This window comes from Vanessa cardui, chromosome 10, assembly GCF_905220365.1.
Source record: "Vanessa cardui chromosome 10, ilVanCard2.1, whole genome shotgun sequence".
Taxonomy (NCBI): Eukaryota; Metazoa; Arthropoda; class Insecta; order Lepidoptera; family Nymphalidae; genus Vanessa; species Vanessa cardui.
In genome coordinates, this window is record NC_061132.1 from 10296980 (window position 1) to 10540772 (window position 243793).

A 243793-nucleotide genomic window follows, 5' to 3' on the forward strand; every position below is an offset into this window, starting at 1 on the left:
TACTACAAACTTTTATAATTAAACTTGGAACAGTGCGCATTCGTGAGAGAATAGAATTATATATAATATTTAGTTATAACGTTATACACAGGAGCGACCGAGAGAGGGAGAGAGATAGAGATAAACTCTCTTCTGATGTATGATAACATTGTTGTTAAAATATATATGTATATACGCATCACATGTTACAATATACGCAATTTAAGTTTTTCAGTCAATAGTTAGGCTTTTTGGGACACGTGCGTGAACGTCACGGAAAGCCCGCGTGTCAGCGTTCCATTTGACGTAACAATCAGTAGGAAATAAGATAGAAATAACGAAATCTTACTGCGTTAACGTAATTGTATCGGTGATATTCCAGTTGGATCATGATCTAGAGACCTAGATCTCTTAGGCCATTGTCATTCCTGCCACTGCAAAGTAACTCTTAAAGGGCCTGAGATTGGTTATTTTTAATATTATTTTGATAACAAGTAAAATTATAGCACTTCGTAATAAACGTTGTTAAACGGATGTTTAGTTAAACAATGAAATATCTCTTTCTAACATCACTGATTGGACATTCGAAAGAATAAGACAAAACATTGTTTAACTAGCCATCTCAGTCCCCAAACATTCATTGGAAAAGGCGTATATATGTGTAGTTATTATTGACCAGAAAACTTAGATCGCGTGTATTGCACATAATTGCGAATAAAATTGAGGTACCTCCTCTATTTCCACTGGTTATAATTCTTTTTTCGAATATTTATAATTAACGAACTTTTCGTGAAGATATACGTCACAGAAATGGCTTCGCATTTATTTCTTCGTTTAATTTTAAGCTATTTTTAATCTTCCAAAAGATCATCTCATTTTATCGAATCTTGCTTTAAAGTAAATATCTCTTTTGTCAAAAATATGTATTCTTTAAAAGAATTAATATTTTGTTTGTATTATTTATGATATGTTATGTATATAAATTATTTTCCTTTAGTAATGGTGGATTGGTGTAGAAAGATAGGGGGTTAGGGAGCACTGGTATAGTTGGTATCGACACTATAGTTGATGTTAGTATAGTTAATGAATGTTTTGAATGGTGCTTACACATTGACACTTATAAAGGTAGTCGTCTAGTTATTAGAATATAACGTTGCGATATTCGACCTTACGTGGTCCGCGTAAGGTCGATATCAATTGGGTGTTAACTCATTGTTGATGATGAGAATTAAAGTTATGATTTAATATTAAAGAACTATTACAATCCGACACTGTATGTAATAACGTTGTCACACAGACAGAAAACTAATTAATGATATATAATTACGAATTCGTGTGTTTGAATTAAACAAAAAAGTTGATGTAGCCCAAATTACCCCTTATATAGCTATCTAGAAGTGAAAGCCCCGTCAAAATCGATCCAGACGTTTAAGAGATTAGCCGGAATAAACAAACGGAAAAAGTTTTAAAATATGTTATTTCGGTATATGTACGGTCTATTATATGCATACATACATTTGCATATAGTAAAAAGCGATTAGTTTAAAAATAACAAACAGACACTCCAATTTTATTGTATGTATAGATAGATCATCGTATATTTACAATCAATATGTTTTTGTGGATTTAATTACTTACATTAATTACATAAGTAAATAATAGTATTGAGTCTCTTTCACTGACTCGAACAGGGCTCTTTAGCTGACTGATGACCGTTTAGTCTTAATTTTTGACATAACAGTACGCCATGTTTTTTTTTAAAAGACGTTCGTATTATGAACTTGACATTTGTGACCTTAAATATTTCCGGTGTTATTAAACGCGATCTATATCTCGGGATTACAATCGATGTATTATCTGTACTCGCCAATCTCGATTTAATCTAAAAACTTTTATGTACATGTATTTTAATCAATAATGTATATCAATTCACTCATAAAGGCTTACAGCTTAGTTTAGGGAGTGATCAGTTAAATAATGCTTTGTCTGCTTCTTTCGAAGGTCAAATTAATAATGAAAGAGCGAGATAAAAGTATTTTCAACGTAACTCCTATCTACACTTTAACTTCTAGAGTATCCATCACTATCGGTCCTTTTTATTATCTCTGAGGAAGTTTCGATATCAAGTCCCGTAGCTACAACTTAACACAAAGTTACAAATAACTTTTAATATTAATGTTTTATTCTCCCCCTTTTCCTCATTTTAAGGTTTTGAAACCTGAAAAAACCTACGTGAAATAAATTAGTTCATTAATAAATTAATTAGCAAATCAACAATATAATCAACCAATATTTTTTACGTGAAGTATTTAATATGAGTAATATAGATTGTGCGTATTTTACATAAAGATAATAACGCTAAAGATAAAGTTTTACTGAATAATGACTAAATTAAATTATAATGATTACTTGTGTATTAATAATTAATAAGTGTGGACGAAATTCACCAACATTTTATTCGACTTACGTACCGATCATGTCTAAATTCATTGTATCCAACTATACGTTATTTTAATATAAGAATGGCTCCAACTTAAATGGAATCACAATGCTTTAGATCAGATCTATAAAAATAGTTTTAGGTATATGGCTTTGCAAACCAGTCAACGATATTTATTTCGGTATTATAAGTGTCGGATTGTAATAGTAATATTCATTTTTGTGATATAAAAACATTTAAAATGTAAAAAAAAATATAAATGTTGTAATAACTAATAATCTGAAATGGCTTTCGAAATAAAATTATATGCTTTGAAATGTGCTACTAATCGTGATTCTAGCGATAAATATACAAAAATAAATTCTTGTTATAAATAAATTCCATTTGCATTTATTGCATTTTATATTTTAATCTTTTTATTAAACAGTATCGTTAGTTATTTATCTGTGTTCTTCCAAACCATATAATACAATAAAGGCCATAAATATGAAACAATATGTACAAATTTTTGTATAGGAATAAATTTGTGATTAACTTCAGGTTTTTATTGAATTGAGACTTTTTAATTTCATTTATAACATTTACGTAACCGATACAACGTTATTTCAACAGAATATTGTCAATTTTTTCGTTCTAAACTTTAGTGGTGTAAATATAGTCTCATTCACTCGAGCCCTTCATATTTCTTAATATGCATGTCGTAGCATAATCGAACAAATCTTATCATATCTATCATCCAAGGACAATTTCAAACGGTCGGATACTCGGGACCTCCAGAATATATTCCCAATCGTCTGCTATTTATTTGTCATTGCAAAAATACATCTCCATAAGATTTTATTTTCCCGCAATGGTTTGATTTGTCCGAATATCCACGACATACATATTGTATCCGATATTTCATTGGTATTCATCCAATAATCTTCAATAATATGTCTATTTAAAATGCTGTAAATAATAAAAGTATCCAACAATACACTAATAATATACCAAACCATTATTTGACTGTCAATGCTTTTTTAATTCCTAAATTAGGTGATATTACAATGCAATTCTATTTGAATTTATAATTAAATATCGAGTTAAGATTAAATTTTGATAGTAAGTCATTTCCTCTTGACAGAATCTTCCAATTTCCTGTTTGTGTGAAAGTAAAATGTTACCAGTGAATGTATTTCAATTTATCTGATTTATTGTTGCAAGCACGAAAAACTTTTTATTTTATGTATCAAATAAGCTTGTGAAAAAAACACGCTGAATTCGCCAATGAAAAAAAAAATTGAAAATTGCTTACAAAACGATATTTAGGTTATAATAATAAAAACGAGCTTATATTATACACCAGTTAAAACGATTTAATTTAAAATAATTATTATAATAAATATAATTAATAATGCATGGTTAGTTACTATACACATAGAAGTAACTGTTAAGAATAAGCTATCAACAATTTGTTATTCTTCAATAGCAATAAAAAAAAATTGAATCGAAATATAATCAGGGCTATATTTTATGTAAAAACATACATTTCGTGTTAAATAGATGATATTTATTAATTATTTCTTAAATTTATCATTGATACCGTATTTTATGTACTATGATTGGGATATTTGATGTTATAACATGTTTATTGAAATATGCCTGAGGTATACGATATCAATGTTTACATATTTGCTTTGTAACTTAATGCGTTACTGTTAGCGAATAGACAGCGTATATCCTGTTGAATCGCGAATATCTCTGTGTGTTGTTTTTAGCTGGTGTTGAATATATGATAGCTTGTCGGCTATGCATTTCGAATTTATATTCAAATTTTCTGTTATTTATAAAGTACGCCTTAATTGTTTTCTAATGCATCTGTGTCAATAGTAAACAACGCTTTTGTCTTATAGGTTTGATTTCCTGATAAAATATTTTCAGTTAATTACGAAAATCGTTATTACAACAAATATATATGTTTTTAGTAATTATCTGAAATTCGTGTAAGAATATTTGGTTGTTACCAGTTTAATTTCTTATTAGGTAGATATTTATAATAAAATTGATGTCATCGTAATTATAACTGCAACTAAATATGTAGCAAAAGAAAAGTTTATAATAATAAAGAAAATTAAACGAATATCTGTTTTATTATTATTACTATATATATCCTATTCATAATTACCAATATTCAATTTACTGCTTTAAGTCGAAAACTGAAACTTCACAGTAATAGACTTATCATAATCAAAATTTACTACGATTTTTACCATAAGTCCACAATGTATACCACGCGTATCTTCATTCATTCGTTGAGCCTGCACACGTATACCAAACAAAATGTTGTTTGGTATACGTGTGCAGGCTCAACCAAATACATATTATGAATATGCCAATGGAAGTGGGAAAAAAGATAAACAAACCTTAATTTACGTATTTCATGCCATTTACTAATAACTCGGCTATATTGTGCACTATTAAGAGTTAAGAGTATGAGATTAATAAGTATATCTTTATTTTTTATACATTACAGTTAATTACTTATTTCCACGTTAGTTTTACTTACTTTCTTTTTAGGCATCCAAATCGTGTCATATTATAGACTAATCAAGCAATGATATCTCGTTAATTTACTGTCAACTGTTGTTTATTTGTCTTTTTTCCTGTTATGGTTGGAGTAAAAGTATGTTCTTGCAGAGTGGTTCATCGTTTTCATAAGTAGTTTTAAATTAAAAACTAGTTACCCCACTGAAGCGCGTAAGAAGAAAAATATTGATGTAGGGAGACACTGAATTCATTAAAAGTTCTAATTTTGAAATGAGTTTGGAAACAATATTGTACTCGTATATTAATTACCATTGCGTTAGAAATTGGAATATGACCCAAATGGGGTTCTGGGGGCACGGCACTGCCCCAGCCAAGTCTAACGGCCAAGTCAGCCAAGCAAAACGGGCACGGTCGTACCATCTATTCTCGAAGCGATTCGCGGCTGTTTCGCCCACCCTATATCTTCGACATGGACAAAGCTAGGAGTTTCGGTGTTCGGTGAATAATAGTAGGCATTAGAACAAGCTTAAGTTTGAAAATACATGCCAATTGAATTAATAATTTACGGTCGATTAAAGTTACACCATTTTGTCACTCACAGACTCACTGACCGATCATCAAAAATCTAAGGTACTTCTAAAAGAATTAGAAACTTAAAATTTTGCACAAAGATAGGTCATTAGCCACATTTAAAGGATAGAAAACCATAGAAAACAATTTTATATTTGCGGTTTGGCAAGAACACTGTGTATGGATTTTGACTGCATTGTTAACTTTGTTCGTTGTTTAAGTATTCAATTGGATGAATAAATACATAGAATAGAAAAGAATAATATAAATGTAATACATAGACTATAATTAATACAAATTAATACATAAAGTTCATAATTCTTTAAATTAATAAATTTAAAACTCCATTGTATAGCGATAAAAATTGCATGCGCGCGCTCGGGCTCAGGAGACAGCAATGGCTGAATATAATCGACTCCGAAGTAGATATCGCCCAGACTTGTCTACCTTAGAAGTAACGAAGCCTCAGAGAAGAAACAAAAGAGAGAGAGTTAGAGAATGGGGTGGCAAATGCATATCAAAGCAGTAGCAGAAGTCCAAGAAATTATGAGGAAAAAAAAGAAAGAAATACACTTACAAAAAATAAATGAGATCCCACCAAAAACATTAAATGTAAAAAAATGCCAAGTCTCTCGATGCAGTTTTTCCATCGTAAAAAGTTTTGAGATTTCATAGAAACCAAGTCCTATTCAAATTATTTTGTAGAGGCCATATAAAGAAATGTGGTCAGGAGGCCGTAGACATTTACATTGTACATAAGTAGTATTAAAACCACTTCTTAAAACATCAATACATCGCCAACTACTAATGTTATATGCCTTATGCTGTAGTTATAATAAGCTAAAAGCTGTTAGTGCACTCAGAGTTCAGTAGTCTCTTTGTCTTGTATAGTAGAGCAGGGTTTATGCCGGGAAATTCCGTAGTAGGTAAAAATTAGTAAATAATATAAAAAACTAAATAACACCAGTAGGTACCTCTAAAGGCAATTATGCTTAGTTTCAGTAGATGCTATTAACACAACTTTTACTCGTCTGTACAGTGTATTTTGACTATGTTCTATGTAATATAATATATAATAATACTCATTTCATAATGTAAATAGACACTAAAGAAGACTAAGAACTCAATAGTGATAATCATATAGTTTTAAACTATGACTATGCTGGATTAATTTGTTGATCATCATCTAATCTGATAATTTCCGCGTCTTTTCGATGTAGATATTAGGTACTTGTACATAAAAAGCATTTTACTATATACATATGTATTACATTAACTTTTATGATAACCTTATCAAATTCCGTAGTGTTTTCGACAAAACTATTAGGATTAGAGGAGAAGGAAATTACAGTACAATCATCAACAATAAATTAAATAAAAAAAATAAAAAACAGACAATATTTAATAATATAAATTCTCAATAACGGCTATTGGCTAAAAATGATAAACGTATTTAATTTAGTAGTATATCGGAAAAAATCAAAATTTACAAACACACCTTTGATTCATGTTTCCAAATCAACTTCTAGTTTCTTTTTTTAGGGATGAACTAGCCGACACTTAATAACAACGAAAACCTGAGCTATTTGCAACTTTATATAAAGCATACTCTGCACACATTGGAGTGTGTCAAAGTTATAAACCTATATCCAGGCCCGCCGCTAGCTGTTTTGTCACCCGCGTGCAATACCTATTATGCCGCCCTTTTTTTCGCTGCAAAAACGCATACCACTATTCCTCCACATGAGGTGGGGGGCGGGGTGTATACCTGCTAACAAACCAACGTTAGCGACCCACTCTGTCTTTTTGGAGGATGTTACGAAATCTTTTGTGCATACTACCGTGACGTCCTAACGGTAGGCTCACCTCTGCGGAGTTCCACTTCCTAGGGAGTTCTCAGGGTACAGAAACCCTTAACCCCGGGACACTTATGGCGGGAGGAGAAGACATCCAGCGAAGACCTCTTCTACTGGTCTTCTTCGGCGAAGCGGGTCAGCAGCACTGTTCCCACGGTCCCGTAAGATAAGACGACCTTGTTACGAGCATTAAGGGAGTCCAACCAAATAAGTGTATTTTCCGTCCAAGTACAGAATCAGCAAACAAATCCCATACCATTGCATCAAGGTGTGAGACGAGGGGAAGTTATTTCCCCCAAATTGTTTACTAATTCAATGAAGGATATGTTCAAGACGCTGAACTGGAAAGGACATGGCATTAACATCAATGGCGAATTCATCTCTCACTTACTTAGATTCTTCTATGCGTACCGGCCTTCGGATGAACTTGGATAAAACCAAGGTCATGTTCAATGAACATGTTCTACCGGAACCGATTGCGATACACGGTACCGTCCTCGAAGTTGTTCAAAAATATATCTACCATGGGCAGACTTTGCGATTAGGTAGAAACAACCTTGAGGACGAGGTGAATAGAAGAATTTAGCTGGGTTGGGCAGCGTTTGGAAAATTACGTCGAATCTTTACATCGTCGATCCCACAGTGCCTTAAGACGAAAGTCTTCAACCAGTGCGTCCTACCCGTCATGACATACGGAGCCGAAACGTGGAAACTCACGGCAAGGCCGGTCCACCAGTTTAAAGTCGCTCAGCGTGCTATGACAAGGGCTATGCTCGGCGTTTCTCTGCGGGATCGCATCAGAAGAAATGAGGCGACCCGCCAGAGAACCAAAGTCATCGACATAGCCCACCGGATTAATAAGCTGAAGTGGCAGTGGGCTGGCCATATCTGCCGCAGAACCGATAACCGTTGGGGAAAACGTGTTCTAGAGTGGAGACCGCGTCTCGGCAAACGTAGTGTAGTACGTCCTCGGGCACGGTGGAGTGACGACTTACGCAAGACGGCTGGTAGGAGCTGGATGCGAGGAGCCCAAGAACGATCTCAGTGGCGTGCAACTGGAGAGGTCTGGACATATCCAGCAGTGACCGGAAATGGGCTGGATTGGATTAGATTTATTTATTTACAATGAATAAAAAATACAATGCCATAGAGCGCACGCAGGCAAGGTGTTTGGTTTAGGAGGTCCTCCTACGTTGGCATTGATGAGCTTTAAGCTGAGTTGGACAAAATGTTGCACGAAGCTCCATCCAGGATGAGGCCCTGATCCTTCATATGTGTCTGCGCCTTAATTGCCGTCTCTTGGAGGGCGGTAGACTCTCCTCGAGGAGACCTCAGCAAGGACCGTGGATTAGGAGGCCCTCCGTTTTAGTTAGAGAAACCATCAAGACCAGCATCTCGATTCGATCCACCGTGAGCGACACTCCGACTTTAGGGCCGTCATCTGAAAGGTTCGCCCCGTCACCGTGACACAACACTCCCATCCTGGGCGAGGTCGGTGCCCGCAGGAGCCAGTCAAACCAACTTCAAACGACGGACAAGTCGTCCATCGCCCCCTCCCAAAGGATCACCTGATCCTGGAGGTATGCCCCAACGGCCTTCTGAGATAGGAAGGCAACTCGTGATATCGAAATGGTCCTATGGTCTCGAAAGGAAGACGGCGAGCTTGAAGTCTAGCGAATGTCTGCTGATGTTAAGTAAAAATATAAAGTTATAAAGTATAAAACGTCAAAGTGTATAAATGTAAAATATAAAAAAGGCATGGGCCTGTGATCCCGTGGAAGCCGTAAATTAAATTAAGAAAAAAAGAAGAAGGAAGACTATTGAAGTCGTTCGCCACGTCCGGTGATACCGTTAGGACTACGTTCCCTTGGACAACCGCCTCCATTGTCCGGGTCTTCAGGGTATTTTAGGGCATCGATGGTTGAATGACCCGCCCTTTTTCCCCGAAATAGCTCCCCGATCAGTCGCAGGAGATCTGGCGGTAGTTATTCCGTAACAGGAGCGCCGTATGTTCGGAGCTTCCCTCGCAAACCACGAGAGGGGCGCCCCTTTGCTCTCTGTTTACTTAACGCCTTTTCTAACTCTTTTTTCAACTGACGATGTGCAGCCCACAGGTTTCCTCTAAGTTTTACCTCTAAGTTTGCGTTGAGCACGTTGCGCCTGCGACAGCGAACGTATGCCCTCCGCGCCCAGTTTAACGGTGCCCGTAGCTCTGCTATTTCGAGCGACCACCAATATAACTTACGGCGTGATACCCTTCAAGCCGCCCTACGACAACGCCCTACTACAAGTAACGGATACCTAATCTACCAATTGATAAGGAAGCTAAAGGGGATTCTCCTAACTTCGACAGTATTGTTTTTCATAGGATAACAGACGACGGACTTTTAACTGAGTGCGATATTTTTCGATGCTTTGAATAATTTATTTTACTTAAGGATTTGTGAGAATTATAATAATGACTTGCTCAATTGCTCAATTTGCCGCCCCCTGGACGTGCCGCCCTCGTGCGGTGCATGCGTCGCACCCCCGCTTACGGCGGCCCTGCCTATATCCTTTTAATAAGATCTTTTTCTACGCTCCGTCTCATGTCTGCATAAGGCTGGAACTCTAGATTTAATGATTTCCTTTTTCTTTTAAGGAACAAACGACTGATGTATGTTTTTGGAACAAACACAAACTTGTTACTTCTATTACTCAACTGCATAAAGTCAGTAACTCCTTTGAGGGGTAACGAATGACAATATATGATATCCAATGTATACGGTTATACAACATTTTTCCATAAAGCGTCCAAAATGTCTCTGTTGCCAAATAAAAAAAAATGCTAAGGAAAGCTTGTGTGCAAACATTATTATACAATTAATGAGTTTATGATCTCGGCAATGAAACGATCGTCTCCTGGCTATTTCTTTCCAAATTCAAATGTGTGTGTAATAAAATAGACTAAAGAAGATAACGTTGTCTTAAATTTTCGCGATTATTACACATTTAAATAAAACTAATTATAACGGATGAATCGCGTATATTAATTATTTTTAAACATCCCGACGTTTCGAGCACTTTGCAGTGTTCGTGGTCACGGGTAGACTCAGACCCGCTGAGTTTCTTTCGCCGGTTTTTCTTAGGTCAGGGTGTTTTCTTTTCCGAAATATAAGTAAGTGTAGTGTTTCTATATTGAATAAAGGATTTTGAGTTGAGATTGAGTTTAAGTTTCTTTGGTTTTGAACATTATATTTGCTAATATTATTGCGTATTAATTAACATTGTAATAATCTTTATATACAAATATATATTTCTTTAATTCTATGTCAATGAACTCCTCATAAGCGGTCGGACAGATTATGATAACTTTTTAAGCATTCGAGTTGCCTGGATGGTTTGGATTGGCCCCGTTGTGATGGCACTGCGATTTTGCTCTAGGGCGATATTTTTTACCATAAAAAATAAGTATTTTACTTCATCTCAACGAAGTCCGGGCGTGCCGCTAGTGTAATAATATATTGTTAAAATTGTGTGTTAGAATGGTCCCTCATGATCGGAACACAATCAACTGTCGATTATCGAAATGTTGTAGGTAAATACACGCGGCTAAGATAAAGGATAATTTCGATGAAATTCGTGCAATAGAGGATAATTTAGCTACTATTAATTGAGATTTTAATCGTTGTTAGATTTCGAGATAACATTGTAATTAATAAGATTTATTTTTCGAACGGTGTCTTTCATCTTATCTTTAGGTATTTTTATTAAAACAAAAGGGTTTTCACTGTTAGTAAGTGTAAGGATGTGGCTAGCGACGTTCTTTCTACTTGCTTTTGCGGCCCAACGGGTAAGATAAAATAATTACTATTTAAAACTCATTTTATTAACTTTTGTATTTTATCCAAAATAACCTTAGAAAATTTAGACTGAGACTAAAACATTCATAACGAAGCCCTTTTGCTGATTTCTCTATTTATAATATTTCTTAAAATATTTTCAATGACGCCTCATTTTGTAATTAATAAATTCATCTTACTTATCGATACACTTTTTTATTATTTTTTGAAAAAACAAAAATTAATAAAAAGGACACTAAAAAGCGTCATTATATTTACAAATAGGATCTATTTTATCAGGATAATTTAATTTGTTAATTCTTTTATCAGGATAACTTTATAATTAATTTATTAAGATGTTTACAATCAAAATGCTTTAAATGGTGTGCTAATGAAACTTCATTTTGATGATGAAATTCACACTTTTTTGTAATGCAATTTACCCAAAGAAGAAATTAACATATATTTTATTTAATAACACACTTCATGGACAGTTTTTTTCCATAAACTTTTTGAAACCTTAATATATGTATGTACTTATGACCTAATGAATATTTATCTATTTGGTCTTTTAGTGTTTGACGTAACTAGAGTAAATATTAACTAGTAACTAGTTTAAAATTTTCTATAAGTAGCTGAGTTTTACAGCCGTAATCATTTGATAGTTTACTTAACTATTGTGTAATTTATAGGCATACACGGCACAGTTCATCCCAGTGGACTATGTAGAGAACATAGACGACAAAGGTGATGTATTGTACCAATGTTTATATATGTTATTTATATGTGTTATATATTGATTACCTCATAAAATAGTGTAAAGCGTAGAATGAATTAGAAAAGTAATAGTGACAATAGATTCTGTTGTAAATCTGCGTGTAATTAGTCTTTAGCGTCTTTGTCTTGTTTTATTATTTATACTTAGCTTTTTGGCATTAAGCTGCATGTCGCTGTGATTCAGATTTTACTACTTTATACTTACTTGATACCCTTTGACTTTGGCAGAATAAGTAATAAATAAATAATAATAATTTAGAAATAAAATAAAGTAAATGATCAATCTTCTCATTATAAATATTACTTGTAGGTACCTACTTCAAAATATATTTGAAATGAATATGCTGTTTGTTAACTTTTGCAACAACATTTGCATGAAGATTTTACCTACTAGATAAAATGGCACTGAGCGGTACCAGAATCCCTATTCAATAAAAAATACGCGATTATTTCTAATCAAAAGTTCAAATGAAATAGACAATAAATATTAAATTCAAAATTGCAATGTTTGCTTAAATAAAACTCCCGAAAGAATTAAAAACAACAAACAATCTAAAAGCTTACAGTTAAAAAAATCATATCACTCACGTCATTGATTCTATCTAGCAATTTTTTTTATCTGATTTTCATATCGTTTTATCAGATCTGGTTAATTTCCCTAAAACTTTTCGTTTTACAATTCACAATAATATTGTCTAAATTTGATAAACATAATTATATTTAAATTTACATAATAATATTGTATTGTATTTAAAAAGTTGTATAATTAAAATAATGGAGTATTTTTATTAATATAAAATAAAATAATATTTGGAATAAATATTGAATTGTGATATTATAGATAAATTGTAATAAAATTAACTTTCTCAAACAGAGGCATGGCAGGCTCGTATTGTTTCCGGTTGGGAGGCGAAACCGGGCCAGCACCCTCACCAAGTATCTCTACGAATGGTTAACATTGTGGGACAGGTGGCAGGCTGCGGTGGAAGTGTCGTCCATAAACAATGGTTGATTACATCTGCTCATTGCACTGCGAGGTGAGTATTCAATTAACTTTAAATGGAGACTAACTACAAGCTTATTCCAAAAATTTTAGCCATCAAAATATATTAGTAACTGGTACAATATATCGAATGATTTCAACAGTCGATTACAAAACATTAATTTAGGACCTTCATTTAGTACTGGACTATCTGGTTTTAATTAAAATCATTTCAATTAAATATATATAGAATTGTAAACAATAAACTAGTTTTTGATGGGAGTAAGGAAACTAATATCATCTTCTTCAATTCTTTCTTGAAATGATAGGAATTCTATAAGTGTAGTAGGCTGTAAAGTAGCTTTCAATAAAATATGAAATCCATAGGCACAACGTGCCTCCTGTAATAAATGTTATTATTTATTATATTGTTTATACCTGATAGTGATACATTGTTTATTATAATTTTAATTAAAAAGAAATACTTTTAAAACAATTCGACAGAAAATTGTAATCGATCGTTACTATTTTTAGCCAAATTACAATTTTGGTGCGGGCTGGCTTGTACCACATGACTCGGCCCGAAATGATATTGGAGACCACGGAATACTACAACTATCCTTCGTTTGATTCGTTGAGGCCAACCGAGGTACAGCCGAATGACATCGCACTGGTCAAGCTTCAGCGACCGTTGCAATATAGCAGTATGTATTCATTAATTTCATGTTTCTAGAAATACCACCTTCTCATGACGTTTTTGCTCTCAAACAACAATACTTAATGGCTCACCCTGCCTGCAAAAAGAAATTTTAAAGGAAGAGCAAGTTAGTGTTAATAAAAAGGCCCTTGTAAAGGTTTCCAAAGGTTTATATTAGGGTATTGTGTACGTAAGGGATTGTTTATATTTCTTACTAAAATATGATACAGGCGGGTTTTGTTATGATGTTTTCTTAGTCTCTGAGCACGAATTACAATTAGGATTACCCTACCATGAATTTACTCTTTGTATAAATATACTTACTAACAATTTTATTATTTTGTAGCAAACTTGCGTTCAATACGCATACAACCGCAATCAGACGCTCACAGGAACTATGACGAGGAGATCGTTGTCGCGAGTGGATTTGGTCGAACTTGGACAAACGGTTAGTACAAGTTGTGTTGAATCTGTGGTCTCATCGGATGTTGAGAGTGAGCGAAGAGAGGTGCATCTGCGTTTGTGCAAATACTTTTGGACTGCAATATACCAGATAGAGTATTTAATAAGTAGAGCCAATGTAAGTGGAGATTTAGATTATCCACCGTGACCAAAATCAGTCAGGGCATCACCATTGTTCTCGCCATAAAACAGCACCTGTGCTGCAATCAATGGCGTAGCTAGGTGAGGAAGGGCCCCGGTGCATAAAAAAGAATCGGGCCCTCGCCCCTCATTAACTAATAATTACCCTTTAAAATTATAGATACCAAATAAGAATTCTTGTGAGCAGGGTCGTGTTTTTCTAGCTACAGAAGCTTAAGGTTTAGTTTAGAGGCCCCCTGAACTCCGGGGCCCTGGTGCATTGCACCTCCTGGCCCAACGATAGCTACGCCACTGGCTGCAATATCGCTAAGATAAAATTATGTATCATGAAGATTCTTGAAACATCAATTATTAAACTTTTATTATAGTAATCATTTGTATTACAAAACATTCATGGTTCTTATACAATTTTACTACTTAAACATTGTGTAAACCATTATTTATTTCGTACCGTTCACCAAAATACTTTTGTACATTGGATTAATCTTTTTTTAAATACCACCCAGGCGCCCAATCTCAAGAGCTCCGTTGGGTGTATCTTCGCGCTATCAGTAACCCGGCTTGCACATCTATCTTTGGTACCAGGGTTGTGACAGAAAACACCATTTGTGCGAGTTTCTTCAACGTAACTTCGCAGTCTATTTGCCAGGTAATGTTATATTGTTGGATAAATTATCATTAATAAGAAAAGCCCATGACATTAATGTTCTTCATATATTCTGGTGTTATTTTTAAATCTAAACATTATGTATTACTATTTAGGGTGACAGCGGCGGTCCACTAGTGCACGTGTCCCCTGAGGGTGTACCTTTCCTTGTCGGCGTGAGTTCATTCGTGGCTGGTGGCGCTTACGGATGTCACTCCGGTTTGCCTGGTGGTAAGTAAAACAATACAAACCTCATTACTATGAACAGTTAATAATATAATTATATAATTTAATATCATTTAAAATAATCTTATTAAATTCACCTTAATTTATCCTCTTTCAGCTTTTATACGCCCCGGACCTTTCCACTCATGGTTTACACAGATTACTGGTATAGATTTCAATAACCTCGATGAGGAGGAGGAAGACGTTACTACTGTAGCTCCTAGCACCTATCCTGACACCACATCTACCACAACTACCGCAATACCTACAGATACCCCAACGACTGAAGCTCCTCCACAAACTTCAACGTCTCCTCCAACTCAAACTACTACCATAGAAAGTCCAACTACAACAGAAATGCTAACTACTACAGAAGAACCAACTACTACTGAAGAACCTGAATCTGACGAAGATGATTCGGAAGAAATCGATGATCCAGAACTTGAGGACCTGCTCAAGAGATTGGAAGTTAAAGTTAAAGTAAAGGTCAAGTTGAGCAAATACTTAAAAAAGAAGCAACAACAAAAGATTGAATAAATAAAGATACATATTTTGATTATTTATTTCAAGGATTACATTTTTTATTTACCTTACCTATACAATCTCATGGATTACAACTTTTGTTTTTGATTCGCGACCTTTTGAGCATACATTATTTAAAAAAAGCTAAATTTTATAATAATATATAAATTAAATTATTTTAGATCTTTTTTTAATTAACTATAAATTAAACTTGTTTTATTATATTTACTTCTCACAACTTTAAATAGGTGAATTAACAAACAAACATTTGGTTAGATTTCATTATTTATACAATAATGTAATTGTTTTCGCCTTGATTTTAATATTTTACTTCTAAAATATTTGTGGAATACTGCAAAAAGTGACATTAGTTGAGCAATAGCAATATTATGAAACGTCAAATTATGTTTTTGCTTTTCCGTCTGTGTACAGTTTTGAGTTTATTAGTCATTCATGTCAAAGGGATTATGTCTATCGAATACTACATTCCAATAATTTTTATTATATTTTGATAGAAAAAAGGCATTTTTGCAATGAAATGGAGGGACCGAATACAAGGGGTAAGTAATATTTAAAAATATAAAAAGTTACTTATGGGAATAATTGTGTGTAACATTTATTATTGTGTTCTTGTCATTGAATATTGTGAGTGGGCGAAACAAGATTTACCAAGTGTAAATTATCTTTTGTTTGCGACAAATATCGTTCACTAGGACCATTTTATTAAAATACATGAATTACGTTTCTTGATACAGCTTATTTAATTTTATACTTGGGAGAAATAAATAAAAATGTACAGCCACTTCACATTTTAAACGACGAAGAAAAACAGCAATAACTTCCGCATTATTTGAATAGCAAAAAATTCCAATTAGATTATTCTACATGATATAAAGTTAATACGCAAACATTAAAATAGACTTTTATTTTTTTTAAACTTGATAGTATTATTTGTTTTTAAAAGTAACTTCTTGTTATTGAAGAATGATATCATATTATGCATTAACTTCAGTAAAATTATAATATGACCTTAACTGTCTTAAAAAAAAAAACATTCGAACTTAAAAAAAATTAAGAAATAAATCATTTATGATATTTCATATGGAAATCATCAATAAAATTAATAATGAAATTCTTTGCTCAATCTCTTATTATAACCATAGTGAATGAAATATATAGTTAACAAAATAGTTTTTTAACAAAATTATAATTATTTTATTATTTAACAAAATTATATTATTTTATGGTGTTACTTATAAACATTTTTCAGTAGGTAGATATACAAATTTTCACATTTTTGTAATTTGAAAGAAGAATCTAAATTTAAAGAAACTATCACTTAACTAATCTTTCGATAAATAAAGATTTAAAGTAAAACAGTAAAAGTTTAAGAGCTAAGAATTATTCAAAATTATTGACAAGATAATTTGTTAGCTTATATGCTAATTATGTAACTTTGTTGTAAATTGTGATTGTTTAATAATCTGAATCAATATTAAATTATTTTACCCCCGATATGTGATCACATTTGAAACAATTCTCATTTTTCTTTCAAGTGGACTTTCAAATCTCCATGTACAAGCTTCTTCCTTAATTGCTATATTATCAATGCTGTTATTTTAAAACACTTTATAACATAAATCAAAATAAAAACTAAAAACTAAATTGTGTTGTTACCATAATCATAGATAGTATCTTGATTCGAAGCTTTCTTCTGGAAAAGTAGATGACTCGTGAGCGAATGGTACTTTATTAATTACACTTCATATAGAACTAAACTTATAAAACCTTATCTTTATAGGGAAATGGACTGTTATTCCTTAGGTAGTTTATCTATTTCTTAGAGCTTGTCTAATATTAGTTTGATCCATATCATGTTATGTTTGGCTGTTCTTTTAATTGATAGCTTAATCATCCGTTTTAACGGAATTTTCAAATATCTCAGATTCAATTAGTCTAGATTAAAACGATTTAGGAAGTATATATAAAAGTCAGGTTTTTTTTTGATAATTTAGTATGATTGATGATGATTCGATGGGATAGTTATTTGGGGTGAGATTTACAATCTGGAGGAAGTTTTCATGTTTTCAGATAAAATCTATAACTCATAGGGAGAAACAAATATTTTACATTATTATTACGAAATTTTATTACTTCTGCTTTTACTTATGAATCCTGCTAAAATGTATTTGAGCTGAAATCTATGTATATAAATGCGAAATACCATTCACTGATTAATAACGAATTCTCAGAAACTATAACACCTACAAACTTGAAATTTGGCAGGTAGATTCCTTATAAGGTGTACTACACCTCATCTGATAAGAATGGGTTTTACGAAATCTCACCCTAAAGAGTTATAATATATATATTTCAATACTAGGGTTGAAAGCTTGTGTTTTATAAATTTCGCGTGGGTAAAGCCGCAGTTTCAACTAGTATATGTATATCGTAGGCCACTTCGTAGTTACGTCACCAGAAAATAATATGACGCTGCGTCTCGCATTAACAGACTTATTATTTCGTAATCGAAAATAATTTTCATAAGAATAATTTTATTGAGGTCTTAAAACTTATACTAGATAAAATAAATAGATGTAATAGTAAGAATGCTGCTAGCATTTCCTTGTGGAATCGCCATGTTATATTATTCGACAAAATTAAGTAATCTTAAAGAAGTTTGAGTGCTACGTGCTACGTTGCACACAATATTACTCAACAATATCAACGTAATATTCTAAACCCATGTGACTCACGTCGCATATTTTCCCCACGAATCAGATAAGCGATATATACATTTTTCCTCTTACTGCAAAAATATTCATACAAATTAATTTAATTATAATAATTTCAAAACTTAGTAAATAATATAAGACACTATAAAGCTACGTGTTATATAACTTATATATAGCTTAACCTGTTTTTCCGCGATGCGTTATATTTTCTGCTCCGATTGAATGCACTAGTATGTTATAATACCCCTTAAGGTGCTAATCATTACGCACTATAAACTAGAGCGGGTTGGAAACTACATATTATAATATAGTAATTATTAGAAAAAAATATCAAAGTATAATCTTGTGTATAATGTTCAAATATAGTGTATGTACCTTAATATAACACTCCATACTTGGTGATGAAACCCAAAACTCCTTGAAGACTTATTTGCAGAAACAAGGCATTTTGAAGAAAGTACATTAGTCTCATCTAAAAAAAAATTGTTTCCCTAAAAGGGGTATAAATAAAGATATCTTAGAGAATACATTTCCATATCCCATGCAATTTGCTAATAGCTCTGCTATATTATGCAGTACAAACAATTCATTGTTATTTTGAATACATCGCATACCACGTAACTACTTATATCCACTTTAATTTTACTTCCAAAGTTCCAATAAAAGCTTCGTCGACAGACAAAACACAATTTGCAACGAATATAATATTATAAGAACCATAGATTTTATTTAAGAATATGACTATGTTCATATATCTCGTTCTGCCAACGAAATGCATTATAATTATTTAATTCACATAGAGTATAACACAGCATTACAATATATGTATCAGTTATAAAAACGGTCAGTTCAAAAACTTTATAGCCTAGACCATCTCTACATTGTATAAATCAAAGTTGCTTTCCGACGTCTGTGCACTTAGATCTTTTAAACTTGGCAACGAACTTTAATGCGGTTTTTATCAATAAACAGAGTAATTCAAAAAGTTTTATAAGTATAATATAGTAGAGAGTTAAGAACTTTTTTAGTAAAAAAAAAACAAGGATGTAAGAAAGATTATTTTATTTGTAATATAGTATGGGGATATGCTATATATAATCTATTATATATCAGTTACCTATCACAGTTAAAAAAAACCTCGTAAGACAGTTATGTAAATCTAAATAGACAGATTATCTGAATATTAGTCATTCAGCAAATATTGAAAAGTTATTTGGTCATTACAATTGAATTTACAAACATTATTACCTTATATATTTCTTTATACAATTTGTTAAACAATTCTGTGCCTTTTAAACGTAGATGTAGATATATATATGTATGTATATATATTATCAAAAACAATCGATGTTTAACTTTAACTATTTCTACTTTATATTTAACGAAAGTTTAAAATCCTCATTTTTGTTAAAAATATACGTTATGTTTTATTTCAGAAATCATTAGTTGTGCATGTTGTTTGAACGATATCGGAGATGAAGACTACGTATCGGCACTCGGCCAGGAGTGGCACAGAGACTGTTTTCGGTAAGAATACGCCAGCTTAATGTGCCCCATATATCGTGTCTCGGCCGAAGTGGGCTGTCTGTTGTATATAAAAGATGAAATGAGGCCGCTAGACACTACGGATTTTTCATCCTTATTTCAACAATAGGGCGTTCTGTAATAAATAAGTATAGATAAAAATATTGAAATGAGATAGTCCAGTATTTGGGACACTTTAAATAGATTGCGGGTTCGAATACCAGGAAGCACTAATGAATTTTATTAATTTATGTTTATGTTTATAAGAAAAGATAGGAAGCCTATACATGTCAAATAATACTACGTGCGCAATGTGTATCAAACCTCAATTCCAGTGGTACTAGAGGGGTTTGAACCCCGCAATCATCTATTGAAATAATATTCTAACCCTTGAGTTACTCGACATATATAATTCTTAATATTGAGTTCTAAGTATAGCTCATATACGATTTACACTATACACTGATTATTAATAATGATTCTTCCGACATAGAGCGTTCTCTACCTTATTCTAACATAGCCCACTGGCGCAATATGAGATTAGGACAAACAAAATTACTAGTTGTTACTAGCATTATATATTCCTATTAATTTATTAAATATTATACATTAATAAATTACATATAATAAAAAACTAAATACGCGCTTGTTGGCGCTACAAGCAATACTTAGAGGGGATTGAGGAGAGCGGGGGTGGTATGACGTATACTATGTTCATTACACGTCGGTCCCACCATTCTGCTTAAACGCGCCAAACTAAGCGCCTCCTCCAATGATCTCGCGTTTGGCCTTTATAGTTATTTTTTATAAATAGGTACATTAATTTTGTATGATACTATATTTTGTATACGCTCTCGTGACGTATAATAGCATGGTACCGTCCGCTTAATAATAATATTACTAAAGTCGTAGTTGTAGATTTCAACACGTAATATGTGTATTTGTGTATAAAATAAAATCACTCATTGCTCTTTTAGATGCTCAGAATGTGACGCCCAGTTGACGACATGGTATTTCGAGAAAAGCGGTATGCTGTTCTGTCAGGCGGACTATTGGTCGAGATATGGTGACAATTGTCAACAATGCAGCCAGGTAAATAATTAACAGTCATATACAAAAAGGTTCTTATTTATTTATTTAATTGCATAATAAAACACATTTAGATAAACTTAAGCACAGATTTTGAGTTTATAAATTTCTGAAAGTAATCAGATACCTGATAACGGAAGCTCTTTATTTGAAGGTGATAACCGGACCGGTGATGGCGGCGGGCGAGCACCGATTCCACCCTGAGTGTTTCGCATGTGCTTCCTGCGGGGCTCATCTCGAGGACACCGAGCCCTACGCGCTACTCGACCGCTCCGAACTCTACTGGTGAGTGTCCAAGCGCAGCTTTATAAAAAATTGAAACCAACTGATTCAAATGCATTTTTAAACATTTGATGCATCAGACCCCGGTTACCGATAATAGTAAAGAGATTAAACATGATATCAGGTTTGACCAAGAATTTCTGCGCTAAAATCATTCAACGACGTGTAAAGTTTTAAGTACCTTGCAAGCTGTAATATTATGATTAAATTGTGTGATTAAAAAAAATACCCATATATTATATTAATACATTACCCATGGGCAAGCGAACGCCTTGAGACGTTGTATTCATAGCACTGTAACCCCTACCCGCCCCCAGCGGTGCGTGCTACGCGGAGTGGCTGCGGCGCGGGCGGCACGACGCGCACACCATCCGCGTGCTGCGCGCGCCCGCGCACGCGCTGCGCCTCGCGCCCGATGCCTGCGGGGCCTTCCTCGTCGCGCAGTGAGTGGCCCCCGACCCCACCTCGACGCATCCATGTCGTTACTAAACATAATAATACGATATGTTAACAAAATCGTCGGTGAATCGTACGCGACTAACATTATTTCATTCATTCCTTAAATCACTAAACCTCATGTGACTCGTATTCTAATTTATTATTTCCGCTAGACTACGATGATTCCGAAGAGCCGAGCAGATAGTAGGTAGTTCCGTAGTAGCGCGTTAGAAGTGGTGGAGTTGTGACGTGTTGTGTGTGTGGGCAGTTCGCGGTGCGCGGACAAGGTGCGCGGCGCGGCGCGTGCGCTGCTGCGGGCGGCGCTGCGCGCGTGCCTGCACCTCGCCTGTCGTAGGTGCGCCCGCTACCCCCCCCCCCACCACTGCACGGGCTCCACTCCCTTAAATTAACTGTCGATACACACTTGATAAACTTTTCCTCTGAGTATGTCGCTGTTACCTACCCTTCCTATTTATATGGGACAAATCATTCCCAAACCTGAAATTGTAATGACTTATCCCACGCTCCCGACCTCTCAAGATTTGATTGATTGTTGCACAGTACTTGCAGTTTTATTTTTTAATGACACTCTAAAGTGTTCCCAACAAAATAACTCCTCAATTCCAAACAATTAGTGTTGGTTTACAGCAGTAGTACTTTTTTCATAGATTAGCATGGATCTCTCCTGTCGTAGGATGAAGCACGTTTCTAGCAGTTTTATTTTACTTAGTAACCTCAATAATAACAAATCACATCATCAGTAATATAACAAGCGGTTGCATTTTCATTTCAGTTTGGTATTTTTTGCTACGCCTAATAAATGTTTTATTATTGCGTTCGTATATTTATCAAAGTTGTTTTATATTCGGTACATATTTCGTATTAACTGGGTTGTTTATTTAGCTTTTGTGTAAGCTTAAAATATATGTTTAACAGCTTAACATTATATGTGATATTTGTAAAGGCGTTTTTTTTCTTTATTATTTTAAAAAACTTGTGATTTTTTATTCGTGTTATGTATCATTGATATAATGTAAGTTTTTTTATTGATGAAGGATCGATTCAAGCTGCAACATGTTGACGCTACACATTGGGGACAAAGTTTTGGAGGTGAACGGAACGCCGGTCCGGAACAGACCTTTATCTGAAATTGAAAGGGTTCTAGCCAGGCCTGAAATTATACAGGTCAGTTGTAGTTGACTGTGACTGCATGTAATAATAACATTTAATTCAATACCTCTTTGTATCTAGAATATTGATCATGATGATGATGCCAGTACTGTAGCTTTCAATTGTTTTCTAAAATTACAATGACCTTACGTACGAGGCTTAGGCGTTCTTTTTTAAATAAAGAGCGTCTTTGCCTATCCTATAAAATTTTTTATCGAAATTATTATAAAAAAAAAATTAAATAGAACCAAATGACAGTTTTCTACTTTTTGTATTCAAATATTTTTAGCTGACGGTCGAGCACAATCCAGACACAATAAATGTCAAACGCGGCTCCATAGACGTCAAAAAACAAACAGAACTTAAGTTAACGCAAGAAAAAAAATCGCCGGTCGAAAAAAATATATTTAAAGAAGACTTAAAGAAAAACATTCCCAATAAACATTCCAATGACGAAAAGAGTAAAGAAGAGATTAGAGTGCGGAGGGAGAGATTATTTAAAAGAAAGGGGGAGGATGGGGGTAAAGTGAGAGTGATAAAAAAGAGACAGGTCCCATCTTCTCCTCTACTAGGAGATAAGGAGAGAAGCAGTAGTATGTCGAAATTGTTGGATGTGTAAGTAATATTTTGTTCGTAAAAAGGGGTATATGTCATACAAACCTTTAAAATACATACAAAACAAGTTATAAAATGGAAATATAAGAGATTTAGTAAATTATTAAATCCCACTAACTAAATATAAAAAAGTAGTATTTAAATTAGATGCCCAGTCATTACTTTATGGAATCTAGTTCTTTTACTTTGTGGTAGGGCTTTGTGCAAGCCCGTCTGGGTACCACCCACTCATCAGTTATTCTACCGCCAAAAAACAGTACTCAGTATTGTTGTGTTCGGTTTGAAGGGTGAGTGAGCCAGTGTAACTACAGGCACAAGGGACGTAACATCTGAGTTCCCAAGTTTGGTGGCACATCGACGATGTAAGGATAGTTAATATTTCTCACAGCGTCATTGTCTATGGGTGATGGTGACCACTTACCATCAGGTGGCCTATATGCTCGTCTGCCAAGCTATACCATAAAAAAAAAAACAATTTTGTTATACGAAGATATTATAAATTTGTATTCAAATTAAGACTAAAAAATTTGTATTTAAATTGTGATATTATTAGTTGATCGCTATTTAACAATATGATCTGTATCGTCACAGCAACGTGGAGGGCGACGAGGTGGACGGCGTGTTGGGCGACCTGAGCCGCGCGCGCTCGTTCCGCACGCAGGCCGCGCCCGGACAGGTGTTCCGCGCCTCCGACCTGCTGCAGGCGAGTGCTCACTGCCACTGTCTAGTCTACCATTGCACTTTGTTATTATGGCATTTATTAGTAGTATTATAGTATTTAGTATTATTATAGATGTGTGTATATTGTAAAACCTTATTATTGCCTTTTTTGGTTGGTGCCAAAGAGAAACAACTAAGCTTCGTGGCGGTTCTTTTCGGTGGAAACACATTCCGAACGATACTACGCGTTTTACATTTAATTTAACAAATTCTTATGGGCGATTCAAAAGCGGTTACAAGAGTCCACCTTTGAATCGTCTCGAACAACTCGACAGGGCGAACTCCTCGGCATGGGGTTCTTCGGGCAGGTGTACAAGGTGACGCACCGCGCCACCGGCGAGGTGATGGTGCTGAAGCAGCTGTACCGGGTGGACGAGGAGGCGCAGCGGAACTTCCTGAAGGAGGTGGCCGTGCTGCGCTCGCTGCGGCACCGCAACGTGCTGCGCTTCGTGGGCGTGCTGTACCGCGACCGGCGCCTGCACCTCGTCACGGAGTACGTGGCGGGCGGCACGCTGCACGCGCTGCTGCAGGACGCCGCGCGCGCGCTCGGCTGGGCGGCTCGCGGCCGACTGGCGCGCGACGTGGCCGCCGGCGTGGGCTACCTGCACCGCCGCAACGTCATCCACCGCGACCTCAACTCGCACAACTGCCTCGTGCGCCCGGGACAGGTGCGTGCCAACTGGCCCCCCCCGCCCCCCGCGCCGCCCCGCCCCGCCCCCCGCGCCCGCCGCCTAACGCGACTCTTTGCCCAAGGAGCTGACGGTGGTGGTGGCGGACTTCGGGCTGGCGCGCATCGTGCAGCGCACCGCCAGCAGCGCGCTGCCGAACGCTTCCCTGCGCCGCAAGCGCTACACGGTGAGTTGGCGAGTGCGTCCGCACACGCATCCACTCGACGTGTAAACCTTGTTACATTAATGTTCATTGCAATGTGCATTGTCGGCAGGTGGTCGGCAACCCGTACTGGATGGCTCCGGAGATGATGAACGGTAAAGTTTACGATGAGAAAGTCGATGTATTCTCCTTCGGCATCATACTCTGTGAGGTAATTATAAATCATGTATGTTACGCATAGATTTGACTTCACAAACGAAACATTATTAAAAAAGATTTTTCACCTTAAAACTACCGATGGGCTTTGTATGCTCAACCATTAGGCACCAAAAAGCAATGCTTTGCAGTTCGGTAGGTGAGGAAACCAGAACACAGGGAACATAAGATCCCGTTTTTTGAATTTGTGAAAAGTGCTTAATATTTGTAAGAAATATAAGAATTGATTTGACTATATTATAACTTTTTTCTTTTTTTTTAGATTTATCTTAAATAAAGTCTAAATCAACACTGATGTGGTTCTCGCAGATCATAGGTCGTGTGTCGGCGGATCCGGATTTCCTGCCGCGACGCAGCGACTTTGGCTTAAACGAGCGCGCCTTCCAAGAGGCCTTTTGTGCCGCTTGTCCCGAGCCCTTCTACCGCCTCGCCTTCCTCGCCTGCCATCTCGACCCTGACGCCAGGTACGGCCAACAACGATTCGTGTTTCATCAATCAAACATTAATCAGATTGCAAGTTTATTAATTATTATTGCTACAAAATAGTCTGTGAATCAAAATTATCATCATTCTATCATCTAAGTTAGGCACAACATGATATACACTGTTACAGCCAATGATGTTCTAGTAAACAGGTATGTCATTAAGGCGCAAAAAGTGAAGACTAGAAAACGTCCTAATTGGGACGTTTGCCTTTAGTCGTTTTCAATTATGTAGTAATACGTTTCGCATAATTAAAACATCTAGTTATCCCTTTTACTTATCCCTTCCCTATAACATATCTGTTTATTAGAATTTTGGTTACAGCTCTAACAGCGGTTCGATCTCGTTTAATTTCAGGCCACCGTTTGAAGTGATCGAGATCTGGCTGGAGTCCCTAGTGATGCACCTGCAGCGGCCGGGCCCGCTGCCGCCCACCCTGCTGGCCGACATCCTGCAGTACGCGCACGGCGCCACCGAGCACGGCCGCGCCACGCCGGAGTGCTGCCAGCAAGAGGACAACGGCATCTTCTACGTCAGCGACGAGCAGTGTGGCCGCTGCGGCGGGCTGCGGCGCAACACGAGCAAGGCCAGCGGCGACTGGTCGCAGGGCGTCGTCAAGGTCAGAACGACATTACGTGTGAAACTGTTTCATGGATGGAGTCTATACTCGGTCGAGGAGGAATAGTATTTGCGGCGAACTTTTTTGTTTAAGTATTAACAAAAAATTAGGTGTCCGTAAGGGTATTGATAAAAAGATTTGCTATGACGTATGTATGCAAGCCTATTGATATTTTTGACAAATATCTTTGTCCCTTCTTGTATTCGTTTACGGTATAAAAAAAATCAGTTTTTTATCTATGGCATCTATTTATGAGCACTGTTGACGAACTAGTAGTTCCAAATATGGAAATGTTCACATTGCATCATTAATAGTGACCTGTGTATACGACACAACTAAATGTATGTAACGATGGTCCCCGTTGAGTTTTGCCCTCGAGGGTTCGATCCCCGACAAAGCAACGGGAGTGTCTCACTGTGGCGCTTGCAGTCGTCGTCGCACGCGGCTCTGGCGCGCGCGGGCGGGCAGGCGCTGGGCAAGTGCGTGTCGGCGAGCCACCTGCCGCCCGCGCGCGCGCCCGCCCCGCGCCTGTCGCGCAGCGCGCACGCGCTGGCGCCCGGCTACATCCTGCGCGCGCACGGGACCTCCATCAACATCACCAAGGTAGCCCCGCTGCTTATTTTTCAACACTTTATGGACAAAATGATGCACATGTGATTGAAATCTTATAAATAAAAAGAAATTAAATATAATCGTTGCTCGATTTTTTATTTTTTTTATATTTCTATCTACATATAATCCTCATCGAATGATTTCAGGTGGACGACATCTCAGAATGGCTGGAGCCGCCACCGCCGTTGAAGCGCAGCAGTCCCGACGGGCACCTCAACGACCTGCTCGGCGACAACAAGACGAGAAAGTTGCACGAGGACGGTCACCTGCCGTGCTTCCTCCGTAACCAATCCGTCGAGGGTCTCGAGACAAAGTCCAAGCACGAGGTCGACTCGTCTTTTCCGTTCTGTAGGCATCAGAGCATACCAGGTCACTGTGAGGATGGAGATGATTCCGATTCATCTGAAGACGATTTCTTCGTCGACTCGACGGAATCCAAGATAAACTTCGCTGACATCGTCAAAAAAGGAGGAAACTTTCTGTCGAAAAAGGCCAGCTACGACGTTACAGATGTCACGCTGAGACACGAAGGAGAGAGGAACGTCGACCGAGACGATTGCCGGCGGTTCAACATAGACTACTTGACGAACTCGCCGCTCATGATGAAAGCCGTCGAAAATATTTCAAAAACTTCAGATGTCCCCAAACCCGTCGAAAAGACGACATTCTTTGGAAAGAAAATATTATCTCCCAAACTAAGCAGGTTGTTCAAACCTAACACAGCCGAAGTGGTCAGGAAGCAGGAGTGCGATGAATCCAAAGACGAGAGGTCTAGGAGTAAATTTTTCATTCAGCGACCGATTTCTCCTAGTATAGGGAGGACGAACCACAGGGTCCGACCAGCAGAGGAGGAGAAGAATCCAAATCTGAACCAAGAAGTCTTAAAGAGTGATCTGAAGTTGGCCAGTTTGGGCAAACCCATGACGCCAATATTTAGACGACATATGCAATCTGATAGGCAAGACTTTACCGGTAGGTTCAGCTATCGGGACCGCAGATACGAACCGAAGACTCAGGACAAATATAATGAAACCGGTCGGAGTAGGCTCAAAGCCAATCCGGTTGAAAAAAAATTGACTCAATTAAATCGTAACTCGCAAAACAACGTGCCGCTATTGGCGCCCGTGATTGAAAAAGATAAGTTAAGTATTGAAAAAGATAAAGATAAGATCGTCCCGAAACGCCGAGAGATCGGGATATCTCGTAGTAACTACGTTAAGTTAGCTAATTTAAGGATTAGCAAGGAATTGGGGCAGGTGGTTAAAGAGTAGTCTAAGAATACAGGCGATATATCGTCTCTCGAAAGAATTATTTAGTAAATAGTTTTATTTGGAACGAAACGTATTGCAATGTTGCAGGAATCGAATGCGTGAAATGCAAGAGCTTAATAAGATATAAATGTACAGAAAAATTTGATATTGATGTTGAATAAAGGAAAGCAATAATTACTTTTATGTAATTTCGTTCGAAAACCGTCTCTTGCGCGAACGAGGCTCTATTGCAATGTGTATCGTTTTCGGTGCTATTCCGGTGGCTAACTTGATGTTATAATAATATATTCTTTATCGATAATCCCAGTTTTATATATTAATTGATAATATCATAACAATGTCCATCTTGCCTCTGAACTTAACATATTGTACGACCTTAAGTTGATCACCGGTAATCGTAGCATTCAAATTAACGATGGAGCGCTATACATGCATTTTAAATTTCGAAAAACTATTTCATTTATATAAAAACTTTTTTTAAAGTTACAAGAGAGCGCTAGAATATAATATTCGAAATATTCATGTATAGACTCGATCGTTACGTAAAATCTTGCCAAGTTGTATAAACACTAGATATACAAACGTTGAATTGTTGTACTTATACAATTGCTTCGGTTCGCTCGTTAACCAAAAACAAGCCGAGCCACTTTGTTGAAAATTTAGTGAAATTAGCGCTTCAGTCCCGTATAACCGGCTTTAGAATAATCTAGATGATAATCATCTCGAATCCGCCATCTTTCATTTCATATTTTCAAATCTCGTATTTAATAGTATCTTCAAATTTATATAAAATTTTTATGTCGTGCTTAATATTTTATATTATTTATACAACAATACCGATGCCAAAATAGATTAACTCATTGAATCGAATAAGAAATATTTTCTCGCATTTCGTAGTACTTATAGATTTAGAGAAGTATCGTAGTTATGTATTCGGATATTATTTACCATTGTTTTCATAAAGTTTCAAATTATTTTACCATTTTCATATACGATTTTTATAGTCAAAAATATAGTGTAATATACTAAAGTGAATTTAAGTACTCAGCGTGAAAATTATAAACAAAAGGTTGTAAGTCACAATAAAAACAGTGGTATGTTCGTATTTTTTGTGAGATATGATAAAAATATTTTCATACTCAGCTAATTCAGTCCAGTCGATCGCTAGAAGTTTGCACTCTAATTAATCAATAATATATTCGATTAACTATAATTTGGAATTAATAAAAAGCCACAGGGGTTAAATGTAGATAGTCGTTTTCGTCTGGTAAATATATTCAAAGTGTCCATTACGTCATAGCGCTGAAAATAGTCCAGTTGTAATGACGATGATAGTTGCGTACCCACGTGTAGGCGTCGCCTTTTCACGAGACTGCGTAGTAGTCTGCTTATGTCAGCAATTTAATCGAAAATTTTTAATGAGTGTTTTTTTTTATAAAATCAAAGTACTAGGACCTCGTTAATAGAACCCATGTTACTGTTTCCAAAATCTGACCTTGACCAAACGCTTAGTGACGTATCTCTTTTTCATATAATTTTTATGTTTCTACAAAGAACAGAAATTGTTTCATTTTATTGAAATGTTACTAGCAAATAAAAATGTATTAGGTAATATTTTGTATCGATGAAGTTTCCAAGTAAGTTATATGATTTTACACACGTACCAAGTGTACTTAAAATAATAAATAGCTTTTTATAGCTGAATTTTTCACGCCAACTCAAATGTTTTAACGTTGATTTTGATACAGACTTAGGGTAAATTTTTATACCTATATACAAATGTTATATTATGATCCAAGTAGCATATGGTTTTTGTATAAATAACAATCATTTAAAAAGTTTAATAGTAAGTATAGATTTTATACTACTAGACTACTTTCTATAAACAGAAGTTTGATAAAAAATATCCTAAAAAATGCATTTAATTATAATCGTGAAATTCCGAACCAGATTTGTTTGCTTATTTGAGTGAGTTTATGATATTGCGGTGTTTTCGTAAGTGGAATATTAATATATTTAAATCTAATTATCATTTAAACTTTTTATAAAAATACATTACGTGCAGTTTAAGTTGACTGGGACCGAGGATGTTTGGTATATGTAGCCTGTTCCAATGCAAGAAAGGAAAAAGATAAACAACCTTAGTTTTATTGTGCATTACGTACACTTGATTAATATACCTTTATTTATAATACATCACTATTAGACTTAACTATTTATTTCTACGTTTACTTCAAAATTCTGATAGCAATTTCGTCGACGTTCAAACCGCCATTTTTTCGCCGATCCATAGTGAATATCATAGATTAATCAGGCTCTCGACCAATGGTATTGTGTCAATTTGCTGTCAAAAGTTGTTTATTTGTCTTTTCTTCTCTTATGGTCGAAATACTGAGTAGCGTCTATTAAGATGTGAACTAGTTAGTTTAAAATACATCACAAATGCCCCGGAGAATCATATCCTAATACCAGTCAAGTTAGAATGCCCGTATTGTATAATTCTAAAATTGGTAGAGGACTACAGATTTCTGTAATACTATGTCATTAGAGATTGCATAGGTAGCTACCATTAGGTTGCTAGTTTTCTTTTCTAAATACTATTGAAATATATATGTATACATATTTGTTATTCTAAAGACGCGGTACGTCGAATGATATGCATAATTAAGAATTTTTTAATATATCTACTATTTGAATTTAATTATTGCAATTCAAATGTTACTTTTAAATTAACAAAATTAATTTATTAACATACAGAATATTCGTTTTAAGTTTTTTATACGTATTTTTAAGGCTGATATTATTCTGTGACACAGGGTGCCATTTTTATTTTATAATTTGCGTAAGTTCTCAATCGAAATAAACATTAAATGTTCTTTAGGTGCACTAATGTTATGTAATAACTATTTGATTTATATGTTGATATTATTGCTTATTATGATTAGGTGACTCTTTTTGCATTGTATTCGATGATTTGAGAGTTTTGTAACAAAGTAATTACGTCATAAAATGTTTTGTTTTTAAGAAATGTTTACAAATCTCTATCGTTTAGTAATATGGATCTGACTTGATCTACAATAAGAATAAAAAAAGAACACAGCCTTTCAAGCTTTATGTAATGTTTAGCGTGTATTCGATTTTTAAATTAACAAGAATCTCTGATGAAACCGAAGAAGGCGCTGAACGCATATTAATTATCTTGACAAAAGCTCGTGCTCACGTTTACTTTATCTGTGATACATTTTGTTTGTAAAACGTCGCAATAACAAGTATTATAGGTGTCTCATAGTTTATAAAGGGATTAATTAAATTTAATTGGGATAACATTAACACATTAACCGCAGTAACATCGACATCTCCGTCTCCCTGCATTCCAGACGCCTTTAGTTGTTTGTAAGTACAAAGAATAAAGGAATATATTCAATACTTGGTTTATTTCTTTTTTTTCCTACGGTCCGATGTTAATTCTAGATATTGGACTTTTTAATCATGATGTTACATTATATATTTAGCATACAGAAGTGAATTAGAATAAAGAAAAAGACGAGAATGTACATTACTTAAAACCAAAAAACAATATACTCACAAACAAAAATGGTTTCCTTCGAATTTATCTCAATATAAATAAAGCATTAATTCATACATATTTATTAATTTACTTACACAGTTGAGCTTACAGTCCAAAAATATTCACAAATACTAACACTTAACAAATTACAAGTCCCGCCAATATTGACCTTGCTATTCGCGCCCAAAAAGAAAATAATGACGGCTTGATACGGTTTCGCGCGCTTTAATTTTTTTTTATTTTATTTGTTCCAGCCAGTTGTATTGATGTATGTTAAAGGAATCTCCTAAATATATAGTATTCAATGTAGAGCTAACAAAGTTAGTTACATCGCTGTATGCGCTGAAGAATTAATGAACACAAAATCTATGTATATCCTTAGAAAAGAAAATTTGGATTACATCTTTATACACGTGAATTCATAATGTAATACTGATAACATATACAAGCTTGATCGACTAAAGTAAAACAAATACCTGGCCTTCCTCATTTTGTTGCGATGATAGTTAAGTTATAGAATAAAACCCATTTAACCGTAAAATATCATTTATTCGAAAAAAATAAAAGGTTTAAACAATATTTTAACGCGCGTATTTCGCGCGGGATTACAACAGGTATACAATATACATAATAAACACAAATACAAAATATCTGATATCCCCACAACAGTAGAAAGTGACTACTTATAAATAGGAATAGTGCATATTGTCAAATTTGGACATTCAGTGTAGGGTCGAAGTGATCGAATTCAAAACAGATGAAAATTGACCATCTACCAAAGAATATTGCAAAGGAATATATATTGTAACAAAAAATATATTATTAATGAGGTCAGAGTTCAATATGTTCGTGCTATTATTAAAAATACAAAATAGCATATGAGTGAATAGATACAGTGGATCTAGTTGAATAATTCACTGCACTTATTACTGGATATTTAATCGCAAATATTATATAAGACAAATATGTGTAGGTACGTCCATTATTCGCGAACGGACACGTTCAAACATTAAAGATACTTTTTATATATTTTTATAACATAGTATAGTTATTGCGAATCCGTTTTTCATCTTTGTAGTGTCCGTACCTTTCATGGTTGATTATTACCGATCTGTCTGTGTGTAATTTAATCGAAGTACCATAAAAAGATTTTGTTAATTTCTTTTTTTAATAAGTGCAGCGATTTTTTTTTTAAATATAAATGTAAATATTAGTTATCTGTGCTATAGAATTGGACGTGCTGTATTTCAAATATGCATCAATAATAATTATTCAAATACTACGGACATTAACGGACCGGATATTCTTTAGCAAATTAAGTTACTTTAATTAAATTTACTTGCAAGCAATATGAATAGGTTAATAAATTATCACCGACAAAGTTTAGTTAGGTACCTAGGTACTAATTTAATACGGTAATTATTTTAAGAGAAAATGTTCTATTTTTGCGACAACCTTTAAGTAAATGCCAAGTGGTAGATTATAATTTTACGCGATATTTACACAAAGGTACCAACAATTATTATCATGTTTAAATATCTGCAACATTTTTGCATTTCATTTTTATAGCCTCTGAAAAGCCTAAAAGTAACATACATAGTAACCATTATATGTAATATAATGAGAGCAAAAGTAAATAAACTGTAAATTTGATGATACTTTGAAGATATTTTACTGAAATAACTTATCGTAGCATGCCCGTAAAGGTATGGATCACACTTCGTTTACATTTGTAAACTTTCATTATTTGTTTTCTACAAATAAATAATAGAAATATAATTTATTACAAAATGGGTCTGCTGACCGTACTCGTGGTCACGTGTGTCCGATCCTATAAACTGATTTACGAGTACTTTTAAAGACACATTCATACCAGCTCGTTTGATTCTTACTAAATATAAAATGTATAAGAATCAAACGAAGCAAATTGTAAAATCACATCAAAAATCATAGAATGTATTCTAATATAATAAGTAAAATAGTTATAAGTGTTACCTAGTGTAGTAAATCAGGTATACGTGGTAATTTAGATATACGACTTAGACATAGTTCAGACATGTATTTTTCTTAAAACTACAATGAATTAAGATGTGAAGTGAGCCGCATATGACATTCGAATTATTAAAAAAGTATTTTCATTATTATAATTTATCGATTAATTCTCTTTTATTTATTCTACAAAAGAGAATTAATCTATAAATATAGTTGTTCCTTTTTTGTTAACAAAATAAACAAAAAAGAAAATATTTATGGTCTATTTATATCTAATCTTTATTAAGTACTAAATATAAATTTATAAAAAAAGATTCCACGCTAAGGCCTTTTTGCGGTTGGTTATAGGTTGTTTTGTTTTCCTCGGCGACTCACTTCAATAAACTACTATAAATGAGATAATACGCATGCAAATTACGATATGTGCGAATAGTGAATTATACATTCCTAAAAACTGTGTACCATACAAACAATAATAAATGCGATGAATTAATATAGAATATATAAATACTCTACAAAAATTTGACTAATTTGTTATTATCATTTAACTACATATTTTGAGAAATTTTCTAAAAAGCTTCATACGAATAAATTTATTTATTCTTCGTCACGCGCTGTCTTACCGTCGCGTCGTGATAAAGAGATTAAGGTAGCTACGTACCTTTTTGTTTTAAATTCTAATAAGTCAATCCAAAATCGAACTCAAAAGTATCTACTATTCCATTTACTCGTTTCATTTAGCACATATATAAATTCGTTCAGATTTTGCTAACAAAAACAAAAGTTTCATTCATAACGATTTTTTAAATATCGTTTATTTATTTTTTAATTATCTATATAATCAAAATTATTGATTCAGAGTTTAGAGGATTTGCCTCTGTAACAATATAATTTAAAAAAATCTAAATTATTTTTATTAAATTCTCTTTTTTTTTCTATTAAATTTTATAAAAAAAATATATTGCTTTAGAACTTCTAACGAAACACGTAATTTAAATTTTATTAATTTCCCATTCCAATATCAAAAATGTAGTAAGTAACAAATAACAATAATATTACTCACATTTTATGTATCCATGCATTCTCGACATGCGTAGCACCAACTTACAATACTATATTCGAAAATCACTAGAAACTACGAAAAACTAAACAAATAAGTCACATTAAACGCAGACTAGTCGAGGCTACTTATTAAGCTGTTACACACGACCGATTTTTCAAAAGGGTCAGTCGCATGTAATACTTAAAAAAAGTAGAGACTGAAAATTTTCACAACTAACTACGAGATCATGTTTACCTTAACTCGAGGGATATTTGATAACGGTGCTATAATAACTATTATAACTATTTATTGGCACGTGTTCGATTATTCGTATATTAAGAGATAATAGTATTGACATGAGGATTGTGAATAATTACTGTATTACATAAATTCGCATTTACAAAAGTAAACTAACAAGCCTTTAAAACAACATTAAGTATATCATGAGAAATTACAAAAAAAATACCATTGAAAATATTTATAACAACGTCAGACTAACAGAGAAAGACTTTGCAACGCAGGCATTACACACAACCGATAAATAACATATATTTTTTTTCATAAATAGTATGAAATTGTTGAGCTTTTGGTTTCCGAGCTATTATATTAACGCGGAGGGGAGGCAGCGGCGATGCGCTGTCGCAGACGTGCGAACTTCCCGTGCACGAGTCGCAGCTGCGTGCGGAGCCGCGTCGATAGTTCCCTTTGCAGCGCCTGCACTTCGACCAGCTCGCGCCGTAGCTGCTGGTAATCGGAGCGCACCTGTGTGTACGCGACTCTATATTTACGCTCGATACTAAAATTTTTCATCCAAAAGCCGATATTAACCATTTCAAATTTGGATGTAAAATATAACACAATTAATTATTAAGTTTTATTTTAAGAAATATATGTGATTAATACTTGTAAGTGATATATCGGCTTCAGGATCAAGAGGTAAAAAATAATAATATTTGAAGCGACATTTCTTGCACTCTATTTCGCACACAAGCGGATATAGAGAAAGAGGCGTAGAAATATAATTTTTGTTTCATATCGAACATAATAATTATATTCTTCAGGAAAGAAAGAGAAACATTTAAAATGAAATGAACGTGATCGTTCATTTGAAGTAACGTGTGAGTGAAGTTGCGAAAAATGTTATGATAGGGTACAACCTAAGATGTAAAGCTAAAAAGTTTGATAAACCATGCCAGCTGAAATATGACACGTTAATTTTTCCAGATTCAGATATAATGAACACAGACGCACTCGCAAACTGCATGTAAACTCAGGATTACTTTCGAATTTATATTTCGGATAATTAAATTAAGAAAAAAAATGAACTGCAGCAAAATATTAGCTGGGAAAATAAAATTTATAGATAGTCTAAAATTCCTGTGTTATTTGAGTAAAGTTTGAAACTATTTCTAAAACTGGTATTAAGTATAAATTTGTATAAAAAGCTTGAATACTTGGTTTAAATATTTATTTCATAGGCGTCTTGAACAATGATGCAGTTTATGAGTTTGTCCTTGTATAGATTAGAGTCTGATCAAAATTGCGCAAGTACAATTACTAGACCGATGAGTCAGAATGTCAACAAACATGAGTCATATTCTTTAATATTTTGGTAAACAAAAGCATATAATAAGTAATAAACTAAATAATTGATTATTATTAACTCAGCTAGCATAGTTTATTTACATCCACACATTGTAACAACAAAGTACATACAATAAACATATCCATAAGTATAATCAACAATTTCTCAAGTAGGCAATTCTGGCAACAAATCATTAAAGCCCTAGTTGATGAAGCTGGCCCAGTTCAGAAGGCTTTGTTGGCTTAAATTTGTACCACATTTAAGCCTGTCTTAACTAAATCAACAAGCATGATGGCTGCAGCCTGCACTTTCTTAATTTTATAATAAAGATACCAAATCAGTCTTTAATTTACTGTAAAATTGAATCTGATTAAAAATATTTAGTAGATGTTAATAATTTAGTCTTTATTTATAATAAAGAAACGACAAGCTGCTAGCAACATGACAACTTAGGTACACTAAATAATCTCTGACCTTTTTCAACACTAATATGCAAGGGGCTGAAAAATAAACATTGCATTCCTTTTATATTCTTAGTTACAGTGTAGTAATTTTATTGCATTAGTAATATAGGGTTGCTATTGTTTGATAAATTAGTAAACATGACTGTTATCAATTTATGTGAACTATGACAACGCATTGTATCAATATTAGTCACTAATTGGGTTTGAGTGGCGAAGTAGGAATTTAGTATTTTTAAACATTACAAAACATATTTAGGTGACACATATATTTTATATTACATATGGGAAGGAAATATTTATACTAATTATATTATTTTAAGTAGCTGTTACTCATAAACATCCTAATACGAGAACAAAATAACATAAATGGGTATATTTACATTAACTTATTTTTTAAACAAAGATTTTTTGTTTAGACTGGAGTCAACAATAGAAATCTTGAGCATGTTATTTTTATTACAAAAATACAAAAGAGTTTTGAGTCAGATTTTTGTATGTATAGTGTATATTATTGCTGTTACACATTCACTGTGTATACACTTTTGTTCAATACTGCTTTTACAAGAAGCAGAAGTGTTACAATTGGGAGCCATGTTCATGGCTTATATACAAATATAATTAATACAGAATTTAAACGGTCAAATAAATTGTCATAAAAAGGGGCGTACCTCTGAGACTGATTTGAGCAAATTTACAATGCAGACATCTTGGTCGATTGGCTCTGCCATCTGTTTTTCCACATTGTCCATTTTCCACTCCATAATATCTAACTGTTCGTCCGTGCGTTGTACCTGCATAACAAACATGAACTAACGACTTCGGCGTAACGTTTCTGCTACGAAATGTATAATATATTTGGTCAGTAATATTTTATATTCAATTTACGTATTGTGTGGTATAAGAAAATATACATTCTGTATATAACTCGCAGGAAAACAGGCCCACCCATTAAGTAAACAAAATACTATAATATATATACATATATTATTTATCCATGCTGTTTGCCGTTTTAGTACAGAACAGAACAATTGTAGCAGTAATTAATTACAGGTCGGAGCTCCGTAATAATGTAATAATCAAATATAAAAAAAGCGGCCGCTTGACCTAAATACAATCCCGTTAAAATTTGATTACAAGGAATATAAAATATAGGCTCGCCACTTACTGTTTCCTCAAGTTGCTCCATCGTAATTTGTTTTTCAGTCATGTCTGTAGTACACTAAAAATTTTTTCAGTTACAATTAATAAGAAATAAAATATAAAACGAACGCTTATCAGCGACCATTTTTCAAGTCGAAAAATGTCAGATGTCAACTAACGTTTGACATTACTGATTGATTTGAAGTTTTGACAGTTCAGTACATTGAAAATTGATACCTATATATGTAGTTTTTACAATTCTTAAAGCTCTGTAATGTACTGAAAAGTCAACTACAGTTTAATTTGGTACTTGGTAGGTTTGAAAAAAAAATCCGAATGAAATCCACAATTGCATAGCCATTTCAATAAATGATTGGCAATTTATTCGTGTGGCTATAGATTGACATGAATGATCGTTTTTTATATATTCGCGTCTATTTGCGTTGCATTTGCAAAATAAATATTGCAAATTGCAATTATTCAGAAATACTACAGTTAAAAACTTTACCTCAGGTCATTTTTAACCGACTCTAAAAAAGGAGGTACTCCATTCAACTGTAATTTTTTTAGTTCAATTATATACTAATAACTTTTGATATTAACTAATACAAATTCAAGTTTTGGATTGTAAAATTATTCGATGCTGACTTTGGTAAAACTCCAAAAACATAATTTTCGAATTATCCAGTCAATTTTTTACGTTCTTCGTTTTCGAGCGTTTGCCACAAAATAAACGAAACAAAATAATGTGTAACACTAGTTCCTTTTGCCACTCTATTCCCTGTTTCGTGCACTTAAACTGCTCCTGATCATGAGTCAGGTAAGTAATCATTTATTTTAACAGTTATAGCGTAAATTGTAATTATGGTAATAAAAACCCAACTAAAATGGGATATTTTGTATGACTAAGAAATCAGAGAAACCAATGTTCGCGCCAAAAATAATCCCAAGTCTCTGCGACAGGCGATCGTTCCTTTTAGGCAGTAAGAATATATTAACCTTTTATATTGCAATTACAGGATCGTATACAATATTAAGGAAGGAGTACGCTCTTTTCTTGAAGGTTCCCAAGTAGTATCTATTCGGAAAAACCAGTGGTAGCTGTTTCCACAAAGTGGTATTGCGAGGTAGAAGTTCTCTTAAAAATCGCGCTGTTGTGGATTTTTTCAGACATCAAGTTACAAAATTTTTTTTAAAATATTCAATAAAATAACCATGTTCTTGTTTGAGAGTTTTTTGTAAATATGTTACAAAAAGGATATTTTTAATAATTAAAAAGAAAACATTATAATTATATACATATATTTGTCTTTTTACACAAACAAGTAAGATGGGTTCAACACGGGTGTACAATCTTTGACATGTTGTTACATCCTGCACTAAAATAATGTGTATCATTATTACATGAAACAATCTAAATTTGCGAGAAATTAGCTTAGTAATACGTTAAAACTATAATTTGTCTTCAGTTCTATTCTATAAAGACTGCTCACACTGACACTTATATAACGACTGAATTTTTTTTTTTACAGTAAGTTTAAATCAGGATTTCACAAATGTCTAATGAAGTCAAATAAAAAAATATGAGTGGCTATATTTTTTATGATAAAAATCCAGTCAAAATAATCGCAATGTAATACATTTATGAAGGCCTGTTTTAAAATTAAAATAAAATGTATATAAATCAATCATATAATTTTCGAGTAAATAGACTAGGTCCGAATAATTCGTAAATAGTTTTTAGTGAATAAACATCACATCTAACTCATAAATTGCACGATTATAATTATATCGACGAAAATACGTGTAGGTGTATTATTATTCTATTTCTTATCGAAAACGTTTCTTAATTTAATGCAAGTAGTAATACTATTATTGAATAAAACGTAAATCTTTGAAGTTATTTTAATCTTTACTTTTATCGTTAGCATAAATCGTTATAAAGAGCGATTACTCTCAGCCGTCGCGCCCTTTACTTCAATACCAAAAGACAATGCAGAGTCAGACAAAACAGTAAGTCAATAATATTGTAATAATATGATTTGTTTCACAATTATTTGAGAATTATTGTAACTTTTAAGGTTAAAATAATTTTGAAGATATCGATATACTCACATCGAGTTCAATAACTAACTGATAGATAAATAATTATTCGAATAAAACCTAATACATTACGACATTGATATAAATTATAACACTACATTTGTACAAAACAATATTTTATTCTTCGTATACAACAACCCTACTAATAAATAATATTAGGCGAAGTTGAAATCGAAAATCTTGGAGCCATTGGTACCATGTCATAAATAAAATATATACTAAAATCGTTGTACGCACGTATGCATACGTTTCGCATTACTAAGGAACCATTATTCATTCCATTACTCACTCCCAACTATCACAATCTCACAGAAGACCTGCAATCTAGATACATCTAAAATCTTAGAACATAAATTGAAATTGATTTACTCGAGCAAATTAAGAAAGCACGTTTCAAATAAAATTTAATTATACAGGCAAAAACAAAGAGAACAGTCTTATACCCTGTAGAGAATCTAAAGCCGGTACATTAGAAGCATAACTTTCTTAATATGCACATCTAACTATTACGTATAATTATTGGATAAAATAAAGCAATCAGAAAAGAGAAACTATGAGAAAAATCAGTCGTACCACGTCGTATCGCTCGTAATTGACTACATTCGAGGCCCTATATTAATCGTCTAAGACGTTTGAGGCCTCTCCACACCGAATATTAAAATCCATTCACATTTTTGGCAAGGTTTAATGCAATAGCCTACCACGCACCGTCTGTACCCCTGACGACACATCACCCTCTAAAGAAGTCACACACTGTCAGGTATTTTTCAATACTTGCAAAGGCTCCCATATACTTCTTCTGCTTTTGTTGCCAGTCCAGACCAAATGTGTATTTAAACGAATGTTTGATCTGTGTGGCGCCGGCATAAAATAAAAAGATAGAGGAACTGTAGGGGTCGCGTCACGCTTTCTTAGTTTAGACTTGGAGTCGAGCGCTGTCGGGTTCACTTCAGCGCGTCGGGTTGCTCGAAAGTCTGCTCGGTGACAGAAACTGCATCCGATGAGAGCGTTTCTTTTAACGTCTCTACGCAATTCTTTGGAATAAGCGTACCTGTAAATATAAAATATTCGTTTAATTATATTACCTATTATATAAATATAATATAGAAACTAAACAATGACTTGTAATAGAAAATAAATAATAGAAGTACTTGTTACTTTACCTTTTATTAAGAGATGGCCCAGTGGTTAGAACGCGTGCATCTTAACCGATGATCGCGGGTTCAAACCCAGGCAAGCACCGCTGATTCATGTGCTTAATTTGTCTTTATAATTCATCTCGTGCTCAGCGGTGAAGGAAAACATCTTGAGGAAACCTGCATGTGACAAATTTCATAGAAATTCTGCCACATGTGTATTCCACCAACCCGCATTGGAACAGCGTGGTGGAATACGTTCCAAACCTTCCCCTTAAAAAGGGAGAGGAGGCCTTTAGCCCAGCAGTGGGAATTTACAGGCTGTTACTTTAAGCTGTTTAATATTTAACTTCATAATAACAACCAGGCCTCGTATGAGTGTTTGGTACTTACCAACGATCTTCAGTCCATCGTCAGTCTTAATGCGCACGACCTGCATCTTGGCGGCCGAGCGCGCCGCCAGCGCCGCCTCCACGCGCGCCCACACCGCCAGCACCGAGCCCGCCAGCACGTGGTACGTGCGCACACGCAGGCCCACCTACGGCAACAGTTAGTATTCAATACGAGACACTAAATCTTACTTGGTATTCTTTGTGTAATTATGAGCATAAGGGACTCTAATGTTACAGCTACGATAATTGTAAACCTATTAGAGGTATATGGAATGATTAATAATATTTACTTTTCCGTCACTAATTAATCAGGCTTTGCATCTATCTTTCTACATTTTGATTATAGTATTTTTAAATACATTTAATAAACTATAAGAAAAAATGATTGGTATTAAATAAGTGTTGGCTAAGGAGCAGCTAATGTTTTATTACTAAATGGTTTATAATATGCTTATTACTTATAATATACGTAACATTGCAAAGTGCATAAGCATATAACACAATAGAAATTTAAGGGAATATTTCTTCTGTGACGACTTATTTTTCAAGTTTACCTCGCAGTGGTCTGCGTTCCTGCACGCGTTGCGCCAGTACGCATGCGCACACACACGCAGCGAGGCAGAGTGCTGCGCACGCCACGCCGTCTCCGCCTCTGTCAAGTTCGCACGACGATATTTCTTCTCGATCTCGGCCAGCGATTCGAGCTTCAGCTGCAGTCCCGTGTTCGGCCTACAACGGAAGTCAAAACTCTTTATTTCACTTGAGGCAAGGAAATATGAACACGACAAAAATACGAGGTTCTGTGAATCAAAATCAAAAATCAAAATCAAAATAAACTTTATTCAAGTAGGCTTTTATAAGCACTTTTGAATCGTCATTTTACAATTAAGTGAAGCTACCACCGGTTCGGAAAGTAGATTCTACCGAGAAGAACCGGCAAGAAACTCAGTAGTTACTCTTTTTTAACATTTAAAAAATACAACGTCATGTTAATTAAATACAATTATTTCAATTAATGTATCCTGCTTGGAAGTCAACAGGTATTAACTCCACGCTTTTTTATCATCTACAAAATCTTGTATCGAATAGTATGCTTTTTCTACCAATGTATTTTTAACAAACGATTTGAATTTACTAAACGGCAAAGTTAAAAATAAAGGAACACATATCCCCATCTACTCGATTACATTCGAGAGTGTGCCCTCGGCTATATCGTTAGTCACTTCAAAGCAAGCTCTGAAGAAAGAACGTGGCTTCCACACCTGTAGACCTGGAACATGCGCTCCTTGGCGCGCTCCCGCTCGCGCTCGCGGCGCGCGCGCTGCGCCAGGCACAGCACGGCCGACAGCTTGCCGCCGCGCGCCGCCGCCGACACGTAGAAGCCGTCGCCCTCCGTCGCCTCGCCCAGCGCTTCCGTCTGCGACCACTTGTCCAGCGCCTCCGACCACTCCATGCCCCGCTGCGCGATTAAACAAACGGATGTTAACTCATGTAACCAACCGCTCAATCGATCACAGGAATAATGTCCTTTGAATTTAACGATCATTATCCTCTGGGAGCCTGATATTGGGACCGGCTCGTTTAATGTACTAGAGGAAGATCACTTATGAGAAAGGTTACATGGGTTCACTTATTAAAACCATTGAAATAAAACTAGTTTTAACGGATCACGTGGTCACAGGTAGACTACGGGTAGTACCACGAACGCTGTAAAGTGCTCGAAACGACGGGATGATAAAAATAATTAATATACGCGATTTAAATCCGTTAAAACTAGTTTTATTTCAATGTGTAATAATAGCGAATAATCAAAACCAACGATTGATAAGGAGCGGGTGGTACCAATGGAGGCGGGCTTGCCCAAAGCCGTACCATGGGTGACTAGTATCTCTTGTAACATGTTACCTCGGAGTGCACGGTGTGCAGCTCGACGGGCGCCTGCCCCGTGGCGTGGCGGCGCAGGAAGCGCACGCAGCGCACGCGCCGCACGCTGTCGCCGGCGCCGCCCAGGTCGAGGATGCCGAGGTCGAAGCGTCCGCTGCGCTTTGCTAATAACATGCAGAGGATGTTTATATGTTTTTTTGTTTATCAATTTAATAATAAGCTTAGAATAATATAAAACAATATACGCAAGCTGACATTCAGTACGACGTATTCAAATAGTCGATATTCGAAAACACTTGAGCAAGCACGAGCGTTAATGATCGATAACCGCATGATATAACTAAGAGAACTCACCTTGCTCCATGACAGCGGTGAGTGTGTCCGTAAAGTATTTGAAAAGTCTATTTTGAAGGTCTACAGGCATGCCGAGTATTCTGTTTAGGAACTTGGACATATTGTTGTAATCCTGAAATCATAAAAAAATATGTGATCAGAAATTTAATTATGGAATATTTATTGTCAGATGTCTGTTGAAAACTGGGATCTATTCCTAAGAGATGTTTTTAGAGCTGTTTGCTGCGCTCACCTTATCCAAGGAGAGCACTCCGGGCGCGTTCTCCGTGTTAACGATGAGTCCGACGCCGACGAGCGCGGACGCCACGTCTTGGAAGAAGTCCCCGGAGTAGTCGCGGGGCGGCGGTACCAGCGGCGTCTCGTACTTCATTATTGCTTTCATCACCGCCTCCAGCGCCGTACGACCTGCGAGAAAGTACACGACTGATTAGTATGTCATAATCATAGAGTCCTTCCAAAGAGTATATTAATGGTATATTCTAAAGAGTAAATTAATTAAAACTTGTGTCTCTTATGTGTGTATCTGTAAACACAGTCAAATCAAATCCAATCAAATCAAAATAAACTTTATTCAAGTAGGCTTTTACAAGCACATTTGAATCGTCATTTTACAACCAAGTGAAGCTACCACCGGTTCGGAAAGTAGATTATACCGAGAAGAACCGGCAAGGAACTCAGTAGTTACTCTTTTTTAACATTAAAAAATACAAAGTCATGTTAGTTAAATACAATTATAATTATATCCTGCGTGGAAGTCAACGGATGTTAGCTCCACGCTTTTTTATCATCTATAAAATCTTGTATTGAATAATATGCTTTTTCTACCAATGTATTTTTTACAAACGATTTGAATTTACTAAACGGCAAAGTTAAAAAACCGGGTACCGTATTTGTTGTCGATGTTGAACTGGCTGAGATCTCGCATTTCAGTGGCGCGACGGTCTCCGTGTGTCAAGGCTCCCAGCGACTCGAGGCGCTTCGCCACCGTTGATGCGAACCGCCTTTCTCCCGCCAGGTCCGAGATCAAGAATATGTACTCGGGAGCATTCACCTGGTTAGACCGGTGCGTACGACCTGCAATAGATTATTAACATTACAAACCATAAAACAAGCAAACGTAAGAAAACTGTATTTGTTCTTCATGTAGTAGTGAATTTATTTCTGTACTTACCAAACTGTTGTATGGCTCTGTCTGCGGACCAAGGTAGCTCCAAAGTTATGTGAACTCTCCGCCTTTGATTTCTCGCTCTTCGAAAATGACATAATAGTTTTAATAAAATTCCTACATTACTATGTTTCAAGAACAGAAAAAAGCACTTTTAAAGAGAAAAAATAATGGGGACATACCTTCGATCACTCTGCAACGAGATACCACTGGACGCCGCTTCGGATATGATCGCCACATCTTTCTCACCATCCATAAACCTTTGCTTCTCCGTGAGGTTCAGGGTTTCAAGAGGGACATCTGCCTCTGACCGACTCTCGTATAAGATTTGACCATCTTCCGTTTGAACCACGCGACCTTTGCGACCTGTCATCTAAAATAGATGCAGCATATTTGAGTTTTTATTTAACAAGATATCAATCCTGATTTTGTACCGGCTATTTAAAGGCTACTGTAATCAAATATGAATCCGTTCGAATACATTCAAGCAAGGAACGACACATTTGGCAAGCATAACACCTTATTTAGGTCCCTTTTTATCTTTTATTTGGTAGGGTGGTTTAACAGTCATATATAAAGAAAATCACCACGCTGTAAATACATGAAATAAATGTATGGATTAGTGTCCCCGCATACCTCAGCGACGTTGTCGGTGCCGCCGAGCTCGTCGACGAGCTGGTCGAGCGTGTTGGGCGGCAGGCGGCGGCCGAGGCGCTCGATGGCCAGCAGCAGCTGCTCCTTCATGCTGCACGCGCGCTCGATGGCGGAGCGCGCCGGCGCCTGCGTGCGCGTCGGCCCTGAACACCGACAGATTATTACGAATAAGAATATACTTCATTACTTTTAATTTATTTTTTTTTTTTTTTGGGAAACAAACAATTATAATTACACTTAATAGTAAAAAAACAAATATAAGAAAAACATAAATCAATCAAGTTTCCACTTAAAATTAATACAAATAAATGACATATTATATTAAAAATAAAAACAAAAACAGAAAGCACAGAATGCAAGTGAAACAGCTATAATTTAACTATATTTAACTATATTATCTAAGTAAGCTTTATAAATATATAATTCAGAGTCGCTTCGGTCACTTGGTTGCCTGCGTGCGCGTCGGCCCTGACCACCGACAGATTATTACGATTAAGAATATACTTCATTACTTTTAATTATCTAAGTAAGCTTTATAAATATATAATTCAGAGTCGCTTCGGTCACTTGGTTGTCAAGTGTAGTGTCTCACCCAGATAGAGTCCGTTGGTGCCGACGGGCGTTCCGGCGGGCGTGGCGGGCGGCGCTCCGGGCGCGGCGCGCGGCGCGGCGGGCTGACACTTGCGCTCGAACATGGTCTCGATCTTGTCCTGCGTGCTCGCTGCCTTCTTCTTTACTCGTGATTTTTTCTTTTTCGCGGCTTTCTTCTTGCGACCCAACCACGGTTCTGTGATTTAAATATGTAGCAACTTATATAAATATACGATTTGAAAGACATATATAAATTCTAATTAGTCCCTAGCTCACATTATGCATAATTTTAAACTTGTTTCTATAATTAACGAGAAATCGGGCCACCCACCGTCATCACTGTCGCTACCGGCGCGGAAGGGGTTGAAGTCACTGAGGTCCGAGTCCGAGGCCCGCCGCTCCTCGTCGGAGTCGGGCTCGGCCTCCGCCTCGGCCTCTACCTCGTCGTCCGAGCGCATAAACTCGTCGTCGGACGAGCCGGCGCGCGGGCGCTTCGCCGCGTTGGCCTGCTGTCGCGCCGTCACTGACACACAATTATTGCTTATACACACGTGAACAAAAGTGTATCAAAAACCAAGACGAAATAGATTTCCGCAACATTTTCTAAATGTACACAACAACAACAACAACAGCCTGTAAATTCCCACTGCTGGGCTAAAGGCCTCCCTTTGAGGAGAAGGTTTGGAACATATTCCACCACGCTGTTCCAATGCGGGTTGGTGGAATACACATGTGGCAGAATTTCTATGAAATTTGTCACATGCAGGTTTCCTCACGATGTTTTCCTTTACCGTTGTGCACGAGATGAATTATAAAGACAAATTAAGCACATGAATCAGCGGTGCTTGCCTGGGTTTGAACCCGCAATCATCGGTTAAGATGCACGCGTTCTAACCACTGGGCCATCTCGACTTATAAATGTACACAAATTATCAAAATTGATGAATGACTTACATTTTCTCTTGGACGAATTGGCATCGTCGATGCCGTTCTTTCCGTTGAACGTGGGCACGGGCGCCGCTGGTTTTCCCTTGGCCTCCAGTCCCAAGAGACGGTTGATCCTCTCCCTGTCCGGGGCCGGAAAATGCTTTTCTACTAGCGTTTGAAACACACCCCTGGAATTTAAAAGAGGATGCTGTCATGTATCATAGTATCGACTACCCGCAGGCATTAAGCTCGGCTCAAAGAGCTGGTAAAATCTTTGATATCATTAGTCGATTAGCTTCACACGGAAGGCGACTCACTTGGCGGTGGAGACAAAGTCGCTGAGCTCGCCGTCGTCGCGCTCGAGCTGGTCGAGCGTGCGCGCCTCGCCCGTGCTCTGCAGGCCGATGACGACGCACTTGCCGCACTTCACCGCCTCGCGCGCCGTCACCACCGCTTGGTTCACCTGCGACGTATTGTTTGTATTAGATCTGATATAAACGATGTCATAAAAAAAAAAAAAAAGTAACAGCCTGTAAATTCCCCCTGCTGGGCTAAAGGCCTCCTCTCCCTTTAAGGAGAAGGTTTGGAACATATTCCACCACGCTGTTCCAATGCGGTTTGGTGGAATACACATGTGGCAGAATTTGTATGAAATTTGTCACATGCAGGTTACCTCACGATGTTTTCCTTCACCGCTGAGCACGAGATGAATTATAAAGACAAATTAAGCACATGAATCAGCGGTGCTTGCCTGGGTTTGAACCCGCGATCATCGGTTAAGATGCACGCGTTCTAACCACTGGGCCATCTCTGCTCAACAGTGGTAGAATGCTCGCCTGCCACGATGTCATAAGGTCTTACAAAATGACTTATGAATAAATAGGTCTTTAATAATGTTTTACTGGCTATATAGATTTTTGTTCCTTTTTCGTTTGTGTGTCAAACTAGTTTACTTGTAAACTATACTCCAGCCAAATTCGATGTGGAATGTTTAATAACAAAACGTTGCTTAGCAACCAACGTCAGGCAGATGCTTAAAACATTTTTAGAAATATGTACAACAATTATTTTTGATGTTAATAAAAATTAAATTTGATGATTAATAATAAAATATTTAAGACAAAGGACTAAGCGCATTCTTGGTTATAATTATAATACTTATGATTATCTGGAATAATGTAGATCTCAAAAATAATACCTCCAATTTTAAAATGGTATCAGAAATTACCTAGTAGTTATAAAATTCGCTTTATTAACTTTATCTATCGCCTCCCAAACGACAGGACTCATTAAGATTAATTTGAAACAGTGATTTTAGTGCTATATTTATGCTAGCCAAAACAAGATGTCTTTTTTTTAATCTATGTGTAATGAAACGTTGTGTGTAATGTAACATTCTTAACCTGTTGTGGTTATACTACCATTATAATACGACTAAAAATATACACCACCAATTACGAAGAGCCTGTATCGCTATTATATACCTTCCTAAATCTGCCAATTGCTTAAAAAACACTCCAAATGTTACAAACCTGCGATTTCTTTACGTCAGTATTAAAATAAAGGGTTGTTAGTTTTGTAGTAATATCATAGTGGTAATTAAAAATTTTTAAAATTTTATTTTTAGCTAATTTTCATATAAATTATGTATGACCGGCTAAATAAAATTTTTGGATTCTGTATTAAATTAAATTTTTTGTGTTTAAACAGGAAATTGTGTTATAATGAATATAGTTGTAATTATAATAATAATTATTTTTTATTAAGAGTGTATCAACCCTAATTACGATGACACATGGTTTGTTTACTAAAATTCCAGATCGAATGTGGCTGGAGTATAGAATGGTCTAGAATAAGTCAGTACGATAATAAAATCCTTTGACATCGTTACATTTTGTTTGCTTTTTTCTACATAAATCTATCAGTTTGTTTAATCCAGTTCCGCGAGTACTGCTCTCTGAACGAACGGCTTCTGTGCGTACCTTCGCAGCGATGCAGAGGTACTTGAAAAACCTCTGGTGCGCGGACCAGAACTGGCCCCACATAGTCTTCTTCATGCGGGGCTCAGCGTCGATCAGTTCGGCAGCCTCCGTAAACCGCTGCATCGCCTCGACCCACTGTCAAACGATTAAACCCAATGTTATTAAATAAATAAATAAATATGAGACAACATCACATACATTACTCTGATCCCAATGTAAGTAGCTGAAGCACTTGTGTTATGGAAATCAGAAGAAACGACGGTACCACAAACACCCAGACCCAAGACAACATAGAAAACTAATGGTAATCTACATCGACTCGGCCGGGAATCGAACCCGGGACCTCAGACTGGCGTACCCATGAAAACCGGTGTACACACCACTCGACCATGGAGGTCGTCAATTCAACTTCTCCATCCTAGTACTCATATTTTATATAATATCTTGACTTTTCTTCCTTGAACTTACCAACGCCACGGCTTTGTCGTAAACTTCTCTGAACGAGTCGGACAGCGGTACTTCCTCTATCTTGAATGTCACTCCGTGGAAGGAAAGCTGCCTCGCGATGTACATGCCTCGCAGCTTCATGTCCATGGCGACTATCTCCATCGCACCTACACCCCTGTACAACAAATTTTTGCAACTCAGTAATCATTTTTATTTCTTTCAATACATACGACGTAATATCTGAAATTACAACTTTGAATCAGTCAATAAGACCTAATTGATCAAATCTCAAAGAACCTTTAAAAACCAAAGTAAAAAGAAACCATAAAAACAGACTGTTTCGATCGTATTCCAATCGATCGAAAACCGATAATTTATATATGTGACGGCACATGGTGCGCCATCTTGTTTTTCGTACTGGCTGGAAAAGAGTGTCAATGGAAGTCGAACGGCGCTCTAGTGAAGCGTCGCGGCGCTGGTAGCAAGGCAGCCATCTTGAATGCAGTTACATTTAAGATTTCCCGCGCACCACGTATGCGACGAATTGCTAATTTTCCAATAGTTTCTGTATTATTTTGTAATAAACTCAGTGTTCTAAGTGTGTTTGTGTATGTGATATTTTAACGTAACGATATTTATAACTACTGTGAAATTATATGTGTAATTGATTTGCTTAATTTAAACTTTGTTGAATTTGTGAACAATACTTTGAATATACGCCCACTTATAATTAATTATTCTGATATTGGCAGTAAAATGTCTATATATGAATATGATAAATGTTTTCATTATCAAATGAAAACATAAATAAAATATAACATAAATATAATAACATAAAATCTCACCGCTTCTCAACGGCGTTGATGAAATCCATGAAAGTCGGGAACGGGGTCCCCTCCCCCCATATCCCGAGACGCACCATGTAGGCCATGTTGCGGGGTTCGGAGGCGCCCGTGGCCGACGCGTACACCACGCGGGCCTTCGGTAACTTGTTCTGGAGCTCCAAGGCCGTGAGACCGGTCTTCGTGGCTTTGCCGGAACCGACGGGACAAAGGTTCTTCGCTTTGTGACATTCATCAAAAACGATCTGGCACGAGTCAAGGACAACGAAACGATATTATGCTGAGAACGATTTTCTCGAAAAAGTGAACAGCATATTCATTCGAAATGTCAACATTGATCTACATAGTTATGAAGTATTTGCTAAAAAATGACATAAGACTAGTTGGGATATAATGAAATTTATGCCTGAAGATAAGGTCGATAAATAATAATATTTATAGCTTTACTACTTATTAAACGTAATCTCATTTTATAACTAATAAGTTGAAGCAAAATACTTAATATAAGTTTGTTTCAATTAACTTATAAAAAAAATTCATATTTGTAAAAAAGAACATCTGTAAATGAGACGATGTGATTCCGGTCGAGGATTGGTTCCTACGACTCACAAATTGTCTTCAACGCCTAAACATTTACACAGTTACGAGACAATAGTTAACGCATCGTTAATGATTATGCTAAAAGGATACGACTCCGTCAAAGTCCTCCCCGCACCACTGCAGCAGCTGCTTGAGCCGCGTGCGGTACTTGGTGTTGGCCTGCGTCTCCCCGATGAGCGCGGAGTACGTACTGAACACCACACCCTTCTTCACGTTTCCGTTTATCGCCGACGATATCTTGGCGTACTTGAACTGGAAACAAGTCGGCGAGTCAGATGCGAGCGATGACGCGCGTGCGTGTGCGTGTGTGCGTGTGGGGGGGGGCGTGGTTACCGAGTCAGAGAGCAGTGACGCGCGTGTGTGTGCGTGTGCGTGTGTGTGTGTGTGGGGGGGGGCGTGGTTACCGAGTCAGAGAGCAGTGACGCGCGTGCGTGTGTGTGTGCGCGTGTGTGTGTGGGGGGGGGCGTGGTGACCGAGTCAGAGAGCAGTGACGCGCGTGTGTGTGCGTGTGTGTGTGTGGGGGGGGGGGCGTGGTTACCGAGTCAGAGAGCAGTGACGCGCGTGCGTGTGTGTGTGCGTGTGTGTGTGGGGGGGGCGTGGTTACCGAGTCAGAGAGCAGTGACGCGCGTGCGTGTGCGTGTGCGTGTGTGTGTGTGGGGGGGGGGGGTGGTGTGGTCACCTTGTTGAGCGAGTGCACGTCGATCTTGGCGGCGCCGACGTCGCGCAGGTCGCGCTCGGCGTCGTACTTGAGGTCGTTGGAGACGGACACCCAGACGGCGCGCTTGCGGCCCCTGAGGTAGTTCTCGAAGATGATGCCGGCGATGGTGCGGCCCTTGCCCACGCCGGCGCCGTCGCCCACGAGGAAGCCGGCGCGCGTGCCGTCGGGCAGCAGGTGCTCGTGCGCCTGCGACGCGTACACCACGGCCTCGAGCTGCAGCGCCGACAGCAGCCCGTTGCGCACCGTGTCGTCGGGCAGGCTCACGCTGTACGTCACGTCCACCGGCTCCACGGACGACAGCGACGCCGTCTCCACCACCGGGTCGGGGTGCTTCCGGCCCAGCTTCACTGTCAGCCCAATATCGTTCGTCATCGTTTTATCTCGTTTAAATAAAACTAGTTATTACGGATTTTAATCGCACTTTACAGCGTTCGTGTTTACGGGTCTAACCGTGACCACGAACGCTGTAAAGTGCTCGAAACGTCGGGATGTCCAAAATAATTAATATACGCGATTAAAATCCGTGATAACTAGTTTTATTAAAATGTGTAATAATCGCGAAAATTTAAGACAACGTTTTATCTCGATTGAAAAGATCAAATTAACCAAAATTGTATATATTTTTTAATTTAGTTAATTTATCAATTTATATTAATTTTTTTAAAGTACGAAATTAAAACACAAATTATAATATTTCGTGCCAATGCCTGACAATGTCGGGGAAATTACATCACAGGTGGAATCTAGAAGTGATGACATTAATTACTAAGCTATATGTTATACAATGAGGGATCAACGAACGTTTTGTGGGCATGTAGTCCGCGTACGTCTCGGCGACGCCCATTTCTTCGTCGTCCACTTCCTCCTCTTCTCCCGGCATCTGTGTCTTATAATTGTTTTTATTTAATATACAATAAATATTTACTTTTAACCCATACAAATTTTGTATATGTTTTGGAAAAAAAGACTAAATTAAAATTGACAGATTGAATAAAATACAATCGTGTTTATTCGAGTATTGCTTCTGGTGCGTTTGATTGAAATTCGGCCACGATTACCGATCACAAAGAATTCCCAATAACACAAGTTTGTTTTATTTCAAATCAGAACGCGAATATAATCTTAAGTCTATTGCTTGGTGGTAGAGCTTTGTGCAAGCCCGCCTTGGTAGGTACCACCCACTCATCGGATATAAGCAACAGTACGCAGTATTGTTGTGTTTCGGTTTGAAGGGTGAGTGAGCCAGTGTAACTACAGGCACAAGGGACATAGCATCTTAGTTCCCAAGGTTGGTGGCGCCTTGACGATGTAAGGAATAGTCAATATTTCTTTCAGCGTCATTGTCTATGGGTGATGGTGACAACTTACCATCAGGTGGCCCATAAGCTCGTCCGCCATCCTATTCCATAAAAAAAAATATTCAATTAAAAGACAGCAATCTAACACGACCCAAAGAGATCAGGTACGGAACCAATAAACACCACCACTACACTCCCAGCACAAAATTCGTTCTTTTTATTTCAGAACTCTGACACATTTAAGTAATATAAGCTCGCCTACTAGACCAACAAGGTTGTTGTGACATTCTGTGTTTCTAAACTGACTACCTAATCACTGCTGCATTAATTAAAAATAAAATTAAACAAGCTAGCAGCTGTTGTGGAATAGCAACATACCTTATCAGTTGGCCACATTCCTTTCATCTGTCCCCAGTTTGGCAGCTGGGCAAACTGGCCGAGCATTCCAGCGAGTGGCCCTCCCATCCCTGACGCCAGGATCTGATTCAGGTTCTGCAGTAGATATGAGTTCATTCCTTGCACGCCGACCATCTCCACTATGGAAAAATAAAATCTAATAAAACTCACTTGTATCTTAACAATTTGGTAAAAGATTTAAGGTGGAAAAAATTACAACAAAAATATTTTTAATACAATTCTATTTTAGCACTTGTAAAAAATATGTAAACATACTAAGTTTTTAACTACTTACAAGACTAAATTACAAAATAGTATAATAAAAAATCCAATTTCTTAAATAACTTAACTAAAAATATTAATAAGATTATAAATTGTTAACAAAGTGCAATAAAAAATCCTTAATGCAAAAACGGTGCAAGCGAGACTAAAGATACATGATAGAAATAACTAAAACAACATGCTAGTCGAGGTATTAAAAAAAATAAAGACAAAACTCTATAAAGGTAAGGTAAGGTATCAGTATAAAAATGTGTCACTACTAATTATAAGATTCTTCTCAATTTGCAATTTAAGGAGAAGGCTGATTCCTAGATACACATGCGGCAGAAAAATAAGGCGTGGGTGTCTTTACGACGTTTTATTTTATCACAAAAAACATAAAAAAGTCAGAGGTGATAAACAGGATTATAATCCACGACAAGTTTATCTAAATCCTCGTATAAATTATAGTCCACATTTTGGGACATCTCGATATCAAGGTAAGGTCATTGAAGTGTGATCTCTTACTGGGACCTTTCACCTGTACTTTAATACTTCAGATTTGAAGGAGCATAACATACGAAATGTTTAATGATACAGTTTGTATCACTACATATCAAACATAAGCTTCATAGCAAAAAAAATAAATTATACCAAAATTTCTTTAATTATCAAAGATTTTTGGTACAATATTTTTAAAGTTTAACCAAACCTCGTCCAACTGTATAAGAAACAAACTCGACTGCAGAATAGTCAAAATTGAATCATAGATTACAGGCGAGAGCTGATGGTAAGGGGCTTAATATGAATACGTATGAATGTCTTATTATAAGAAAAGTGCTAAGTAGTAACGTAGATGACGCCAAGGCAAGAGTTACGAGTTAAGGAGAAATACACACAAAACCGAAATTGAATTAATGGGTAGAGATAAAAATAAAGTGAGGCACACGTCAGTTGATACAAAATTTATTTTAGTATTAGATACACAATCATCGTATCGCTACCTAAATATCGACAGCACATGCACGCCTATAAAATTATTAAATAATTATATATACAACTTCACATTCATATACAGATACAATTTACTAAACAAGCCTAACTACGACAGATCGAATTAAAATATATAGTTCTATATATACGTCATTCTAATTAAAGCAGAGGAGAAAAGATAACGGAACATTTAATGTATTGCTACGAATTAAAATGGTGATTTTATGTAACATTATAATAGAATTTCAAGGATGCCATTCAATACTTTAACTTAGTATCATCTAGTTATTCTACATTATTAAGTTGGTTGTTTCAGAAGTAAATGAAACAAGTAAAGGGTATCCAAGTGAATTTTAGTCATAATGATTACGGTTATCATTTATAAGTTCACCGGTAAATTACGAAGGAGTTGCCAAAATAAGACAAATAGTGGTACAGTCATAACTGAATGAAAAATAAAACCGTTAAAAAGTTATAGCACGAAACAATATCTAATAGATTAAAAAATTTTTAAAAAAGGTGGAGTAAATCCCATGATATATAGTCTATAAAAAAAATTTAACGATACCTTTTCTCCTCCTGCGACCGCTAATGCTATGCTTCTATCTAATTATCTATCTTTCTATTAAGCTGGCATATAATTCTTACCATAGTGAATACTAAATACACTTTTAGAATAGTGAGTGCCAATACTATGTACATTATACACAATTATATTTATAAGGGTGTAAATAAGACTTTCCGATATAGCAGCTTAATATATCTAATTTCACGCTTATATTAAATAATGAAAATGCACTCGACTAGTGAACTAAACAAAAGAGCTTCAATGACGATGGCGTCACAAATATTTTTTTACACGATATATGTTCATAAGACTAATCAACTATTTTATATAATATTTATTTAATCTGTACTTCGATTTTTGGTTTGTTTGAGTAAGGTAACAAAAAACCTCTGTATATGTATAATGTAATATAATTAAACAAAAGCTATGGTATTTCATAGTCTCTCCTAAGTGCATTTTAGTTCGCGACGCCACCGCCAGGAGGCAGCTACGAGTTAGTACACAGTTACTCACTCTGAGCGAGTAGCGAGGCGGCGTTGTAGGCGGAGGTGCCCGCCGCGAACGACGCCACCGGCGCCGCCACTACCGACAAGCCACCATTAAGTATCCCTATTATATGTATCGCTACCAATAGCGCTGATAAGTTCCTAAGTAACATGCTTAGGCGTTCACTCGGTAACTCGTATATACACCATCGAAGATTTGTAAATTCAACAAATCTGTTTTTTTGCTCTAACATTAGAGATCATATTATCACTAACCCTTATCAAAATATTTCCTATAAATAAGTTGTTTTCTTTTTGTATTTGAAGCTGGGCAAGTCATGGGCCCGCTTGCTTTCTCCTCCCTATCTAAGATTACCTTATATTTTTTGCGGCAAAATAATTGTCGATATATAATATATGCTTTAAATTTTATAATGTGAGAAATTTATTACACCTGGATTTATTCACTTTACTCATTTGAGAACTGCCCATTGAGCTTCTAAGATTTATGTCATAGGGTAAAAAAATGTCAACATCAACAAACAAAACATAATTTCATTTGCGGAGATGTTCATAATTAACCAGTTGGATGTCGTTGATCCGTTCAAATGGAAAGAAACAAAAAACAGCTGAATCTGCAATGATTCACGTAGCCCGTGTTGGGAAAGAGATATCTTTTTTCTACAAATAAAAAAAAAAAAGGTTTTTCATAAGCCGAGTAAAATGAGACAAGTTAAAAGAGTTTATATATTTAAAGCAATTTTATAAGCTCTTATTGTAACGGGTAAGCTTAAAAAAAACACATTTCGAGTCACCTTTACCACAAATAAGCTAGTCTGCTTTTTATATCTGGGTTAAACACCCGAATGTAAACAATGTTCTGGTGATCTCCCAACAAAAAATAGTTTCAAGACTTTCTGGGGCGCCTCATGGCCCAAATTTAACTATCATCAGTCGCACTCTGACTTAAGAGAGGTCTACCTGCATATATAGTAAATAAAAAAAAAATAACTGTCGCGTTTCCCACTATGGTGGTCCGCGATAATTCCCCCGTAACAGTATTCGTAGTTAACTATATATATGTACGAGTGATGATAAGATATATAGCTATTAAGTAGGAATCCAGACCACACGTACAGAAGACTTATATAAATATAAAGATGTATATTTAGAGCAAATTAGATATAAAGTCCTTTAAGTCTTGTTCAGAGAGAAATGTAAAGTCATGGTTGACTGCTGGGTCAAGTACGTGTTGTTTTTTTTAAAGACAATTTTGAAGCACTGGCTGGAATCACGTTTAGTCTAAATGAAATTGAAATAAATGTAATAAAGCTATAACGTTTGATAAATAAAGTAAATTGATCAAAATGTATATTATTAGTATCCTTGTTTTAAAACAATGTTTTATTAATTTACAGGATATTAATACGACCTCTGTAGACATAACTGTTTACAACAATCTATATTAATATTGAAATGTGGAAAAACTTTGTTGTTACTATGTCTGATTGAGCTGACACTGATGAAATCTGACATTCAGGTACAGTATGACACAAATTAGATGTAGCATCGGAAAATGCAATGAAATAAATATGAAACCGATTACTGTCGATTTACACGACCAATAGAAATAGCTCCTTATCGCGCCATTCGACGCTATTCATCGCTATAGATTCTCGCGTCAGTTCAACCCGAGGAAACAACTGCATATAAATCGATGTGCCAAATTGACGAATATATTAGGTCATATGATATTACAAGTTCTTGCGTTTGTGTAAAGATCATATTCACATGAGAAATAAATGTTGATAATTTAGGCTAGCGTACTTAATTCGGTGTGATGTGATCGGTTTTACGAATTTTGCCAATGCTACATCTAAGTTGTGTCGTACTATACCGGTATCTTGAATAAAAATATAGGCCAAAAATAGACATATGGTGTAGCCGACATCAGTATATTATTCTCCACCAGTATTTATTTTTTGGAATTACGTCATTTCTAAGAAGTCTTCATATTTTATTGTTTTTATTTAGAAATTACAAAGCAATATGTCGCTATAAAACGCTTAATTTAAATGACATTGCCTGACGCAGTTTGAGATTCGCTTTATTTCAATGATTTGTCGAATCTGATCAGCTAAAAGTATATTCAACTAATATTATAAATGATGAATTTTGTTTGTTTTGATCTCAGTTACTTAATCAAGCAAAGACGGTTCGACGGATTTGAATTACCCTGAATTAACAAACAGGCTGCTTTGGCATGACTGCTTCACACTCTGATGATATCCGAACACCCCTACCCTCCCCCCCTGCCCCCTCCTTATACGGAGGGGAAGCTATGTATATAAAAACCGAAAAATCATTATTAAAGTACATGTAACATCATTAAACATTACATCCACAAAGCTTTTTTATAGCAATTAGTACAAATATTCTTACCTCCTCTGCCTAAGCCCAAATTGATGGGCTTCGTGAGTGAACTGGCGGATATTTTGATCGGCTTTACATTTGACATCTGGCCGAATGCTAAGCCAGAAGGAGCTGAAATAAAAATTAAAAAAATTAACACTTGGTTTCACTTGATAATAATGATGATACAAAGGTACCCAGAATTCGCCATGGATTGATGCTCAACGGTTTAGCAACAATTCATGGCGAATCCTGCTCACATAACACATTGTTCTTGCCTATATTAATATCTATACTTATATAATTTTGATGTTCAAACGTATGAGTAAACGAGGTGTCAAAAAAGCTTAAATAATTACTTCAAAATATACGCAAGTCGAATACTTCGAGAGCATTTTTCCATAGTCATTTAAGATTCGTTTAAACATATAGTAACTATCAATTTGGTGATCAAAATGTAGATTTTATCGTTAGAACCCATATAATTGATTTCTTTATCCAATTTGAAGTATAATATTGACGGCACTAGAAACATTAACCATTCATTATATCGCCAACGCAACACCAGCCTTGGGAATTAATAAGTGCGCCGGTAATTACACTGGCTCACTCACCGTTCAAGCCGGAACACAAGACATAGTTCTGTTTAGAAAGAGTAATCAGACCACCTGGCACAAAATCCTACCATCAAAAAGCAGAATGAAACCGCAAGAACAAGTATACCAGACTACATCGTAATACAGATATGAATTTAACTATCTTGGAACAGACTAAGTCCCTGAGCTGTTACCATAGGCATGCTGAGAACTAAATAGTATGGTTTCAACGTTGTAATATTGGACCTAATTTGTCACGAGTAAAGAGAACGCAGAGGTTAGATTGATAAGTACATCTGCCATTAGAATGGCGGGAACTTTTATCCTTAACACGAAAGAGCAACACGATACATTAATCTGTACGAGAGGTTATACCAGTAGCTAAATGAAAACCAATCTTTTATATATTTAAATACGTGGGTGTCAGTCTGCTTCACTACAAATATCCCATAGGATACAGTTTCTACCATGTTTTAGTAGAATTTATCCGTGCTAATTGTTTTTAATCATCTGATATACTGATTACTGATTTAAAGTCCCGGTCACTACATTCATATACGATTCGTTTTGCCTACGGATAGTATTGTCTAATTAACGTTTACATTTTTACCACGAGAATAAAACCTTTTTTGGCAGAAACAGGCGTTTTATTAAGCTGTTATTGATTAAAAGAAATTAAAAAAAAAAGAAGCCAACAAAATCATTCTTGATATTATAGTAGTTTTCATTCGGCATTCGATTTTCAACTTACGGCTTACTAAAAATCACGAACGAACCAATCGACCTATTTATCAGAATCTTACAAAACCATCTCAGTGAGATCTCTACATATATACATAGGTTATTGATCAGCAAATAATATATTCCAATTCCCGATTCGAGCCGCATCGTGTATCTGTATAACACAAATTAGTACTGCAGTGCAAAGTTAAGGTAAGGTAAGTGGGACGAGGGGGTGGTTCCTCCCTTCGTCTACAAATACTTCGGTCCGACTTTACGTTTTATAGGTTTCAATCTGGTTTTCTTATTTATTAAGACTTCCTTTTGTTCGTGTACACTTATATTTTGTGTTTTTCCTTTCCATACTTAATAAAAATTCACAATAAAAAAAAAAAACATTTTGTCACACTGTCGAAATCTCGTTAATTCTTTCAATAATTAGCCGTTTCCATTATACTCAATGAATTTCAGTGTTGTTTAAAGCAGAGAGTTACGCTCAAAAAGCTAATATAAAGACAAACATTCAATAAAATATTTTACTCATCAATTACTTTTTACATTTAATGTATAATATTGATATTTTATTCTATATATCCGTATATTATATGAATACTTATGATTTTAATGTATATTAAATATTTCAGCTTTCAAATAAACATGGATTAAGTAAATTTAATTAAGGAAAATTATTGTGTATACAATAAACACAGTTTTCTCGATCGTGTATGTTTACCTACCGGAAATATTCTTTACTATAATTAAAGTCATTAATTTCGGGATATTTGCGATGCTTTTTTTTTTTATTCGATAGACTGACTCACTGAGTCTCGTTTGAACAAGACATTCGTATATGTCGAAATATCGAGCTACACCGTGAATATCCCGAAATTAATAACTTTAATAATAAAAATAACCATGTTAATTTAAAATATTCTTTACTATAATCAATAATTACAACGAAAACATTGAGAACAACATCGATGTAAAATTGTTAACATCGCGTTGTAAAGCAATATTTTTCAGTAGATTACAATTTATCGATAGACATTTAACATATAAATTAAAATAACTTACCCGCCAACGGGTTGGTGGTGGCTTTAACCGTGACCGGCGCTGAGGTCTGGGGGATCTTAGTTTTGTCGCCAAATCGTGCCGCCGCAGCCAACGTCTTCCCCCCGCCTAAATTAAAACACGTCCGATAATATTATGCTCTTAAAAATAATGACTTAATATAGATTATTAGATTGTTAGTAAATAGTTTTAAACATTTTCTTACATTACATGAACATATTAATATCAAGACCACTACTCTGATTAAAAAAACGATTATGCATTGCCTGAGATTGGTAAATAATTATAAGTGGTAAGTAAATAATGTTAAGTGGTTAAGTCACATGGAATGTATATTATTTTCTTATAACTATATTCCACTAATTCTGCCCTCCTGTTTACCTTTATATATGAGGGCTTTATAAGTAATTGTCAAATAATCCATTTTATAGTATAATAAATATTGCAGCTTAGAGGTACAATATAATGATGGTGCCGCCTCACCAAATAAATACAATTAAAACCTCATTTAACAATTGGTAATAAGGAAACAGATAAATAATTATTCAAAAATATATTACCTGGCACTTCCAAGTTATCTGGATCTTCATCGTCATCAAAATCTGAATCATCATCTGATGCAGCGGGTGAGTTATCACCAAATGCTTTACGTTTTGACTGAAAATAAAAACGAAATAATTATAATTCGAATGGGAACAAAGAACATAGGCAAATGCTTTAACACTGTCGAATTTCAGGCTTATTCGGTATGTGAAATTACACTTTCAGGCTTACAAATCTTCTTATCTCATAAACAAAATTTCAGAATATACTATTTGGAACTTAACAAAGATTATCACACTGACGGCTAAAATGTTAACGAAACCAATCACAATAAAATACCCTAATCCTAATCTTTCCACTTTTAAGCAAATTTGAGATAGGAGAAATTTTCTTTCTATTCTAAAATTATACTTTTATCAAATAAGATTGTATTCATGATAAGAAAAATGTATGCTACTCCAACTATTATTTTCATATTGAAAATAGACTAATATGTAAGTAATGCTTTAGCTGCTGACATAAAAAATTGATAAGCAAAAAACTTATAACTAACATTTCAGTTTAGCCTTCAATACCATAACTAAAAAACACATGAGAAGAGATATATGTTATATGAAAAAAATAAATGGTATTTATATTATATTCAAATGTTTAATATAATACAGCATATATGGGCATGAATGACCACATGTCATATGCTCTGTATACCTCTATGAATTCCCATTTATTATTAAAAAATAAGATTCCTTTTTTTTTAATTTTTTAGTCATATTTTGTAATGGATATTTGCTTGTTGGAAATGCAATCATTGTTTCAAAAAAAATTGAAAGTTTAAATTCTATATAAAGATGTAATACAATAAAAATAAATAGAATAGCTTTTAAAACCTATATGTAATAGTGTTTGATCATATAAATCAAAATACAAATTTCTATATAAATAGATATTTAATTAAAATCAATTTTGATCACAATATAATAATTCAAAGAATAATAATATTTTGCAAATGGTACAGTTGATGTTATATCTCATTAATTTATTTTTGTTTTTCAATAACAAACAGTTGTGTTTATAATGATGGTGACTAATTATTGTTTCCTTACTGGAAAACCCAAAAACAAGAATCCAAACAAAAACATTATTAACTTAAATTTCAGAAATATGAAAAATTACAATAATTATTATAATATATCATCAAATATTTAATAAACATTATGTTAAATACCTAACAATTTTCTAATGTTATAGAAAAAATACTTTAACTAACCATATTATTGTAATGTTCCAACAATCTAACAAGCCATAAAACACAATTTCACTGTTAAATAAACACTTACAACATACACTAAGATTGCACTACTAAAAATCAATGTTTTGGCACATAAGGGTTTTCAATTTCAATGTTTCTTCACCTGGCAAGCATACAAGTTTACATTCAACTTATATAACTGATAACACAGTTTTATAATGCTTTTTTATTGCTGATTTAATGATTTAAAAAACACAATATTCAACTAAACACTGTTTTCGTTCATGTTTCCAAGTACTTGGTTTCTCAGTACTGGTCTATGTCATTTTATTTTTACCGTCTATCGTAAATTTTACAGTTGATATCCTAAATAGTAAGAAACATTGACAGTAAGAGCCAAAATAAAAAAGAAAACAATGTAAAAATACGTTCGTAATGCTTAAGACAAATGTGGTGTGCATAGATAAAGTGCAGTTATTAGGACGTATTCTAGTACTAGACCTAGAACCTTCCAAGAAAATCAATACAGCCACACCCAACTTGCATAATTAAATGCTTAGACGCCCATAGTCTTACCGACATTTGAATAAAATCAAAAAAGTATTTTCCCATGTGAGCCTGCCATCACCTCATGACACTTTTTTTGGTTAGAAAAGTTAAAAACAAAGAAAAAAATCCCTAAAAAGGCGTTTTTTTTTAGTTTAACTGATTACTGTTCTTATAAGGTATTAATTTCACAGCTTATGTCTTATTAAAAGACTACAAAATAAACGAAAAATAAAAATTTGAACATTGTTAAGTTCGTAAAAAGTATCAAAACAAAAAACTATCATTACCATTTTTGTTTGAATTACTTTTTTCTTTGTAAGTATTAGCTATTAAGTAATAGGTAGGTAAAAACTTTTAATAATCTTCACATTAACATCACGCACAGAATGAAAAATGCAAAAACTACTTATTTTGCACTTGATAAAAACCAGACGACCTGACGGCGGTCAATGCTTCCGCCATATTAAAAAATATATATGTTCAAAAGAGAAAGAAAAATATACTGCTCTACAATCGGATACTATAACTCGTAGGACTATATTTTGTTTAAACAAATAAATTGAAAATGTTAAAATTGACTCAGATAAAAGTTAATAACTTATTATAACCAATTAGATCATCAATTTAATTAAGAAATTGATGTTTAAATTTTGAAAATTACTTTATTTAAAATCTGACGGTTTCTAGATTTATTATAAAAAATATATGCATTTACGAGAATCCGATTTTCAGCAGTAGTCTTGCTTTCTGCGCATGCCCAAGCATCGATTGACGACTCATGGTTTTAAAAATAAAAAGTTTTTTTTTTATAAATTTTGATGAATGAAGAATAAATAAAGAAAAAATTAAATCATTTGAGAGTTGACTCTAAAGAAACTATATGCTTATTTTTCATTTAAGATTCATATAATGCTTTAAATTCGTATGAAAATACGTTTCTCTCGATCATTCTCTGTTTAGGAAAATAAAGCTTAAGAAAGAGTAAGTAAAGCGTCATTGTTATTAATAAATATATGTTTATTAATTATAATATTAACTTGTGTTAATTTTATATTATTTTTTTATAAAACAAATTTTAATTTCTATTTACATATTAGAATTATTTATATTATGGTCTGAACTATATAACAATAGAAATTTAAATTAAAAATAGCTGCTATACAGATTATGATCGTATGGAATGGGGCAAAAAATGCAGCAGTAGTCACGTTATATCACAATTTCGATCCTCTGGTGTAAAAATTAACCAAAAGTCGGTCAATGGAGGAAAAAAAACTGGGTTATACTATAAATAATAGTTCATGTGCTTTGACTTCCAGGTCCAAGTATTTCGACTGCAATTAGTACAAAAACAATTCATAGATACAAAGACGAATATTTTCATCACTTTTCAGCTTCAGCTCCTCAACGGCTCCCTCCCATAATACTGCTATGAATCGGCGCACACTAGGACCCAGCCTCGTTTCTAGGGCTCTCATAAGATCCCTCTTCACTTACATCGTCAATGTGCCATCAACCTTGGGAACTAAGTTGTTACGTCCCTTGTGCCTGCAGTTACACCGGCTCACTTAAGATCTATTGGTACGCGAAAATAATGCAGAGATCTCCCAAGATTATATATATATTATTATTGGTTAAATCCTAAAACATGGAGGCAGGCATGGGTTTTTGCACTTCATCAATTTTGTAAAAAGTAGTGTAACGTAAGCCTAAGACGAATAAGAAAGTAATTAATTTTATTTGTTAGGAATAGGATAGAGCGATTTAAAATGAAATTAAAATTAAAGGCATAAAGTGCTCTACACAGAAGACAGAAATCGCCGCATGTCAACGCTTAAAACTGTTCTTAGTGTAGGTTGGGTCTAGAAATGGTCATCAAAATAAATTTCATTTTTTTTTAATAAATAAACATCGACTCTTTTATTAGATTGGACTCGCGCGCAGGGTGCACATACAAAAAGTATTTTTATGAAGAATTTAGTGGTAGTATTATCAGCGGCGGCCTTACCCATTGCGAGGCTCAGGGCGATAGGTCTTTGCGAGGCCCTTTGGCCTACGAAAAAGTACCCACCTATGTGATGCGAAAGTTGGTCTGGTTGTTTGATAGGTAATCGTTTTGTTTGGTAAGAAATGCTAAAGTTGTAATAATAAATAAATGTTGAGTTTTAAAATATTTTACTTACATCGAGAGATTTACAAAATTAACAAATACAAAGATGTTAGCCACTGATAAATATTAAAATGAATGTTTGCGGCTTTCACTAAGACTAAAATCTTTAATTAGAGCACAATAATCTAACGAATGAGCTACGTCATTTTCGATTGACAGGAAGAGATATAGCAAGAGATGGAAGTCGATCTTGTGTCATTGAATTTCTTAAATATGTATTAAAAATTTTGAGCCTCGAAAAACTCCTTTCAGGAGACGCAACCGTAACAGGTGTTGGGGCAATGATCTTTTTTTTTACATATTTATATGGAATAGGCGTATGTCTTCCATCTCACCTGATGGAAAGTGTAGATGAAGACGAAGGTGGTACACGCTCATCCAAAAAAACCTGTTCACTCTACTCTTAAAGGCTCCGGAGTTCAATTTATCAGGAAAAAATAGACGCAGGCAGGTCGTTCCAAATCTTAGCGACTCTTACCAAAAACGAGCTGACAAATCGTTTAGTTCGACTTTTGGGTATGTCAACAATTAATGGATGAAACTTTTGTCTGCGCCTAGTTGTCCGATAAAGGAATGGAGATGGTTCTATCAGTTCAAAAAGAGCCATCGAGCACTCTCCAAAGTGCATCCTATAAAAAACGGATGCTCAAGGGTGTGCAGTCTGCTATTTGAGAGCTTTTCGTCGTTAATTAACCTACGGGCTCTTCGGTCAACTGAGTCCAATGCTTCCAGATGGTATTTGGCTGCACCGTCTAAGAGATGACTTCAGTAGTCCATGCATGATCGAACTTGTGCAGTGTAAAGATTAAGCAGCTGTTCAGAGCTGAAGTACCGCCGAACTTTTGAAAGGATTGAAATTTTCTTGGATGCCGCTTGTGCCATAGACTCGATTTGTTGGCCAAAGTTGAGGTTAGAGGTGATGGTAATACCTGAAAGCCCTAGATGGTGTAATGTAATGATGGTGTAATGTACCTGTGATCGGTAAGGATACACCTTCGAAGGTGGGTGCTAAATCGAAGTTACTCTTTTTTGCGGAGAAAAGACACGCTTGTGTTTTGGAAGGGTTGAAATGGACAAGATTGGCTTCACCCACTGCAAAGTCATGTTTACCCGTTCAATCATGGACTCTCTCAAGGACCGTATTTCATCTGGACTGGCTCGCGGGTTTTCAACTACATTGCTGTCATCGGCGTAGCTAATAATACCGGGTGTTAGAAGATCGTTTATGTGCAGCAGAAATAAGGTAGCAGAGAGAACAGATCCCTGAAGTACCCCAGCACTGATTGCCATTAGATCGGAAGAAGAGCCATCCAAGACAACTCATATCGATCGTTCCCTCAGGAAATCACATATCTAGTCACAGAGCTCAGAAGGTATGCCGTATGCTGGAAGCTTACAAAGTAGAGCCTCGTGCCAGACCAGGTCAAAGGTCTTTGAGATGTCTAATGAGACGGCTATTGCGTCACCACGACCCTCCAAGGCCTCGTTCCAAAGGTGGGTGGCATAAATTAGCATATCTCCGGACGAGCGTTCTTTGTGAATACCATATTGGTTATCACTAAAGAGCTCGTTTTCTTCAAGATATGACAGAAGACGATTATTTAAAATAAGCTCCATAATCTTACAGATTATAGAGGTGATTGCGACGGGACGGTAATTGGCTGGGTCAGCACGGCTTCCTTTTTTGGGAATGGGCTGAACATTAGCAAGCTTCCAGGACCTCGGAACCTTGCCAGTTTCCAGAGAAAGTTGGTGTAGACGAGTCAAAACAGGAGAACAACACTTCAGTACCACTTGTGGAATGCCATGAGGACCACTGACCTTATTAACGTCCAAGTTTCGCAAACATTTGAGTACCTCTTTTTGGTGTATTTTAACGGCGTTCATTGTAGGACCAAACGGAGGTAACTGAGGTGGACGCTTGCCATTCCTGTCCAGACGAGAATACTCCGCGAAGAGATTGGCAAATAAATTTGCTTTCTCCTTAGCGGTGTGGGCCAGGGATCCGTCAGGTTTGCGGAGAGGAGGCAGCGAAGAGCGACAGAAGTTTTTCTCAAACGCTGAGGGAAAAGAAGCTAACTTTTTCCCCTATACGGCTAATGTGGTCAAAATGAGCTTTTCTTATCGCTTTTTTACAATATTTAGCGTTGTATGTTTTCTTCTTAGACTGAAGGTCCAATGCTTTGCTTTTACGAGCATCAACCCAAGACAAATAGGCTTCATGCTTACGCTTTTCAGCTGAGATACATTTAGCATTATACCAAGGGCGAGCTTTAGTCTCAAGGGATACTTCAGCAAAAAGAATAAAATACTCCATAGCTTAATAAATCACACTGGAGACAGCATCTGCGCAGCACGATGGATCTTTAGAAGAAAAACAGACCTGTTTCCAAGGATAAGTAACAAAAAAGTGACGCATCTCGTCCCAATCCGCCAACTTGTATCTCCACACTCGCCTAGTGCCTTTGGAGCTAGTGTCAAGAGGCGAGTACACACACACACATTGTGTGACACAGATTTTACCACACAATGATCCGATGTCCCGAGTGGTGGTGAAACGGAAACCGAATATCTGTCGGGATCGGTTGTCAGCAGAAGGTCTAGGCAAAACTCAGTGTGGCCCACGATACCTGGTACGATACGAGTGGGTTCGTGGACGAGCTGGGAGAGGCCATAAGATATTGCAAATTTATAGACCTATCTTCCAGCGTGGTTAGTATCTCTATACGGGTACAGCCACTGAGAAACAGAACTATTTCGCAGAACTATTTCGATAGTGGGGTAAACTTCAGTTTACATTATTATATGTTTTCTATTATGTATTTCAGCACCGAGATAATGTCATCGTTTCCTTCATACACAAAATCAGGAACAAAATCAAAAGTCTTAAATAAATAAAAATATAGTAAGAATTTTTTTTTTTGGCTGGACGCGAGGCGAGGCCCCTTCAAGCGCGAGGCCCCGGGCGATTGCCCTGTTCGCCACCCCCTAAGGCCGCCACTGAGTATTATTATATATCCTATACAACTCCGTGGCCGTAATAATACCTTTATGTAATTAAAGTGACTGCGAATAAAATAAAGTTTGTGGCAAGCTTTACTCCCTATCCTTATTCTAGTTCCAATATCGTAGAATATATTTTAACTAAGTAATAGTAATTTTTAAACTAATTATGTGCAGTTATAATGTTTTGCAAAACAAAAGAGCATATGATTCTGTAATTATTTAATAAACAGAGGTGACTGTTATAAATGATCTGATCATTAAAAAGTAAGAAAATTATACTTTTGCTGTCTCCTCCGTAGGAAGACAGCATGAAAGAGTCTATGCCTAAATTAATTGCTTCCCACGCCTTCTCTCGCGTTTTAGAGTTCGGTTATCAAGTGTTAGTTATGAATTTACAGTATCGGTACAATTAGTTAAAAAAGAAGTAGACTTAATATTTTATAAAAAAAGTGTTGTTTCAAAGTTTCTTCTAACTTCAAACTTTAAATGTATTTTATTAACAAAATGTTAAGTTTTTAGTCTTCAACGTTATGAAACTTTATCATTTAAACATAATAATGAGTTAAATGGAGTTAAAAAAAAAAACAAATATACTTGTTTTAAGTTGGTATGAGAAGATCAAACTACTCTCTCCTCGCCGCCTTAAGACATGCTAATAATTTTATATTTCATTAAAAGGTAACATTGACAAATAGGTGCTTTTTAATGGAATTGTCAATAACTATATTTTTCAAACTATATTTATCAAATAATAAAAAAATAAATAATTTGTACTATCCAGATCCATCCCTCGCAGATTTATACAACTATAAAATTGATATAAAAACTTTTACGCAGCTGGAACCTTATATTTTTAGGAAAAGCAGTGTACTTAATTTCCTTTCCAAAAAATGTAATTGTTGTTCAATTTATTTAAAGAAATAATTTACTTTTATTTTATTTTTAATTTTATTACATTTTCAAAATTTATTTTTAGTTTATACATAAATTGGAGTACTGGCAACACAGGTCCAAAAAATCATACAGATTACAAATTGTACAGTACAAGTACATGATGTAAAATATAAATATATACCTACATAGTAACATACGCATGGCAGCCATATTGTCGTTTTAATGGTATTAAGTTGTAATAGAAAAGATTCGTGCATTTTATTTGACAAAAATATTAGTGATCAATCACCTAATCCAATAAATATATACATAATGGACTCCTTGGTTGGTTACGGAAGCGACGATGAGGTTGAGTCTGATCGCTACAATCATCAACCATCGGTAAGTTTTACAAAATGTCTTGATATTTTTAAAATATATTTTGTATTAATACAACTAAATCAAAAGAGCTATATTACCGTGCTTTATGTTTGCGCTGCTATACTAATTCTACACAAACTGTTAAAATCATTGTCACTATATCCAAACAATATGGTGGGGAAAAGAGTTTATTATGATAAATTTGTGACGTAATTGTAATTAAATTTGGTGTAATTAATAAGCAAATGATAGCCATGATTAACTTTAGTACACGACGAAAACAAAATATAAAATCAATAAAGTGAAGTTTTTTGTTTTAGAATAATACTTTGTTAAGAATATTATTAGTAAAATTATATTAACCTCTTTCTCTGCTTGACAATAGACTCATATTTTAGGTGAGCAACAGCGGACGTCGGAAGGAAGATGATGTGAACTATGACAATGTCAACATGGACTTAAGCGAGGTGGGTGTACATACTATTCTATTGATAATAATTACACATAGTCTGGGTTCAAAATATGCACAGAGTTGGGTATACCTTTAGCGATCTTCATATAGTAATTCGGTTGTTAGATTATTCTTTAGAAATGTATTGTATTTTATAGTTTATTATTCATGATACAAATTTGAAGATAAATAATCTACCTGATTTGTGAATGCCACTTTTAATTTTTGGCAATAATAGATTGCTACCATGCACCTTTGTATTCCATGTATAAAATTGTTCAGTAAATATAACCTGATATCTTGTATCAGGCTTTGTCTCATTAGATGACTATGTCTCATTTAAATTGTTGATATATTTACTATAAGAAATGCTATGGCAATAATAAATTATAACATACGTTTATTTTTAACAGATTATTGCCTTTCAATTTGTATCATGTTTATGATTCTCACCCCGGACCTTTGAAGTTTCGCTATAATCATGTTTTAGTACCATAAATAGTATTATGAAAATTAGTAACTGTGTTTACAATGGGATGTATTTTAAACATAATATATTATAAATTCAATAATAATAATAAAACGCGTTAAATAGTAAATTAACTTCAAATTTTAATGTTCTTAAAATATTTTTGAACATCTAAAGAAAAATAGATAAATTAACAAAGAAAAACCTTTTTTCGACGATGATATTAACACTTTTATTATTTTATATGTTACCCATTTGTAAATTGACACAAAACCAAAGTCAAATACCACCTCCGCTGCGGTGTCAAGATGAGCGACTGATGTGGCCCTTCTCTTACAACTAGCATGTGAGTACATAGCTTTAAGACAGATAAACAATGTATTGGACGATAAAAAGAGTCTAATTTATTATCTGTATTTTACATATTAAAGTGGTGTAGAAGGTAAAACAAAACTGTTTTTATTATTAAAAAAAAATATATTCAAATTTTGTGTATTAATAAGTTTTCATTAATTTATTCAAGATTTACAGTTTCAAAGGACAAGAAATTGAAGCAAACATGTACAGTAGATTTTAATAGCACAAAGAAAGTGTTACACCTATCTGATGTCATTAATTATTTCTTAATTGAATTCATAAAAAAGGTTTCTTTTTAATAGAATTCTGTTTTATGATTTAATCAGGTTGAATGTTGCATTGGAAATCAATATCACATTAATTATATTTTTTTTATTTAAAAAAAAAATAAACTTTAGGCACTGTACTTCATTATTCAATTTTTTTTAGGTTTTAATGTGCAAAATTGCTAGCAGTTTTTATGTAATGTTTTTTCACATATCAATAGACAAGACGTATCATACTCATCAGTCATATTAATAAATTAACAAAAAGTAAACAGGCAATCGCTTTAAAATTGGGCTTAATGTACTATCACCATATAACTGTGATGTCATCTTGTCGCAGGAGTCCCAAGGCGGAGAGTCGGAGCCCGAGCTGCCGCAAGCTGAACCTCAGGCATCAGCAAAATCTTCACGAGAAGATAGGCGAGGTTCCAGTAAGTTGAAACATTTTCTTGTTAGAAATGCCTCGATAGCATTACTGTTAAGTGCAAACCTATTTACTTGCAAAAAAACTCGCACACTTTCCAAGAAAAATTTGTAATATAGCTGTTAAAAAATAGTAATACGGGTATTCGGTGTACGAAAAAAAAGTTATTACCCATTAAGTTAAATAAAAAAGTATTACGAACATTATTAACTATTAAAAAAAATATTAATTTCACTATTAAGAACAAATGTTTATTATTCTTGACTAAATAATGTATATCAATGTTTTTAAAATTAGAACATAATTGGTGGAACAATCAACTGTTCAGAAGGTGACATTATCAAAACATGATTGAAGTAGACACGCAAGATTAACAAAATCGGTTATAATTTAGCCATTTTTTCAACTAGATGACAGTCGTGAGCGCGAACGTGACCGCGAGCGTTCCCCGGAGCGACGCGAGCGCCGCCGCGAGCGCGAGCGGCACGAGCGCGAACGACGCTCCCCGCGCAGGGACGACCGCTACTATAAGGACAGGTAAGCTTGCACTTATCCTCATACTGTATTTTTTAGATGAGATTGAGATCATAAGGAGTTATCCTCATGATCGGAACAAATTTAATTAAATTTGACATAGAAAAAACCTGGTCAGATACCAGATAGAGATAAAGACACTCATGTCAATATACAAGTGAAACATGATTTAAATGTCTTATCAATATTACTTCAATAGCAATATCTAATATCTACTTACTATTAATCAGGTCAATTTTATGCAACCTGGATCCAGGACCTATTCTAGTACAAAAAATAACTTATCAAAATCGATTCAGGCGTTTTGGAAGAGATCAGTGAAACACACACAGAACAAAAACATGCTTATAATATTATTCATAAACTTGTAATCAGTGCGATTAATTATATTTTCCATCAAGATTAATCAACGTTTATGTCTTCGACTAGTTCCGAAGGTTTCGCTTATAAACCTTATCACATGTTACGGTTTTATTACTGCTGGGCACATTTATGATTGAATTTAATTTCATTGTGTAACACGATGTAAAAGATTGATTTGTTTACAGAGCGGAGCGATGTCGCGGTCCGGAGGGCTCGCGGCGCGGCACTGAGCGGCTGGAACCCAAGGTGAGCGTGCACAGTGTGCAGGACATAAAAGGGTTTGAAATAAAACAAGCTATAACGGATTTGAATCGCGTATATTAATTATTTTTAACACGTCTACCCGTGACCATGAACGCTGTAAAGTGCTCGAAACGTCGGGATGTAAAAAATAATTAATATACGCGATACGCTAGTTTTATTTCAATGTGTAATCGCGAAAATTTAAGACAACATTATAAAAGGGTTTACTTGGAGTCAGTGGCGTAGCTGTCGTCGGGTCAGGAGGTGCAGTGCACCAGGGCCCCGGATTTCAGGGGGGCCTCTAAACTAAACCTTAAGCTTCTGTAGCTAGAAAATCACGACCCTGTGCACAATATTTCTTATTTAGTATCTATAATTTTAAAGGGTAATTATTAGTTAAAAAGAAATGGGAAAGAAGGGGTGAGGGCCCGATCCTTTTTCTATGCACCGGGACCCCTCAATTAGCTATGTTACTGGTTGGAGTCAAATAATTTCCCCTAAATATATATGTTTAACATGAGGTATAGCCTCATGTTAAACATATATAAATGGGATAAGAGACAGTGAATTGTAATCATGAACGTAATCGTCGTTCGCCGTCGTAATCTCTGCATAGTGCTATTAAATGTTTTTTATTCTGAACAATTATTCCTTTTAAATAAAAAATCATAAAGCTTCCATTGTGTAAATACACGAGTTCCTAAATATTCAATAGGTATTTGATGTTATTTCATCACAATTTGACCCAAAATACTTTTATACGATAAAGAATTCGCCACAGCTTATGAACAGCGATAATAATTGAATTTACGACAGTTGTACTGTTGTTTTATGCTTCGACGACCGCTTGTTTGATTTTGTACGTTGTTATAATTTTATTAACGACCGATTCAACTGACCTAGCACCTGGTAACGTATATTATCAGCGTTGACTCCCTATATATGTATATATAGTAATGAAATAATATGTATTTCTATCAGATGCCAGCACTTATGGACCTGAAGCCCTACAACGGAGATATTCCATACGACGCGCGGGACGCAGCCTCACCCAGGTTCTTACTTTATTTATATTATTTCGTAACATAGGGGATGTTAGTTTAGCGTCAAAAGAGGATCAGTCCAATAGTGAGATTTATGTAATTGATATTCTTCAGACCGATTCTGGATCAATACCTTTACAGTCGCAGTGGAATAGAACGGCAATCTTAGAACATTGTGAGATCAAGCATAGAACCACTGGTTTAGGTATAGTACGACACAACTCAGATGTAGCATCGGCAAAATTCGTAAAACCGATCACATCCGAATTGAGCATCCCAAGCTATCCCAAATTATCAATATTTATTTCTCATACGAATATGATCTTTGCACAAACGTAATAACTTGTAATATCACATGACCTTAATATATTCATTAATTTGACACGTCGATTTACATGCACTTGCTTTCTCTGACACGATAATCTATAGCGACGAATAGCGTCGAATGGCGCGATAGGGAGCTATTTCCATTGGTTGTGTAAATCGGCAGTAATCGGTTTTATTTTCATTCCATTGCATTTCCCGATGCTACATCTAATGTGTGTCGTACTATACTCTCCTTTGCTCATAATATTAACCCTGTCCACTACCTACAGCTATGATTTGAATTAGCACACTGAATAAAATAAGACTATAAATTATATAAAAAGTTAAATATCTTACAGATTTGTGGATCGTGATCGTCGCGACAGAGACAGAGAACGCGATCGCGACCGCGACAGTAGACACAGCAGGCGGTCGGAGGAGAGGAGGTTTGTGTTTAAATATTAATGATTAAATCATTTTTGAAAGTTCCACTTAACGTCTCAAATTAAACTAATAGATGTAAAAATTTGAATGATCATATTTGTTACTTAAATCTTTAGAAATCAATAAGGCCATTTTTGTGATGGATTTATTTTATATAAAAATCTTGTCTGTTACTGAAAATATCACGTAATATTCCCTTTAATTTGAATAGTAATCTGAATACACTTCATGTATATATCTTATTTCCAAGTGAACGGCTACCGTTATAGCAAAATATAGGATACTATATTTACGTTGTGTCCTCAGGGGTGGCCGGGATCGCCTCTCGGAACGCTCCAGATCCCGTGGAGCCGCTTTCCCGCCTCCAAGTTCTATGTGAGTATGATTGTTATACAATTAATATCTTATCTTAATGTTAAATGCATAAATGATCTCTTAGATATTAATAGGCAGTATGTATAAGATGTATAACTCTTAACTACCTATTGAAAAATAATTGTATTGACATTTTTAAGTTTCTATAAAGTAATAAATATGGTGTATAGACATTATTGAACAATTGCATTGCTGAAATGCCTTTATAATTACACAATTAGAAAACCTACACGTGAATCGATTTTGGATATTTATTAATATAACTAATATCTTCAGTAAACAAATGTTAATTTTTTTTATAGTATCAATGAAAAGCGCGGTTCTCCATCAAGTGACTACAGGCCGTCCTCTTATAAAGTCAACAAGAAACTTGAAGTTATGGAGAAAATGGGTAAGAAGGACTTGTTTAGTCATGAATGATCACAGATTGACTACAGTCTGTTCTCGTTAAGAATGCAGTGAGTTGTCATTGTTTACCGGCCTGACTCAGCCCCCTTTGACCAATCAAATCTTTTCAAATTACAAAGTCAAGTTCACATTTAATTAATTATTAACTTATTTTTTAATTTATAATTTAAAGTTTGTTTATTTATATATTTATATTTAATTTATTCAAACTGTACACGTAATAATTAATGTAACCTATGACTATGCTACTAGATGATGTTATGTCAAAATATGTTAATTTCTACATCGCGATGGCAAGATTCGCAAACAATTGCATATAGTGTTAAGAATTTTGTTCATTAAACACCCCGGTGACGCTGTAGAGGCCAAAAGGGCAACAACAGTACACAGTTCGAAAAAAAAAAAGATTTAACATGACTTTCAGTGGCAGCTATTGGTTTTACTATTAAGCAGGAACCTTAGCATTACCAACTAACCAACCACATCATAAGTTCTTTCAGGTCGCTAGATGTTAAAAAAACTGCCGATCTGTGGGGGATCTCTGTTAAGGTAGTCAATTCAATAATTGATGTAATCGCATCCTACCTTGTCAATATATTCAATAATTGTGTTCTTAGTGGCGTGTTTCCTGACCTTATGAAACATAGTAAAGTAATACCAATATTTAAGTCAGGTAGTACATCAGACCCCAATAACTATAGACCCATCTCTGTACTACCAACTCTTAGCAAAATCTTTGAAAAATTATTACTAAATCAAATGCTAGTACATTTTAACAAGAACAAGTTGCTACACAAGAAACAATTTGGATTTACAAGGGGTCGCTCGACAACTGACGCTGGTGTTGAGCTTATAAAAAATATCTACAGGGCCTGGGAGGAGTCACAGGATGCCTTGGGGATTTTTTGTGATTTTTCTAAGGCCTTTGATTGTGTGCAACACGAAACCTTGGTCAGGAAGCTACGACATTATGGAGTCAGGGACACTGTACTCAATCTTCTGATTTCGTATCTGAGCAATCGGATTCAGAGGGTTGATGTAAATGGAAAGAGACCTACCACATCTCTTAGGTGATAAACTCGAGATAGTATTGTGTGCTGACGATACTTCTTTAATTTTTAAAATAAAAAGACGTCTATTAATGTATGACGATGTGAACAATGCTCTCTCGGAAATAGTACATTGGTTTAGTGTCAATAATTTAATGTTAAATAGTAAAAAGACAAAATGTATTAAATTCACTACTCCCAATGTAAGATGTGTCAAAGCAAATGTAATTTTAAACGGGGAAGCATTAGATGTATTAGAGTCAACAGAGTTCCTTGGTATGACAATTGACTCTAAGCTCCAATGGGGCCCCCATATAAGTAAATTGGCAAATAGACTCAGTTCTGCAGCCTATGCGGTAAAAAAGATTAGATTTTTGACTGATGTGGATACAGCTCGCCTTGTGTATTTTAGCTATTTCCACAGTATTATGTCGTATGGCATCCTACTCTGGGGTAATGCAGCTGACATTAATACTATTTTTGTACTGCAGAAGAGGGCTATTCGTGCAATTTATAACCTGGGCCCAAAAGATTCGTTAAATTGTTAATATAAAGAAATTAAAATAATGACTGTCGCTTCTCAATTTGTTTTTGATAATGTTATGTATGTACGCAAAAATATAAATGATTTTCCCAAAAATTGTGACGTATATTCCATTAATACTAGGAACAAGAATAAACTTGTTACGCCTTGTACCCGATTACACAGGGTTAGTAACTCTTTTTTGGGGCAATGTATACGTTTTTACAACAGGATCCCAGAAAACGTTCAACAATATTCAATTATAAAATTCAAAAGAATCGTTAAAGAGCGTTTGTGTGCTAAAGGATATTACAGCACTAATGACTTTCTAGTTGACTGCACACCTTGGGAATGAGATGATCGCCTCCAGGCTGTTTCAAATAACAAGAATATGTTTATTGTTGTAAATTATAAATTGACATTATAAAAAAAAAAAAAATCCCGCTGAGTTTCTTTCGCCGGTTCTTCTCAGGTCTGAGGTGTTATATTCCGAACCGGTGGTAGATTATTGACAATCAATAAGAAAGTGTAAACACTTCTATTTTGAATAAAGGTTTTTGACTTTGACTTAGGATCGAGTGATATAAGCTGTTCACAAGTAATTTTTTTGGTTAAATTGTTCATTTATTTAAATTTTTATTATTATTAACTGATATTAAAAAAAAATTAATACCTTACCGATTTGTAAAAATAAACGTGCGAGAAATGCTGCGAGCACGTCTTACAAGAAGAAATTGCCATATGGTATTTAGATAATGTTATGGAACTGGCTGCAGAAAATTCTTTTATTATAAATACTAACGACGACACTCCTAATAGTGTTTAAAATATTAATGACTTAATTTCGATTTTTTACTTCAATGTTTATTTTTTAAATTCATTATACTTAGTGTTTAAAACAAATATAATTTGTTGGAATTTTAACACAAATATGCATACACCTTCACCCTGCTGTTAAAAAAGATTTGATTAGTCAGGGGGCGGAGTAAAGTCGGTAAACAATGACAACTCACTGCATTCTTAACGCGAACAGACTATAGTAGTATATAGTGATGATGATATTCTGCCCGATTTCAGTCATGGAGGTTGCTCTCGGGCGATTATTCAATTATAATGGCATAAGTGTTTTTTTTAATATGTGTGCATGCATTCACAAAAATAATACAATGAGATGTAAAATCCAAAAAGATTGGTAAATGTTAAAGTGTAAAAACAACAACCTTAAATAACACACAAACAACAAAGAAAAATGTTTGCAAAGTAGTGTTTTTTGTCAGGTCTCCAGATCAAGACTCCAGATGGGTCCATGGCGACGGCACAGCAGTTGCGCGCTGCTGCGGGTGACGCGCCCCACGGCCTGCCTTCGTACTGCAATACCGGAGCCATCAGCTCCAACAAGATACTCGACCAGGTGACTTAGCCAACAGCTTAGAAATAATCATTATTAGTCGAACACTTTAACATATTGTTCTCATTGTGAATTTATTTTCATATTATTGTAGTGAATTTGCTCTTATTATGAAGACTTACTAGCAAGGAATAGGACAGCCATTGTGTTGTGTACGTAATAATATAAGTTTGAATAAATAATTTTCATATTAATTGAACAACACAACATAGTCCAATTATTAGTATTATTAATAAGTAATTATCAATTTAAATACTAACTGCATATAAATATTTATTTTTTTAAATTTATGCAAAATAATATTTAATTAACTATTTACATTTGAACTATATGAATTTAATTTTATTGATGTGTGTCGATTATTAGGTACAAAAGCGCAAGCTACTATGGTCCAACAAAGAGAAGAAAGTTGCGGAAGCAGAGGCAGCCAAATGGAGTGGTGCACGATTTTCCCAGGACTCCGATGGCAAACAAGTCTCTAAGTTTATGCGTCTCATGGGCATCAAGGATCCTTGTGAGTGTTTAGCTCTTTACATTTTTAATAAACGTGTGATTTGCTAGTTATTTATTAATAAGGTAACAAAAGTGGTACTGTGACTGCATAGTCTCATCTTCCACATGTCTAAGTGTGCATTAAGCTTAATTAACCACTATAACCAGTAGTTGTTTGCTTTTGATGCAGAAAATTGCTGGCTTTTATGGAAAATTCTAAGGTCATTGTAGATGAAGTCTCTTGAAGATATAAATGTGAAAGGAAGGAAGGAAGTTACCTAGTATATTTTGCGCTAATAATATAATAAAAACATTTTATTATTATTTTATTTACAGCTGCAGTTGTAACAGAAACAGTTGACGCTACTGCTGACCCCAATAAAAAGCAAGAAGAGCTTTTCCAAGCAATGCAGGCACAGTACGAGGTTGCTCGCGCGACTACGCATACCATGCGGGGCGTTGGTCTTGGCTTCCAGCGGGGAAACTTTTAAAACTAACTCTTATCTCACCAGATGGTGTAATTTAAAGACTATTTTCAAGTTAAAACTTGCCAGCTACTAAGATACATGGTGAATAAACCCATTTAGAGTATTTTTTTAGCAGTTGTTTTAAATTAGACCATATCCTGAAGTGTCGTCTGTGTGGACTTCAGTGCAGGAAATGTTGTCGATTTTAGAGTATAGCATAGAGATTCATCGTTGGCGTGGTGTGTCTTTTAACTGTACATAAATGTATCTGAAATACTTAATCAGATCTATTGCCATGTAACGATTCTCTTAGTTCATTTTTCAATATCACAGGTTTTGTACTTGTCTTAAAATTGTTTCTTGTTAAAAAAATGTTATCTGATATATAAACTTTTCTTGTAAATAATTTAACTTATCTTTAGATTTGTTTGAAACAGAATTGGATATTGAACATAATATAATTGAACAAAAGTGTTGTGTTCAGCACTTGGGTTAGTTTCAAACTTCACTTGGTATTTGTTTAATTTTACCAATAATAATAGTTTGCTTACACTATTAAGCGTTTATTGTGCAATGTAATGCAATTTATAGTTACAAAAATCTGATTGAACAATTGTAATATCTGTAAGATCTGGATAAGTATATTAGTGCTGAAAAATGTCAAACAACAAAAAAATTATAATATCCAAAGAATATTAATTCAACTAAAAAAATAATGGATGTAAAGACATTCAATTTTTTTTATTTTAGCATTAAATATTGGCATGTAATTATAAAATAAAAAATAGTTTTAAAAGTGAACACATTATTACTGTATACTGAGATAATATCTAATAATTCACTGACTTGTACTATTTTGCGACATAAAAGAGAGTGAATATTTTTCTTATTCATTATTACATCAAACATGTATGTGTTTGTTAAGGTCTACAATGTAGACTCTACATTTATTTATGTATGGAAATTAAACTGCTTAAAGCTCTCTGCGCATGATAAAACTTCCAATGTGAAATAGTCGTGGTAATGTTGAGTGTTCAATGGATGTGTTATATTATTAATTTCATGAGATAATATAAATCAGGCATCATTGTGGATAAATGTATGCAAGTGAAAATTTAATTTAAAATGTCAAAGGCTTTGTGTGATATAAATCATATTTCTATTGTGTTTGCAAAAGTAGTGAGCAATGTTCTCATATTATAGCATTACGTACTTCGTAGTCGAATAGTGTTTTTATAAGTTATATATGTTTCCTTAACTGCTAGTAACTATCACTACTTTTACAAATTGTATATAAATAAATATAATTGTATAATACATGTCGTATAATTTATTTCATTGTTAAACTTCCGACATCTCACATTAATCAGTAACAGGTAAGTCTTAATTGATTCTTCAGCTTAATTGGTATAGTATGTCCGTAATTTTTGACTAAGTCTACCCTTTTTATTTAGATTATATTTCGATTTCCAAGATATGATAGTGTAAATTTAAAATTAGCGAAATCCATTTCAATATATTGGTTAAAAATGAATAAGCTTCTAAAACTCGTTCTTCAATATCAGTTTGGTTTTTTTTTTTATTTAACAAATCTAACGGTTGAGCCGATATGGCCCAGTTGTTAATACGCGTGCGTCTTATGGTGATTAATTTGTGTTTATAAATTCATCTCGTGCTCTCAAAGGGAGAGGAGGGCTTAGCCCAAAAGTGGGATATTTTGCAGGATGTGAATATAAGTCTAACGAACAAAATTTTTGATTAAACGATGAGCAGTTCGGGGGTACCCTAATCAATCAAAATGGTGAAACAGCACCAAAAATATAACTCTCTCCTACCTAAGATAATAGTGTTGCCCACACTGAAGTAGATTTATAATGTATTTAGGTTTTTTGGATTCTAATACTCAAGAATATGTTCTTAATTATTAAAATCTCAATCGAACTATTAAAAATTGAATCGAAAGTAATATATCACATTATAATTTGATGTTATTTATAATAATAATATTTTTATAAATAAATGTATTTGAATTAAAGACCGTTTTATAATTAATGTGATGTGGCATATTGGGTGTTCATTTATTTAAATCTATCAGATTTACTTAAAAGTTTGTAAAGTTGGGTTTCAAGTTGAGATTTATATTGTAACTATTGGCGTATAAGTGACTTCACATATAAAAATTAAAAATAAACTCTTAAGATACATGGAGAACTTCCATATTATGAAAGATTTGTAGGTTCTCTAAATATTTACCTCATAGAACCTCATAAAAACTTCTTACATTTAAAACCCAAATTTGCACCCAAGTTTTTGTATATGGTATATAATAAAATGAACATTTATGGCAATGTTTACAATCTTGTCAATGTCAAAGAATACGGGATTTACCGAATTATAATTCGAATGAATAGCTATCAGAAATTCAGATTAAAATCATATTTAGCAAGAATATTTATACAGTAAATTGTTGTTTTTAGACTTTGTACAGCAGATTATTTAGAAATAGTGGTAACGGTTGCTAAAACGTGTTCTATCATTACGGTTACGATGTTTAGTCATCTCGTAGCATGCGAATTATAAATATTAGCATTGGTACTTCATATTAAGTGACTTTATCGCTTTAATTTATATTTTCTGATTAACAATGGACGAAGGTGAATCAAAAACTTGTGAGAACTGGTAAGTTACTTTACGCCTTAAAGTTGCTCGGTGTTGTGTCAATAATTGCTCTATTTATAACATCATACGTTGCGAGTTTATTTTTGGATAAATGGAGCAAATTACATGTGTCGGACGCTATTCCGACGGTTGTTTACAATTTCATTTAATCATTGGAACTGATTATACTTTCCTTCCGCTTTCTCCTTTTTAAATATATAAAATATTAACTACCCTCTTCTATTTCCAATATATCATTTAATTCCCGATAGACTTTAAAATTATTTCATTTTTTACGGATTTTTCTGTCAAAAAAATTAGGTAATTTGAGGTATTAATTATGAAACAATGTTATTAAAATTACAAATTATTTTCAATTGCTTTACTTGTATTGTATCAATTATCAATATAATAATTGATATTGGTACATATACCTATGGATGTAATTATGGATATGGATTGAATTGTATATATTTTTTTAATATTGAAATAAAAAATATACATATAACAATTATATTTTTAGTTAGTTATCAATAGTCATCCATTATCCAGATGTACTGAACTGACAAGCAATTATTTTACTGTAATTTTAATTATCTTACAAACATAGACATATATACCAACAACGGTAACATCTGTTTCAAGCAAATATAAACATTAATATCACATCACATCATCAGCCCGTTTTTGTCCACTGCTGGACATAGGCCTCTCCAAGTGCACACCACAGTGGTCTTTCTAAACATTAATATGATTTGTAAAAATTCTAACATCAGCTTAAGTATAAATTACTGAAAGATTGAGCTAGTAATAAATTAAATTATTTATTCCTCTATTCTACAGTAAAAGGGAGATCCCAGCAGTTAATTTCACTACACACACAGTATTCTGTGCACGTAACATCCGGGTTTGTCCGGTCTGTAAGGAACCAGTGCCACAGGCGGAGTTGCAGGAACATCATGAGAAATTTCACAAGCTTTGTAAGAACTCATGATTTATTGGTTTTTACATACAATGCAAAGTTTTTTTTTCTACAAATATGTTTTCATTTATGCCATCTACAGATATCTTGCATATTTCAAAAAATATTTGTGATAACTGTTCTTGAATATCTTTGTCGGATGGTTGACATTACATACAAAATTTTATCTTTATAGTGCCATGTAAGGAATGTGGCGAGAGTGTATGTGGAACTGATCTCGAGGATCACATCAGGGATTCCTGTGCACACACTATGAAATGTTGTCGGTAAGCTCATCTTTTGTGTGACATGATTTGGATAAGTATTTCTTTGTGACCTGCCAGTTTAAGTATCTTTCTTCATGTAATGTTATATATTTAGGTTCTGTGCTTTGGAACTCCGTCGCAGCTCGATGCCAGCGCACGAGCGCTACTGCGGCGCCCGCACAGAGCAATGCGCTGACTGTGGCGAGTGGGTCATGCACAAGTACCGACAGCTGCATCTAGACTCAAACCATGGATTTATACGCCTCGATGATGGTCAGTTCTCAACTCATAAACATAAACTGCACACACCAAAGTCAGTTGGATTATTTTTTTTATTTGAGAGTCAAAAATCTACTGATAAATATTTTTCCCAATTTGACTAAGGGGCAATAGTATTCGTCTTTGTTTTATTTTTAACTTCTATTCCCACACCTAGTCTAGTCCACTCTATTCTGACCTAATTAATGTATTTTTTTTTATTACAAGTGACTTTCACTTGAATTTGATTTTATTAAACTAAATTTATGAAATTGTAGTTTCGTATTTTTAGAGAAGTGTGTTCTGATTTCATCTTGTTTTATGAATTATCATTTTTATTGTAACACATGTAGGTGTTCAAATATAAAACAATGACTTCTGTAACCTACATTCTTTTTTTTTCTATTACAGATCCGTTGCCAACTAAGAAGGATGACAAAACGACGAATGTGCCAAAATCATTGAACTTGCCAAAACCAAGCAACTCATCTGACGCAATGACTGCAGCCAAAATAGTTCAACCATTCAATGGTTTCTCGAAGAATGTTAACTTCAGTCGTCCCATTACAGAGATAAGACGCATTCAACCCACAACAAATCCTAATTCAGAAAGTTCTTTGAAAACATCCAAACCACAAATCAATGGACAAAGTTCCGCTGGTCCTTCAGGCTTAAATGAAAGTCGTTCGAATACATCCAAAGTGGCCAATATAAGGCCTCAATCTAGTGGTCCGAGTCCACTGTCTGATAGAACAAATTTATCTCAAAATAAGATTTCATCGACTTTTAGCGATGTTGCAAATGGGTCAAGTTCTGCTCAAAACGGAGCGATTCCAAGGGTAAAAAGGACTAATGATCAACCTCAAGTGAACACAGCAGTGCCAGCACAAGACAAAGTTAGGAAGAATTTATGGTAACAGCTTTTTTTAACACTCATCGTTATGTAACCTGATTTTACTTTTAATAATAAGTAGAAATGATAATTTCAAGAACAATTCTCACTTAAAAATTTGTTTTGCAAAACATATCCTATTGATAAAGCATTTGTGTTGTTTACAAGATTTTATGCTAGCGGTAAGTGTATACATCGTATTGTTATCTCATTAAATGTGCTATTGTTTCATGAGCTTCTTAGAGTTCGATTCGATCGTAATCTCTTGCGTTATTAATGTAAAAACTGAAAGGTCAAATGACATAACTGGAATATTTTTCTATCTGATATTGTTTTCAATTTATTGTCTGACCAATTATGTTGGGGTGCCATAACTTCATTTCAGTTATAAATGATTCTTATATATAGCATAGGAAGTATATAATGTATGTCTGCAGGGCTCCCCGAGGAGCAGTGAAGAAACGTCCCGCACCGAAGCCCCCGACGACGGAGCCACCCGCGGACCCAAGGAGACAGCTCCCTCTAGAAAGTGCTCTGCAGCGCCAGCAAGCGGAGGAGCGCCAAAGGCAGGAGCAGACTGCTTACAACCTATCCGTAGGTAAGTGTCTCCTAGCTAGACTAGGCTAGCTTTTTTTATACAGATTGTATATAATATACAATATACCATTATTTAGTATATTGCCTTATAGATCTTGAGACTAGATTATTTTGCTACTAATGTCAATACTACAACACTGAACTAATAAACTGCAAATTTATTTTGATTTTATTGAAATAATCTGATTATACAGTGTTATTTTCTAGGTTTACCTCCCGTGCTTAGTCCGGCCGCAAAAATAGAGAAACTAAGAAAGATGGATGCTCTACAGAATCCAGTGACCGATGACCAAGATTACAAGAACCGTCTCCAAGGTAGAGTGTGGACGAGTCGGGAGCTCACACCGGCTGGTAACGTCTTAGGGACCTCGTCTAACTATGGAACGAAAATAGCCAAGGAACTAGAAGCGTCAAGAAGAAGAAATGGTTCTAGGTCAAAATCACCGGAGAATGTGCAAGCAACAGAGGTCAGACGGAATGATCTGAAGGATTTGAAACCTATGACTCCCGAGGAGTTCATGGACAGGTTCAACGAACTCCAGCTTAGAAAGCCCGGAGAGGAGAGACTGCAGGGAGACAGGTTCAGTCAGATTAAATCTTCGTTGAGGGAGCTGCGGAGAGGATTGAATGAGGTTATCTTCTTATATAATTGACGGTTAAAATGTATTTTGGGATGAAAATATCAGCTGTTCGTAACTCAGAAAAAATATAAACATATTAAATTGAAATGAAATTAAATAGATTGTCATCGTCGTGGATATGGAGCTACCATAAACAACGATTTTTTTTTTAATTTCATTACTAGGGTCCGATACTAAGTTTCTCAGAAAAAAACATTAAGCTAATCTTTGGTATCATATAATAATATTTTTTTAATAAAAAAATAATATATATTTTGCTAAGGCTAAGTGCAAATTATTCCTCTGATATTACACATATATGATATGTGATATGATGATATCTTATAATGTGTAATATATTAATATACTTGGCGGTAGGGCTTTGTGCAAGCCCTTTCGAATAAAAACACAAATCATATATTCAATTACCAAGCAGCATTACTTAGCATGGTTGTGTTTCAGCTTGAGGGTGAGGGTGAGTGACCCAGTGTAAGTACAGGCACAAGGGACATAACATCTAAGTTCCCATGGTTGATTGTCGCATTGGTAGTATATAGCTATGGGTAGCGGGGACCACTTATAATCAGTCGCGCCATTTGCCTATCCTACCTATTCTATGTATGCCATTTTTTTTATTAGGAACAATGTATAAGGTTTTGATAAAGTATATTTTCTTTCAGGTTACAGCACCATACAATCTGAATGCAAATAATGAATCGTATCAAAGGTAACTTAAATTATATCTTTTTTTTTGGTAATGGAATCGAAAATTTGTGAAAGTACAGTCGGTGTAAGAAAACGTTCGTCACCTTAAGATCTATTTTCGTGTGCGCAGTATGAGCGATAATCTGCTTTACCGATCGAGAGTGACATATTGCGTCGCAATGATTCGATGTTTAGATTCAAAAGGTACTAAGAGTTAAAGACTTGATAAACGAATGAATTTGAAAACTGACGAAGGTTTTTTTACTCCGACTGTACATAGGTCAAGGACGAGTCAATCAAATCAAATGTATAATTTTAAGTAAATACAGTGCAACCTCGATATTACAAATCGCAAGGGAACAAGTAAATATTCGTTATATCAAGTAATTCGTTGAACTGATTCGTTTGTTATGTTGAGGTTAGTTTAGTTAGTTAGTTGGTCTGAAATTCGTTATAAAGAGGTAAAAGCATTCATCTCAACATTACGTACTCATCTTGTTATAGGGAACAACTTCTACTAATAAATGATATCACATTTTCATCAAATTTCTGTATGTATTTTCTATTTAAAAACAAATAGGTAGGTAACAAAAACTTTTTCATGCATTAATAATCAAAATAAAATGCAGTAAAATACGTGAAAGTGGGTGCATATGTTGGTGGGAACTCTATATAAAGGTTTTGGATTGACAACATTCGTTAATTAGAGGTATTTATACTCTTGACAGTCGAGATGGCTCAGTGGTTAGAACGTGTGCATCTTAACCGATGATTGCGGGTTCAAACCCAGGCAAGCACCGCTGATTCATGTGCTTAATTTGTCTTTATTATTCATCTCGTGCTCAGCGGTGAAGGAAAACATCGTGAGGAAACCTGCATGTGACAAATTTCATAGAAATTCTGCCACATGTGTATTCCACCAACCCGCATTGGAACAGCGTGGTGGAATATGTTCCAAACCTTCTCCTCAAAGGGAGAGGAGGCCTTTAGCCCAGCAGTGGGAATTTACAGGCTGTTGTTGTTGTTGTTGTATATTCTTGACACTTGAAAATTCGTTATAAAGGCAACCCCTTTCGCAAAAAATGTTCGCAATGTAAAGGTATATATTACATTGACTCTTACGGACAATTCAAGGGGATAACGAAGAATTTGTTAAATCGAGGAATTCGCTATATTGAGGTTCGTTATATAAAGGTTGCACTGTAATAAGATTTGGAGCCACGCAGTGTAAAATAAAAATAAAATAAAAATTCTTTATTTTCTTTAACAAGTTTGTACTTAAATATAAATTTGTTGGAGTCTCCTTTTAAGCATATGAAAAGCCTGTGCCAGGAAACTCCGCCCTTCCATATCACGAATTAGGTACAAGTATACAAGATATTTATTATAGTGTAACTGTTTCCTCGCGATGTCGAGGCGAGTGTGAATGGTAATGTGACGTTAGCGATGTGTTCGGTGTGTGTGTCGGCAGCGGCGCGCGCGCGGCGGTGCGGCTGCCGTGCGAGTTCTGCGGCGCGCCCGTGCCCGCCGACGACCTCGTGCAGCACCAGGTCAGTGCGCTGGCGCCTCTCGAACACAAACCATTTTCATATCATTTATCAAAATTTATAGCATATTAAGACATAAGTAAAAAGGATCTGAGATTTAAATAAAACTAGTTATAACGCATTTTAATCGCGTATATTATTTATTTTGGACATCCCGACGTTTCGAGCACTTTACAGCGTTCGTGTTCACGGGTAGACACAGTCTACCACGCGATTAAAATCCGTTATAACTAGTTTTATGAGATTATCTCCAAGTAAATTCGATTATTTTTCTTATTAAAATTTTATTTTTCACAAAACAACATAAAAAAATATTCAACCAAGAATGTCAAGTCTCTTCTTAATTTTTCCGTTCCATAATTAAAGTCATTATGCGACTATGGCCAGTTATAAGTCATTAATTTAAAAACTTATTAATGTATATATTACATAGTATTAAATAAATACAATATAATTTAATATATTGGCTAACATATACACATAAGGAATAGCGTCCTCCCTTGGAAATATACCCTTGTACCTCAAGCTCGTTTGATAGCAAATTTAATCAAAATAGGTTCTATAGTTAAGCTGTGAAAGAGCGAAGGACCTTGACCTTCTTTTTTAAAATATACACATCAACACCGTCTAGGGATATTTTGTATAAAATTCTTAAACTCAAAAAATCATATCCGGTTTTAAAATCTTTGATGAAAGACTATTTTGTAAACCTTCTTGGAAGATTCTAAATTTGAATTTGAAAAAAATAAATAAAAATAAAATTTTTACGCGACAAAATGGTAGCGATGGCCGAAGGTTTTGTTTACCTACCGTCATATTAAGATATTTTTTTGTGTCCAATTTAAGTTTTATAACAAGTTATCGATTAATTTCGAGTTAAACCTATTGTGTGCATCATGCAGCGGTGCAGGAGGCATGCTCCAAGTTGGGGCTACTCAACAGAGTATTGCAGAGGAGATTGGAACAAGACAAAACGTCATATCTAGGTTATGGTCACGCTACCGTGCTACTGGTGAAGTGACTGAAAGATATCCAGGTGAGAAGCGCATAACCAATCAACGACAAGACCGATATTTGCAAGTTACCGCGAAAAGAGAACCAAATGTTACGGCACTTCAATTGGTTCAGAGGCTCCAGAGGACCAGTTGCTTGTGAGTGACCAAACTGTAAGGAGAAGGCTGCATGGAGCTAACCTTCATGCTCGCAGACCGTTTCATACTCCAGCACTACGCCGAGGAAATCGTGGGCGACGACTAGAGTGGGTTCGTGTAAATTTGCTCTCGGATGATAACCAGTGGTCTGTAGTGCTGTTTACCGATGAGTCCCGGTTCGGTTTCCATCCCGATACACGTAGAGTACGTGTTTGGCGATTCCCTGGTCATGATAGCCGTCTGCAATATCTTCAGAAAGTCCATTCATACCACGGCGGCATAATTATGGTTTGGGCGAGAATTTATCTCGTTTGGATCAGAAACACCATGGCGGCCGAAAAATGCCGTAACGAGATGCTTGTGCCAATAATTTAGCCCCATAGACTAAAAATGGGCCAAGAATTTACGCTCATGCACGATAGCACCCGTCCGCACACAGCGGGAGTGGTGACGAGATGGTTGTAGGAACAAGACGTATCGGTCTTAGGCTGTCCCGCTCAATCACCTGACCTAAACCCCATAGAGCACGCGTGGGCCATACTCCAAAGAAAGGCTTCGAGGAATTTTCCTGCAAATATTGCGACGGATGAGCCACTTTTTTGTATCTTAGTCGGACCTGGGACAATATACCGCAGCAAGACTTGGATAACTTAATCCAAAGTATGAAAAATTGTTGCAGGACGTTATAAATGTCCTGGATAGTTTTACAGAGTACTGTTTTTCATATGACTGTTAAAAACAATAACTTTTCTACATTTTTGACATTTCCTTGAGACATTAATTGTTAGTTTTACCATTATTTTACGTTTTTTCTTTATTTAAGGATAAAATTGTTTACGCAAAATAATATGGTTTATTTTTTATTCTGGAGTATAGTCAGATAAATGGGCTTTATAAAAATAGGAACATGTTGCATGTTATCTTTAATAAATTTTGAAATAATTGAGTAAATTCAAAATATCCCTAGACAATGTTGATGTGTGTATTAGTTTACATTTAATTTATTTTATTTATGTGTACTAATAATTTGTACTTGTATTTGTACCTAATTAAACAAAGCCTAAAAATAATAACATTCTAGAATTAATTAAAGTAAGGCAATACATTCACTTAACATAATTGAATCAAAATTACAGCTAAAAAATATCTTAAATATTTTATTGTTTATACCACTATTAGTACATTCCGTCAATTATAAATCTTTTGGCAAAGTTCTATTAGTGCCATAATTTACATATTAATATGAATACATGATTGGTCCGCAGACCGGCTGCCGGCCCGACCTGGCGCAGTTCCGCGCCCCGGCCGAGCTCGCCGTGTACATCCCGTGCGAGTTCTGCACCAAGCCGCAGCCCGTTTACTTGCTCAGCGAGCACCAGGTACCACGACAGCCATAGATATCGCATCTTATTTTACGATATAGCAGGCGGACACAGCAGCGAATGGGAAACCTAATGGCAAGCAGCAACTACGGCGAGGATTACAATGGCGCCAGTGTGCCATCAAACGTAGCACCTAAGATGTTATGCCAGACAGTCAGAGTAAGAAAACCTTCGTCAGTTTTCAAATTCATTCCTTTATCAAGTCTTAAACTCTTAGTACCTTTTGAATCAAACATCGAATCATTGCGACGCAATATGTCACTCTCGATCGGTAAAGCAGATTGTCTCTCATACTGAGCACACGAAAATAGATCTTAAAGTGACGAACGTTTTCTTACCCCGACTGTACACAACGCTAGCACAAGTGCTTGTCGTTACATTAGCTCATTCACACTTCAAACTGGAATTCAACAATATTAAGTATTGCTGTTTGTCGGTAGAATATTTAGTGAGTGGGTGGTAACCTACCCTACCCTAAGCAGGGTGGGTGAAGCTGATCGATAATGTAATATATTTATTGTAAATATAAAGTGTGTACAGGTATACATTTGTTTTCAGGAGCGATGTGGCCGAGACGCTAATGAGCTGTTCCAAGACTGAGACGAGTGTTAAAACTGGTCGATATTTGTTAAACAAGCTGAAGCATGTTATATAGAGGTATGTTTTCATTTAACAATTAGTGAAGCTACCACGGGATCGGAAAGTAGATTCTATTCTCGGTAGAACCGGTAAGAAAATCAGTAGTTACTCTTTTTCAACATTTAAAAAATACAATCATAGTTTCACTTAATATGACATACACTTAATATGGTATAATTTTGGAGATATTTTTCAAATAAGCCGACGCTGTTCGAGTAAAATAGTCGTTTATAACAGACACACAATACAAATTTAGTCGAAATGTAGATAAATATTCGTAGTTTTACGAAATGTACTACAAATGTATGTACTACAATGTACTACTTTTATATGTTAAAAGATCGCAACGATTGAATGTCTGTTTCTCATTCGTAAAAAATAGAATATAACCTTTAAAAAATACATAGCAAATTCCTAACTCTTCATAGACAGTATGGACAGCACCCATTTTCTATGAATATAGTATCCAATGTATATAAATACCATCTAATATATTGATTTGTATATTTTCAGTGTATAGAATGTCGATGTTGCTCCGGACTACGCTCAATGGCTAGATGTGACAATAATATTATACTTAAATATATGACCAATGATAGTCGTTTTATATAAAAGATATATTTTATTGATTAAAAAATTAAGTATAAAATGATGTAAGAGGCTATGAGTATTCAAATAAATTATTATTAACAGTTTCATGATATAAATATAAGTGTTTTTAATTAAATTGGTGATTTTATAATTTTAACACATTTTGTATAAAATTACTTTAAATAGCACCATTTATAATGATTTTTTTTTTTACCTTCAACAATCATGTCAAATCGTTTTTAGGGACGGTTGAACATTCCTATTTTTTAAATAATTTTAAAATCAATATTTTTTTTATATAAAAATGGAATAAATAAATTATGAATTGCATTTAATTGCTCAAAAATATCAAAGTACCGTTGTTAGTAGCAAATTTTTTGGATGTGGCTTTCAATGCTTTATATACTTTGAGCTGGACTCATGACGTCATCTTCTGTGACTTTAAGTAATAGGAATAAGATTTAAAATGCAATATTTAATATTTAGGGCTCCAGAAGATTTATACGATAATATAATTAATTATTAGTTTCATAATCATCATTGATATTTCTGTATTGTTCTTTAAATAACCTGTTTTTGTAATGGCTTCGGTTTATTTTTGTAAGGCTTTGCTCTCTTTTGAGTTTGAAAAGAATATCACGTATGTTCTTTCCGTAGAGATTGCCTACAGTAGAGTCTTCGTAATAAATATGTAAATAGAGTAACCGAGTCTATAATTTATTTTAGAATTTGATTTGTTACTCTATGGTTAAAGATATTAACATAACTATCGCAAGGATTGATTTGTGTATTTTATTATTTATGTTAATAAAATTAATAAAAACATTATGCCTTAACTAATGGTAACATTAAATTTCAAAAAAAAAAAAGTTTGACTATGATATTTTTGTTTATCCACAACTGCTACAAAAAAGCTATAACAATGATACTTTCTTTTGAGGTACTAATAAATAACAGATTTATTAAAAATTATTATTTATAAAGTGGCAACATTTTGTCGAATTTAATTGAAAGTCTTAACGGAATGAAAAAAAAAGAAGTGAAAGGTTATTGTAAAACTAAGATTATTGTTATGTATCTCTACTATGTACACACAAAGATACATCTTAGTTTTGCAACAAATTAAATTATAGTATATAATTATTAAGTAACATAACTCTCGTCCATGCTACATAATTGTTTCACTTTTACTTATGCTCACTACACTTCACTTCTAAATATAACGATCTCTCATTTAATACCATTTTAACATATTTCTTTGTCAATTTCCTTACTATAAATAAGTTTCAATTTATTATTTAATTGTGCCTTTTGAATGTATATTAATGTATGATTAGATATAAATAAAAAAATGTTAATATATAAATACAAAAACTGCCTTCGTATATTTTCTGGTTACTTCGAAAATAAATAAGATTTATTGATGTCAAATTGTTTTTTTATTCATACCAAATGTTGTCGCTACTGATTTTGAAGTGGGCAACATTATAAAAAAAAGAAAACATTGGCGGGAATTTAAAACTCGCTCTCGGCAGAATATGCTGGCACCGGGAACATTGTGATAACTTTAATTTTCATTACTGTATCTCTTTATATATTCTTTGCTTAATTTGAATAAATAAGAACGTTATTAATTAATATCAAGAGTTATCTGTTAACAATTAATTAACAAAAATAACTTTAACTTATACAAAGGTAATGGTTTTGTGGAGACCTATCAATATCCTTTGTGTCTTCTTCATCAAATTTAGTGTAAAAATAACTATCATTATAGTTGAATAAAAAGCTTTTCCTAATTAGAAAGGTCTTGATTTTAATGTTATTAATTTTCCTAACAAGTATAAGGGTGATCGATCTATGTATAAAGCTTACTTTAAAATTATTCGATGCCAAAATACGGCGCGTCTTAATTTTAAGCCACAACTTCTAAAGGTAAAAAAACACAGTTTTAAGTGTGTGTCTAGCTCTCTTTACCATAATGCAGTTATTTACCGATGTCAGACATTTATTTATATATTTACCTATATTTGAGAACATCCATCTAAAATTATATATATATATATATATATATATATATATATGTCGGAGATTGGAAAATGGAACGTCAAATCCTAATCGATTTGGGCGTATTCGGACACAATGGTGGACAACACTGAGGTGGTTAACAGCTGACGGTTGCCAAGGGTTGTTTAGATAGAAAAAGCTAATTATTGATGAACGTCCGACTTCGCCGCGTTTCTGAATATACATGATGGAAGAAGATCGCCCACAATCTCCAACGTTCCCTTCGTTATCAGAAGTGGGATGTAACCGAGCAGAAAATCGACGCGAAGCACGTGGTACCGGAGATACAAAATGGCACCTACTTATGGAGCAGCAAAACCGCAATTTTATGGCGTTGATCGAGGCAATGAAAGCACCATCTACTAGCAAGGATATCCAGCTACCCGAATTCAACCCAGATCAAGACAACGTGGATAGTCGCGCATGGATAACAGCCGCGGATATGTGCATCACGGATCCAAATTTGCAAGGCGCTTCATTCATGGTGGTTTTGAGTCGTGCGCTTAAAGGACAATCTTCGGCCTGGCTATCGCAAGTATCATTTCATGGAATGACCCGGAGCAACTTCAAGGATTTATTTATTGCCAGGTATGAGAGTGCCGAAACTTCTGCTGCGTTTTTGATTAATTTAAACAATGGTAGACCAAAAGAGGGCTCACATTTAGATTAGAAAGCCACGAATTTCTGTTTCAAATGTTTACTGTTCGAAAGATTATATTTATTTAAGTATTTCCACAAAATATTAGGTTTCGGAAACACTTAGTTTGATCGTAATTCATAATTAAAAATACAATAATTTACTAACTATTTTGACGTTTTTATGGGTAACAAGGTTAGAAATCCACGAATTTCTGTTTAAAATGTTTACTGTTCGAAAGATTATATTTATTTAAGTATTTCCACAAAATATTAGGTTTCGGAATCACGTAGTTTGATCGAAATTAGTAATTAAAAATAGAATAATTTACTAACAATTTTGACGTTTTTATGGGTGACAATCGGATATGTATATAAATAAAAATGTATACTTATAACACTCTTTTATTTTAATGGTATGTAGATCATCCAAATTAGTGACAGAACCGAATTAGTCAACCCCGACACTGCATGATACTAGTATGCCCTACCCCTAGTGTGTATATAAAAGTCCGGAGGCGCGGAGGGAGAGCAGCCCCCGCCCGCCGTAACAGACTGCAGGCACCATGCGAGCCGAAGCGGCTGAGGCGAGTATGAAGTGGCTGCAGACTGTTACGCAAGGGCGAAGGGGCTGCACTTCCCGCAGCGCTGGAGACGTTCGAAAGCCAGATTTCTAATTTTTTAAGTACTATAGTTCAAATGGCTCTATATTTTTCATACATTTTTAGGTTAGAAATCCAAGATTTAAAAAAAATCATGTCTCAAAAACTATGTGTTTCCGAGGGGGGGGAGTGGTACAGGGGGGTTCTACACCATACCCCCCTTCCCCCCCAACCTCCCAAAATACGAATTTCGTGGCTTTCTAATCTAAATCCCTTCCCAAAAGAGAATGAATGTTTAGCCTCATATGCAGCAAAATTGATGTCGTCTATTATGTCAAAGTGGAAAAATCTCTCAGTTGAACAAATTGCAGTGTCTACTGTCCTAGCGCATATTTCTCAATTTGAACATCGGGTTCAGCGAATCTCCTTCGCGGAAAATATTACCACCAGAAACCGCCTGCAACAAGAACTTAAAGCTACCTCATTTTTGAAGCGAAGAATATCCTACGCACATGATCACAGTCAGGACCAGAAACGATCTCGTTTTTCTACTGATACCCCTGCTGGAAAGTGTTACATTTGTGGCAAACCGGGTCACAAAGCTCTACAATGTCGCTCAAGAATCGGAGCAAGGAGTCAAGACTTGAAACCAAAGTCACCAGTTGCTGACGTCATGTCTAGGAAGACTTCTTCTGCTGCTTCTGTTACCTGTTTCAACTGCAATGCCACAGGTCACTATGCGAAAAACTGTTCACGGAGGGAAAACAAGGAGGGTAGTACCAGCAGTATGGCCGGACCTTCCCAAGAGAAGCGAGTCAATGTGTGCGTCGTCAACTCGCCTGAGGGGCAGCTTCGACATTTTGGTGAGCAGTTTAATTTTACTTACGATTCTGGTGCTGAGTGTTCGCTAATGAAAGAGTCTATAGCTTGTAAATTTCATGGAAAACGTTTTAATAAAGTTGTTGTGATGTCTGGCATAGGCAAAAACACTATTAGCAGTAGGTAACAAATTTTATCGCAGATTGAAATCAATGATATCACGGTAGAGGTTGTTTTTCATGTCTTACCTGATCATCATATATTTTAAAGGCCATAAATTCAAAACGTACCTATAAGTACGCCCATGATCGTTTAAGAAAATGCCTGACAATGATAATATTTCTGATTCTAGTGATGTCGAGTCCAATGACTGAATGATGAGTTAAATTAAGTGGTGCTTTCTTTCTGGTTAGTGAACAGTAATTGGTATCATTAGTAAGCTGGTAATGGAACATATCGCTCGTTTTAGGTGATGTGTTTGTTATATTGGTTGTTAAAGGCAGTATGTAAGAGTCATTCGAGGGAGGTGGCAAGGTTATCGTCACTTGATGGAGGTGGCATGAGTTGCTATCGCTCGATATAGGTGATAGCAACGACATTTTGTTTTTTTTTTTGACATTTGTGAAATTATTTTCTGCTATGATGTTATTTACTACTTTTTATGATACTGTTCACTAATGAGCGAGTTGCCATCATTAAAATATGATGTAATGTAACTGTATGATGTAATTGAAATAAACTTGATGTTAAACGGTGGTTTATTACATAACAAATTCTATTGTTTGACTAAATGATGATCAGGATGGGCCGAGCTTGAGATATTGCAGAATGTTTTCCCTTTTGCAGCACCATCACACTGGGACGTGTGACGTGTCATGATGGCCGTGTCGGAGATTGGAAAAATGGAAAATGGAACGTCAAATCCTAATCGATTTGGGCGTATTCGGACACAATGGTGGACAACACTGAGGTGGTTAACATCTGACGGTTGCCAAGGGTTGTTTAGATAGAAAAAGCTAATTATTGATGAACGTCCGACTTCGCCGCGTTTCTGAATATACATGATGGAAGAAGATCGCCTACAATCTCCAACGTTCCCTTCGTTATATATATATATATATATTTATGAATCGAAAACCATGTTTTGTATGTATAGAACATTGAGAAAGTATAAATAAAACAACATTTTGGAAGAGAAATATTTATTTTATTTATAAATAATTATCCTAAATTATTATTTTACGGACACATGATAAATAAATAAGTCTCATTATATCAGTACATAAATGTCATGACACATTTTAGTAGTATGGGACTTTATGTAGTGTCATAAAGACCATCTGGCTTTGATTAGTATAAATTGCAATAGAAAACAGAGCTTTAAAATACATTAATGCTAGTATGGAATTAATTATTAAAATTGTAGTTAGTATTCAAATAATCTTCATATGGATGATCACCAATGGTCACGGTGATTAAGTACGTCTTGACCTGTTAAGACGCTATTTTCTTAAGAGTCTTATCTGAACATCATTGCTATGTATAAAAATATGCAATGCAATTATTATTAAATGTGTATGTAAATATTGCATATGTACCTAATAATGATTGTTGATGTGTTAAGCGACACTAATGTAGACGAAACCATAAATATTTAATTATTGCATTTCAATTATTTTATATCTGAAATGACTTTCGATAGCAATCGGTGGGTCTAGATTTAATTATAACATGAAAAATCTTTGCTCTAATGGAAAGACATAAATATATAAAGGCATCTCGCGGGCCGGCATGGCGAGGGCGACTAGTGCTTATTCTTACTGACTGTACTGGTTGTCTTCGCGTTTGGACTTCACTTCCACTTACCATCAGGTGGAGTGGAGTCATATGCCTTCCCGGAAATTAAAAAAGGATGGAAAGTTAATGTAATTTAAGTTTGTCGAATTATACTTATTTCTTAAATCATAAAAAATCGGTGTAAACAAATTACATCGACTAACTAAGCATTTAAAGTATTTGTACAATCTGTGACGTCACAACGACAATCCATAATTAATGAATTAGAAACAACATAGGAAATAATCGTTCGGACATCTTGGCACAGTTATTTGCAGCTTCGGACAGTTTTCAATCTTCTCGCATCTGCAACGACTCTTGAACTTTCTTTTGTAAGGTCTGTCGACTTTCGTCGAAACTGCAAATGAATTTAACGAATTCGTTGACACTGCATTTATTGTATTTGCTTTTTTAAAATGACTCAACTTGGATAGGAATCTAGGGCTTTGGGTGTATTTTGGTTTTGGGGCGCGTGTTGTTGTTGTTGTTGTCGGTATTGTTGTGACCTCCTCGGTGGTGACTTCAGCTAGCTCCGTCGTGACATCGGATTCGGATTCTGTGGTGAGATCATCGTTTCTAACAAGACGAATGAATTCGTTGTTTTCGAATGTAGTGTTACTCGCGCCGTCGAGTGGTACATCCTCCACTTTGTTGTCTGTGGTAGTATTTTGTGTTAACGTCTCGTTATTTATGAATGGTTCGATCTTCACAAACGTTACGTTCGAGTCTTGCGGCGCCGAGCTAACCGCACGCATGTACAGAAGAACCGGAACGATTATGCTGTAATAAAAATATAGTGCATCAGAATTGTTAAAGATAGGATTTAATCAATATTGAAAATATGTAGGTTTTTAAAGTTGATTTATTGCGATGTTGTCTAAACAAACATTATAGGACAAAGTAAGAATACACATTTCCAAAGTTCATAGATAAGCAAGATAATAAAAATTTGCAAAATTAGTTTGTTGGTTCATACCAATGTGTCATCACGAACTCTGGAACTAATGTTCCAATTTTAAATTAGTATAAAATTCCTTAGTTCTTAATAATTTTTTTTATAATAAATTGAATCCAATGGAAGACGGGACGCTTTTAATAAATAATATAGGATAAATCTTTTAAAGTACCACAGAATAGACACAAATTGAAACACTTAATAACAGGAACACGTAGAGTGCCTTAAAAGATTCAATTAGTGATCTCATTGACTGATTACAATACTATTGTTTAGTTTTGAAATAATTTACTTGAAAAATTGATGAGTTGCAAAAGTTAAAAATTAAGGACTTAGGTATATTATTCACTTAAAAAAAGAAGACGCGCAGTATGAACTGTATTTTTATATATATTTTTTATAAGTAAGTATAATGTAAAATGTTATTATGTCTCTATAGTTTTTTTCTTAACCAATTGAAGTGTAGAAGTATGCCTAACAGCCGTAAAATATCTAAGAAATAGATTTGGGCATCCTTATGACAAATTACCATCAAATAGGCACGGGTCATACATATATCGATCATCCGATAGCCAATAATACAATAACATCTACTCGAAACAAAGAGAAAGACCAGAAACAGGAACTAAATATAAATTATTCTAAATTATATATACAACATTCACTTTAAATTAAGCAGCTGTAAATGCATTATATAGTCAGATCTAATTCTATGCACGCACGTTCGCACGCACGCACGCCCGCACACACGCTTGACAGACGAAGTGTGCACATCGCGTGCGTGTCATTTGAGTAGCAGTCGTAGATATAATGAATTCCTCTGTTTCACCTTAAGTTTAATTAGAAGCGATACATGTAGGAGGTTATGGTCTAAGTTAGTAACAGGATCAATTAATAAAATAAACCGAGTATGTAAGTAGAAGTAGAGCTAAGACGCCCCACTAGTTAGAAGGCTCCCGTCTTAACTCATGACTGCGGGTTTAAACACAGAGAAAAACCTCTGAATTATATGACTTTAATCATAATATGTCTGATTTCAATGAAATTCGATGGCATGTGTTGAAGCAGCGTGTTGGAATTCAACCTTCAAACCTTTTTCTCAAAGGGAGAGGTCTTGGCCAGCTCTGGTACATGTACCTTGCCTGTTACTCAACTTTCTGTTAATTTAAGCGGAAATATGTTTTATCATTTAGCAATAGAGGCGTACGATTGCACTTTAATGATAAATGACAAAATAGATAGATTTAAAATAAATTATCAATTAAATATTACAACAAACAAGTTGATAGTTTGACCAAACTATTGACTAGTTATATCAAACTACGGACCGAAAGCTGACAATTTTAATGTAATCTATAGAGACTGTTCGAATCTGCGATTTTTATTTTTAATAATATCTATATCTATAAATTCAATTTTAATTAACATTATTTCATTATATATAAAACCTTTTTTTGCCAATATTTAAATAGAAAAAGTAATGTGTAAAATCTAATGTTCTGCGATCTTCTTTTGTTTTTTTATTCACTTACTAACGATTATTTGCAACAAAACAATTTATAATTATATTACTATACTCCAGCCAAATTCGATGTGGAATGTTTAATAACAAAGCGTTGCTTAGCAACCAACGTCAGGCAGATGCTCAAAACATTTTTAGAAATATGTAAAACAATTATTTTTGATATTAATAAAAATAAAAATTGATGATTAATAATAAAATATTTAAGACAAAGGACTAAGCGCATTCTTGGTTATAATTATAATACTAATGATCATCTGGAATAATGTAGATCTCAAAAATAATACCTCCAATTTTAAAATGATATCAGAAATTACCTCGTAGTTATATAATTCGCTTTATTAACTTTATCTATCGCCTCCCAAACGACAGGTCTCATTTAGATTAATTTTGTGTATATTTGAATGGGTCAATGGGAGGTTTGAGAAAAAATAATAATAATACTGGAAAAAACAACGTCTGTTGGTATGCTAGTGTATTAGAATGTTTTTTAAGCATTAATATTTTATACTTTATTAGGAATGCGCGATAAGTATATATTTTTATTTAAAATTAAAATTATACGACTAAAAATATACACCACCAATTACGAAGAGGCTGTATCGTTATTATATACCTTCCTAAATCTGGCAATTGCTTAAAAAACTCTCCAAATGTTACAAACATGCGATTTCTTTACGTCAGTATTAAAATATAGGGTTGTTAGTTTTGTAGTAATATTATAGCGGTAATTAAAGATTTTTAAACTTTTATTTTAAGCTAATTTTTCATATAAATTATGTATTGACCGGCTAAATAAATTTTTTGGATTCTGTATTAAATTATTTTTTTTGTGTTTAAACAGGAAATTGTGTTATAATGAATATAGTTGTAATTTTAATAGTTATTATTTTTTATTAAGAGTGTATCAACCCTAATTATGATGACACATGGTTTGTTTACTAAAATTCCAGATCGAATGTGGCTGGAGTATAGAATTATTAATATAAACTAGTTTTTAAAGGAATTTATTGTTATTATTGAGTTCGGACTCCAGTGTCTAAGGAATAGACAAGGACTTAATACATTTTTTAAATATATATAAAAAATCATTTTGGTACACAAGAAATGATAGATAATTGGTCCACCGGTCCACCAGTATTTCAATTACATTAAGGGGGAACTCTGGACTAGGGGTTAGAGACGCTGCTGAAATTGATCTCAAACTTCAAGATTTACTTTATTTATTGTCAATGACATTAATCGATATTGAGTTACATTGATACAGACAGTACGCCGCGACCCTCTTCCGAGCTTAGATTACAATCAACTCAGATTTCTATAGCAGTGTAGGAAGTAAATTGTGATTATATTAATATTGTATCATCTGTATTACAAGGACTAAGGAGATCTTCCTATTATTTAATTGCGGTTTTTCTATGCATTATCTTAGAGTAATTCTTATCTGATTGGTTTGTCAAATTAGACCAGTTTGACGACTGGCTTGGTTGACCCCTGAGCTGAGACGGCCCAGTGGTTAGAACGCGTGCAATCTTAATCGATGATTTCGGGTTAAAACCCTGGCAAGCACCAATATATACATGTGCTATATATATGTGCTTAAATTGTGTTTATAATTCATCTCGTGCTCGGTGGTGAAGGAAAACATCGTGAAGAAACCTGCATGTGTCGAATTTTATCGAAATTCTGCCACTTGTGCATTCCACTAACCCGCATTGGAACAGCGTGGTGGAATATGTTCCAAACCCTCTCCATAATGGAAGAGGCCTTAGCCCAGCTGTGGGTAATTTACAGGCTGTTACTTTTTTTTTATGACTTTACTTACTTTTACAGACTTTAACTTTCCTCATGTAATAGTCGCAGTGATTAAAATGTTGAAGATATTTTGTCATAAAGTAGCAACCCCCTGAAGTAATGTTTTCCAACAACTAATATCCTACTAGGGGTAGTAGGAACAATGTCTGATCCTAAGATAAATATATTTAAATTAATTCGTGTAGGTATATTAGTGATGCTAATCTAAATGTCTTTGACCCATTATAAAATTTAGACTATTTATAATAACTTTTTAAAAACCGGTATCTTTTTATTCTTCCATTAAAATATTTTATAATTCGATGTCGGGGTAATGAACAAGTTTTGAGAAAAAATATCATAAACTTAAATTGATTTGAATCGCGTATATTAATTATTTTTAACATCCCGACGTTTCGAGCGTTCGTGGTCACGGGTAGACTGACCACGAAATAATTAATATACGCGATTCAAATTCGTTAAAATTAGTTTTATTTCAATGTGTAATAATCGCGAAAATTTAAGATAACATTAAAAAAAAACGTGTGCAAAATCGCGAGTAACTAGTGTATACTAATATAATAAATTAACAGTAACTGTCTGTTTAAAGCTTGCACTCCAAGAAAGAACGTATCCCACTTTTTATGCCTACAACTTTTAACACCTAAAACGCGGACGGAGTCGCAAGCTACAACGAGTGGTATCTCTATAAAAAACATGTAATTATGACAAAAATTGGCAACATTTTCTCAATTTTTCTCTTTGCACAACGCAATATTATTTGCTCAAGGTTTGACTTTGCAATCATTTCGATCTGCTTACCGTTAAATATAATTATTATTTGGAATTCGATCGGAAGCAGTAAATGATGTGCAAAGACATTGGCTGAAAGTCGTGGTTCGAATTTTGGCAATTTACTATTGAGATTTTGTGTGCTTAATTTGTATCTTTACATACCCCAATAGGAACAGATAACATAAGAAAACCGGCACTATTTACTTATCCAGTCAATAAAATTACTTAAATACTCGAAGTTTACTAAATTACAAGAATTAAAAGCATAATAGTAAATACGTTAAAAATCATTTAATAATAATAAATAATCATTTGCAATACGCACTAACTTGGAATCGTGTAGATATTTCAAGGATTAGCAATGGAGATATAATATTAACTTTCGTTTTTTTTTTTTTAATAATACATCGAAAGATGTTATAAATTGTTAAAACGTTCCAAAGAGTTTTTTAACTTGAAAATAGCCGTCACAGATATTTACTGAAAAAAAGCTACAATTCTAGAAATAGAAGGTTATATGTCTCGTACGTTGAATAAATAAAGAGATGGGTATACTTTGTTCTATGTAACGAAGCAGATTATTGTAACAATGATATCTTTAAATTAAAATTCTGTATTATCTGTCCATCGCGCACAAAACAATGTTGTTAATACTTTTTGTTTCGTTTATTCCACGCACGCGCTTAGATTTTCTCATCCGATATATGGGTATAATGATTCAAAGCCATTTATAGGAACATTATATAGAAATGTTTTTAATTTAATAATACATAGTTATTATATTTTTATATTATCACTACTAATATTAAATATGTGAAGGCAGGGTCAGATTATACATATGGCAATGTTGGAGAATTACTATTGCTGTAATGTTGTGGGCCTAGTTTAACGAAAAATTGGTTTGAAACCAAATATTCCCTATTTGGTAGGGAATCTTAGTTATATAACTAAGATTCCCTAATTATTCATAATTACTATATTTTTTACTATATAGTAAAAAATATAGTAATAATGAATTAAATTGCTTGCTGAAAAAAGTTTGAAGGGCCGCGAGAAGTGCATTGTCTATGAGCTACGTAGCTCATTCTAGCCTTGTACGTACCTATTTGTTGATTTGTCCTAAAAATTAACGACGTGAAATAAGCAGTTTTCAATACAAATAGTCTGTCTATATAGGAGAGTGACACATGAACTTTATTTGTCATATCTCGAATATTGTAAGCCGCGGATAATATGCAGTAGGTACCTACAATAATATGACAAAAAAAAAACTAGGCATATTCGTAATTGCTTGACATGCTCATTTAGTTGGGAGTTTTAATTATTTTAAAGTGTAACTTGTAATTTAGCTTATTTTTTTAAACTTCTCACTCGTTAGTGCAAAAAAACATACAAGCGATAAATATATGGATACCTACATATGTTACTTTGAATGTGCACTGATCAAAAATATTATCTGCAGTAGTGAGAAGTATATCATAAAATATTTAAAATTCATCGAACGTTGAACACAATGCCGAAAGACATTCGCAACGTTTGTAAAAAAAAAAAAAATATATGTATCTGTCATTGTGTCGAGAACAATGCGCGTGTGGCGGGAACTTAGGAACCGAGCTACACGCCAATTACGTGCAAACACGCGCGTAATTAAAACTTAAACTAACGTTAATTGTTTATTTTCTAAATAAAAAATCGGATACAATATTGACGTGACATCCTTTTGATGATTCGTCAAGGATACACTTGAAAGAACCGATAGGTAAAAAGTTAACGTATGGTTATTGTTTTTTTTTTAATTTAACATAGCATTGCAAATATATTATGATGCCATTGTGTATGAACTAAGAATAAGAAAGAATCTTAAAAAAACACTACTTATAGAAAAAACCTTATTAATTAATAATAATTATTTATTAAAATAATACACTTATTAGAAAATACTTCACAAACTGATGTATTAAAATGCAATTGGAAATTACGAAAATCGAGTGCTTAGGTAAAATTGACGAGCAAAAATCTTTAAATATTTAATATTGTTACTAAATGTAGGTTAGCGCTATTTTAATGAGTTATTGTAATTAAGTTGTAATATTAAGGTTATATTAATTATTTTTAACATATTAGTTATACATATATATTTTTAAATAGTCCACGCATAGTTATTTATTATACAACATTGGATTATTAATTTTATTGATAAAATTGTACGTAAAAATATTAACTGGTACGCTATTTGTACTTGAACTTGTAAATAAATTAATAAAAACAACTAACCGGTACATAGCGAAGGTCCTTCTCCGCGTGCGATCTTCAAAACACAACGGCCGGGGATGAAACATCCAGCTTTTATAAAGAACCTAGTCAATTACACTTGTATTGTAACTAATGCGTTAACAATCCCAATAATTACAAGATATAAATTAATAAAAAAAATATAAATTAACATTTGTCAAAAAAAAAACAAAACATTTTAATAATATATAATAGATAATAAATACGATTTCAGCAAATAAATTATTTAAAAAAAAGTATTGATTGAATTCAAATTGATTTATATTTTTTATTTCGATGTTTTTTTCACGGGCTCCGGAAAGAGACTGGCGTCGGTAGCGTTTATTTTGGCGGGAATCGACTTGTTACTTGTTAATTGTCTATTATAACGTGAGAAATTCATTTTTTACTTACAAAATTAATTTTGTACTTAAAGTATTGTTTTTATTTGCATGAACTTGAAGATATTTTCCCAGAATTTTGTTTTAAGGAAGCCTTTTACAATGGGCAGTAAATTAATATACTTATTATGTAATATTTATAATCTGAATTTGATATTTTAACGTTAGTTTTTATTTATTTTTGTTGAAGCGGATTTTGTTTAAATCTTTATCATTTATAAAATATATCTACTTAGATAATAATATGTTTAGCGTTTTTGTTTTTTTAAATAGGAATGCATTTACAAGTAGGTTTCTTCGAGATTAAATCCATTGAAAAATCCGAGCATTTTATTTCTATAGTTAATATATTTATTACCTAGTAAAAACGATTTAAAGAAAATTATAATGCAAATTCATTATAATTATTCAATTTATTAATTTTAAAATAATTTGAAATAACAGTCGACCGAATGGTCGAAGACCTTCGCCATTTTTCTTTTTTTAACAAATATAAATAAATATAACTGTGCTATTAGGCTTGGTGATTAAGATACACATGTAGAATGTAAAATTTTAATCCAAAAAACGGACGTGATAAATGAAATATAGGTCTAGATATGTGTTGTATAACCATTGCGTTTTTCAAGCACAAGGCCTTTAAAACAATATTTGTGTCTTTTCTATATGAATGTTATTTTTAATCAATTAGATATGTAGCCTAATTTCCAGTTTCCGAAACTTTGGTTAGTCAATGTTAACCAATGAACTTATTCTTAACGCTTATTGGTCATAGTTTACGGCATCGGTATTCACGAGCTAAAATTATTCAGATTTTAGTTCACTTTACTTTGATCAACGTTTATAAGACAGCCGGTTAGCATGTTAACTTATTTAAATTTAGATTTTAGTAATATTGTCAACTATATTCAGGGTTAATAGTATCTTAATGAGCATCAATTCTACCAAAAATATCGTTAAGATATGTTATGTTGTTAATACTCCACACATTTTGTTGTGATGTGAATGTATAATTATTGGTCCTTGCAGGCCAGTCATGCACCATGCACCATGTAATCTTGGTGTTGTTAAAGATATCCAAAGGTGTTGTATTCACTTTCCATCACATAAGCCTCCTGCATTTTGGCTCATACACCATAAATAATATATTCTGTATATATGCAAAGAAGGTTTTACTTATTGATACCGCTCGTTTAGTTTATTTTGGTTATTTTCACAGTATTATGTCATATGGCATATTACTTTGGGGTAACGCTGCAGATATTGAATCTGTCTTTATTTTACAAAAGAGAGCAATTCGGTTTATTTATAATCTTGGAGCTAGAGACTCTCTTCGGGATGTTTTTAACAGAGTAGGAATACTTACTGTTGCGTCGCAATATATTTACAACAATATTATGTATATTCACAGTAACATTGATCACTTTGATAAAATCAGTGATAATCATTGTATATGCACTAGAAGTAAGGATAAACTTATAACGCCAAGTTTCCGACTCCGCAAAGTCAATAGATCCTTCTTGGGGCAAGGTATCCGTTTCTATAATAAAATTCCGCAGAAATTTTTAACTTTGCCGTTTAGTAAATTCAAATCGTTTGTTAAAAATACATTGTTAGAAAAAGCATACTATTCGATAAAAGATTTTGTAGATGATAAAAAAGCGTGGAGTTAATACCTGTTGACTTCCAAGCAGGATACATTAATTGAAATAATTGTATTTAATTAACATGACGTTGTATTTTTTAAATGTTAAAAAAGAGTAACTACTGAGTTTCTTGCCGGTTCTTCTCGGTAGAATCTACTTTCCGAACCGGTGGTAGCTTCACTTAATTGTAAAATGACGATTCAAAAGTGCTTATAAAAGCCTACTTGAATAAAGTTTATTTTGATTTGATTTGATTTGATTTGATTTGATAAGTATATAAAGTCATTTATTATATTATTTTTATATTTTCATTGTGAGTCACAAAGACGAGATATATTGTAATGATCGCTTTCATTCTTCACATTATTAGTGTCTTAGTTGGAATTATTTTAATTATGGTAACATTACATATACATGTGTAATAATGTCATAGTTAATTAGCTTCTATTAAAATGATACACATTATAGAATTTTTAAACATAATTCAATACTTAGATAATACCATTTACGGAAGTTTGTGTAATAGAAAATGGCTAACGACTTTGTTGCATAAATTATAACATACATTGAAGAATATACGGTGTAACTTTTTTTTAATTACGTTACAGGCGGAGGTTGATTTACAAATGTGATGGCTGAATTGGATCGCATATCTTTACCTATGTGTACCTATATGTTTAATTAAGTTCCTAGCAAAATTAAAATTATATCAGATATAACAAAAAATATATAGATTTTAATTAGATAAAAAACTTATTATTGCATATTATTAGATATATGTATATATTATTACACAATCAGTCGTCAAAAATTAATTGATTTGTTATCGTAGTTTTTTTCGCAGATACTCAACACTTAAAAATAGTGACAAGATCAAAATAATATTTTTTTGTTTAAATATATAATAAAAGTATAAAGTAAGGAACATAAGAATAAAAGCGATTCAGACATAATAATAGACTTTAATTGTTCATAATAAATAAAAAAAACAGTTTTTATTGATGACTTTTCTTTAGATAAATGGTTCAAAATGTTTTGCATCTGAGCTAAAGATCTTCCGCAACAGATTTGTTTATTGGCTTTTCTTATTTTGGTACATATAGAAAGGAAAAGTAAAGTCTTCCTTTATGAGTAAAAGTATATCTGGTGTTGTATTGTATACTAACGTTTTGTACTTAAATATTTTTGACAGATTTAGACAATACAAGTTGTTGAGACTTAATTGATTTAAATAAAAAAAGTAGTACAAATTTTGTAGTACTTTGCCTTACCCAATAATAGAAAGCACACAATTTTAATAAAAAAATTGCTATGTACATAACCGATATTTAAAAATAGCACAGATACGTTATCTAACGTCTTTGATGGTCTGATGAGATGTTAATTAGGCACGAAAAGAGATCAGGCGCAATCCCTGCAGTATATTTTACATAATCACCGAGGCACGTCGTTGTAATACTGTTTACAAAAAATAAAAACAATATTTTTTTGGCTGCAGGTAAACAAGCTGGCCACTACAACCATTTACTTCAGTTTAAAAAAAGTGTTTTTTTTTTTATATATTTAAGAACATACTCCTTACTTTATTTAAGAGAGGTGATTTAAACATTCTAGTCAATAGTAAAATATTCTTGAAGCGACAGCTATTTCTCAACGTTGACAGTTCTGTTAGATTTTGGATTGAATCCAATGGGTATTCAAAACGGTGCTTACTAGAGTTTAGCCAGAAACTAGCGGATTGGCAAGTAATAAATGTATATGAGAATATTGCTTTTGTATAAAACTAAACTCACACCCCCTCTTTCCCATCCTTCTTTAACTAATAATTACCCTTTAAAATTATAAATACCAAACAAGAAATCTTGTGCGCAGGATCGTTATTATCTAGCTTCAGAAGCTTAAGGTTTAGTTTAGAAGGCCCCCAGAGCCCCAGACTTCATCCGGGGCCCTGGTGCACCGCACCACCTGGCCCTACAATAGCTACGCCACTGTGTGGAACCAGTTTAAGCCGAGTACACTTTTTGCGATTGATAGTTTTTCCACTTACATTTATGATGGATACTATTATACTATCTAGTCGCGAAGTAAGAAAAATGCGCATCAATATTACTATTGTAGCGTGTCGATTGGAAGAGCAAGATAGCAGAAGCATAGTCTGTCATGAACGAACATTTTCTGATGGAGTTCATTCCTCATACTTTGCATACTCACATCCGTTTGAGTCTAATATATCCTTTAAATCAGCCGATGGTCAACGTAGTTTTCTGACCGGCGTGGAACAAGATCCGCGTCTATAGAGTCTGACAGACCCTATAAAACTTTTTTTTTTATTTAGTTCGCTTAAAATTATATCATAGATGAGGAGCTTTCTGTTTATGGTGTCATTACACCATTAAATTATTTTACTTACGTAAAAACCAAGCATCACATTCCATCTCATAATCACCTACTGAATACGAGAAAGTAAGTTCGCAGATGATTTGTACTTGGTTAAATAATACCATTGTATAATATAAATAAATTTACGAATATACATACGTATATACGAGTATACCTATTGTCTTTGTATGTGTCTTTCATGCAGTTCCTTCTAAATTAAGTTTCAATAAAACTAAGATTAAAACTGTGTTAATTTCGCAACCTTTTACCCATAAAATTCACATATTTACTTTAATAATCTTGTCTTGTCTTCGATTAAGATATTTGTTTTTATTAAATTTTCTCCGCGAATTAACATAACGCCTCCACATTTAATGATAGCCGGTCGCACGAGTCGTAAATACAGAATAATTTACCACCAAGGCCAAGGACATTAAATGTGGTCAGTGGCCATATTTTCATTCCTGTGTGACCCGTGTCTGCTATTTAAAACAATATCTACGAAAACATTAGTCTATTAATGATTAAACTGTTTTTGTTTTTGTGCATTAAAAATATATTATAGAACGAAATTTATTTACTTAATTTGTGTTAATAAATTATCTCCGATGGTGAAGGAAAACATCGGTTCATTAAAATTACGAGAGAGATAAACTATATGGTAAAAATACGAAAAAAAAATAACGAAGAATTATAATAATATGAACACTAATTTAAATCGAATTGAATTTCATGAATGAAAGCCTACAAATAATACAATCAACATTTTAGTTATCCTAAGGTTCAAAGTTTCGAACCGTAGTTACCTTTATAAACCTTATCACTGTACGGATGTCTTACATAAATTAAAATTCTATAGACAATTCATCTTATTTATATATTGTATAGAACACCATGTAATTATAAATGGGCATTCGTCTTTGATAAAAGAGCTGCAGGTTTCTATGCGGAGATCGAAATCTATGCAAGCGACTAATAAATTATTAGGAAAGAAAACAATTGTCTCTGCAACTGAATTTATATTTGAAAACATGCGGTATTTGATTACTTATTGTAATTGTGAGTTTTTTTCAATCTACGAATTATTTCACTCGATTGTTTACTGTTAAAATTTAATTATATATTAAAATTTAATAATATTATAATGACCATAGGTGTAGTGGTATTCGAATAATATACCTAAATATAATATATACTCTCACACATGCATACTATATTTTAACTTTGCCTATTATATTTGTGTTATTATGTTATTAGTATCGAGCGTAATTAATAATAATTTACTAGATACAAAAAAGAACCTTATCAATAACAAATATACTTAATATATTTTTTTTAAGGTATTTCACCTTTGGTATGTACGTGTACAAGGTACATAACGTCTTAGTCCCCAGGGTTGTCGGCGCGTATTGACGATAAAAATGGTTAATATTTCTTGCAGTCTATGGGCGGTGATGACCACCTACCATCAGTTGGCCCATTTGCCCGTCCTTCTAGTTACATCTTAAAAAAGCCCTACCGGAAACCGGAACACAATCATACTATTGCTGTACTTTATTTAAGGAGTCGGTGGTACCTACCTAGATGGGCTCCCAGAACACATAACACCGAGTGTATCTAAAAGAATTAGTAAAAATAAACGATAACTCCAATTCATTAATCACTCAATATTAGTTGTTATCAAACCAAATAACATAACAATTTAAACCGTTATTTGCGAATAAAAATTGATAAATTGATACTATTTGTTTCAGAGATGTAACATAACATTACTTAGTACATATAAAAGCATATAAAAGGAAGTAGTAAGACATTCTAGTACAATACACAGAACGACTAATCAATCAGCTCGATAATCGACAATTAATCAATATATTGAATAATATCTGCTTATGTACCTTAATGTAAGTTGTGCGATGTGCGGTAGCTAAAAGTAGTACATAGAATATTTTTTTCATCTCGATCAGCTGAGTTAAAAATAAAACGTATGCCCGGCTTGATGTTCGGTCATAAATTTCACGGTGTATACTGTATAGTTTACTGATAACATTACCTCGCCGACCGGATGACCTCGAGTGCGAAGACGCTACGGCTTGGAGATGGAGTATGAAAGAACAAGAAATGTAAAAAAGATTCATTACTCCATTGTCCAGACATATATTGCATACCGATGATTTAAAAAAAAGAAGATTTAAGAAACGGTAATTAAGCTCTAAAAAAAGTACTACATGGCAAAAAATCAGTAAATTTTGTTACTGAAATATTTTTTTTATCAAAAGTGTGACGGTTGTAACATAAGTACATTTTTATCGTTTGTCTGAATTGGTTAAATTATGTTATAAATGTTGTTATGTTAAAAAGTATATTTGCTTCTATTATTTGGAAGAATAAAATACTGCAGTAGGCAAAATAAATATCAAAGAAAAAAAATCTTTACGTCCTGTACAATGACATACACTAATCCGACTAGTATTATAAAGATGAGCCAGAAACACACTGCACTAGTTATTATGATACGTTTTTCATATATGTCGACACATGAACACAAAATATTTTAAATAGTATTGTGTTAAATATATCGTATACAGTGATTTTAGTTGCAATTACGTACAAGTTCTTCTATCATAGGATTGACAAAAGTAGTTAATAATTTTATTTAATAACAAGCTGAACCTGTTTTTTTCTCTAAAATTACGTCCATTTCAATTATAAATAAAAATAAAACCAAATGTTATATTATATAGTTACAGCGTTAGTCTAGTTTGGCATACTTTTGAAATGCAGTGCATAATATTGTTTCTACGAAATGCACTTCTGACTTTCAACAAGTACTGGGCGGGCCAGCGTGTTGGACTATGGCCTCGATTTTCCAATACTGAGATGAGGTCCGTGAACAGCATTGTTTATATGTTTCATTATTATAATTTAACATTATTAAAATTACGCATTTACAATAAAAGTATAGAACTATTGTGTAGATTATTAATAAATTAATAATAAATAAATATGAGACAACATCACATACATTGCTCTGATCCCAATGTAAGTAGCTAAAGCACTTGTGTCATGGAAAATCAGAAGTAACGACGGTACCACAAACACCCAGACCCAAGACAACATAGAAAACTAATGATTATCTACATCAATTCAGCCGGGAATCGAACCCAGGACCTCGAAGTGGCGTACCCATGAAAACCGGTGTAAACACCACTCGACCACGGAGGTCGTCAATATATTTCTTCCATGGATATGGATATCGGATTCTAATATTGAAAGTACGTCGACCTCAAATGTTAGATATATTTATACAAAACTAGAATAGTAATTAATGTAATACAATTAATTTGGTTAGTATCGACTATCAACTATTCGTAACCAGTGGAAACCACCTGCCATCTCTCCGTGACCTTGCGGACAATAACCTCTGAACAAACCTGTTATTAACTTAATGTTAATATCGAATGTAGATATATCTCGAATTTATTAACTATAAATATAAATAAAATATAATTATTCCAAACAATATTCATTAGGGTTTAAGATGTAACCTGCGTCGTCTGTGTTATTATTTAACTAATTTCTAAGTACCTACATATATAAAATTTAGCGTATGTTTTCTTAATATATCTAACAGCAACTGTTCCTAAACATGCAAGACAACTTAATCTTAGTAAATAAAATAGTTGAGATTAAATTTATTTAAAAAAATAGTAAATACTTCACGTCTTATTCGGTGATTAAATCCTGCATGCAGGCGTTAGGGAATTTATAATATCCTTTTCTGACAATGTGTATCACTGGAGTAAGTTACCAGATGAAAGTTTAACAAACAAATTATCAAACACATTATACCTAATATTAGTTACGATTTTCACACGGTAAATTCACTCAACGTGAATTAACAAGACATATAAAGAATGTTTACATAATTATATGCATGTTGTATGGCAATAAATTAATAAAAATTTTAAACGAAAAAAATAAATTTATGATGCTTTTGGTATTCTAGCGGACCCATAATTAAATGAATTTACATAAATAGGTACATGTACCTACAAGCTCTATCTAAGTTGCTCGTTAATGTCCTTCCGCTGGTAAAACAACTACTCATCAATGAGGAATTTATTTAAGGATTTTTTTACTACTGGGATAACCATTTCCTCAATATTTTCCTAAACTATGATATGAATCATAAAATGGCGACCACCGTTGTAAGTTTGTACACCGGTCATGGGCACGCCACTCCTAGGTCCCGGGTTCGATTCCTGGCCGAGCCGATATACAAAAAGAGTTCATTAATTTTCTGTATTGTCTTGGGTTACTTCTGATTTTCTATAACACAAGTGCTTTAAATTTGGATCAGAGTAATGTATATGATGTTTTCCATATTTAATATTTATTTATTATTTAAAATAAAAAAAGCGAAAATTTAGTACAGTGCTTGGTCGGAAATCGGTATGTAATATCTACTAAATCAAATTATTTTTATATACTATATATTTTTTTTATATACGTATACTTCTAGGTTGAATGAATTCCACTTCGAAGGGCGAGCAAAAATCTAGTTGCTGTTGATTAAACAATTATTTTATATTAAATAATTAATCATTGCATGTAATGATATTAATGGTATACAATTAAACGTATCCTGTGTCTTATTTATCAATAGTATTATAACATAAAAGTTTAATTTGTTTTTAGAAAAACTAGCGACCCGCCCGGCTTCGCACGGGTGCTATACTAATACTAAACATACTACAGAATTTGTTTATATACGAAATCACAATAGATACTTCTAAAATAATTAGTGTTTCATTACTATATTTTCCATGTATTATATATAAAAACCTTCCTCTCGAATACTCTATATATTAAAAAAACCGCATCAAAATCCGTCGCGTAATTTAAAAGGTCTAACCATACATATGGACAGACAGCAAGAGCGGTTAGCGTATTTGGTTAATACTATGTAATGATAATGAAGTTGGCGTTCTGTCTACTGGAGGGCCTTCATTCAGTAAACTTCATCCTGATTTCTTCTGATGCAGTGTTGAAAAACTAAGTCATGTGTTGCCCTTCGCTAGGCAGCTGGCGGATCACACAAGCAAACTGCCTTACGATGAGCCGCAGCTGACATAAGTTTTATCTTCTTTATCTTGCGTTCTTCTGTTTTCATATCTTATTTGGAATATATGCTTAACAATTATTATATAATATACAACAACAACAACAGCCTGTAAATTTCCCGCTGTGGGCTAAGTCTTCCTCTCCCCCTTGCGGAGAAGGTTTGGAACATATTCCACTACTCTGTTCCATTGCTGGTTGGTGGAATACACATGTGGCAGAATTTTTATGAAATTAGACGGATGTAAGTTTCCTCACGATTTTTTCCTTCACCGCCGAGTGTGAGATGAATTATAAACACAAATTAAGCACATCAATATTCAGTAGTGCGTGCTTGGTTTTGAACCCGCAACCATTGATTAAGATGCACGCGTTCTAACCACTAGGCCATCTCGGCTGTCCTCGACAATCAAAATAAAAAATAAAAATCTTTACAACATCAATGCACTTAACCACTAATTTTCTAATCCGTATTTTTCTTTTACATTTTTTTCACGTAATAAATACATAATTATAAAATTAATATCGTGTATATTTAAATGATCTAAAATTTTTTTTATAGTTAATTTAAAGAACAAATATGTCGATAATAGTCTGAAATTGTGAATTCTAAACGATGTCACTCCACATTACACGCTGAGATTTGGGGTTTTTTTAACTTATGAGTACATTGTAATATGCGTCATAAATAAGAAATACGAAATATATAATACATCCAATTACATTAACACCAGTTGACGTGGAAATAATCTGATATATGCTGGTTTTCAAAACCTCTTACTAGCCATTCATATACTATTCATTTATTTATTTTTATAAAAATGTCAAATATTTTTTTAAATAAATATAACAAATTATACTTACCTAAAAAGGAACCGCTTCAAACAAATTAAAAATAATTCGAACAATATCAATCACACAATGTCACGTTCACAAATGTCCTGCAACGCTAGTGCGGCCCGTTATAAATTAACATTATCTAAGAGGAAAGCCGCGAAGTTATTAAAAGCTACTAATTGGCAGCTGTGCATACACATCGTGGTTTAGGGAAACAAGTACGTACGTTGCATACTAGTGATGGGAATGCGTGCTGAAAACGATCGATATTTAAAATAATAAAAAAAAAAAAACAATCCAATCTTAGGTACATAATAAAGGTATATATTTTATTAATTGATGTTCTAATCCTCTGCCACAAAGCTGCCTGGATGATGTTGCTGCTTCTGCGATAAGTTCGCCTGTTGAACCTTATACCGTATATGGCGTTATGTGATAAGAAGTACGATTTTTTTTTTAATTTCTTCCATCTTCAAGTTTTTGGTTAGTGTATTCTCTTCCAACCAATGGAGGATAAACAAATGCAACTTTGCTTTGTATGTATGTGGCATGAGTTAAGCGTTGGTCGAGATCTTTAATACTACTTATTTTATGATCTATACACATACCTAAATACATTTTTTACAAATGTCTGTCAGTCTTTTTGTTCCGACTAATCTCTGATACGGCTGAATCGATTTTCAAGGGACTTTTGCTAATAGCTGATGTAAGAAGGAGTAACTTAGGAACAGCCTGTAACTTTCCCACTGCTTGGCCTCCTCTCCCATTAAGGAGACGGTTTGGAACATATTCGACCATGCTGTTCCATTACGGGTTGGTGAAAGGACTTATGCCACAATAATATTGTTTTGTTAAATTAAACACGAAAACGCAACGCAACTCTCGCACGAAATAACGGGCACAGCTAGTAAATGAATATTCGTGATAAAAACAATAGAGTAATATAGCAGAGTTGTTTGTAAATCTGAGGTATGTTTATCTCAACTGGTTACAGATATTGTGATAACGTGTCTTAATCACACGTAGAATTGTCAAAATGTTGACCGTTCTTAAACTTATTGAAATCCACAAAGCAAGAAATTGAATCGAGCTTTTTCTTCAGAATGTGTATTAATGTTAGTCTCTGTAGTATTAAAAAGCGTGAACGGTAAATTACAAGCCTGGTGTTTTGAACCCAAGTATTGATGGTGATCCTGTTAGGCCGCAAGAATTGACCGATCGATGATCGATGTTGTGTAAAAAGATTTACAATATGTTATTGTAACCCTAATTGTAATAAAAAGAAACATCACTAGTATTTTAATAAAATATTTTCGTTATCAAGCGTGCAGGAAACGTCGCCGGAAGGGTAAACCACAGTCAGATATCGTTCAAACTTCGAACATATTTAATTACTATATTTTAAATTGTGACGACACAATTATGATTACAAAACAATATTAAAAACAACATTTTACGCTACTAGTTTATTTGTCATTAAATAATATGAAGGAACTCATATATAAAAACACTGACTCCCCCATTTCGGTGTCCACCAGTGTAGGCTGTATACAACTAATCCTAAATGTTATTAATAGCCATATGAAGACTCGTCTAGTTTAATTCTTGCTTTCATATCATATCGAAACGCTTGGCCCTTGGAGTAGTGGTGCAAAAAGCGTTATCAAAAGTATAACACCTCATTGCCTCCACTGGTGACAGGAGGGCTGGTTCGTTTTTAGCCCAGAGGATCGAAATTGCGATTCAACGGGGAAATGCTGCTAGCATTCTTGCCACCATTCCACGCGGTCAAGATTTTTACAGTAACTAGTTTTGGTTAATATTTGTATATATTTAAGCATTTAATGTTATTAATTCATATGTTAATAAATTGTAAACAATTAATAGTCATGACGACTTATTTAGTTATGGTTTGTTTATATAAGCCTTGTTGTTATGATATTGTGGTTTTCCACTTTTAACAAGATTTTTTAAGACATTTTGGTTCGTTTAATTCTATTGTTATAAGTAACTTTTTGTAGGTATTTGTCAATATTCTGAGATGACAGTGGTTAGAATACCTTAATAAGTCAATTCCAGACAAGTATTACTGATTTTGAAGTAAGTACCTACTTCCGTTCTCGCAGATAAGAATAAAGATCTGCCGATATATATATATATATATATATATATATATATATATATATATATATATATATATATATATATATATATATATATATATATATATATATATATATATATATATATATAGTATAAGTTACTAACCTCCTCAAAAGAAGGTGAGGCCATAACTCAGCTGTGGGCATCACATTAACATTGTTACTGTTACTTTATACTGTCAAAGACATATAATTGTATTACGTAAATTGTGACATCATTTACATAATAATTATTTACGCTTTATCGTAAATCGCCCAACCAAACATCATGAGTTCTACCACCAAGAAATAGTATTGTTGTATTCCGATTTAAAGGGTCAGTGCGCCAGTATAACTATAGGCAAACGCTGTACAACATCATAGTTTGCAAGGTTTGCTTGGTGCCGCATTGGCAAAGTAAGGTATGGTTGAAATTTTGTACGGCGTCAATATCAATGGATATATTATATGTACAAAATGGTCCGTCGGTGCGTCCGCCTATCGGTTTATTAAAAAAAGTGATAAAAATTTCATACCATGGAACGGAATTCCTATCCGTATCGGCAGGTATTTTTTATAGTATTTTTGGTTTATACATTTTATTAATACAAAAATATATTCGTTTGTAATGCTTTTATTTCTTAATTATAACTGAAACAGCAGGTGTACAGAAGAGGACATGGGTCACCTAGTAGTTCCACCGTTTCTGGCGGTACCTTATACATGCAGGTATATTTGCAGGCGATAACTAGTTATGTGATTATCTTATATTAAAATCTGACCAAAATGACTCATCTGACACGTAAAAAGTTTCACCCTTTGACTATAAATATTCTATTTCTATAATATTTATATAGACTTTTCTTTAATATTTCTTACGTAAACTTAAAAAGCCTTCATGTAGGTTCCACTAATATATAATTTGCTAAATTTCAAAGTTACAATATATGAGTAAAGATAAGAAAAAGTATTTAAATTGGTGGCGGTGATTGCTTTTCTACATTTTATATTGGAAGATATACTCACTAGTCCAAAATCCATTTGGAGCAGTTCTTGCCTGGATCGATCATATCACTTACTTAAAAAAAATCTATATTGCTAAATCAATTTTATAATCCAGATTTCATTAATTTTTTTTTGAAGAAACGTAATCAAAATAAAGCTCGTTTAATCGGAATTTATAAGTAGGATACGATATCAATTGTTTACGCAAAACAGTCACATGTCAATGTCTAGGCCAAGGTCAAAAGTTTTGCGCAGGCGCGAAGACGACGAGGTCAATGTTACCTTATTACCTTGTTTCCTACTCTCATTAAATGTTTAAAGCGATTCGCGTAAATTTTTTATTAAAAATAAAATAGTAATTTTTTTATATTGACTTATTTCAAGAAATTTTATATCAACATATACAAGTTTGAAGCGAAGCTTTCGACCACTTCGGAATGTCGATAGCTGTGGGAGCTGATATAAAACACAGTTTTTACACTTTCTTTTAAAAGGGCTTATGTTCCTAAGCAATACGTTTATTTATATATGTTATAGTGCGCAAAATTAATTAATTTAAATTTATGCAGATAAATATAATTTCATTTTAAAAAGGATTTTATGTTGATAATCATAATCTTGAATCAATAATATATTTGTCACTTCATAGTTTACTGAATGACTAACTAATTGCTTTTTGTTCTCAGAAATCCTGCTGCAGAGTCAGTGTAGAGACAGCTACGCTAAGTTTCTAGTTTGGAAGCCCAAGGTGGACCAAAAGTTTGGGGTCCCTCTGTAGCATGCGCAAGCGATCCCGTGATGAGCCCCCGAAGAGACGAAGTGGGTACCGCTAGAGCAGAGGAGTACCAAGCTTCTCGATACCGGCGAGTCTCACACATTTTCTCGCTTTACGTAGGAGAAACCTATATTAACTATTAGAAGATTTTAAGTATTTTATATTAAAACTATACTGTCTCACACAGTCTGTAAATTTCTCCTCTTCTTTTGAGTTGAAGGTTTGAAACATATTCCACCACGCTGTTCCAATACGAGTTGGTGGAATACAAATGTAAATACAAAATTTCTATGAAATTTGACGGATGCAGGTTTCCTCGCGATGTTTTCCTTCACCGCCGAGTACGAGATGAATTACAAAAACAAATTAAGCACACGAATATTCAGTGGTGCTGGCCCGGGTTTGAACCCACAATCACCGGTTAAGATGCACGCGTTCTAACCACTGGACCATCATGCTTTAACTCACGGACACACGATCAAGATTTTTTATATACAAATCGTTCCCAATCTATACGAAGAGTATATTATTATTATGGGCCTCTTATATATATATTTTTTAAATTGATTTTAAATTTTTATTTTTACAATATTGTTAACAATTTTGTTTGTTCTCACTTCTCACCAAGCTATTAGGCTTGACGGTGAAATAAATTGAAGAACTACAGCCTAATAGAGCATACAGATTTTTAGAATCGAGATAGCATTTCTAAATGTAGAACTTAAAGATTGACTTTGATTAAAGAAACAACAATATTTATTACAATATATTTATTAAGGCGAAACTTTACAAACAACGCTAAAATAATCAAAATTAAAGTAACATATACGTTAAATAAAATACATTACAGTCACAATAATCAAATATCTTTTTACAGCAGGCTCCGCGCCTAACTTTAACAATATTAAACTTATCATTAGGCCTTCCGAAACCGTTTTCAATCAAAATCAGACTTTAATCGTACCACATACGGTCGAATACAGATTACACGTCCAAAAACGTACATTACGGTCCCTCGAATATCAACTATACAATGCGCGGGATATAACTTGGCCGGCCCGAAGTTAGTCACGAGTGCGGACGGTACTTGGCTACAGATAAACGCATATTAAAATGACGTAAAGTTCAGACCGGTCAAGTTAGATTGCGCGTACTGTATCTGTGTTGCCAGCATTAGTCTCCACAAATATATATATTAGGTTGGAGGGAAAGTTCTGTCGTATTTTAATTACATTTTTCCTTGTAAATAAAAATAAAAAACTGCATGGAATTTTTAATTGAAGAATGGCAACAATTTGTAAAAAATAACGGGGCATATATAATTGATTAATATTAAATACATATTATTTTAAATGATTTCAAATAGTTTATTTTAAATACGAAAGCGCGTTTCCCTCCAAACTATTACATGCAATCATTTCTTACTATATATTTATACAATTTACTTAACAATTCTATACCACTGATATGGGTGGAACGTGACAATGTTCTAAAGCGTGTTCCTTATTGAACTGTGCCACAAATATATAATTTGATGTTTCATTTGCCTTATTTTAATAAGACTGAACATTTACAAGCAAGGCGATGACATGTTACCATAGACAATAGGACTCGCGTATCAAAAACACGTTAAGGATGAAAGAGTGCTTCCATTATATGCAGAATACAGACGATGCAGATGTCAAACGAGGTAATTCCGTTAGATTATTTCAATAAGGAACGGCAAAACCGATATGGAACAACGAATAACTATTGTTTTCTTTATTCTGACGTTTTCTCGCACAGATTATATTTATACAACCAAAAGTATTTTTAGTAGCGTTTTTCAATATCGAATATTATTATTTTTAAAATTACAAACGAACGGTGATACACAAACAGTGTGACTTGCAACCTCAGCATAGATATATCTGCCAGCCGGCAGTAGAACAATGTGGTCGAATGAGCTTCGATCCCCCTCTTAACGAGAGACCTAGTAGTGGGGACATCACACGACGTTACTGCCGTTATTATTTCTCTTTAATCCATCAATGAAAAATCACATAGTTCTATAAAACTTTCGTTTTATAAATGCACCCAATTCCTCCCGTCAAATATTATCAAATAATTTATAGGTAATATTTACTCAGTAATTCTCATGAATCGTGAAGAACGAGCCTGTACTATTTGTGCTTTATATTCCGCCATAAATATACAAAACAATAAAACTTATTATTTATACATAAGTCAGTGTCTTTATGATAATAAAAGAAATAAACAAATTCAAATTGATTTTTCTACTATATGAACCGGTGGCTTTTCCCCGAAGGAAATTATTTACTATTCTAGCAATGTAAATTAAAAATAAGGTCTAAATTACGACACAATTCATATTAAAAACAATCGTTTATAAAATAATAACGTTTTTAGTAAAATTACAACCAAATCAAAATAATTAACGAATTTCCTTAAGTTGTTTAGATGGCGTTTATTTAACACTAACCTATCTCTTTTGTTTTCATTGATTTCACATATGAATGAAGAAGACAGCACTATAAAATAAACCCCCTCTATCAACACTTGCGTACCCTATTCCAATCACAGGAGAATCAAACTAAACAAACATTGAATAGACGCGATATCATTAGTCGAGATCTTGAATAATAGTCTATGGCATAGACAATCTGTGGTATTAATTAAAAATGGCGCTTAAGTTATTATGGAAACTTTTTTAAATACAATTTAAGTGATTTTGTGGCAAATTGAGTAATATGAATAAAGATTTATGAAACAAGAGCATTTTTTAGTGCACGATATAGCAGAGGTATTAGCAAAACGCATGACACGTAAATCCAAGGTTTAAATCAACTCCCTTGATTGGAATAAGCTACATGCAAAGCCGGTAAATTTCTACACGTGAGTATATCGTACAATTGACAGTTCTCATAAACAAACGATCATTCCATCTGAATTATATTTTAAGCATATACGCTGGGAACAGAACCCCATTTAAAATTTTTAAATCGAGTTTTTCAATAATCGACTTTTATGATTAAATTATCGATTTTTAAATATAAAATTATTGATTTCAAAAAATCATCTTGAACATTACACGAACTTTAGTGATTTATATGGTCGCGAATGTTTGCTAAAATCGGTTGAGAAGTTTTGGACTCTATATGGATATACGAACGCTTCTCCCCTCGGCTTGGCTGTAGTCTGTTTAAAGTTCGAATGTGTTTCCGACCAATTGGATTCGAGTTCCCAGTTACCGTTTCAATCCAGGTCATCTGTCCGACTTGCCCGCATTGTGCAAATGGTTGGGCGCGTCCGCGAAAGCGAACTTGAGCCTGTACGCCTCCGCGACGAGCACGCTTATATTCGAATCCGTCCAATTTTGTGTCGGAACGTTTTGAAGGAGTATCATCAGTCCCTGGAAGTCCTTTTCTAATATCAATCTCTCTCTCCAGTGCAGGAGGAACGCGGCACACACGTATAGTTGGAATGTCGCGAAGCCGTCCGATTCGGCGAGGTAGGTGTCCCATAAACGAATCGTACAGGGTAACGGTATCTCTCTAGTGAGGAGGTTATTCATCCATCGGAATGAAAATTGGAGATAGTCGACTCCATGCTTCTGTAAGTGTTCGTGTAGCGGCAAATCAATGCGTCTTATTAGTTCTTTCAGTTGATTCACCTGAGGACAAAAAAATCATCATTGTTCACTAATTGAGTCGAGATGGCCCAGTGGTTAGAACGCGTGCATCTTAACCGATGGTTGCGGGTTCAAACCCAGACAGGCACCGCTGATTCATGTGCTTAATTTATCTTTATAATTCATTTCGTGCTTAGCGGTGAAGGAAAACATCGTGAGGAAACCTGCAAAGGACAAATTTCATAGAAATTCTGCCACATGTGCATTCCACCAACCCGCATTGGAACAGCGTGGTGGAATATGTTCCAAACCTTCTCCTCAAACGGAGAAGAGGCCTTTAGCCCAGCAGTGGGAATTTACAGGCTGTTGTTTGCTTTGTTTGTTCACTAATTAAAGTACTAGGCGAGGTTAGTTTAGTTTTATATACCTATTTAGTATAAAGTACCTTAGTATTAATTTAATGAGCCAAATCTATGTTTTCTATTATATATTAATATTGACTATGATAATGAGCATTATCAATGTTATTAATCTTATCTGAACTAATTGATTAGCAGAACTGCATTTGATGTTTACCAATCTCAAATACGGTAATGATGGCGTTGATAAAACATTGATAGTATGTCTTGTCTTTACTTTGTTTATACATTTAACTTTAAATGTGTGTTATCGAAATTAATGAACATTAAATATTACTTTCTACATTTAACTATTATTCAAAACTGTGGGTATCATAAGGCTATGTAATAAAATAAATTTTAAAAATATCATATTGTTTTTATATTTTTTGTCGATAATAATTTACGTCGAGGCGTCTTCGTAAGTGAAGAAATGAGTGTCGTTTAACGACGAGTGTCTTTTGTTTTGCAAGTTGGCAGTGAATGACAACAAGAGGCAAAAACATAGCAAATTTCGTATGAAGTGACATCAAATCAACTGTAGATTGGTGGTAGGGCTTTGTGCAAGCCCGTTTGGGTAGGTACCACCCACTCACCAGTTATTCTACCGCCAAATAACAGTACTCAGTATTGTTGTGTTCCGGTTTGAAGGGTGAGTGAGCCAGTGTAACTACAGGCACAAGGGACATAAAATCTTAGTTCCCAAGGCTGGTGGCACATTGACAATGGAAGGAATAGTTAATATTTCTTACAGCGTCATTGTCTATGGGTAATGGTGATGATTTACCATCAGGTGACCCATATGTTCGTCCGCCAACCTATACCATAAAAAAAAGATCTGCGTCAACAAAATAAAGGGACCAATCTCAATCTCAACAACAACGAACCGCATTGATCTATTGTAAGACTGGCTCTTATACGTAGCCTTCTACGATCGCGCTAGCCAGTTAGATGACTAACTGCACATAACTTGCAACTCGCTTCAACAGACAAAGTGCGTATGAAAAAGCATAAGGTAATACACATTCCCCTTGGTTATATTGACATTGGTTATATTGGATATGACATTCATTGAGTTACTTGTAACTGTACTTATATAAGTATAATAAACAGATACAAGTACTTCACTTGGTGGTATTCAAGCCCGTCTGATTAGGTATCACCCATTACATTTTCTGCCATCAAACAGCAATACTAGATATTTTTGTTCACGTTTGAAGGGCGAGCTAATGTAAGTAGTTAGACAGCCATTTAGTTACCTTGGGTCTGAATGTTGTTGGCTCATCGGTAATGTAAGGGATGGTTAATATTTTTACAGTGTTATGCCGCCCTTAGGGTGGTTATTTTACCATCATGTGACTTATTTGCTAGCCTGACCATATCATTCTAAATAATAACAATTTTTATTTTAATATGAGACAACATCACATACTGTAATGTAAGTAGCTGAAGCACTTGTGTTGTGGAAATTAGAAGTAACGACGGTACCACAAATACCCAGACCCAAGACAACATAGAAAACAAATGGTAATCTATATCGACTCGGCCGGGAATCGAACCCGGGACCTCGGAGTAGCGTACCCATGAAAACCTGTGTGCACACCACTCGCCCACGGAGGTCGTCAATTATTAATAATTATATAATTCAAAAGCATCAATACCTTGTACTGGATTCCCAGCTGTGCAAATATATAATTATCCTGTATACTATCTAGGAACTTAGATAGACACCAGAAGGAGTCCGCTTCTATGATGTCCCTCTGTTGTTCAGTCAAGCTATCCAGAGGAAAGTTGTCCAACTCCTTGCCGGGTGCTGCTTCTTGGAGGAACACCATAAAGAATGGTGTCACTAAGTCGTTGATACCTTGAACATAGCCGGAGGCTGGATGTCGTATCGCCCATATGTACAAGATTCGTTCAAACATAACCTGGAATTAAATAAATACCATTGTTTTTTCATCTACATGTTGTTGTAGCAATTTCATCAGTCGTCTTAAGGGTCGAGAAAATTATAGCCGCGGCGGGCCTCAACGCATCGCATTGCAAATTTGCGCCAAATCATATAGCAGGCGCATCGGGCCGCACCGCAACCCAACATCTTATAATCAGTCAGGTTTTGGCAATCTAAGAAGATGGATAGTTCTGACGAAGAGCTTTTTTTATTCAATATGTTGTTTTATGATTCCGCCTATCTCTATATTCTCTATCTATCTAACGCTTATACCTTCTCTGTACATCATCATATTTGGGATGTTGTAGGTCGTACAATTCCTTGTACTGTTCTACTAAAGAAAATAATAAACTTTAGTACTATAAAAAAATACCTGAATAAATATTGTTGATGATTCGGTTTCTGTTTTATTAATTTTTTTATTAATTAATTATGGTAATTCGCGAACAGCACTCAGTCAGCCGTCTGCTTGTTGACCTAACGCACACTGAGACGGGCCGCATTGCAACGCATAACATCGCCGCAAATATGCCTGGCTAGTGATGCGCCAATGCGTTGCGATGCGGCCCGTCGCGGCCAGCCTGAGGTGTGCGATAGCCCATACAAAATGTATGAAACTGATTCAGGAGAATTTTTGTGATGCGTTGCGGCCCGCCTAGGTGTGCGCCTATCTTTAAAATGCATCCCAACCCTTTTTCTCCAGAGCGACCTTTAGTATGAATTCGTTCATGTTTATACCCTTTTTGGTAATGTAATAAAATGGTTGTTTTTAAAATAATCTGCAGAAGGAAGTATCATACTGTTGTTTTTTTGTTTATTATACATATTTGAGGATAAAAGGCTAAAATATATTGAAATAATATCGTTTTCCTTCTCGTAATTTTAAATTGATCGAAAATTATTGTTTAAATATTGGCAAATATCCAGTGTTTCGTTTTTATAAATCAGAAGAAAACAATAGATTTTAATTGATACTTTTTTTAAATAAATTTTTGAAATGCATTTTTGACTTATTATGAAAAAACGTCATAGCTCAAAAATGGTACACTTTTGCATTATACATGGGGGTTAAAATTATTGCAAATAGTCACCCCTATCACTATCACAGGGTTATTATAACGGGACAGACGTATTATAATGGGAATATGTCGAATTACCAATAACCTTCCCTACCAATAACCCTGTATACATGTAGGCATTAATCAAGAACTGAGTAGCACACAATATAACTGTGCTATTATCAAAGCACATGGCATACCTAAATCTATGACTTTTATACATTAATTCCTTCTTCAATTGGAATAGGCTATAGAGAGATAAATTCAGATTCTACAATGGATATATATAACCTCTTTTCATATTTCCAAAATAAAATTTAAGGAATAATAATGCATCCTATCTTTCATATCATAGTTTACTACCTTTCTTATTAATTATATATATCTTTCCTTGTAATATTAATATTTTTATTAAAATATATTTTGTGTCAATCCAGTAGTTTCATAGCCTGGGATTGAATATTACATTGTATTTGTTCCTTTATGAGTTTTCTTTTTTTAACAAATGTTGATCTTTTATAGATTTATTACAACCAGATTATTATTATTCTTTTCAATTGAGTTCTTAGGGTATAAAGTCAGTAAGGGAATAGTATAAAATACACAAAAGAGTCTCTGGTCCAATTTTGACATAAACTAAAATTACAAAATAGAATTTATGAAAAATCAATTTCCTAGCCAGAATTCAAACCTTTTGTTTTTAGAATAAACACACACAATTATTATCTATAGTATCACTAATTGAGGTTAATTAATTAATTTAGTTATCCAGCAAAAGTTATATAATATTACCTGTACTGTTATTTGTTGAAACAAAGCCACAAGTGGGCTCATCCTGGGTATATCTATATGTATCTGTCTATATGTATCTTCTTCTCTTTCAGCGTCATAGTACTGCCTTACAAGATGCTTGTAATCAGCTCTTTTCCTCTCCAATGTTTCTGACCTTCTCTCTGCATTTGCCGGGAGGTAGCCTGCTAGAAGACGCCATGTCACAGCTCTGGCCTATAAGAAATATTATAAATATTTTTTAATATTGGTATAACATATACAGTGTGTGGTTTAAACTAGTTAAAATAGAGCAGATACATAAAGCATGTAATTACAGAAAAAACTTTTAATACTACATTGACATAAGAAAATCATCAGTATAACATTTCTAAAAAGCCAATATTAGATTATGAGAATTGTCACAAATACAATTTCTGACATTAAACTTTCAAGGTAGACATGTATAAAGTAAATATTGAGTAAAACAAATTGTGTGGTAATATCTAGAAATACTGAGTGCTTTTAATAATTCAAGCTGATTCTGTAATAATTTTAAAGATGCTATAGGTATAAAACATTAATAATAAAAAAGGTATGTTAATATACCTATTCTAGGTTGAAAAGGTTTTTTTTATTTAACTACCAAAAATTCTGATCTCAGTAGATTCATATAGTATTTAATACTTCCTCATAGTTTAGAGCAAAAAAGTGTGACACTAAAGGCATGAATAAATCTACATACAATTATGTACTGTGTGTCTAAAAGGTAAGTCATGAAATGGCATGTATTGTATTGCAGTCACAAGTCAGAGAGACCATTCAAGGTTATTTTAAATAGTTGTATTTATGTCTCGAATACTAAGCTTGTATTACCATTACAATACATTTAATAAAATGTAAAACAAGTATCAAAAAGCCAAATAACTTACTAATGTCAAGGGGTGTTAACCTACTATTGTCAATAAAGTTGTTTTCATAATTATCATAAATTACTGTTGGAACAATGTTTACTGTTAATTTAAATGACTCATCACAAATCACTGACCTTAGTAGGGATTCCAGACCAGCTGAGTTGCTTAAGTTCATTCAAGTCCAAAACAGAACTCTCTAGCACTTGTTGAAACCTTTCCAATTTGGACTCACTGCTTTCTTCGCGGGACGTAAGCGCCGACAGACGCACTGGACGAGGGCGGCCCGGATATCGCAGCGGCCCTGAACCGCCAGGCGCTCCACCAATTTTACGCACTTCATTCTTTCTTACAGCGAGCGCCTCTTCCCTGGGCTTAACACTCTCGCTCTCGACTTTGACGTCATTTTTGTTTACGTTCTTAGTACTATTCCGATGAGAATTAATAACATTTAAAGCTGCAGTCTGCGATATGGCTTTTGATATCTTCGTCTCCGCGATGCCGGAGATGATGTCGTCGTCCCCCAAGTCCCAGGCGTCGTTCACGGACGCCTGGAATTGCTGATACGATGACCCCGACATAACCTCGCCTCGTTCAACCCTCTGACACGGCCTGCCCGGAACAGCTCGCTGTGGAGTCTTCCAGAACGTGTCAGCCGCCAATCCGTTCTTGTCATATTCGGCTTGATAGCTTTCCATAATAACTTAGATCCAGAGACATTCTAAATAACTTAGCTGAACAACAAAATATTACGAAAATGTTGATATGACATATCAATTGGTCATAGACAATTATAGAACTATTTAATTTGTCAATTGTCATATGTGTTTTACCACGACTTTAAAACAGATTATATATAAAACTGATGGTTGACATATAGACCATTGTATTACTGTTAAATATTATGAATTGCATGAATCCTTATTATATTATTTTTTAGATGATTTACATTTTACTGTAATTAAATTATACAAATAAATATGTTTGACAAGTTTGACATTTACCAATCATTATAAAAGGTCGCTTAATTATTAATTTTATATTCATTTTATGGTTAATAAATGGTTTTTTCAAAATTATCAAGACAGCTTATTTTAACTACTCATATAACTTACTTACCAAACCGTTTTGATTTGAATTTGAATTGAAAACCATGGTTTCCAGGATTCTTATTTAATCAATACTAGAATATTGTTCATATTCTAAGGTATTATATATTCACTTAAAATGGCGAGCCCAAATCCTGACACGGATTTATCTTCCATGTTTATACGTAGAGGGGAGGGTAGAACATGTAAAAGTCCCACAAAATCAGAACCATCGTCGAGAAGAAATTCCCTAAAGAATATACCACCTGAAGTAATTACAGTAAAGGACTTTTTCGACTTTATGAAAACTGCTTATCAAGTTTATGAGCATTTGGAAGGCGATGAGGATGAGGGTAATAAAATAAACTGGGAGGAGTTAACCAAATTGACGGTTATAAACCATGTCATTGAACAGCAGGAGAGAGATCTTTTATATCAAACAGCATTTACTGAACAAAAACCCATAACTAGTAAGAGTGATACAGCTATCGAAAGAAAGAACAGTGAAGAAAGGACGGATAAACGGTACAGCTGTAGCGAAATTGAAGGTAAGCCATAGACAAATTTTATTTTTTATAATTAAAAAGTATTATAAGAAGAAGTTTATGATTTCAGGAAAAGGACGAAGGCGCTCGTTACCTCGAGAAGCGAGAGTGGAAATGCTTGGAGTCTGGACGGAAGCCAATTTGAATTGCAAATTAAATGATGTATGAAAAAAAATAGATAGATGATGATATTTCTTCTTATTTTATTCTTAGTTCTCTTTTACATATATAATTGGCAGGTGATAAATGAAGGAATATTGGATTCTATTCTTCCTTATTTGGTTGGTTATAAGAAACCGTCAAAAACGACAAGTGTATATACTCCGATAATAAAGAAAACGCCATCTAATGTATCCACGGACATTAAAAAACCAGCCAGTTTCGGAGGTAGGTTGTTAAATTATAATCTATATAAATATTATAAAATAAATGTGAAAGTAGCTCTGTCTATCTGACGGTCAAACCGTTGAACCGAATTTGATGTAATTCGGTATGATTCAACTGAAAGAAAGGCTACTTTTTATTGCCTGACTCATGACACTCTACACTTCACACACGCACTAGACTTCACGCGTGTGAAGCTGCGAGCGACTACTAGTATTCCATAATTGATGTATTTTTGTCAATTATTTTTTTGTTACAGCGTTTGTAAATGAGAAAGAATCTAGAGATCGTTTAGGAAGGCGTAAGTCTTCTGTGGTTGCAGCACAAGAACGCAATAATCAAAAACAAGAGTAAGTTTTATTAAATACATTGCTATATTTATTAATATGTAATGTTTAATGTTATTCATAATTTGAGATGACTATGTATATCCGATATGGTCTAGTGGCTAGGATACCTGGCTCTCACCCAGGAGGCTCGGGTTCGATTCCCGGTATCGGAATCAAATTTTTGAAATTTGAAAATATATTTATTTTTATTTATTTTAATTATTTTGTGTATATTATAATAATTTTATCAATAATTAAATAAATTATACTGTAACCATATTTTTACGAGAAGCAATAAATAAGTATATATACTTTATTATTATTACATTTATTGACGTGTTACTAATATGTATAAACTATATATATACCTACATATTAACGATATTTCTTCTGCGATATTAGCTTTTGTGGGTTGGGACTTAGTATTTCTGGGGACAAGTAGTTTTAGTATATTTTTATCTTAAGCTCAAACTTCATTATTTTAATTTTTACTTCTTCGAGATTGATGCGTTATTAGCGGATGTCTTCACTCTATGCAGGATTCGCAAGATTTACAATTTTTTTGGTATTATAGTTTCTGAAATTGCACGATTAATATTTCACTTTTATATACAATATAGATCAAAATCGAATCAAAATACTTTTTATCGTACATCAATAAACACATACATTCACGTTCACGTCACGTTCAAGAAAGATGCACAAGAGTCGGTCTTGTCGCTAATATAGCGATCTCTTCCAGTCAATTATTAATTAAAATTATAATTGATAAGTTTCACAGTATCTCCACTAGAAGCTTATGTTTGAGTAGAGTCTAAGACTTTGTAGTAATAATCGCAGTATATGATGTAAATACTAAGTAGGCAAGATTAAGAAGTAAATGATTATACAATAATATATAGGTACCTATGTTTTTTTTTAGTGGTGACGTCGAAATTCACGTCTGCGATGAGGTTAAAGGCTTGAAAAAGGACTTCAGGTGTCCGCAAAAGTTACTTGTATCTAAGATGGGATATTTTGCCGACGTGACCGCTGGCCAGAGGTTGGAAGACATGGATATATCTGTGCATTGTGATATTCAGGTTAAAATTTGAATATATATGAATATATATCTTACATATATATATTACAAAAAATATATGAGAAAAATAAACAACAATAGATATCAGATATTGTACATTATTTTATATATTTATTTTTTAATATATTAATATTACACTGTATTTATTTATTATGTTTATATCTGCTCTGTACACCCCTACCTCTTTCTATATCTGTTTTCCTCTACCTTAAGGTTGCCTGGAAGAGATCGCTGTGTTAGCGATAAGGCCGCCTCTTGTACATCTTTCATCTAACCGTGTATATGTGATTTATTTACTGGTGTACAATAAAGAGTATTTTGATTTTGATTTGATTTGATTAAGGATAATTCATTCTATAATTAAATTTACTGTAGCGTTTAATGTTTAAACCTCAATCATATACCTTGCTATCATTACTAATTGTTGAAGATTATTATAGATATATACAGTAACGTAGTAAAATATATAGTAACCTATTACATCTATAATAATCTTACTACTGATTGAATTTTTAGATTTTCGACTGGTTGATGCGATGGGTAAAGCGAGATACGATCCTTGTGGCTGACTGGCCACTCCTTGACCCTCACAATGTTGTACCAATTCTTGTTTCAGCTTCGTTTCTGCAGGTCAGTTACATTTGCGATGTTTTATAATAATAATAGTTACGATTAAATAATATTAGATATTTTATCTTTACCTAACTAAACGATTACTATTCTTATAATTCACTTACAGTCGTGTGTTTAACTAAAGACGAATTTTGTTATACTTACGCTGAATATTTCTGTCTTACTTTAATATTAAGTGAATGCAATGCGTTTTTTTATGTTCTTCCTCATAATGGGTTTTCTTTCTTTGAAAACAATATCACGAAAAACTGTAATGTAGAAAGTGATATCTATTATATATACCGAAAAAGAAAAAGTACCTAAAATGTATCCTTCGAGAAGGCTTAGTTCGTATCGAATTTAACCAAGTGTTAAAAACTTCTTGAATTCTTTGACTTATAAAATCATAAAACAGTCTCGTCAAGAGTGTATTTATTGTTTGTTCATATCTCTACGTCTGGCTGAGACTGGTCTTCATATTCTGAACGTTTATCAAAAATATCAAATACAAAATGGAAAAACATTTGTAAGATATCTTTGTTATTGGAAACTTATTGCATACCAGATAGAAGTACAAATATGAATATGTACTATAATATTTGTATTATTAATATAGATGGAACCACTTCTGCACGACTGCCTCATCTATTGCCACGCTCACATGAATGATATTGTCAAAACTTCGACCAATCTGGCGTGCCTTAGTGATGCCCTCTTGACTAGGTAAGGTCATTTACTTTGCAGAGAATGAACATTCTGTAGGTATTGATAAAGCTTGATTATGTTAGGATTGTATCAATTAGTAAAATAATCTATGTTTGATTCTCGTTATACTCGTTTAGTACAACGGAGTACTATGTAGTGTATGGGCGGGATGAACGCCGGAAGGCTTGGTAATATATGGGTTGGTAGGTATAGTTTATAGTTAACAAAACAGATTCTTCAAGTTCAAATGTCATATAATTGCTATAATTAGTACTAAATTCATCAAAACAGTTTATGTTATCGTATTTCATTAAACGCAAAGCATATACTTGTCATTTTCCTGCCAGTTAATCGCCAGAGCAAACTGTTATCTTTTCTAAATATCATGTGAATATTTGCCACCTACATCATCCAGTTTACTACGAGAACAATGTCGATCTTGAGCTTTAATTAAGCTGTACGATCGACATTAAAGAAACGAAATCAAACAAGGAAGAAAGTAAATAACATGCTTCAAGGGATTCTAAAGAAATAACTATGGCTCTTGAATAAACCCTTTTAATAATCTTTGCCGTGACATTTTTACTCGCTCGTCTATCAGAGCCTTAACATGATATTTAATTCATTTCACTTATTAATCTTAGACTGGCCGCTATGTATACCAACGCAGAGTTAGAAGCTATCCGCGACCGCAAAGACAAGATACAGTCCCGTCTGTATTGCAAAATGATCCTGTCTCTAGCTGAACCGGTGCCGGAGACCCTACGAGGACATTACGCTACTCTAGCGACACTCTTTAAATGCAGCAAGTAAGAAAAGAGTGTTATTTCAATGGTTTTTCTTCAATTTTATTCTATAGATGCTTGCTCTAAATAGCCAATTGAATGTCAAGAGTCTCCTATAATTATACCGTCTAGTCTTGTTCTTTCATTTTCAGGGGATATAGGATTAGGCACTACTATGCTCTGTGCTGTCACTCATTTGAAATTATATCAGATGTGTTATTAAGTTTCATATATATCAATTTACATACATAGTTGTATCAAAATGTAATGGTTCCATTATTTCCCTATAACCAGATCATATTAAAAATTGTAGGGGTTACAAAAAGGCGGGTGGAGCATCGTCCGTATTCAAGTGACCATCAAACAAGTGCCCCAAAATGCAGTCAATATTTTCTTTTCCGTTCTCTTTAACAGATGCAATAAATTGCTGGGTCGTCACATCGCGGAGCAGGTACCTTGTCAACCTGTCAACATGCGTATCGACAGACGTGGAAACGTTATTTCTACTCATAACAAGTTAGTACAAAGTTTAAATCTAAGGCTTAATGGATACTAGCTTAACATTCTGATACACTAAACTGACCAATCAGCTTAAATGCCCCAAAAAGATATATTTTTCGTTTTCATAGTATAAAAACGTATATGATCACAATATTCTAAATTCAAATATTTATATGCATCATGTCTAACCCTAGGGACTTATCTTGGAGCCTTAATGAGTACATAACGTGGTTGTATGGTGAGCTGAGGTCGTGGCGGCGCGTCTACTGGCGGCTCTGGGCAGACTGCCATTTTCTACGCTGTCAGTTGTGTGATTCATATTTCCCAGCATACCAGGTCAATACTCATCATCAATACTGGTATAACACGAAATTATAAAATGTTGGATTTATATTCATTTGTAGGTCCTAGGTGAATTCTTCGTCATTATAAATATTGTTTATTAATATCCCCTAATCCTAGTGACCAGATCGACTAGGAAGTTCTTCATTATGTAAGTACTGGTCAGTTCATATACAAGAGCGGAAACTTATAGCTTGTGGTATTTGGGGTGGTGCAGATGGAGTGGTGCTCGCAACATGGCGAAGGGGCGCACGCTCTGGCGCTGGAAGGACGTGCGTTGTCCGCCGCTCGACACGCGTGCTGCGGGGAGCGCGCTTACCGCTTCGAGACCATCCCTAGAAACACGGTCAGATATTATGGTCAAAAATTCTTCTAAGTGCAGAAAATGAATGAAAAATAATATGTTGTTCAGTATTTTTCAGTCCATTCATTTGCTCACACAAAGCAGATTAAAGCATTTAATTAAAACGGAATGGACAATGAACAAATATCCGTTTAAATTCTATAAATAAAGATTTTTGTTGGTCTCCGCAAATGTAACTTCCCCGAACTACTGTTTATTGAATATATGAACACTCATATAATTTCTCTTAATTTATTTTGTCTTAAAATAAATTTAAAATCAGGGTTGTCAGTTTCGAGAACACGTGCCGGACGAGCGGTTGGCTGCCGATGCTGCTGTAATGGAATTGTACAACAATTTCCGAGACATCATTGCCATGAGACCTCCTCAGCTAATGTTCCCGGAGAGGCTGACTAGACTCGTTCCGAGAGGTGAGACTACATCAAACTGTACAGTTCTATTCTACATTAAAATAGCCCAGTTTACAAAGTACCTGATCTGATCTTTAGCAGAATAACGGATTACTGACGTACTGAATTCTATTAAATTTTATTTCTACAGAAACCGGTGAAGATCCAAGCGGTCGCCTTCAGTGCAGGGAGGTGTTCTGGTGGGAGGGCATCCAGCTTGTACCGCCTCGACAGCCACTCGGCTTACTGGGGCGGCTCTATACCAGCAACACTAAGTTCAACCGTGAGAATGTCAGACTATTTATTTAATAATAAGAAAATGATGACTTGCTAATGACTTCTTCGTAGTAATTAAGCATTTAAGCACTGTCCGAAAGAATAAAATAAAAGAATTTGATAGCTTATTTTTTTAAGTCAGTGATAAACTTGATGGCACATATTTCTAAGATTAAACCAAGATTTGATCAAATCTCTATTTAACCTGTTTTTATTTGGTGGTATTACATTTAACTTTAATTTGAATGCAATGCATATGAAGTAAAATGTACACCACCATGTATAAAGATCGCATAAGCAGGTCATCGATCTCTAGTAAAATTGATAATACTTACATTAGGCTACAAAGCCAATAGAAGACCGCTGTAAATACGCTCTCCACATTGGCAAACGTAGTTCCATTGACATGACGCTTGATGAAAAAAATTCAACCTCATTATGTGAGGATTTTTTTCACGTCAACTCGATGTGTTTTATAAATTGATAATTTGTCTTTGGTGACGAAAACAATGTCTAATGTTTTAATATTGATGCGTAAAAAATAGTTTATTTTAAAGCTTATTAACATTTCGAGATGCTCGTGAGAAAATACCTCTTTCAATCGGTACAAATTCAAAGTTGGAGAGAATGTCAGTAAGTATCACAGCGGATCATTTAGAGGCAAAGGTGGAGCTTGTTAATTCACAAGATATGACCATATCATTATACAAATAACACTAAACAACAACGCGATCATTGCTAAAAAGTATTAGCACGCGGATTGCGATAGTATAACGCAATCCATCGGTGTCGACACGTGCGCAGCGAACGCGCGTCCTGGCTCGCCCGTTTTGGGTGCGGTTCGCACATCCATGCAGTCGATCGCCGGGAATGGCTCGACTGTTACGTGCGCGTCACCAGAAGTAAAAGAAGCGAAGCCGAAACTTCCAGTTAAGGAAGACAGTCCAAGAAAGGTAAGTCCGGCTCGAAGGACTATTCTGTGTTTAGATAGAAGATACAACGGAAGAGTTACGAATAACGTGTAGGTACTCATATTTTATTTATGTCCAAGATATGTTTGTAAATAAAAGCACTAAATGCATTTCGAAATACTGACAGACGTGAACAATTTATCTATTTAATTTTCAAGATGATTTTCTGTGTAAAGTTTGTCAGTTTTCAGAAACGCAATATTAAATCATTTATGTAAAAAAGCACTTGTAGATCTTGTAATAGTGAACAGAAACACATCAGCGAATATCAGAATTGCACAGAATACAAAATTATCATGCTTTTAAAATAGAAATCCTCATCTTAACGTTATTGTGTATATGTATTTTTATGTAATAGGTGTTGTGACGTTTTGCTTCGAATGTCCATTTGTGTTGTCAGTGTTCCTGTGTCGTTTTGTGTTCGTCTTGAAGTTTATATAGTTATTAGAGTAGCCATCTAATTGTTTTTAGTAATCGACATTGAAATACTTGTTTTGATCATTTTTTATATAAAAAAGTATCTAGCTCAATATTTATAGGACCCTTTTGAGGGCTCTATCGATTTTATAAAATCGAGCTATGAGTAGTTTTTTTCGCTTTTGGCTATCGTGTTTTTGCTATCAGAGAAACAAAAACAGTCAGTCTTTTGTTTCAATTGATATCACAATGGTCTTTGTATAACATAACTTTAATTAAATTTTACGGTTTCATCTAATTTATCTTTCAACTTGGCCGTGTTGCAAAGCAAGGCGCTGGCAGCGGCGAGGGCGGAGACTCTGAGTCTAGCGATTCCAGTGAACAGAGCTCAGACAGCGACCGCAGTGAGGAGGACGTGCCTCGGCGTTCCCGTGCCAGGACCAGGGCTCCACCCCCGCCCCCAGCCACTAGGAACAAGTGAGTTAAATAGTGTATATTAGAAATTCTGAATACAATAATATTATGCAATTATAATGGCTGACAATATGTCAATACAAGGTGTACCTTGCAAGAATACTTACTCCTCTACTGCTCTCCATGACCTCTCGTGCCATTTCGATCAAGTCCAACTGGTCTATTTTTTTTTGTTTGTGTAAACTACTTATTATTTCCTCGCTGGGCGTTGCAAGGTTGAGTTTTTTCCTGGGACTATGATTGTAATCAAAACTAAGGTGGGCGAAAGGAAGATATGTTTAGGAAAGAGTACTCTTACAGATATTTTAAATTCCTCGAATACGAGTATTAGAAGGTTGACAGTATTCTTTAAGATAATCTATGTATGTTGGTGTTAGTGCTCGTCGTGGTCGTGTGCAAGGTCGAGTGTGGGCGGCAACGCAGTCTGCGCGCAGCAACCAGGATGGACAGCGACGATTCGAAGAACGCGCAGCGACTCACATGCGTGCTGCCCTCGCCCGCAGGCACCAGCGCAACGCCCGCCAGCGCGACCATCCCGGTTAGCAAAGCTACATATAATCACAATTTGAAGCCTGTTTAGTCTTTTGTCGACTAACCTATAAAATATCAAATCTCAGTTCAGAAATTCTAAGTGTGAAATAGGAATTGTCCTATGCCTTAGACAGCATATAAAGCTGTTGATCATACGCCCTAACTCTTTCAAGTCTTGGCAATTTCCCGTCTCAACAAATTATAGTCGACGTGTGTTTGCACACGGCTGAATTGCAATCTATATAATATAGTGTCGATTATGCAGTATATTTTACTTAACGAATAGTAAATTTTACAAATTTGAAATCCGCAGGCGGTGCGTACGCGCGCCTGGAGGCGGAGTGGCGCGAGCGTCATGGGGCACGCGTCCGCCCCGCGCCGTCCGCGCGCGGCCGCCCCGCACTTAAGTACAAGTGAACGTGCTCTTAGTAATCATTACACGATTTTAGCGATGTCATTTGTTTCATTGTAACCCGTACCACCATATATATATATATATACCACTCACGAGTTAAAATTAAATATTCAATCGTATTATGATCAAAGGTAAAAAAAAAATCGGTCTTTTAGCAAAAACTTTTCACTAGTCTGCTTGATGTGGTTTTGCTGGCTAAATAAATGATATTTAATTTATGGGTCATGTATTATTCTACTACTACTACATATTTATTAAATATTAAATTATAAAAATAACGAAGTCTAATATAAGCTCACATAACAAAAGAAAGGTAGATACTTCAAATAACTAAGTTTATAATAATTACGAGTTACGAGAGTAACCTTAACCTTCAATACGGTGTTATGAAATTTGATTCAATATAATATAATTTATATCACATTACTATTGCATATTATGAATATAGCAGGGGCTATTTTCAAATTCATTTAATAGGAAATTACTTAATTATTATTGTAATCAATCAGATCAATAATTTGTAAAACTTTGATCGGTTTTACGAATTTTGCCGATGCTACATCTAATTTGTGTCCTACTATAATTAATATTATTTTATATGGCACAGCATTTTTTACTGGCATGTAACACTATTTCTTATTTTAAATATGATTGAGCTGTCATTATAAAACAGTTGGACGATAGCATAGCATTGTAACAAAAGATAGAGAGATTGAAGCATCATTGTAAAACGATAATATTATTTTGGCCATCCCGAACTACTGAAATTACATACGTTAAGTAACAAAATTGACCCAAATCTATTGATCATGATGGCTAGTAATTTCAAATACAAACAAGAAATAGGAAGGTTTCCATTTAGGGTAATATTAAAGCAATACTCGAAACAATAAAAACAGCTTGTTTTAGTCAAAGTATTTTATTGGAGTTAACTAAAAGCGCAGACGGTGAGGGTACTGGCTTGAGCGGAGACCGAAGGCTGCCTTCAAGTATCCTCTGAGCACTTTCTTGTCTGTGCGTTTGCCGATGGCTTTGATCACTGCCTCGTCCACAAGCTTTTGGTCTGCCTTGCGCTGTTCAGATGGAACGTATTTCTGGAAAATGGATTTGATCATGTTAGATGTAAATGTAAAAATCAACAAAATGTATTTTCAAATTTTAATGAAAAAATTTACTGATTTTTATGAGAATTTTTAAAAATAAGAACTATTTTTAAATTTTAAATATAACATTTTGTTGTTGTTGATTTGTGTAGTTACTCCAAACAAATCTTTCCATTATTTGATGAAATTTTGAAATTGTGTAAGAGTACTAGGTCTTTCTGCCATCAATGCATTAATTTTTTCACAAAGATCTTACCTCTTTTTTGGATGCGAAGATGTCATCACCCTGCTTGCGCTTGACGCTGCGCTTGGTGCTCTTCTTATTCTTCTTGAAGTAAGTGTCATCAAGGTGTGCTGGTAACTTGAAGTCACCGAGATCAACCTTCGTGCTGGTACCGATCACGTACCGTTGGGGAATACGACGTAGTGGACACGAGTTGAACTGTGATGCGAAAAAAAGTATATTGCTTTATAAATATTTATCACACATGATAAGCATTATTGGTGAAAAACATCAAATTGACGAATATAAATTATAGTAGCTTAAAAGTCATATAAAGGGTTCATGAAAATATCTTTTGATAATCAAACTGTCTTGTACAGAAATGTTTTAACAAAACACATTAATAAATATAACAATTAAGGCTATTTAGTTTTAAAAGTGAGTAGCTGTATAACATATTAAATTTTTATATTTGAGGTTATCTCAATTATTTCTGAGAAGTTGGTATCTGAGTTACATAGTGCACAAAATTAAACTCACAGCGAATGGTCCAGTCACAAGCAACAAGCCACTGGGCAGGATTCCAACAAGCACAACACGCTTGCCTGAATGTCTGCCTGCCAGCAGGATGCAGACGGTACCCACGGTGAGGTTGGGGCGTGTCCTTCTGATGTGCTTGCTGAAGGTCTTGTGGTGAGAACGAGTGCGAATCCTAGGGAATTAAGAAAAAATATTAGATATTTTAAGTGTGGTTAGTCTGTTGGCCTTTTAATTTATACAATAAATCAGGAACACAGAATGCATTGCAGTAATGTTATACTGATGTACTTTAAAAATATAAAGCCATAAAATTATCCTGAGTAGCAAATTATATAAGCCATAGCATCAGATTGTAATCCTTGATTTGGAAGTAAAAGAATATACATTACATTTTGTTTAAACAGACATTTCACTAATAATGTAGAAGAAATTTAGTAATGCATATTCCACAATGCTTTTCGAAATAAAATGATTTTAACTATAAAAAAGGGTGGCAGCAATTCCAGAATGATTTAATTCATTAGAATATAAATTATTAAAACTTATTGCCTAAATTTGAGTGACACATAAGTGATATTTATGAATAGAAGTGTAACACATAGTATGACACACAAGGTGTAGCATCAACAAAATTCGTAAAACCAATCACATCCGAATTAAGTATGCTCTCCCAAATTGTCAATATTTATTTCTTATGTGAATATGATCTTAACGTATGCTTGTAATACCGGATGAACAAATTTGTCAATTTGATATGTCGATTTACATGCACTTGCTTTCTCTTGGGTTGAAATGACGGGAGAATCTATAGCGATGAATAGCATTAAACGGCGTGAGAGGGAGCTATTTCTATTGGTTTACGATTACTGCCAATTTATGTAATTGGCAGTAATCGGTTTTATTGAATTTGCCAATGCTACATTTAAGTTGTGTCATACAATACTTTAAAAAAAAAAGAACATTAGCAATGCATCATTTAAAGAAACTTTTATTTACCCCTTCGATTAATTGTTAAGTTTTTCTATGAGTGGGGGATGACAATAGCCCTTAGGGTTATTAACAAACCTGCCTTTTTTAAATTAGTAATTTTAAGTTTTTTTAATGTATTTATTGATAAAGAAACACTATGCTAGAAGACAAACCCTTAACACCAAAATAGTTTATACACACCAAAGAGGTTTCCACTTCAAATTAAAATAGTTATATGATATAGTAATAAAAATACTCATTGTTTGATTACTATTGGTTTACTGAATAAAGAAAAAAACTATAGAAATAACAGTAAATTCATCAAATAAAAAAGAACTTAAGATTACATTTCTCATATTAACAAATACAAAAAGAAATATATCAGTTGTACTATATCGAGTATTGATGTGAAGGGATTTTTTTTTTTAAATGTGTTGTGTAAGTATTTACTCACTTGTCCTGAGTGGGGTAGAAGGACCTCCTGCTACGGAGCAGAACTTTACGGGTGCCTCCGTTCTTTTCACCTCCGATGGGCTTCACCACAACTGCGGGCTTTTTAGGCTTGGGTGCCTTTGGGTGTTTCTTGCCAATGAACTTGTACTTAGCCTGAAAATTAATCAAAGTATTAGTTTGCAACACATATATTTATATTAAAATATCATTGAATTTAGAAAAACTTAGTTTTGTATAAGTGCCTCTAGTATACATTTGTAGATAACTTCTATGCATTCATTATATTTAACAATGCAATTGCACTGTCAATTAGATTTGTGAGCATGATATTACCCTCCACATCTGTATAAAACTATAAAATTACAGCATAGTTTTGTATAATGATCATAAAAATATGGTAAGTAGTCTAAAAACTATATCTTTTTTTTTTCAATATTTTATGAGTTATGTAGTAATACTAATTTAATAATGATATCAATGTTAAGTTGACAGAAATGAACTGGCTTTTGAGAGATAGCTATTTCTCAAACACATGCTAAAGTAATATGACAACATGAGCTGTTTATTAAATCTATTTAAAATAGGTTACCTTCTTGTGGAACATTTTGCTCTTGGAGAATCTAACGATACCGTTTCCCAAGTCATAATTCCTCGGTTTGCCAACCTTGGCCTTCTGGACTCCGCCCGCAGGGGCTGCGGGGGCCTTTGCCGCCGCCTTGGGCTGTGGTGGAGCCATACTACAAACAGAAACAACCTCTAAATAATCCAACCATCTGACTATGTTTACAGGTTATCTTTACGTGTGTTATCCTTAACATACAAACAAGTGATGGCATTTGATTTGTAATTTACGATAACTAAAGCAAATTGTGAGACACTGATATAAAAAAAACCACTAAAGAACCATCACCAATATCTCGCACGTCAAACTTTGGTTATAATAAATAATAGATTTAACTTCGCGTTAAACGAAAATAAGGCACGTCGTCACTTGATTGTATTATAGTAATTATATTTCATACGTTTAAATGATTTAATCTTCTAATATTGTACTTATTTTGTTGGATTTATTTTATACAAACACAACAGCAACTCACATTAGAACCGGGATCAAGAAAAAGAAGTTGACATAAGCTGTCACCAGTGTCGCCAACACTTGAGTTTTTCTCCCCGAAAATTGGGCTTAAAACTCCTGTTTTCCCGTAAAGTTCTCTTTAAACTTTTGATCACTCGATAACTTTAAAAAAATACATTATACTTAAAAGTAGTTTGTAAATATTCAGAGAAAAACAAACTTAGAGATATGACAATAAATATTTCGACTTTATTCTCGAAGAAATTACAAAAGATATATTTTTAAGAAAATACCACCAGTTCTTTACATTTACTAGAAGTATTTTTAAATACTCATTAAATATTACGAACATGAAGTGAACGAGTTACAAAATTATTTAGCTATTTCAATATATTATGACTAATTTTTGTACCTGTTAGATGATATCCCCGTATTCAATATTCTAATACATCAACATAATATTTATAGTTACCTTGATATGATTATTACCCTAAACTCGAAATTATTCAGAGTTGTAACACTGGCTGACACAGACTATATGAAGTGTATTATGCACCCAGTAATCATTCATCTTGATAATAAATTTAAAATTTAATAAAATGGAAACGCAATATTGAATTAAAATGAGTTATTACTAATAACGTATTTCAGCTGTTATAAGTTAATATATTTTTATTCAGTCGCCCTAAAAAAATATAAGTTTATGAACGTAATACAATGTGTCAAACTAAACATATGACACTGTCATTCGAAAGTCAAATTAAATTGTTTAAAAAAATCAGTAATCGGAAATGGCTTCTTTGAGGAGCCCGTCTTCTCCGACCGATGGTTATAAAAGGTTCAGTGATGATTTTGCAAACACCAGCATCAACAATTACGGCTCCAACGTCACAAGTAAACGTGAAGTTAACATTTTTCAATGCACTGTAGCCGCCGCAATATTTGTACGCTTTTGTTGTTAACAATACATTTGTTACACATAAAACATTTTGTTTAATTTTCTACCTCGAGCATAATATCTTTCGCATTTTAACGCAGCTAGATCGATTAATTAATGCCATAAAAGGGATACTGACGTAAACCGTGAGTCATTAGCGAAGTCACTAACCTATACATAATAAACATTACTTTTAAAACGGTCGACCTAAATCCCTTAGTCAGCTTGAATAAATAACGTAGCGTATCCTTGCATGTATATGCTTCACCCGCATGCTGCTATAAAATTCCATGCATACCACTAAGCACATAAAAGTACAATAGTCCATAGCAAACAGCCTATATAAGCACTTAAATATTATATTAAAACCTATGAGAATATTCTTTGGTGACAGTTATTGCTTTATTAACTAATACATGAGATTTCTGGTTCAATCTGGTTGCATACCACTTATGCTGTACCTTTTCATTTGACTTATTTGTATAGATTGGATCAAGGTAGTTCTATGCATATAAATGTAACTTTGATCCAGCTTATTAAATATACATACTGGCCACTAAATAATTATATGGACATAAAAAGAGGAATATATTTTTTTTATACTTTATAAATGAAAGTACATACTACTAATTAAATGAATATTATCTTAAAAATCAAATTTATATTTTCAAGCAAATAAGAAAAAATAATATAAATATTTTGATAGTTATGCAAAATATTTTCACATGCAACTTAATAAACAGTAATATTTATGAATATTTACTGAGATAAACAATAGCTTTGGCTTATTATAAAAGAGGTGCCTATGCTCCAAAAAAAAATCACTTAAATAAACTCAAAATTTAATTCAACTTTCTTTCTTTACTTTGTGCGTTTATGTCACTTAATATAATGTTTATTACTTTTCTTTAAGGAGGGATTTATCCAGTATGTATTGCTATTATGAGAAAATAAATAAATAAATTCAATTTATATTTAAGAACAATAATGTTTCGTTTTGTTAACCTATTCCCATTTAGTAGATGTGACAAAAAATGAAATCAACTTATAAAATATTGATTTGTATGTCTTACCTAACATTAAAAAAAGGTTGCATAGAGATAAATTTTTTAAGATTTTTATCAAGCGCTAATTCTGGATTTTGATTGATAAGTTTGGGTCCAGACTACATTCAAATATGGCACAGAATAATAAGACTGAGATAAGAATGCAATTGAAATAATTTATTAATAGTTACATCAATGTAAGTCATATATTACAGGACATAACTAATAGACCATAGAAAATCATTTGAATCATGAAATATATTTTGTAAACTGCAGTCAGTTTTCAAATAAATACTTGTAGGTATTTTATCTTTTGTAACAAGATTTGATTGACAACCATTATTATATCTTATCTTTTGTGAAGATAAGGTCACTTGTCATCTTCCAATAGGTTATGAATGACTAACTATAGTTTCATATTTACAGTGACAATAAAATGACAAAATTAGTGAGTTTTCCTGATAAACTATATGATTCAATTAAAGACCGTTGGTATAAACTAAAGTCGTGTAAGTGCTTACTTATTTTAAGCCAGTGTTATAATTTACTTCAAAATATTAAACAACTAATAGTATATCACAGATAAGATGTGCAATTAATTAAAAAAAAAAATAGGTACATATAAATTAAACAAAAGCAATGCGCAGTTTGTATTACGAAATAATTTAATTAGCGTTGAAATTATTGCGAGAATAAGTAGAATAATTTACAAGCTAATACAATATTCTCTCCATCATCTCATTGTGTAAACCACTCTATTATTTCAAAATGCACGTTTTGCACGTTAACTTATAAAAGCGTTAAAATCAAGGTCATTGTAAACAGTTGCGTGATCGACATTTCCTAATCCTACGCTTAACGAATTTTATTATTTCCGCCAAAATTAAATATATTCACGTAAGAATTAGTCATGGTACATATTTGTGTAAATTATATAAAATATTTGATAGAATATTGAAATTAGTCATGTGAACGGCAAATTGAATATAATATATTGTAGTCTAAAGGTATCGAACGTTTGGACTCGTGGCGCGCCTAATAAAAGTAAATAGCAATGAAACGAGTATCCTAGAAACAGTCGCATTGCTATTTGAAACAAATTTCCAAATGTTATTTAATGCCAAACATGTACCTAAATATATAAAATAAACTGTCTTTCAATACTACTTCTTGTTATTGTAGTTAAAATATCACATTGACTTTTAGATTTTCAGCTTCGATTTTGTTTATATTTGTTATGGAAATTCCGTATACATACTGCACCAATACAATATCTTTCTCTTCAATTAAATATCCAAATTGTATTTACTAACGTTAAAATATACAGATACTTGCATTGCGTGATTACCTTGAGTTATTTAAATATATTGCGGTGAAATTATGTAAATATAGGACACAGCTAATGTTTATATAAATGATAACAACGCCAGTGTACAGTTGGCAAAAAAATAAACAATGTTGAAAATAATATACATTCGTTAAGGTTACTGTTTTATTAATAAGGCCTATTTTCATGACGACGAAAAACTAGTGACTACTCACTAGGTAACTGGTGAAAAATGGAAGGGAAAAGCTTTAGTATCAACTAAAAGTTTCACACTACGACAGTTTATGCATGCGATTTTTCCACATTTTGGACTTTCTCTGAGAATCGGTTCCTTTGATTTTTTTGTCAACCGTACTTTAAAATTGTTATCTTGTGTTTCGAAATTTACATAACATAAATGTGAGACGTAAGTTACTTTAAGTTAGATTTTAATACTGATAGTGTTTTTATAAAAATCGGGAGCCATGAAATTCGAAGGGTTTTTGCATATAATGAAAGATGGTATAAATAGGAGTATTTATTCCTCTTTTTCAAATAATCTAGGTACGTACATTTTTATTCTATAAGCTTATCATGTTTGTATGTGTGACACACGACCACGCTTTAAAGTAATCTTATTTTAATGTGAGAGATTACTTATACATATAAATTAAAAAACGTAAACAAGAAGTACTAATAAATAGTTTGTTTGAATTCATAACCTACATTGTAAAATCAATCGTATGATTACGAGTAACGCTTAATAAGATAAAATGTCAATAATTAAATTATACGATTCTTAAACGTTCAGAATGTTCACGTTTAATTTTTTTTATTTTTTATTTTTGTTTGAGGTCGTGTGTCCGTAGCCGTAATTACTCGTACTCGTGTTAGGTGGTAAGGCTTCAGGGTAAAATGACTAGAATAGTGAATGCAGTATTAAAATGCATCTAGAATATCAAGTTTCTGAAAACGGGCACTATTTTTACAATAAAGTGACTACTATATTTTTTAATTTAATAATAAAAACTATCTGGCACTCGTCCACTGGTCAAAAAAGGATTTAAAAAAAGAACTATCGAAAAATAACCTGTAGTATCTAAAACGATTCCTCTTTGAAAGGTCATGGTCTTATACCGAAATATCCAGTAACGTTATTGGACGCACAAAGATATAAAAACCTTATATATTTGTCTATCACTTTTTTAAAACTTTTCAAAGTGATTTTTACATAGTAACTTATCTGTAATATATACGATCAGCTGTTTTTTTTATTTATTTACAAAGGAGAATGATGTCATGTTATATAAATAGCAAGGCTTCTGAATTTTGGTGCCAAACTAATATTTGCATGTTATTAATTTGGTGTTTTTTTTTAACAATACTTATGTTTTTTTTTTTTGGGTTCGTTGCTTATTTTTGGTAGGCTTTGGGTTGAAATCCGGTGCCAAGGGCTGAATTTAGGGAATAAATCTATCGGGATTTAGATGAGTCAGCGAAGACAAATGGAGTCTATATAGTTTTTTTATTATTTCTAGATAACCGCACAGACACAGATGGCGGCGGAGACGCAACCCTGGATATGGGTAGTCGGTCGTCCCTACACACCGGCTTGCAAATGTCGGAGGATGAGCATTGGGAGATGAATTATCATGAAGCAGCTATATATTTAGAGGTGGCTGTGTATATAATAATAATATTTCAATTAAATGTTGTTGTGGTTCATATGTTCAAACTAAATTAACTAAATTCGGTTTATTTGAACATCAAAAAAGGCGCGGCGTGGGGAGCGGGGTCAGCCCTAACCATCAAACATTTTACTTGTTTAATGAATTCCTTCTACGCTATTTTACGATGTGAAAACTTTAACATTTTTTAGGCCATTTTTTTTGCGTTTTGTATAAAAATATTGACTTATATATAAAAAGTTATGATTTTTTATGTTCTTTGAAAGATGATTCATTACCTTTTTTTAAATGTACATAATTTTTCATTCACAAATTCAAACGATCTCTGGCAATAAAATATCTACGGATAAAATGCCCTTAAACCAAAATGTATAAGTAAGAAAAAAATAAAACAGTATTTATATAAATACATAATAAAATTTATGAAAAATAGTTATTGGCATTTTCAGGAAGGATTAAACAATGAAAAATTTGACTCGCATCCTTCAAGTCCAGAGGAACTACCAGCTTATCTCCGGGTTCATAACCCGTGGTATCACGGGCTGGACTTGTTAGCCTCACTGGTTTTAATCCTTCTGGCGTTTACTGAAGATCCAGCTGTTCCAGCATTTGAGGTAAAGAACTGACGTTTAATCTTAGTTTAATAGAAAACATTAATGATGATGAATGCGTGAATTGGTTAATATATCGTACGATGTGCAATTTTTTCGCTATTGGTTCAACATACAAGCCATTATTCTAGAATATTCTAGATCTAATTAGCTTTATTCTAAATACTAAATTAGAAAACAAAAAAAAACTGTTTTTTTATTTTTCAATTTTTAGTATTAATATATCTATTTGAGGAATATTTTCAAATGTTACAGCTTCCAGTTTGGGCACATGGTACGATAGAACTGCTGGCGTTATCTGTGATCGGAATAGAATTACACCTTAAACTAAAATGGATCGGATGGGGGACGATTTTTAAACATAAGAGAACAATGCTGAAGGTAATATGCTATGAAATACTTGCCACCGGATTTTCTTTTTAGATGATAGACTTTATAGCGTCATCTTAATATTTTTAATAGTTAGCGAGCTATTTTTTATCTGTGACTAATTTGTGTGTTAAGTTACAATTACCTACGTTTTATGGTTTGCTATAAACTGATCTAATAAGCTATAACCACAGTTTGATGAATTTTATTTTATTTGATAATTTTTAATTTTGTACCATAAAACTGATAAGTCGATCTTAACCAAAAATCGCGGGTCAAATATAAGCACTTAACGCCATTCCATTTTTTAACTGATATTATTGTATTAATTAATTATAGTTTATAGTTTTATAATTGATTTGTACAATCTTTCAATCAGTTGGGTGAATAATCTGTATTAAGGAGTAAATTTACGTATTACGTAATTTAAATTTACGTATTAAAATTATACGTATTATCTTTTTTTCCAGGGAATAACACTCTTAATAATGGTACTAGAAGCAGTTGTAGTGCTCTGTAGACAGTCATCTCACTTCAGAGTGACAAGAGCGCTTCGACCTATCTTTTTGGTGGATACTCGGCATTGTGGTGGAGTCAGACGATTTATAAGGCAGATCCTGCAGTCATTACCACCTATTATTGATATGTTAGGTAGGAATGAATAATCTGTATTTCCATTGATAATTATCTAATACCCTCGTCTGGATCGGCCGATAGCCGGTCTCTATCTATAAGCGAAGAAGGAAGCTACCTGGAGTCATTGTGGCCTGTAGGCTATAGAAGTATAGTACGACACAAATTAGATGTAGCATCGGAAAATGCAATGGAATGAAAATAAAACCGATTACTGCCGATTTACTCAAACAATAGAAACAGCTCCCTATCGCACCATTCGCCGCTATAGATTCACGCGTTAGAAAAAGCAAGTGTATGTAAATCGAAGCGTCAAATTGACGAATATATTAGGTCATATGATATTACAAGTTATTACGTTTGTGCAAAGATCATATTCGCAAGAGAAATAAATATTGATAATTTGGGAGAGCGTACTGAATTCGGATGTGATCGGTTTTACGAAATTTACCGATGCTACATCTAAGTTGTGTCATACTATACATATCTATTAAGTCCTTGATACCTATATATATAATACCTATATACTATATACCTAATCTAAAAGGACAACCATTTGCTTTCCGGTGTCCGAAAAGTTATATGCCTTGCTTCTTCCGATCGAATTGAAGTCTACAATAGAAATAAGAATTTATTTCAAGCGATTACTGTTTTAAAATCCATTTTGAAACTAGCTAAAGTCTAGATTTACGTATGACAATGGATATATTTTTGGTTTTCAGGTCTTTTAATGTTTTTCGTAGCTACGTATTCCCTTTTGGGATATTACCTGTTCACTGAGCACGTGGATAATGGACATTTTCAAACAATTAGCGACTCTTTTGTTAGCATGTTCGTTCTGCTTACGACAGCCAAGTAAGTGTTTAAATATATTGATATCATTACAATTCACTAACAAGAGTTTTTATTTATTAAAATTATTGAAATTGCACTGACAAATATTGAATTAACATTCATTGTCCCCATTTACGTGAGTGTATTTCTTTTGTTTTTTTGCTCTTTATCTTTGATCTTGAATACTCTGGACGATATGATTAATTGATAGAAATTCAAAAGTTTGATGTATACTTACTTTAATTTTCATTTCATTCCATTCTTTTTAAAGCTTCCCAGATGTCATGATGCCGTCATACGCCAAATCGAAGTGGTACGCCTTGTTCTTCATCCTCTACATTATAACCGTACTTTACGTCCTCATGAATTTGGTAAGTTATATTTTCGAAAAACAACAAAACAACATTAACCAATATTTGATACATATAAACACGATATGATATATTCCCTTAGATGCTGGCCGTGGTGTACGAGACGTTCACGCGCATCGAGCGCGACAAGTGCCGCGCGCTGCTGCTGCACCGGCGCGGCGCGGCGCGGCGCGCCTTCCGCCTGCTCGTGTCGCGCCGCGCGCCGCGCGCCGTGCGCCTGCGCCACTTCGCCGGCCTGCTGCGACACTACGCGCCGCACTACGGTACCCTAGCCGCCTCGCTATGCGCATTGACTTCAGTTCTATTGATTATTACGCGTTGGAAATTAAATGGAAAATTTGATAACACATTAATTTGATTGGTTTTCAAAATTGAAAGAACGTTAACTAGTTGTGTCGAGATGGCCCAGTGGTTAGAACGCGTGCATCTTAACCGATGATTGCGGGTTCAAACCGAGGAAAGCACCGCTGATCCATGTGCTTAATTTGTCTTTATAATTCATCTCGTACTCGGCGCTGAAGGAAAACATCACGAGGAAACCTGCATGTGACAAATTTCATAGAAATTCTGCCACATGTGTATTCCATCAACCCGCATTGGAACAGCGTGGTGGAATATGTTCCAAACCTTCTCCTCTAGGGGAGAGGAGGCTTGTTGTTGTTGTTAACTAGTTTCGGTTAAGTTAATCCGTGACATCGGACCCCGAGGGACGCGAATGAGGGCTCGCTCGCTTGCAGGCGGGCTGGACGTGTACCTGATGTTCAAGCAGCTGAGCCGCTCGGGCGGCGGCGGGCTGTCGCGCGCGGAGTTCGCCAACGTGTACGAGGTGTTCGCGCTGCGCTGGGCGGCGCAGGCGGCGCGCGCGCCGTGGTACAGCGCGTCGCCGCTCGAGCCGCTCGGCCGCGCCGCCGCCGTCGCCGTGCGCTGGCGGTACTTCGAGCACCTCGTGTGTGAGTACAGACACTACACGTACTGGACAGTCTCAATATGTCAATACATATATATTAAAATTGAAAAAAATATTGTGAAGGCTATAATGACGATAGAACTATCCTATGATCCGATAGAACCATCCGACACGATTTGAGTTCATACACAGACTTACTGTTTTACGTGCAGTCCGAGGCACGGGGCTGTGACGCTGTCAACGGTTAGACTCGACTGTTAGGAAATTGACAGTAAAGAAAACAATAACTACTTATTTGCCCCACCCATTATTAAATCCAGGACTCTGTTGGCTGGCCGAATTATTTTCTACCGTAGCAATATATTGTGATGGAGTTTAAAATAAGTTGTCACTGTTCCACAGATGCAATAATTATCGGCAATGGTGTATCGATGATCCTTCGAGTGTTCGAGGCGGCCGGCGACCTGCAGGACAGCGCTAGGCTGCTCTGCGCGTCTTGGGACACCTGGCTATTCCTCATATGTGAGTTTTCTTCTTATCTCGATCGGATTGAAATAGACAAATTATTGAGTAAATATTTAAATCATGTAGTGTATGTAGAATAGTATAGTAAACTGCATTTTTAATTTAGTTTGTGACAAAACTTTATAATTAATTTGAAAAAAATCTGTGACTTAGCCTGTAAAAAGGTAAATTTTTAAGAATACCGTTTTCGTAATATAGCGATTATAGTATATTTTAATAGGTTCATAATTTGAAATATACAAGTAGGCTTTAAGCGTGTGGACGACTATCAAGCACTAATAATCGTTTTTGAATAACATAAATACTCATATTTATTCATGCATAATATTTATTCAGTATTAATGAATTAGAACATATTAGGCAACTAGCCAAAACTTATAGTATTAGAATCCCAGGAATCAGGAACAAATATATACTGGAAGAGTAATGTAAGGTACACTTTTTGTTTCTCGATTTCCCTAGTATTCCTCCTGGAGGCAGCTCTGCGTATAATGGCGTCAGGTCTGTCCGCGTACCTGGAGAGTGGCTGGAATGTGTTCGATTTGAGCGTGACGCTGCTGGCGCTGCTCGGAGCCGTACTGCTCACGATAGCGCCGAAACTCTTCATTGTGGTCATGTTCCGACCACTCAGGTAAATTATTGCACAAGTACCATGTTACAGTGAATTTTCTTTTGTCATATGATCTTTACTATAATATAATCGAAGCGTCTTACAACAACAACAGCCTGCAAATTCCCACTGCTGGGATAAATGCCTCCTCTCCTTTTGAGGAGAAGGTTTGGAACATATTCCACCACGCTGTTCCAATGCGGGTTGGTGGAATACACTTGTGGCAGAACTTCTATGAAATTTGTCACATGCAGGTTTCCTCACGATGTTTTCCTTTACCGCCGAGCACGAGATGAATTATAAACACAAATTAAGCACATGAATCAGTGCTTGCCTGGGTTTGAACTCGCAATCATCGGTTAAGATGCACGCGTTAATCACGTAAGATGCACCACTGGGCCATCTCGACTCATCAAGCGAAGCGTCTTAAAACATTCATTAAAATAATTTATTAGTAAATACGCGAAAAATTCGACCAAGCAGCTAGCTCGTGTTTATAAAAAAACTCGAAAAAACTTTTCAAAATGTCAGAAATCCGGATTCTTGAAGCTTTACCAAGCTTCATCAATTTGGATTTAATATAATTTCCTAAGCATTTAAAATAATTATAGACTAGACTATGATGGGTTTATAAATAATACCAAAAATCGCAAATGTCATCAAATTCCCAAATAGATTTTTTTTATATGATTGTGAAATTATTTTTGTATATCAACCAGGCTAATGCGCTTGTATAAGCTGAAGAAGCGCTATCGTGATGTCTTCGGGACTCTGGTGTTGCTGTCTCCTCTCATGTCCTCGGCGGGCTGCGTCATGCTCGTCATGTACTACTTCTTCGCCATCATTGGGATGGAACTGTTTGCTGGCTACGACTTGAGAAATTGTTGCATGTGAGTCATTGCTTTCACCTAAGGTAGTGTTTATTGAACATCCTAGAAATGGGAATTGAGTTAAAAATTTAATTATTAAAAGCAAACCTGTATAATTTATCGCGGGGTTATTCCCGAAGCCGCGACATTTTGTTACGTGACGTTGGAATTGTTCCGAGAATTGTGTCAAACGTCTCAAATTGGGTACAAAGTTAAGTTTAACAGGTATAGTATGACACAAATTAGATGTAGCATCGGAAAATGCAATGAAATGAATATAAATTTACACGACCAATAGAAATAGCTCCCTATCGCGCCATTCGACGCCATTCGTCGCTATAAATTCTCGCGTCAGTTCAACCCAAGAAAACAAGTGCATGTAAATCGGCGTGTCAAATTGACGAATATATTAGGTCATATGGTATTACAAGTTATTACGTTTGTGTAAAGATCATATTCACATGAGAAATAAATAATGATAATTTGGGCTAGAGTACTCAATTTCGATGCGATCGGTTTTACGAATTTTGCCGATGCGACATCTAAGTTGAGTCGTACATTCATTTCATTCAAAAGTTCGGCCCTATAAAACTTGTTTGATCGGTAAATTCCCATTAGTAATGAGAGTCAGAGTATAGAAAGGGCTTCACTACATACACACGTATACATAATAATGATATAACCTACTTCTCTACCCTCCCCGATTACATTGTCTTCCTTGAGAAAGACCACCATGATCTAATCGGTCAGGAGGCCTTGGATCTATTTCATTAAAGGTTTTTGGATATTTGTATCAACTAATATTTCATATTCTTGTGCAGTAACACAACCGTGGAAGACTTCTACAAATACTCGGAGAACAGCTCGACCCCTCTCGGCTACTACTATCTCAACAACTTCGAAAACATTCTCACGAGCGGCGTGTCTCTATTCGAGCTGACCGTCGTCAACAACTGGTTCATACTCATGAATGCCTACGCTACCGTTGCGGGACAGTTCAGCAGGATATATTTTATGGTGAGGAACATTACGCGTTATCAATCAATCAGCCCATTTTCGTCCACTGCTGGACATAGGTCTCTCCAATTGCACGCCACTGTGATCGTTCTTGGGCTTTGAAAAAAAAGTTTGAGCAAATTCTCATGAATGCAGATTCAACGGTTATTACAATTCGGATTAAAACAAAACTAGCTTTCCGCAGTTTTGTCAACCGTGGGAGCAGGACGCAGCATATAGCGCACTTTGTCGCACCCAAGGATCTCTATGGTGACTTAACGCGCACTTTACGTTATGTTATACGTTAGTTGAATATAATTGAACATGTTATAAGGAAACAGTTTTCGATTTTATTATTAAGTACTTTTCGGTAGGAGGTACCACCGTACATGCGTTGTTATAGCGTGCTAACATTTTACATGTACGGCTGACCTTATCCGGATAAGTGGGGAGGCTAGTTCTTAATATTATTTTAATTTTATTTCTTGAATTTATTGCGATTTCAGCTATGGAAGAGCGTTGTTCTATAGTTTATCCTCAAAGCTGAAAAGTTTCGTCGATAATTAGATCTGTAAATAAATACGTTTTAAATTGTTTTTTTACCTGGCAGGTTTTCTATCTATTCACAATGGTGGTGCTGACTATTGTTGTGGCGAGCGTGCTCGAAGCGTTCCGGTTCAGGATACAGTACAAACGTAGTACGACTAAGAGAGATGGTGAGAATATTGGAATTATTTAAAGTAGCTTAAAAAAATACTAAATATTAAGTAGCCGCCTCTTAATATTTGTATAATTAAATTTTAACTGTAGTTATTAACAATTGTTGTAACTGTATTTCTTTTTGTTATATCACGGAGGAGCGATTACTTCTGATACAAAAATTTTCACATTTTAAATAGGGGCTAATTTTTTAATGTTATTTACATTTATAGAAGGAAATAAATGCTTATTCAATTTATAATTATTGTTGATTTGACTATTAGTGTACCTCGTGTAACAGTACTTTTAAATCTATTATATACTTTTATTTAGAGGAGAAACTGCTGCATGAAGAGGTGCATACGAGCTGGGAAGAGGCGCAGAGGTTAGGAGCCAGCGGGGATTTGGCAGAGGAGTTGCGCGCGCACTTACCTCCTGGAGTATGTTGATGACGCTTAAAATATAAACCTATGTTTTATGTTAAAAATGTGTGTTGGTATCTCTTTGTGAGATTAGAAGGCTTCGAAACTGTTTGATCTATTACATCATAGTAAAATATACACAACAATTACCAATGTTATGAGTATAATGTCACTGTGTTTGGTGGTATAAATATATTGTTATATTTTTTTATTTGTAGATGCAAGTGACTTTCATAGGAACGAGGCCTCGTACCAAAGAGGTGTTACAGAGAAGGATGTACCAGGCGGATATACAAAAGTGGCTTGCCGAGGAGGATGACAGCGAAGGTATAACGATAAATAAACTATTACAATGCTGTCAAGATTACTTCGACTTTCTTTTGAATTAATTATCATTTACTTACTTGGTGATAGGGCTTTGTGCAAGCCCGTCTGGGTAGGTACCACCCACTCATCAGTTATTCTACCGCCAAGTAACAGTACTCAGTATTGTTGTGTTCCGGTCTGAAGGGTGAGTGAGCCAGTGTAACTACAGGCACAAGGGACATAACATCTTAGTTCCCAAGGTTGGTGGCACATTGAAGACATAAGGAATAGTTAATATTTCTTACAGTTTCATTGTCTATGGGTGATGGTGACCACTTACCATCAGGTGGCCCATATGCTCGTCCGCCAAACTATACCATAAAAAAAAACAATTTAAAAAAAGGCCTCCATAAATTTATTTAAATTAAATTATTTAATAGGAGTCATTGTCTTTGATTAAACATTTCGTCTACCCAGGAATTATTTATTTTTCGTAATCTTTCATCTCAACATTAACATTTATATTTCATTTCAGATGCCCCTCCATCAACCACGGTTACTTCAAGCGAGGACCCCCTATCCCCACCAATTATCCAGCAACCGGATTCAGAAAACAACCACCAGATAAGAACCGGTTACCAATTGTAGAATTTAATACTCCGCGTCCTACACGACAGACTTTCATTTATATGGGACGTAATAAATAACTTATGAAGTGAAATTAAGTGACGTCGGATGTGCCGTTGACGTATTTATGCTATAAAATGCAGTAGATAGCTAATAATATTATTTGCAAAACGCGATTTTAATACGTATTAAACAATGATAACATTATAACATAATGCAACGGTTAGATCTGAGTTTAAAGCTTCATAACAAAGAGCGTAAATGTCGCCGCAGTTTAATCGTAAACATTTTTCGTTAGATATTAATAACAATGCCGCCATTAAAGTAATTTAATTTATTAAAATATTCTAATTCGGTAATATTTTGTAGAATAAAAGAGAACAACAGTGATCGCCAATTCCATAGACAATAGATAAATTTCACTAAACATTTGATGATATAGATAATATTTTAATATTTATAAACGTCGTATACAATATACACGACATATTAAAAGTACAACTACAGAAATATGTACATAGATAACGGAAGTGCGTTGAAATGTATGCAAACCAAGCGTGCCACTTTTTTATTCTGCATATCTATATTAATCAATGAGGCAATTTTTCGAGGTTTCTGACTGCGTATTGAATTTTAAATCTTATAAGTTAAAGTGCCGTTAACGACCTCGCGTTATCTTTCTCTGTACATTCCAATGATATTCTAATAAACAGATATGTTATATTCATACTAAACAACAGAAAAAAGTGTGCCGCGCCGGGGACCGTTTATTTTAGTTATTTTTACATTTCGTTAAAAGTAAAAAGGATAGCTTGATAAAAACAATAAGTAAAAGGGATAACTAGATGTTTTAATTACGCAAAACGTGTTACTACGTAATTATGATGTATTATAACGTATTACTACGTAAAACTACTAAAGGCAAACGTCCCAATTAGGACGTTTTCTAGTCTTCACTTTTTGCGCGTTAATAACATATCTGTTTACTACAACATCATTGGTACATTCCCTTTCAAATAATTGATTTGACAGAATTTGGGCGCTATGTCCGAGTTACGGTTGGACCTACACGTAATACGTATTACCAAGACCGCCGTATAGGCCACTTTTACACTTGCAACAAAATACGATAATCAAAAGCAAATCTTCACTGGTAGCCAGTGGCATTCATTAGTCATTGGACTTTGTAGTCTGTTTGCATGTTCATCCAGATCATCAAAGATCTTTTAATTCACAACAGTAAAAATATCGTACCTTTAGGTACTAATTCATTTTCAATGTATTTATTCCAAGAATAACTCACTACATTTACTTTAATAGAAGGCAACACATTAGCAATGTGAAATAAATACAAATATCTTCAGACAGAAGACCTCTTAATATCTCACGGTTTATTTATTCGTTTTCTTAAAAGAACTTGTAAAAATACTTCTTTACAAAACGTAAATAGAAAAAGGCCAATAGCCTCGTTGATTTTAAAGGTGCGAATAATAGTTTTTATGAATTGTATTATATAACATCTGTGATAGATGCTTGAAAGAGTATTAGAGCCACTATTTTTATTTAAAACAAAATATACTAAAAATGGGTCGTTCTCAATACACCAAAGGCGTTTTGGTTATTATTTATTTTAAATTGAATAGTTTTAATAATTATTACTATAATACTAGAAAAATTAATAGTATAATTATGAACAACTTCCATTATATATAATATTATTTTATTAAAGTTAATTTATTTAGTAAGATTTATTTTACTCAAATAATGCAATAATTTAATTTTTTGAAAATGTTTAACATAGGTATTCTCTTTGAGAATACGTACTACAACTATGGGTTGGAGAGTTTGACATGATTTATATTTAAAAAAAAAATACCTATCACTTTAATTAATTTCCCCAAATTTCCACTTTAATAAGTACAGACAAATGAAACATTAGAAAAACTAATTACAAGGAGGTCGTAGGCCCGCGAATGATCTCTTAAAATATTTGATAGTAGCTTGTTTTAGCGAAAAAGTATTAAATTTTTTACTCGATTAAAAGGTTATAGTCAAGTAATGGTATTATTGAGAAATTCAAAAGAATTCAGCTCTAGTTAAGTAGGGTTTATGTATGAGGCCTTATAGTGTTTAATAGGTATTTATTTATGTAGTTGGTAGTGGGTTTATAATATTGAGAATTTGAAGTGTGGCAAGCTGACGCTTTCTTTTTTTAATTGCTTTCAAAATTATAACATTTTTAATCGTTGTAGATCTAGTTGTAAAGTTATTAAAAGTGTCGTAGCTTTATAAGATATAAAACGAGATTAATCCACTTTTTTGTCATTCGATTTAAAATATAAATAAAGTGGTGCTAGACTCTTTTTACAAATTTTGTTCATTAAATATTGTTTCCATTCCTTTACATGCACTGTTATAGTTGAACTGTTCCTGTATCCTAAAGAATTCTCCAATTTAGTATTATAATTATTAGGGCAGCTATTATTATTAAGATATCATAATATAAATTATAAGATTTACTGAAGTATATCATTTTATTATTATGGCTTATTAGCTTATTATAAAAAATTGTATCAGAAACTCTTCTGTTCATGATTCTTTTTTATTTTTCTCAGGAATATCAAGTAATTTTTTAATGTTATGTATTTTGTGTTGTATGCTTGTAATAATGATCATTATTACATATTCTCTTTAAAAACTTAAAAAAATCTTTACACCTGATAATATATTTTTTCTTTTTTTTAAATTGTTGTTGTTAAAAGATGTAATTATACATTTTATAATAAATACACTTTACCTATTATTTTTGCTTAAGTAAAAATTTTAAATTATGTAATAGTTTGTATGAGATTTTAATTTTCGAAATATTGTGATTTTTTGATAGTTTAATTAATTTATTATTAAATAGCGGTAAACATTTTAGAAATTAGATAAGGTGCGTTGGGAAATATACAGATGAAATAACAAATAGCTTATTGGGATTATTGAATTGAAAGTATATTTTATTTCATGAATTGAACAAGAATGTAAAGATAATAAAGGAATAATAATGCTCCAGCAGGGCTATCAATAATTTCAAACATTTTGAGGGTCTTTTTTATTACGAACCTCTCTTACTCTCGTCATCCCAACGCATCTCCACAGTTTTATTTTTAAATATCTTTGCATGGCAAATATTAAAATATTAATAAAAGCTGTGAACACAAAATTATTTGAAAAATATTTTTTTTTCATTTTAACTTTTATATACAAAAGTGTAGGAAGTGTGTATTATAATTTGCTTTTTTTCTCACAATACAGTTTTTTTTAATATTAAACAATAACTTTATATTAGATATAGATGATTAGATGAATTTATGCCTTTATCTAGCTAGGACGTGTTGTAATTGTGCCGATTATATTCAAATCAAATGTTAAAACCTAGATTAGTCTATAGTGAATACAATGGCAGGAGAATAAATAAATGAGATTATTATTTAAAATCTAAAATATAATGACATAATTAATTACCCTAATGGGGTTTTAAGTTTAAGAACTTTTTGTAGACCATAATATAGCAGAACTATAAACAAATGCATAGAGTATGTAAAATATTTTTTTTTACGACTCCTGCTATTGGAATATTCAATATAGTGTACCTCACTATACATTGTACGGTGAGTATGAAAAATGTATTTTAGTTTATTCCGTTTTTATTGAGGGTTAATCCCGATATTAATATTTTTTTAAGTTGCGGTTAAACGTTGTGTTCCTGCGAATTACAGTGAGATGATTGTCATCCAAGCCGCACGTAGTGATTAATGTACTCTTTGCACGCACTGTGAATGAATGAAATGAAAGAATCCATCATGGCGCGCACCGTTTAACCGGACGTTTTTATTATTAATTTAGTACATTACTGTGAAATCTTCTTGTAATATAAATAGACATTTTCAAACGTTTGAACGCTTATATTTAATCATTGTCAAATAAATAATTTCTAACCTGTTTCAAAATTCACTGCCAAAAATTGTCTTAGAATATCAAAAGAAGTTTTAATTAAAATATGCGAATGCATATCACGTACTTGAAATTGAGAACGAACAAAGAGAAAATTATAGTTTTAATATAGATATAAATTGTCATAAAAATACATAGAAATTAATATTGAAAATGAAATATATGCCATTAGTACGTGTGTAAATTTATTTATTATTAAAACGAACAAATTTCACTTGGCTAACTTTATCTAATCTACAAGATATCGTATGAAGCATGAGACACAGTATGTTTGCCATATTTAATTAATTAAGTTGGCAATACTTCAATATACCATATTCAAATAGGAGATTTTTTGTAGCAAATAGTTTTTATGTGATAATTATTAATTTATCGGACCATGTTGTTTTTTAACCAAATGTATTCGTGATTTTGACTATTGTTTGTCGACTCACTGTACAGTATTAATATTATTTCAGATGTGTTTATTTCCATTTTGTTTTAATAATTTATTATAGGAGATTAATAAATTATAACAATTTATTTTTGTTACTTTCTTTCAATTCCTATCCATTATATTTTATTTTTAAATGTAAATCACTCTATTGTGGTTTTTATTATAGAATTCTTCCTGTAGATTAAAAAAAAGGTTAAAAAAAAAGTAACAACATATCTAACCTAACCTAACGAACGCTGCGAGAGGTTAAACTGAAGATTTTTTGTATGCAAATATTATTGAAATATTTCTTTCATTTATCATTATCAAAATGGTTAAAAATAAAAAACTTGATATAGAAATAATATTTATTAAACCTTATAGTATATTATATTGACATTCAATGTACCCGATGCTTCCTAATTTATGTCAACTCCAAACCTCATACCCAATACTAAAAATATCTTAGCTCTATAAAAAGGTGGAAGCTTGAAAATTGTACTACAAGCGATTATTATTTTGAGCCTTATAGTTTCAATGAAAATAATTATTGATCTAAAATTATCCCTATATAAACAACCCTTCACCAAAATAAATTGGAATACTATAAATCGAGTTGCATTTCATAATAAGTTAATACATTTTACCAATTACTAAAATAAGTTGATTAATAAAACAATAACTTTATACCAATAAAAACTACAAATGTATTTAATCTTAAACAAATAAAATATGTTTGCAATTGTCGGCAGAGTTGAAAACTAAAAACTGGTAAATAAGGTTGTTTTTATCTTTACATTAAAATTGTGAATAATTATTTGTCAGTTCAAAAATGTTTTGAAAGGTCATGTTACATCAAAGCATTCCTACTTAACGTTAAAATTATTCTGAAATATTTATGACTTTATTATGACATGTAGACGCTTCATTCAAGACCGAAAGTTTCATACAAATTTATTTCTGTTCACAATTGTTTTAATAAATCTGTGTCAGATCGAGTAATATTTTTCCAGTGGAATTTTTATTTCAGTAAACAATATACAAAAGTGGGGGGTTTTATAGTAATGTTTAGTATTTAAAATTTACATATTTTTTTTATGTTCTTGATACAGATTATATATTCGTGATATCTATGTGATCTATACGAACGCCAGGACCACCAAGCTGTGTGTCACTGACTGCATACCCTTTGCTCTTCAATTCATTGCTTAAGGATTCGACAATAGCTGCTTCAGTTGTCGGCGGTATTAATACTATGGCGTATCTGAAAATAATTTGAATACGTAATTAAATTTTTGAGGCAGAGACAAAGGACAAAGTCTCTATTTAATTATATATTTTAATTCAAATTATTGGTGGCGATATCATCACTAACAAGGAAAAGAGTTTGTCTTCCTGTCAAACGTAATTTGTTTACTGAAAGACAAATACCGTTTCAATGCCAAATGGTCCAGCAGAATCCGAATGGTCAAAAAAAATTATGAGATTTACAACACTTTGCGTAATTTTGGTGTAGTTTAACTATTACGATTATATACCAGATATTATCGGGATAGTTTGCAAAGCTTTACACGGGTTGAAGTTCTGGGGAACATAATACTTCTATCGAGATGGCCCAGTGGTTAGAACGTGTGCATCTTAACCGATGATTGCGGGTTCAAACCCAGGCAGGCACCGCTGATTCATGTGCTTAATTTGTCTTTATAATTCATCTCGTGCTCAGCGGTGAAGGAAAACATCGTGAGGAAATCTGCATGTGACAAATGTCATTGAAATTCTGCCACATCTGTATTCCACCAACCCGCATTGGAACAGCGTGGTGGAATATGTTCCAAACCTTCTCCTCAAAGGGAGAGGAGGCCTTTAGCCCAGCAGTGGGAATTTAAAGGCTGTTGTTGTTGTTGAAATACTTCTATCTTATTGTGTTGTCGATGTTCTCAACTGGAGAAATACGAACAAGAATCATCCATGTAAACCAATCTTAAGAATTGCTTTTACCAGTGATCGCCACGAGTTACTTTTTTGGAAGTTTAGTTTCGTGGAATGCATTTTAAAAACATATTCCATATGTTTCTTTATTATTAGTTAAAATTATGGGGGTAAATGTGTTTATAACTCACCCTCCTCCCCCCGCTCCTGTGAGCTTACAAGCGAGTCCATGTTTCGTGGCCGAAGCTTTGATGTCCTCTAACGATGGGTGGGAGACCCCCAAGGACGCTAGGAGGTAATGATTCATGTTCCACAACTCCTGAAATTGTATTTCGACATCTAATTAAGATTCATCTTAAGGGGGCCGTCCTTACGGAACGCTAAAATAGCACTTACTAGTTTTTAAATATCTGAAAACTGGAGCATCGAATATGGATAAAAAATTACATGCAGTATCTTAATAGATATGTCTCAAGTTTCACATCATAATATATCTAAAATATACATCAATAACCTAGCATATTCATCGCCAATATGACTCCAAACACTGAAATCGACCTTTTTTATTTAGCTTTACTGAGCTATTTAGCTGCTAGTTTATTCATGTATTTTTGCTTAAAAAGGGTCTCGAAAGTGTAAATAATAAGTGTACCACATTAAATTTTTATTATATTACACAATATTTTAGTATTTTTTATTTAAATATTGCTTAATTTTTTGCATTCGTCGTCCATACATTTTAGTAGGGAGAAAATCATTTGACGGTTTTGATTTTTTATTCGACATCGCTGTCAATAAATCTTCAGTCCCTCCCCAGAGCTCAAGGTGAGAGCACGTCAATTTTATTTCGAGCCGGACATTATAATTACGCAAAACGTCTACGCACACATAGACAAGCGAACATAAGGGTGGGGCCCGAGTGTCGTGGGACGCAATTGTTAATTTTTACTTTTCAAGGAATCAGATGAACTGAGCAAGTATGATTGCTAATCGGTTAATGTTTTGTCGTTGGTCATCGGTTAATCTTATCGTTGCTTATTAGTGCAGTCATTTCGTCGAAAAAAAGGCAAATAAATGACAATGAAAGGCCATGAATTCCGGGGCGCTAAGGCCGCCATCTTGAAAAAATGGTAAAATTTGTTCCCGGCATTAACTCGGCAATCAGATTCGAAAATTTTTACGAGAACCTTTTTTGTACCTTTTTTTATGCTCTACAAAGATATCTTAATAATTTTCGCGTTCGTCGTTATCGTCATCATCGTCGTCATCGTTATGAAAATGTCGATCAAAAAAGTCAAAACTCAGCAACAATTTTTGTTTTAATTTTTATTTTTGGTCATAAATATCGAAAAAGTTGTAAGATGCAACGCGTAGCTCGATCGCCCGTTCGCTGGAATGGATATTCGAGTTGTGGAGATTATGTTGCACAAGTCTCGTGATTTTGTAGTTTGTCTAAGCCCTATCTGATGAAGTAGATGGTTACCTCGTCGCTCCTGCATGAGCTGCAGAGTCTCTGCTGATGGAATTTCTTGCCTTCATCTCGTAGAATTCCTACCACTTGTTCAAGTTTCTGGTCAACGTCGTTTGTGGCTTCCAAGGCAGCGAATCGGTTGCTATCTCCGGCTTGAAGCATGTTAGGTCTAAACGTAGACTTCATCAAATAGGCACGTTCGAGCTTGAAACGAATATCCAGAGTGCCTCGTACGAGTTGGTGATCACTTCAGGTATTAAACCCGGTGACCAAAGAGACATCTCTTAGTATCCGTCGCTTGTCCATTATGATGAAATCTATCTAATTTTTGGTCATTGCATCGGGGCTTTGCCCTGTCCACTTCCGTTGGGTTGTTTCTTAAAGAATGAATTCAGATTGCTCCTCTTTTTCTAGGAAGTTCTACTCCTGATATGCCTTGGTACATATTTTCCTCTTCATCATCTGAAGGTGTCTTGTTGGGTGCGTAACCTGTACAACTTTGAAGAAGTACGCAACCCCTGTCAACTCACTGGAGATTTCGACAACGTTATTAATGAGATTTAACATGGCTATTTTTATCATGAGACTCATGCACACAAGACATTCGTAGATAATGTCCAAATATGGAGCTGCATCTAATAAACATAAAAAATATGGTAAATATCCCATTTGTATTGAAGTTATTAATGAGGTCCTTATGCACCAGAAACCCGGTCCCGCCTTGAGATTGTTGGTTTCCCTCCCTGAAGTTCATAAGAGGACTCGAATCTAAGAGATTTTGTCCTCTCCCTCGCTTCGGATTTCGCAGAGACCTCAAAGGTTCGGGCTAGAAATCGCAGGGCGTTCACGCATAGGTGACTATATCTGTATCACTTATTTACGCTGTTTTAGATGTTCATACCACCATCAATCGGTCGCCAGGGCCTCGTAGATCAGGGTGCACCACATGCAGGTGTGGATGACTTGGGGCACTGAGATAAAGTTGCGCCCCTTTAGGTACACTTTTACGAGCAATTACGGAAAATCACAAATCGCAATTCGGCATTTGGATAAATGAATTCAAGCATCTTCAACTTTTAAAAGAAAAAAAAGGATTTGCATTCTGAATTTACCTCTGTAAAATCTTAAATATTAATGTGCAAAATTTGTAATGTCGAATTAGAAATACAAAATTGTGAGGATGAAAATTGTGGAAACCTGAATATAAATGAGACTGCTGTGTCTGGTTTTATGTCGAAAGGTACTGGTTATGCTGGATTAAAACAGGTTTCTGCTTATCTTGCTATACCCTGTAAGTCTAAAAACCTGTACGATTAATGTTATACATGGAATGGAAGAAGCTGCATAGGAATTTGATTTAGTGTTACTAGACGTCGCAGTAGACATTAACGGAATACTTGTGATCACAGTAGTAACTGATGCATGCTGGTCTAACAGATCATATAGAAAAAACTACGCGGCTCTATCATTTAATCAAAGTCACTCTATCGTCATATATTTTTAAAATTATGTTCCAAAGTATTATTATATTTCTCGGTTGACTTAACTGGAAAGTTTTACTGCTTTGGAGCTGCTGTTTTGTGGAGGATTTGCTGCCTCACAGTTGCCTAATTTTTTTTTTCTAATTTTATTTAAAACGAACGAACTTATACCATTGCTCATGATGTTGATGACGTTAGTCTGCTTAATTCGTAAATATTTAACTGCTTTATTATTACATTAGTTAGTACATAGTGCTAAACAAAAATGTTGATATACATTCCTCTGTGTATTGATGCTTAGTACCTTTTATGACCAGATCCCGTCAACGGCCCAACCCCTTTATTTTTATATACCTAATATAAAATAATTTTAATTGAATTATTTCATAAAAAACATTTTCTTGTGTCATTGACTTGTTTAACCAAGACAAAGATTTTTTATCCCGCATAACAACAAACAATTTTTTTTATTTTTTTGTAAATATATGATTAGTTTTTTCTGCTTCTGATTGTAATTTACAAAAAAAAAAAAGTGTTAGATATTTTTTTCATATCGCTGTTATCGTAATAATTGTCAAATTGTAATATTTTTTTGTGTTTATTTAATAGATTTAAGTGAAATGAAAAAAAAAACAATATAATTAATATATGCTTCCGTTATTTTTATTTATTAAATATTAGTAAGTGATTATTTAATGTGTCTAAAATATTCTCAAAATAATAATAATTTATTTAGAAGCATAAAAAGCAGTTGAAAATCTTAGGTATATTAGGTATCTTATTGCACTCGGACCGCACCCTTTGCTAAAAAACAATTTAAGATTGATTTTGCGAGTGACAACCTCATAGCTAATTACATTGCTCGTATTTAAATGTATTTTTATAAATCCTACGTTGTGAATGCGCAATGAAAATATAATTTATTCGTTGCATCGACAAAAAGCAACTAAGTATTTCAGGGGATGCGTACGATACACCGAAAAATGCAAATGTATTATTGTAAAATACCTATGTGTGTGTTCGAAAATAAATTCCCACGCTTACAGACTGCGCTCTTAATTAAATAAAAAATGTTAATGATAAAACAATGTGGATAGGTTAAAGGAAGATTCGTTGTCAACTGTACACTTAGTATAATTAACGCGTTACTATTAAAAAGTAGAATATCAATCTTTATACTTACTGATAGATGTTTGTAATGTGCTTCAGAATCTTCTGGGTTACAGGTAGATAGTTTCTCCATAATCTGTAATAATTCAAAATAAGAATAAAATGTAACGAATGTTGAATTAGCATTAGAATTGCTTTTGATGTCATTTCTATCAGAGTTATTTGTAATACCGAGCAATCCTTGAAGATCTTTTAATTTTTTGATTGGTTCGAAATAAAAAATGTGTCATTCAGGCATAAGATCTAGATCGCTTACTTACAAGATTCTTTTTTAAAGTTTAATATTGGTAGGCAAACTGACAAATGCCATCAAAGAGCGAGCATTTACCATCGCCTACAGACTTACCCGAAAAAAATATTACCTAATCTATACAAATTAGAGTAAAAAGATTTTACACCTTATGTGCCTGTAACACTTTATTGTAGGTAAATTACCTTAAAAGCAGTGGTCGCGATATGATCACACGCGTCCATGATGCAATCCACAGCACCCTGATTGTGTTGTCTTAGGGACATTGTTTTTGCAGCCAAAATCTTAGTCTCGCGGCTAACTTTCGTATCAACTAAGAGTATTCGTAAATGTATCTGGAATGATGGTATGATCGGTTCTTCTCCTTTTCTGAATCCCACTAACGATCCAAGCGTGCAGGTTGAATTATCTATACCTGGAATTTTATTTATTGTTAGCGATTCGAAGACAAGGTATTCTTGAAAATATCAATTTATTTCTTTTAAACTGCTCTCATCACACTCATTCTCTCATTCACTCATTTCGAAGCAATCATTTAGATTGCTTCGAATCCTTGGATCGATGCGTGATAATAGATAGTCCAATAATAATCTATCTCAATTAATAGGCTATACAAATAGTCCAGGAATTTTAGCACCAAAAATCGGTCCGCTCTGCATAAAATCCTTCTACGTGATTTTACAAAAACAAAAAAATTGGTTTTTATTTACTTAAATATATCGGAAAATACCAACAATAGGGGGAAAAGTTTGGTATAAAAAAGGTGGGAAATTTTGTTCTCTACAAAAAAGATTTCTTCGGTTTTTAACGTAAAACTTACCGTTTCCGAGATATAACGTTTTCCAAGATGGCGGCTAACGCTCGCGGTTTCGGGCGACAGAAACTCGGTTTTATACTTGGGGGGCACCCTCCGACATAATCCAATCGAAAAATCACGTAGAAGGATTTTATGCAGAGCGGATGTCTAAAGATCTTGGACTAATAGGCGATGGAAATTCCAATATGTAAATACCAAAAGAATACTCGTCACGCCTCTTCCCAAAATTAAAATAGATTACTTGAATATTTTCCGTCATTTCTTGGTATTTTCATGATGGAGATAACAAATTTTTAATAAATTTCCTAGGCCCGTGCGAAAGTTACCTCCCTCGAGAAACGAAGCATTTTTAGATCTATTACATGCAGATATGGCAAAATGTAATTTATTAATCGATACCAACAAATCAGCCCGATCAGTTCGTTGGAGCTGAAACTTAATATATTACTCTTTTTTGACGACCTCCGTGGTCGAGTCGTGTTTACACCGGTTTTCATGGGTACGCCACTCTGAGGTCCCGGGTTCGATTCCCGGCCGAGTCGATGTAGATTACCATTAGTTTTCTATGTTGTCTTGAGTCTGGGTGTTTGTGGTACCGTCGTTACTTCTGATTTCCATAACACAAGTGCTTTAGCTACTTACATTAGGATCAGAGTAATGTATGTGATGTTGTCTCATATTTATATTTATTTATTTATTTTTATACCCTAGTAGAACCAAATCTATTATAACCAGAACATACCCGAAGGTGAACCGTGCATGATCTTTTCACAGTTGTAAGCCCAAGCCGATATTAATATTTTGTCTTCCATATCGAACTCTTCATCACTTTTCCCGCTCTTCAGTTTCAAGAGTTGTATTAAAGCACCCGCCAAACACACCGCGTATGACGCTGAACTTCCCGTGCCTGCCCCAACTGTTAGTCCAGAATTTATGCTAACATCTAGGCTATTATTCAAAAAATTGGTGTCGCCGAAGATTCCAGAAATAAGATATAACATTCCACGTAGAGAATTATATTGAACACTGTTCAATTCACTTATATCAAGATTTATTGATTGAAGGCATTTGTCGACACTGACTAAGTGGCTTTCGTGGTCTACACTTTTGGGGTTTTTCCACAATAACTGACCGTTTATCGACGGTTTGAATAAAGAACTCTTTATATGATCAAGGGATAAAGTGCGTTTGAGATTCACGGATGGCAAATCTACATTGACAAATGATCCAACAGAAGACTGAACTTCCTGAAAATAATATAAATAAATACCTATTTAATTTGCCATTACATGTAACTATAAATACGGAAAGTTTAGATAAACATATTAGAGCCAAGACTATAGGAGCGGTCTGAGAAATATCATAAGCCATAAGTACTTTACATACAAACCTTGACAATTATATTACTTCTAAGTCCAAGACTGCCCGCAATAGCGAACTTTCCGTACATCACAGAATGTTCTCCATGCAAAATCACCTTACCCGGAGCTGAGACTTTGATCTCGAAAAGCGAACCCATTTTAATGACTTATATTAATCAGGAATGGTTAATAAAACAACGAAGGACTAGAACATCAGTGTAATGGTTTGCAACAATATTATCACTGGTTTTGAGCTTTCCATTGATCAACTGTTAGCGTCTTTTGAGTGAACGCGTGAATGGTTTTCAGTTCCTCTTGAAGTACTGAGTTCACTAACCTGTGGAGGAATGGTTATTTTAAAAACATATCGTTCAGGCATGATTGTTTTGACCCAGGTGTGTTCCGTAGGCATTTTTGTGGGAGTATACTTTTAATGTCTGTTTGGAAGAAATTGCAATTGTTTGTCTCCAAAAAAGTGTTGTCTAAAAGTGAAACTTATTTTATTACGTCTGTCAAATAAATATGGACATATATTGTTTTTGTTTTGAGTTAATTGTCGCTATATAGAAACAAAAGTTATATATTTTGGTAAGTTGGCTGGGCATATAAATGACGGAAATGTGCAGATAAATAGAAATAAAATGATACTGATTTTAAACATTTATTTTTTTGGGGATATCCACTTGTTTTGTCACGATAATCGTGACGTTTCCTAGGGATTACTAAATTCTTTAGAGCTTCGAGGATCAGATAAAAGTAATACGATTGCATCTAGTGGGTTCAAAGATCAAATACTATTCAAACTGATCTCAGTATATTGTTAGTCTCATAATTTATATTTACATTTCTGTAACAAAACAGTTTAGCGGTCGTATGTACTGCCAGAATTTTAGCACGAGTATAATATCTGTGAAGACGATTTTAATTCGGAACATTTGAAGTTTGTGTAAGAATATTTTGACGTGTACATTTCGAGTTGTACTCATTTTATACAATTTAATCTGCTTATTTAATGTGTTTTTTTTAAATATATTACCTATAGGACAGCGAGAATTTAGACATAAGAGCAATGCCTTATAGTGATGGCTTAAAAAGAGTTGAAAGCTTTATGATACAGACTATGGCACAAGCCAGAAAATTTAGTTCATAAGTGTAACGCCCAACTAGAAAAAGTTTATCGTGACGTCAGACCAGAGTAAGACAGTTTATCTTTAAGGATATTTTTGTAGTATCAGTTTGCTAGGATCAAATAAAACTGTATTTAAAAATGTCTTCTTACCTATGACGAGCCAGCAGCGGTTTCCCCTGGAACTTGTCAGAGACAATCAACGCCACGAACTTGCCGCCACAGCCGTCACTTTCATCTACAACTTCCTAGAAAAGAGGTAGTTCTATTAATTTCTCCATCATCAACTGTAAGGAAGGGTCGCGATAGAGGGATGTAGGTCACAGTACTTGCCGGTTGTGGCATCAAAAATATTTAAAAAATCTAAATATACATAGCAAATAACATCGACAACATTGTATCATCGCTTTCCGTTACATTTTCATGCATTAGTTTTAGTCTCAGGATGCGTCAAGGAACATTCGTTGCAGTAAATTTCCCAGGCCAATCCGTAACAGGAAAGAGAATGAATCCTTGAGATTCAAAGATATGTGGGATTTACATAACAATTACATACGGCCGTAGACGTCCAGAGACGCGCCTCGAGTGAGTCAAAATAAATACTGAATTTTACAGCTAGCGCGCACCGGTGATTTTTGACACGGTGACTTTAAAGTGTTTGTCATTGTCACGTCACGTTTCCAAAGTGGAGTGTGCTCATTGATAGAGACAGTGACAAAAAATTTTCGAAATCGAAGTGTCATTAGCCACTATGGATTTCGAAGAGACGGTGGTTCTCTGTGAATTCGTGAGACTCGGCAGAAAAAGAAAGCGAAGAGAATACTGGGTACTAATTTCTTCCCACGCTTTAATTTTCACGTGAATATCTGAATACTCTTTAAATATTTTATCATAAAGAGCTGGTTTCCTTTCCACTTCTTCTATTAGAACATCATTATCTGTATTGTCTTCACGAATGTTTATGTTTTGAATAGATGGTGACGCCATTTTGCGCGCGCCAAAGTCGGCAGTCAAAGTACAGACAGCGAAAGACTGACGACGAGAGTAACAAATTTGTCACTAGTGCGCGCATTGCTATGAAAAAACTTAAAGATCGCCGGTCGGCGGACACAAATATCACCCAATTGTCACGTCGTAACGTGCGCGCACCTCCATACACATTCACCTACTTGACAAGAGTGGTGAAATAGTCACCTAACACAAATCACCAGTGCGCGCTAGTTCTTAGTGTATATCGCGCGAGAACGGGACTCTTTTCTTTTAATATTGTATGAGAATTATTTACTTGTATTAATTAATTTCAGTCATTTCGAGTAATATTATGCACATTATGACTGAATTATATGAACCTAAATCTATTCAAGCTCATAAGTACCCATCATATTTTCACACTTTAAGTAAAAATTACTACAAATCTTCAGTGAGATGTCGCGAAAGGAGTAATAATTAAGGAATTATGCAAAATTTCAAGGCAATAAATGTAAGCCCACCGTAATGGATACCATTTATACACGAGACATTATTTCGGAAGACATTCGAAGGTCTCCTCACTGTAGGAGGTAGGTGCTCCTGGTTCTTGAATTTTTCTGAACATTCGGCTTTGTCCTTGCATAAACTTACAACTCTTGTTTTACTCCTTTTAGCCCAATCATATTAGGTAAAAAAAGGGATCAACCTCGGAAAGAAAGATGATAAGCTGTAAATTGGTATGAACCTTTGTTTTGTCATTCTAAATGTTGTCTCAAAAGTCACAAATGCTATCGTGTCCGCGTCTTAAGATATTCAAGGTCAAAGGACACAAAAATAGTTTTTTTTTTTACTTGAGGTGTGGAGTGGAGTTTCATAAAATCCGTTCTTGGAGAGGGTCCTCCCTGCCTCAGCCAGTGGTATTTCCCTTTTATATATGTATACAGATTAATGGGTTAGATATTTACATAGATTGGAATATGAAAAAATCCAAGGTTTCTTTTACAGGTTCTATTTAAGTCTGCAGTATTTCTTTCTTAATTCGTGAAAGTATTTTTTTATATTAATTACTTTCAATATTTAATGAGGTTTTTGAGTTGGGTTTTGACATAGCTACAATTTCGTCATGCGGTTCATATACCGTTTAGTTTTATCACATTTGCTGAATGACTTAAAGAGTTAAACTTACTAGGAAATATATATTATGTATTTCTTATAACTTAAGATATGATAATAAATGTAATAACTGCGAATTAAGCCGCCGTGATAAGATATACCTACTCTTTTTAAATATTTGTAATATTAAAAAGTTATGTTATTTACAATGATATTCTAATAAACAGATATGTTATACCCATACTAAACAACAGAAAAAGTGTGCCGCGCCGGGGACCGTTTATTTTAAATTTCGTTACAAGTAGAAAGGATAGCTTGATAAAAACAATAAGTAAAAGGGATAACTAGATGATTTAATTACACAAAACGTATTATTACATAATTATGATGTATTATAACGTATTACTGGCATAATTATGATGAAAACGACTAAAGGCAAACGTCCCAATTAGGACGTATTCTGGTCTTCACTTTTTGCGCGTTAATGACATATCTGTTTACTAGAACATCATTGGTTATTAAGCAAAAAAATATATTGGATTATAAAAATAAAACTCATTATAAATTATTTTTTATTTAAATATTAATAATTATTTTATTTATTTTGCTGAAACTAAAATATTTAAAAAAATGCAGGGAAATAATTTACTAATTAAAGTGATGACTACTGCATACTGCAACATAATTGAAAAATATTTAAAATGGCGGAAAGCGTGTGCCATCTTATTTTACGTAATCAGCAGCAGATTTATTAAAAGTTGAGTTTCGGGAATTTTGCTGTTTCAACATTATATTATATAAGTAGTTGCTTGGGCGGTGATTAGTTTAGCAATTACTTGTCTCGTTGATTCGAATGCCAAATCGATGGTGTAATAAAGAGAGAAATAATTGTTTAATTAATTACACTTTAAATGTTTATAGGCGCCGCCATTTTATAGCGGCATGTTTAAGAACTAATATATTACTCAAAAAAGAAAAATACGAATACACGTATAAATTACCGCTTTGATATATAATATCCATCCTAATATTTATAATAATAACACTGTTATCCTTTTAACAACTTATTAAGCACCATGAATCGGCTCTTTGAGAGGCATTTTTTCACGAATTCATAATGAGTACATAGATAATTTATCTTGAAAATGTTAAAGTAATTTTCTAATATTTCTCTTTACATGATACCACGGAATTTCTTTATTTATTTAAGAACTACTTTCAATATTCTGTCTTTGCAACATAGAACACAACCCTACTAAACAAAATATGTTATTCTGTATGTATAATTTCTGTAGGAATTTGTGTGTATTTATATATAACACTAGCTGTGCCCTCGGTTTCGTGCGCGTTTAAATTTTAATTAGATTCTATTATTTTGCTGAAACAATTCTAGTCTCGTAGTAAGTTACTCCGTATTGCATAAGATATCTGGCACTGCAAGTCCTGTCAAAATTGGTCTAGCCTTTCCAGAGATTGGCAGGAACAAAGAAACATACAGACATACAAAAATTGTAAAAAATATGCATTTAGTAAAAGGTGGTTATTTTAAATATTACAAATAGACAATATTTGTAGGAATTCTAATGACAGAGTGTACCAAAGATAATATCTAAACCTTGTATTTTATTAAGTTTATATAAATAGAGTTTTCAGTTTCTGTAAAGAATTGGAAAAAGAAGAAAACAGTAGTAACTTGATAGAAGTTTATTTGGAACACTAATACAACAGAATTTTTGTCATTAATTATTTTTTACTTTTATTTTGATCGGTAAACAGGTTGGCAAAGATATTTGTTGATGTGTGAAATACACTAAAAAGAATATAAAATGTACACATGAATACATAGATATTAATAATGGGAATATATCTGGATATCTGGGTGGTGGCTCAACTAATAATGTTCCAAGGCCCAACCAAAACATCCCTTGGAGCGAGAAAAAAAAGTTTGTGCTTAGAAGTTTCAATATCACAGAGTTGTGATCAGCCATCGGGTTGGCAGCCTTGTATACAGTATTGGCATTGAGAAATGACAGTATACCAGCTTTTTTGTTTGATAATTTCAATGTGATACTATAAAAACTTAAATATATTAAACTTGTACATAGAAACGGTATCAATAAACCATCTTTTAGTAACAATGGTAGCATACTAAATGTTGACACAAGTAGGAACCAAAAGCACATAAATGGATCCTCGGGCAAATGCATAACTACTGGAATAGCTACAAGCAAAATTGACTTCTCATGAACTTGATATGAGAAGAGAAAAAATGCCAAAGATACATTTATTAGACATAAAACAAACTTCTTTCTATTTATTCTAAAGAAGAAATCTATACATGACGGTAATGCAGCCATGATTGTACACAAAAAACACATTCTTATCATCTCCTCATTATTATAAACATATTTTAACTTAATAAAAACATTAGCTGAGCACCATACATTCGAGACTTTGTCTTCGAATACACCTCTTTTAACAGGAAACAACCTGTGTAATACTTGAAATACGTCATCCCAAGAATTCAGTAATGGATACCAAATTATAATAAAAGTAGATATTACGGCAATAGCAAGTTTATTAAACCGGTGTATAATGTGCGAAAATCTCCCTTTGTTTGGGACACACATAAAGCATTTTCTCAATAAATAAATAAAAAATGGCAATGCGTGATACAGTTCCATTTGTTTGTAATTAAGAGCTAGAACAAAACATATTGTAGCCAATGTATCATTCTCTATCGCAATAATGAAAAATGATGCCCACAAAAATAAACCTAAAGAGACACAATTATACTGAAAATGACCATGATCAATAAGTATCAAGCCGGGGTATAGTAAAAATAGAGTGGTTGATATGTCTGTGCGTTTAAATACATTTGTATGATGTTTTCCTATGATACGCTCAGCATCTATACAAATACATAAAGCAGCTGTAACATAAAAGTACAAGTCACTTAAAAATACAGTCCATCTCATAAATGTTTTGTGTTGATCACTTTCATAGCCTCTAGATGCAAACAATCGCACCGATTCAGGGTCGAGCCAGTCCGCCACTAAGCCAATGAGAAAACTGTGGTACGCCGTCAGGGGTGGGTAGTCCAGACCCCAATACTGCAGGTCGTTTTGAGTCGTATTCCGATACCAATGTGATACCTGCGTTTGCACGGTTATCTCTTGCCAGTGCCTTTGGGCCTCGTAATCTCCATACATAGGGGGCTTTTTGTACCCCGAATAAGGATACGCCGCAATACACCATCGTAAAAATAAGGCGAAAAATAACCCAGGAAGTAAAGCATCTTTTGTAACGGTAAACTTGTCCGGATCAGCTCTTTTTCCCATAGTATCGAATTTTGTGCACTTTAAACTGATTTGAAACGAAGTTCATTCATATTTATGATAGATAATACCTACATCAGCGCGTACGTGTAGACATTTAAAATATTTGACAGCTCATACTTACGACATGAACGGCTTCCAGTTCCTTGGTAAGTTTTTCCTTGAGATACTCCTCTGTGTACACCATATTCAATACAATAACGGTAACTTATGGAAACACATACAAACGCCAAATGGGAAAGTTATTATTGTTACGACAACTCAAAAGAGGTTATTTTATTTTTTTTCTTTCCCGTAAATGACGAAGGCATAGCTCAAAAGAACTTAATATTAATTTTGTGTGTATTGTTTTTGTTGTAACTAATTATATATTCAAAGTATCTTATCGATTATATAAAATACTTTTTCAAATTATCATACCTTTTCAAATATGAAAAACTTTTATGATTGTAAATATTATGTGTGTGCACGCCATTATATCCTAATTTTTTTTTCGAATTTTGAAGTTTATCAATGGATTTAATAAAAAAACATTTTCAATTATTAAATCTTTAAAATAAATTATATATGTTTTTTACTACGATGAAAATGGAAGGAGAATCAACACAATTAAAACCAAATTTAACCGAGTGGAGGTTTTGTCTCTATCCAAAATACATTTTATTGCCGATTGACGAAAATCATGATCAAGTCAAAAATAATGTCAAAAATGTTGTCTACTCTGAGGTTTGATAATATTTAGCACATTTTGTAATTACAAAATGCTAACGTAATCGTCGATTGTACGTAGTTTTATTACGGGACATAAGCTGTGGTCTTGTATCGAGGGTTTTTGACTTATTATTTGAATAAAATATAGGTACATATCCCGACACTTAAAGTTGTCGCGTATACGATGCATACTTTGTTACGACAGTAAGCTGTATCAGTTCTATAATTCACGACTAGATAATACATTTCAGTACAACTACCAATAAAGAATTGCTTAAATATATCTACCTAAGGTATAAATAGTCACAGGGACAATTTCGGTTTAATTATTTATTTATCTTTAATTCAGGTAACACCACGGCCCTTAGAGCGAAATATCCGTTTGGTGTGTGCTTCTGAAGATGCATTGATAAATATTTTAGATATGGATCCAAATATAGTAAACAGCCAGGAATTTGTAGAATTCGTCGCTGGCAGAAAGCTACCATACGGAGCGTTGCCCGTCGCCCATAGGTTAAAAATACAAGTTACTTGGTATTTAGCTATTTTAGTATGCAAGTATGCAAAAATTGCACAAGATATTCCATAATGCAAAATATACATGTCCAAGCTTTAGGTACTTGCTTTCTTTTTCGTCGCTCTCTTAATCACGTTGTATTGCTGACATGACCGAAGAGAGTAGGATCAAATAATCTGATTAAAACTTGCATAAGAAGATTAATTTCATTTTGGACATTGAGAGTTATCTTGCCTGGGTAGGTACCACTAATAACGTTTCAACCCCCAAACAGCAATACTTAGTACCTATTATTAATTTCTGCTTTTAAGGTTGAGTAAGCCAGTGTAACTACCTGCACAAGGTTGTTGGCGCATTGGCCCAATGTTAGGAATCGTGATATTTCTTAATGAACCAATGTCGATGTGCGTTGGCCACTTAACATGTGGTACGACATTTTAATAATCTTTAAGTTATATTTAGTTTCATTTGGGAAAAAATAAAATAAGTTATTAGTCATATTATAAAAGTAAGTCTCGTACCATGTTTGAAAGTTTTGATATAATTAGCGGGAAAGACACGTAAAACATCAGTCACAAGAAATAAGTTGGACGATCCGGGGTATTACCTAAACTGGTAACTATGTTATCTATTATTCAGATATGGCGGTCATCAATATGGCTTATGGGTTGGACAGCTTGGTGATGGAAGAGCACACATCATTGGCGAATATGTAAATAGGTATATTCATTAGCTTATTTAGTACCAAAGAAATGGGTATTTCATACTTTTGAAGCCAGACAAATCGTATTATTTAAATTAAAAAAAAATTGGAGTTTTTTAATACAAAGATAAATTGAAAATTGAAAAGGTACAAATATTTTGTGTAAGTATTACAGGAAGTTTCTCATAGATAATGTTTAACTTTATATATTTGTAATTCTACAAGCAAATATTTGAAAAACCATAGTTCTGTGAGTCACAATTTCAATCTGTTACCTGTATTAATCGGTCGGAAAAAAATACCGAATTAGTCAAAATTGTCCATATCAAGAATTACATTGTAATAATTGGGTACAAACATGACCTATTGAATTAGCATGTAGAAAGCTTGAAGTTTGAAGCTCCAAATCGCCAAAAAGAGAGCAAACGTAAGTCCTGCAATGAGACTTCAACTTTACAAAAGATTTTGTACAATTTACGATATGTACAATTATGCAGATTAAGCAGGCGATGGCAGATTCAGCTTAAAGGGTCAGGCCAGACGCCCTACTCCCGTTTATATGATGGTCGTGCAGTGCTTCGCTCTTGCATTAGAGAGATGATTGCTAGTGAGGCTATGTACCATTTGGGGGTTCCAACTACCAGAGCTGCAGCTGTCGTTGGTGAGATATTGCTCATAATAAATAGGTTTTAATAACTTGGAATTTTTTTCGTAATTATTAAATTCGCGACTTCATTTAACTAGTTTCCTTTCTGCTAAAATTTAGACTATACAAATCAATGAATATTTTGAAATTGTATTACATGTAAATATTTTTCCAACCGGATCAAAATGGAAATGCACCCTAACCATCGCAATTTCTGTGGTCACAAAAGATTTCCACAGCGCTGGAGGAATAATTTTAATGTAACCAAATATTTTTTCCTCCGAATTGGATCTTTTCTTTTGAATTATATAAGTTTAATTCTTTTTAAAATAAATACTACAAAAATAATATTGCATAACTATACTACGCATACGACAATTTACGTATCCAAGATTCAATGATATATTAAAAAATAATCCTAGTTAGGGTAGCTTAGGATTAATTTGAAAGTTATTTTAACAGTGAGCGATGAATCGGTAGTTCGAGATATGTATTTTGCGGGGAGTCCTCGTCGCGAGAGAGCTTCCATAATATTGAGATTGTCGCAGAGCTGGTTCCGTTTCGGTTCCTTGGAGATCTTGGCAAGAGGTGGAGAGTTGGGTGTGTTGAGGCAGCTTGTCGATTTTGTAATAAAGGTTGGAATATATTTATGTTCAAAATTCGAATGTCTATTACTGACCAGTACAGTTCAGTGCGTTATAAAAAAGATTTGATCATAAAAGAGATTGTTCTTTTTGTACCAAAAATAGTCTTAAATTAAAAAAAAAAAACACTTGATGTGGATTTCGCACGATGCTGTAAATGATGTAACCGAATCTTTCAGGAACATTTTCCAGATATTCATCTAACAGATGACAACAGATATATTAGAATGTTCTCAGAAATTGCTCATAAATCTTTGGATCTCGTTGCCAAATGGCAAGGTAAGTTTAATCGTCAACAAGGTAAATACCAAAGACTTTAATATAATGGAGTAATCATCTGAATAATGCAAAAATAAATGTTGGGTTTTGAAGACTAGTTATAAGTCTTCAAAACACAAATAGCCTTTCGTTAACTTTTCAATAAGGAATAATAAATATTATCCTGAGATATTAAATTATATTCCTACGATTGACGTTCAGACTAGAGATATTATTTTTTATTCTTAATATATCTTAGGCAAATGTTATGAATTTGTTCGCGTCTCCCTCACTATGGTGAAACTGAGGGCGGCAACTAGTATCTAATACAATATAAATTGCAATTAAATCGCCATATATATGTATATTATATCCCCATAGTGTAAAGCCAGCTTTACCAAAGATCTGATTTATAGGTTTGGGATTCACTCATGGTCTCTTGAACACTGACAACATGAGTCTCATCGGTGAAACGCTGGATTATGGACCGTTTGGTTTTGTGGATTCATATGATAGTGGTTTCGTCGCTAACTGCTTTGATGGTGAAGGTCGATATGCTTTGGGTAAACAACCAGATGTAAGTATACAGCTACCTACAGCATTTCGTCAATTTTTTTAAGGAATACTATTCATAGGTAGTTAGGTTAGAATAAAATAATTGATATATTATTAGGATGATGTGGCAAACTTCTAACGTTTTTATCTAACTGCATTGTAACATTTAAATAATTATACTAAAAAGAGGAATACAATCATATTTAAAAGTGTATTTTTACACTCTACCAAAAATGTACTCCATGTTTATTCGTAGTTTAGTGCTCACAAATTTGTCCAGATCTTACGACTCAAATCTCCTTGGGTTATAGTACAGAATTATGGCTTTTACTCACACTTTTTACTTTATATAATTTCCTACCTTTACCTACTGACTATTCTCGCTACCCCTAATCGTCATACATCCTTAAAGGCAAAGCAATATTTATTACTAGCTGTTACCCGCGTCTTTGCTCGTGAACAAAATATGAATATATTTACAAATTAACTTTAAATATGACATTGATGTAAGCCCTCTTTCTTTACAACAGTTTTTTTTTCAATTAAAAAGTAGCCTATGTTCTTTCTCAGACTCTAGACTATTTGCGTGCCAAATTTCGTTTAAATCGGCTCAGTAAATTTGGCGTGAAAGCGAGACAGACCGACAGATAGACAGTGTTACTTTCGCATTTATAATATTAGTTATGGATTGTGATGTTCCAGTTTCATCGATGAGTGATACATTGCGATGGGATGGTTAATGCTGTTGATATAAATGGGCGATACTTACCGCCTTACTCATTTGTCAGTCTACCACCTTAAAAGTTACTACATAGCATATCATATCTGTAACTGTATTAAGGACGTATATGATTAAAATGGTCTGAAGAATTTACGTTTGAACTTCAGGTGGTGGTATGGAATATAGGGCAGCTTGCGATTGCCCTGGAACCTCTCCTGACTTCATCACAGCAAAGCCATCTGTCGCATATACTAAAAACTTTGGACACCTACTGCAAGAATAAAATCTTGTACGTCCTTTTATTTGTATTTGTATATTAGGTTGGGGAAAAAGTCTTTTCGCATATAGTATGTATGAACTTGTAATAAAATCTCTTTGGCTATACCATTTGTATCTGGCTGGTTTTGGTATCATTAAAAAGTTTTAATTTTAAGGAAGGCACTTCCAAATTCAAATTAGGAATTTGTGTGATTTTCATTTGTTTTTGTTGTTGTTAAAATGAGTGAATCTAAAGAAGAAATTCGATACATTTTAAAATTTTACTATAAAAAAGGTAAAAATGCAACTCAAGCCGCGATAAAAATTTGTGATATTTATGGACCTAATGCAGTATCTGTGAGAGTAGCGCAAGTTTGGTTTAAGCGTTTTCAAGCCGGAAATTTTGATATCAAAGATGCATCTCGCTCTGGTCGCCCTCTTACGGACAAAATTGATGCCATTTTTGAAAAAGTGGAGCAAGATCGGCATATTAGTAGTTACGATGTAGCTGAAGAACTGGCAATTGACCACAAAACGGTTTTGACTCATTTGAATAAAGCTGGGTACACAAAAAAGCTCGATATATGGGTGCCTCATGAAGTCACTGAAAGAAACCTAATGAACCGTGTGAATACTCATTTGTGATTCTTTATTACGACGTAATGAAACCGAACCATTTTTGAAGAAGCTGATAACTGGTGATGAAAAGTGGATCACATACGACAAGAACGTGCGAAAAAGATCGTGGTCAAAAGCCGGTCAAGCTTCACAGACTGTGGCAAAACCCGGATTAACTCGCAACAAGGTAATGCTGTGTGTATGGTGGGATTGGAAGGGCATCATTCATTATGAGCTGTTACCGCCCGGCAGGACCATCGATTCAGAACTGTTTTGCTAACAATTGATGAGATTGAAGCAAGAAATTGTGAGAAAGCGGCCAGAATTGATCAACAGAAGGGGTGTGGTTTTTCACCATGACAACGCTAGACCTCACACATCTTTAGCCACTCAACAAAAATTACGAGAGTTTGGCTGGGAGGTATTAATGCATCCGCCGTATAGTCCTGACCTTGCACCTTCAGATTTTCATCTGTTTCGGTCTCTGCAGAATTCCTTAGGCAGTGTCAGGTTAACATCACGAGAGGACTGCCAAAACCACTTGTCGCTGTTTTTCGATCACAAGCCCCAAAATTTTTACAGCAATGGGATCATGTCACTACCAACAAGATGGCAAAAAGTTATGGAACAAAATGGCACCTACATACTTTAGTCAAATGTAAATAAACTATAATATAAACTTTTTGAATTTTCATATAAAATACGAAGAAACTTTTTCCCCAACCTATTATTTAAGTCATGATTTGTTAGACATTTTCTAAATTCATCTTGATTTGTTTTTAATAATAACTTTCAGTATTTATATATGTTATCCACTTCATATTCGAATAGCTATATTCGGGTTGTACTGGGCTTTTGAGATCCACCTACTTCATAAGTTGGTCAAATCGTGACCGCGAAAACTCAAAAAAAAGTAACCACGTAGCAGTTACGAATGAAAGGTGTCATTAAAAATTATTAGTAGCAAGTAATTTTTGAATTGAAGTAAATTATTTTGACTCAGGGAGACTTTCTTGATGAAGATCGGACTTAAGAAGGAGCGGTGGGGCGACGAAGAGTTGGTGGAGAAGTTACTCGACATGATGCAACAGACTGGCGCCGACTTCACTGTCACATTTAGACAATTAGCTGAAGTAAATCATTTATTTTTATGTTCAGTATAATGTCTTTCCTGTGCAAAATATCTCGGCATATTTTAGGATACCTAAAATGCCTCACACTATAGTGTGCACTACGCACACACGAACCGAAAAAACGTCTTTTGTGTTTGTGTGTGTTTTGCTATAAGAAAATATGTTTGGTTTGTAAACAGGTAACATACGATATTTTAAAACAGTACTGTACGAAGCTAGTATTATTAATTTGTAAGAATTTCCAATCTCAAATTATTGTTGGAACAGTTTCTGAGATAATTTAGTACCTAATAATAATATTATTTTAGTAACTGTGAAGTACGAAGTATTTTGGATCACTTTAGATTTTGTTCACAGCTGCAACCTCACGAATTGAGCAGCGAATTGAAAATAGCGGAGAAGTGGTCGATCAAACGTTTAGCCTCGCACTCCTGCTGGGGCTGCTGGGTAGACCAATATCGCAGTCGTCTAGATAAAGAGGCGGGTAAGTTTTCGCTCGAAAGTGTTTTAATTCTTCAATACAAACAGTCTTCCTCTATAAGCAACCCAAAAATTTACCTACACTTCTGGGAGTCGAGATGGCCCAGTGGTTAGAACGCGTGCATCTTAACCGATGATTGCGGGTTCAAACCCAGGCAGGCACCGCTGATTCATGTGCTTAATTTGTCTTTATAATTCATCTCGTGCTCAGCGGTGAAGGAAAACATCGTGAGGAAATCTGCATGTGACAAATTTCATTGAAATTCTGCCACATGTGTATTCCACCAACCCGCATTGGAACAGCGTGGTGGAAAATGTTCCAAACCTTCTCCTCAGAGGGAGAGGATGCCTTTAGCCCAGCAGTGGGAATTTACAGGCTGGTAGTAGGTAGTAGTATGTAAACTTCCGTAGTAGTAGTTGACGAAAGCAATTGCGTCCATTGATGATTTGCTACTGATAGATCTAATATTTTAAGATAATCGCGTCACTTGGCTTTATTTTGGTGGAAATTGTCGTATATTCTATAGTAGACAAGAACGTACATTCATACAATCTATTTAAATACTGATAAAAGTTTGAACTTAAGTTCACTGCAGGGTCCAAACTATAAAAATATAGCGCTCACTTATAGATTCTTATTTTTCGAGACGAGGACGCTTCAAGCTCCAATAATTTCACGGCGCATACGCTTTCTTTCAACGTAGTGTAACAATACGTCGTCACTATAGATTTCTCAGATTGTAGGATGGTTTCTTTAGAAAAATTAATATTTTATCTATTATAGTCATAATATTAATCCCTTGAACTTATGACTTTTATTTAAGTCGAAGTTCATATTTTGATTCGTACCTTACGTGTCCTCACTGATCGTCTGGCAAAACCACAGTAATGTCAAGAGACAGTTTGGCACTCCAGATCTAGTGCGTAGTACACATATACCGATGATTCTAGTGGACACGAGTAATGCTAATTCTGCCGGTCTCTTCGAGGATGAGCGCAAAAGACGTATGACTAGTGTGAACCCAGCCTATGTCCCGAGAAACTGGCTCCTTCACGAAGCTATTGTCGATGCTGAGAAAGACGATTTTGAAAAGGTATTTGATAAATATCAACCTTTGTGATAATACCAATCAGGCTAAACCAGGCCCTATATTTGTATTTACTTGAAGGTTTCTATAAATTGCAAGATGCCTCTACAGGCATCATTCATATTCTGACCGAGAATTAATCCAAGAAGTGAAAAGTTATTTGTAAATGATTAACCAGAATTAAGACTATGTAACTTAATTTGTTTGATTCGATTTTTTATTTTTAAATCCATTCGAAGTAGAAGTTATAATGTTATAATAGCTTTAATCTCATTTCAAGGTACGCTTTTTGCTACAAGTGATTCAAAATCCGTTTGAAATTCAGCCAGAAGCTGAGATACGTGGATTCTCTTCGCAGCCTCCGATCTGGGCATATGAATTGAAAATTAGCTGTTCGAGTTGATGATTAAATTTATACTTTAAAATCTAAAAACAATCTGTTGTCCAAGTCAAATTTATTTTCCTATAAATCTTGTCCTATAAATATTGCAAATGGCTAACTCATTGTTAAACTTAATTATGAACGGTATGAATAGTCCTGATGAAGCTACTTTCTTATTAACAATATTAGTAAAGACTACTACAGCGTTTTTAAAAATATCTTTATTATTATTTTATTGTTTTGTAAAATAAAAATCGTACATATATTATAAATAAAATGGGAAAGTTCCCCACCATTCCTGTGTATGACAAAAAATTTATTCAAGCTAAAAAAAATTGGTTTTTCGCGATTTTCAGCAAAACGGTAAGTTTTTTCTACTTGGGTCCTTTTTTTTCCCCGAAAACGTTGTAAACGTCATAATATATATGTGTACACCACATCTCGAGGGCTCAATATATGTATGTTAAAACATTTTCGTATCGGTCTTAGTAGCTTACACTTAAAATTAAATAATTTGTTCATTTAATCGTGCCCTTTTTCTGGTTTTATCTGCCCGGATTTTTAGTGTTTTAGTAAAAGTTTATGTGAAAATTCGGATACTCGTATACGCACGTAGCAGGTTCATGAATATTATCGTATATTTCGTCCCCAAGCTTTAATTTAGAATTTTATTATGTATGTATTATTTAACAATGGTTTTATGGTGATAAAGTTTACGTAATTAATGGTTATAATGATTGGACTCCAAACCAAAAACATACTTTTTTTAGAATCATTTATTTTTAAAATCCCATTTGTGTGTAGGTAGACAATTTACTTATTTATTGTATTAAAAGTATCCGACAATTCTGTGCGTTACAATTTTATCACGCATGCTAGTTATTTTTTTTATCATAAATATAATATTTTATTAATGAGGCATAAAATGAGCTTATAACTGATTCGAAGATTTAGATTTCATATATTTTAATAGATATCGACAAATATACGTAACTAAATAATCCGTTTTATGCCTCATTAATAAAATACTATATTTATGATAAAAATGTAGCACCTGTATATAATTGTTGTAGAAGTATATTTGTTTAATATATTATTATTTTAAAAGTAAACTAACTTCTTCGTTAACTCGAACAAATGTTTTACAGTTTTTTCTTTTGAACAATATTATGGAATACCGTCATTTTGGAATGTCGTTTCTTCAATTTCTATTTATGAAAAAGACTTGTTATTCTTTTTATGTTTTATATAATATGTGGCCCAAGGAATAAAGTAAAGAAAGGTAAAGTTAGAGCAAGCATCGCTTAGTTTCATGTAACTTAGCTGATGCTATCTTATGTAAATAAAAAATAACACAAATTAATATAATTTTATCTCCAATAAGAGTGACTTATGAAATAGAATTTGAGTAATATCACATCTGTTTATGAAATCATATATTTTTACAAAACCTATCTCAGTTATTAGCAACAAAAGAAATATATGTATAAATAGTTCAATATAGTTTAGCAGTCAAGAGTCACATAAGTAAGACACAACTTAGATGTTGCATCGGTATAATTTGTAAAACCGATCACATCCGAACTAAGTACGCTATCCCAAATTCTCAATATTTATTTCTCATGTGAATATGATCTTTGCATAAACGTTATAACTTGTAATATCATATGACCTAATATATTCGTCAATTTGGCGCGTCGATTCACATACACTTGCTTTTTCTGACGCGTGAATCTATAGCGACGAATAGCGTCGAATGGCGCGATAGGGAGCTGTTTCTATTGGTTGTGTAAATCGGCAGTAATCGGTTTTATTTACATTCCATTGCATTTTCCGATGCTACATCTAATTTGTGTCTTACTTATAATCGTGTATCCTTTATGATTATTGATGCACTGATTATATGGATTGCTTTCTTGTTTAAAACGTAACGTAAACGAGATACTTTTGAACACATTTTTAAAAACTTACCTCTTATCTTATAGTAGTTTATTTTTTAATATCATGAATATATGTATATTTTAATTTTTGACGTCATTATTAATATATATGTATACCTGTCTTATAAATAGTTTAAAAAGTGATAAATTTATTCGTTGTTTGTTATGATAAGATAAATTCTCGAAATTCTAATTAACATGATATTTCATTTCCAAACTTTAACATAAAGTAAAAGTATCTTAAGGTATATTGTTTACCTATGGTTTATTAGTGAAAAAGATTTGACTTCAAATAAAAAGTTCAACTGCTTTATTATTTATTTGAAAATCCCAAGAAAGTGTTAGGTTAGATTGGGTTTGGTTAGTATCAAACGAAAGTTAATCGATTTACTTATTTATTGAATTAAAGGTATTTGATTTGATGTGTCTTCAATGTCAGCGTAGCTCCAGTCAAAGTTAATCCCGGTAGCTTGATTCAGCCAATCCTGGAAGTGTCCGGGACGAACGTACGCTGCGAAAGAAAACAATGAATATATTCCACACTCATGGTACAGTTAGCAGAACTGCTTGTCGTGTGAAATAAAGTTTTCAGTATCATCAAAAAGGTTTTATTGACCTTTATAACTGAAAATTTTCGCACTTTTTATAATGCTCTAGTTTGTTACACAAATAATTTATTTAGTCATTTTCGTTTAGTTGTTGTTAACGAAGATTACTAAATAAATTATGGATTCGTCAAAAGGCAGCTGTTTAATTACACCTTTTGCAATGCAAGTTAATAGTATAAAATTATGTTCGTTTCTCAATTTTATAGTATTCTATAAAATTATATCTTATATATCTCAATTGTATAGTAATTTTAATAGATGCATGATGTTTTCAGAACGTTATTTTAAAGCTTTAGTCCTTTTCCTTGAAAAAAAGGAATGATGGCTTAAAAATAATCGGTGAATCAGTTACCTGTAGGCCATTCGCTGGTGCATCCTCTCCAGGAAGCGTAATGGACTATACCAATCATAGTTGGCTCGCCATCTCTGTCTACGACAGTTAATGGACCTCCACTGTCACCCTGTAATTTTTTAAATCATTTACATTAAGTGTATAAAACGGTCATTTTTACTTTTAGGTCAGGATGTTACATATGAAAATATAGTTCAGTAAAGAAGAATTGAAAATTATTGAGTATATATTGTTAGAAACTTTTGTTTTGGTAGTTTGGTTAAAATAACATCGAGCCGTTGATAGGATATATGATAGATATCCTCACGTGACAGGAAGCCTACACGCAGCAATAGTTGATGATGTATATAATGACGATGATAATGATGACGATGATGAAGATGATGATTTAGCAATTATTGATAGACGACAACATATCTCATTGAACTTAACCATATCGTTTATAATTTACTCTACGTCAATATTAAGTTTTTAACGTCCGATGTTAGATCTATCTATCTATCTATACACTTACATGACAGGCGGATTGATTAGTGTGATTGTAATGGCGAGCACACACAGTAGAGGGGAAGACGTTGTTAAAATAGGTACGGCACTCCTCGTTGCTCAGAGCTTTGAGGTTGGTCCAGAGCAGGTAATCAGAGGCTTCACCACCTAAAAATATATTTAAAGGACATAAAGGAAAAGTCGTTTTTGATGATTTGTTGTTGAAACGCTCGAAAGAAGTTTGAGAAGTTAGTTAGGTATTTATTTTAAATAGTTAGGTATATAGTATGATGTTTAGATTAGGTTAAAGCGCGCATACTTTGGCGTATATTTTACTTATGTTTTATACATACAGAAGTTTTAAGTATGAAGGATGAGATCAAAAGATTTTCAGTATTGGATGTGCTGTTCTCGCATCAGTTGCGGAACCACCTTTAGTAAAACTATATTGCTCAGGATATTGAAAGGTACTATATACTATTTGTTAAAATATTAATTGACAAAATATAATACAACATAACTGCATTTTTTAAATACGAACTGAACATAGTCTTAATCAACGAAGCTTTCCAATAATATTCAAATATTTTGAACTTAAATTTTCCTATTCATATAATTATTCATAACGTACAATTTGGATTAATGATTCATATTTACCATTCCACGAATCATCGTCGTATCCAAAACCGCTGACTACGACAACTTGGTTCTCGTAGTTGTTGTCCTTCTGTTCTGAGCTCTGGAGACGAATGGGCTGGATGGTAGCTGTAGGAATACAACACAAAAATGATTTACAGTACTCTAGCCCTGACCTCAAAATTGTTGATAATTCATATTGTGGTCGACGGTGAAAATAAATATCGTGAGGAAATCCAAATATGTTGGATGAAATTCTACCACATATGTGTTCACAGCGCAGCGCACCTTCAAACCATATCCTCAAAAGGACCTAGGGAATGGATCACATTATTTAGGAATCGTGCTAATTTAGAGCGTATTGTCATCTGTCCTCTTTCGGTCAGTAGTACCTAAAAACGTCAATACTGTAGGAAATATTAATCATTCTTTAAATGATAAAATTCAAGTGTCAACGACCCTTCAAACTGGCAAGCAATGTGGCGGAAACTCATAAGTTCTAATAATACTGATAACTTATGTTTGGTTGGTTCAGTAATAAAACTAAATATATTTTTAATCTGACTAACATAACTTATAATACAACAATTCTATGGTACTACAATAAAGACTCCAATCATGTATTCAGGATACTTACGTCCATATGGAATGCTGATGCTCAACTTCAGCAAAGCTATATCAGGGGGCTGCACACGATTGGCATTGCTCAAATCGAAATCTGGGTGAAGAATGGCGTCACTTAGCGATTGCTCCAGCATGTATGCTGGACGGTGAAGGTCTGTGCTACCCAGGCGAACTATGTATGATGGACGACTAAAAATATAAAATTTAAATGGATATAATTGTTACCATACATGATTATTTGATTTTGTATTATTTTCTACTGATTTCGGTAAGGTCATATATGTTTCCAATAGCATAGATATTAAAAAATATATCATTTCTTTATGACAATTGCATATTATGTTTGCAATGTGATACTTATTTTAAGGTTATTATACCTAATGTTTACTAAATATGTGTGTGTGTATGTGTGTGTCTATTTTGCTTACAGGGCGAGACAGTGAGCTGAAGTGATGATCCAGTCGTGGTGTATGATGGACCCTCCGCAGGATATGACGAGTCCCTCGATGTTCACCATGCGGATACTGACTTGATAGGGAAATTGACCCTCCTGGGCCGGCCATCCTCCGGAAACACGGCTCGTACCTGACAATTAAGGCTTCGATTATAACAGTTCCTTATTATACGGTATGGTATTATACAAACTATGTAAGGTGTTGGCTAACTAATACATGCAAGCGATAAAACAAAAATGCCTTAAGTCTTTAAATGCTTAGCACCGTTGCTGACTTTTTAAAGTCGATACATTACTGTTAATCGTTCCCTGTTGGCAAACAATTTTCCTTCCGACGTCTTCTAGTATTATATTATATCTATAACCTTTTAAAGAAAATAATTAGATAGGACAATAATTACGGAATTAGATAAGCGAAGATAATACAGGTTAATAATGAGCATTTATAACGTGAAGTTTTTGTGCTAACCAACGTTATTAAGGAAATCACTTTCAGTATCCGCTTTCACTTGTCACTCAGATAGCTAATGTTAGAATTTAACTCAGTAAACAAATTATTCTTTACGAATTCGATTAGGTAGTTCTCACTCGAATATTGAAAACCTTCTTAACGTTAACATATTTAATCTACCTAACTGATATTACACGATCGTTTACTGCAGTGAATTCGAGCTATTCTAACAGTAGTTCTATCTAGACAATTGTAAGTACATACTGCGTTTGATGTCTTCCATAAACCCAACCGGCCCATCTTTATGCACTGGATTAGCCTGTAAGAGAATGCAATTTTTATATGATTGTTAATATGTAATTTTAACAGATAGTCTTACATTTGGGATCTGATATTGTTCAAATGGATCTTAGGGGCTTTCCTAAAAATTAATTCTTTAAGATCATCAATATTCATATTCACGTTTAGTCTGTAACCGATGTATGTTGAAAAAGGAAAGGATTCGTTCATTTTGATTTGATTATCCCAACGAAGTATCACGGTTTGAGTAAAATGAGAACCGATGGATTATTTTCCAAACGTATATTTTCCTTCTTTGCGATGATGAGAAAATTTATATGAACCTAAAACTTGTACTATTAGATGCCTATGTGTTTTATATCATATAAAATGAAGAACATCATTTAAATGACTGAATAATAATTGTTATAAAATTCAAAACTAATATATTCAATTATCCTTAACGCAGGTTATGTTAATAACCCATAAAGGATACTAAGTTTCACTCTTTTTAAAGTGCCAAACCACATGTAAATAGAGTACTTAGCTAATAGTCATATTTAACAATAGTCATACTTATTTTGTATACTCATATATTCATATAAGCTTATTTTGTAAAATTCTTTTGCACCAATAAATTATTATTATTATTCCGACGATAAAAGCCGATTAATTTAGTGCTTTCGCTCATGACAGTTTCTATTTTGCAAACGATGATTATTAAAAATAGAAGCTAAGTAAAAGCGGATGTCATGACTAAAACTATTTACGTAATTTTTAAAACAAATAAAATATTTAATGTTATCATAGCATCGTGCATAATTCTTTTATCAAAGGAACGGATACAGATTGAAGATAAATTGGTATCATCAACGGATTAATATAATCAAAAATTGATTTTAATAAAAAAATATGAATGAATAAAATAGTACAAATAAAATAGCATAAAATACCAATTAATATCATTATTATTTTTTGCCTGTATAGTTTATACCTTAACCAACCAAACAGGGCTGATAAAAAATACGTCTTTATTGATTGAATTATGATCGTTTATATCATACCTAGTATTACTCATTTACAATTAAATCTAACATTGTTAAATGTTATTAAACAATGCAATGTTATTAAAAATTTCTCTGTTTAATGCCAAATCGTATAGGGTTTTTTTTTATTAATTGTCAATTTATAAAGTTTAGAATTAAGTGACGTAAATATTACTACAATATTTTCTTAGTGCACATTACGAAATAATTTTTCTTCATATTTAAATTAAAAACTTTTTGTAGTTGGGTCTCGAAATAATTTATAGTTATGTTAAGAGCTTCGAACATAATTTTAAACTTCTATTTAAATCATTATGTAAGAAAGAAAAATATTTATAATAAAATAAAATAGTCATTGCGAACATAATAAGTAACTTAGAAAAAATACAAAAATATATCTTATGAAATAAAATGTAACAAATACAAACGTTTACAATTAAACACTCAAAAAGAAAGTCACAAACAAACTTTTAAAAGAAAAGCTAAATTATTTATGCTTGACATAAAACTTGTATTTCAAAATCAAAATAAGCTTTATTCAAGTAGGCTTTTAAAAGCACTTTTCAATCGTCATTCAACAATTAAGTAAAGCTACCACCGGTTCTGATAGTAGATTGTAACGAGAAGAAAACTGAGTTACTCTTGTTCAACATTTAAAAAATACAGTCATGTTAGTCAATTATATAATTTGTTTGTAATATATCCTGCCTGGAAGTCAACAAGTATTAACTCCACGCTTTTTATCATGTATAAAATCTTGTATCGAATAATGTTCTCATAAATACCTGGACTAGTCCGAGGGCCAACAGGACCCACACGTACGTCAGCATGTTGATATTTCTGCGCTGCACTGATCGGGATTCTCGTTCTTATATTATAGTGATAACGAGCTCGCTAACTTTTAATGTGACTTTGCCCTGCGTTATCATGTCTTGAAGAAATCTTAATTCTTATAAAACTAATTTCCATATTAAAAATAATTAAGTAAACGTATCATCATTATCATCATTATAATCATTATCATTACATACTATAAAACTAAGTCGCTTACTTTATCCCTATATCCCTATGTATGCTTAAATCTTTAAAACTACGCAACGGATATTGATGCCTGTTTTTGTTAATAGAGTGATTCGAGAGGCGTGTTTTTGTGTATAATACATGGACAATATAATAAAGAAATATTGATAATTTTAGAAGTTTCTAATGCGATGCCGTGAATAAATAAATTCTGTAGTGTATTTAGTATCAGTATTGAACCGGTGCGAAGTCGGGGTAGGTCACTCGTAGAAAATAAAGTATTTTAAAGATTATTGTATGATTCTTTTACGAAGATTATTGATTGCAATTCCGTTAATTTAAGTCGCTAGTTTAGCCTTAACTACAATTTGGGATTCTCGGACTAATATCGCATCTCCTACAGCAGATGTGTATTGGTCATCAGAAGCTGTTCGAGGTTTTTGCAGACTGTTTTTTAAATCCTTAACTTATTTAAAATAGGACGATTATTACCATCTTGATCTTACGTTTTCTGCAATTAGTTGAGCCTTGATTCAGTTCATAGAAAGTTTTACCTTAAACATGTTACATACTTGAACAAACAGACGAAACTACAACTGTTACTTTTGTACATTACGCTTTATCATCAATTCATAGAGGCTCGATATCCATGTTAATGAGATAGTTTAAAATTTTACGAACTATTGGCAACTAAATAAACATTGTAATTTTTAAATCAGTTTCATATGTCATTAATAACATATATTTATGATAAAATAATACGCTATTAACAATAACAAATATTAATAAATAATGTGACTCAAACGCTTGTAACCAATTTTTTTTCAACGAATAATAAAATAAGGTCGGCTCGGTTCTTGTTTCAACAACAAGACAGCTGCTATATATATATATATATATATATATATATATATGTATTAAGTAAGGAAGGGACAAATAATAATAAATTAAATTATCTATGAATTTTTGATGCAGCTGTCTTGTTGTTGAAACAAGAACCGAGCCGACCTTATTTTATTATTCGTTGAAAAAAAATTGGTTACAAGCGTTTGAGTCACATTATTTATTAATATTTGTTTTGAAGTCGGTTAAAAATATATATATATATATATATATATATATATATATATATATATATATATATATATGTGTTTATTTTTAACCGACTTCGAAAAAAGGAGGAGGTAATTGATTATTATTTTTTATCTAAAAACAACAATAAATTTAACTATATTATATAATCGTAAATCGACTTTTAAGTAGTCAAATATTTTTCATTTCATTTTACTTAGGAGACCTCTTAATATTTTGATCATTGTTATTCAGCTGTATTTGTCGAGTTTTGCTGAGGTTGTGTGTTATTGAGGCTTATATAAATGAAAAGCTTACGTTGTAAATTATTATTTAATCTCTAATAAGGGTGACGTACGAATGATAGCATTTAAATAATAGCTGATAAACTTCACCTGTTTGTAATTGAGAGGAATTCTTTTTATATATATATATATATATATATATATATATATATATATATATATATATATATATATATATATATATATATATATATATATATGTGTTTATTTTTAACCGACTTCGAAAAAAGGAGGAGGTAATTGATTATTATTTTTTATCTAAAAACAACAATAAATTTAACTATATTATATAATCGTAAATCGACTTTTAAGTAGTCAAATATTTTTCATTTCATTTTACTTAGGAGACCTCTTAATATTTTGATCATTGTTATTCAGCTGTATTTGTCGAGTTTTGCTGAGGTTGTGTGTTATTGAGGCTTATATAAATGAAAAGCTTACGTTGTAAATTATTATTTAATCTCTAATAAGGGTGACGTACGAATGATAGCATTTAAATAATAGCTGATAAACTTCACCTGTTTGTAATTGAGAGGAATTCTTTTTAAATGATTCTTGTAGGTATAAAAATACTGAAGTTACCTCTTGTATGTTCGTATGGTATTCCACAAGGTAGCATATTAGGACCTACATTATTCGTTGTGTGTCAGATCTATGTAATGATAAAATGCAAATATTCACACATTAGCTTAACGATACAATAATATTTTTGTGTGCCAATATCTGTGATCAGGTTTATACCTCAGCGGTTGGGATATCATAAGTCACAGTCACAGTCACTATAGTACAACACAACTTAGATGTAACATTAAAAATTATTTAAATCGATCACACTAATATTATGTACGCCTTCCTAAATCACCATTTTTTTTTCATTTCCTATGTAATAATTTGTAATGTTATATAAGCAAATAAATTCGTCAAATTGACTCGTAGCTTTACATGAACTTGATAGCAAAATCATAAGGTCACATTATTAAAGACTTTATTATTATATATTTATATGTTTTAACTAAATTAAATAGTATTTATAATTTGTAGGATTGATCATTTTAAATAAAATGAAATTACAGAAATATTTGAATTCTAGATTATTAAAAATTAAATAGAAGATCAAGAATACAAAAAGATAAATAACTGTTTATTTTTATTGGAACGGTACATATACGAAACCTATATCGTTATTCTGAATAGCTCATGGTATGGTAATGTTAAAAATAAAACCCTTATTAATCTTTATTAATTTATTTCTTTAGAAATCATATATAACAAAAACGCTGAACGTCGTAAATGTAACAATACATTTAAACGAGCTTTTAAACAATATAAACAATAACGCTGAACGCAATAAATGTAATTATTACATTTAAACGAGCTACGAAACAATTTATTAATGAATTCTAACTCGCTGACTGAATTTGTTTATTTATAATTAGATCAGTAGTATAAAGACTCCTCTGGTTCTGATTCCGTTTCCGGTTCTGGTTCCGGTTCTGGTTGAGGTTCTGGTTCAGGTTCCGGTTCAGGCTCAGGTTCAGGCTCAGGGTCAGGCTTAGGAGAACTAGTCCAGTCGAAGTCAATACCAGTAACTTCATACATCCAATCCTGGTAGTATCCGGGACGGACGTAAGCTGTGATAAAGTAATTTAAAAATTAGTTTTTGTAAAATTTCTTACAAGATTTAAATATATATTTCTAGGTATATAATCAGAGTTATTATATTTTATGGTAACACGAAACGAATTACACTGATATTTAATAAATAATTCTGTAAATAATTTGTATGATAGACAGGTTATGCCGCTTTGAGTTTGACATAAATACAAAACTTTAAAAAAATATAACTCGAACACACACAACTGAAGAAGTGAAATAGATTTTGAGATTGACCATAAGAATGGTGATTTGTTTGACCATTGTTATTTTGTTATAAAAGAACATTACATGAGTTACCAATACGTTATGATAAAAGTAATAATTACCTGTGGGGAATATGCTGCTACAGCCGACACTAGAACCAAAGCTCACAATACCAATCATGGTGAGTTTACCGTCCTCATCTACCATCGTCAGCGGACCGCCGCTGTCTCCCTAAAACATAATTGACAAATTTTTTGTATGTTAACTTTTGCACTGATTTAAACTTAAGGTTTTTTAACAGATTTGACACAAACAAGAGGTATTTGTAAATTATTGGTCTTTGTCAATCATTAAATCTCTGAAAATGATAATTATTCTGCACTGTAAAACAAGGACTACATTTTGGTTTGGTAACTGGCCTACCAGATCCTCCATTGTCGTGGAGGGTCAATGAGTAATCTGATATTCTTAGAAGTAGTCCAGAGATATCTATCTATATCTTTTCGGTCATCTCGTAGCAGCAAAAGCAAGAAATTGTTCAGGAAGAAATCAGAAGTTGATCCATTTTTACAGTACTAACCGAGCACGCCGATTGGATTGTGTTGTTGTAGTACTGTGCGCAAACAGTTTGCGGGTGGATGGAGAGGAACCAGCGTCGGCATTCCGCGTTACTAATACCACGGTTTAATGTCCACAGGAGAACTTGGGAAGCGGCACCACCTGCACCAGATTGACAGTATTAAGCCATGACATGATTGACCAATGTAACGGCATTTTAATGTATTGTACAACTGAAATATACGGTTTATTCTTGGAAAATTAATTCAAAACTGCATTTTTTTTTCTAATTGAAAGATTTCTATATAACCTTATTTTTGGGTACTTTGATGATTCCATGACGTATTTCTCGTATATCTTCTTCTTATTTGGGGTGAGAGGTTTAATTGTTAGAGATAATCACTCAATTGACGCTTAAATACTTATACAATATCAAATACTTTTGGCCCTTATTTATCACTTATCATGACTACCATTAGTGAAGCAGCTGCCAACTAAATGGCAACAAAGAGTCACTATAACTACTGAGTTTATTGCTGTTTTTTTTCTAGGGAATATCAATACTGTAACATGATGATTCAAAAGAGCTTTTTTATGAGCCATGCCATTATAGCTGGATGTGTTGACTTTAAGCTTAATTTACTTTATAAAATTATCATTAACGGTCTTTAAGTGAAAACAAATAAATAATTACCATTCCAAGCGTCATTGGTGAGACCGAAGCCGCTCACGGTGAGGACAACGTCGGTATAATCAACGTCTTTCTGTTCAGAGCTTTGCATACGGATCGGCTGAACATTGGCTGAAAAGTTGAAACAATATTAAAATAATATTAAATATCTTGATGATAAACATCGTGCGGCAGCCTGACACTATCGCATGAATTACTGCCACATATTTATCCGAAAAACTCATGTAGAGTGCGAGGCATTGATTCATGCAATTATCAAAATGAGGAGGCTTTAGTTCAGCAGTGAGCCTTTATAGGCAGACTTTACTTACTTTACGAAAATATAATTTCCACCTAAATTTAATCTATATTAATATTATGATTGTGAAACTAACTGTCAGTCTGGCTGTCGCTCTTTCACGACCAAACCGTTCAAGCGAATTTGATGAAATTTGGTATGAAGCAAACTTGAACTCCAACAAAGAACATTACCTTTTTTGCCAAAAATATGGAAACCAACACGCTAAAACGCCAGCGAAGTCGCCGGCAGCTACTGGTTTATTATAAATATTATGACAAATGCTGCAATCTCAGTGCACCTCTATGATATACAGACTATTATATTACTTATAGTCTGTAGTATTGAACATTAAAACATTATAAACTTACGTCCGTAAGGAATGCTTCGACTCAATTTCACCAGAGCGATGTCGTCTCTCTGCACGGTGTTGCTATTGACGTTGTAATCAGGGTGAATGAAACCATTGCTCGAATGTTCTTCAAGGATGTACGTTGGGCGTATGAGTTCTACGACTCCAAAACGTATAACGAATGATATACGGCTGTGAAAAAATATAGGAGTTAATATAATACAGCATCATTACATAGTAGGTATAAAACAAAGTCGCTTACCGCTGTCTGTACATATGTATGTAATAGATAGACTGTTTCGAGAGGCACGTTTTTGTATATATTACAAAGACAATGTAGTTAAGAAACACTGATAATTTTAGAAGTTTCTACTGTAATGCATGCAGTAAATAAACAAATTCTGTAGTATGTTTAGTATCAGTATCGGGTCACTAGTACCTCATATAAAGTGGAGATTAGTAATAAGTGTCAATAACTATTTTCCCTATGCGGATTTTATCAATTATCATACATACATACACACATTCTTAGGTACACCAAAAAGGTTGAACTAACGCCCCCATAGCTGCCCCCCCCCCCCCCAACGCACGAATTAAGGTACGTGCGAAAATTGTATTATTGTTATTCATGAATTCTTAGACCTTTCATTATCATTTAATTAATATGAGACTCCTCTTGAATGTTTGATTTAAGCCGTATTAAACCTCCCTTTAAGTGCATACAACGTGCATATTATATATGAGTATATGCATTTATTGTATGCGCGTGAAGCACAGTTTCATATAACATTTGTTTAAGACGTACTTAGCAAGACAGTGAGCAGCAGTGATGACCCAGTTGTTATGAATGATGGATCCTCCACACGAGGAGACTGCACCGGCCGACGATACCATACGGACGCTGACCTGGTGAGGAATCTGGCCTAATACCGCCTCCCATCCTCCAACGATGCGAGTATCTGGTATAGAAATAATAATTGCTTATCTAGAAGTTACAATATTCTAACATGATTGTATTTTTAAATGTTGAAAAAGAGTAACTACTGAGCCTCTTACCGGTTCTTCTCGGTAGAATCTACTTTCCGAACTAGTGGTAGCTTAAATGTTTTTTATATGCATGCATGATATAGCATGTTTATTGTTTTTTATTTTGCTTGTGTAACCCAAGACTCATTCATCTCAGTCTGGGGACTCATTTGTATTGAAACATAATTCAGCTCTAAAGCATTACGAGGTAACCTATCATTATGTGTATATTATTATTTGTGCTACTTACTGGAGGCTTTGATATCTGAAACGTAGGCTGGCTCATTTTCTCTCAAAGCCGGATTTGCCTGGAATTAAACAAAAATAATAAAATTAAAAGCAACTCAGTGCAATACGGTGTCAGGCTGTCTGCTAAAACTCGTATAAACTAAAGTGTATTGAAAATTAGTACAATCAGCACAAAATGGCACTGAAATGTGCGACGGGGTATTATACATCAGCAGAAGGCTTGTCCTTGTGCAATTTTCCAAGATACTCCTAGCTTCATTATTGAATTAATTTAATATTATTTTAGAAATAAATAGCCGATTGATTTCAGCTTAATGAGCTGAATATTTTTGGTTTCTCTCTTTCGGTTTACATGGTCTCTCTTGGCCAAGAAGTTTAGGTAGGCTTTTATACCATGTTTCCCTTAATGACACAATAAATCAGGCTCTTTCCGTTCAATTCGTCATGACGATGATAAGAACCTGATGGACTAACATTGTTTCCCTTGGAACGAGGGACGTTACATAAGATGAAACGACGGCCTCCTCTTTAATTCGATAACAATGTTCAAAGCCGGCGCATCTTCGGAAAATTTTGAAGCGAACTAACGCCCCAAATATTTGAATCTTATTCCAAATTCCTTTTTTGTCTTATTTTGTTGTTGAAACACGTGGGCCCTGCAGTAATGGTGCAAAAAGCTTTATTATAAGTACAACACCGTCATTTTTTTTTGTGGCTTTTATTTGTGCCAAAAAGGCACAGATTATTTCGCCAATGTCACGTGTGAAACACCGTCTTATTGCCTCGACTGGTGACAGGAGGGCAGAGGGCTGATTCGTTGATGCCCCGAGGATCAAAATTGCGATTCAACAGGGAAAAGCTGCTAGCATTCTTGTCACCATTCCACGCGGGCAAGATTTATACAGTAACCATTTTTAATTCATACGTGAACCTAATTTTAATAATAATTTTGTAAATAAATATTCTTGATACACGATTTAATCATATTATGATTAGATTTAGTTGTTGTTTTATAAGTTAGTTTGATTTGATTATTATTAGACTTTTAAATCAGTGCGATTATTACATTAAGCTGAGATTAATGTTATCAATCATTGATTAATTATAAGTCATTGGCACATAGATAATGTAATCTGATACCGGGGTTTTAAGATTTGAAAACATACAGAAAAATATTAAAGAATAATTTTGTTTTATTCAAATTATATACAAGTTGCTCGAAATTATCCGCGCATTAAGTCGTATGACAAAATTTGTAATTTTTCAGGAGAGCGATTTATAACTTTCTCATTTGCATTGCTCAGCCGCCGACTTACGACTGTTTTTGTTGTCTTGACTCTAATGTGAAACGACGCATATAATCGTAAGTTATAGTAACCCACAACCATCGAACACGCCTAAAGTCGCAACTTCCGTGATAGGACTTTACCAATATCTCATTCTGGCCTAAAAGCATTTAACTTTTTGCGTTTGTCAAAACATTAGTAATTTCGAATATGTTGACCGAGATTAAAGCTGTTCTATCGAATAAACTTTATTTGTATGTATACCTACTGCATATTAATCAAACATATCCAAAATAAAATCGAATTGATTGAAAAACCAAAAAAAGTAGTACTATTTTTGTTTGTTTTTTTTTTAACGTTTCTACAATTATCTTTCTTAATTATTTTTCAATTAAATAAATAAATAATGTGTATATACTAAATTGATAATACTTTTAAACACTGAAAAGTTAAGATTATTCATTTTAAAGAAGAAGAGACAAGAGACTCTAATTTGGAATTTTATTGTTTCAAAAAATAATAACAAGTAAAAAATGTTACCTGCGCCAGTCCTAGGATGAGCAGTAGCCCCAAAGCGTATACGCCCGCCATTTCAACTAATTACCTAATGACTAAAGATATTTACCTGTGATACTTTTATACAACACTTATCGTGTTATTAATTTGGATTTATTCTTTATCTTTCGTCGATTCGATCGAATTATAGTTAAACAGACTTGGGTATTATTGGGAAAAATATAGGTTATGCGATTTGAGAATGCGTAGAAATATATCTTTTATAATTATTGAAAAGACTTATTAAGATTTTATTTAAGTGATTGAATCTCTCTGTCTCTCAGATGCGAAATAAATATTAACAGGCATCTTCTCAAGCTGTTCAGATATCTGGAACGATTATACAACCCACTCTTTTGTTATTATATATGAACCGGGTAGGAATTTGAATCCACCGTTTGTAAGAGTAAGTCCAAATGCGAAGACGACCAGTACAGTCAGAGAGAATAAACTGCACTAGTTGATTTCACCATGCCAGCCCTCAAGATGCCTCTTCAGGCGCCTTTGAATGGAACCCAACGTGGGTTAAAATAAGAAGAGGGTTAGTAGAGGGGAGTAATCCCCTTTCTTGGCTGTGATGAAAGAAAAGGAGAAATTTTCCATGCGTGATGGCATTGATGGCACAGTTAGGCGGTGACATCTTGAGCTAATATGCTTAGATATTGGTATTGACGGAAAAGGGAAGCAGGAATTAGAGAAAATAATTCCTCAGAGCACTCGCCCTAATAGATGTTATTTCTCGACGTAACTGTGAAGGTTCGAGGGTGTTTGTGGCCATATTATGTGTTCTCATTATTCTGTCAATAAGACAAGTCTTCGATAAGATAATTACATAATATTGGAAAGTACGTCAGAAGGCTCTGTATTATATATAAATAATATATATATATATATATATATATATATATATATATATATATATATATATATATATATATATAATAAATAAATATAAAAAATAAATATGAGACAATATCACATACATTACTCTGATCCCAATGTAAGTAGCTGAAGCACTTGTGTTATGGAAATCCGAAGTAACGAAGGTACCACAAACACCCAGACCCAAGACAACATAGAAAACTTACTTACTTGTACACACCACTCGACCATGGAGGTCGTCATATATATATGTTAGAAATACTTCACATATTCCAACACGCTGGTCCAATGCGGGTTAGTGGTAGAAAGAGGCTGCGGAGCGAGCGTGTGAGGAGAGTGCCTCCGCGGTCGTCGTCGGATCGACAAATAAGACCGGTGAGAAGACAGCAGCGCTATGCGCAGCTTCTCCTCCAGCTGTAAACGTCGCCGGGAGTAGAGATGTTCTCTGTACCCCGGGAACTCCTCTAGCTTGGAAGCCCGTGGTGGGCCAACCGTCGGGGCATCACAGTAGAATGCTCAAGCGATCCCGTGATGCCCCCCGTAGAGAAAGAGTGGGTACCGCTGGTTTTTTGATGGGTATTCCGGTGCCTTCAGCGCCGGCGAGCTTCCCCAAAATACAACATCATGTGGGGGAAACGCGTAATGCGATTTTCCAGCGGAAAAAAAATGCGGGTTGGTGGAATGCATGTGTGGCAGAATTTCGATAAAATTAGACACATGCAGGTTTCCTCACGATGTTTTCCTTCACCGCCGAAAATAAGATGAATCATAAACACAAATTAAACACATATGTATATATGTATAGAGGTGCTTGCCTGGATTTGAACCCGAAATCATCGGTTAAGATCCTCGCGTTCGAATCACTGGGCCGTCTCAGCTCTTTCCTATTTTAGTATTCTCAATTTATTTAGTAAAATGCACATGTTAAAATATTTACCCATAGGAGGAGAAAAGCCAAACGAACAACAATTGACAGCAAAATGACGGTATGTCATTGGTTGATCGAGAGAATATGGAAGTAAATTTAAGTGGAAATACGTAGTTAAGTAAAATAATATCCCGTGATAAATAAGTTAATAACGTTCGAAATAAAAATAAAATCGTTTTTAACAAATATTTATTAACAATAAATAAGTACAAATATTATTTTAGGTACAAAATATCACAATGACACAAAAATATTTACTACATTCTATATTACAAAAATACGTAGCTAATACAAAAAAAAAAAACATTTAAAAGATGCGATAATTATTGCACAATTAATTTATAAGCCTATCGTGTATGAAACAACTTTTATTGCTTTAGCATTTAAATTTAAAATACATATATATTTTTTCAAATTGTATTTCACTAAGAATTCGCTCAACAAGCGTTCGTCCCGGCGTTTGTAGACGGTACTTTTTACGCGTGACGTCACGTTTAGGACAAGAGTTAAGAACTTCACTAGATCTTCTCTAGATCCTCGGACTGAATTTCACTTTTCACAGTTTTTTTACCTTATAAATTTAAGAATAAAGTATTATTGCACGTATCAAACAAGTGTTTTTTTCAGCAGTGTGATACGACCTTATTGTTACATAGTATAGAATTCAAAATACGAATTTTAATTTGATTATTTATGTCTAGGTAGACTGTCAAAACAACAGTGACCAATAGTTACCCACTGTGTACACACACACTAGTAAAATATTATGACGCTTGGTGTGTGTCAAGCGTAGCTATCACGCACACTACGATAATAAAATAAGCTTTAGCACTTTTGTAGTGTGTTCTATCTACACAAAAATAATCTAAGTAAATATTTTTAAATACTAATTTCCATCCAATCCATTGTAGTGTAAAAATAATTAATTTTCTCTTATATAAAAAAAAATATATATTGTTTCTGGCGTTAGAAAATTTCTGAACGATTTATTTGCACGCTGCATTCTAGATGGTATTGTCATTCGCACCAAACTTGTGCGATAATTTCAATTCAATTAATTGGATGAATCTGGTTTCAATTTAGATTGCAAACATATTAACAGTCTACGTCAAATACAAACTGATAAAAATGAAACAAATTCCACCACTACCAGTAATTCAGTAATTATTAAGCAACGGTATATTTGTGACAATAATTTTATTATTAAGTCCACTGACAGAAAGCGTTTTTTGACGTCTGTCAGTTGGTCATGACAAGTGACACGATACAAAATAAACAGTCTACATAACCTTGTAACAGCGGCGTATAGATTTAAACAAAAATATTTCACTATCATTCAAAATTACATTTAGCTCATATAAGATTTATTGTAAATTAGCATAATTGGAATAAACTGTACTTTCTTTTGTTAAGTAGAGATTATTCTCTTTCGGACAATATTGATAAGAGATTTGATAGAAAGCGTCGCATCAATGTTTAACTAATTACCTCCTAAGCACATAATAGGCAGTTGACAGTTTTTAATGATATTATACGATTCTTTATTTAAATTTACGTCATTTCAAAGTTACACATTTACAAACGCTCTCAGTGACTGGATCAGACTGGACCTTTGTATAATTTGTGGACTACTTACTTAACAAGATACTTGTTCGTTATTGAATCGATGTGATTAAGGAATAACTCTATAGCCTGGTGCTAAATATAAATAAGATTTACATTTAGTACTGAGAATATAACATATGATTTTTTTATAATATTATCAAATATGCATATTTGTAGATTGTTTCATAGATATTTTCTTTTAGCTCCAGGACAGTGTAAGATTTTTTACAGAAATAATAATTAAGCTAAATTATTCTTCTAAATCAACCAACTACTAACCTTAACTGCAATGATAAGTACAGAGTCATAAAAATTTAAATACGTATTCTAATATGAATCGTTTTAAAATTTATTAAATTTAACAAGAATATAAATGTATTATTCACAGTAAGAATACACTATTGGATCATGGTGGTTTAAAGTTGCGTGTAAATTCGATGTCTATATTCGATTTGGTTCACAAAACAATTCGTTTTTTTATATTCGAGTCATTATATTATAAATTTCATTTATATTCTTCCAATAAAATATGAGATATAGTTTTATGCCACTGCGGCTCATTAATTAAAAATTCGAAATACAATTTATAATTACTTGGTTCCATATTATTTATTATATAAATAAATCTTCAATAACGCTAATACAGCCAATATAATACTACATAAAATGTATGTTAATAATATTCTCACTGACAAAAAAATATTCTAAGAATTTATATTTAACATTCCTAAGGAAACATATCAATTAATTTCAATAGTAATTGATATCGCGATGCATTTCTGTCGCTGAGGGAATGCGTTTCTGACGTCTGTCACTTGATCATGACAAGTGACACAGTATAAAAATAAACAGTTGACATAACTTTGTAATAGCACATTATGGATTTAAAAATATATATTAATTTTTTTTATATTTATTTTATTATTTCATACTAGTAGTCGCCTTGTCCTTTCTTTGAGTTCAAGTTTGCTCCATACCAAATTTCATCAAATTGGGTTCAGCAATTTGGTAGTGAAAGAGCGATAGACAAATAATATTAATATAGATTATTAATTAGTGGGATAACTGTACGATAGTTGTATTGTTTTGGTTATTTATTTCCGAATTCAAAGTGATATCGTTCATTCGATTCCAAACCTGTCTGAAACGCATTCTCTTAGCGGCTGCTTATCAAATAATAAACGTAACACATCCCTACAGATCTTGTTTATCAATTCAAATTTTCCAATAATGCGATAGAAGTGTAAAATTTTAATAAAACCATTAATATAATTAAAAATAACTCTAAGTACAATACACAAAATCACTAACATATATTTTCACAAAATATATATATTACCGGCTCAAAAGAGACCACTATGAGCCAAAATAATCGAAGTTTGATTGGCTCAGGTTGTACTATTTAGAGTCCTGTATAATTTTATTGTCCCTGCATATACGCTCGAAAACTTACGACAAGCAAATATGAGTTCTATTTTACATATCATAAGCCTCAGAATGCAATGGATTGAACAATGTCTATGTTTAAGTACATACATAATCGTTTATCACGTTTGTATGGTTATGGATGTATCTTTCTTCGATTCTAACATTTTGTAGTAGACGACAGCATCGTGAACGGTGGGGAATGTGTCTAGTTGTAGTTGTTCAGATTCTAGGGAATTATATCGTTCAATCATTTCTAGTACTGGTCCTGAAAAACACGAAGTAAGTGATGAACAGTGCGCTCGCTATAGTTTATACTATAGTTATGTTCGCCATTCAAATCCAAACAAATAAGATCAAAATATATTTTATTCTTGACGGCTTTGACTTTAAAGGTATTTCAAGAAACAATTATCTTTTCCGTATTCGTGAGACATTATCATCAATAAAGTTTATTTAGTTATTAATAAACTTTATTGATGACTTTATTGACTGTGCATTTGTTTTCAGTTAATTCATCGTTCAACATAAATTTGAAATGATAACTTAAAACTATGTAGATCAAATTAACGATCAAGATTGCATTGAAATAAAATGATGTAAAAAAATTTAGTAACATAGTTAGTATACCTGTAAAAATTAGGCTTGGCTTAAACAGTTATTTAAAATAGGCTATTTGACAATGCGAAAAATAAATTGTGAATTATTGTAATCAGTGTAAATTATGTGTTTAAAAATGGTTATTTACTAACGAAAGTTAAAAATAATACTTAATTTATTCAGAAATCAATAAATAAAAATTCATTTTTTCAAACGTTTGTCACGTGATACAAAACGGTGAAGTCACTTTCTTGTAAACCTTGCTTTTCTACTATATGTACTACAGATTAAAATACAGCAAAGTGACGTCACCGACGCCTTTGCAGCGCCATATTGTCCAAGTAGCGTTTTCGCGCATTATTTAAATATGGATTTTTTAATAAGATATTCTTCGGAAAATATGTACTAGAAATAAAAAAATATCAACTTTTACTGGGTTCCTTAACCTCTACTAAACAAAATAAAATGGATTTTAAAAACCAGTCAAATAGCCTATTATAAAAGAGCGCATGTCGTATTAATAAGAGGTACACACCATTAGCGCCAGCAAGTAGAACTGTGATATCGTTCGCCACCAGCTCCTTTTGTGCTGCGACAAGACTTTTTATCCCTGGCGCATCTACGTATGACAACGCAGTGGCGTCGATTATAACACATTGTACCTGAAATACAAAATAAATCAACTTTTAATAACTGGCTATTAGAAAATCACTCTTATCTTGATAATACGAATATCTTGAAATAAGAAATATCCATAAAAATCCACCTTCTTTTTTTTTCTCAAATACATACTTATCAATTTCTAAAATCAATTTTTATCTCACTTGTTTCGTTCACTTTCTTTTTAGTTGCTAGAAATGTTCAAAGGTCATAGGATATCGATTCGGTGCACATGTCTTGATATAATAATAAAGAAAAATTAAATAAGTAATAATTAATAAACAAATAATTAAAAAATAATCAAGCTTCTTGTAAGCTAAACTCGTTTTATTGTTTCATTACTTCAATTCTTGTAACACGAATTGGAAGTTGACATGTGTTTACATTTTTAAGGTAAATCAGCCTTATTTAGTGTTTGATTTTATATATTTGGTGTATGTATGTGGTAGTTAATGATTAATCGAACTAACAAATAGGTACTTGTAATACATAATCAGTATCAGTATCAACATAACACAAAGTAAGACAATTTAGTATAAACTTTGTCATTAAATAGGAATGGCAGAATTACGGCTTATATAGTTTTACTACAAAGGTGTATAAATTTTTATAATAATAGATATTTGTACAAAAAAAAAAATGTAACAAAGTTCCTCACATTTGAGAAAACAATAACAAAATTAGTTCAATTGTCAACAAATTGGTAATAAGCCATTAATAAAATGTGGTTTGTTGAAAAAACAGTTTGACAATCTATGATTATCCTTAATAAGTGAACAAGCCTAGCGTGTCGCCGGCATTACAAAAGACATTTTTTTCTAAAATAAAAAAAAATATTATTTTTAACGGGCCACTTAAAAACTCAGTAGCATATCGCTTGAAGATTGCACACAATTAGTTTGAATGAATAATTTAGCCTAGTTTTTAAGATATCACTGAAATTCGCATGAACACGCTAGGCTTGTCGCTGGCACTGAACGTGTTAAGTGATTGAATCTCTCTGTCTCTCTCACTCTCTCTCAGATGCGAAATAAATGTTTACAGGCCGACTTAACGCACTCCTTTATTATTATATATAAACCGGGGAGGAATTTGAGTCCATCGTTTGTAAGTGTAAGACCAAATGCGAAGACGGCCAGTACAGTCAGAAAGAGTAAACTGCACTAGTTGATCTCACCATACCAGCCCGCAAGATGCCTCTTCAGGCGCCTTTGAAAGAAACCCAACCTGGATTAAAATAAGAAGAGGCTTAGTAGAGGGGAGTAATCCTCTTTCTTGGCTGTGATGAAAGGAAAGGAAAAATTTTCCATGAGTGATGGCATTGATGGCACAGTTAGGCGGTGACATCTTGAGCTAATATGCTTAGATACTGATATTGAAGGAAAAGTAATTAGAGAGAATAATTCCTCAGAGCACTCGCCGTGATACAAATCGACAGAAAGCGCTTAGAGATGTTATTTCTCGACGTAGCTGTGAAGGTTCGAGGGTGTTTGTGATCATATTATGTGTTCCCATTGTTCTGTCAATAAGATAAGTCTTCGATAATATAGTATACATAATATTGGAAAGTATGTCAGAAGGCTATGTCATAGGATGCCGGACGACTCTGTATAGCATATAACATTTAAATTTTGAGAGCCTTAAAATTAGCCATTGAAAGTACACGCTAAAGGCTTATATATTCTAGAAATAATTCACATAGTACTTCTCTAACTATATTCCCTAATGGATGGACATTTATATTTCCTATTTTAGTATTCTCAATTTATTTAGTCAAATGTACATGTTAAAATATTTACCCATAAGAGAAGAAAAGCCAAACGAACAAGCAAAATGACGCTATGCCATTGGTCGAGAGCTTGATTATTATATGAATATGATTGTTTATGATATTCCCTAGGGATTTGCAAATAAATGGCGTTTTGAACTTCGACGAAACTGTTCCCGGAATTATGGAAGTAAAATTAAAGTGGAAATAAGCAGTTAAGTATAATAAGTTTATAACGTTCGAAATAAAAAAAAATCGATTTTAACAAATATTTATTAACAATAAATAAGTACAAATATTATTTTAGGTACAAAATATCACAATGACACAAAAATATTTACTACATTCTATATTACAAAAATACGTAGCTAATACAAAAAAAAAACACTTAAAAACATTTAAAAGATGCGATAATTATTGCACAATTAATTTATAAGCCTATCGTGTATGAAACAACTTTTATTGCTTTAGCATTTATATTAAAAATATATATTTTTTCAAATTGTATTTCACTAAGAATTCGCTCAACAAGCGTTCGTCCCGGCGTTTGTAAACGGTACTTTTTACGCGTGACGTCACGTTTAGGACAAGAGTTAAGAACTTCAACTTCACCTGTCGTGATTACAGGTCCTTAGATCCTCGGATTGAATTTCACTTTTCACAGTTTTTTTACCTTATAAATTTAAGATTAAAATATTATTGCACATCAAACAAGTGTTTTTTTTTCAGCAGTGTGATACGACCTTATTGTTACATTGTATAGAATTCAAAATATCAATTATAATTTGATTATTTATATCTAGATAGACTGTCAAAACAACACACACTAGTAAAATAGTATGACGTTTGGTGAGTGTCAAGCGTAGCTATCACGCACACTACGATAATAAAATAAGCTTTAGCACTTTTGTTGTGTGTTCTATCTACACAAAAATAATCTAAGTAAATATTTTTAACAATTAATTTTCATGTAATCCAGTGTAATGTAAAAATATTTAATTTTGTCTTATAAATCTCTAAAAAAAATATTATTGTTTCTGGTGTTAGAAAATTTCTGAACGATTTATTTGCACGCTGCATTCTAGATGGTATTGTCATTCGCACCAAACTCATGCGATAATTTCAGCTCAATTACTTGTGTGTCTTCAATTTAGATTGCAAACATATTAACAGTCTACGTCAAATACAAACTGATAAAAATCAAATAAATTCCACCTCTATCAGTAACTCAGTAGTTAGCAACGGTATATTTGTGACAATAATTTTATTATTAAGTCCACTGACAGAATGCGTTTTTTGACGTCTATCAGTTGGTCATGACAAGTGACACGATACAAAACAAACAGTCGACATAACTTTGTAACAGCGACGTTAAATACGTCGCTCGTATCATGTGTGAACAAAAATATTTCACTATCATTCAAAATTACATTTAGTTCATATAAAATTTAATGTAAATTAGCATAATTGGAATAAACTGTACTTTCTTTTTTTAAACAGAGATTATTCTCTTTCGGACAATATTGATAAGAGATTTGATAACGTTGAAAACGTCACATCAATGTTTAACTAATTACCTCCTAAACACATAATAGGCAATTGACAGTTTTTAATGATATTATACGATTCTTTATTTAAATTTACGTCATTTCAAAGTTACACATTTACAAACGCTCTCAGTGACTGGATCAGATCGGACCTTTGTATAATTTATGGACTACTTACTTAACAAGGTACTTGTTCGTTACTGAATCGATGCTATTAAGGAATAACTCTATGACATGGTGCTAAATAATAAATAACATTTACATTTTGTAATCAGAACATAATAAAAAAATATTTATTGTTTTATAAAACATATGATTTTCTTTGTAATATTATCAAATATGGATATTAGTAGTTTTTGTTCATAGATATTTTCTTAAAGCACCAGGACATAGTGTTATATTTTTTACAGAAATAGTAATGAATATGAATAATAGAAGCTAAATTATTCTTCTAAATCAACCAACTACTAATCTTAACTGCAATGATAAGTACAGAGTCATAAAAATTTAAATAGATATTCTAATATGAATCGTGTTAAAATATATTTAACTTTACAAGAATATAAATGTATTCACAGTAAAAATACACTATTGGATCATGGTGGTTTAAAGTTGCGTGTAAATTCGATGTCTATATTCGATTTGGTTCACAAAACAATTCGTTTATTTTATATTCGAGTTATAATATTATAAATTTCATTTATATTCTTCCAATAAAATATGAGATATAGTTTTATGCCACTTCGGCTCATTAATTAAAAATTCGAAATACAATTTATAATTACTTGGTTCCATATTATTTATTATATAAATAAATCTTCAATAACGGTAATACAGCCAATATAATACTACATAAAATGTATGTTAATAATATTCTCACTGACGAAAAAAATATTCTAAGAATTTATATTTAACATTCCTAAGGAAACATATCAGTTAATTTCAATAGTAATTGATATCGCGATGCATTTCTGTCGCTGAGGGAATGCGTTTCTGACGTCTGTCACTTGATCATGACAAGTGACACAGTATAAAAATAAACAGTTGACATAACATTGTAAGAGCACATTATGGATTTAAAAATATATATTATTATTTTTTTTATTATTATTTCATACTAATAGTCGCCTTGTCCTTTCTTTGAGTTCAAGTTTGCTCTATACCAAATTTCATCAAATTTGGTTCAGCGATTTGGTAGTGAAAGAGCTATAGACAAATAATATTAATACAGATTATTAATTAGTTGGACAACTGTACGATAGTAGTATTGTTTTGGTATATTATTCCCCACTTCATAGTGATATCGTTCATTCGATTCCAAACCTGTCTGAAACGCATTCTCTTAGCGGCTGCTTATCAAATAATAAACGTAACACCTTCTACAGATCTTGTTTATCAACTCAAATTTTCCAATAATGCGATAGAAGTGTAAAATTTTAATAAAACCATTAATATTATTAAAAATAACTCTAAGTACAATACACAAAATCACTAACATATATTTTCACAAAATATATATATTACCGGCTCAAAAGAGACCACTATGAGCCAAAATAATCGAAGTTTGATTGGCTCAGGTTGTACTATTTAGAGTCCTGTATAATTTTATTGTCCGTGCATATAAGCTCGAAAACTTACGACAAGCAAATATGATTTCTATTTTACATATCATAAGCCTCAGAATGCAATGGATTGAACAATGTCTATGTTTAAGTACATACGTAATAGTTTATCACGTTTGTATGGTTATGGATGTATCTTTCTTCGTTTCTAACATTTTGTAGTAGACGACAGCATCGTGAACGGTGGGGAATGTGTCCAGTTGTAGTTGTTCAGATTCTAGGGAATTGTATCGTTCAATCATTTCTAGTACTGGTCCTGAAAAACACGAAGTAAGTGATGAACAGTGCGCTCGCTATAGTTTATACTATATTTTTGTTCGCCATTCAAATCCAAACAAATAAGATCAAATCAATTTAAAGGTATTTCAAGAAACAATTATTTTTTCCGTATTCATGAGACATTATCATCAATAAAGTTTATTTAGTTATTAATACACTTTATTAATGACTTTATTGACTGCGCATTTGTTTTTAGTTATTTAATCGTTCAACTTAAATTTGAAATGATAACTTAAAACTATGTTGATCAAATCAACGATCAAGATTGCATTGAAATAAAATGATGTAAAAAAATTTAGTAACATAGTTAGTATACCTGTAAAAATTAGGCTTGGCTTAAACAGTTATTTAAAATAGGCTATTTGACAATGCGAAAAATAAATTGTGAATTATTGTAATCAGTGTATATTATGTGTTTAAAAATGGTTATTTACTAACGAATGTTGAAAATAATACTTAATTTATTCAGAAATCAATAAATAAAAATTCATTTTTTCAAACGTTTGTCACGTGATACAAAACGGTGAAGTCACTTTCTTGTAAACCTTGCTTTTCTACTATATGTACTACAGATTAAAATACAGCAAAGTGACGTCAGCGACGCCTTTGCAGCGCCATATTGTCCAAGTAGCGTTTTCGCGCATTATTTAAATATGGATTTTTTAATAAGATATTCTTCGGAAAATATGTACTAGAAATAAAAAAAAATCAACTTTTACTGGGTTCCTTAACCTCTACTAAATAAAATAAAATGGATTTTAAAAACCAGTCAAATAGCCTATTATAAAAGAGCGCATGTCGTATAAGAGTTACACACCGTTAGCGCCAGCAAGTAGAACTGTGATATCGTTCGCCACCAGCTCCTTTTGTGCTGCGACAAGACTTTTTATCCCCGGCGCATCTACGTATGACAACGCAGTGGCGTCGATTATAACACATTGTACCTGTAATACAAAATAAATCAACTTTTAATAACTGGCCATTAGAAAATCAATCTTATCTTGATAATACGAATATCTTGAAATAAGAACCCATTAACATTATAAGATTTTAATTTAACATAGTTATTTTTATTATTACAATTATTAGAAAAAGGGATATTTTTACAATAGTAGGGGTGAAAGTGACAATGGTAGTGGTGAACAGCGTTTACGAGGCGTTTGACGTTTTAAAGGCGACTTAACACTAAACTAATTCTATAATATAACATACACACTAACACACTATATTTTTTCACAGCAAAGGCATGAGAAAAGAGGGATTCCGATATGGACACTTCTAATGCCGTATACATCTACCCGCAAACCTCAGTTTCGTGTACAAGACATTCGTATATAATGTCGAGCTCCATTCATTAATTAATAATGAAACCTCACGTACTAGTTAATTTTCGGACTAAAGATACAATTAAAACAATGTTTTTGAAATCTTCCTAATCGTTTCGTCATTACTCAGGATTGTGCAGGAGAGCCACACGTATGATGACCACCATGATCCTGTACACTTTGCACCACATTCCTCCAGTCATTCCGAATCTGCCATTCGTAGGCAAGCCTGGGCACTGGATTCTGTGGATGTCTTTAACTTGTTTTTGACATAGGATGAAATAAACGAACCTTATTGCTTATACTCGAGTCCCATTCAAGCGATTCACTCTTAGCGAGGTTGCTTTCGTCATCAGCCTGTTGCTGTTTCAAGTACCCAATCTTCCTGAACAGAGTCACGCGGAAAAGATTCTTAGTTGCGAAATTGAGACCGCCGCAATAGTGGAATATTTTGATACCAGATATTTCTTCTGCCTGCAATAATACATAAAAAAGATGTAAAATCTATTTAGCAGGAAATTCGGTTAATATAAATAAATATCCATCATAGACTTATACAAAATATATATTTGTGGAGAAATTATCAAATGAAATTTAAAAAATGGTTAACTTTTTAATAAAATAAAATTAATAAAAAAATATTTTAATATCGCTCTACTCGATATACGATAAAATTGGCTATTTATTATGTCATTTAAATCAAGGAAAAGTCTCCTAATACACCGTGAGACAATTCATAAAAGATCATAGTGTAAATGATGCATTAGTAAAAATATTTTAGTCGTTAAGTACACAGATGATACTCTTATGTGTTTTAATAATTCTATTAGTATCTGTAGAATTTAAAATTTGACATAATTGTCAAATATGACATTATAAAAATGGAAATTAATAATTTCTAGAAATATTTAAACAACAAATATCACGCCTTATTTATGTTGCTTTTGCTTTCAAGTTTATGATGAAGAGAAAATTACCGTAATAAACCATATAGGAAAACAAAAAAAAAAGGATTATAATACCAAGCAAATACCATAAAAGATAAATATTCAGGATGAGATTATTCGCAGATAAAAGATACCCGTATTCATTGAACTACCAAACAGGTATTTGTGACGTTGCGAGATGGTGGGTTTTCATACTAATTAACATAATATTAATGTATACGATACAATTTATTGCAATATCCGTTTACTATAACGAAGAAATGGAATGGATTAGCCGCGGAATGTTGCCATCGGAAAATTAGTCGTTTTAAACATTAAATTAAAAAAAAAATTATATATATTTTTACATAAACAATTGTATAACATGTAATAACATATCTTAGTGCATAATAAAATATAAATTGCGATTTAAATTATTTTTTTATTTACTAATAATTATACATGACAGTTTGACAGCTTTCCGCCAAGGGTATCCCATTATTGCACTTGGCGTACCATGTTTGCTTTTCTACTAACCGAACTGACAGGATACGTCAAATTTGATAGAGAAACTTAAATAAATTTCAATAATGATTTACTTTATTGTACGCCTCCTCCTATCTTTAGGCTTAATTGGAGGAGGGACATGAGTAATACCTTAAAATGGGGCATGATTATTGATTTATTTATGCTTTATTGCACCAACATTTAATGTTACATGATACGTATGGATAAACATTCTGCCGTGGGATATCTATAATGCCGTTATCTAACTAAACTCAATTATGAGCTATAAGCCAAAAACGCGGTAAAATTTTAAAATGTATGTAACTTATCGATAATAGGACCATAAAGTTATTTGCAAAACCAATTAAGATATAAAAAATGGTAAATATATGACGATAGAGTTGGAAGTTGGAAATCGATCAGATGTCAGTTAGCGGCATAGTAACTATCCTTAAAAAATAAAATCTAGAAAATTCTACCAAATATACAACGTTACTATAATACAATACTCACAGCTCGGTACCTCTTTATATCTAAATATAGGTCGGTATCCAGGACTCGTCCGAGGAGGCACGTGTACGGCTTTTGAGAACGACAGAACAATGTCCCCACACTTGCCAGTAATCCTGCTCCGAGTCTGGAAAGTAGTTTCATACAACTTATTGATCAGCTATCTACATCGTGGATGTGACCATTCATGCCTGACTTATTTAGAGAGTTATATATGTGTTTGTCAAGTGCTGAGATGTCCCAACTCCCAGTGGTAAAAATGCGTGCACCTTGAAAAATGTGCTATAATTGTGTTTATAATTCATCTCATGCTCGGCGGTGAAGGAAAACATCGTGAGGAAACCTGCATGTGTCTAATTTCATCGAAATTCTGCCACATGTGCATTCCACCAACCCGGAACAGCGTGGTGGAATATGTGATTTCGTCTAGTTGGTATGTCATACTTGAGTTATCAAAATCTGTTAAAGTTCAATTTTAGTCGTGAGGTCGTTGGACTTTTTTATTTCTAGGATTGACGGACTAGAAAATGGGTCATCTGATCGTGAGTGATCGTCACTGTCCATAAAATTTTGCGTGGTAAGAAATATTGACCGTCAATTATTTAGCTAAATCGATGGTTGTGACCACTTAAGTTCAGTTAGTCCATATGTTCATCCGCCAAACTTTGCCATAAAAAAGAAAGCCTGTAAATAGGAACACGGTCCAATATGTCTTAGACTAACCTTACAATTGGAGGACTATGCGGCTATTATCATTACATAGTACAAAACAAAGTCGCTTACAGCTGTCTGTCACTATGTATGATCATATATTTAAAATTATACAACGGATTTTGATGCGATTTTTTTTAATAGATAAAGTGATTCGAGAGGAAGAGTTTTATATATAATATAGTAAAGAAACACAAAATACTTTCAGATGTTTCTAATGTGAAGTCATAACTCGTAAATAAACAAATTCTGTAGTATATTTAGTATCAACATTGCACACGTGCGGAGTCAGGGTGGATCGATTTTTAAATAAACAATTAAAAATGTGTATCTTATGCTAAATACTCACCCAATGTCAATGTCTATTAGCAACGTGATCAAGAATGTGACGAGCCAAACGATTGCGTCCAATTTGCTGAGATTCCAAAACCTTAAATAAAACGTCTTCTGAAACATTTATAAATAAGGGTTCTCCTATTTGGTAACAAGGTAAATAGCCGAATTGGCCCAGCAGATAGAGCACTAAGTACCAAATAAGCACTAAATTTTAAAGATAGAAATAATACACCAAATTGATTAATATATTCGCCCTATTTACCCCCTCTTATAAGCTTATCACTTATGTTAAGAGTAGGGACGATAATAGCCCAAAGGTTCAGACTCTATCCTGCGATTTTTTACATCTATAAGGCCCATAAGCCATTGCACCATTGACGATTGTCTTATTATAAGTTCTTAATTTAAGTTATTTTAATTATGGCCATTTCATACTCGGCATTGAAGGTAGACAAAATGAGGAAGTCTGCATATGTCGAATGATGTGCTATATTTGCGATCATTACGTGCATCAAAATAGCTTAGTAAAATTAGTCTCTTTAAGAAAGTCTCGTGAGGAATCCTGTGACTAATTTCAAAGAAATTCTGCCATAAGCGTATCCACCAAACCGCATTGGAGCAACTGGAAGATGTTCCAAACCTTCTCCTCAAAGGGAAAGGAGACCTTAGCCCAGCAGAGGGTAATTTACAGGCTGTTAATGTTGATGTTAATTGAAATGTTTATTTAGCTTTTATCCTCTTGGTTTTGAATTTTGAATTTCGAACTCATTACCTTAAACTAACACAATAAGAGCACTCACTTGGCTAGCTCCTTGACCTGCATGAACATGCCCTTAAGGGACACGACGATGATGGAAGCCAGCACGCAACGAGGCAGCAGCTCAAATAAGGGCCCCACCCAAAGCAAAACGCACAGGATCAGAGAAGCGCTAACTACCGAGGTTAGACATGTTTTGCTGCCTGCCTATTTAAAAAAAAAACTGTATTGAAGGCATTTTATTTGGCCCTGATTATAATAATAGATATTCCACTAGGTGATATACGATGTTTAATAGAAAAGAGATAGAAAATAGTCTTCCAATAAACGCAAATGATTATTGGTTACGTAAAAAAGATTCTGAATACTAGATTAATGGGCTGTTTATTAAATAAATTGCTATAATACTTAGTAAACTCTTTTAAAGTGCAAGGTCAAGACTGTCATATAGCAAATTTAGGTGGTTAACCTGCTTTTTTTATGAAGTCGCTCAATTGATTATGATTCCTAGGGCCTAATTTATCCATGTATATTTTTTTAATAATTTGATATCACTGAATTATATACAAATATAATTTACATACCTGATACTGGATATAAGATCTAGATAAACTCGCGCAGAGTGGAGCGCAACCGAAGAATGACCCAAACATATTGCTTGCTCCCTGTAGGAGAAAGTTCGAATAAAAATAACGTAGCAGCCACACGTGTGGAAATGTCATTTCTTCTCTAGAGAGGATTTCACAACCCTGCATTAATACTCAAAGCTGGGTTAGGAAATCTGACTAAAAACTTTTTCTAACCATGTTATCATTCCCAAAAGGCATGTAAAAAGTGGGTGTATTTTGCCCAAATATTAATCCGCAATCCTTAAGGTTCAAAGTCTCTTAACTATAACAATATAGGTTTTTTAATGACACAACTAATAAAGCGTGTTTTAAAACTCTGTACGTGAAAGTCGCTCATAGTTTCACTTATGTTTTAAGGGTTGATAGGAAAGTTTTGGGCACAAAAAGTAGGATAGTTCCTTGGAGTTCAAATTTCATCAAAATCAATTTAGTGATTTTACCGTGAAAGAGCAAGAGACAAAACATATCTGGTTATACGCTTTCCCATGCTTTATAGAAAACCTTACCAAGGCCAGTAGCTCTTGATTGGCATCAACTTCGTACTTCTCCTTGGTCGCGAAGATCAGTGCCATGGACATGGATATGGTGTAAGTCACCATGGTGATGGTGAAGGCATCTAGGGCTATCGTTGGGATCATTTCTATTGCTGGCACTTTAGGTTCTGGCAAACTGAAAAAAAATGTTTGTTATCTATTCTATATTTAAATTGTTAAGCAAAAATTTCACAATTATTATATTGATATTTTTCAAGATCGAGATGATTTCTTCTGATTTTTTGTTGTTGGTTCAATATCGATTTAGAAAAACTTTATATTGTAGTTACTATGTTCCTGAATGCGTTCAATAATATTAAAATTTAACTGTTTCGTTATATTTCTTGTTTTTACAAAATATGACAAAAAATATATTGCAGCGTCTTTATAGTAGCCCATATAAATTCCATGTCTTTAAATCTATGTAAAACCATATTTTATCATATTAATTTAGAAACAAATAATTAAAATTATGTAGTCGATATCAAACGGTAAATGAGTAACGAAATTGTTTCCTAATGTCATTAGATAAAGACTTACCCAGTAGGAATAGTTCCAACTAAGGAAACACCGTATAACTCCTTGAGATTGCCAAATTTGGAAGCCAGAGTGCCAAATACTATCGCCATTAGTTCTATGGGCACGGGGACACGACTGATCTTGCTTATCCGAGGCTGAAAGAAGAATACAATCAATTAAAACTTTATTAATATTTACAATATTTATTGGCCCATATACCACCGTCGCTAGAAATTAGTATTGTAAGCAATGATTGCTTCGATCGCCAATACTTCCCTAATCTTGAGAACTAAAACTAATTGTTGTTGCGTCTAATCTGTATACAGATTACCGTGCAAATTTCATAGAACATTACTGATAATTGCTGTTTCACGTAATTATGAAGGTTCTACCTTCGCCAACAGCTAGTATATTTTATGATAGGCTTCAAAAAAGATCTGCCACCAAGTTTGGCATAGAAAGAAGTCATAGTCCTTCACTATACTTTCATTTAAAGTACGAAATTACTGGTCACTACATGATTCTTGTATAGTCAAGCCATAAACTAATCGGAGGTATTTTTATTTGTTTTTATTTTATGGTATAGGTTGGCGGACGAGCATATGTGCCACATGATGGTAAGTGGTCACCATCACCCATAGCCAATGACGCTGTAAGAAATATTAACTATTCCTTACGTCGTCAATGTGCCACCAACCTTTGGAACTAAGATGTTATGTCCCTTGTGCCTGTAGTTGACTGGCTCACTCACCCTTCAAACCGGAACACAACAATACTGAGTACTGTTATTTGGCGGTAGAATAACTGATGAGTGGGTGGTACCTACCCAGACGGGCTTGCACAAAGCCCTACCACCAAGTATAAGTAGTCCGGTGTAGGCATCGGATTGCTTACACCTACTGTCAAGGAATTAAGTGCACTTGGATGAACGCTTTTGAACTATAATATACTTAATATTTGTAATACTCCTTCACTATAGTCTGTTCGCGTTAAGAATGCAGTGAGTTGTCATTGTTTACCGCCCCGACTCCGTCTCCTGACCAAACAAATCTTTTCAAATTACAAAGTCAAATTCACGTTGAACAGGTAAAGACATAAGTTCGAACGTGAAGGTTGTGGATTTAATTAATTATTAACTGATACTTTTATTTTTATAATTTAAATTTTGTTTATTCATTTAATTTATTCAAGTTGTAAACGTAATAATTGTAACCTATAGCTACTAGATGGCGTTAACGCGAAGAGACTATAGTGGATCTGAATAGCCATTGTGAATGCTCCATGACGTGGTCTACTGACCAGATAAGTCACCGTAACGAATTCAATCAGTGACGTCATCTCATTATAATTTATAAATTTAAACATACCTTTAAAATTTCATTATTCAACGCGATTATCGTGCACGTGACCGCTGATATCGCGAACGCGATCCAGTTCGCATTCGGTACACTCTTGACGATTTCAATAGCAGTCTGTAATTGAGAAAGTACTTAACGCTAGTGGTCTTTTAATTGCGTTACATTATCTATTTTAAATGTAATAGTTATGTACGGTAACTTTAAGATGTTATAACTTTTGATAGTTTTTACTGATTTTGACGAAAGAACAGACCAAGTTGTATCATGGAATAATATACATTTGAAGATAACTCTGGCCAAAAAATAAAAGAAAACATCTTTTTTGGGTATTTTTTTCGAAAACACAGCCAGAAACAATTTTATTATTTTTTATAGATAATAATCTCTTGATATAGGTAGCCTTTACCCGAGTTGGGTTCGCTTAGTTTTCAAAGACTTTAGTAGTTCTTAAGTTAGCGAATATATTTTGAATAAGTTCTACTTACAAATATAACTTTGTAATTGGATCCTAATTTTGGCAGTCTGACTCCCAAGAGATCTTTCAGTTGAGATGAGAGAACGTGGAAGGAGGCTGCGGTCGTGAAACCGGATACGAGAGGCTCCGAGAGCAGAGTGGACACCGCGCCCAGCCTCATCATCCACATTATCACCTGAAAGAAACAACATAGCCTTGACTTGACTTGAAAAATGGAGGAACATGTCATTTTCCAACGAAATTAAATATGAAAATTATTTTTATTGAAATAATTGTTTGAATTATTCAATTTCGAAGAATTTTTTCAACATTTACACAACATCACACTAATTGTTGACAACTAAAGTTAATAAAAGAAGATTTGCCAAAACAAACATTCCCAGTTATTCTTTAATTTGGACACAGTTGTAATAGAAGGTTGTATGTTTTATGGTATTGTTCTTGCAACTATTATTTGCAAGAACTGACAATAAGTTTAACAAAGTGTATTGTAATTTATTGTATAGTACGACACAACTTGGATGTAGCATCGGCAAAATACGTAAAACTGATTACTGCAGATTTACACAAACAATAGAAATAGCTCCCTATCGCGCTATTCGACGCTATTTGTAGCTATAGATTCTTGCGTCAGTTCAACCCGAGAAAGCAAATCGACTTGTCAAATTGACGAATATATGAGGTCATATGATATTACAAGTTATTACGTTTGTGTAAAGATCATATTCACATAAGAAATATATATTGATAATTTGGGAGAGCGTACTTAAGTCGGCTGTGACCGGTTTTACGAATTTTTCCGATGCTACATGTAATTTCTGTCATACTATACATCTAAATTTAATTACTAACGTCAAAGTGAAACAATCATTTTTTATGTATAAATTAAGACTATCTTCATATACTTCATATACATATATATACAAATATGCATATACATAAATGTATATATAAATAGAAAGTCTTACAGATTAAAAACAAATCAGATTATTTTACAATTGGACAGAAACCTATGACCCAATCTCAAGCAACAAATGAAGTTAAAAGCTTTATATTGCTTTTGGTGCTGCCGTTTTGTCCCATAATAACTTGCCTTTAACAAAAAGAATAGTAGCAATTTTCCATCCAAACAAAGGAATTACTAATATTCCTACCCTTTCGTTTTAGGCTTAGTCTTAAGGGTCAGATTCAGGTCGATCCTGTGACTCTTTCCATCACAAGGCGGCACATAGACCATTGCACCATTGTTGCTTCGAAAAATTATCATTACAAATGTTTTTTTTGACGACCTCCGTGGTCGAGTGTCCGAGGTCCTGGGTTCGATTCCCGGCTTAGTCGATGTAGATTATCATTCGTATTCTATGTTGTCTTAGGTCCGGGTGTTTGTGGTACTGTAGTTACTTCTGATTTTCCATAACACAAATGCTTTAGCTACTTACATTGGGATCAGAGTAATGTATGTGATGTTGTCTAATATTTATTTATTATTTATTTATTATTATTATTTATTTTTTGTCGTTATACTCACTTGCATTAAGCCAATAGTTAAGGAGAGTACGCTGAGTATTTCCATCGCTGAATAACCTCCGGTCAAGAAAGGTGGACCTGATAAAAAAGGAAATCATAATTAAAGCGTTGTCAACATCATATCTCATCTTTAAAGGTATTCGAATTTTAATCATCAAATCAAAATATACTATATTCAAGTAGATTTGTACAAGCATGTTTTTAAAACGTAATTTAATAAACTATATTAAGTGAAGCTATCACCGGTTCGGAACGCAAATTCCACCGAGAAGAACCGGCAAGAAACTCATTACTAATTAAAAAATACAAATTTACCTTCTGAAGATGTGACGTTAACAGCAGTGACTAATTCCGCGTGAGTTGAATGCTGTGAAACTACCTGAAAGAATCGGTAACAATAACTGCTTAAGAGGTTATTGAACTTTAAAGTAGGTATACTGAGATGGTACTAAAATGCTACTATCAATACAATGAAGCTTTAAAAAAGACATCACAAGTCAAAAAAACGTGCGCATTTTATATTTGTTAAGTTAGCCAAAATTATTCAAACACAATGAATTATAATTTATATAGGGACCCGCCCGGCTTCGCACGAGTGCAATGCTGATACTAAATATATGACAGAATTTTTCTTATTTCTTAACTATATGGTCCATGTATTACATACATATATACAAAGACGTTCCTCTCGAATCATAATGTCTATTAAAAAAAAACCGCATCAAAACCTGTTTTCGTAATTTTCAAGATCTAAGCATACATAGGGATAGATAGCGGTAAGCGACTTTGTTTTATACTATGTAATGATAATAATGATCTAAATTACAATTAAAATCAAAATTTGTTGAATTAATTGTATTTTATAACTACTACTTATGTTATCTGAATTTAAAATCTTAAATTATTTTCACGTTTTGTTTGGGCTTTTGTATTGCTAATTACTAAAATGTTAATGGACTTACCTTACCCGCCATAAGGCAGGCGACCGCGAACGTCCCCATAGACACATGGGGTGAGGTGCCGAATATCACATATATAAGTACAGGGAAAAATGCCATGTATAGACCGACTATAGGAGGCACTTCAGCTAACATCGCGTAGGCCATACCTAAAAAAAATTATTGGTCATTTAAATTGTTTTCTTTTTTTTGTGAACTGTATCTGCGATGTGCAAAGTTCAGTTATGACAATTAAACCTCTTTGAACCCTCAATAAAGTTGGTGAGAATCGAAAGATTTTTTTTTGCTTATTTGTGTATTAAGATTGGTAGATGGTTTCGAAAAGTTGGCAAATGTTTTAATCTAAACAGCGTATCCTTAACAACGCAAATAGTTTAAACTGGAGACCCTTACTAGTTCTAGTTTTTTATTAATACACTGAAAGTATAAAGTTAACAATTGTCCTAACTTAGATTTATACAACATTAACTGTACCCTTCTTCCACGTTGAGAAGACACATGCTGCTCAAATGCAGGTTGGTGAATACACATGTGACTAAAATTATATGTATATAATTGAAATTAGGCAAATGCAGGTTTTCTCACGATGTTTTTCTTCACCGCCGAGCACGAAATTAATTATAAACACATGAAAATGCAGTAGTCTGGGTTTGAACTCTCAATCATCAGTTAAGACTCACGCGTTCTAACCACCGGGCCATCTCGTCTCAGATTAATACACGAAGTAGAGAATGCTTATTTTGATTTTACCTTGTGGTATGTGCATGACGGCAGTCGTGGCGCCGGCTACCAGGTCGCCAACCAAATCCTTCTTCATATTGTATCGCGGCAGCCATCTTGCAATCGGTAGCGAGTTCAGGAGACAATCACCAAAGCCACAGTTTTGGACTACTCTCTTGCATCTGTATCCCACTGGAATTATGAAGGCGGGATAAATATTTTTATAATATTATTTTACGTATCGACTGCCTCATTTATATATTAGCTCAAAAGTTCTTACACCGCGAAATCGTGGATTCAAGCTCCAGATCAGGCGGATACAATGTGACTGTCTTTTTTTTGTAGTTCGGCAGAGTTAAGGAAATGTGTCCATTCTAGTCTCGTACCTTGAAGATTAGTTAAGCCGATGTATGCCTGACGTTTCGATCATATAGAATTTGCTGTCCTATCGGATTATTAAAGTATGGGACGTGTGTACTATGTTATGAGCATGTTCTGCGCAGGCTACATAGAGATTAGTCATCGCGACTATTATCTAATAGGAATAAAATATAAATTCCAAATAAACTCTCATTTACTTATTTAAAATATTTTATAACATTTCTTCAAATATGAATGGTCTATAGACTAAAAGAAATCCACATAAAATATGTAACTGTAAATTTTAAAGATGTGCCGTTTTTCAACACCAATTCGAATTTTGTTTTTGACTACTAAAACAGTAATTAATCAAATATACAGTTCAAATTTATGTATTATTTTGGAACGAACTTAGTGGTATTTTAATTTTTCATTACTTCTCATATTTATTGACAATAATTTTAAAAAAATAAAATGTCACCAAGATAAAGATCCTTACGTGGTTTTTCCGGGACTTGATAATCAGCATCCTTGTTGAGGGCATCCTGCTGGTAGACACGTCGTATCACGTTAAACTGCTGGCTGGGCCGGGACTGCAGCCTGAAAATTAAGTACATATCATCAATTATAAAGAAAAAAGTTGATTCTGTTTTTGGAATTCAAGCACAAATATTCAGAAAAATCTGAACACAAGTGACAACATTATTGTTGGTATAACCATTATTTTGGAAAATACCTTTGTAGGTCTTTTTTAAAATTATGCTTCTTGGGTTGAGTTATGGAAAAAAAGTGGTGACAGTTAATTGTTATGATAGTCCCGCACAGGAACTACATGATATAGTTGCCTTCTAAACCACCAGTTTAGAGCTAAGTCGCTCGAATTGGGCAACTTCACAGTTTATTTTATTTTACAATATTCGTTATTCGAATTTTTATTATAAATTTCAACTGTGAAAGTTTGAATTTGTGAGTGAGCGTTATAGCAGTCGTGAAAAGAGAGGAAATTACATTTAGCACAAAGTTATTCTTAATTTATTATCGTTAATCACAAGTGGAGCTTTACACGCGCGTACACAAGTACTTTTTTTATTTCTTTAACAGTAAACGGTTCTAGAGGAGACATTTTTTTCCTTATAATTTTCAGCTGAAGAAAATTTTGTGCGTTTAAATTCTGAAGCAAGTATTCGCCAAACGTTTGGGCATATCCACAAACTCCTGTTTGATGACACAAAGAAAAAGTTAATATTAGGACGCAAAATTTACAAATACGTTCTTCTGTCCTTTACGTGTGGGATGTTGAACTATTAAATTAAGTAATTAGTTTTTTGTGTTTAATTTACATGTGCCCTTGCATCAACAGTCATATTTATATTATTCAAACCCGCATTGACGGATTGGAAACATTTTTCTCAGCAGTGAAATATTTAAAGGCAGTTGTTTAGATTTTTAAATTGGATTGAGAGAATTTAATTTATCAACACGTACGAAATACACGCGGCAGATTTTAAATCCAAAGCTTTATTAAGTAGAATTAAAAAAAAAAAACGAACGAGGTCTTCGATTTTTAAATTCTTTAACGGTAAAAAGGAATGTCAAGACATTCTAGATTTTGACAAATAGTGGTGTAGCATGGTGGGCAATCTTAATACTTTGAATCCCATAACAATGAGCACTAGGAACAATTTGTGTTAGACGTGAAATAATCAAACGTTTTCAATTTCAAACTAATACTAGCCGTTCGTGTTGACGTTCCGAATACTCCTGTAACAGTGGAACATTTTCGTCGTCGTCGTTATTGTTATGTCGGAAATCACTTTCGAATAATATTAACGTTTTTTTCATACGCATTTTCACGAGCACAGATTATCAAAGCAATAATTCGTTGGATATATTTTTCTATACTATCATCACTATTCACAACACTATTTGAAAGGCTAATGGATGTGATCGTGTTTGGTCAAACTCTTAATACTTTGCACTTGTAATTATCTGTTTTAGTTTAATTGTCTGTGTAAACGATTGGTCGTCTCATTAGCTACTGGGGCAAGAGTAAATCTAAGTACGGCACGGTATCGTTGGAATGAATAACAGTTGGTAACTATTTTGCGCAAAAATTTCAGAATACTTTCGAAAACACATTTCATTATACATTTTTTCGTCTTATTTGTCAAGCCGACCAATCTCTTCTAATCGACATTATTTCAATTAAGTAAAATTAAGTATTTAGTTTTGGGTTACTCTTTTTGTACATAATATAAATACTTAGGACGTATGAACTATTAATTTAAATTTAGAAGACGCTACTTATTATCTTATTTATTTTTTTATTTATTGATTATTTTTTTGCATTTCTGTATTAGATACCAACAATATTATACACAACGATGACAATTTATTGCTATTAGTAATATGCAAGACAATAATTATTAAATTTCGTTACAAAAAAAATACCAAATGTTATAAAACTCTGTGGCCTTATCGAACAATAATTCGAGATATCATCCAAGTCAATACTTTATAGTGTATAAACTCCACTGGTCCACTAACCTCAGCACAATACAGAGATAACGTTAATTTCCTCGTCCTACGATACATATTGTTATTATAAATAATTTTATAAATATGTATAATATCCTTACATTCCTAAAGCAATGTTCTGTATGTGCGTGTGTAATTGTGTACCAACACACGTGAACTATTTCAAATTTTATTATTTTTAAATTTTAACCGATAATTATTGTTTTAATATTGGAAAATAACCAGTGTTTGAAAAATATATTTTAATTGATATTTTTTATTAAAATACATTTTTGAAGTTGTATTTTTGTTTTATTTTGAGAAATCTAAAAAACGCGATACCTAGTTAAAAAGTTGTTCACTATTGCGTAATACTTATGGAGGTTAAAATTATCGCAAATAGTATTACTTCCACACGGGAATACGACGAATTACCAATAACCCAATGATGTTGTAGTAAACAGATATGATATTAACGCGCAAAAGTGAAGACTAGAAAACGTCCTAATTGTGACGTTTGCCTTTAGTTGTTTTACGTAGTAATACGTTATAATACATCATAATTACGTAGTAATACGTTTTGCGTAATTAAAACATCTAGTTATCCCTTTTACTTATTGTTTTTATCAAGCTATCTTTTTTACTTTTAACGAAATGTAAAAATAAACTAAAATAAACGGTCCCCGGCGCGGCACACTTTTTTCTGTCATTTAGTATGGATATAACATATCTGTTTATTAGAATATCATTGCAATAACCCTGTATTGTAGATATTACTCAAAAAAGGACGAAATTATCATTACTCATATTGATATTTGCTTAAAATCATCAATTAAAATCTTTTGAAATTATTATTATCTTTAAACTAAAAAGCGATATATATACACCGCCGAGCAGATTATATATAAACGTACCTAGTTGTTTTTTATTAGACACCTAGTTTCGGTATATAACCGTTATATAAGGTTTATAAATCATTTACTATTGATTATCAATGTCAAGAGTACAGTTTTATTGTTTTAAATTGACCTGACATTCACCAATGACGCATATGTAGAAATCAAATTTTTTCATTCGGACAGAATCCCAAAAAGCCCATACATCGCTTTTTCCTTGAAAATTCCTGTATGTACCTACTTCTCTGAGAATGAATATTTTTTATAATAAATTAACCTTGGTGGTAGGGCTTTGTGCAAGCCCGTCTGGGTACCACCCACTCATCAGTTATTCTACCGCCAAATAACAGTAGTCAGTATTGTTGTGTTCCGGTTTGAAGGGTGAGTGAGCAAGTGTAACAGGTAAAGGGGACATAACATCTCAGTTCCCAAGGTTCGTGGTACATTGACGATGTAAGGAATAGTTAATATTTCTTACAGCGTCATTGTCCATGGGTGATGGTGACCACTTACCATCAGGTAGCCCATATGTTCGTCCGTCAACCTATACCATAAAAAAAACCTTACATGGAAATGTTTCCTACCAAAGTTTCAAGCATGAGGCAGTTATTAATGACTTAACACTTCTACCTATATTTGTTATAGTTTATTTATGTATTGTGTATGTTTGTTTATTACTAGAATTATAATAATTCTAGTAATAAATAGTAACTTTCAGATAAATCCTTTTGCGTTTCGAAGTTGATTCGGAGTAAAATCAGACACGATACGTAGCTGGGACAAGATTCTAAATTTTTTTTTTTAAATTTATAATCACTATTTATTATAAAACAAAGTCCTCTGGCCGTGTCTGTTTGTCTGTATGTTGGCGATAAAGTTTAAAACTACTGAACGGATTTTCATGCGGTTTTCACTAACAAACAAAAGGATTAATAAGGAAGGTTTAGATATATAAAATTTATTAAGCTTTTTGTGTGAATAAGTTTAATAGAAGGACAATTGTTAAACGTAATAAATAGTTAGTAATTTGTAACAGCTTAGGTGTTTTAGTATCAGAAACGTATCGTAGCCGTTTTGATGTGATTGGTCGCACGTAGTAAACCCAGGAAGGTAATCCCCTAATATTATGAATGTAAAAGTTTTTGAGGATGAATGTATGTTTGTTACTCTTTCACGAAAAAACTACTGAACGGATTTGGATGAAATTTTACAGTAATATAGGTTATACATAAGAATAACATATAGGCTACAATTTATAATGATTTTATATATACATATCAAGTACCCATGCAAAGCCGAGGCCGGTAGCTAGTATGTAATACATAAATTATGTATATGTATGAACCATGTGACATATCAATTTCTTGAAACAATAACGAGTTTTTGGCATAAACTTGAAAACGTAACACCAATAATTTTTAGTTTACTTTGGTTTTCAATCATTTGTATTAGAAATTAAAAAAAAAAAACGGTATGATTTAAAAATTATTTTCAATTTCAAAACTTTAAAGATATTGTCATTAAAAATTTAAATCTCTCATAAATCAGAAATCACTGGAACAAACAAAGTATTTATAGACTATATTGGCAGCAAATATGCTCTACTTCAACCCCTTGAAAACTTATTTACCGCCATCCTGTATGTCAAATTAAAGTGACATTGCTTTTATATAAAGTAGAAAACACGTGTGACGTTAACATCACAAATAAACTTCAACTCTAATTGCATACAGCATAAAGAACACATTCGTTTAACTAGCCATATCCAACGTTCTATAATTTTGACCCGATTTTATTTATATATTAAATGTAATTCCTTACCATCCATTGGGGTTCAACTTTTCCTTTTCAGAGTCCTTGGTTTCACTACCGGTCCTCATTGTTAACTCACTTCTGTACACTTTAAATTTCTATCACAACATAATCACTTTACTCACTTCTATAATTTAATTAATATTTTCGAAATATCTTGTTTTATTTTTAATCTGTAATTCGAATGTACTTTATAAACTATATGTCTATTTATAATCTATAAATTTAATATCTTATTTAATATAATTCAAATACAATTAATATATTAATTATTGAAAAGAAATTTTATTTGACGTTAGAAAAATATTTATAAAATGTAATAGTGATGCGCTTTTACTTTTAAAATAATACAGACTATAGGTTTAAATTTGTTTTTTTAATTATATCATATTAAATAAACGCTTAATTTAAAATATCCAATAAAAAACATACTGGCTGAATACAAATTTATTTTAAACTATAAAAAAAATATATCAAAAAAAAAATTATCCGCTTTTGAATTTAAACTTGATAAATCACCAGCCGCGAAAGTGTACACAGAGTATCAGCTTCAATGTGTTGGTAAGAACTGGTTAATATTTGCAATAATATTTGCATTATTTGACCCACACGCGAATAGGTTATGTTTATTGAATGATAACATCACTACTATATTAAATAAAAAATTAAATAAGAACTAACTATTACTAAAACATTATATAATTATTACCTATTAAATTTAATTCACGAAAAAGAACAAATAAAAATAAAAAAAAAAAAAATCTACTCCGTATCAACGCTCGATAGATACTGCGACAGCCTATACCGCAAACAGACTTTAAGGCAGTTTTTTATTGCAATAATCTCTGAGATAAAATTTGGTACTTGTTTGCATAGCGTCTTAACTAAACGAATGCGTCAAACAACAACTACGAAAATAGGAAACGTAGACTATTTCGTCAATTTCGCTCGAACCAGCAAAATATCGTCGATACCTATTTGATCAAAGATTAGTTATGCATGTGTGCACAGTTTTTTATATGTATTTGCCAGATACATATACATAATTACAATACAAATGTGTGCAATTTAGCTACGCATCACACACATTTTCAAATATCCCGTGTCCTCTAATAAAAAATAATTTCACTAGCGATCCGCCCCGGCATCGCAATGAATCTGCTTATTCACCACATCACATTAGAAATTTCTAAAGTTATCAGTTTTTCTTTACTATATTGTACAAGTATTACATATAAAAACCTTCCTATCGAATCACTCTATCTATTAAAAAGCACCGCATCAAAATCCGTTGCGCAATTTTAAAGATCTAAGCATACATAGGGACAGACAGCGGTAAGCGACTTTGTTTTATACTATTTAATGATGATAATGATAATAATATAGACGATATGCTTTATTTAGATGAATTTTCAGTATTTTTGTTTTGGAGTTTTAATAATCCTCTTAATAAACGACTAAAAATAACCATGACGATTTTGGATTTTTACGAATTGACGTATAAATTATTGGTACCGGATAAATCATATGTGCTTAGTCATACTATGTATTGAAATACACTTTCAAGTACTTCATTTGGCGGTATGGTGCGCCACAACTTAGATGTAGCACCGGAGAATTAGTTAAAACCGATTTATACAACCAATACAAAGAGCTCCCCATCGCGCCGTTCGACGCTATTCGTCGCTATAGATTCTCGCGTCGATCAACCCGAGAAAGCAAGTGACGTGTCAAATTGAAGAATATATTAAGGTCATATGTTATTACAAATTATTAAGTCTGTGTAAAGATCATATTCGCATAAGTAATAAATATTGATAATTGGGGATAGCGTACTTAATTCGAATGTGATCGGTTTTACGAATTTTGCCGATGCGACATCTAAATTGTGTCGTACTGTACTTCTTTGTGCAAATATCAATAACTTACATTTCTGACGATTACAAGCCAGCGTAATTACAAAAGACATAGTGTCTTGGTAATCATAGCAACGCAATAACAAATGTAAATAATATGTACATAAATATTATTCAGCATGCTTTTCCTATATTTAATAAACAAAATCAACTGATCTATAAAGTAATTCCTGATACTTGCTTGAACGTAGCTCGCTGAGAATTTATACTCTACTTCGTATTCGTATTTTTAATTTTGTAAAGAGGTTTAATAGAAGAAAGAATAAATATTAGTAAAAATGAACGACAACAACAACAGCATCTAAATCTCCCACTGCTGGACTAAGGCCTCCTCTCCCTTTGAGGAGAGGGTTTGGAACATATTCCACCACGCTATTCCAATGCGGATTGGTGGAATAAACATGTGGCAGAATTTCTATGAAATTTGGCACATGTCGTCAAGCACGAGATGTATTGGAAACACAAATTAAGCACATGAATATTCAGTGGTGCTTGACTGGATTTGAACCCGCAATCATCGGTAAAGATGCACACGTTCTAACCACTGGACTAATTCGGCTCACCCTGTTAATTACTTGCCATCTCTCCTTTCACCCAAGATGGTGATTCTAAATGTAACATTTGAAATAGAACCTCATTTGTAAGCGGAAACAGAAGTCATTGACGTTAGTTATGAACAAAAAAAAAGGTAACAAGTTATTACGTACATTGATAAATACATCACGATTTTATGAAGATTGATCACTCATACACTATCACATACATATCAGGATGTGTTATGTATATCAACGTCAATCAAAAACCGATCACGATGTGCGCGTGCGCATGATACTATAGATACTCTAATATACATTATATTATGTAACTTAATTTCATGTGAAAACCATTACGTATATTAGTTTTAAAAATCATTAATTTTATTACAAGTCATATACACTTTAGATTATTTACGATAAAATTTATAGTTTATGATTAACGTATCATACATATAAAATAAATAATTTTAATGGTCGTACTTTTTCAATATGATTTAATTTTAAGCATATCGATACATTGTATTATTCGTTGATTCAATTCTTATATTTCAAACGCGAAAGTAACCCTGTTACTCTTTCAAGGTTCTTTTGTAGCGAATTTGATTAAATTTGCTATGAAACAAGACCTAAAGAGAACGAGTTGGGCTACTTTATAAAAGCAAGCGATGCCGCGGTTGGTAACTAGTTATTTGAATAATTATCCTACCACCTATTTGGTGGTAGGCTATGTGCAAGCCCGTCTGGGTAGGTACCACCCACTCATCAGATATTCTACCGCTAAACAATAGTACGCAGTATTGTTGTGTTGTAAAAAAAAAACAATTAAAAGACAGTCCAGTAAAAGAACTACCCTATCATAGTAATCGTTTTTACGTTTTAGCACAGGTTTTGTATTGAGCGAATATATATCAAACTTTTCTCGATATAAATAATATAAATAAAAACAGCAAAATCCAACACAATATCGATGATTTTACTATAGATATCATAAAACGTGCGCAGATGCTATTGTTTGCAAAAATTGTAACGTTGGCAATATTTCAGAAATGGGAAGGTACTCGCTTCTTCCATTAATACTACATTATTATTTACAATTAGATAAGTATATAAATAAATACCTTTGACCAATTTTTTTTTTATTTATTAAAAATTACTGACATTTTCAGTAATAGCAACATTCAGTAATTATATTTAAAAAAAAAAACTATTTTTTTGTTTCGATTTTTTTTGTTGTTCTCTTAAAACAAAACCATTTGAAAATCTTCAATAAGGTTTTGAAGTTACCATAACAATATTAATAAGAGAGTATTATTGAGTATTATTTATTGTTTTATGTATTTTTATTAATATACTAAACCGGTTGGAACTTTAACAATATAATAATTTAATGTTTCAGGACGGTATAAATATGCTTTGCGAACATGCTTTCCAAACATTGGTTCTTTAATACTTCATATTAGTGAAGTGCCGCTTACTTTAAGCTTTTATCGATAACAGTAATATCGATTAGCTTTTATCTATTCCTATATTCATATTGACAATCAATATAAGATATTATGTGGAATTAAAAGATTGTTCACATAAACATTGTAATATAGATCAATTATTTATAAAAAATAATACAAAAAGGGCTCTATTTGTTAATATATTCCGTTTAAAGCATGTCAATGGGATGCCAAAATTGGAATCTAAGGTTGCGTATTTCTGTAAGGAGCTGAGATGTTCCAGTGGTTAGAACGCGTGCATCTTAATCGATGATTTCAGGTGCTTAATTTGTGTTTATAATTCATCTTGCGGTAAAGGAAAACATCGTGAGGAAACCCGCATTGGAACAGCGTGGTAGAATATATTCCAAAACCTCTCCTTAATGGAAGAGGAGGCTTAGCCCAGCAGTGGGTAATATACAGGCCGTTACTTACTTACTTTACTTTTATATCTGTACTCTTTCTATTTATTTAATATGTAGACTGGCAAATTATAGTATGTTGTTAAACACCGTCTATAGATAGTTACACTGTAAGGAATATTAAGCATTGATTTCCCTTGTTCCTGTAATGAAGTATTTCTCCGCGATAGACTATGAGATGAGTACCTTGCATAATTAATTCCCAGCAAGTAAACTTAGCATTAACACTTGCTTGCGTCACGTGACCTTCAATTCGAAACAGTTATGCAACGTTTTGACGTTTACAGTGGAATTATTGACAAGTGAGTATCAGAATCTCTGATCGGTATATCAATCTAATGTATTAAGGTAAATTACGTATAGTCATGTAATCTTTGTTTACATATTTCATTACAGATTTGTATGAACTTTACATTCAAAACTTCAATGTACAGTTCGTGATTGACGTATCTTATCAACGAACGGTCATTTCCATTTGACCTAATATCAGTTTTATGAATAATTATATAACAAATCTTTATTATGTAAACATTCAATATAATGGAGGACTGTATGATTAGAGGCGATAATCTCGGGAAATGCTCATTTGCGATATTTAGCTTCTATAGCTTATTTCCATCCGAAAGAGTAAATCAATTATTAGTGTCATCTATCATTATGGTAAACTGTATGAAACAGACAGATGGCACGTTAAATTTACAATATACATAATATAACATTAAATTTAACCTGTCTATGTTCGAAAAACAAAATATTTTTTGTTTTTCGATTTTTTTTTCGTCATTCTTTCTTTAGTTGAATACTTTTTTACCAAAGCGTAAAAAGTTTATTTTAAGTTTAGCGTTTTATCAATAAAAAATATTGAAAATAATTAAAATACACACTAAATTAAAAAGATACCAAAACACGCAACAATTCACAAACACAAAAAAGAAATATAATAATTAACATTTGGCATATTCAAGAGAATCCAATACAATTAAACACTTAATAAACGAACACATTGGCGAAAACAGTTTAAAGGAAATGGAAAAATAATAATTCACTCACGTTGTTTCTTTCATGTTAACTACACAAAGCTCATTTGAAAATTGAAGAGATCAGAGAATTGTTATCTTTTCATGTAATAACAGTTAAGCCTAAATCAAAATAAAACACCACATTTTTCTTCAAATAAGAAGTTAGTAAGTCCGGATCAAGATAGTATTATTTGCATAATTTTCCAATTATTTGATCTAGATGTTTAAGTAGTATTAAATAAACTGCGGTATAATTAAATACTGTTTAATGATTCAACGATAACATACTATCTTATACGATTAATACTAAGTAAATAGTAAAAGTATCGCGTCGAATGCCTTCGAAAATTACTAAATTTTGTACTGATCCCGGCCAAAAATCTCTTTCGACATTTATGGCGCAGTACTAGCGTATTATATATTTAATGCTCCTTATATTATAATTAAAACCTAAAAATATATTCGACAATTTTAAAACGCGTTATTTAGTAATTTCATATTGCTTTGATGCTACATATTTCCGTAAAATAAAGTACAATGTCAGAAACTGCTATTACAGCTTAGAAAAAGTCGCTGATGTTTTGACTCAATGTGAAAATTGTAATGAAAATATTTTCCATTTCAAACAATGGAGGGGTAATTGTTATTGGGAACTCAATAAGAGAATTATAATTATATGCTACATTTTATGTATGGACTCAATGTCTCGATGAAACCTTGATTTACAAGTGGCATGATCTATTTAAATAAAGTTAAGTATCACTTGCAAGCAAGTACCCTTGCCTTGGGCGACGATTGAGGCCACTAAATACAGAAATTGACAAAAATAAAAATACCTCAAGGTAGTAATAGTTTTACAACAAACATCGAAATTCCCATGAGTAATCAGTTACAACCATTTTGAGGATAGGAGTCATTTCAGTCAATGTAAAAATCAATTGGCCTTCGTAACTGCTTTTTCGAACTACTTGATGAGTACCCTAACGATTTAGGGCAGATTGTGCCTGAGGATGAGACATGAATCAATCATTTCCTACTTATGTCAAACAAGGTACCATGCAATGGCACGAAAGTAATACAACATCTTGGTAGAAAATTATCGCAAGGAGATTTGATTTTGCAAAACAAATTAATACTGGATCACTAGAAAGTCCTTCGAAATATTTCGGAGAAATGATATGTAAGATTCAGATATATAAGCCAATGTAAGATTCAGATAAATATAAGATATATTAGTCAATAAGAGCTATTAAAGTTAAGAATGCCGATCAAGTCAACACCACTTAAATAATGTTTATTTACCAAATACTTCAAATGATTATTATTATCTTCTTCGATTTTCTCAATTTATATAGACATTTGGATTGTTTTCACAGTACGAGTATATTAAGACGTAGGCTATCCTTGAAGATAAACCTGATAACGAATATTAGCAGGAAAATATTGACTATTAAGTCATAAGAATCAAGTTTTCCTCTTGAACATTTTTTCTCTCTAATTTACGCACCTTATTTTTTTCCAACGACCACATTAAAGATTTTTTGTTACTTTGCAATGAGACTGTATTTGGTTTTCATTTACCAATTATTTTTGAACAGGGACAAAAACGGTTGACGAAAGATGGAAACTAATCACTACATATTATAAAACAATATCCCTGCCGCGTCACTTATGCTGTCTGTCTGAAAGTGATAAACGAATTTCAACAACGAACGAAATAATAGATTCAGGGGAGGTTTCAGGCGTATTATGATTTTGTACTAATTGGCTGGATTATAACAGGGATTGTTGATAAAATCATGAGCTCTGAGAGCTTTAATTCTGCGTGTCTCATAAGCAAACAAAGTTAGGCGTATTACGATATAAACGTTATGTATGTAGATATATTATAAATTTTTATATTTAGATCTGTCATATAAAAAGTGACCATCCTTCGGCACATATATGTTTTCGTATTTAACAAAAATACATCCACTAATGTAACTTAAGTGAAAATAAACAATGAAACCGTCACGTTTTTTCTTTTCTTAATATATTTGATATGATATCGAAACACCAGTTATTTGACCTTGTCATTTAATAAGTATAATACTTATAAGTGATGTATGACGTCATTTTGCTGCAAATATAACATACATTACTTACAAGAGCGCTAAATAGTTACGAACACTCACACTTAAACATAAAATTTTCCACAGCTTACTCAAAAATAACAATTATAGCTTCTTCGTAACAACGTTACGAAATAGTTACGAGTGAATCGCGAATTAAGTTATAATTAAACAAGTAAATTACTATTTGCATGAATATTCGGTAGATTTACAAAATGAGATAAATTCTAATTTACGACTGATCTAAGAGCTTAATTCATTAATTGTTCTACTAAATATAAACGCTACCTGTTATCTGGTAAGGAAGTCTAGTTTTTAACATATTTTTACAGTTATTAATATTATTTTAAAAATAGATATTCAGTGTAATACAAAACATTCGATAGAGAGGTTAGACGTTTTATGTCATATGGGGCTCACGGATTTCTAATGTATAGTAATTAGTATGGTTGAAGATTGAAGGATATTTTTAAATGGTAAGTTTTATAAGAGTGTGTTACAATCAAGCAATTCTTCATAATAGGTCCAATCTATACATATAATAAAATTGGAGTGTATGTTTGTAATATTATGAAATAGCCCTTTTTTATTCACTGCATGAGTATACATGGTACATATACCAAAATAATATTGTTTTCAATTTTCGTCGGTCTGTCTGTCAGTCTGTTTGTTTCGGCTTATCTATGGAAGGACCCGACAGATTTTGACGAGACTTTCACTGGCAAATAACTGATATAATAACGGGAGTAACTTAGGCTACAATAATATTTTTTTTTCTTATATTCATAGGCGTATAAGGTCGCGGGCACAGCTAGTATTATAATAATATCCTATCATTGCATACATTAAATATCAGGCCCAGGTTGCGGAAGTTGCAAAAAACTGGCAATCGCGGTTAAGTTTTCGCCATAGGTGTCTCACACCTTAGAAGGACTCTTATATTATGTTTTAGGGTGAACTGAGGTCGCCAGAAGGTTGCTTTCACCGGTCGATTATTATGCTTAAGATGGGGCTGCATGCCTTGTCTAATACCCAATAGAATATTGAATATGAAGACTTAAATACATGATCTGATCATGATGGTGGATGTACTGAGATACAGGAAATACACATAATGATTAGGATATGAGAACGACTACTGTAATGTAAAAAAAGAGAACAATTCGTTACCGCAATTCGTACTGAAAACAAATTAACGCATATTTAATTGCTGGTGTTTTTGTCAAACGAAAATTATAAATAGTCATTTACAATTAATTATGAAATTCTCACTGTTATTAATTTTAAATACCTAACCCATGATTCAATATCAAATAAAGATTATACATAACACCTATTTGATACATTTGTATATAAAAAATAATATTAATTCAAGCAATAGTCTGATTACAAATATACACATTTTTAACAAGCTTTGCAAGCTTGAATATTTATCACGTGAATATATGTCTTTTTTTAATTTATTAAAATATAATTTATCGATACTATTGATAAATAGAAAGTAAAAGCGACATCACTAGTACTTAGTATGCACCTGGAGGATCAATTGAACCAATTCAAGTGGTGCCATTATTAAATAACAATACCAAATACATATATATTCTTCGCTAGTTTAAGACTATATTTTCCTTATTACTATTCCTATAATATAAAAAACCAAAAGTTTTTAACTTACAATGCATTAAAATCACTCATTAAATGTACACATTTGTTTTTTTATAAAGTATACAATATATGTGTACATATTACTTCTATTTACATACTACGTTACATTTATGTACAAAAAAAATAATAAAAACATAACCTAAAACACATCACTATCACAACTTGTCACTTAAGTACTGAATTATATTGACATACTGATATTTGAAGGTTGAATGAAGGAACAGCTGATTGGTGTAACCTTCACTAACTTAAAATAACTACTAATTACTTTACAATATTTTCGATCAAAATTATTTCGAACTTTCATACATATTAAAATATACATATCTATAATTGTAACTATTTGTTTCAAATTTTATCAAAATATTTGTATATATATATTTTTCCAAGCTATTGGTAATTTTATGACGATATTTATACGGTTTTAATATATTATTTATAAGTTATGGCGACATCTTATCTTATCGGAGTCAGCATGAATCGTCATTGCTATGCTTCTTAAAGCCATGTAAATCATATTTACATAGCATTAGTGGCTTTACAAACTAATCTGATGTAATATTTTCCTAAATACATAACATAATATTTCTAAAACCAACTTACTTAACTGTTTGCTATTATACTAAAGCTAGTATGCTGAAGCCAAAGTGTTTAGCTAATGACGATAAAATAAACATAAAAAAGCGACAATCATTTGTTTCATTGTTATTAACTTAACTTCAATGTGTTTTGATCGGAGATGATACATAATCAATATTATTAAATATTATATTAATTATAAATATTATTATTAAAAATAAAAAAGCTACATTTAAATTCATATTTAAATATAAAAAATATTCTTTGAATATTTTTTTCAATTAAATCTTCTAATATATGTATATACTATAATGGAAGGTTTGACGAATGTGGCAACATTTTACTAGACGTCACATTTCTACAATCCAAATTTCAAGTCAATTGTTACATAAAAAATATGAATGTGAGCGCGCTTTAGGCACCAATAAAAGTTACATATTTACATTACAAATTAGGTTTCAATTACATGTTAGATGATTTGTAATTAATGTGGGTTTATATTTTATTTGTGGGAAAACATACATCAAGATATAATTTTAATAGCAGCGCAATACTCTTATATTAAAAAAATCATTAACTAATTGTTTGTATATTTTGCACGAGTTTGTTGAGGAAGCTGGTGTCTTATCTAAAACGACAGTCAGTGTAACCCTCATACTTGTTTAATTTCAAAGCGAGTATTTTTATTAATTGTTTAAACCAACATGCCTGAACAAGAAAGGGATTTTTACCGAGACACTTGGGTCCGATATTTAGGTAAGAAAAAAGGCCTTTTTTTAACAGATATCACCCATTTATTATTACGTAAATTTTTTTTTTTGAAAAGGCGCTTAGGTTATACTAATATTACGTAAACTTTATTCAGTTGTGATCTTTGTAAACACAGATTTTGAAAATTGCTTTTTATTATGCTTAATTAATAATTTGATTATTTTCCTAATGAGGTTTCTTGGACATAAAACATATTTTATTAAAGTATGTAATACATACATCACATCCTATTGTCTTAAAAAAATTACTTTAAAAAAAATATTTATCAATGTAAACAGAAGTTGCAATACATTAATTTTTGTTTATCTTTAACATGACTTTCATTATAAGAATTAATAAAATGATAACTTAACTAAAAGTTCCTTCAATCTATTTTGTATTGGATTATTAAACTTACATTGGGCAGAACAAAAATATTAAATAAAAGGATCTCAATCTACTATGTAACAAATAAATAACATCTTATCTCTCATGGCTAGGCTTTATTGGCTGTGTAAGGAATGGTTAACGCTACCAATGTCAGGTGGTAGGCCAACCAGTTATAGAAAATAAAACATATATTATTAATACTTGATAACTTACCCTTCATCCTTAGTTATGTAGTGATCGCTGAAGAGGTTCATGTTTGCAGGGTACGCTAATGAAGTTGGTGAGTCGTTCCGATCCCTGGTTTCAGTCAAGGTAGTGCGAGCTAGCTATGCCGTGGCATTTGCTTATGTGCTCGCTGACACTGGGGATAAAAGTTGGAAAATGTTAAGAGTAAGTTTGCCATTCATTGTATATATTTATAATGAAAATGAATTAACTATATATTATCTAATGTTATGCTGTTTTTTCCTGTTATATGTTATATCTCATTTTATTGCAGTCTGTTCCTTAAGTTCAAGCTATATTATTTTCAAATTTCGTCAAAATTGATACAGCACTTTGACTAAATATTGCTATGTTTACATTTATACTTAACTTCTTCAAACAATCGAACTTATTCAGCGTTCTTATGTAATAAGAATATGTGAATCATAAACAAATTTTATATGCTTATTTTTATGATTTGTCTTATGCTCGGTGTTTGTAATATCGTAAGAAGACAGCATGTGTCGAAGAAAATCTACCACATGTATGTATATTTAGCATAGCAGAGTGATGGAACTATGTGGAAACCTTCTTAAAAAGGGAGAAGCCTTAGTCCTAATGTAATGCATTATTATTATTACAGACTTACTAAATAACTTGTTATTCGATAATGATACTTTTTTTTTTAACTAACCACATATTCAGTTAATTTATCTATTTCACAGAAAGATGGCCGATTTAAAAACGTTGTAGTAGAAACTGGTGATGCACTTATATGGCAGACCTTGGCGTCCGTCGCCATTCCAGGCTTTGTCATAAATAGGTAAGTTCTAATTCTAAGTAATGAAAAATTTTCTGTTAATTAATTGTCTGAATCTTATATTGTGTTTATTTATTATTTAAAACAAAGGAGAACAGATAAATCATTTTTATTTTAATAATTTCTTTTTTTTTTAATATATATGCGGATTGGCATATTTTACCCGATGGTAAATATATCTTTGTAGAATTTGGCAATTTAAGAAGTGTCAACATTCCTTACATCTCCAGAGCACTATAAACTTAACTAAGAAGTTATAACCTTATGCCTGATGTATCACTGGCTCGCTCGCCCTCCGAACTGTAATAATTTGCGAAGTTCGAGTATAATAAATTTGATGTTTGACGGTAGAAATTAGAATTTCTTATGAGTACGTCGCATCCGTTAAAACATCTTTTCTAACTTGTATTTACATCAAAACACCATTCAAATGCAGAGCCGGATTTAAAGGTCTGGAGGAATTACTTTTTTTTATTTCAATTAGTAAGCTATGATTTATTTACTTGTATCGGTAACTTTTAAAATATTAAATAATAACATTATTATAATTTGACTATATCTCGGTATTTGTTAACTTGCTGAAAACTGTGGCCCCCACTAATGTGGAGGCCCCAGGGCAGTTGCCCCGGTTGCCCTCCCCTAAATACGGCCCTGTTCAAATGTTATAATATTTATTTATCCGCCCTTGTAATAGATACATTTTATGTTAATATTCAATATTTTATACTAATATAGTAAACAATATATATATTTAAAAAGTAAATATAAAGTGCTCAGTTAATAATTATTGTGTGTGAAAATAAAATATGTGTGTTACACGTATATTATATGTTAAAGTTTTTTTGCAACGAATTATAGAACAAGAAAACACAGTGTTGCCTAGGGGGCGATTCTACTAAGGATAATCGCGATACCTATTCAATTAAACTTCTACCGAAAGGCAACCGGGTTGTTGTCTAATATCTTAGTTGAATAGGAAAACGGTTGTTGTGTAAAAATCAACGATTATATATCGATTCGATTGCGATAAAATTACGTTTTGTTTTAAATATGCAGTCTTCAAGTAAGATTAACGCATTGTAGTATAATGTGCCATTTTGGCTCCAATCAAGACTACAAAGATACATGTATATACTTATACATATATTGTTATTGCATTTTCAGAATATGTGCCTTCACTCAGAATTATCTAAAGAAGAATGTAAGTAAAATACCACCGAAACCTAGAAGTTTGATCACAGTGGCAGTGGGTCTTGCCTCCATCCCCATCATCGTTAAGCCCATAGACATGAGTGTGACCATGCTCATGAACCTCACTTACCGTCGGTTGGTGGGAGCATAGACAATGATCATGAATTTTGCAACTGTTGTGCAATACAATGCTCAATCAGGTTTGAAGTTTGCACTAAAAGCACGTATGATATTTTTTAGTTCAATAAGTATTTTATTTGACCAATATTATAGATATTCAAAGTTTGCCATTGTGATGAGATCGATCTTTCTTTTAACTTTTGTTTAGAAAGTATTTGGTATAAATCATTCTTCCACTAATCGCGCCATAAATAACAATTATAAATAGTGTTTGCAATTCTTTGGAAATTTGGATTATTAATAAATAATAAAAACTTAAACACCAGATATAGACTTTTTAAATAATAATTATTATATTAATAATTCTAGTAGGCTTTTGGAAGACGTTTTTATTTTGTTAATGTACATATTTTCACGTCAATTAAACACGATACTGCCACGATTACTATTTAGGCTTGCAGCTTGTGCTAGGATTTTGTATGAGAATGATAGGACTTGATCACGTATCAGCACTTTATAATGTCGAATCGTTGACAAAATGGCCTGTAAATTGTTCATAGCTAGTTCCAGGGGGGTAAGACGATTTAGATCGTCAATTGTGAATTAGGCGGTATATCGAATACATCTTTTAAATATATTTGGCGATTTGCCAAAAGGAAGCGACTTTGTCTAGGACCTTTGTTTAGGTTTTGCTACAGATGGCGTACCACTAGTTTCAACTACGTAAGAAAAAGGTTATTCAAAATATACAATGTAATGATGTAAAAGCTAGAGAATCAAAGAAGAAATCTGCTAATGCTTGGTACAGTAAAATGAAATTGGATAAAGTTCGATTCAAAAGGCATTGTTTTACATATGATTATGTTCATTGATTTTGTAAATAATAATCAATAAACCTATAAAGCTTAAGTACAGGTTATGCCTTCTAGCTAAAGTTACGTCATTCTGTCAAACATTTGTAATGACCGATATTAAAGCTTTCCTTTCGTTATCCATAACGATTTATAATAAACTAGTGGTCGCCCACGGCTTCTCTCGTATTGTAGGGGTTGGTTGTCATGTTAGGAAGAAAAAGTAGCTTATATCCGTCCTTGGAGTTTGAATTAGCTTCGTACGAAATTTCATCAAATTCGGTTGATTGGTTTGTTAGCAAAGAGCGACAGATAGACAGAGCTACTTTCACATTTATAATATTAGTATGAATTAAATAATGTTGTTTTGCAAGCGTATGTATAAAGATTAAAAATAAATCGTTCAATAGTAATTGATTAAAGATATCAAATAATACAAATGTATGCAAATCAGTAATAATAAACGCGTTATTAATTGAAAATGACCTTGAAAGTGATATGTAGCAATAATTAATTCGCGTGCCTGATTGGTCGACGTGGGTACGGGTTTAATTCCATAAGAATCATTACTGATTCAAATATAAAAGACCTAAATCCACGTGGAAAAAGTTCTTTCGATATTGTAACATAGTAGTAGTTCATTGTGAGGCTGTTAATTTATTGCCATCAGGATAAGATAAGTAACGGGTATGCCAATATAAATCTGGAATTACACTGAAGTTACTTTTGACGCTAGTGAAAAGTTTGTGAAACTGATTATAAGACAAACTAACTAGAGAGTAATACAGCAAAGCCTTTTATACTTTTCAAGTGAACACATC

General features: G+C 33.5%; 19 protein-coding genes and 1 non-coding gene across 30 annotated transcripts; 10 read left to right on the forward strand and 10 right to left on the reverse strand.

Moving 5' to 3' along the window:
- The first annotated feature begins 11114 nt into the window (after positions 1-11114).
- Positions 11115-15694, forward strand: LOC124532787 (collagenase-like). Its single transcript, XM_047107861.1, has 8 exons — positions 11115-11203; positions 11885-11939; positions 12844-13006; positions 13486-13655; positions 13995-14096; positions 14758-14900; positions 15014-15128; positions 15241-15694. The coding sequence occupies exons 1-8, from the start codon at positions 11159-11161 to the stop codon at positions 15657-15659; spliced, it is 1212 nt and encodes a 403-aa protein (XP_046963817.1). The 5' UTR covers positions 11115-11158; the 3' UTR covers positions 15660-15694.
- Positions 15695-15820: 126 nt separating this feature from the next.
- Positions 15821-31675, forward strand: LOC124532786 (LIM domain kinase 1). 2 transcript variants are annotated; one of them, XM_047107859.1, is made up of 16 exons: positions 15821-16204; positions 19816-19906; positions 20881-20995; positions 21147-21277; positions 21592-21717; positions 21981-22067; positions 22768-22897; positions 23172-23497; positions 24089-24200; positions 24493-24885; positions 24971-25072; positions 25161-25259; positions 25574-25728; positions 26105-26366; positions 26796-26969; positions 27125-31675. In XM_047107859.1, exons 1-16 carry the CDS (start codon positions 16183-16185, stop codon positions 28247-28249), a joined length of 3450 nt encoding a protein of 1149 aa, XP_046963815.1. In that variant the 5' UTR covers positions 15821-16182; the 3' UTR covers positions 28250-31675. The 2 variants fall into 2 exon arrangements, with proteins under 2 accessions (XP_046963815.1, XP_046963816.1); XM_047107860.1 differs by lacking the exon at positions 21981-22067.
- A 673-nt stretch (positions 31676-32348) lies between these two features.
- On the reverse strand, positions 32349-38220 carry LOC124532966. The gene is made up of 3 exons (XM_047108105.1): positions 38066-38220; positions 37569-37691; positions 32349-35613 (listed from the first exon to the last, which is right to left on the reverse strand). Exons 1-3 carry the CDS (start codon positions 38105-38107, stop codon positions 35458-35460), a joined length of 321 nt encoding a protein of 106 aa, XP_046964061.1. The 5' UTR covers positions 38108-38220; the 3' UTR covers positions 32349-35457.
- Positions 38221-39325: 1105 nt separating this feature from the next.
- LOC124532737 (protein strawberry notch-like) lies at positions 39326-63428 on the reverse strand. Of its 4 annotated transcripts, XM_047107783.1 has the most exons (28): positions 63264-63428; positions 62446-62590; positions 61196-61292; positions 60639-60743; positions 58279-58380; positions 55865-55933; positions 53512-53669; positions 52637-52721; positions 51797-52182; positions 51208-51369; positions 50521-50762; positions 49697-49850; positions 49229-49363; positions 47564-47709; positions 47274-47434; positions 46651-46842; positions 46321-46515; positions 45711-45871; positions 45257-45447; positions 45081-45157; positions 44795-44983; positions 44142-44314; positions 43910-44021; positions 43577-43719; positions 42934-43130; positions 42226-42400; positions 41673-41817; positions 39326-41194 (listed from the first exon to the last, which is right to left on the reverse strand). In XM_047107783.1, exons 2-28 carry the CDS (start codon positions 62446-62448, stop codon positions 41088-41090), a joined length of 4062 nt encoding a protein of 1353 aa, XP_046963739.1. In that variant the 5' UTR covers positions 62449-62590; positions 63264-63428; the 3' UTR covers positions 39326-41087. The 4 variants fall into 4 exon arrangements, with proteins under 4 accessions (XP_046963739.1, XP_046963740.1, XP_046963738.1 ...); XM_047107784.1 differs by lacking the exon at positions 62446-62590 and having other exon boundaries at positions 52637-52715; XM_047107782.1 differs by lacking the exon at positions 62446-62590.
- A 5791-nt stretch (positions 63429-69219) lies between these two features.
- On the forward strand, positions 69220-80345 carry LOC124533118 (arginine/serine-rich coiled-coil protein 2-like). The gene is made up of 12 exons (XM_047108282.1): positions 69220-69427; positions 69805-69873; positions 71290-71380; positions 71784-71910; positions 72456-72570; positions 73477-73568; positions 74222-74308; positions 74613-74681; positions 74984-75072; positions 77939-78072; positions 78436-78583; positions 78898-80345. The coding sequence occupies exons 1-12, from the start codon at positions 69269-69271 to the stop codon at positions 79050-79052; spliced, it is 1335 nt and encodes a 444-aa protein (XP_046964238.1). The 5' UTR covers positions 69220-69268; the 3' UTR covers positions 79053-80345.
- A 1085-nt stretch (positions 80346-81430) lies between these two features.
- On the forward strand, positions 81431-92163 carry LOC124532889. The gene is made up of 12 exons (XM_047108002.1): positions 81431-81707; positions 82530-82666; positions 82844-82934; positions 83029-83186; positions 83583-84084; positions 84501-84661; positions 84868-85292; positions 85961-86007; positions 87457-87535; positions 89949-90062; positions 90624-90722; positions 91218-92163. Exons 1-11 carry the CDS (start codon positions 81673-81675, stop codon positions 90663-90665), a joined length of 1791 nt encoding a protein of 596 aa, XP_046963958.1. The 5' UTR covers positions 81431-81672; the 3' UTR covers positions 90666-90722; positions 91218-92163.
- Positions 92164-94561: 2398 nt separating this feature from the next.
- LOC124533119 lies at positions 94562-96285 on the forward strand. The gene is made up of 3 exons (XM_047108283.1): positions 94562-94651; positions 95016-95460; positions 96263-96285. The coding sequence occupies exons 1-3, from the start codon at positions 94562-94564 to the stop codon at positions 96283-96285; spliced, it is 558 nt and encodes a 185-aa protein (XP_046964239.1).
- An 849-nt stretch (positions 96286-97134) lies between these two features.
- On the reverse strand, positions 97135-98239 carry LOC124533121. The gene is made up of 2 exons (XM_047108284.1): positions 98229-98239; positions 97135-98032 (listed from the first exon to the last, which is right to left on the reverse strand). The coding sequence occupies exons 1-2, from the start codon at positions 98237-98239 to the stop codon at positions 97477-97479; spliced, it is 567 nt and encodes a 188-aa protein (XP_046964240.1). The 3' UTR covers positions 97135-97476.
- Positions 98240-121627: 23388 nt separating this feature from the next.
- LOC124532827 (TBC1 domain family member 22B) lies at positions 121628-128417 on the reverse strand. Its single transcript, XM_047107917.1, has 4 exons — positions 127752-128417; positions 126728-126940; positions 124588-124854; positions 121628-122570 (listed from the first exon to the last, which is right to left on the reverse strand). The coding sequence occupies exons 1-4, from the start codon at positions 128310-128312 to the stop codon at positions 122163-122165; spliced, it is 1449 nt and encodes a 482-aa protein (XP_046963873.1). The 5' UTR covers positions 128313-128417; the 3' UTR covers positions 121628-122162.
- A 349-nt stretch (positions 128418-128766) lies between these two features.
- LOC124533071 (SANT and BTB domain regulator of class switch recombination) lies at positions 128767-137420 on the forward strand. Its single transcript, XM_047108237.1, has 16 exons — positions 128767-129250; positions 129318-129409; positions 129487-129634; positions 129891-129981; positions 130883-131042; positions 131558-131671; positions 132270-132376; positions 133003-133167; positions 133558-133659; positions 133839-133980; positions 134204-134332; positions 134613-134760; positions 134891-135022; positions 135820-135968; positions 136732-136880; positions 137255-137420. Exons 1-16 carry the CDS (start codon positions 128842-128844, stop codon positions 137418-137420), a joined length of 2403 nt encoding a protein of 800 aa, XP_046964193.1. The 5' UTR covers positions 128767-128841.
- Trnae-cuc lies at positions 130062-130133 on the forward strand. The gene has a single exon. It is a non-coding gene; the product is annotated as a tRNA-Glu (tRNA).
- A 1303-nt stretch (positions 137421-138723) lies between the features above and the next one.
- On the reverse strand, positions 138724-142309 carry LOC124532707 (60S ribosomal protein L6). 2 transcript variants are annotated; one of them, XM_047107735.1, is made up of 6 exons: positions 142209-142309; positions 141701-141848; positions 141113-141264; positions 139690-139861; positions 139183-139368; positions 138724-138917 (listed from the first exon to the last, which is right to left on the reverse strand). In XM_047107735.1, exons 2-6 carry the CDS (start codon positions 141845-141847, stop codon positions 138756-138758), a joined length of 819 nt encoding a protein of 272 aa, XP_046963691.1. In that variant the 5' UTR covers position 141848; positions 142209-142309; the 3' UTR covers positions 138724-138755. The 2 variants fall into 2 exon arrangements, with proteins under 2 accessions (XP_046963691.1, XP_046963692.1); XM_047107736.1 differs by having other exon boundaries at positions 142134-142215.
- A 637-nt stretch (positions 142310-142946) lies between these two features.
- Positions 142947-156767, forward strand: LOC124532708 (two pore channel protein 1-like). The gene is made up of 17 exons (XM_047107738.1): positions 142947-143080; positions 147014-147150; positions 147613-147777; positions 148030-148155; positions 148614-148794; positions 149499-149631; positions 149882-149981; positions 150064-150244; positions 150719-150931; positions 151291-151410; positions 151876-152044; positions 152743-152913; positions 153714-153909; positions 154499-154604; positions 154921-155027; positions 155228-155336; positions 155851-156767. Exons 1-17 carry the CDS (start codon positions 142978-142980, stop codon positions 155961-155963), a joined length of 2430 nt encoding a protein of 809 aa, XP_046963694.1. The 5' UTR covers positions 142947-142977; the 3' UTR covers positions 155964-156767.
- Positions 156768-161411: 4644 nt separating this feature from the next.
- Positions 161412-175690, reverse strand: LOC124532773 (bolA-like protein 2). 2 transcript variants are annotated; one of them, XM_047107839.1, is made up of 7 exons: positions 170115-170209; positions 168865-169172; positions 168217-168721; positions 166843-167072; positions 166421-166483; positions 162477-162604; positions 161412-161620 (listed from the first exon to the last, which is right to left on the reverse strand). In XM_047107839.1, exons 2-7 carry the CDS (start codon positions 168991-168993, stop codon positions 161470-161472), a joined length of 1206 nt encoding a protein of 401 aa, XP_046963795.1. In that variant the 5' UTR covers positions 168994-169172; positions 170115-170209; the 3' UTR covers positions 161412-161469. The 2 variants fall into 2 exon arrangements, with proteins under 2 accessions (XP_046963795.1, XP_046963796.1); XM_047107840.1 differs by lacking the exons at positions 161412-161620; positions 162477-162604; positions 166421-166483; positions 166843-167072; positions 168217-168721 and adding an exon at positions 175506-175690 and having other exon boundaries at positions 169039-169172.
- LOC124532772 (dolichyl pyrophosphate Man9GlcNAc2 alpha-1,3-glucosyltransferase) lies at positions 173733-175495 on the reverse strand. The gene has a single exon (XM_047107838.1). The coding sequence runs from the start codon at positions 175382-175384 to the stop codon at positions 173783-173785; it is 1602 nt and encodes a 533-aa protein (XP_046963794.1). The 5' UTR covers positions 175385-175495; the 3' UTR covers positions 173733-173782.
- Positions 175691-175892: 202 nt separating the features above from the next.
- On the forward strand, positions 175893-184146 carry LOC124533182 (protein adenylyltransferase SelO-like). The gene is made up of 12 exons (XM_047108353.1): positions 175893-176107; positions 176442-176605; positions 177249-177329; positions 177810-177973; positions 178421-178593; positions 178782-178881; positions 179277-179437; positions 180304-180425; positions 182016-182145; positions 182503-182629; positions 183577-183719; positions 183994-184146. Exons 1-12 carry the CDS (start codon positions 175949-175951, stop codon positions 184114-184116), a joined length of 1647 nt encoding a protein of 548 aa, XP_046964309.1. The 5' UTR covers positions 175893-175948; the 3' UTR covers positions 184117-184146.
- Positions 184147-186413: 2267 nt separating this feature from the next.
- On the reverse strand, positions 186414-191845 carry LOC124532913 (collagenase-like). Its single transcript, XM_047108030.1, has 8 exons — positions 191757-191845; positions 189911-189965; positions 189170-189326; positions 188755-188930; positions 188139-188246; positions 187510-187649; positions 186996-187104; positions 186414-186546 (listed from the first exon to the last, which is right to left on the reverse strand). Exons 1-8 carry the CDS (start codon positions 191799-191801, stop codon positions 186431-186433), a joined length of 906 nt encoding a protein of 301 aa, XP_046963986.1. The 5' UTR covers positions 191802-191845; the 3' UTR covers positions 186414-186430.
- Positions 191846-194591: 2746 nt separating this feature from the next.
- On the reverse strand, positions 194592-200301 carry LOC124532867 (collagenase-like). The gene is made up of 8 exons (XM_047107979.1): positions 200207-200301; positions 198382-198439; positions 197911-198064; positions 197125-197297; positions 196480-196587; positions 195808-195947; positions 195350-195458; positions 194592-194998 (listed from the first exon to the last, which is right to left on the reverse strand). Exons 1-8 carry the CDS (start codon positions 200255-200257, stop codon positions 194805-194807), a joined length of 987 nt encoding a protein of 328 aa, XP_046963935.1. The 5' UTR covers positions 200258-200301; the 3' UTR covers positions 194592-194804.
- A 3913-nt stretch (positions 200302-204214) lies between these two features.
- LOC124532709 (prestin) lies at positions 204215-240137 on the reverse strand. 5 transcript variants are annotated; one of them, XM_047107740.1, is made up of 17 exons: positions 228924-229084; positions 224189-224289; positions 223360-223521; positions 222613-222758; positions 221966-222029; positions 221652-221728; positions 220134-220298; positions 219658-219762; positions 218312-218445; positions 217745-217907; positions 217194-217274; positions 216653-216816; positions 215866-215946; positions 214809-214932; positions 213154-213336; positions 206197-206323; positions 204215-205329 (listed from the first exon to the last, which is right to left on the reverse strand). In XM_047107740.1, exons 1-17 carry the CDS (start codon positions 228980-228982, stop codon positions 205184-205186), a joined length of 2082 nt encoding a protein of 693 aa, XP_046963696.1. In that variant the 5' UTR covers positions 228983-229084; the 3' UTR covers positions 204215-205183. The 5 variants fall into 5 exon arrangements, with proteins under 5 accessions (XP_046963696.1, XP_046963697.1, XP_046963698.1 ...); XM_047107741.1 differs by lacking the exons at positions 204215-205329; positions 206197-206323; positions 228924-229084 and adding exons at positions 211171-211514; positions 212355-212481; positions 240000-240137; XM_047107742.1 differs by lacking the exons at positions 204215-205329; positions 206197-206323; positions 228924-229084 and adding exons at positions 211171-211514; positions 212355-212481; positions 238078-238229.
- Positions 239001-242444, forward strand: LOC124532710 (mitochondrial fission process protein 1). Its single transcript, XM_047107744.1, has 4 exons — positions 239001-239402; positions 240049-240176; positions 240716-240813; positions 241975-242444. The coding sequence occupies exons 1-4, from the start codon at positions 239351-239353 to the stop codon at positions 242150-242152; spliced, it is 456 nt and encodes a 151-aa protein (XP_046963700.1). The 5' UTR covers positions 239001-239350; the 3' UTR covers positions 242153-242444.
- The last annotated feature ends 1349 nt before the right edge of the window (positions 242445-243793 follow it).

Excerpts from the sequence above, each read along its gene's own strand:
- LOC124532787 (XM_047107861.1), top strand. The coding sequence starts at position 11,159 with ATGTGGCTAGCGACGTTCTTTCTACTTGCTTTTGCGGCCCAACGG. Across the intron at positions 11,940-12,843 it reads AGAGAACATAGACGACAAAG|AGGCATGGCAGGCTCGTATT; the intron begins GTGATGTATTGT and ends TTTCTCAAACAG. Across the intron at positions 14,901-15,013 it reads CTTCGCAGTCTATTTGCCAG|GGTGACAGCGGCGGTCCACT; the intron begins GTAATGTTATAT and ends ATTACTATTTAG.
- LOC124532786 (XM_047107859.1), top strand. The coding sequence starts at position 16,183 with ATGGAGGGACCGAATACAAGGG. Across the intron at positions 22,898-23,171 it reads CCAGGCCTGAAATTATACAG|CTGACGGTCGAGCACAATCC; the intron begins GTCAGTTGTAGT and ends AAATATTTTTAG. Across the intron at positions 26,367-26,795 it reads GGTCGCAGGGCGTCGTCAAG|TCGTCGTCGCACGCGGCTCT; the intron begins GTCAGAACGACA and ends TGGCGCTTGCAG.
- LOC124532966 (XM_047108105.1), bottom strand. The coding sequence starts at position 38,107 with ATGACTGAAAAACAAATTACGATGGAGCAACTTGAGGAAACA. Across the intron at positions 37,692-38,065 it reads TGGAGCAACTTGAGGAAACA|GTACAACGCACGGACGAACA; the intron begins GTAAGTGGCGAG and ends TTTGTTATGCAG. Across the intron at positions 35,614-37,568 it reads TGCTCAAATCAGTCTCAGAG|GTGCGCTCCGATTACCAGCA; the intron begins GTACGCCCCTTT and ends GCGTACACACAG.
- LOC124532737 (XM_047107782.1), bottom strand. Across the intron at positions 49,851-50,520 it reads ATCAACGCCGTTGAGAAGCG|GGGTGTAGGTGCGATGGAGA; the intron begins GTGAGATTTTAT and ends TTTGTTGTACAG. Across the intron at positions 46,843-47,273 it reads CAATTCGTCCAAGAGAAAAT|TGACGGCGCGACAGCAGGCC; the intron begins GTAAGTCATTCA and ends ATTGTGTGTCAG.
- LOC124533118 (XM_047108282.1), top strand. The coding sequence starts at position 69,269 with ATGGTATTAAGTTGTAATAGAAAAGATTCGTGCATTTTATTTGACAAA. Across the intron at positions 71,911-72,455 it reads GACCGCTACTATAAGGACAG|AGCGGAGCGATGTCGCGGTC; the intron begins GTAAGCTTGCAC and ends ATTTGTTTACAG. Across the intron at positions 74,682-74,983 it reads TTCCCGCCTCCAAGTTCTAT|TATCAATGAAAAGCGCGGTT; the intron begins GTGAGTATGATT and ends TTTTTTTTATAG.
- LOC124532889 (XM_047108002.1), top strand. The coding sequence starts at position 81,673 with ATGGACGAAGGTGAATCAAAAACTTGTGAGAACTG. Across the intron at positions 81,708-82,529 it reads TCAAAAACTTGTGAGAACTG|TAAAAGGGAGATCCCAGCAG; the intron begins GTAAGTTACTTT and ends TCTATTCTACAG. Across the intron at positions 82,935-83,028 it reads CACACTATGAAATGTTGTCG|GTTCTGTGCTTTGGAACTCC; the intron begins GTAAGCTCATCT and ends TTATATATTTAG.
- LOC124533119 (XM_047108283.1), top strand. The coding sequence starts at position 94,562 with ATGCGAGCCGAAGCGGCTGAGGCGAGTATGAAGTGGCTGCAGACTGTT. Across the intron at positions 94,652-95,015 it reads CTTCCCGCAGCGCTGGAGAC|CGAATCTCCTTCGCGGAAAA; the intron begins GTTCGAAAGCCA and ends CATCGGGTTCAG. Across the intron at positions 95,461-96,262 it reads GGGGCAGCTTCGACATTTTG|CACCATCACACTGGGACGTG; the intron begins GTGAGCAGTTTA and ends TCCCTTTTGCAG.
- LOC124532827 (XM_047107917.1), bottom strand. The coding sequence starts at position 128,312 with ATGGAAAGCTATCAAGCCGAATATGACAAGAACGGATTGGCGGCTGAC. Across the intron at positions 126,941-127,751 it reads GGTCTGGAATCCCTACTAAG|GCCAGAGCTGTGACATGGCG; the intron begins GTCAGTGATTTG and ends TATTTCTTATAG. Across the intron at positions 124,855-126,727 it reads TTCAACAAATAACAGTACAG|GTTATGTTTGAACGAATCTT; the intron begins GTAATATTATAT and ends ATTTAATTCCAG.
- LOC124533071 (XM_047108237.1), top strand. The coding sequence starts at position 128,842 with ATGGCGAGCCCAAATCCTGACACGGATTTATCTTCCATGTTTATACGT. Across the intron at positions 135,023-135,819 it reads CAGCAACACTAAGTTCAACC|CGAACGCGCGTCCTGGCTCG; the intron begins GTGAGAATGTCA and ends ACACGTGCGCAG. Across the intron at positions 135,969-136,731 it reads AGGAAGACAGTCCAAGAAAG|CAAGGCGCTGGCAGCGGCGA; the intron begins GTAAGTCCGGCT and ends CGTGTTGCAAAG.
- LOC124532707 (XM_047107735.1), bottom strand. The coding sequence starts at position 141,847 with ATGGCTCCACCACAGCCCAAGGCGGCGGCAAAGGCCCCCGCAGCCCCT. Across the intron at positions 139,862-141,112 it reads TTCTACCCCACTCAGGACAA|GATTCGCACTCGTTCTCACC; the intron begins GTGAGTAAATAC and ends TTAATTCCCTAG. Across the intron at positions 139,369-139,689 it reads TTGTGACTGGACCATTCGCT|TTCAACTCGTGTCCACTACG; the intron begins GTGAGTTTAATT and ends TTCGCATCACAG.
- LOC124532708 (XM_047107738.1), top strand. The coding sequence starts at position 142,978 with ATGGCTTCTTTGAGGAGCCCGTCTTCTCCGACCGATGGTTATAAAAGG. Across the intron at positions 147,151-147,612 it reads AAGCAGCTATATATTTAGAG|GAAGGATTAAACAATGAAAA; the intron begins GTGGCTGTGTAT and ends TGGCATTTTCAG. Across the intron at positions 152,914-153,713 it reads GACTTGAGAAATTGTTGCAT|TAACACAACCGTGGAAGACT; the intron begins GTGAGTCATTGC and ends ATTCTTGTGCAG.
- LOC124532773 (XM_047107839.1), bottom strand. The coding sequence starts at position 168,993 with ATGGGTTCGCTTTTCGAGATCAAAGTCTCAGCTCCGGGTAAGGTGATT. Across the intron at positions 166,484-166,842 it reads TCGCGACCACTGCTTTTAAG|ATTATGGAGAAACTATCTAC; the intron begins GTAATTTACCTA and ends GAATTATTACAG. Across the intron at positions 162,605-166,420 it reads CACATTACAAACATCTATCA|GAGTTGTGGAACATGAATCA; the intron begins GTAAGTATAAAG and ends ATACAATTTCAG.
- LOC124532772 (XM_047107838.1), bottom strand. The coding sequence starts at position 175,384 with ATGGGAAAAAGAGCTGATCCGGACAAGTTTACCGTTACAAAAGATGCT.
- LOC124533182 (XM_047108353.1), top strand. The coding sequence starts at position 175,949 with ATGTTTTTTACTACGATGAAAATGGAAGGAGAATCAACACAATTAAAA. Across the intron at positions 177,974-178,420 it reads CAGAGCTGCAGCTGTCGTTG|TGAGCGATGAATCGGTAGTT; the intron begins GTGAGATATTGC and ends TTATTTTAACAG. Across the intron at positions 178,882-179,276 it reads TCTCGTTGCCAAATGGCAAG|GTTTGGGATTCACTCATGGT; the intron begins GTAAGTTTAATC and ends TCTGATTTATAG.
- LOC124532913 (XM_047108030.1), bottom strand. The coding sequence starts at position 191,801 with ATGCTGACGTACGTGTGGGTCCTGTTGGCCCTCGGACTAGTCCAG. Across the intron at positions 187,650-188,138 it reads CGACGATGATTCGTGGAATG|GTGGTGAAGCCTCTGATTAC; the intron begins GTAAATATGAAT and ends ATATATTTTTAG. Across the intron at positions 186,547-186,995 it reads CACCAGCGAATGGCCTACAG|CGTACGTTCGTCCCGGACAC; the intron begins GTAACTGATTCA and ends TTTCTTTCGCAG.
- LOC124532867 (XM_047107979.1), bottom strand. The coding sequence starts at position 200,257 with ATGGCGGGCGTATACGCTTTGGGGCTACTGCTCATCCTAGGACTGGCG. Across the intron at positions 198,065-198,381 it reads TTCAGATATCAAAGCCTCCA|ATACTCGCATCGTTGGAGGA; the intron begins GTAAGTAGCACA and ends TTTCTATACCAG. Across the intron at positions 197,298-197,910 it reads GCTGCTCACTGTCTTGCTAA|CCGTATATCATTCGTTATAC; the intron begins GTACGTCTTAAA and ends ATTTTTTCACAG.
- LOC124532709 (XM_047107740.1), bottom strand. The coding sequence starts at position 228,982 with ATGAGGACCGGTAGTGAAACCAAGGACTCTGAAAAGGAAAAGTTGAAC. Across the intron at positions 215,947-216,652 it reads CAGGTCAAGGAGCTAGCCAA|GTTTTGGAATCTCAGCAAAT; the intron begins GTGAGTGCTCTT and ends GTTTTATTTAAG. Across the intron at positions 206,324-213,153 it reads ACTCGAGTATAAGCAATAAG|GTACAATGTGTTATAATCGA; the intron begins GTTCGTTTATTT and ends TTTGTATTTCAG.
- LOC124532710 (XM_047107744.1), top strand. The coding sequence starts at position 239,351 with ATGCCTGAACAAGAAAGGGATTTTTACCGAGACACTTGGGTCCGATAT. Across the intron at positions 239,403-240,048 it reads CACTTGGGTCCGATATTTAG|GGTACGCTAATGAAGTTGGT; the intron begins GTAAGAAAAAAG and ends TCATGTTTGCAG. Across the intron at positions 240,814-241,974 it reads CCAGGCTTTGTCATAAATAG|AATATGTGCCTTCACTCAGA; the intron begins GTAAGTTCTAAT and ends TTGCATTTTCAG.